The following is a 239108-nucleotide window of genomic DNA, read 5'->3' as shown; positions in this document are numbered from 1 at the left end:
TTTCTCCTGGTGGGAGCTGAATCGCTGACACCGGGGGGCAGCACGACTCAGCGGAGTGGCCGTGCCGCAGCACAGGGGCTCCTGGGAAACGCGGCGCGTTTGTAAGGAAAGCACTGCAGGCAGGGAGGAGTGAGGAGGGGCTGCACTGCTGTGACTCACGGGTCAATAATGGCTTGAGAATACCTGAGATACCCGATACTGATCTTAACCAAAATTCCCCATTTCTGTGGCGCTGCCACAAGTGCTTCCTAGGCTGCTGAGTTAAAGCTGCTCTTTAGAAAACTTAGTTTATCCAGAGTAACTTTTCTGGTGCAGCTCCACATTCTCCAAAGCTGTAGCATCTCCTTTCCTGTGCTTCCCATTCCAATGCCTTGGTCTGCATTTTGAACCTGGAGTTGCCTTCTTCCCACTCTGCTTCTGTTGCTGTGCTCCTCTTTGTGCTCAGTGCTCTGCCCCTGCCTGTGTTCACGTGCTGCTTTCTTCCATGTTTGGCTACTCATGCTGCTTGCAGTGCCAGGGCCATCGTTCATGGGGGCTGCATGAGCTCCTGCATGTCCCCTGCCTGAGGCACTTTGGCTCCTGGAAGTCTCTTGGAAAGGTTTGTGCCTTTAAGCTAAACCCCTGGCTGCTGCTGGCTCTCCAGAGTCACATAGCAGTGTGAGCCTTGATGGGAAGACGTTCAAGAAAACTGCTTACAATAAGGGTTGCTTCCTGCTGTAATTTTCCTTTCCCTTCCTTTTGTTTGTTCATCTTCCTTCAATTGAGATCAGCTTAGATGGCAACTCTGAAAAGCAAAAAAGCAAAATTCTGTGATGTTTGAGGAAAGCACAATACCCAGGCTACACCAAGGAACTCTGGCAGAAGGGCAGCTTTTCTTGGTGATAGTTTCTGTTTTTAGGCTGCCTGTGTTATTAATATACTGCTGTCCAGGGAGATGTACGTAAGCAGAAATTCAGACACCTGATACTTGCCAAACATAGTTTCCATAGCAAGTGGACAGATGTGCTGTGTCATGAGTTATGCCCCAGTCCCTGCACTGATTTTTGTTTCTCATTTCTCCAGTAATTTGTTTGTTCATCTTGGACAAACACAAAACTCCTGGCCACTGATTTTTGGGCAGGCTCCAAATTGTTTTTCCTGAGATGCTAGGAGAGTTGGGGCTGTGGTTTCAAGGCATGACTTGCAAGAGCTCTGTTTTGAATGACTTTGTGGAGCTGTTTTGCTGAACACTCATGTATGTATTACTGTTTTCAAGCTTGAGAAACTTAGGTGCTAGCCAAGCCTGCTAATTTACACTCATTTCTTACAATTTTTCTGTTTTGCAGGAGGGAGCAGGGTTTTAGAGTGTTCACCATTTCCTAGCACATGAAATACTGGAAGTAAAAGAAGAATGGGAGATAGGGAAGATGGGAGAGAAAAGCAGAATTGGCTGCAAGATAGAGGGGAGAAAGGAATGATGAAGCCAATGTTTACCAAGACTGGTGATACTGGTGAATGTGGCAGGGTTAGATTGCTCAAAATTAAAGATGCAGTTTTATGTTTTCCTACTTGTTTTGCCTGTTGGATGTGCTGTGGGATGCCCAGGCTGCACAGAGCATAAGGAGTGCACTGCCATCACAGCTCAAGTGCTGGTGCTTGCTCATGAGCCAAGTGGAGAAGGAGAGCAGGCTGGGCAAGTGACACTTGCTCTTGCCAGTACCAAGCCTGTTTGCTTGCATACCTGGCTTTGGAAATGGCTGCAGCCCCGGGGAGCAAGGCTAAAACCTGTCTGCAAATGCTTCATGGTGCAAAGGAGGACTTAGGCATGGCTCTGAGGGGTGACATGCTCTCCTCTCCAACTAACCAGTGAGGTAGAGGGGAGCTCCAGCAAATTCCCCTCTCCCAGCTTTCCCTTCAGAGTGCTGGGGAGTTTGGCTCTCACTTTGCAGTGTGGTGCAGCTGGCTGGGGTGGGCTGTGCTGTGTGAGGTGCTGTGCCCATCCCTGCCCTTGGCTGGGTGCTGCAGGTGAAAGCTGGGTGAGCAGGTAACAGGAGCATAGTGAATGTGATCTCCATTATGTGTTTTCCAGGAATATCCATAAATCCTCTTGGACCAGCCTCCTTCATTGTCCAAGATGCTGTTCAAACACATCCTTTTTTTCTGAGTTTTTAATCTAACCCCTAGATTCTTGAAATGCCTAACTCTAGGCAGCAATAATCTGCACTTAGCCAGAGGTATGCTGGGGTCCATCCCAGGGTGCTTCTGGAGTGGTGGGGAGACCATTCTGTGTGTCAGGCTGCTGCTGGCACTGCTAATGCAGGCACTGCTAATGCAGGCACATCCCTCCCTACCCAAGGACAGCAGCTGTCAGAGCAAGCTGAGGAAATGGTTAACTGTGTGAGTGAGAATTCCTAAAAGTGAAACACTTTCTTCCATGCAGGGTGCATCACTTCTGGCACCCAGCATTAATTAAACATGTGGCAGGAACAGAGATCTTGGCCATCCTGGGAGTCTTGGAGTAGTTACACACTTGCATGTCTGTGGCCAGTAACCAGTGTTTCTCCTGTGCTGGGGAAGGAAAAGGTACAGAGAAGGTCCTACACAAGTCTAGGTTCTGATCAGGGAAGAAAATGCTAGTTTATGATAGTCCTCAAAGGTGCTGTTGAAGAGAGGCAGAACTGTGAAGATGAACTCTGTGGGACTTTAAGACAGTGAGGTGGGGTCTGCAGTGAGCCACAGGCACTGGGGTCACTTCCTTTCCCTATCTGTCCATTTGATACATCACCTAGAGACTGGGGCTGGGCCTGGATTTGAAACTTGTTGTTTTAAAGAACAGGCAGGAAAGAAACTAATCTCATTTTTATGATAGTGGTTTTCGAAAGCCCTGTTCTTTTCTGTTTGTTTTTCCAGTGCTGACTGAGAGGAGCCTTGGTAAGCAGGTGCAGACATGGAAATCAGGCTCCTTGCTCTGCAGTGAGGCATTGCTGCCAGTTTCCCACAAGGGCTTGCACAAGCTCCCAGTTTGCTTGTGTATTGTTTTTTTTTTAAAACAAGCAGGGAAGTGGAGTTACTTCTGTCAGGGTGGCTTCATAAGGCTGAGAACATTGCAGCATTTTGAGGGTGAAGGCAGGACTTGCCTCTCTGCTGTGCTTGCTCACTGTTTCTCACACAAGGCAGCCGTGCAGTGGGGAGTGAGCAGGTCTGTGCCAGCTGTGCAGCAGCAGCAAAGCTGCTTTGTCACCTGCAGTATTTTTATTTCTGTTGATGTGAGAGCTGGAAGGGCTCTGATGTGATGTTCAGGTGCTGGGCTGCATTTGCAGGTCTGCCTGCTAGAAGAGAGCTGGTTTCATCTGTGCAGAAGTGATGGCAGAGGAAATGTAAGAGAAATCTATGAAGTTTTGTTTCAGCTATCCCACACAAAGATATGCTGTTTGTGATTTTTTAACAGGGCAATGCTTAAAGTGTGTTCTATTGAACTGCGTCCTTAAAAACAAATTCCCGGGTTGGAACGGCTGGAGCTTTGTGACTGGTCTGGCAGGAGCTATGCAAGTGCAAAGAACTAGTTTCAGATGCAGTGTGGATTCTCCTAAGGCAAATGTGTCTGTTGGTGTAATGTCAGTGCAGCCTCATCAGATGAATCACAGCCTAAGTTTTTATCCTGAAAACTGCTACCTCATTGTTTTTCCCCCATCAGCTCATAATTTTCCAAGATGAAATCCTGCCTGTTAATATATAATACAGAATCAACCAGTTGGTTGTTAAGACTCATTTGGAGTCGGTGATTTGGATACTCGGGTTTGGGTGGGCTGCTGTTTGCTGTGTTGCCATTCAGTGTTAGCCCTCCCATTGCATTCTGTAAGAGCTTCCATTAATTTCAGTAGAAATCTGTATTTGGGGTGAAGGGTGACCTAATCTTTAAAAAGGATCTTAATCCACTTAGCCTTTAGTGCAAAGCTCAGCATTTTTTCCTTGTCAGGAGCTGACTGCATTCCTAACCTTGATGTGTCACTTTCCAGTTGGCTTAATATTTGAGTGAGGATAAAAGGAAATGTTTTTCAAATATGAAAGAACCCACGCTGGTGAGGTATGTGCACGTGCAATGTGCAAGTATATTAAAAAAAAAAGAGATATGAGCATAATTGTGTTTGGATGGTGGAAAAAAGATAAAATAATATCAGCAGATGACTATAGAGAACAAGCACAGGAAGAGGTAAATAAATCCATTTGAAACAGCATAAATGGGACACAATGAGGGAAGCGGAAATGTGGATGAAATGTTGTTTAATGTAAATTTAAGTGCAATACAAAATAGGACTCTTGTAAGTTTGATCTGTAAATGTCTCTTCCCAGAGGGCTGATGGCAGCCAGGAAAAATACAGTCCCTGATGGAAATATAAGACCTGGTGCCCATGTCTTGCTAAGACCTGAGCTGATCTTCCAGGCTACTGCATTAAATCTAGTACAGCTCAGAAAGCATGGAAAACTGTTGCCAGTAGCCTGTGTTCAGTTTTGGGGGGGTTTCAGCTCAGACTCTGGCCACAAAACAAAGAACACCACAATTAACACTAATTGTGCCTTCCTTGATGTTTGGTCAGGGAGGATGAACCATTCCTGCCTCCCTGGAGCAGTCACTCCAGGTCAGGGGAAGAAGCCTGTGGGGATGTCGCATGGCTCCTTCCTGCCAACGGGAAATCTCGAATCCAGCCCAATTCACACTGCCTGAGGACTGACTACCTGCTTTGTACGGGATGTTTCTCCTTGGGTGGCCAAATGGCTGCAGGGAGCGAACACACGCGGGTGAGCCCGTGTGTACACGATGGGCCTTGAGGCCATTTGCTCATTTCCCTTTAATCAAAACCTTCTGCTCTTGTGTTTTCTTTTCTGTTTGGTGACTGAAGCGCAGCTTCATGTGCCTTCACGTGGGAGTTAAGTGGGTCAGTGGGATGCTTTGTTCGTGGCAGCTCTCACGTGGAAAAAGTCCGATGCAAAACGCTGAGGCTTGGCAGGAAAGTGCCAATTAAAGATAGCAGTGTGGGAGCACATTGTGTGAGCTGAGAGTGCTCAAATCTGGGGCTGTGACAACTGCCATGTGCAAAGGAAAGAACGAGGAATTTATCAATTTCACGCTGATCTGAAGTACTTGTGCTTTCCCTGTCTCAAGTGTTATTCTCATGCAGTATGGGCAAGGAGCTTATTCCCTGTTTTTCAGGTAAGTGAGGGGTAGAATAGATAAGTCACACAGGGGATCTGTGCCAGAGTGGGATCAGCAGCACTCAGAAGTTGGGTACTTGGACTTCATGTTGGCCCATGGTATTTGTGCCAGCAGCAGTCCAGTCTTCTCCTCAGCATGGCACAAGGCTTGATGTGTGCAGATGTAAGTGCCAGGAGATGGCAAAGGGAGAGACGTATTGCTATCTTGAGTCAAGTGAAGCTGTTCTCCCCCTTAGCCATGCAGGCAGTCAGGTTGGGACAGCAAATAAAGGAAATGTGGATAAGTCTGCATAGAGTGAGCTCAACTCTAAGAAAGCAACCCAGGGACAGCCAGGCTTTGGCACTGCTGTCCTCTGCTGTTATGAGCAGCTACATCATCATACTGTCATTCATAAATAAAAACATTTCTCCTTGAAGCACCAGACTGTCAGATTCCCTACCAGATGTTGTGCAAAAGGGCCCTGAAGGGAAAGGGAAGAGCAGGTCATTCAGGTAGAGTCAGTGTTTCTGCTGAAATACAGCCAGTCCATCCATCTGCTTCCCACTAGTTTTATTGATGTGTTTTTATTTGAAAGAGCAGTGTTGGTAATTGAAAGCTAGACTATCCTTACATTTCTTTATTTTAAAAAGCTTTCTGACTTTGCTTTGCCCTTAGTTGGAGCTTTCTGTGTCCTTGCTGCAGATGTCCATAAGTTCATCTTTTTTGTCACCTTGCAAATGAGCTGTGCTTTGTTTTGCAGTTGTATAAGCACACAGCTCCTTGTGTCCAACCAAACCTTTCTCAACAAGCAGGGAACAGTGTACTTTGCAGGTGGACTGATTAGAGAGATGTGTGTAGCTTCACTGGGAACAGTATCCTCTCAGGAGACTTTTCCACTGCATTGTTTTGTTTTGGAGACAGGTAAGTAAATCTGGAGATCTTTCAGAAATGAGAGCATACTAAAAAGTACCTTTTTAATGGTTTGTTATGGATAGGGGTACGGCCAAATGTCTGCTGCTGAGCCACTGGTAGTGAAGGCCTGGTCAAGCAGTCTCATGTGATGGTAGCAGCTCCTCCAGTGGTTACTTCAATTTCCTTCATTTAGAGAGTCCTTCCTGTACCCCAGGATGAATCCCCAAGGACTCCTTAGCAACAGCACAGTCGTTAGCTAACCATAACTTTGGAGAAGCTGAGTTATCCCTGCAGACTGGACTCCATGCAGAAGCTTAGATCAGGTTGCCCTGGGGGTGTCCTGCCGTGCTTCATGGTGGGTTTCCACTGGGAGCTGTCGCAGGCAATGGATGTGCAGGTCTGTCACAGGTGTGCCAGAACTAATGCACAGTGATGGCCCTGGGAAAGCTGAGAGGCTGTGCTGTGCAATCGAGGGCAGAATTAAGGAATACTGAGATTAATGCTAAGAAAACTAAAGGGCAAGAATCAGAACAATGATTTCACCTCCTACTTTTAAAAAGTTGGAAGAAAACCTGCAGGTTACAATTTATTTTGGACTTCTTTTTCTAAAGAAAACGAGTCTTTTATGACCAATCTGTCTGTTTCTATTCAACTGTCAGGCTAACCCCCTCCTTTTTCTTTCTCAGTGTTTAGGGGGGAGGAAACAATCTCAAGTTTCATGAGAAATGGAGGAGAGAAATAATCATTGCTGGCCTGAGGGGAAGGCCGGAGGGAGCTTGGGCGTGGTGTGATCCCTTGTGATGGAAGGCTGCCCTTCCATCTGCACGGGGATACAGCCCTGGACTAACCCCAGCGTGCTGCCCATGCCCCTGGAGGGGAGTGGCACAGGACACAAAGGAAGGTAGGGCTGCTGAGAGCAGGGCGGATTAGAGGGACAAAGAACAGAGACCTGTGAGCAACCAGGCGTCATTAGTGCTGCTGCTCATGGAACAATTTGGTTGTCTTGAATAGAGGCATAAACTGTTCTAAAAGTCTCTGCAGGGAGCAAGGAAACAGTGATCTAGTAACAGGAAAAAAATCCAAACATTAAAGCTGATTATGTGACAAATTTATTTTTGTGCCAACTTTACCTGCTTTAAAATGAAAATGTGAAGAAAACACATAAAGACCATGTCCAATGTCCACAATCTGTCAGTTGCACAATGAGGAAGCTTCTAAGTTTTGTGCAGTTGTTGTCTCTCGATGTCCTGGAGCAAAAGAGAGAACAAAAGCCATATTTTCTGTGCAAGTTTTACCTAGGAGGGGAGAAAAAAAATACTTTAACCTATGCCAGCTGCATTTCTCAGCTTTTCCTTATAAAGCTTTAGGCTGCCAAAAAGTGAACGTAGAATCACCAGAAGTAAGAATCTCTGAAAAAAGGGCAAACATACAATTATATCAGAAGGCAGTTTTGGGAAATCTCCAAAGTAAATGCCACTTTGTTGTAATACTGAAGAGAATAAATTCACAGCAAATGTGTGATACACAATAAACCATAAATGTGTGATACTAAGTTATTGATTTCTTACTAAAACTAAACAAAATATTGCTTATCATAACTCACCTAACTTAGTACTATTCAGTTTTTATCTCATTTTCTTGCTCAAAATGAGCAAGGTTTTTGTGAAGGTATTTTGGGAACAGAGTGGGAACTATCTAGATTCTCTGAGACAACTTTGCCTGTAGTTCTAGCAGATCCAGATGAAGTGGAATGATTGGTCCCTTATTAATGCACCCCTGATTTCTGTCCTCAGATGCTGGGAGACTGCAAAACAGGAGAAGGGCGAACTACTGGAGGAGTCCTGTTTGCAGAACTGCAAACACTCAGGCACATGGGCTGTGCCAAGCAGAGCTGTTGTGTCTCCACTGTGGGTAGAGCTTAGCCAGTTAGGGCTCTCAGGAGATTAGCTACTGCCTGGGGGTGAGAACCATGGTAATTTCTAAAGCTGGTTTGTAATCACCTGCTTTCAGTTTGCTCAGAGCTGGCATCCTTTTAAGCACTAATATCCCCAGCTTTCTCTTGACATCTGTGCAGGCTGTTCCAGACACTCAGCCTGTGCCGGTGGCTTCACCCAAAGCAGCAGTTAGCTATTGCTCTGCAACCTGACGGCACAGAAGAACAAACTGGAAAATCTAGGATTTTTTGGAGGGGGCTTGCCAAAAGTCATTGCTGTGCCAGAGCCGTGAGCCAAGGAGAAGGGTATGTTTATTTCACAAAATTATGAATGAAAATCAATAATTTGTTCCACATCCAGCTCCCTCATATTTTGGTGGCTCAGACTTAGTGCTTGTTGGGAGCTGCAGTGTTACAGAGGTCAGCTTCCTTCAGCAGCACAGAGGACAAGGACAGTGGTGGTCTGAGGGGACACAGAGGTTCATTCCCCACAACCAACGGGAGAAAAGCAGTCATGAGCCCAGGGAACAAGATGGTCAAATACATCTTGGTAAAGAGCTTAGGCACAGGGCACTTACTTACTATTCTCACCTCAGTTATAGAATTTTCCACAAAGGAGAAGGAATTAGTTGCTTTTAAATGCACCTTTTAAACTAAGGCTGCACAAAACAGACATGGAGTGGGTCTAGTGGAGGGCAGCATAGACGATTAATAAGAGACTAGAGCATCTGTGGTATGAGAAAAGTCTGAGAGAATTGGGGCTGTTCAGCCTTGAGAAGACAGAGGGGGACCTCATCCATTTCCATTAATATCGAACACGGGATACCAGGAGGATGGATCCAGGCTCTGCTCGGTGGTGCCCAGCAACAGAACAGGCAACGGGCAGAAACTGATGCAGGGGAATTTCCACCTGAACATGAGGAAGAACTTCTTTAGCGTGCAGTGACCGCGCACTGAACAGCTTGTCCGGAGTCACTGTGGAGTTTCCCTCGCTCCAGAGCTGTCATGGCACAGTGCTGCGCCCTGTGCTCTGGGATGGCGCTGCTGGAGCACGGAGTTGGAGCGGTGTCCCGCTGAGGCCGGTTCCAGCCTGAGGCACCCGGTGTTTCTGTGGCACACACCGCTCGTCCCCGGGGCCTCTCCAGAAGAGGGCAGCGCGGCCACAGCCGCACGGCAGCGCCGAGCCCTCACGGCAGCGCCGAGCCCTCACGCCCTCCGCGCGCAGCGGGCGGCATTCCCGGGAGCGCGCGTATCCGCGCTCCCCGGCGCGGCTCCCGGCGGGCGGGGTCGCCATGGCGACCGGGCGCGCCGTAACGGCCCCGCGCATGCGCACGGTGCGCGCTGACCTCACCGCGGTACCAGCGGCCGCAGGGCGGCGCCGCGCCGGCGCGCGGGGCGGGGCGGGGCCGGCGCGGGCGGCGCGTGCGCGCTGGGTGCCCCATTCTTCCCGTGGTCAGCGGGGCGCGCGCGCGGCCATGGAGCGGAGCGGGCGCCGCCGCCGCCGGCTCTGAGGGAGGGAGACGCGACAGGGACGAGGGAGCGCGTCCGCCCGGCCCCCGCCCCGCAGGTACCGCCCGCGCCCGCACCCCGGGGGGATGCGGGGAGCGGCGCGGCCGGGGGGGCTTTGTGTGCGGTGCCGCCGCCGCCGGGTGACCGCGGGGAGCGCGGTTCGGGGCGGGGCCGGCCCGTCCGCGGTGCCGGCCGGGCGGAGCGCGGTGCCGGCTCTCGCAGCGGCGCGGTTCGGGCAGGGCAGCGGAGGGCGGTCCGGCGGGACCGGGGTGCGGGGGCTGCCGGGGCCTGGCGTGGGGTCGCCCCCCGGCTCCCCGCCCTGGGGCCGCCAGGCGCCGGCCGTGCGGGCCGTGGCACACTGGGGGTCCCGGCGAGATCCCCGCTGCACGAACAGCTCGGCGAACGGAGGGAGGCGCGGCCGTGCGGCGCTCAGCCAGCGGCGCGGGGCTCTGCTAACGCTTGAGGCTGCTGTGCTCCCGAAAGCATCGTGTGGTTTGGGTGGGTTCGGCCCTTGTGCTTGGCCCCTTTGTGCACGTGCCGTGCTCTGCTTCGTTTATTTCTGGCAGCCTTTTTAATGGAAGTTGGGTCAGAACTGTGAGTTTGTGCGAAGAGGTGGGTTGGTCGTTAGACGAATCCTGCAGAAATGCTTCAGAGAGATACTGGGTCTCAGGAAATAATATGTAACTGTGCGTATTACAGGCCTGTGTGGGCTCTGCTTAAGGTATTTTTAATGTTATCTGTAAAGATACTGGTGAGGAAGGGAAAGGCTGCCTCCTTCCCCAGTACACTGCACAGCCGCTTGAGAAGGATGTGAGAAGCTGAGGTAGCATAGCAGGCTCAGGATCATCTGGGAAGCCTGTGGTGGAGCAGCACAGAGGCTCCCCAGGTGTGTGGGTTGCTCTGACCAATAGAGCTCTCTGCCCATGTGGACTGACTTCATAAATCAGTGTTCAGCAGAGGTGACTAGGGTTAAGTAAAGTAGCATGTGCCAAGCCAGTGTTAATAGAACGGGGATGTGCTCTCCAGCCCAGCACTTGTGCCAGCATCAGAGACAAATATGGCTCAGTCCAGTTTGCTGCTGAACAGTGTAGCCCATTTCTCTGCATCTTTTGAGCAGTTGCATCTCTGTTCTGTCTCCTCTTGATGCTCTCTGGGCACCGCTGAAGACGAATCAAAGTATTGTCACTTGACACCTGGAGACACAGATCTGTCATTTAGATCAGTAGTGCTTAGATGGTTCTTGGAAAGGTGTTGGAAGTTGAAGTGTTTGCTTTAGTGGGATTCTGAATTGGATTTAAGAGGTTTGCAGCTGGAGAAGGGATATGTTTGAGAAATTGCAATAGGAATAAGCTTTCTCTCAAGTAAAGGGCTACACCCAAGTGCAGAATGGAACTGCAGTACTGTCATATTCAGGATCTTCCTTGTCGTGGCAACACAGCTTGCTGTGTGGAGCAAGCCTTTGTGCTGCATTCCTGGGCTTGGCAAAGCCGAGCCTTTGCTTGTTTGTCTGTTGAACCCTGTCAGTGGGACTGAAGCCTGGAAGTTACGAGAGGGACAGAGAAATGACATGTCACCACGGGTGATTCTCTCTGTATTTCATAGTCTCACTTGCTTAATTTTTTTTTTAATTGTTGCCAGCATAAATAGATTTTTTTTTTTTCATTCTGATGCCTGAAACATTCCTGTGAAGTCCTTAGAACTTGTCAGGCAGCTTCAAAACTTTCCAGTTCACGAAGAAAAATGCCATGGCATTAGACACTTCAGCTTTGCTTCACTTAGCTGATAACAAGTGGTGTTAAAAGTGATAGAGCAGCAGATTTTGGAGGTAGAAATGTTTCCCTAGCTCACGTGATGTTCTCCAGAAGTACAGCTGGAGAGAGTGCCTATGACTGAATGAGTTGGTCCTCCAGGCATCTTGGAAGTTCTATAGGAATCTTCCATCTGTGCCAGAACTTAGGTAAGAAAACCATATATTTAAAAAGCAAAAGTCAAACTGAAATTAAATTTCCTTGTTTCTCCCATATTAATCAATCCTTCTCTATCCATCAGGCAGTGTGGTCAGGGCTATTGGATGTTAAGAGCATGAGAGTTGACAGCAAGTCTGGCCACTTCTGTAGTGATTTACAACATCACAGAGGAGGATGAGGGTAAGATGTCCTCTACAGAGGAGGAGCCCTCAACAACCTTTGTGTCAGGGGCAGGTCAGAAGATGTTCCAAGAGGTTGGACATGAAATATTCAGATGGGTGAAGTAGTGACCTTCCCTGCATGTACCTCACAATTTCAACAGACCCGTGGATTTCTGTGAGAGTAATGTGGCTTTGAAGCTTGTGGACTGCCATTACAGGTCCCTCCTGGCCTCAGATGACTTTGGATCAGGCTCATGTGTCACCCTGAATGTCTCATTATCTCAGACCTTGCCTAGACTAGGGCTGGAAATCTTGTTGGTGTTGCCTGGATGGGGCTTGCTGCTCTTCACACCTCCTTGGCTCTCAGTTGTAACTGAAGCTTCTCCTGGATTCTGCCAGCACCAGCACACCTTGGAGCAGTGATTGCCAGTGCAGTGGAGAAAATGCTGCAAGTTTAGAAAGGTCTGTCACCTGAGTGAATACAACAGACTGTTGATTAATTTCTTCAGACTGCGACTTGAGTAAATTCTAAGCAATCTGACTGAGAGGGAAGGGGTTTGCTTCCTTCCTTGATGAAGGTTGATGTGACTGTCATGTGCAGCTTTATCTTTACCTCGCTCTTTAATGGTGTCCATGTTGTGCTTGGCTCCATTCTGCTGTTGCTCCATTTCCATCACACTGTACAGTGTTGAAGCTTGCATTACATGTTTTTTAGAGCCTGTTCAGTGGTTTGGATCCTGTCCATTGGACCAACCTGTTACCAGTTCTCAAAGCTGTGTGAAATCATGATGTGAGCTGGTTATGAGCTTTTCACAGTTGGGATACTGAGGAGCTGAGCACGTGCATGTTCCTTGGCATTCTGCACTGCACTGGTGTCTGGCTCTGTCATACATGGGAAAGTTCTTTCTTCTCTCTTCAGCAGCCTTAGCACTCTTACACCTGGAAAAAAGCTGCACCACAAAACCCAAATGAATTGGATGCATTGAGTTCTAATTGTTCAAGTTGTAGAAGGGCATCAAATGGGTTTTGTCTGAGAGGTTGCAGGTGCTCCCCAAGAAATTTGATCTCAGTTCATGGTTAGTGTTTGAGTTCATCTGGCTTCCTGTTCTGCCCCTTAATCAAATCTCTGCATGTTTGGCTCTGTAAGGAAGGAGATGTCCATTCTGCATCCAGAAACAAGTATGCCAAGCAGGAGCCACAAAATTAATTATTAGAGAAGCATCGTCATCATTAGTTTCTGTAGTGAGTGGGAAGATTTAAAAATCTCTAATTTGTTTCCACACCCAGCAGGGTAACACAGACTAAACAGCTTAATCAGGCCAGTCCCTGATGCAGCATTTCAGTATTTTAGGCTTAGTCTGTGGTCCTTTCTTTACATTTTGGATGCAGATACTTTAGATTCCAAGATATTTCAGAAAGCTAAATTGAACCAACAGTAATTTGCTGAGGCAGAGATCAGATCAAAATAAAGTCAAATTTTGATAGATGTTTCAAAGTGCTGCTGAGCAGAAGGGAGGAATTGCAGGTGTGTGTCTGCCTGTTACGTGCAGGTGGTTTGTAGACCAGAAGTCCCCTCAGCTGTTACTAGGGTTCAGCCCAATTCATGGTAGTGTGAAATAAAACCTCCTTCTTGCCCTGTTTTTCCTCCACCCACTTTTTTATATACCTTAAAGTGTCACAGTGGCTTTCTGCACTCCCCTGCAGCCTGTGCTGAAAGATTTCTTTGGCCACCCCCTTATGTGCAGTTGCAAGTGCTAGGCTGAGTAGAATCTGTTTATGCCTGAATGCAGTGGGTAAGCCTCCTTCCCCTCCCTGGAGCTGAGCTGATCTGATTCTAGGTGCTGGCTTCCACCCCCACACCCCACCTTTGTCCATCAGCAGTTGAAATTCTGCTGCTGCTGAGTTCTCCTCTCCTTGGCCAAGAGTTTCCATGGCAGCCCTGGAGAACAGGGGTAGGCAAGGACCCCTGTTTTGCTGTGCAAAAAACTTGTGCTTAGAATCATGGAAGAAAGATGGGTATTAGCTGGGAAGCATGAAGAGAGAGCAAGAAAATAACCTTTTTCTAAAACTGTTGACTTGCATACTGTTGCTGTTGCATCCTACAGCCAGTGTCCCTTGAGGGCTTGCACCCAAGGTTTGATCTTCTGTATTATTTTCCTGTTCCAGCCTGTCATTTTACTATAAGCACTTGTCTCTCAAGTACTTCCTTCTGTAGTAGTTCTGCCTTGGACTTCTATGCAAAAACTGACATCTCTGTCACTAGCCAGTTATATATCAATAGGAATAGCAAGGTCCTGGAGGACTAGAGTAAGAAATTTATGTCAAACCTACTCTCTTTAAAATTCAGTTATTTGGATCTTATACCAGCATGCGATGGTATCGGTTTTTCTTTTCCCAAGGTATTTTCTCACCCTCGGTTACCACTGCCACCAGAGACTTGCTTTAGAGTGACTCTGAATTCCTACCCTATACCTGCCTGTAAAAATAGGAAGGTGGTATTATACTTCTTTTTTCTTCATGTGATGTACACAAAGGAGATGCTTTCCATCTTCAGGACTGCCTAAATTAGTAATCTTAGCCCAAGGGACTTCATCAATCACAATGAAAAGAGAGATTACCAGATTCAGATGTTCTGTGAAGCCACTTGTCCTGCCAGCAAACTGCAAGTGATGATGGGTCACTGCTCTAGTTCTCAGTACAGTTCTACTTCCAAACCTTGCTGAGCATTTTACCCACAAGGCTAAGGTGAAAGTCTGTTCTTCCCTTGGTTTTTCCAGATTATCCAGTATTGCTGTTGGATTGTGGAGGAGAGGGTTAGGATGTGACTGGACAATTTTGTACAGATCTCTAGAGTAAGGGATGGAGGATATTGTTGTACACAGAAACCCAAACTCAAGTACTGTTCAATTAAGTGTCATGATGATAGTCCCCCCCACCACTGGTACTGTAGGCCTCCAATAAGTTGCTTGTAGTACATTTCCTTGGAACCATGAACTGAGATGTCTCCAAGAGGGAGTCTACAGAGAGCAGCTCCTGCCATTGTAGGATTTTGAGCTATGTCTTGGCACTTGAACTGTTAAAAAGGAAGGAGACCTTGAAAGGTCATTCTAGACTTGTCCTTGGTCTCAGGCAAAGTTAAAACCAAAGTAATTTCAGAGAGGGATTGTATTAGGAAAACAAAAGATGTTAAAGCTCATCTCATTTTCTATCCTACTCGGGAAGGGTTACTCCCACTCTGCAAAGTGGTTTCATTAGTGTAGAGCATTGGAGTCACATTGAGGTGACCTGTGAGTTGTCTTGATTTGCTGCAGCTTCATTACTAAGGAAATTGGTAGCTCTGTGTGAGGTGTTCAGTTACCCAGGCAGCAATGTAAACCTTTAGTGGAAGCATAAGAATTTCTGTTATCTGAAGCTTATCTCTCCTCTTACCCAGGCTAGATAATGCAACTTTCACAGCCAGCAGCTGGCATAGAAGGTTTGTGTATGGGGGAGAAGGCCATAGTTAGCTTAAGCCCTGGAAATCTTTCAGCTGTCTTTATTCTAGAACTCTGTTTCAGTATTCCTGATGGCAGTGGAGAGTGCCCTGCTGTAGGTTGGTTACTGTCTGTACTTGTGATGATGAACCCCTTAAGAGACTCCAGGCAAGTTTGAAGACCAGCCAGTACTTAGCAGAATCCTAGCAAGCCTTCAACCAGACCTGGCTCTTCTGAGGATGAACTGCCTGCAGCAGTAGTTTCACACTGCTTTAGTGCAGCCAGGGCTGTGGGAAGACAAAGAAACCCTCCTTTGATGAAGAGCCTCTGGAGAAGAACTGCATCCATCTAGGCAGTGCTTTCCTTATCAGCAAGGCTGGACTGGGAAGTGGTGGCACTGGCACTGTCTGAGGACAGTTAAAAGTTACTGGATGGGGCGTGGAAGGAGTGCATGGAGTGCCAGAGACACTTGGTACAGAGAGATAAGCACGGGGCTGTCCCGCCAGCTAATTAGAAAAGCATGAGTTGTCAGTCTGGAAATCTAAGATACCATCTTTGGATTAGGGGGAGGCTCAAGTACAGGGCAACACTAATTACTGATTTAAAACAATCACAGTGATGGTGTAATATTCCCTGGCACTAAGGAAACATTATTGCCTGCTTACTGATGCAGGTGAACAATGGGGAGAGCCCATCAGTCGAGTTGCTTGTTGGATATTTCCTACAAACTTCTTTTGGCTTTTTTCTTCAACACTTGATGTTATACTTGCCACCTCCTTCTCCAGAGTTTGAACAAGTAGGAACATTTGGAACTGCTTTATTCACTGCTGCTTGCTCACCCGGAGGGAAGAGTTAGGTTTGTTTGGGTGCTTGGTGATTGTAATACTTTGTAGAGGCCTCACACCAGTCCCCTCTGGGGAGGGTATAGCTGTACTGGTGGAAGCAAAAATAGAGAAGTGGACAGAGGGCTGGGAGCTTCCACCCTGCAGAGCTGCAATTTGACACTGCCTTGCTGATTAGGTCTCTGCTTAGTCTTTGCAGCACATGGTTTCCAGGTGCTGTTCTAATAGCTCTGAATTTCTTGCCCAAGGGGGCTTGGCTGGCAAACCAAGTTAGTTAAGTGTTTACACTGCCCACCATGCAGAAGTGGTGAACTACTGCAGGTTGGATGCCTGGTTGCTTTTATATGAAAAAAATTGCTCCATTTGGCTTGGGTGGAGATGATCTGAAGGATCAGAGCTCTGTTATTGACAGAGGTCTGTCGAAAATACCTTGAACTAATTTTAAACTGAAATGACTGAGCAATAAAATCCTGAGACTTGTGAAGAAGAAGACTGGTTGGTACAATTGTGTTGCTGTGTTATTTCTACAGCTGTTGAGCTATAGCTAACCATGTACACACAAAAAAATGGCACCAGAGGAGTGTGGTCATGTTTACAAGTTGGTTACAAATTAATTTCAGTGGCTGGAGGTCAAGAGATACCTTCAGGAAGAAGGTATGGCTGGAAAGAGCTGGTTATTGAGTGGTGCTGGCTGGTGCCTCCAGTGATTGTGAGTGGCAGCAAGAGGCTTGTCTCTGCATGCTTGCATCTGGAGCAGTTGTGCTGGAGCAGTTGTCTGGGGAGGTTATGGACTGCGTTGACTTTCTGGCAAATGAAGATGACAGCGAAGCATGACAAAGATGATAACCTGATGTCTAGAGCAGAAGAGAGTGGAACATCATTTTTGAAGTCAAATAGTTATATTGGAAGAACTCCCAAGGATAGGCAGGACACCAAGAAAGTAATAGAGTGTTTTTATGTGCTTCAGGTTCCCTCCCTTGCAAGAGGAAGAAGATTCAGAATTTCCTGTGAAATTAGCCTAAGATAAAGTCTTACTTGAGAATTGCAAATCATGAACTTTCACTTAGTCTGAGGTCAATGGTGTTCTCCTAAGTGCTGCAAAAAATGAATTTACTTAGGTACCCAGTTTAATATTGCCAGAGAATCTTAGGTAACAAGTATTTTCTTTGTGTGGATTAATTTATTCTATGTGTTGAGCCAGTTGCTCTACTGTGAATTGTATCAGCTTTTGTGCTGTTATGATGGTAGTATCAGATTAACAAACTTGGGCTGTTTGGTCTTTATCATCTTTTCCTTTTACATTTATCATTTTGAGCTCCAAGGTGGCATTAAACATAAACCTTTGTATAGTGGCTTTCTGCTGGATAGCTGTTGATGGGAGATTTGGGTGTTAGGAAGCACACAGTTTTGATGGCTTATTAGTGAAACAAAGAGCTTATTTTCAGTGACAGAATTGGGGTAGCTTTTCCTCTTGGATTATTTTGTCTACATGTTGAGCCTAGCCTTTCTCTTTGAAGGCAGACTACAAGGTTTGGAGGAGGACTGGAGAAAACCTTGCTCTGGAGCTTATACTGGCAACCCTTCTCAAAACTTGGAGGAGCTCCAAACACAGGACCTGTGCCACTGAGTTATTAATTTTGAGTTCTGCATGACTGTTCTTCTGTAAGGAGAGGTTGTACTCAACATCCCTGTCCAAAGTTATTTATGTCTTGCAGTATTGGCTACCCAAAAAGTCCAGGAACAGAAGTAGACTACTAGGGTTGAGACTGTCACTTTGTGTTTTTCAACATTTTTCTGGGGGGCATCTGCCCAGGTGATTGCAGTGATGGACTGCAGCAGCCATATATTTCATTGTCTGGCAAGTTAGTTTTTTTGTTGAGCTTGAGTCTTGTTTTTCTCAGATGGTGTTTTTTCCACTTCCTTCTTTTGGGAAGAGGGGAGTTAACAGACTTCCTAACATGTGTAGGATAGCTTTTTTTTTTTTCCCTTTAGAAAAGTGCTACTTAAATACCTGTTAGCTGGTAGTTGCAAGTTACACTGAGTTTTTCCTCTTGGCTTCCTGTTACTGTTTTCCTCAGGATTCAAAGATGTTTCTGTCTCTTCTTCCCTGTATGCATTTGTTAGTGGTTCCATAATGTATAGTGTCTCTTCTTTAGACTACAGTCCTCAAGCTTGTGAACAGAATTGTTCTTCTGTAGTGCACCATGAATTTTATCCTATGCCTTCCAAAGCAAGGAAAGTGGAGAGAAATTTATTTAGGTTAGTTTGCTTTAAAGATTGTTTCTGTGCTTATAGGCAGAGACTTATAAACTCTTTATTGAAAGCCACATAGAAGACAGACCTGAAACTTTGAATGCTTGTTTCTCATGGCAGTATGGCCAGGTAATGGTTTCTGGACATGTTGAGACTTGCCTCTGTGTGATGTTAATAAAAAATGGCTATTCTGTGGTAACTAGCAGTCATTCACACACACCCTTCTGTAATCTGAATTTTCAAGTTTAAGCAAGTTCTACATTTCCATTTTAAAAGCATTTAAACTTTCTTCACTATCTATTCAGTTTAGCAGAAGAGTCCCCTTTTGAACATATGTGCAGCTTCTGGAGTCCAGAAACAAACTGCTCAGCTAACTTGAAGGGTTTCAGCTAGAATATGGTAGCAGTTTAAGACCAGTTCCCTGTCCCTTCTCCAGTAGTCTCCTGTTGGTGAGGTGTCCAGTGAAATGCTTCCCTGCTATGTGAAAGTCCTTCCACTGGATATTTAGACACTGCTGTGTGTAATCTGTCTCCCTTAAGTGGAGTGTCTGCAGCAAAAGAGCAAGACCAGCCTGTGCTAGAGGGCAGGGCAGGGGCCAGTATTCAAAGCTGCAGACAGGGAGACCTGGATGAAAGCATCTGCTGTGCTTGTACTATTGTGGAAGTGGCTCTGGTTTTGTGCCTGTGCTGCCAGGGGAGTGACTGCCGTGTCATGAACTGTTTTGGTTGAGGATGGGAAAGCTCGGAGTGTTTTTTTCAGATTTGGTGCTGCATTGACCAAGTGGGAAACTAGCATCAGTAGAAGCTGCAATAAAAAAGGCAATGCTTCCTTCTAGTTTGGAGCTTTCTTTCAGAAAGAAAAAGGGTGTTAAGGGTACTGATTGGAGGGAGTGTTAACAATTTCAGAATTTAAAATCAAATCCCACCTGAGGTAACTTGAAAAGAAATGGTGGGAGTTTGATGAGTCCTTGATATGGTTTAGATTGGGGTGGGGGTCACAAACAGTAATCTGTCACAGCACTAACTCGGAGCTTGAGGTGCTGTATGTGCAGTAGCAGCCAAGGCTTCCTTGCTGCTCTGGGGATGAGGTTTTGCTGACTAAGAGGGAGCTTAGTGTACAAACATGAGCAATCCCTTCTGGCTGAAAGTAGGATTTGCCTGGCAGTTGGTTGAGGTGAGTCCATTGGTTTACAGAACCAGTTTTGATGCCCATCAGCCAGCAGGGATTTGAACTGGCTGCCTGGAATGGAGGGACTTGCAATAGACTTCTGGTGACTCCTGCTCAACCAGCGTGGGAATCTGGGACAAGTGTGGCAATGCTTGTAGGGTTTGGGAAGCTTAAGCTCTGAGAGCTGAATCTGGATGCTGTGCTTGGTGGTGGTAAGATGTGGTCAAGGAAGATGGGGGTGAGGTAATGAACTGAATAGTCTGCTGTGCGAAGGGTGCTTTTGTTTCCAGGCTGGGGTTATTGTGTGCATCTCATGTGCTGTCAGGTCCCCTTTGCTTTATTAAGACCTTTGTGAAGGCCTTATTTACTCAAACAGAAGGTATTTAGATTTGCTGCCCCCAGTGCTTCCAGTTAGTGAACTCGAGCCTCCAGCTTCCTTCCAGTTGTTTATTGAACCAGGTGTCTGCTGCACAACCTCTTCCCTTACTCTGAGCTTGACCTGCTTTCCTCATGGTGGTGGAAAAAGTAGGGCAGATTTCTAGCTTTGGGTATTATTAGCCAGGAAACAAAAAGACACCCTGGGTTTTTATCACCCACTTCCAGAAAGAGCTAACCTGTGATGAGGGGGTGCTTCAGGAAGCACTATGGTGATGCCAGGAGCCCTGGTCTGTGGGAAGGTGGAGGACAGGCCCTTAGTCTATTCCCTGTATGCCTGCAGGGATTAATTTGGCTGTAGACACAGGGACAAAAAATCCCTAATGAAGGGGACAAGAGTCCTAGGGTTCAAGAACATAACCAGAGCCCAAACATACAGTAATTATTTTATTTATTTTTTTTTCCATAAGCCGAAAGCTTCTGAAGTGATGCTGTGCCTCTGAGTGGCAGCAAAGTCTGGCCTGACCTTCCTTGTGTGTGGCCTTTGTTGTCAGAACTGCATTTAGAGTGTGCCCTTGAGTGCTCTTTCATGGACATGTGTAGTTGGGATGTAACAGAATTCAGCCTGGAAACAGCTTGAGCACCTAGTTTTTGAAAACTGATCATTTTACATTCCTGGAGCCCTGTATTAGTGTATTATCTTGCTGACCAGCTGATGACATTGATTGCTGAAGGCCAGCAGTCAAAACAGGATCCAGACCTTTTCCTGCTTTCACTTAAAGTAGATAGGTTTTCCTGGTGACCTGCTTAAGGATTTTTCGCCCCACCTTTTTGGGTGGGTGGTGGAAGTTGCAGTAATACTGATTATTAATCAACTGTTGCTGTAAGCCACAAATTTACTGTCACTGAAATTTCCAGGGAATGGATGCATAACTACTATTGTAAAGAATAAGGTTTTTGACCTGACCTACCTTATTTGATTCCTTAAAATAGACCAATGCTGCTCATATCTGACTTGCACAGCTTCACAGCTGTATATGAATAACCTATTTTGTGACATGATTTCAATCTTTTTTTTTTTTTTCTTCCAGTCTTAATTTAACCTATAATACTGTTCTTTTTCATTTCTTTCAGAATGGACTGCTGAATTGGGATTTATTGCAGACTCAACTGTACAGCACTGCTCGTTGCTTCATCTATTACTAGTTATTTAAATTGGACTTTTAATATCCTGCCAGCTGCTGTCCACACACACATGGTGCATTGTTGCCATTCTCAGAATTGCATCTTTGAAACCCAGGCCCTCAGTAACCTTCATCGAAGAAAGAGGCGACCTCCTGCGTACATTTGTAGAGGGAGTTTTTGGCCCTGCTGCCCTCTGGCTTTCTGGCTGGTGCTGTGTTTCTGAGACACTATGGAGCCCAGTATGGAGTACTGCTTAGCACAGGTGCTGCAGAAGGATGTTGGAAAAAGACTTCAGGTTGGCCAGGAATTGATAGATTATTTCTCAGATAAACAGAAGTCAGCTGATCTTGAACATGATCAGACTATGCTGGATAAAATGGTTGATGGACTGGCCACTTCTTGGGTAAATTCCAGCAATTATAAGGTAAGAATTTGTCATGTGGAATGTGATTACTGTCAGAAGTTTCAATGTCAAGTGCTACTTGATCTAAATGAAAGTATAGTAGACATTCTATCATATCATACTGTTCTGTAAACTGGTAATTAGACTGAAGCAGTGATTGTTGTTCCATATCTTGCTAGTTGATAGCTGATATGATACTGAGGACTCAAGGCAGTAAGAATTCAGTGAATGGCATTTTAAGCACAAGTGGATTTACATTTGGTGTTCATAGTTTGTGATATCCTGGTTTCTTTGTGTACTTTGTTAGCTGGTGGCATGCTTTGATCACCCAGTAGTTTAGCAACGCTCATGATTTCCTGCCATACTAAAAGGTTTATTAAACTGAAAAAGAGCATATATCAACTGCATTGGTTTTCACTATCCTTAAATCATGCTAGACTTCCTTTGCTGTTTTCTGTGGGCAACATAGTAGATCAATTGTACTTAGCTCAAGAAAGAGAATGTGTGTGTCTTCTGTAGAATTTGGTAGTGTTGAGATGAGTTGGTAGGACATAGAATGCCACTGCATTGTTTTCCTTGTCATGTTGCTTCATTTCACTTCAGATTTAGTGAGGAAGTCCTACCACAGGCAGGTACTGTGGGGGAGACTGTAAGCTCCTACAAAGCTGGGCCCAAAGATGTTTAACTGTGGGTTGTACTGGAGTTCACACCTGTAGAAGTGAGGGAGGGACTGGCTGTATAGGTTGTAAGTGCTCTGGAGCTCAGTGTACTCAATTAAAATTATTTTTAAAAGATATTTTGATTAGGAAGTGGTTGTGACATTGCAGAGTGTTCTGCACAATTGCATTTCTTTCTTTTCATTTTTGTCAATGAGTTACTGTTGTAGAAGCTGTTTGGCATGTAGGGGGAAAAAAAAACCAAACCCAAACACTATCACCAAACCACCAAAGCTAATGTGGTCTCAATAGAAAATCTGTTCTGGTGGAACACATGAAGAAATTTTTAGCTTGCTATTGTGAACAAGCAGTTCTGAGGGTAGTATATATTCTTATTGTCCCTTTTCTTGCTAACTGGCTTTCTCTTACAAACTTCTATGATTCTCAGTGGAAGAGTTGCCCAAGCATAGTAAAATTGAAATTGTTACAAAATGTGCTATGTGCATGGATTTCATTACATGGTATGTGGATCACAGAGTGGTGCAGTCCTTTGCAATCCCAGTATCACACTTTGCAGAATTTCTGTTCAGATAACTTGCTTGTCTTCCCAGTCTTTTGTCTGTTGAATTGCACACTTAAAATGATCTCTGTGATACTAATTTTTGAGTAACTGATGGCACTTCTGTAGTGCAGTGACTCTGTTCCAGAACTCATGCTGCTGAGCTGGCTGTTCATTAATGTGTGTGTTCTATAGATAGCATTTGCTGTGATTAATAAGTTCTAGTAAGCATAACAGAGACATGTCTCAGATGTCTGGAGGGTGTTTTCTCAGTGAATGAGTATAATAGGAGATGTGAAGCCTTTGAGTGGGGCAAACTGGCTATGTGAAGGTCAGTGATGTGGTGAAGTCTGCTTCAGGATCCAGCCAAGGCTTAGTGCACCCTCTTATGCCCATCTCCTCCTTTCGTTTTAGTGCCTGCATCTGCGTTATTGTTGCCTTTTTCCTGACTGTGGGGTAGGGGTTCGGAAGCTCAGCTTTGTCTGCTGTGAGAGAGCGTGGGGGAGCTGGTGTCATCCGATCCAGTTAATGGATTAGTGTGTCAACTTTAGGAGTGGAAGGCCAGGCATCACTACCCTAGGACAGCCATCTGGAGAGCTAAACTGCAGTGGTCTGGTCACAGCAGCAGGAGCTGAAATATTTGTAGTCTGTTTCTCTTCTCACTTCAGTCTCTTAATTTGAAAAAGTATGAGCTTAAAATAAAGATGGAGATCATCTGTATGGTTTGAAATTTCCTAACACTTCAGCAATAAAGTGTGTGTTCTCAGAATAAGACTGGATGTGGATAACAAGACCCATTATACTGGGACAGCATCCAGTTGATTCATGGCTCCTGCCTGTCTAGGACTCCTCTAGCTAAACAGTTGTGCTTATATGTTATCACCGAGGAAACATCAGTGAACCAGAGAAGAGGCATCTCTAAGGCAAACCAGTTTAGTTTGGGTTAAAAGGAGCTTGAACTGATGATGAAATTGCACCTTTACAGGAAGGGCTCAAGCTATCTCCCTCACTGGCACACAGATCTGATCTGTGTATGTCATGGCCATCATTAACTGTTTTTCTGTACATTGTTTCTATTTTTTCATGACACTACTTTGTGAAGTCCTTGACCCCAGCACCATGACTGCAGACAATGGAGTTTTCTTTTTCAGAACGAAATTCAGAAAAAAAAAGTGATGGAGGGCAAAGATGCTTTTCTTTGGTTGGTCCTGTCTCAAGTCCATTAAAAACGGCATGTATGAACTTAGTGAGGCCTAAGATGCTTCTGATAGCACTCTGAAACTCTTCTAACAATGGTCTTGTGATCTGATCACTAGTTCCTGCTTTGTAACAGGCAGCTGCCTTAGGTGCAGAACGTACTTGGATAGTTCAGGATGCTTTTCAAGTCAAGGAAACATAGAAGTGATTGTATGATACAAGGCACTGAAATCCAGTGCAAAGCCACTTGCACGTTTGTGCTTAACAGGAGTGTGCTTCAATTGCATCCAACAGCCATTGCAGGCTCGAGTTTTCTCAGCAGTACTTACAGGTGTGTAGTAGACATGAGAATGGTGTAGAGTGAAGAAATGATTTCTCTTTGAATTCTCTTTGAGAGCTCTTACTCCTCTTTGAAGAATAGTTGCTCAGAGCAGCCAGCCTGTGTTGGTGTGGGCACCAGGAGTTGTGGATTACACCAGTGAGGCTGGGCTGGGGAAGGTATTGCAGGATGCTTTAGACCAAAGAGGAATTCTGCCTCTGGTCTGCTTCTTCATTTTGTGCTTTGTTTGCTTGGTCTGTGCTGTTTCAGGATGGTGGTTCTGCTTGACTCCCTTTCTTCCCCTGCTAAGCATAAAAGAGAGTTATTTTGCTGAGCTTTGAATCTCTGAACAATAACTAAGGCCTTTGCAGAGCTGATGGTCTTAAAACACGAAGCAAAACAGTGCAGCATTGTCAGAGGCTTCAGCATGTCCTCTCAGGTTCACAATGCTATGGCAAGGGGAGGGAGCTGAAATCGTCAGTAATCCCTTGGTGAGCCATCTCGCTTTGAGCTGCTTCTGCAGTATTTAGTAATGCTGATGTTAAGTGTGCAGGATCTCTTGGCTCATTTCTGGCTGATGAGCCTTTCTCAGTACCCAGACCATTATGTAAATTAAGGTATAATCTAAAGTAATATGTCCAGGATCTTAAAGTAGTTTTCAAGCAGCCTGCTGTTCCAAAAGGTGAACTGAGAGTGTTTGGCAGTGACCTTCTCTTGCCTGCTTCTCCTCAACAGTACTGGGAGATGAGGTCTCTTGCACCTTTCTTTTCCCTGGGATTTGTTGCCTGTGCTGGTGGAGTTGAGGTTTCCAGTGGAAATAGCCCTTGTTATTGCAGGGTTTTTTTAGACAAACATCCAAGAGGGAACTTGAATATTGGTGGTGACAGAGCATTCAAGCAGGTTAGGGTCCAACATGCTGAAGAGATTTTATACAGTGTTTTCACGTGTTGCAGAGTGGTAGGAGAGGCCAGTTGGAAGTGAAACTGGATGGAGGTTTGCAGTAAGGAATTGGATGAAGCTTAATATTTTTTTGGCAAGTAGTGATTTTTTGGCACTGCACTGCTGTCACTGGACAGGGTTTGCTTTCCGAGGAGAGTTTCTCACCTTGCATGGAATGGTCCCTTTGTCCCAGTGTAGCTGTGTGAGGCTCTGTCCCAGCAGCCTGCCTGGGTTTTGCCTCTGAGAGGTGAGTTAGGGACTGACATGGTTAACAGGCTCCTGGGTCTGAGGACACATCCACAGCCTCCTGCTGTGCTGGTAGACTCAGTCTGTCAGGGCAGGGCTGTGTCCTGAGCTTTCTTTGTGTTCATGTATGCAGCACTTTGGATTTGATTTGTTTAGTTCCCAGCTGATGTTGGTGCTGAGAGAGACATTGTGCTCTTTAAAGTAAAATGTAAGATGTTAAGATGTTAACGAGAATTTTTTTGATACGTTGAAATATTGCACAGATATTTTATTTCCCCTGACAAAATTCCTAATAGCATTACTGAAAGCAACCTTCCATTCTGATCTGTTTCTGAATATCAAGCATTACAAGAGCATGTTTCACTGAGCTGAAGAGAAATAAAACTTACATAAATTAGCTGGCTTTCTTAAACTGTGTATTGAATAATTTTTTTTGCTTGCTAATTGAGGGGTAGGACAGATGGTGCAGGCTTAGTTTAAAGTGACATCCATTAGAGTTACTTAAGCTGATGAATGGTTGTTCACTATAAGCATGCATTTGTTCTTTATACTGTGTTTATTTTGGTTGAAATTCGGTAGAAGAAATCCTGATTTAAGACATAATTATCATGCATGGTTATGGGTTGATATGATAATTTGGTGAGTGTGTTTTGTTGAGTATTTCATGCACGGAGGGAAAGGACTTCACCATCTGTGGAAGAAAAAGAGACTCTTAAAGGGTTTCTAAGCAGCTGCTGTTAGCTGCTGAGTTTTGAGCTGCTGGGGGTGCATGGAGATCAGTAATGTGTACATTCATCTGCAACTTTCATCCCTCTTTTCTATGAAGCTGAAATTGCTAATGGAAATGAATTAAATAGTTTTGATGCACAAAAGATATGGGAAGGGGACTGTGGAGGAAAAGTGATCTTGAGATCTGGACTTGAGAGTAGAGCCCATTCCTTGCATATGCCCATGTTGCAAAAGGCACCGTGGCAGAAATTGCTGGTGATGACTTCCCCTGTGGAGAGAAGAGTTACTTTAGGAAGGGCTAAAGACTCACTCGGTTTGAGCTGCATTTGTGGAGTGTCCCCAGTCCTTGTTGTCCTTGTTTTTAGGCTTCTGTGCTAGCATGCTCCTAAATAGGTAGGTTTTCCTGCCTTAAACTTATGGAAGAACAGAGTTTTGGCTCCAGGATATCCAGTTTCCTGTAGGCATTGATGTTAATTCCCAGTCCAGCTGGGAATTTTTTCTCTATCTCTAGTAGCTGGTCCTGCCTTCCCAACACTTAACTGCTCTGTGTGGTAATTTGATTGGGTTGTGGTGCAGCCCTCACCTCTGTGGTATCAGCAGTATGGGGAGTGCCACAAAGGGTGCTGTGCAGAGTAGAAGATTGTAGCAGCTGGAATAGATCAAATTCAGTGCTAGTTTCAGACCTTTGGATTCAGGGCAGGGGAAAATTACCTGCTCTAGTAAGTCAGCATTTAGAATTTCCATGTGGCTTTTATTCTTCATACTTAAAAGGTAATAATGACTGGTGTAGTAGGAGGAATTGTCCTTTTCTGGCTGCAGTAGGAAGAACTCTAGAAGAGCAATAATACTTTCTTGTTGTTTAATGCACAAAGTGATGTGCTACTGGTTGCATAAAACAAGTTTGTGAGCCTGAGTGTACCAAAGAACAGTATCTCTGTTGTTTACCAAGGTATTACCAAATCAAATACAAATAATGAGAACCTACAGGATCCCAAGGGAGTATGCAGAGTGGAGACTGAGTGTTGAAATAGGGCAGAAGTTAGTTTCCATAGTGGCACATTCAAGGTCTAACCTCTTTTGCACTTGCTTTAGAGCTCAATATCCAAAGCTCATTCATAAAATGGAGGGGAAAATAACCCCATCCCTGAGAAGAAAGGTGGCTTTTGCAAACCAGGGTTTATTTCCTTTGGGTCACCTGTTTCAGAAACAGTTGGAGCCTGGAGCAGAGTCCTCAGGTGTCCCAGAAGTGTCTCCACACAGCAACCTTACACACCATAAGGAGATGCTTTAAACCAAACAAGAGTTTGACATTTGGTAAAACCTCTCCAACTGTTATAACCTCTGATTTTCACCAAAGTAGCCTGAGTCTAATTGCAGTGCTTACATGGTGTTTTAATTAAGTGACAGCATGATATTCTGGCTCTTGGTGGCCCATAGTGGATGTTGAGAAATAAATGGAAATATGGGATACAAAGTAAAAGCCTCCCTTGAGTACTACTATGGCTTGAGATTTGATTCCCTGGTTTTGTTTGCTGACCAAATTAAGTTCCCATAGGATTTTAGTGCTGGGACTAGCAAAAGTTGTACAGAGCTATTTTTTTTCTTGTTTGTTTGCTGTGCTGATTTTGTTTTGCTTTTTGTATTTTTATGTGCATGTGGTTTTGGTTTTGTTGGGTTTTTTTGGTGTTTGTTTTTTGGGGGAGGTGGTTTTTTGTGTATGTTTGTGTGTTTGGATGTTTTTGTTACATTTTTGTTTTGTTAGTTATGTTTTCACTTGGGTGTTTGGTACAGTGACTGCCTCAGCATTGGCAAGGCCGAGAGACTCTCATTTGGGACTGTGAGTCTGGGGTCAACACACAACAGACTGAACCATTGTGGTTACTGAATTGAGAGGATAAAGCTATTCCTTTAATGCTGGTGTAGTGTTTCATTTGCAGCACTTCAGTGCTTGTCACCAGGGTTTATTAGAGGTCTAACAGAGTTAGCCAGCTCTCAGAAAACCTTGGTGTGTATTGCTTCACTGCAGGCTAAGGGTCACAGCTGATGACTTGGTGGAAAAGGCAGATTATTGGGGATTTATTTTCATGGGATAAGGGTGCACTAATGCTATTGTAGAGTGCCTTATTGGGTACAGTTCTAGTTGTCTGTCTGCAAGGAAGGAATTCAAGCTGGAACAGGTGCAGGGAAGGGCTAGTGGGGTGTTTAGGGTATTGGAGAGCCTGCCTAACCAGAGGAGACTAAGAGGTTTGGCTTGTTTAGTTTACAGTATGAAGGCTAGCAGGGAATATGATTGCTGTCTATAAATACATCAGAGGGGTGACCGTCAGGGAGGGGAAAGAACTCCTAGATTTAAAGGGCAAGGTTAGCACAAGAACGAATGGGTATAAACTGCCTGTGAGTAAATTTAGGCTGCATGTCAGATGAAAGTTGCCTACAGAAAGAACATTGGAAAAGTCATGGAGATGAATAGATAAGGACAAGACATTTGGTTTTAGGATAGATCTTATGATGATTCTGAATTGTTTATGTACAGTGTAGAGCAATAGGATTATGCACAGTGATAGGGCAATTTTGTTTCAGTCCTCTGTGTGGTAGAACAGATATGATACTGTGCCTTAAACTGCTTGAGCACTTTAAATAAAATGTTTTAAAAAGTGTACTGGTTTTTGTCCTCAGAAATCCCAAAGTGACTTACAGAGACTGTGCTTGTTACCTCTGGAGTAAAATTAGCAGTCATTTATATGTGTGTGGGACCCATCTCCCTTCATGTTTAGTAGATAGCACGGTGAGTAGGAGTGAATCCTCACTTTCCCTGGCATGACCTGAATGGAAGGTTAGTGTCACTGCTGGATTTACTGGTACCTTGATTTCTTTTGCTAGTCTTTAAATTGTTCAGTGGAGTTCTGTTGTCGTCTTGATGCTGAAAGAAGTACTCATCAACCCCCAGGTTCCTCCCACCAGCACCAGTGTGTTAGCTTCTCCATTGAAAGTATGCACATTCTTCCATGTCTTCTTTGTGGGATATTTCTTGAAGTTGTCTTAAAAGTCATCTTTGTCTCACCCTTTGAACTTCCACATGAAAAAATTGTCTACTGAAGGTCCCACAGTCAGTGGGCTCTAGTTGCTTCTGACTTGGTCTAGTTTTGATTAAGTCATTTTGTAAGCAGAAAAGTTGTATGAAGCCTCATTTCCTTTGCCTTTTTCTTCGTAGATTTGCTGATGTCTCATGCTTTGGTTTTCCTCATGCTAAGGTCTGTGTTTCAGTGGAATATCTTTTGGTTACTGTGTTTGTAAGTGCATATAATCTTTGGTATCCCTGTTTTCCCTACCCTATTAGGTTGAAATTTGCTAAAATTGGCTAAAGAATTCAGGAGTTGTGGAGAAAAATGAATAGATGAATGTTATATCAATAATTTAATGATCTCTTCCTTAAAAATAGGATTGAAAAATACCTGATAATGCTGTTTTTAAACATTCCAGTGTGCTCTTAGCATTAGTGCACCTATGGGGTTTTTTTGGAAAACCAGCCCATGGGCCTGAGTAGTCTGCTGCAGGGTTGTTTCAGATGCACATTTCTGGCTCTGGCAGCCCTCCTTTTTCAGCAGGTGAATTTTGGAAAAGGAAGGTAGCATTAGCTGTGTATGGCAGTTGGATCAGCCCTTAGGATCACAGGGTAATTCAGGTTGCAAGGGCTTTTGGACTCACCATCTAGTTTAATCCACTATATCACTGTGTACTGTCAAGGCTCTAAAACTTGTTTCTTACCTTTTTTTTAGCAGAATTTATTAGCTGGTAAGTGATGAGTGTCCCAGTGTCAGAGGCACTTACATGAATTAACTCCTGTGTGAATGTTTTTGGGATGCCAGTGATGCCAGCAGTTTTGTGGTGATTCTGAATCACCCAGGGTGCCAGCAACAGCTTAACTGAGGCTGAGCACAGTCAGCTTGCCTTGCTCAGAGCTGATGGCTGGAACTGTGCTTTGTGTGAGTCTGTATGAAGCTGCCTCATGTAATTGTATCCCGTGTGTCGTCTGGTCTGTGGCCATATCATTAAATGCAGGAGGGAACACAGTGGAGACATGTAGTCTCTGAATTTCTCCAAATGAATGTTGCCTCCCACAAATCATACATTACTTTCTTTATAGATGAGATCTCTATTTTTTTTAACTAGGTAAAACCTACTGAGTTCTTCATTTGTGCTAAACATGGAACTTTAAGCAAAGCAACATTTGAGTATTCAAGAATCGGAGCAAAGACTCGCAGTTATCAGACCCTGGAGAGCCTGTTGTTTTTTTTATAGTGTGGCTGGGATTTTGGCCAGAGGAAAGAATGTGTAGAATTGAATCTGCATTAAGTGTGAGAAAATTGTTGTGGCTACTAATGCTTTTTTATCTCCAAAAGTATCCTCCTGGAGAGAAGTTTGTGGAAGTGGTGAAAAGTTGCACAGTAGAGCAATTCTGACGTAGAACCACAGAATGGCTTGGGTTAGAAGGGACCTTGAACATCATCTGGTTCCAGCCCCCCTGCCACTGGACAGGGCACCTTCCACTAGATCAGGGTGCTCAAAGCCTTATCCAGCCTGGCCATGCCCTTCGTGTGGCACCTCTGCTCCTACAGGCAGCACGTGCACACAGGAGCACAGGCTGGCAAGACTTCTTTGGGGTGTGGAAGCATTGTGAGGTGAACTGTGGTGGTACCACCGTGCCAGTGCTAAGAGTGTGCCAGTCAGCCCATAGTTGAGAATATGGTAATAGCAAATGGGAAACCTAAAGTTGCTTAAATTCAGTGTGTTATGATATGATACTGTCTGAGTAATATCTGCATTTACTGTGAAATGTATATTAGGAACCAGCTCATTATGCTAATTCTCTTTGTGTCTGTTAGAACTATACTCCATTAAGAGACAGTGAGTTTGCCTTGTATTGCCATGACTCTCCATTTGACTAATATCAAGTGACATAGTTGTGTTGGGTCTAATTGGAAATCCTGCAGCAAATGGAGGCATCAGCACTTGTGCAGTGACATGGAACAAATGTCTGCTTTTAACAGTTTGGGAGGGCTTGGTGTCTGACTGTTGGGAGCTTAAATAAAGGGTCGCCGCTCGTTCAGTGTGGCACCAAGCTGGACATTACAGGCTTTTACTGATGTACACCCATCACCAGAGCTGTCTGGTGGAGCCAGACTGTTAATACTCCAATTTCTGTAGTGGCTCTGTAAATAGAGACAGCTTTAGCTTTCACATTGAAATAAAAAGTGCACCTGAGTTTTGGAGGGAATTCTGTTTGCTTGTAGCTCATGGAGTCTGTCCTGATGCACCAAATCGTTTAACCCAATAGTCCTCAATAAACTGTGTGTGCTCTCATCTGTTTGGACTGCTGTGGACAGAATGATCCTTGTGCAAATACTGCAGTACACTCCTACTTTTGTAAATCAACCCCTTGGAGAAGGCAGCTGTGTACCTTGATTAACTCTGAGATGCTCAGAGGGGCACTGCAGCATTGTATCCTGAGGCAGGAACGGTGCCATGGCTGTGCTGCTGTTTCGTGCATGGCTGAACTGCTTGACCTCCAAAAGGAATTTCACGCAGTGACTGGATGTGGTATGGAAAGCTGAAACTGCACACAGGTTTTAGGAGGTGCATCCTCTTACAGATTGGAATATTTTATCTGTCTGGCTAGAGCTTTTCTTCCAGGCCTGTATGGGTGGCTTTCCTGGTTTTCCTGTCTGCCTCTTCTACTTTCTTTCCCTTTAGGTCTTTGGGAAGTTGTAACCTCCACAATGTTGCTGGAATATGAATAAGTTATGTGAGTAGGTCTGCTTGTAAGACTACTAGCTTCAGTCTCCATCAAGATCTGAACTTTCTTGTTGCCTTCAAAGAGCTCTGCTTCTTTCTTCATGTTGGTCAGGTCCCATTCTCTCCTTCAGTTTCATCTGTTTCCTTCTGGAATTTCCTGTTCTATAAGCCTGCTAAAAGTTAATGAGAAGATTTCCTAAGCAGAGGGCATGTGTGGAGGAAAGTGCTGTGAAAAGTTGCACCTAGAGGTGCTGTGATGGGAACTGGTACTGCAGGTGCCTGGGGAGGCAGGAGCTGACATCTTGGACCAAATGACAGTGCTTTGAAGGTGGATATCTGAAACTTCAATTTGCAGAACAGCTAGAGAGAGATGGTGGTGTGAAAAGAAGGGTCATCCATGAAAAAAAGATGAAAAAATGATTATCTGTAAGGTAATTCCCTTATAGGAGCAGTGGTACAAATAGGGCATATATTTGGGAAAGGTAGAAGGCAGAGGCTATGTAATGACAGAAAAGTGAGTTTTTGAGAGCCATGTGAGAACTTCAAGCTGTGTAATACAGATGAGATGGGCTGGATTTTAGGTCTGCATGAAATACTGCAATAATAAACTCGAAAAATATCTTTCAGGTTTCTGTCAGGGAGAGATCTTAATTGAGTACTAGGTGCTAACATGGTCTTTTCTCAGGTGTTGATCCTTCATTGGGCTATCACTGAGGTATCTGGGGCTGATGCTGGTTGACGGCTTCTCTTATAGGCATTTCTGAGTTTTCTGGTGGCCATTTTCAGGAGGAAGTAGTGCACGAGAACTGTAGCAGTGTGTGCTGAAGCTGGACACACACTTAAGAGTGAGACTTGGGGACTTTTCTAGGTGATAGCACTGTTACAAAACTAAGTCATGTGCAAGCTGGTGTGAGGGTGGCTTGCTGGCTTTTTGCTCTGTGGAAAGCAGGTTTCTCATGACATAATAGTGAAGTTGTCTAGGTCACATGGGTCCCACGGACTCCCCAGTTCTTTGAGCTAATGTAAAGGAGGGAAATAAGGTGTAGTTGATTTAGACAGGAGAGCCAGGATGAATTGCTGAAATATGTACTTCTTTCTTTGGGTACTCCAGACTTCCATGTGGTTTTTTCTGTGTTTTATCTAGGATCCATATTTACCACAATTGTTTTGCAGGAGTGTGTTTTATGATGATTCCAAGATCACTGGTCAAACATCAATATAAGTCTGTTGGCACAAAGGGTGGCTTGGGTGGTCCTGCTGTTCCCAGCCCGATGGGCTCACTTGGTGCATCTACAGCCCTCGAACAGTGCTGAGCAAAGGCTGTGCTTTGCATGGGTGATACAGAGTGAAAAAGTGGCGAGCTGTGCAAGTGTCCCTGTCTCAAAGAACCAGTTGTGCAGACAGGTTAAAGCTGGCAGTTCAAAAGGCTTGGATAAAGCCCTGTGGGGAATCTGAAGGTGTGCATGAGCCAGGAGCTTGGAGGAGAAAGAAGCTGGTCTGGGGAAAGATGAGTGTGGGATGGACCCTGCTGTCCTTGTGGGAAGATATCCAGTGGTGACTCTCATGTGGCAGTCTGAGAGGAAGAGAGCACGAGGAGAGATTCTGGTGTGTCTTTTTAAACTGAGTAAGGGAAGCACAGGCAGAGAGAAGAGGCCAAGGACAGGACTTTTAGATGATGTTCATCAGGGTGGGAGTTGAGCCAGGAAAAATTTCTGGGACGTCAAGAAGATGCCCTGAGCCTGTTTATCTTCGTTCTGTTTACTTCATGGCTATCACCATTGAAGTCTGGCATCTTCAAACTGGGAGGATGGAAATGAAATGTGTTACTGGGGGGCTGTTTTCCAGGGATCAGAGGGGCACTTGTGATAAATGAGAGCAGCAGTCCTGGTAAGTGAATGTGTGCTAGAAAATGGCTCTACAGCAAAACTTGGCTGAGGAACAGTTAAAACAAAAATGCTCTAAAAACTGCCTTTTTTGGTCAGGAAAGGTGTGGTACGGTTGGGACAATGGGAAGTCTGGAACTTTTAATTAAGAGCCAGATCCTGCTGCCACTAAAGTTGAAGAAACTCAGATTGGCCCCAACTGCTGCCATGTGCAAGCTCTCTGAAGATGGGACTTAATTTCGGATGAACACCACGTCTACTGTAGGGAAGATCTGTCTGTTTATTTTTAAATTTAGCTCTTCAAATGCTGTTAATAACATGCCTGTGTTACTTGTGTGCATGTTAATAAGGATTAATTTATATTTTAATTTTGTTTCTTATGGAGATTTTTTTTCTGGAAGACATTCCTTTGAGGCTTACCTTTGATAATGGGTAATGGGGGGGATAACTAATCTTGTTTAGTCTTTTGTTACGGAAGTCAGAGTTTGTGATTGAAATTTGATTTTCCACTCCCACTATTTGAAGCTATTGAATCTATATTTCCATGTGATAGTTTTGGTGATTTTAAAGTAATAACACATTATTAGTTCTTTTTATAGTCAATTATATGTGAATTTATATCACAAATTTTGGCTTCTGTGCTAGTTACTTTGGTATTGTGTGAATGTGGCATCTTGTAAATGTGCTGTGTTGTAAAAAGCTTACACAATAGAAGATGGGGGGGGGGGGAAATCTTGGACTGTTGCAGTTTTTTTTTTTTTTAATACTGCCCTAGGAATGGATATGGGAACAACCCCCAGCCCTCTTTGCACTCTGGGAGGAGCATACAAGTTTCCAAGCTGAGCTCTCAACCACATGGAACTTGGTTTATTGTTTAGGGAGCTGTAAAAGACAACTTGAAGAGTGAGGCTGTTGTCTGTGGGCTTCCATTTGCTCTGTAGGGATCCACATCCTTATTAGAAAGTATGTAGATCACTGTATGTTTCAGAAGGCTGAAAACTATTGCTTGTGAATCGGTGGTGGGGAGTCCATTTTGGCAGATGACAAAAATGCTTATGTTTTTCTGCATTTACTGTGGTGTATGCAATGTCTGCATTTATAACAAAAATCAAGCTGTTGGTCAGAATGCTTAGGGCTTAGTTCTTCCTTTATTTGATTTGAAGATCTTAAATCAAAATCAGGTGAAACCCTAATGCTGTTTCAGAAGAAATACTTTATTCATAGAAAATAATTGGTTTCAGTGCAGAGGGAAGTGCTTGGGATTTCATGGACTGTATTATATGGGATATCAGATTAAATGATCTAATGAGACCCTTCTGCCTCTAAAAATCTGTTACTGGTGCAAATAATGTAGGATAAAGAGATCATGGTTTTTGCTGCCTGTATTCTTTAAAATAATGTAGCTTGATGCTAGACAGATATTGCTGTTTTCAGTAATTTTTTTTCTTTTGTTGTTCTTGCTGTTTCCTTTGCACTTCCTAGATCAGTGGTGTGAGGTTCCCTCTGCTTCCAGACAACGTTTGTTTTGACATCCTGAAATCTGCTCTCGGTTATTTTGGGGGAAATCTGCAATCTCGTTTGACTTGCATAGAGTCATTCTAGGTATAAGCCTCTGAGGAGAGCAGTGACTAACCAACATTACAAGCTGGATTGTGATTTGGAATTAAGGTTTCAGTTACGAGAGCTGTCCTTGTCCAGAACACCGGTTGCTTGGGTTCATGCTGGGTGATCAGTTGGGGGTTGTGTCATTGTGTTGAAAGGGTTACTGTTCTGGAGCAAATACAGGAGCTGAGAGTGAGGTATTTGGAAATGCTGGTCAGCAGATACTTGGTTGTCCCAGGACCTGTGGTAGCACCCACATTCTTGCAAGAACTTGAAGGTGCATCCTGCTCCTCTGAGGCTTGGCAGGGAGGGAGATAAGGACTGAATCCACAGAGCTGAAAGAGCTTCTTTTCCACAAGCATTCTCTTTCTCACTGTCAGGTTCAGTGTTTGTGGATGACATGCTTAACCTGCAGATGGATATTGTTTTCATCTTTGCGCCTGTTTTGAGTCGCTTGCTATTCAGTGCTCATTTTTGGAACAGTTGCATACCTGTGAGATGAATCTTGTTTTTTCCTTTTATCTAGCATCAAAAGATTAAAAGGAAACTTGAAAAGAAGCATACGTGCTTTTATTTGACTTGCACAGCTAATTTTCTCCTTAATGCTGTGAGCTTCAACTGCTGAAAGCAAGTTTGTGCACATGCACCAGGAGTCTGCAAGAGGAGAGTCACAGGGAGATACGTGTTCAGTTCCTGGGGAGCTGTAGCTTCCCTGTTTCCTTAGGCTTTTTTGTTAGTGGTGAGGAGTAGGTGATCTGTCTGCACTGTGGACAGCTGAGCCTCATGTCAGTCTTTGTCATTTCCTAGGCCTGCTGGGTCTCAGGCTGTGGTGGTGGCCCATGCTTTGTGTAGTGCCATCTTTCAGTGGGGGCTGTGTTTGTCCAGAGTATTTGGGTTGGAGCATGGACTCCTGCAATAGAGATAATGCTATTTGATGCCTGATGTCTAAAGCTTTCACTAGAACTAATCTGTATAAAAGTTCCTGAAAATCCTGTTTGTTACAAGGAACCTCCCTGCTTCTCCCCTGATCTTGCAAGATCTGATTTAGAAATACTTAGTGCATGGTTTTGCTACATATACTGTAAATAGTTGGTTTGGAGGTTCAGTGCTCTTCTGATTGGCATAGTTAATGGTATACATATCCTGAAAGTCTTTGATGCCGGATCAAAAGAAAATAAAATTATTTTGGAAGAATGAGATTAATATAAATTTTTAAATTCTGTAGTGCATTTCATCTGAATTACTTTTCAGACCAACAAAATGGCTAAATCCATCGTTGAAGCCTGCTGCTCCTACCTGCCTGAACAACAGACATGGTATTTCTGTCAAGGGAATTTGAGTGGTTTAAATATTGATGCTATGTTCTTAATCCCCAGGCATTAAGGCAGAGATTGTATTTGGTTCCTAGTTCACAGGTAAAATAGTGAGGCAGTACTACAGGGAGAATTTGGCAATGGGCTTGCAGTGTACCCTGCCTCCCTTCTGCCCACTGAATGTGAAGGAAACTGTTCTGAAGATTTCAGTGTATTTACTGCAATATTGGTAGAGGCATGTGGAGCTGTTCCCCCTCCTGATTGCTGTACCAGCAGGTGCCTTAGCTTGCAGGCTCTGGAGGCACATTGGTGCTCTGTCCACCACAGCTCTGGCAGACTGAGGCTTTTGCTTATCAGACTGTTCTGGATCTTCCCTGGCCTGCTCTGGTGTGACTGAGCACAGAACCTGGTGTGCAGTACTGTCACAGGGAGAGGTACAGAACCAGTGTTAGGAATGTGCTTGTACCAGGCATGGTGGGAGGGAGACCTCCTCTGACTGCATGACTGAAATAGGCTGGCAGGCAAGGTGACTCCATAGTGAAGAGGAAATTCCTGGATATTTTTCACACTCTTAATTTTCTGCCTTATGTTTTTATGAATCTGTAAGTCACTCCCCAAAGTATGGAGGCTGTTCCACAAATTCCTGTTGAGGATTCCTCACTGTGTGGAAGAGAGTCTAGATGAGTTGCTTGCAGCCTTGGCCCCTTCCATGTAAAAACGTGATTAGATTACTGCAGGTGGATTTTGTGTGTGTCAGAAGAGTACAATTACAAGTTAAAGACCATCTGCCTGGGTTTCTGAGTGGTGATCAGCTGAGTGAGAACTGGTTTTCTGCTGGTGTAAAAGTTTGCTGGGAAGGCAATTGCCCTTGCAGGGATTAGCTGCAGGGGAAAAGGTGTTTTCTCTCTTGCTGCTATATGCAGGTGTTCTAGCTAATGCCACATGCAGATGCTTCTCGTCCCAGATTAACAATGCTTTGTTCCCCCAAGTCTCAAGGAGAGAGAAGTGTATTAACAGGATTCAGTTGCTGACTCTGGTCTGTTTGCCCAGTTCCTCAAACAACCACAGTGAATTCACTTGGGAGCCATGGGAAGGGCTTCGTTGCTGCTGAGCTGGCAGCTCTAGCAGCCGGTAATTGCAATTGTGCCTCCAGTATTTTGGGCTCTTGGGAAATGACTGAAGGGCTGAACTGTGCCATTCTCCCCTTCCCAAGCATATTGTATAGTCCAGGTTTGACAGAAGATAACTTCTCTTTCAGATCCCAATCTCACCAGTGAATCTGTTTGGTGTCAGTCAGAGGGTGGCAGTGAAGAGTGGTTGGTTAATAATGGAGAGGCTGCTATTGACTCTGCTTGCAGCAAACCCTTCTCCCTCCAGTGGGTGCTGAGGCTGTAAAAGGTGGTGGTGATAAAAGTCAAGTTTGCAAACCACAGGTCTGCACCACAACCGAAGCTCTTCTGTGTAGGGAGCCAGAATAGCAGTCCAGCGTATTTGCAGGTGGCTCGTGAGATGATGCTTTAGATAGCTTGCAGACAGCAGCAGAGTTTTTGGGCTTGTTTCTGTCCTGTTTGCTAGTGTTTGCAGTCCAGCAAGGAGATGCATTCCCTGCCTGTAGAAGGTCATGCTCTGCTTAAAGGCTGCAAGAGAGGACACAGTTCCAGCAGCAGTGCAGAGTGCCCCACCTGGAAGCTGGTTGCCCATTTTGTTCATCTGTGTTCAGGTGAAAGCTCTGGAGAAAACTTGTGGAAGGGTTTCAGAGCTGAATATGAATTTTTAGGAAACCCTAGGATTTTCCAAGGATCCTGCAGAATGAAAGGATGGATATGGTTTGAGTTTCAGACATAGGAGAGGGAGCCTAAGGTTCAGCATAGCCTTTATATACTTCATGATTTTACATTAATCTTGATTAAAGCCAATATTGGAGAGTTTTATTAACCAGGGTGTCAGCCTTACCCTGGAGAGTAACTTTTATTAGCCAGTTACTAAATAATTAGCCATTATTTATTAGTGTAGTGTATTTTTACAGAGGAATGCTAATAAGAGTCTATCACTCGGCCTTTTATTGTTCATAAAGGATGCTTACTAACTAATAACTTATATTGTTGATAATGTGTTTCTAATGGCAAGGAGGAAATTTTGAGACTTTGCAGGTATTGTAATATCAGGGACTCCAGGAAATAGTCAAATCCAGTTTATTGTTCACAGAAGACAAATGAACGTACCCGGATGTCTTCTGTCAGATGTTTATCCAACCTATGCTTAAAATACATCCTTTGAAGATTTCAGTCTCCTGAATTAGTCTGCTCCAGTGCCCCTCTGCTCTGCTGGTTTAATTTTCTCTCTAGCTAATCTAAGAGGATTTCTCTTTATCCTTCTCCTGAAGGATATAGGAAAAGATGATCACCACCTTTGTTCAAGTCCATGCTAGCAAAATCTCTTCAATGTGGTTTTCACTACAATTGTTAATGTATGCCAAATGAGGCTGGTGGTTTGTGCCTTGTTCTGCAGTGTGTTAGCAGAGCTTTGTGCTGCTGGATCTGGTGGGATTCTGAGAGGAGGGCACACCACTCTTCATCCCAGAAAGGTGCTAAATAATTGAAGGTAGAGAAGAACAGAACTTCTCTGCCTTGTAGGTAGGTGTGAACAAAGGCCTTGCTTACACCTTATTTTCATTGAGGGGTCATGTGCCCTTGGAAGTGTAACATCTTCATTATTTAATGAAGATTTAAAGGAATCTTTAGCCATTTTATGGTAGGTGCTTTGGTTTCCAGCTCCAGTTCTGTAGCAGTGTCATTAACAAAGAGCTGGGGGGAGATGTGGGATGAAGCTTTAAAGGAATTGTCGTGGGCAGAGATAGTTTTTGTAATCTCTAGAAAGGCACAGCATGTGGCAGGGAAAAGAGCACGCTGGCAGATGGGGCGAGTGCAGCTACAGTCATACCAAGGAGACACTGTTGTGAGGCTTTCATGCTGTGGCAGACAAGTGGGTCACAGTGTTGATATGTCACTCTGACTGAGAACTTCAGCTGTGATCAAAAATGTGATGATATGAATTTAGGGCATTTCTGGGAAGGGGACTTGTAGAAGAAGTAATATTGATCTTTGTGCATGGAGAGTTTTGCCCTTGGAGACAGAGGGTTCAAGTCAGACTCCTGTGGATGAACTTGCATGTACAGCCTGAAAAGCAACAGCGGAGAAGAGAAATGGTCTTGGGGCTGCAGCAGAAATGTCCTGTACAAGTCGGCTGGGCTGTAGTTTCCCTTGATGGTCACCATGCTTACAGATATACATGATGTACATGGCAGAAGTGATGAGTGGTGTTAATGGTGCTTTGGTTTGTGGCTGTCTATTTAATGCTCATAGTCTTTGCTGTCCATTCCTTGGTGGAGCTCCTTTTTGGTATTCCTGGTTAGCTTTGCAGCCTGAGGAAGAGTGTGCCTTTCACGTGCACTGCAGTGTGCTGCTGTAGTGAGGGCTTGCAAGAAGCAAGCAATGGCTCTTAGGCTTGCCTCAGAAGAAGTTCCTGAGCTGCTGTTATGTGAGCAGAAAACGGGTTTGTCTTGTGCTGCTCTCCTCTAACTTGGTGAGGAGGGAGAGCTGTGTCTCAGCTCCCTGCTGAGCATGGCTGGTGTTGGGCTTGCTCTTTGCTCAGTGTGGCTGTGAGGCAGCTGTGGCCAGACCCACATCACCTGAGTGGGGGAAGAGGCCCTGACCGCAGGCTTGGGAGACCCATCCTACCTCTGCTACAACTTTTTGTGGTGCTCAGAGTCAACTGGGAGTGCACCAGCTCCTTTATGTAAAGTCAGAATTTCTTCAAGTTCTTGCAGAAGCAGTTTATGCTGGAACTGTGCTGTTTGCCTGCATGCTGCTTTCTACAGGTGAAAGGCACAATAAAACCGGTGCTGGTGTTGACTGGTGTTAAATGCCTTCTCAAACCCTCCTAAGGAGGGATTTGGGATTGCTTCCCATGGGTATTTTTCCTGGGACCTTGTATTTCTTGTTGGAGAGAAGTGATAAAAGGGAGGTGTTAATGGTGCCGTTATCTTGACTCCTAGTCCTAATTAGCCAGTGATCAAGAAGAGCTTTATGGAAAAATAATGTGACTACATTAACCTGTCTTGCAAAATAAAATTTTCACTATCTTGGATTATTTAATGAGTTGCTTAAAGAAACCATCAGAATCCATGTAAGGTCAGCACATAATTGGGCAACTCTTTAAAGAGCATGTGATTTCCCTAGTAGACTGAAGTGGTTTAGTAGCTAAAAAATCTGTTTCTTGAATTGTTTTTACCCTACCTAATAGAATTTAGGTGACTTTTTAATTTAGGGGACTCTATATTATGTCATCAAAAGGAGGGAAATTTTGCAGTAATGGCTGATTTCCCTGTCCTGTTTGTGGAGAGAATGTGAATGCAGACAACTGGCTCAAGGTTCTGGTTTTGTTCTAGTCTGATGGGTCAGAATCTGGCCTGTAGCCAATCCAAATTCCTTACTGTTGGTTGACCAAAATGTCAAGATACAGCAGAAATTACTGCAGGGCCTATGTACCTCTTGAAGTTCTTTTTGGTGGTTTTTTTTTTTTGTGTTTTTTTTTTTTTTTTTTTTTTTTTTTTTTTTTTTTTTTTAAAGAAAGAGTTAATAAAGAATCTGTGCTTTGTTTCTGTGTTGCTTTGTGGTTGTGGCATCTTCTTTGATGTATGAATTCGGAGACAAGGAACAGAATGTGTATGTGCACACTCAAATTCCCAGTCCTTTGAAAGATTGAAAAGAAATCTCTTTAAATGGTGATGTAAGTATACGAGTAGGTCTGCATGGATTTTTTTTCCTGCATCTATAGATCTTAGGCTGAACTACATTTGTTACTGGACTGCATGCTGGCACAGTCCCAACACTGCAGGCAGATGTATATGAAGAAGCCAAATACTTCTTTCCAGCATACAGTACTGCTAGACCTCAGTGTGACAAGTTTATGATAGTAATGCTCTGTAGTTCCAGATGAGGATATGAAAACTCATGAAAAACACTGCCTTGTATTTCCTGTCTTGCTGTGGTGCAGGAAAGTGCTATTAACCTACAGGAGGAAAAGAATGGAGAGCAAGAAGAGGCATAACTGTAGCTGCATCTGCTTCTGAATCAGTTTGTGGTGTTGATTTTGTGGAAGATTTAGCAACTTATCTGCTTGACTTCTCTTACAATGTCTGTTCTTAAGAAAAAGCAGCCACTTGATCTCTAACCTGTACTACAGGCAGTGTTATCTGGAAAGCATATTCTGTTTCTTTGTGTTATCCTTGGGCACTGTCATATTTTAAATCCTCTAAATTATGTTTTCTAGCCTGACATAGCTACTATCTGTGAAACTCAATCTTCTATTCAGCTAAAACAGCCTCTGTGCCATAGACTGCAAGAGACTTGCCAGCAGCAATCCCTCCTTCCTGAATCACATTGTCACTGACACACTGATAGAAATACAGTAATTGAAGCCTATTGCTTTGTGACTTTGAAGTTTTTACTTTTATCAGATGATGTCAAGTTAAAAACTCCTAGATAAATGAACCAAAGCCCAGTGCCATTTCTTTGCTGAAAAAAATGTATCAATTCCTGCTATGACTGGCAGTATTTTACCTTGATGTGTGTGTGTCTATCTTGCTCCCTGGTTCCTTTTGCAGATCCTTTATTAACTGAGTGAAGCACTGCTGAAGTCCGAGATTGTCATGAGTCAGATCATGTAGCTGGAGTCTTTGGGGGCTACAAATTGTCACCTGGCTTATACTACTGTACATAGAGAAGGATTAAAAAAATAAAGTACGTTTTTCTGTTTCACAGTCTGTCAGCAGGGTCCTACAGGTGGTGACATAGAAGCTCATTAAACCTGTTTTTGGATTGACAGGGCTGCTTCTAACTAGCATATAAAAAACTGCTGCAGGTTTTAATGAACAAATGAAGTCAGTTACAGCTGAAGACCTGTATGTTAAGAATCAAGCAAAACAAAACATTCTAGAAATGTGGCCTGTCAGATCTAATTTGAGCACTGGGGTGCAGATGGTGTTGAACTAATTGGCTTTGGAAACCACTTCTCACCTGAATTTATTGGTGAGGTCCATTCTACACTAAAAGTAAAGAGTCACTGTTTCATTTAACTCAGTTTGGAATGTGCAGTAAGGCTGACTGGGATGGGAGGAAGCAGTCTGGCATCCTTTTCATGTCAGGTTAACAATGGCACACTGTCACATCCAGCATTCTGTCTGTCTTGTTTCAGAATTCACAAGACATCAGGTTTTGGAGTTCTAAGAGTGACCATGCTTTCCCCTCTGTGTGAAAGTTGTTGCTTTATTTAAAACAAAAAATAAAAGTAATGGGACATTTCAGTTTGGAATAGGTGTCTCAAAGGAAATAAACCACTTTTGAAATTACAGGAGCAGGAAGGCTTATATAACTTTCAACCTGTAAGAATAAAAAGAGTTGAGATGGTGTAGAATGAAAAGTTTTCAAAGGTATGGAGGGCATATTTTTAGAGTTACAGTTCTGTCTGGGTGATGCATATTTCAGTTAGGGCTGGCATCTAATTTGTGGTTTAGAAATTTCCACCATACCTCCCTTAAAATCTGTTGGAGACAAAAATAAGTTAATCCACCTCTGAATGTATGTGTGATAAGCACAGGAGACAGCTGAGTCTTTTCCTTGTAGTATTTTTTTCCTTGGCAAATTGCAATTATTTATATGTTTCTTCCATAAAACCTCTTTTATGGAAACATCTAGAAAATTGTTGTTCCCTTTTTTCTCTAAGGTGAAGTGTGACTCAAAGTCTGCACATTGCATTTACTCTTCTTCAAAATTCCTTTGCAGTGTTGCTTCAAGGTTTTGCAGTGTTGGGGCACAAAATCTCCTTCCTCCCCCTGAAACATGACACAATACATTTTACTGAGTTATATTAAATTAAGTTTCTCCATTTTATAAAGTGCTATTAACTGCTTGCATGAATATACAGTATATTCTGTCCAGCAGAAGGCAAGAAGGCGGATCTTGTTAGCAAGTGTCCAGTGAGAATAAACCTCTGGGAAAGTAACAGAATTACAAAACAAGGCATTGGTCTTCTAAAATCATGAAGAAAATGGTTATTTAAACACTTGATTCAGCTTAGCCATTGTTGTGGGGCTAGGCTAGTTGTGAAGGAGAAAAATGCAGTGAAAGCATTGTGAAAGCTGAGCAGAGCCTGTCCAGGAGGCACCTGCTTGGTCTGACTGAGCTCCCCGCGGGTGTCAGCTCTTTGTGTACCTGTGCTGAACCCTGAGTGGCTTCTTATGCTACACTTAGAGCTTCTGTTCCTCTGATCTATTTCAGTTCTAAAGAATTCTGTTTAAGATAGTTAATCCAAGAGCTAATGATTTAGTTGAACACTTAATTAATACCTCCTTGTATTAATCCACAAGAATTTGTGGAAACCTCTTAACGTGACGGATGCTTGTTTGTGTAGCTGTGGCACTAGAGCATTGATAGGAGCTATTTGTCTGACTTGTTTAAATGTGTTTCTAGAGCTGGATATAGAAGCCAAGATGTATGTGGTTTGTCCCTATAATTTTCCAATTGGTTTTCCACTTGTGCTGTCAGCTGCTCAGATGGCTTGTTCTTTTCCCTGAGCAAAATGCTGGCTCTCTCAAGCAGTGTGGGATGCAGAATTCCCTTCTCTTCCCTTGTTTGTGGTTGATTTTTTTGGGGTTTGTTTTGGTTTGGCTGAGAGGTTTTTTTTCCGTTTTTGATTTGTTAGGGGGGGTGGGAGTTTGGTTGGTTTTTTGGTTTTTTTTTTTTTTTTTTTTTTTTTTTTTTTTTTTTTTTTTTTGTCTGTAAAATGCTTGCAATTGAACAAGTCTAGAGACTGGATTGCTTCAGCCACAGGAACAGACATGGAGCAGGCACTCCTTGAGCTGTCTTAGCAGTGTCAGCCCATCCATATGTCCCGAGCTGAGTCTTGAACCAGTGATTACCAGGCTGCTCTGCTGTGGCTGGGCTTCCCCAGATGCCATTTGCAGGAGTTTTTCATAGCTGTGAGTTTCCAACACAACTACATTAGCCAGTAAAATCTCTCCAGGCAGGTTTTGTTGAAGAGTTGTCCCATGGCGAGTACTGTCACCTTATTCAGATCTGGAATGTCAGGTTGAGTTGGTTCATGAAGAGTGTTTTTTGTATGGAATTGGATTTTCCAGAGAGTTTATTAGAAAAGCCACAAGAACACGGCTGAGCCGCAATGGGACTGCACAGCACTTGGTGCACGTGGTGTTTGCTCTAGAGCGGTTCTGCAGACATTGCCAAGGCAAGAAAACTACCCTTGATGTGCGCAGGCATCCCAGACTCTGCATACTCGTGGATAGGTATGGATAGCCTGAGATTGCAAAGCCTTTCTGGGTTCCTGACCACATGCCAGGCACCCATGTGGCCCAAGGGTGTGCCCTGATTTAGATGCATTGTGCTTCACTATGCTGTCATGTAATTGAGTATCTGCTGGACACAACTAAAAAGGCGTCTGTTTTCAGTCTGAGAGAGAGAAACAGATGTTTTATTCTCTCATGAGAGCTCACAGTGATGCATCAGCTGTTGCTCCAAATCTCAATGATGACGGCCAAAAAGGCGAAGGGAAATACACACAGGTCAAAAGGAACTGAGGAGATCAACATTAAATAATTTCTATTTCCTTTGTGTTACGTGACATGTGGGGTTTGGTTCTGAAGCATGTGGAAAGCATTATCCTCTAAGCTGGAACTAGCTTTTAAATGGGCAGGGACAGAATATTTTTTCATTGATTTCCTAGACCAGATAGATCAAAGTCTTGGAAGAAATCTAATTGCTAAAAGTTAGAAGATCTTGAACATTATGCCTGACTTGATCAAGAACTGTGCTGAGAGCTGGATGTGAGACAGTTGCAAGAGGCATGCACGGGCTAGAGTGGTTGAAGCTGCAGAGCCAAGGTCTGCAGAGGGCTAGGCTTGGGCCAGTGGTGTCACTTCAGGGTCACGCAGCAGGTCAAGTAGAGAGTGCCCAGCTTGCAGATGGTCACTGGTACATATCTGCTGATGTGAGGTTTGGTTCCACCTGCATAGGCACACTCAGGTGAGCAGGTCAGCACTGGGACCTTTCTGTGTTCTTGTGCAACTGTTTTTGTAGGGTCCTGGTTTTAGCTGGAATATAGCACTGAGGCTAAGCCTCTGAAAGTTTTCCATTTAAGTTGTTTGACATGAATTGAAAACCAGCAATTAAAAGTAGCTTGGAGAGGAAGTAAGAAGGAATGGCAAAAAAAGAATATGGTGTAGTCAACAGCTTAGGCAGTAGTTCTCAGTCTTCACTGACCTTACTGAACAGTAAGCTGTGGGAAGCATCGTGCTGGATGGGCTGTGCTAGATCTTGTGGCTGCTGTAGATGCTGGCTTAGATGTAGCTCAGCTGCACCCCTCACTGGTGTAGGAAAGACTGGGAAGTGTTTTAACCCAGGCCTTTAAGGGCCATCCTCTGGGCTTTTTCCCAGATGGGTCAGAAAGAGTATGAACAGGATTCTGGCTGAAGTGGTGCCTTCCTCCATGGAATTCCTTCTTCCCACCTCTTGCCCTTTTCTCTCCCTAGCACCCTAGCATCTCTTCACTCTCCCGGGCTGTTCTTTCTGTGGCTGACAAAGGTATCTTGAACCTTTCTTCTTTTCTGAATGGAGTTCTTCACTGTTGTACCATTAAGCTGTTGCTGATTGTGTCTGGAGACACTTTTCAAAGGCATAGGACACATGTACATGCTGAGCAGGCATTCTGTCTGTGCAGGGTGGGAGGCTCTAGGTCTTAGGGTGTTTCCAGGGTTTTACAAAGACTGGCTACTGAAAATGCTATTGCATTTTTAATTGTGTATGTTCCTTTTTTCCCAAACGAGGCAAGAACAAAGCTTCATTAACTACGATCTAGCAAGAGCTGTCATCATCTATGAAGTTTCCTGCACAATTTGGTTGCTGCTCACTCTTCACCAGCGTGGCTGCTCTGCCTCCCTGATTGAGCCCCAGCTTTCTTCACATTGCCAGCAGCTGGTGGGACTTTGCTGTGTCTGCACCTCTTTGGTGCCCTCCTCTTGAGGCTGTCCGTGCATCTTGTCATCATTGCATTGCAATATTGCTGTTCCTCATAAAAGCTGGTGTTGAATGGTGTAATCTGGAAGTGCAGATGTTCAGAAGCTTGGGAACTAGTGATCAAGGGGAGTATCTGGATATTTGAACATCCTCACTAGTTGCTACTAGACTTTGTCGGCCCTAAGGGAGCAGAAGATTGTCGGTGATTATCTGCTAGGTTGTCTGCTTGCCTTGTTTTTTCCAGATGCTGTCTAAACCCTCAGAAACACTTCTGTTCCAATTTTAAAATGTGCTGACCCTTTCAATTCGTGTAGTGTTAGAGATGGAGTTGGGGTCAGTGCTTCTGTGCTGTGAGCTTTTGAGGTGCTCCAGCTAATATGGTTCTGCCTGCAGGCAGATTCCCAGTGTGAGTTCCAGTTGCTCTGTGCACTGTAGCAGCCTTTAGCTGCTAATGGAGGGGAAGGTAATGTTACTAAGTAAAGCAGCCTAGTCTGTTAATAAGGCACATTGCTGTGCTGGAAATTGATTAGTTGCCATAATGAAGGCTTTCTGTTTTCCTACAAAAAACAAAACAGAGCGATGCAATTTTCTTTTTATTTTCCTTGCCATATTCATTTTGCTTTTCTGCAATAGCCCTCATCGTATGAGGCTTCATTATGCCTTGAGCTCTGAGATGCAACTAGTTACCAAAGCTACAAGGAAGTTGTGGTCCTGATCACAGCTGATCCCAGAGCAAGATCTCATCAGCGCTCACAGAGTTGTATTAATTTTTCCTTCCTGGCTGGGGACCTAGCTGTGAGTGTAAATGCTCAGCTGGGGGCAGTGGAAATGTACGGAATAGTGGCAGTGTTTGTGACTAAGATATTTAACTGCTTTGTGTGAGGAACTAAAGGCAATAGCAGCTGGTAGTCTTAGTAGTAGGTAGTAGGTGTTTAGTTTTGGTGTTGTTTCATGTGAAGACACTGAGCATTGGGTGCTGCCAGGCAGGTATCCATAGCTATAAAGTGCTGCATAAGCAGAACCACCTTTCTGAAACAATGGTGCTGCTGCTGTTTTTCATCAGTTTGGGGCAATTGAGATGTGAAAGGTGTGAAGTAAGTTGTAACTCTGCTTTCAACTGCAAAGTCTTCTGTTGTATTACCATGAGTGCTTCTTCCCTGGAGACTTAGCAGACTGTAGTTCCTGTCAGTGGTGATTTACCTCCTGTGCTGTCTGGAGTTCTGACCTTGCTCAGGGTAGAAAAGCTTCCTGTACTCTACAGCAGTGATTTTGCAACTTGTGCTTACCTCCATGTCCTTTGGAGAGAGCCCAGTGTCTGCTCCTCTTTTCATCATACACAACCACTCAAGGACCAGTTCGGAATCTTTTCAAAACATGGTGAATTACTTATTCTTTGGAACTTCCTCCTTCAGTTCCCCTGAGTAGAGGCAGGGTAGGGAGCAGTGTGACTGAGGGCTGACTTGGTCCAGCTTTTTCACCTGGGACATACCTGTCAGCTCTTCTGCAAGCAGATGTCTGCATTTCAGGGTGATCATGATCTTTTAAGTATCACTCTGCTTGTCTTTGTGGAATTTTTGATAAGTGATACCTTTTTGCTCTGTGGTGCATTTTCTTTAAATTGCTTTGAATTTCTCATGGGTTCTACCAAATCTCTAGCTTTTCAATCAAGAGATAACTGAGGGGATTTGTTGGCTTTTTTACTGGATCCAGAAGATCATTATTGGAATTTTTTGCTTTTGCACAGGAAAGGTGCCCTTGTGTCCTAACAGTAGTGGTAAAAATACATCTCTGTAGTGATCATTTCTAACAATTCTTTTTTCATATTGAGATTTAGAAGTCTTCCATTTCCAATCTCTTCTCCAAAAAAACCTCTCAGACTTCAAAGTGAAATAGCTAAGCTGTGTCACCATTGGTGGCAATCAGCATGAAGTAAGCTGGTGTCACAGCTGCTGTAGAATCTCTCTCTGGCATTCCCATTTTGGTTCCAGGCTGCCAGGTGTGGAAGGTTCAGGAGGAGGCCAGCAGAGTATAATGATTTTGTGGGGATGTACTGCTCAGCCCGCTGCTGTTTCCCTGCAGAGATGGGGGATGGAGGTTCATGCAGCCGTCACCACATCTGTGCTGTGGCATGGTGTGGTGAGTGGAGAGAAGGGCTTGTCTCCCTTCCCCTCTCCCCTCAGTTTGTCCAGGCCATCAGGGTAGCCTGAGGCTGATTCACTCTGGTCACTTCGTGCTCAATCAGATGTTGCTGGGTTGTGCAGCTTCTTACCCTTTTATGGGAGTGTGTTTAGGTGTGTCTTGTTTTAAACTGGACGTATTTATTTGTCTGCCATGCTTGGTCACCATGTACTGCTGTAGCAGATCTGTGGGCTGTCTGCTCTCTGATATGGGGAGCTGCCTGCAAGTCTTTCAGCACCACCCAGATATTAAAGGACAGATGCTTTGTTTTTGTTGACCTCTGGAAAAAAACAAAAGTATTGTCTGTATTGGGAAACCCTGTGTTGCATCCTGGGAATTAACAAGAGACGTCTTTACTGGGAGAGATGACCTGGCATTTGGAGAGAGGCAGGAGAAGGGTTTGCTGACAGCCCCTGGCGCCTACAGAAAGTACTCTGAGACAAGACAAAGCAGCAGCAAATGCCAAATGAGCTGAATACTGGGTGGCACAACTTGCTTTATTGACTCTCTTGGGGAACCTCAGGAGTCAAATGAGCAGAAGCAGACCCTCAGGCTGAGGGCTGTAACTCTGAGATCGCTCTTTTGGGGGCCTGTGTAAATAGGAGGCTAAAAGATCTGTGCTGATGTAAAGGCCTGTAATAGCTCTGTAACTATCAGCATTGCAGCATTATCTGGAATTTTGGATGGAGAGCTGCCCTTCCTGTGCCTGGTGTGGAGCTGTGCCTGCCAGCTGGCTTCCCTGGGGAGAAGCCTGGGTCAGGATCTCAGCAGTGGGGTGGCTGCTGCCAGGGCCCACTGCTGCTCCTGAGCTTCCTCCTTGGACCTTGGAGTTTGTTCATTCAGGCAGAGCTTCAGTGACTGTTCCAGCGCTGAACGGGTGGGCTCTTCAGTGCCATCAGTCTAGTGCAGCCAGGGCTGGAATTCAATTAATTCTTTGTTCATGTGCCAGCCATGCCCTCGGTTGTCTGTTATCGGTCTGTAGCGGATCTGTTGACTCTGTCAATCCATACATGATTTCTTTCTGCCTCTGACCTTCTGATGCAGGTGTCACACTGGGGTTGATAAACGGGTCCAGCATTGTAGGGAATAACATTTGCTCACCCCAGTTGCTGTTTCCTCAATAGCTGTCCAAGCACCACTGTAATCATTGTGCTAGTTTATAAGGACAACAGCAAAAAGTCATGCAAGGCTTAGCTCATCCTCTTGGCCTTATCCTGGGGGTGAACTGCAGGGTATGTTTGCACTGTGCATGTGTTTCTTTTCATGTTTGACTGATGAGTTCCCCTCACTCCTCCTGGCTTGCGGGCAGTTTGAAGAAGAGATGGATTCCTTCCTCTCCCGGGATCGAACTTATCCCTGGGGCACATCTCTGTAATTGCAGGCAGCACACTTATCTCGGTGAAGGATGCTGCGGTGATGGGACTCTGATCAGACAGCTGTGAATGGTGGCTGGCACTCAGAGTCCCATTGACTTTCCCTAAAAGCATTTCTCCACTGATGAGGATCTGGAGCCCAGCCTCTTGCTGGGGCTGTGCTGCCAGACCCCAGGCGGGAGCAGGCAGACACAGGCAGCGATCAGCCTTGGGGCGTTTGTCAGTGGTGGATTAAATCCAGTGTGCGAGATGAATGTGAAAATGAAACACAGCATAATAAAAGCACGAGGAAAATTCTCCTTTGGTGTATGAATAAATGATGTTGAATTAAAAATTGACACTGTTGAAGAGTCTGTTACTGTGAGGGGAGAAGACCGCAGGAGCTCTTTGGAGAAGGTGAAGTTGTATGTTGGGAGAAGTTAGGAGTCAGAGGTTTGTGTTTAGGAAGGTTTTTTCCACAGGAGACTTGGCATTGAGTAATAGGCTGTTTCCCCTGCCACACGACGCGTAGTTCCCCGTGTGTTATGGAGCCGCAGCATGGAGTGAATCCATGTGCCGAGCTGAGGGCTGTGGACTGGCAGCTGGCACGGAGCGGCACCGCGGGAGCCCCGCACGGGCTCTGTCTGATGGAGGAGGGGGAAGGGATAACGGGAGCGGTGCCAGGAGCTTGCAGCGCCGCACGGGTCCCGCACGGCGCCGGGGTGCCCGGTCGGGCTCGGGGCGAGCGTTGTTGAGGACGCGCCGCGCAGACGTCGCGGGGCGAGGTTCCAAAAATTGCGCCGCGCACGGAGCGGGCGCTGCTGTGTTGTTTAAGGCGTTAGCAGGGCTGCTCTCGCCATTCGCTCATTGAGCAGCCGCGCAACCCCCAGATAAGGACGGTTAGCGGCGGCTGGGGCGCGCCGGCCGTGGGGCAGCGCGAACCTCGCCCAGCTCCCGGCGAGGCGCGGCGCGCCCCCGGCCCGCCCACTGCCCGACGCCCGGCTCGGGGGCGCGCACCGCGCGGGGCCCGGCGCGCGCGGGCCGCTCCGGGCCGGGTTTGAGCCCTGTGGCGGCGGCGCTACCCAGAGTGCTCCGCGCCGGCCGGGCGCTGATTTGCATAGAGGGCGGGGCCTCCGCGCGGCGGCAGCGGGGACGGAGCGCGCCCTCTGCCGAGCGGCCGCGGCGCTGCGGGGCACGGCCCCAGTGAGCGCTCGGTGAGGCGCGGCTGCGGGATTTCCCTGCGCGCTCCTGGGCATGCGCAGCGCGGCGGTGTGTGCCGGGACAGCCAGAGACGGCGGCGTGTGTGTGCAGCGGGTACCTGTGTGCGTGCACACCTGCCTGTAGCACAGGGAGTGCAAACACGTGAATGTGTGACAGGACAATAGAACAGCGATACAGCCGTGTACCTGTGTGCGTGCACACCTGCCTGTAGCACAGGAGTGCAAACACGTGAATGTGTGACAGGACAATAGAACAGCGATACAGCCGTGTACCTGTGTGCGTGCACACCTGCCTGTAGCACAGGAGTGCAAACACGTGAATGTGTGACAGGACAATAGAACAGCGGTACAGCCGTGTACCTGTGTGCGTGCACACCTGCCTGTAGCACAGGAGTGCAAACACGTGAATGTGTGACAGGACAATAGAACAGCGATACAGCCGTGTACCTGTGTGCGTGCACACCTGCCTGTAGCACAGGAGTGCAAACACGTGAATGTGTGACAGGACAATAGAACAGCGATACAGCCGTGTACCTGTGTGCGTGCACACCTGCCTGTAGCACAGGAGTGCAAACACATGGATGTGTGACAGGACAATAGAACAGCGAGTACAGCCGTGTACCTGTGTGCGTGCACACCTGCCTGTAGCACAGGGAGTGCAAATACATGAATGTGTGACAGTACAATAGAATATCCTGAGCTGGAAGTGACTCACAGGGATCATCAGCTGCAATTCCTGGCTCTTGCACAGGACACCCCCAGCAATCCCATATGTGCCTGACAGCCTTGTCCAAACACTCCTTGAGCTCTGGCAGGCTTGGGGCCATGACGGCTGCCCTGGTTGTTTGTGTATATAAGTACACTTGTGTGTATGTACAAGGGATCATGGATATGCCTATATATGTGTATATTTGTACACTTGTATGTATGTACAGGGAGCTGGGATGTATTGGAACAGCTCCAGCAGCTTGGCAGTCCCTAACATTTGCAGCTGTGGTTGACCTTGGTGCTTATCCAAAAACCTGGGGAGAAATGTCTTGTACCAGCATTATCATAACCTATAGGGTTTTCAGAAGTGTCTCACATACAGGCTACACAGTATATTCAGTATGTGATACACCTTTTTATAGTAAGTAAGCATAGTTAATAGAGCAGGTTTTCTGGTCTGCAACCTGTCATGAAGCTTCTGTCAAACTAGGTGTCTTTCTTTGAATTCCAGTTATGTCATAAAGTGTTTGGTTTAATTTCTGCCAGTAAATAATTAAGTAACTCTCAGTGCATACAATTTTCTAATTATAATTGTAATAATTGCAATTAATTAGAAATGCTAGTTACAGCAAATACTGAAATGATTTATGCACGTGGTTCGTGCACCTTGCACATCTATACATATGGATTTAGCAGTGAGCAGCAATCACAGGTGCAGTGCACTCTTAATTCATTGCCTGTTCTGTGCTTGCAGGTGGTTCTCCTGGGGATTGACATCATCTCTGCACTTGTGTCCCGCTTGCAAGATCGCTTCAAGGCCCAGATTGGCACAGGTGAGGGGTCTCTGTGAGTGTCACCATCACCCTGCCAGCACCTGTACTGGCTGCTGGACTCAGAGCTGTCTTTCTTCCCAGGAGAGCACTTGTGAGGCTCTTGATGATTTTCAGGCTCTGCTGAAGGGCAGCAGGGCCAGTGCCTTCACTGGGCTTTGGGTGGAATAGCAGAGGGGCTCTGCCACTGTTACAGTTTTTTTTTTTTCCTGAGTGATTTGAATATTCTTGTTTTCTTTCCTTAGTGCTGCCAAGTTTACTTGATAGGCTGGGAGATTCTAAGGACTCAGTGAGGGAGCAGGATCAGACCTTGCTGCTGAAAATCATGGAACAAGCTGCTAACCCTCAGGTAAGTTCAACAGCCCTCCACAGTATGAGTGACTGGCTGTGTAAAAAAAAAAAAAAAAGAAACCCTTTTGCTGTCAGAAGGTTTTCTCTACCATTTTTCTGTCTGAAATGGCTTCGTCTCCCTACACCTTGTTATAAGATTTGCTTCACTTGGGAAGGCTGTTGCCTTGGGAGTGTGTCAGTGGATTTCCCAAGGATGGGATGGGTATATGTCAAGAGTCCTATCTTCTTTCCTGTCTTCTGCAGTACGTGTGGGACAGGATGCTAGGAGGATTCAAACACAAGAATTTTCGGACAAGAGAAGGGATTTGCCTCTGCCTTATTGCAACACTCAATGCGTAAGTCAGAACTTCTGCAAACCTGTGTTTTGTACATGAGCCTGCTCTGTGATTCATAATGCTGCTTTTTGTTCTTTATTCCCAGATCTGGAGCTCAGAGTTTAACACTGAGTAAGATAGTGCCACATATATGTAACTTACTTGGAGATCCAAACAGCCAGGTGAGCTTTTGCTGTGAGTCACATCTAAAGGTTGTGCTGGTTGCCTTGTTGTTAAATGAGCTAATTGTGCTGCTGGTGGTGAGCTCTGAACAATGCTGTGCACACAGAACCCTTGGCTGGTTTTGGAGAGGTGTGATTTGAAGTATGTCTAAACCAGCATATGAGTTACTCCTGAGTATGAGTTCAACATGAATCTGCAGGTGAGATGAACAGAAGAAGGAAACCTTTGTGGGAAGGGAGCTCCTGTGCCTTGGAGCTTGAATACAGGGGAGGCTGCAGAGATCCCTCTGGGCTCAGGGCAGCACTCCACACCCTCAGAGAGAAACCAGTCTGGGCAGGGAGGGCAAATGGGACCAGTCAGACAGCCTGGCCATGTGCACTGCCAGAAGTTGTACAGGCAGTTTCTGAATAGGGGGTGAAGGCAATCTATACCAGGACCTTTAATCAGTGAAAGTGAAAATACAAGTGAAATAAAACCTCCTAAGTGCTTTTTGTCTTGTTTGGAATTAGATGCAAGTATATGGGGTTAGTGAGAAGAGGGAGGTGGAGAAGTAGTGTTCAAACTCGTGTAATGTGTACTAACAGTTTTTGAATAATGCTGTTGGTTGTTCTACCAGCATGGGTGACACATCTGTGATCCAGGTCTGGACAGGGTGTTCAGCTGGAAGGAGGTATGGGGTGTCCAGCTGGAGAATGGGTTTATGTTTGCTGTGGGGAGTTACATTACTGTGGCTATGAGGGCCTGCCCTTGTTAAGAGGAGGACTGAGAGTGAAAGGACTGAGCCTTCCTTGCTCTTGTGCCAGTGCAGGATGGTAAGCCCATTACTCCAAGAAATTCAGTGTTTAGGGACCTCTGTAGTTCTGAGCTGGGACTAAACTCCAAGGAAATCCTGGGTTTGGGGCTTGGACTTGTTAAACACACAGGTACCTTGGTCCTGCCATAGGTGAGCTGTTGAATGAATTGGAAGGTTGAGGGCACTGAAATGTTTTCCCTCTGCGCTGCCTCTTCCTTGTGTCTGGCAGGCTCATTGTCCTGTAATCCAGCTGCAGGGGGAAACAGGGCTGGTCTCTTTCCCTTCCTCTTGGGTCTGGTTCCTCATCCCCAGAAAGCCTGTGCCTGAATTGGTCAGACAAAAATCGCTGTGGCCGTGGCTCTGGGTGAAGCAGTGGCTGCCCTGGGCCAGGGGCTGGTCTTGGGCTCCCCTGGAGCTGCTGCTGGTGCCTCCTGAGCGCTGGGAGACTTGCTGGGCTTGGTCACTGCTGCCCCCTCTTGGAGAAAGGATCAAGAAACAGTTGCAGGCTGAGTCCAGTCTTTTTTCATTTTGTTGTGATGTGGAAGCTGTTCTATTAGAGCCCTTTTCAGAAACAGTGCTTTCGTTGTTTTGAACTGATGCGATTGAGTAACCCAGTGTGCATCTGATGTGACAACAGTACTTAAACTCTGGTCATTTTCTCAGAAATAAAATTACTAGAGCTTTGTTACTGCTGTGGTGGACTAAACCAAGTATGATGGTGAGGGCTCTTTGCCTTGCTCCTTGGGATGTACAATCCTGCAGCTGTGCCTCTGCTTAACTGTACACACAGAGGCAATCCTTGCTCTGCACAGGCTGGGCTGGGGTCTGTGTCCCCAGAAACTGGGGCACCAAGGCAACCCCACAGGCTGCTGTGCCCAGCAGTGTTGGTAGCAGATGGAGCTGATGGGCAGGAGAGGCAGGAGCACTGAGTAAAGGCTGGTGTGAGTGGAGGAGAGGTTTGGAGGCTGGCAGCGACCTGCTGAGGCTGTTCAGGAGGATGGGGTGAGCCAGGTGTCAGGGTTTTCTTTGACCAGGAGGCAGGGTATGTGTGCCTGCCCTTTGACTCCCACCTATAGGCAATTCTAGCTTGTGACTTCAGGATATTCCATGTCTAGGGATGTGTGGGGTAGCTGCTGGGCCATCTTCTGAGAAGCAGAAGTGCACAGCTCTATGGGTGTTCCTGTAGACAGATCAGATAGTTTGTTTACCTTCTCTGCCTGCTGTGCCTAGTGGAGGAAGGGTTTAAGTACAGAAAGGTGACACTTTAATCAGATTTATGTCTCTTCTGCTGGCTGGAGGGAAGGATGTGCTCAGCAATTTCTTGCAAATCAGTTTGGAAAACATGTAAAATTTATGGTGACTCAGGTGATTGATTACTCCTCCCTGTTTTGCTATCAACATAGAAATGTAAGTTTTTAAAACAGCATTAAAAATCAGTTTATTTTATAATATGCCAGTAATATAAGGTCTGTTTGTGTCCCTGTCCTTTTTTTATCCAGTAAATTGTACACAATGAGAGGAGTTTGGCAAAGGCAGCCAAACCTTTCATCTTACACCTTCACTGGCTTTTCAATTCAATTACCCACTGATACTATTAACATGTCAAAGGGCAGGTTGGAAGCTCCTTCATGAACTCTGTGGCAATGTATATAGTGGCAACTGTTGGTGCTGAGAAATAAACAAATTTAGTTTTCTGAGGACTTACTAAGGATTTCTTAATTTAAATTGGAAAGATGATTGATTTCTCTCATCTCTCACGTCCAGGTTCGAGATGCAGCAATAAACAGCCTTGTGGAAATTTACAGACATGTTGGTGAACGTGTAAGGGCTGATCTCAGCAAAAAAGGATTACCCCAGTCTCGGTAAGCTGAGAATGTCCTTAGGTCCTCACTATTTTTGGGCTGCTTTTTATTCCCTTCCTTCCTTCAGAAGACTTCAGGAACCTCATGATCGAACCTTTTCCTGGGATCATTGCTTCATTTTTTCATTTTTAATCTGATAAACACTCAGATTTACTTAATCCTGTACCTTTGCCCAGGTATGCCACATCATCTTTGGAAAGCCACAAAAATTATAAATGTTCAGTTAACTGATTTAATATTAAGATAATTAATATTTTTCCTGTGTCTTCTGCTCGGCTGGACCTGTGACATAAAAGGGAAGATGTCAGGGCCAAAGACTAATATTGTGTCAAGTTGGTTTTTAGGGGGTGTGTTTTGTGGTATTTCTGCAAATAGTTAAGATAAAGTGGTGATGAACTGGAAGTGCATCTACAATTAGCTGTATCACATCTTTGGAAATGCAGTATTTTCAATTATGTCTCAGATTTTCTTTTCAACTGTTGTGTGTTGATGTTGGTTTTTTAAATTTTAAAATAACTTCCTTGCATTTACATTTTCTGCTGATATTTTTGACAGTGCTCCACATGACCTGAGTGCAGCCAAGTCTGTTCTATTGCATCATAAGATGTTAGAATTTGGCTGCCCAGGGAAGAGGTGGAATCACCATCCCTGGAAGTGTTCAAAAGCCATGCGGGTATGGCATTTGAGGACATGGTTTAGTAGCAAAAACAGTGGTGCTGGAATAAAGGTTGAACTCGATGGTCTTGGAGATCTTTTCCAACCTTAGCGATTTTATGATACTAATATTCCTAAAATTTAAATTAATTGTGTATTTCTTTAACTTTCTAACAGGTTGAATGTAATTTTTACAAAATTCGATGAGGTCCAAAAATCTGGAAACATGGTTCAGACTTCAGTTGGTGAGTAGTAGTACTTGTATCTCTTTTTGGTGCTTTTATCAATTTTCAATTGGTGAGCCATTCAAATGGATATACAGCAAGCATTCTGTTAGGAGAAGCAAATGTGGTGATTGTTCAGAAATATACACAATGCTTTTGCAACAAATAAAATGGACATTTAGTTTGTCTGATGTCTTTTTGTAGTATCAGAAGGAGGAAAAAGCCTAAGTTTTGAGAATAGAATGTTATAGCCGTTTTCTTTTTCCTCTTGAGTTACATTATGGAAATACATCTCCTGTTCTCCAGTCCATGCACATGTAAATTGTTCATAAAGCAAATTAAATAGTAATTTCAGAGAATAATTGCATTTTCAGTTTAATTCCCTAAGAGGCATGGAGAATGTACACAATAATGCAGCAGTGTTCTGTTTAAAGCTCATGTTTGTATTTTGCAGTTCCTAAGTGTCTTGGAGTTCCTCCTTAATCTGTCCCAAACCAGAACACTAAGTTTGTATATTTTGTGTGTTTAGGATACAAATAGCCAAAGACCCTTATCAGAGCCTTAATTCTGTCTGCCTTGTCTGAGATTAGTATTTATTTATTGTAATAAGAATTGTTTATTACTGTGTTTATAGATAAGCTTACGAGCTAGGAAGTAATTTTAATGGGTATTACACCTTGTTTAACAATAGATTTTTGTGAGAATTCTTGGTGAGGAAATGCATCTTTCTGCTGACAGATGAGGAACCTGAGTTCAGCACTGTGGGTTCTTATCAAGCTCACACCCTCTGGAAGTCCAGGAGCAGGGAAGATGATGTCCCAGTCATTCCCACCATGCTCTTAGAATCCAAGAGAGGAGAGAGGCATTTTCTCTTTTCAATAGGAAAAAAATGCCTTTTTCACTTCTGGGCACCATTCTTCTTGCCATAACCATTTTACAACACAGTAAACTTCATCCCTGCAGAAACAAAATTAACTGATTTGAAAATCCTGGAGTTATAATTTGGATTATTCAGAAACATTGTGTATTATCTTGTATGTTTTAGAATGATGAAGATCTAGCACAGGTTCCTCTGTGATGGAATGGGTTAAAATTACGCTTTTGCATATTATGAGAGTATTTTGTCTGTAAAGGTGGATGAAGCTTACAGGGCCAAAAAAGTGCAGCTGAGAAACAAATGTCCTTTTAACAAGTGGGAGGGGAGGTAAATATTTAATCCCTTAGCAAACTAGTTTAGGTTCCCAACTTCCAGGTGATTTCTCTGAAATCCTTACTCAAACTGAAACAGATCTACTGCTGATTCAACTTCCTTGCTTTCCACTTGGCTAGGCTAAGGTGGAATTTTTGTCTTGCTAGCAGTGGAATAGAATGGGCTTTTAAAAAAAGCAAAAGCAATTTGATGCATCATTGTACTATGTAGATTGCTGTTCTTTGGTGTTTCTAGGAGGCAGATTTGTGATCTGAGATGTCATTGGTGTGTATCAGATCTTCTACTTCTAGGCTTCATTAAAAATTATTTTTTCTTTTATACCCCTTTGTCACTGTTTCAGTGGAAGATTTATCATTTTAGTGTATCGAGATCCTGAGACTTTGTGATCCCCATCTTCTGTCCTTGACTCCATGGACAGGCTTTCAGTACTTCCCAACACTAGTAACTCCTGTATTCTTCACTCTGTTTAACCTGATTTTCTGATGTCTCACTGTTCTTGCTTGTGCTGTGGCAGGATGCAGTCCCTGGAGTCTGTGTGTGTGGTAGGATTTCTCCTCAGTAAATCTCCTGTATGCACAGTGAGACAAAAATGCAGCCTGGGGGGAAAGGGAGGATGAAGGAGTGTTAAGGGTTGAAGAGAGCAAAGCCTTGGATCTCCTATGCTGCAAGAACCTTTTCATCTTCCCTAGAAATGAAAATGTCTGTAGTTGCAGAATTAAAATAGTTCTCATTTGTGAAGTTAGTAATGATAACATTACTTATTAACATCTTTTGTGCGTGTTTGAGGGGAGGGTTCAGTTTCCCTTAGTGCCATAGGCTCATTTGTTGCTTCTTCCTTGCCCTCCAAGCACAAATACAGCATTACATGCTCATCCTATCTCGTGTGTCAACAGCTCTGTGCAACTTTCAGTTTATCTTTTTGAGGTTGTGTAAGCCAGCAAAAGGAGGCTTATCTTCACCCACAGTCACAAGCTTATTGTGCCCTGTGAAAGACAAGCTGAGTTTGTCAGGTTTCTTGTGTCCCTGACACTTTCTGAGCAAAGGTGACACTTTCAGCAGTTGTCAGAATCACCAGGGAGGATGGTGATAGATATTGCACATGCAAAAGATTTGCCTTTCTCAGGAAATAGTGGGAATAGCTCAGTCTTGTTAACCCTTTGAGTCTGGCAGAGTGGTTGGATGGGTGACTGTGTGAATGTGCTTCTCTTGTGGGGAACCAAGAGCAGGCTGTTGGTTGAAAGGTCACTCCTAGCTGAGAACCAGAGTTGTGCTAATCACAACAAGACTTCAAAGTGGTTGTCGAACCTCTTATTGCAGAACACAGTGGTACTGGGAAGTTGGAATAGCAGCTGTAGCTTCTAGAATGGTGGAGCACAGTAAGAACTGGTTTCTTGGCTCTGAGACTACTGTTTGGGATACCAGTTTCCTCTACCAGCTCACTGAGGATTCAAGTAAAAGGAAGGAATTACAGGAAGGTATATCAGGATTACTTTGGAGATTACTGAGTTGCTCTAACCTTGTTAAAGGTTTCACATCTAGTGGTTCCCAAGACACAAATGAACAGAAATCTTAGACTACTAGAAAAGTTGCTTAAAATAATAGGATGTTTTCTTAACCCAAAGAAGAAATCTAATGAATCATCTCTAATCAGACTGTGAATTTCAAGTCTTTGAAAATAATTCATGTTTTGTTTTTGCTTATCTTTTGATATTGTAGTCCATTAGTGCTTGTTTGAGTTTATCTTGAATTGTTTGGGGTTTTTTTTGGCTAGGCTTTGTTTTTATCATTTAGTAACACAAGAATTGAAAGCATAGTGGGGTGGGGGAAGTTTGCATAGTAATCTGAGGTGTTTCATTAAGTCGGAGGAGGTTTTGGCATGCCCTAGTATGCTGCTTGTTGCTAAGCTACCAGCAGCCCTTACAGCTAGAATATGAAGTTAAAATCCATGCTGGATTTCTCGATGATTCTCAGTGCATCTCTGTTTTGTTATTTGGCATATAATTAGTCAGCCTCTTGAAGCAAAAATTATAGTTTTTCTCCCTTTGGGCTTTCAGCAAGCTAATTATTTTCTGTGTAACTGCTTTTGCTAATTATGCAGATGCCTTATTCCCCTGGGACAAATACATTTTCAGCATGAAAGAGCCAGTAATTGCCAGCTAGTCAGCTGCTGTCTTTGAGTGGCATTGTGTGATGATCTTTAGTTGGATGTGATACAGAAAGAGGCTATTGGACAGAGAGTCCAAGAAATTCATGCTATGTGGGTTTCCTTGGTATTATCTGGAAGGACCTTAACTTAAACTGTACATATTTTCCATGGATTTGAGTTGACTTTGAATCACACTAGGACTCCAGAAGAGTTTATAATCAAGTTTCAGTACAGATTAAGAATAAAATAAATTGTCTACTGAAAAATACAGGCGTATAGGAATCAACGACCCAAACCAAAGCTATTTGCCACCAAAATGTTTGTGTGGTTTTTATGCTTTTGATCATTGTATTATATCTAGTATTATATTCTTTGATGTGAATCTTTTTTATGTAAGTCACACAGTTTCTGGGAGATGCATTTATATTTGTGCATGAAGGGCTATTGTGGTGGTGTTCCTGTGGACAAGGAGGGCATTAAACTTTCTTGTTGATGTTGAATTTTGACTCAGAAGGGCAAGATTTAGGGACTGTTGAGGTGGTAGTGCTCTTGGGCTAGAAGGAAATCAGAGCAGGAGATCTTAAAGCCAGAATTCTGGAGCTGAGATCTCTCCCTCCCCCATGGAGTAAGATGAGGGGAGGATGCAATTTTGGTATCTGACTGCATGAGTGAGTGTTCTAAGAGTAAGCAAGTTAATTAAAACAGTACTAAAATAAAAGATGCGATAATTTCAGGTACTGAAAACCTATGAAGGGGGAGCAATGCTACTTTCAGTTGAACTACTTCTATATTTATATATTATATTACTTATATATATATATATATATAAATATATATATAAATATATATAATATGTACATATATATGCTATTTACTAAATGAATTCCGTTTGTGAAGCTGAGAACTTGGAGTTAAATAGATGGAAACTGGATCTATTTTAGATTCCTGGGTTTTGCTGGTAATAAAGCTGAGTCATTGGAAGCTATTTTGATATTTATTATATGAAAGAAAATCACCCACATTTGCCAAGTGATGCCGTGCATCTGAGGGTGGAATATTGTTTGTTTGTCAACACACATCCAAGCAGCAGAATTGCAGACGGGAAGGAGGGACAACTCTCCGGGGTAACAGATGTTTTGAACCAGTAAATGCTGCACTGTGCTTTTTTACCTTCATACCTCCTGGTGTAATTAAATTCACATTATGGCTTGCTCTCTATTAATACAGTTCTCAAGTTGAAATATGAAGTGAAGTAGAAGATTGATTTCATTGACTCAGCATTTTTAGGGCATGAAAAAAGCAAATAAATACCTCTTCACCTGTGTGGGAGCTGAGAGAGCAGTAACATCTGAGTGATATTTGAATGAACACCATTAACTGGTAGTACATCTTGTGGAAGATATAAATGGACAAGAGGCACTCTACTCACTGTCAGCTTTGTAAATAAGCATATTGCTGAAATTCTGAAATGTAGAAGGGGAGGGGTGTGAGCAAGCAGGCACAGGGGGGCACATGGAGCTCAGCTGCATGCTGAACAGGCTTTTATTTTGGAGGAGAGGTGGCAATCGCCTGCTAGGTCACACAGCAAAGTGGTGTAGGAGGCTGGCGAGTTTGCTGGGGATTTGAGTTGCTGAGAGACATGCACTGAGAGGCGTGGGGCTGCTCCCAAGCACAGTGCCCTTCCCCAGCAGCAGCCCAGCACTGGAGAGAATCATGACTACAGGGAAAGGTAGGTGCTAATCAGTGTGCCACACGGGTGGATGTGTTTATTTTTTAATGTCTGAGTATTTGACTGCTGTTTCTTTTTAACATGTGAAGAGACTGAAGCAATCGTGCAGTAAAAGTGGAACTTAAAAAAATAGTCTGCAAGCATCTGTAGCCTGGTGTCATCAAGCTCAGTTTAAGATTCTATAAAATAATATAAATGGTCTGTTTTGTGGGGTGAAGAAAGAGGATGTGTGCATATATAAGGGACCAGAACAGGTTGAGAGAGGTGAAGGTCATGAATTTTCAGAAACCCTGCTGGTCTGTGTTGTTTTTGAGTGATCATTGAGACTTCCATTTCCTAACTGTTTCCTTTTGCAGCATCAGTTGGGAAGATTATTTAAATTTATTATGAGTACTTTTGAATTAGCATTGAATCACAATTCCAAGAATGTGCCAAATAGAGACATCACTCTTTTTTTAGCCTGTATTTTTGTGTTTTAACTGCATTTCTGTAACAGGATATCTGCGCTAGTCGGTGAGGCTGGATTGGGACTAGATGAAATGGAAAGGCAGAGGAGCTCAGTATCTATTCACCTGTGAAGAATTAATATACAGGAGGGAAGCATATATTGTATTTATTTTTGGTATGTAAGAAGCCTGTGCTTTTTGTCCGAGCTTTCAGAGGAGATGATTTCTGTTAGCCATCTTTGCAAAAAGCTGTGTTTTCTTTCTTCCCCCTTTCCTCTCAATTCAGTGTACCTGTTGTCTTTTTGAAATCCTTACTGTACTGTGGATGTAGTAGGCTAATTTTAGGAAGTCTTGAGTCGTTCAGTATCTGAATTTTATAGACCTTGGGTTTTTACTGATATTTACTGTTTAAAGGTGTGAGTTAATTGGCAGCTTTTTTTTGTAACAGAATGTGGAAGTCTCCTGGGCAAATTGAATGCTGTGGAATGAATACTGCATGCTACAGTATGTGCCATTTCTATGGACAGATCTTTATTTTATCCTTTTGGGTCATTGTTTTCCAATTACTGCATGTATTTTCAGAGGAAGTAGTGGATGCATGTGTGTAGCATTCCTTGTTTACCATCAATAAATGCCTTCTAATGCCAGGAAATGAATACAACCTGTCTGGGCTGGTTCTTCTCCTCCTCATGAACTGCATCATCTCTCAGTGGATAGTGTCACCATCTACAGCTGAGAGCCCTGTGCACTCTGGCTCCTCCTGTCCAGGTCAAAAGAGGAGTTGAGAATAATCCATGATTTTTCCAAAGTTGGAATTATGTTGAATAATTAATGTACTTCGTTGCTTATTACAGAAAACAAGCACATATTTGTTGTCAGTGAAGCGTGATGATTTCATCATGCTGGGAACTTCTCAGCTTTAAAAGATCAGCTGGTGGAATGAAGAGCCTGGGGCAGTGGTCCAGCTGATCCTGTCAGTTGGGAAATGTCTGACCTCCAGGTCACTGTTGGTTGTCTGGACTGTACTAGTAGCAAATGTCAGAAGAAAAGTAAGTGTGTACATTGTTAGTGTATTATGGATTCTGATTGAATCCAAAGTACCTTGATCCAGGATTTCCTTGAAAAGAAGACCAGAGTTACTCTGGTGGTTTCATCACTTCCTCTAAGCCTGATGGTTTTATATGAACACACAAATGCTAATGCTAACAGACATGCATAAAATACAGGCTGAAGGAGTGGGCAGTTAAAGAAGGAGATGCTGCTGTTTAGTTTGGGCTTCATCAGTAAAAGATTAATGTGCACCATTCCATTATTACTGATGGAAGTTAAGTGCATGAATGTCCTGCACATCTGGAGATTAATTTCTTCATGCAGGGCCTGTTCTCTTCTTCCCCATTGGTAAAGTACTGTGTGTATCTGAGCAACCTCGGTGGTTGCCTCAGAGAACATATGCAACTTAGAACACATGCAACTTAGAACACGTGGCAAGGATGAATTTGTAGTCCAGTGTTCATAAAGAATTCCTTCCTTCCCATGGAAACTGCCAGTAGCATCTAGTACAGCTTTCTGAGGTGATTGCAGTTCAGGAATGCTTGGAAGTTTGCTGTTTCCTCTGCTATTGTCATTTCTTTCAAATTCTTTCACATGTTTTGGTGTCAGGTTGGTTTCACCTCTAAAACAAAGCCTTACATTTGCAGTGGTCATTGTCTTTAAAATCTCTGCACCAGTTTCATAGTATCTTCTGTGCTGTTTCTTCCAGTTGGCTCTCCATTGTAGATGTTCTGTCAGAAAGAGCTTGTGGTCAAAGTTCAAGCAGTATTAACTCCAGTGACATTTCTGCATGAAAGGACTAACTAAATCTTACAGTTTTGATCACTTAACTTTGTCATTTATGGTACACAGAATCTTCCAGGGGCAAGTTTATCAGTAGGATGGCTCATACATATGCCTGTGCACACACATACTGATCACTGTGAACATAGCAGTGATTGTAAGTCAGCCTTTTAATTCTCAATAATTCTCTTGAGAGATGGGAGTACAAGCTATTTGGATATTGTAGAGGAAGACTGGCATACTAAAGGGCAATCTGGTAAGAGTAAGAAGTATCCCTTAGTTGTACACTGTGCAAATTTGTGAAGTTTATTTGGGTTGTGTTTGTGTTTCACACACACTGACTTCAAAACTTGTTAGGGGTACAAAGTAGAGTACTTCAGTAAGCACAGGTGAAGGTATCACAAACTTTCTGCTCCTGTGACAATAATTACAAAATTGTTCTTGGCTTAGAAGTCCTTGCCTGAGGCTCACAAATAGTTCTGTTTCCAAGAAAGTGGTGGAGGAGTAAGTGTCTTTCTTTCCCCTTTCTGTATGCTGGCTGGAGAGTAGTCTCCTAATAACTACTTTTAAATGAATGCTCTGGGCTGTTTTTATATAGAATCACTGCCCCAGTTAGAATTCAGTTGCTGTCCTTAATCAGCTGCCTCAGTGGTGGCCAAAGGCTGCTTGGGGAAGAGATGAAATTTCTTGCACCTCTTGTGGAGCACTTGGATAAAGTCTGTGCTGCTGCTCTCATTTAATTGATGAGATTTATTTTCAGGTTGAGCTTGTAACAAGTGGACCGAGTTTAGCTGCTGTAATTAGCAGCCTCTGAGGACAGCAGTCACTCTGTGGTAATTGGTAAAATACAGGATAGGCTTTTATGGGCACCAGAAGTACATGAAATATGTATTTCTCCTACCAGCAACAAGTAACATCCCTATCCTTTGTATATTGTAACTAACCACAGTAGCTGCAGCTTCCATAACTGTGAGGTTTTATTAAAGTGTCTAGACTGAAGAGCACCTGGTTGATTTCCAAAGAACCTGAGACCAAATGCTTGGAGGCTTGAAGGTCTTCCTGTACCTAGTTAGTTTTCATTTTCAGATCAGTGACCTTAAGCTGGATGAGATGAGAGTGCTGAGCCCATTTCTGAGGAAGACTTACTAATACAGATGGTATATCCAGTTTTAACATGCAGTGGTAGAACAAAACCTGCTGTTACAGCCATGTGAGTCAGGGGCATGAAGAGGAGCTTTTTTCTAAATGCAGGAGTGGACAAATGCTGGTTTGTTGCTCCAGAGGGAAGTACAGGGAAGGCATTGTCTGTTCTTGGCCCTGGTCTGGCATTACACTGCCTTCCTCCTCCGTTATGTCTGGTTGAAGTATTTTGTTTGTAGCTCAGATATAGTGATGTGAAATAGAACAAAACTGGGCTATAATAAGTAAATGCATCCTATTTTTGTAGTATTAAGACAGCAAATACTGCATAATGACTGGGTTTCTTCTGCCTGCTGAAGGAATTAATTCTGCCCTGCTGCTCTGTCAAAAGAATCCTTTTGTTGCATTGTGCAAAGCAGTTTGAGTCTCTTTTTTTGTTTATTCCCCTGAAGCCCCAAATCTGCAGACAGCCCTGAATAATCCTGGCTAGGTTTACACCCCATGTGTAGCCTGCAGGGATCTCACTGCAGACAAATCTTCATGAGGAAAGCTGCTAATAATGGCTGCTGCTTTGCAGTTGGCCTTCAGAGTCAAGCCAGGTGCATTTTATCACAAACATGCACTACTGAGGAAGAGAGAAATACCTTCATTCACTGCTAAGTGTCACCTGAAATGCTTTTTTACAAGAATGGCGAAATCTGCAGCAACCACATTTCCAGAGCTGTTCCCTTTCCTGTGACACGCCTAACCTGCCTTCCCTCAGAGCTTGTCAGCACACTAAATCCTTTAGATGCTTGACATGGATGTTTCTGGTGTGAGATGCAGATACTGATGTCTAAGGAATATGAGACATATCTGTCTCATTGGAGATGAATGCTTGACTGCAGACATAGAAGAGAGAAATTTACACTGCTTTTTTACTCCAGATCTGCTTCCTTTGATAGTAATGGACTCTTTTTAATTATTTCAACGGGAAATGAACAGGTCCTTTTGTAAATTGCTGGTAGACTATGTTGTAGAAAGCCTTGTCACAGATATTTTAGGCACGACTGCTCCTAGCCTTCCAAAGGGAAGGGGGAGATAGAAGCTTTAGGTATGAAACAGTGTTGGCAGTGCTTCTGCTAGTGTTTATGCAGTTGGCAGCATTGGTGCTGCCTTCACCCCCATGTAGTGAGACTGTTCCCTTTGGCTGTGGTGGGGGTAAGGGAAAGGTGTGTACATCTTTAAGAAATGCATGTCTTTCACATACATCTCTCCTGAGTAATGGGACTCCTGTCCAGTGGAGTGCTGGCTCATAATGAGACCTGACATTTCTAATTAGGGTTGCTTTATGAAGGATGGGTCTAACTCTGTTCTCCATCATTTGTGTTTCTTCCCCAGAACTCCCCCAGCTCCTGCTGGGATCAGGGGCAATCCTGGAGGCTGCCCTGGAGAGGCAGGGCTGGGCACACTTCCTGCTGCAGCTCTGCCAGTGCACTTCAGCTCTGATTTATGCTCCTGCTGTGTGAGCCCTGTGCAGGGCAGGAGCTGAATCTGCAGAGGGCTCTAATCACATGGAGATTCTGTGATGTGGAGGGACAATCACGCTCCTTTTCACCGGAGACTTAAATAAGATTCGATCCCAAGCTTCCACAGGCAAAATATTTATGCACCAGCACACTGAAACTTATTCTCTGTTCACCCGCCTTTCGAAGCTCCATACTTGTCTCTAGTGCTTTCCTTAGATGTCTTTTCTTTTTTTATTCCTTTCTTTGCTTTTTGATGTGTGCACTGGATTTTGTCTCACTGCAGTGGGGTTTCTCCAAAGATTCTGTATTGGGTCTTTGTATGCATGTTGTGCTCCGTGCTTGCTGCTTCCCTTGATGGCACTCTCTGAAGCTTATTTATCATGGGCTCTAAAGCAGTCTTGTCTCTATTTTTATCCTAACTATTTCTTGTTTGTAGCAGCACATTATAAGGAGCTCTGTTCACACTGTCTGAAAGTGTGGGAGATGTAGCAGAATACTGGAGCCCTGGGAGCTTTGTGACAGAGGCGGCCTGTGCCAGGTCCTGTGTTTTTTGTATGAACCAGGCCAGGTGTTCCATCAGCTGCAACAGAATGTTCCCTTCAGGGCCTCCAGTGTGAGCATGTTACATTTGGTCCTTTCCACAGCTTCTTCCCCAGAAAGCTGGATCACATCCATCTGAAACACCATGTTTTACATGCCCTAAAAATGGTTAATAGTTCCAGTGAGAGGTGAGAATGTACCTGAACTGTGTTTGATGGTGCTCTGCACCCTTGGCCAGCAATAGTCTGACCAGTATTTGAAAGCAGGTGGTCTCTGCCCCCTCATGGCATGGCAGGGATTTCTGTGAAACTACACAGAGGACAAATGCCAGTAAAAAACTGTGATGAGTAGCTTGTTTTATAAATTTTGGGCTGGGATCTTGACTTTCCTGTACCTGTAATGCATAGACCACTAATTCCAGAAAACCTCTGAATTAGAAGCAAGTTTTTTTTCATCAAGAGGTTTTTAGTTGGTTTTACTTGAAGTACTGAGAGGACAGCCCTATGCTTGGGGGTTTTTCCCATGAGTTGATATTTTTCTTCACTTTGAAGATAGTGAGTGAAACACTGGAAGAGTTTGCCCAGAGGATCTTCATCCATGGAGGTTTTTAAAATTAGTCTGGATGTGGCCTTCAGCAATGCAACTTTTGTCAGTCCTGCTTTTGGAAGGAGATTGGATCACTTGACCTTCAGAGGTCCTTTTTAACCTAAATTATGCCATTATTTTATTTTTACTCCTATAGGACACTAGTTATGGAAGATCTTCAAATTGATTCAGTGTCTTTTGTACTCAGTACTTTCTAGCTGTGTGTGTCAGTAAGCTGAAGGCAAGGTTTGCCAGTGTCATTTGAGATTGTTATTCAGCTCTTCAGTTTATCAAGAGTGGTAACAGGACTAAAGGCAAAAGAGAATGTGACCTCAGCTAACAACACAACCTGATGTCAGCAAGAAAAGGCTGCAAGCCACAACAGAGGCACTTCTATAAATGGCAGCCTGTATCATTTAATGCATATCCTCTGCTGATTTGGTGTTATGGTAGAATGGGTGATAATGCTTCACTTTAGTTTTATTGGTCTGTCATCAGTGTGACTGTCAAGTTGCACATGGGCATTTTAAGTGAAGCATTAAGATGCAGATTGCTCTTTGATTTTAATATTAGGAATTTAAAGCTTGATATTTAAATGTAGATATATTCTAATTGTTTATGTTTTCTAATTGCTGTGTTATGTAAGAAGAGGTTTCTGACAAATCAGGTGAGCTATATTTTGTTCAATTTAATCTTCTTGCCATTCTTCAAAATATTATTATTAGGAGTTTTCTGAAGCTTTACTTGTAATGGTAAGCTTTATTTTGCAGACAGAGCTCCGTGTTCTTCTTCCCTGTGTAGACAGCCTAAATATTTCTTGTAACTCAGGATTTTTTAATTCATTTTCTTCATCTCAGTAAGGTTTTTTTACCTTCTTTCCTTGTAATATTTGGAAAAGGAAGCTAAGTAAGCTGGTTTAAATGTAATCTAGATGACTAATCCAGATCACCTCAACAAACCCACCTGTATTCCAGGCAGGAGTTATCAGTGATTCTTTGTGTCAGCAGGAGAGGCTTTCCAGATGAATTAGAATGACCCTGTTTCAAATATTTAGAAACTAAACACAAAATGACAATAAAAAAAAGAGGAACTGGAAGTTCTCCAGCCCATCTTCGCCATTCTGCTTTTTAGTGAATACTTTATCAATTCAGTCTCCAAGTTGTAAAGAGGAGAGAATGTGTAGTGGGGACCCTTGGAGATTTGCACAGGTAAAGAGGCAAGACAAACAGTTTGAGTTTATGCTAATTGAAGCACTGACTTATGGACATCCTTATGTAAAGGTTTTATTGAAATTCTTCCCAGTTAAAAAAACCTGATTTTACTTGCTTTCAATCTCTAGGCAAAACTACAAGAGAATCTATAGATGTCTGTTATGTGCTGTGCTTCACATGTGCCAGTTCCTCTGTTTGCTGATTCTTCTTTAAGTGAAGGCAAGCACAGATGGTTGCTAAAGAGAACCAGATGATTCGCCAGCATGGTGGTGTGTTTGCAGGAGTGGGACTTGGACAGGCCTAAGGCTGATTTGTTGTCATTGCTTTTCATTTAGAAAGTTGAAATTCCTAAGTTTTGCCGCCATCTTTAGTGTGTGGTATGATTAATTTATGGATTTTTTAATTCTAGCAAGATGCTTGTTGATCTTTGAGTCATTTGTTGTTAAGAAGCCATGCTTGTTACCTGTTGAGCCTAAATGACGACATTCAGTATTTGACAGCATCTAGGGAGCTGATGGGATGTGCACTATAAATAGTGAACCAGGATGCTGCTGGTCACTGGTTGCTGCAGGCTACCAAAGAGCTGTTGTATACTGAGCCATTCAATTCCAATCTGGACAAAATAATAATTCTTGCTACTTGAAATTAAGGTAATTGTTCTGTAATGGAGGTGAGCAATTCAGGTGGCTCAAGCTGGTTAACAGTGGTAGCTTCAGATGAACCAGGCTGATCCTGCTATCATGTTTTGGGAGGCCTCAAATATTTTTTCTCTCTGAATAAGCTGATACCTCCTAAAGCAGTTAGCCACATAGGAAGAATAATCATGCCTAGACAGAAGTGTCTTACTTTTGTAGTACCTGCAAGTGTTCAGGACCTTCAGCACTCCTGCTTGTGAAAGGAATGAAGTGGTCATGCTGTGACTGGTACTTGACTTCTCCAGAAATGCTGACAGTTTAGGTACATTTGAGCATAGAATTTGGGTTTAGGGATTTGATAAGACATATTTTTTCCCTACACTTTATTCTTATTTCTTCTGAATTTTGTTTGTATCTGGAGGCAGGATGTGCAAACTGCTCACTTGCCCCTTGTGCTTGGTTTTCAGTAGCAGCTGCTGACAGATGGTAGTGCCCTATGAGCATTCCCTATTATTTGTGTTAAACAACAAAGCAGCAGCAGCCTATATTGTCTGCTAAAAATCACTGAATTGGGTGGAGAAAGATACAGCTTTTTCTTCTTGGTCTGCTTGACATTTTCTAACGTGCAACTGCTGATACACTTCTTTGTTTTCTTTGTGTTACAGTCAGCTGTTCATGCAAATTTTCTTCATGTTCATACTGTTTCTTCAGATAGTCTAAGCAATGGCTGGAAACACCTGCTAATAATAAAAACTTGCTAATTTGGTGCTCATATCTGTCTCTGCTTTCACACCTCCTCTGTGCTATAACCACTTCCATACCTGATAGTGTTTAAGTCATGGAGTTCGTGAGCATTTTTCAGTGTGTCAACAGATACTAATCCTGCCTGTCAAAGTGAGTACTAACACTTTGTTCCATGGAGCATAACACATGGTCACTCCTGCTTCTGCTTTGTGAAAATGTAAAGCAAATGCATGAGAGTCTGGAATCTGACTGTTGATCTTAAGCAGCATTGGAATTTTAAAAGAACTTACTTGTGCATCAAGATCCTTTTACTTGATGAATGAATAAATAGAAATAGTGAGTCTTAGCTCTCAAACAGTTTTTACAACTGGTTCAAATGTGCTTTGGGACAAATGTATTTGCATGCCTGTGAGTCACTGTGAAAGCCCCAAAGTTGAAGGCTCAGAAATGAAACTCTCAGATCAAGTCTGTGTCTAGTTGTTATCGTTTGAAGATTGGTTTCAGTGTCTCTTCCAGCTGGTAGAAGGAAGGTCTTGGTGTCACCTGGAATCCTGATGTTGCTACAAAATTAATAAATACAAACCACCAAATATATTTTACTTATATATAATGTAAGTATGTTTTGCTCTGCACATGTGATTGGGAAGCTATTGTGAAATGAATGATGTGGAAGAGCCATTGTTTTCCTTGTTAGATTTTACTCTGTAATGCACATTTCATTTTTAGCAACTTAGCCCCATTTTTAAAATTCTCTCAATTCCTGTGTCTGAAATGAAATGTGTTTAAAATAAAACATTTAAATTCTTTGACATGTATTATTTTCTTTTCTTCCTGCCCTGGAATGTAAATTCTAGGTGTGTCTGGACACCTGGCAGCCCGTGAGAGGCAAAGTACCTTTAATAACCTTGAACTTAGACTTTTTTTTGTCACACAGTACACAGATACATCATAGAGCATTGTAATTTGAGTGATGACTGGCAGGAGGGAGTTCACTGGATGGTTTCACTCTTACAAAGAAAAATCATCCATTTTGCCTCTTATGACAGAGAAATGGTGCTCTTCTGCATCTCCTCTGAGTCATGCCTTTTCCCCTGTACAAGAATGTGAAGTGAGTGGAAGATGACAACAAAGTGATCTAAAAATAAATACTTAATAAAATGGGGATATAAGAAATCGTGCAAATAAGAGGATACATCATACTCTGATTTCAAAGGTGCTTCAAAGAGCTTTCCTTCTCTCGCCACCTCTGTGACCTGATGGCTACAGATACTTACCCTTGGGATCAGTATCTTCAGAGCAAACTTAGAAAATTAATTTATTTTTCCCAGTCATCACTTATGGTAAATCTGGGTTCAGGGAAAGATTTCATCAGTGCTACTGCACTGTAAAAGGTCCAATAAGTACTTGAAGACCATTATCTCACCCGGGAACCTGTTGCAGAGTTTCCAAAATTGAAATGTCTCAGACTTCATCCCTATTTCATTTTGTTGAATAACCTTGAAAAGAAGCCTCTTTAGGATTAAAGGAATCTATTAGTTTCTGTTGTTACTCCTGATTAAGATTTATGCTCAAATGTTGTGCTATTTGGTTTTGCAGTTGGTTGCCCGTGTGTTCTCTTCCATTCCTAACTGGTAGGATATTACAGTGATACAGATCCATTTAATCTCGACTTCTCCATCCATTCTCACACACCCTCTGAATACAAAGGTTTCTGTCCTGTAAGTCCTAGAGAGCAGGCAGACCTAAAAGTCTTTGTGCATTACAGTACATGCCATAACATGCTTGAACAGGAGGAAGGTCTAAATTGGTCATCTTTGAATCATCCTAGATAGTTATGCCAGGCTTTGAACTTGTGTCTAGCAACTTACAAAATGCCACCCAAGAAGCAACTGTTAGTGGGAGTATTAGACATTTAAATTATCTCTTGGGTTGATACTGTCTTAGTAATATTTTATTTTGACATCAGACTGTGGGGAGTGACTTAATTGTAATGGGGAATAAGGAATCATGACTTCAGTCACTAGGAAGTATTTAATTGAATTGCTGGACTGAAAGGGATACCTGACTCTTGCTTTTTAAGCATGATATGAGTTGATCTGACAAGTAAGAAGATGCATATGCACCAGTTCCTGGGATGGCTCACAAACACACAGTATGTGAATTCCTGTTATATGTGTTTTACAATAATTTCTCTATTCCCTTCTCTACTCACTATCTGTCCTTCCCTGTGTGTTATAGAAATTTAATCTCTACCTCTCCTCTGTACTTTCCAGAGCCTATTTCCATTTCCCCAAGCTTTAACTCGGTCAGTGTACATCAAGTACGATACTAAGCTCTGGTTACCTAGATTTTGTTTCTGTTGGGTAATTAGTGATTCAGGCAAATAGTGAAAATCCTCCTAAATTTTAAGGTTATTGAGTTTAAGCTTTAGAGTGAATTGTATACCCTAGAACTGAAATAAGAGTAGGAGCTGTTCATCTCAACATGTATATTTATGCTCATCTTTACAATTTAACAAAGCAGAAACATGGTGTAGTAGAGTCTGGTTCTCCTTGTGAGTTCTATGTTTATATCATGAGCAGCCTGATGAAAAGGGGACAACTTGCTTCTAGGAGCTGAGCCTTTACAAGGACTACACTTTACAGCTTGCTGTTTAGGAGTAGTGTAAGTGTCACATATGAAGGGACATTGCTCTCTACAGCATAGACAAATCAGTGCAAGGGGGAAGAAGCTGCTGTCTAATTTGTCCTTTTGAATTATCACTGCAGTGATATTTCAGGGTCACAGATGTACAAAGTCGCTTTCCCAGCCAGACTTGCCTTAGGGGAAAGAGAGATCTCAAGCTGCTCAGAAAAAGGCTCCTTGTATTAGTAAAGTGTTCTTTTTAGTTTTGACTTGTTGACTTCTTTTGCATGGGGGCAGCAAGCATGCCTGTCTGAAACCAGAAATCTATATAGATGGAAATCAGTTGGGTTTCTGTATCCTGTGATGATAATAATTTCAGTAACTTTTCTGAGTGAGGAAGGACTTACACCAGCAGTGCTCATCACCTTGTCTCAATCTTGTTCCACATCAGCTTCTCTAAGCTGTCAAGAGTCACCTATGACAAGATGCTAGTGCTAAGGAAAGATGAGTGAATTTTGACTTCTTTTTTTCCCCAGTAGTGGTGAAAAGGACTGTGCCAGGCTTTTTCTGCAATCAGTGTTCCCATCTTTTGCATGTGAATCTCTTTGGTTTTTAATGTCAACAGTTCCATTTAGGTCAGCATTTGTTTTGTGAAATCTTTAATGAATAGATCCAGAGTAAGATGTTAGCTGGGTTGTGGTTAGTGTTTGTATTCTTTGTAGTAAATGTGAATGATTCTGCTTGGCTTAGTTTTCTTTCTTTAGGGCTAAGTTAAATTATATTACCTTATACTTGCCATAGTTTAATAGCATCTCCAAGGGCTGTTACTTTGGGTCAGCTGGTGTCTTATAACTTGTTAAGCAGCAGTAATTTGATTGCACATCTGAGTCCTGAGGCAAATTCATCCTTGGTTTTCACTTGACAGACTTTGCCCTTGAACAAGAGGAAATGTTCTGCTGGAACTGGAAATGTTTATTCAGAGCTACTCACCAAATTTTGAACTTAATTAAAATTAAGAGGTTAAGGTCAAAACTAGTCTGCCCTTAGTCCCTTTGTTTAGTTCTTTTTGTGGATAAGATGTCTCAGCATTAGAGTCAAGTGGTACAGGAGATAGAGCAGGGAAACTGGTAGAGTTCAGATCAGATGAATTGAGATTTTACTGGTCTGCCACAACACATTTTTTCAATTTGAATTTCCTATTTGATCCTGACATACTGTTATTTGATGCAGTAAGTGGCTTTATGTGGGAAAACTGATTTCTTTCATCATTCTTTCTTGGACAGATCAACTGTGGAAGTCTTCTGCTGTGCACACTATATGTGGGAATGAAACAGGATGGTTACTAAAGGAGTCAAATGATCAGCTGTGATCAGAATCAATTAATAAGTCAAACTTTCAGTTGTGGCAGATGGTTTTGGATAGCTGGACAACAGGCTTAAGTTTTACCTAGGTGCAGGGACTTGAGGATGGCTGAAAAAGTGTGCTGAGCCGTGGGGAGAGAGTGAATAGTAGCACTGACTGAGGCCAAATAAAAATGGGTTGGGCAGGATTATGTTAGAGTGATTAGGACACAAGTACTTGTGTTTCTTTAACTCCCTTTTTTCTTTTAAAAGAAAAGGATATTTGTGCTTATTTTTTATAAAGTCAGAATAATAGTAATTATTTGTGCTGTAACTGCATTATTTATATTGCAAGTACTTCAAGAGAGATTCTTTCTTCTTTGTAGCACATGAAAGTTCCTCTGCTGGCTCGGGGTTTCATGTTGCATCTGAAATACAAATATCTAATTTAGTAGGCTGAAGTAATTAATGACAAAAGGAAAGAAAATTTCAGCAATGTCTTGACTCTACCTTTTGTTCTGCTTTTCTCTCTCTGAGTATGACTGCATTATTTTCTGTACCTAATGATGGTTCATTATGGGGAAGAATGTGGATAAAGGAGTGTAGATCTGCTTTTTGTTTTAAAGGTGTTGGGGAATGAACAAAACAAGCTTCAGGAAAACAGAAGCCCTGCTGACAATATTTTATAAGTTGTGACACGTTTTTGGTTTTGGTGCTTTTCTCCCATGACTTTTTTCCTTGAGCCCATGGTTTTCTTAAATTGAGCCTTTGAAGGATGGATGAAAAAGGCCCAAGTAATGGATATATCTCAGGAATTGGAGTTTTCCACTTTTAAATCAGGCATTCAGACAGTGCTTATATTTATTTGAAGTTATATTAAATATCAGTCTGATTTTTTTAGGTTATCCAACCACATGGAAACCATATGCTGTACTGTATCTGTCAAATAGGATACTAATTGATGTACTAAAGCCTCTCCATACTCACTGGAAACCATACAGAAGAAAATCTGAGATAATAGCAACTTAAAAAACCAAAATCCTGCAAAGTTCTGCATGCTCTTGGATTCACCTCAATCCCAAATGTATAGAGCTGGAAGTAGAACATAGTCTAATGTGATGGTGATTAAATAAAGGAAATCCTATACTCTGATATATCTTCTGGCAGGTGCTCTAATTCTGGCTTTTCTGCACCACCTGCAGTCAGTTTCCTCATGTGTACTCAGCCTTTGTTTCCACAATGTCAAAGAAGTGGAACTAACTCTATCTGGATCATACACAAGTCTGTGCAGAGTAGTATTTTAAGTTATTGCCAGTGAACACCCATTCTAAAAGTTACTGAGCAAACATTTTTTTCACTAAAAGTAAAACCTGTCTCATATTATTTACTAGTTTCTGCTTTTGTATCTTAAAAAAACACCAAACATTTTCAGTGCTGCCTTTGAAGTCACTGGTCTTGAGTAATCATAATAAATACATTAAGATTTTTCTATAATGGTCCTGAGAAAAATGACATGCTAGCTTTTCATCTACTGTGTTCATTCTCATGCAGCTTCTCAAAGGCTCTGCTTGCTCTCAGGGCGCTGAATTGAAGTGATGGGGAGACAAGAGCGCTCCTAAGTCCTACTTTGATTAGCTAGGAGCAGGCAGAAACTTGTGCTTTTTAGTGCATCAGGAGAGTGCTGTGGCAGGCAGGCTGTGCTGCTCAGTACTCCAGAGAAGCATCAGCATCACTCTGGTTCCCCATCCCTTTCTTTTGCTAACAGCTGCAGTGGGTGCTCTGGCACCCACAGACCCAACTCTTTAACTTAGTAGCCATTGTGGAGGAGCTCAGAGGCATCTCTGACCTCTGTTTAGTAACCATGCCTGGCTACAGAGCATAGCCTGGATTATACACTTCAATTTAGAATTATTCTTAAATAAACAAAACTTGTCTGTACACTTTGCTTGTGTATGTGTGCTCACAGTCTGTAGTAATATGCATCTTCATAAAGATGAAGCATTTATTTATGGTAGAAATTCCTGGTCATCATGCTGGTCCTGCCTGTTTGACTAGTTGATAATCTTTCTCAAAAGGCATGTAAGCTGGGGAGTTGTTCTGTAGTTTTCCCTCTGTGTTTTTTTTTTTGTTTTGTTTTGTTTTTGTTTTTGTTTAGTTTTGGTTTTTTTTGTTTTGTTTTGTTTTCTCAACCGCCTTCAGTTTAAGACATTCTTATCTCATGATTATTGCCCACTGAGCATTTTACAGTATTATAAATGGTCATCTAGTTAAAGTATATTAATTATGCATCAGGCCAGGCATTCTGAATGGGAATCACTGATGTATGATGCGTGCAACACTGTACAGTTTTTGCCAATGTTCTTGCATTAGCCTTTAGCCAGACAGAAAATGCCTTGGGACAGAAGGCTCCTGTTTTCTGTGCTGTACAGGCTGTAGGCTGACTGCCTTGTTTTTTCCTTTATTGTTCTGGGGTAACTGCACCTATTTTGTTTCTTGGCTCAGAGGTGGCTGCTTAGAAAGTTTAGGATGCCCCACAGTATCACAGGAGGGGCATATATAAGGTGCTGGGCACTGTTAATGACTGTAAATAAACCTAAATGAAGGTACTGCAGCTTCTCCAGGCCCCTCCAGCACAGCTTACTGCCTTAACTTCACTGACCCAGCCATCCTCTGAGACTTAACCCAAAAGGAAACAAGGTGCAGCTTGGCATTTTTGCCTCCTTGTAGATATCTCTAGAAAACTTTCTGCTGCAGGACTTGCATGCATTAGCAGGCTTTGCAGGATGTTCTGTGGAGTCTGGAAGTGGGATCTGTAGCATTTCTGCCCCCCCTATGTGCTCTGTGTAATTGGAGGCAATAAGATGTGTTTGCCTTTTTTTGTAACAGCACTTTGTCCTGAAAATGTCAGGATGCTCTTTCCTTCCAAACACAACTCTGTGTGCTTGTTGTCACTGCTTTTACACCTCAGTGTGCAGTGTGTGTAGAGAATGAGCATCCCTTCAAGAAGTGATAAGTAATAACAGTAGAAACTGCAGTTTCCTTTGTGTGGACAATGATGGGTGTTGGGGCAGTCAGCATCCAGGTGAGCTGCACCGGTCATTGCCCGAGGAGGCAGAAGGATCTGTGCAGGGAGTGCCAACTGGGGAGTGCAGGCTGGAGAAGTGCCTCACCCTATGATGTCATGGCAGCAGATGGTGCAAATAGCTGGAAATCTGGACCTGGTTGTGGGGCTGGAGTCACCTGCCCTGTCTGCACATAGGGCTCCTGCCCTTTGCTGGTGAAAAATGCTGTCTGTGTCAAGGATTCAGATTGTTGGTATGCCTGCTAATGAAGTTACATAGGGCATAGGTAGTCCAGGTAAGACAAAATATCACCTATCAATTCCACAGGTGTCTCCTTATTCCTTCAGGTTTTGGTAAATAAGCCCCAGGCTGCTGCCAGCAGGTGTCTCCCTGGGAGCTTGGTTTAATCTTGGTTGCTGTTTTCCTATAGCACCAACCCTGGAAAATACAGAGAACTCAATTTCAGGTGTGGCGAAGTTTCAAGCAGTTGTCAAGAACAATTAAATTAAAATACTTTTTCCTAACATGTTGTGATTTGATTTCTGCTTTTCCCAAGCCATTTGCAAACGTCCTTTTTTGAGTATGCATAGAGCAGTTTTGAAGATAATATTGGAAAAATAATAAAACATTTGTGACACTACTTTCATCTTTAGTAGGAGGAAGAGAAAGGGATATTACAAAAAACTGTTCAGGAATGGAGCTTAATCTAGGCTCTGTCAATGCCCTGAAGTCTTCACACCCTTCAGAATGTCCCTCAGCTCTGTTTCAGTTTACTCACACACTAAAATAACAAGAGATATTTTTTGGTTTTGTTGAATGGTTCTGCCTTTTAGTCGCATTTATATAATTTTGAATGTGAATTCTGTGCAAAGCTGAGCACAGATCTGGCAGAGGAGGCTGTTGCCTGGGGTGCTGGGTGTAGTGTGGGTGACCAGCAGCTGGTGATGCTGATGCCCACTTTGTCTGCTGCTTGAATCCTGATGTTTGCTTGCTGTGACCACTGGGAGTCCAGGCTGTTGCCATAAGTTTTCCAGCAAATGCTGAGATGGAGGTGAAGGCAGGGAGGGGAAAGGTCCACTGATTGCTCTTTAACCTGACACATCCTGCTATGTGTGCATGTGGAAGTGCGCCTAAGGGAGTTCCTGTGCCTCTGCAGGATGGAATTTTTCTGTCTTGTGAATGAAGGCAGAAGAATTCACTTTCTTTTATATAATTATTTGCATAAATAATTAAACTTCAGTAAGGCTGAGGCAAAATCTTAACATTGCCACTGCAGTGCAGCACAGAGGATTATTATTAAAGTGGGAAATAGTGTGCTTTATCTGCATTTTGGGAATGACAGAATGGTGTGACAGGGCTAATTCCCATAATTCTGTCAAAGGGTGTTTTCTGACTCCAGAAGATCTGCTTGAGCCATCCTGCATCAACAGCCTTTCTCATTGATTGGTATCTCTAGGGCTCAGGGACCCACTTTGTGTCTTTTATCTCAGAAGATTATGCTAATGAGAGTGCAGTGAGGAGGGAGTAATAAGGCAGTGCAATGTATTTTCAAGGGTCCAGAACAAAACTGGGGCAGCTCCCCCAAGCACAGTCAGCAGGGAAAGCCACAGCAGCAAAACACAGAAGCATCACCCTGGTGTGGAGTGTGTTCCAGGCTCTGAAATGAGCTGGGGTGTATGTGAAGGCTGGGGAGATGTATGAACAGCCTGGCAGTGAATGGAGGGTGGGTGTCCCACAAGGCATGATGAGGAACCTCTGGGCAGCCACAGGGGTAAGTGCAGGGCAGGGAAAAGCTGCTTTTGCTCTTTAAATTGAAACTTTATGTAAATGTGTGGGTTCTGGGGTGGGTGTGTTTTTCCAAGGTATTCACTGTGGATTTCCTGGTGCTCTTGAGGTCTGGGGGAAGGCTGTGTAGCTGGCTGGAAAAAGCACTGTGGGAATATTGTATTACCAAGGATTACTTTCAGGAAAGTAAATCCTTATCTCTGTCTCTTCTCCACTTTGATTTTGCCTTCTGTACATGTCTGCGTCTGTCTCTCAATTATTTAATTTTTAAAAAATCAGTATGGGGTAAAGGCTGGGTCTGTGCAGCTCCTCACGCATGGGTGTTTGATTCTTATTTAGGTGTCTCTATGAACCATTGTTATTGATGCAAAGTAATTGATGAAACTTATAAATCCTAGCTCTTAATTATTTTATTTTAGTTTTCGATGGTTTTGTGAATTATTCTGGCTGTTTGAGCTGGTGGTCTTTCACTCAGTATCACAGTTATTATGTTGTCTCCTATTGATATTTAAATAAATAAAGCTTGTAGGAATGCAAGATTTGTACCACCTATTTTCTAAATCTACTTAAAGCTAATGGAAACTTTCATATGGCTGAAAATTGTCTAAGTGACAGTTTCACTAACTCTTAAAAAGTCCCATTTCCAGGTGTGTTAGTTTCATAAACAGACGTTCCTTAAAATTTTTGTTTGCTGTGTTCTTAGTTGTGCTAATGCTCATAGTTGCTATTAGAGGGGGCATGCTGTGACTTGTTGACTTGATGTCATTAATACTGTCAACATTATGGTTTAAAAAGTTGTTTTGAAGTAAACAGGCTCATTAAATCCTTTTTATCTGTCTCTTATTTTCAAGTCTTTAAAGCTCCTGTTCTCAATCATCCCCACAGCAGTTCGTCATGGTTACATCTTAAGTAGCAGTAATTTAATTCTAGGATTGAAAATTTTAATGTCCCTCAGAAAAGTAACTTAAATCATCATGAGTTGTGTGATTTCAAATCAATCTTCTGCAGGACGATTTTGTTTGACTTACCAGGCCAGTCCCTGAGAGGAGATTTTGAATGTTGCCTGGGCTATTTTCAGATTGAAGTTGAAATTTACTTTCCCTGTGCTTATTGTGTCTGCCTCGTCTGGCGTTGGATGTGTTCAGGTCAAAGTGTACAACCATTTCCTCACACCACTTTGGTAAAGTTAATTTTATCATATTTGTGTGGGTTTAATAAATATAGGTTTCCTCACTAGTAGAAATGTGCTTTTTTAATGATTTCTGCTGTTCTTCTGCTTACAGAGGGATGGCAGGCACGAATACTCTGAAATTGCTGTAGTTAGGTTCTTGGCTGTAAGCAGTATGTGCATTAGAACAACAGCCTTTGTAAATACAGTGACCTTGGAGCAGAAGATAATTCCAAGTGCTTCTTTGAGGATTCTTCTTTTCCTTTGTAATAGGAAAGTTGAAGACCTGTTAGATTCATTAGCTTGGGATTAGACAGAATGAGAGGGCAGCCAAAATGATGAGTGCCTTCTTTCCTTGCTAAGTAGGGGAAACTGAAGCACTTGGGATTAAAGAAAAGCACATGGTGTTACAAGAATTATTAAAGCAAAAAGAATTTTGCATCTACCTGGACTGACATTCTTGGCCTGGGTCTCTAAGAATCACCTTACCTGTGACTGATGGCAAGCGTGATGTTTATTGTATTTATTATGGCCACAAATACATTGACTAGATTTGCATTGTTGAAACCTTATTCAGAAATATTCCCAACCAGAGTGATGCAGATGCTAGTTTAAGCAGGGTGATATATGTGAGAGTAGAGAAAAAAAAAGCCAGGATACTGAAGGATAGATATGTCCCTGTCATTGTTCAGCCCTTGGAGCAGTTCATGCTGAAGTCAGGTTTTTGGGTTCTACATCAAAACCAGTTGTGAAGCATGATGAGGTGGTTCAGCACATAGAGCCAGACTGCAGCAGTGGGGGTGGGCTGGGACTGGAGCTGGGTTGATCTGGGATAACTAGATATGATGGGAGAGGGAGGGGCAGGTGGGGCTGACCAGGGTCACTGAGCACAAGTGGGTGGCATTTTAAAGGCTCAAAACTCTGCCTGGTGTGCAGGGTGGGAAGGAGGAGCTGTGTCTGGGGCCAGGGAGAGCAGCTGGGACACTGGGAGAAGGCCAAGCAGGAAACCTTAATGATGCGCTGTGCTCATGTAATTCTGCTTGTAGCTCTGACTCCTTTGTTTTTAAACACTTAATCCTGCTGAGAAGCACATACACGCTTTTTTATCTTTAATGGGTTTATAACCTCATTTTCCTGGGGGATACAATACCTGTGTTGGAGTTGGACAGGCAGCCAAGCCCTCCATGGATTTTGTGTGTGCTAATAAGAGGCATCTAACCTTGGTTGAAGCTGTCTCCCTTGGACACCCAACAGAGGGTGACAACAGAGGTCACAGCTGGAGATGGGGGTGCCAGATGCTGCCCTGGGGGGAGGGCATGAGCTGAGATGTCAAATGGGTGTGTGTCTCAAAAATATGGTCCAATGCTCATGAACTTGTGCCTGGCAGAAAGGAGTAAAGAGAAATATACTCTGTTTCCTTTGGCATCAGTAGTATTGCTGGTTTGTGTCCTTGGCTTGTAAAGGGTTCTCAGATCTTAAGGCAGCTGGGCTTGCCCATCTAGTAGGGGTTGAGCATGGAATTTGAAAATGCTGCAATGTCAGCTTTAGCAGCTACCTGTCTGTTCCTGGGGGAGCATGCCATAGGAATGGCGTGGAGGCAGGGTCTTCTGGTGTCATCCGCTTTCATCTGCAACTGAAAGGGGGATTCTTCTGAGAGTGATGCAGGTGATTCATGCAAGATGTACCCATCTTGCCTGTTTCAGCTGCCCTGATGCTTAGAAATGGAACAGATCATGAGTGGGCACAGTGGGCCCAGGACAGGTTTAGTCCTTTGCAGAGTCAAATCTGAAGACCATAGTGGGGCATCTTTGTTAGGAACAGGTATGATGGAAAGCTCTCTTCCCAGACTGTCATCACTAGAGAGTAGCTTGCAAGTAAATAACTAAAAGATTTGTATCTGACATCCTAAAGTTTTTAAAAGCTAGAAAGCGTATTTTTTCATTGAAAAGGACATTTGACATTTGAGACTCTGCTTTAAAAGGTCCCAGGCTGGTGGTGCAGGCAAGGGAAGTGCTGGCCCTTGTTTACCATGGTTCCTGAATAGTAGTGCAGCCTCTTTTCACCACTTTTCACCTTGCCCAGACCTGAAGGGGTTACGTTTTAAAATGAATAATGACTAAATTTATTCGTCATGGACAAATGATGACAGCTGTTGAGATGCTCCTGTTAGCGCTTCCCAGGGGATAAAGTCAGGCTGGTTCCTAGTGCAAGGCAGCCGAGCCAGGCAGACTCAGCTCATCTGCATCCCGGATCATTCGTCCTGGCTCCCCCTCGCTAGTAGGGAATTTCCTCCCTGGAAGTGAACCCAAGTTTCCCGGGCTGGAATGGGTGTTGATAAGAATCGTGGGATCTGCAGCCGTAGAGAGAGGACAGAGGCCGTGGCTGTTTAATTCCACGTGTGAAGACAGCATGCTTAATGAATCGGAGGGGCAGTGATTGATTATGTTCTGACTGAAAGCAGCAGCGCTCCGTGAAGCACTCTTACATCTGGGCACGCTATGGAAAATATGAAGGAATGTTGAGGAAGCTTATTTGCAGAAGGATATGTACTTGTAAGCAATTTTCTCTTCTTCTTAAATAATGTAAAGGAATTGAAAAACGTAAAGCAGATTGTCTTCTCTTTGAGACAGCAGAGTGGAGAGCAGACAAAGGCCTCTTTTATAAGGGCATCTCTTTGATAGAGAGTACTGTATGGTCCTTATAAATAAGCACTGGGGGTGTCCTGTGATGGGAGAACGTCAGTGGTTATTTAGTGTTAGAATGGGGCACTGATTTTGCTTCAGTGCACCTCAGCTGGTGTCCTGAGTTACACCCATGCTTAATTTGCCATTTCAGATACGCTGAAAAATATGATCCCAGTTCAAATGATTATTATGAGCAGGAATCAATGGGTGGCAAGAAAAAAAAGGGTTTTTTTAACAATAATGTATAGTACCTTGGTTTTCTGTTCTTTTCTGTACTCCTGTGTGCAGGTTCCTTTCTGTTCTTTGTTTCTCTTTCTGTTCAGCACACGTGCTGCTGGCAGACTGGATGTGCAGTTCTGGATGTAGTGCTGTCATTCTGCACTGCTCAGATGAGAAACTGCTGTTGGGTTATTGAAGGGATATTCTGGTTTGATAAATATGTAGTGCTTAGTTTGCTGACTTAATGAACAGGAAGATGCAATTGTAATTCAGTCATCCCCAGAGCTGTGGGTGGGCTGGTTTGATTTTTGGAGTGTTGTATTTTTGCTAATGCTCAGAAAAGCCTGTTTTATAAAGCAATGATAGTCTGTTTAGTTGCTAAAATGCTACAGGAGTGCAGTGCTTTTAATATCTAGATTTTTTAAAGTTTTGATTTATTATATGAAATAGCAAACCACACCCTCTTCTCCTTTCAGAGGGCTGAGGCTTTAAAAATGCATATAGAAGAGGAAGTGAGTTAACTAAGGCTGCATCTAGATAGCCTGAAATGCAGCTGATGGAGAATTTTATTACCTGATGAAAGAGTTTATGAACTAGTAAAATAATTTTTTGTTTCGATTATGACTGTTTCCTGGCTGTTACTACACATATGTCAATTAATAGTTTGCTTGATATTTATATAGGAGCTGTTCAAATAAGTGCAACTGGACAAGTTTTGCTTAGAAGTTTTTGGATTAAATGGCTGTGCTATTCTTTCTGGATCACTTAAACCTTGTCCTAGAGGCTTCAGAGATTACACCTTTTAAAGCTTATTTTGTTCTGCCCTGACCTTGGTACAAGTCACACCAAATAGTGCTTTTGAAATAATTCCTGTTTGAACTAGACTGTGTCTTTTGGGGAAAAAAAAGTTGCTTTTTTAAGAACCTACTGGTGGTAGAATTTGCTGGGTGATGTACCTCCTAACCTTGCAGAGGGTCAGCCCTGTGATTATTGCAAAATGAGAAGGGGGAGCAGAGGGGAAGAGAGGGGAAAAAAAGGCAACCCAGAATTTAATTTGTTTTTAACCTCCATCCAGTTGCTTTTTTGTATATTTTTCTGTTAGGTGAGAAACAATATCAATAAATCACGTTGGAAAACTGTGTTAATTAATCTTCAGTAGCTGTGTTAACACAGAATATAATCAAGTAACTTATTAGGAATCTGGCTAGACTAAACAATCTCTTGCAGAGAATTTTCATTTAATTGAATTAAAAACATATTTTCTAATCCTTTAATCATTCCCATGATTGTTCCCTGAGCTCTTTTCAAATAATTTTTGAATTACATATGTCAGAGCAAGACTGGTGTCAATAGAGAGATAGCATGGTCTCCATGGCTGCCCTCAGGCACCATGTGAAAGAGACAGCCCACATCCTAATTGTGGTTTATATTCTCTTTAGCTGTGTGACCTGAAATTTATCCAAGCTAAAGTTCTTGTATTCATTTTCACCTTGTTCACTTTTCCCTTAACAGCAGTACAAGTACGAGCCTTGTGCTTGTTACCCCTTTCCTTTAGCGTTGCTTATATTATTTTACCCCTTCCCTTTAGAGTGGCTTTTTTTTTCCCTGGCCCTTTCCCATATTCCAAGACATCTTGAACATCAGAATTAAGAGGAGAGATGTCCTTGTCCACCTTTTTTAACTTTCTGGATGCTTTGTGTACCTGCTGTGTCAGTATTGAGTTGTGATTGGAGTATGGCTTCACGTGCACTGCTGCGTATCAAAAATGGGGTGTGTAGATTTTAGATGATCTGTGATAGTTCTCCAGTGTCCAGCTGTTGATAAGCCAGTGCCACTTAGGGCAGAGAAAACTGAAGGTGGTTGAGCTGACAACAAAACAGGCTTTTCTTCCTGTTCTTTTGATTCCCCTAGAATATACCTGTGCTATTATAAAGTTATTTTTTTACTTTCAGAAAGCTCAGTCTGTATTGAATTTCACTCGTTAGTGTCTAGCTAGGAGCCTGTATTTGTTACTAGATGATCCCAGATGCTTTCCTGTGCAGGGATGGATTAAAGCACCTGCTTGACTTTTTGCCAAGAGTAAATTGTGAAGGAAATGTCCCTAATGTGGTAGAGAGTGGGTGTGTACCTTGGGCTGTTGGAGAGGGACAGACATGAAGCAGGTCTCAATCTTGAATGAAGTGTTCATGGAGAAGCTGAGTGATGGGGGCTGAGCTGGCTTTCTGGCCTCAATAATTATGTGTTCCATCTATATCAGCTGCCCAGCTGCTTTGTCACCTTTCAACCTAAGGCTGTTTTTTCAAGTGAATTAGCTAATCTGTGTAAAACTGCAATATAAGCAGTTTTTTCAATTCCTTTGGAATTGAAGTAACCTTGACTGAGAATCAAAGCAGCTGTAATTCATTTTTAGTTAACTTATGTTCACGTTTGGTGGTAGAGGCTAAAATTGGATGTACACAGAAGGTTCTGTAATGCTTAATGCCCCTTATATTTATGTTTTTATGAATATGAGGAAAATTTTTGTATTTCCTTGTAAAGAATCTCTGGTGTTAATTTAAAGAGTTGAAGGGGATTTGTAGCTCCAGGTGGGTCTGTGATTAATGGTCTGTAGTTCATCAACAACTTGGGTGTTGCCATGTGAACCTTCCTGGTGATGCTGTTTATCCTTGTTCTGGTGCAGGCAGTTGGCAGGACAGGGCAGCCTCTGCTGCTGGTGCTCTCCACACTTGGATCTTGGATTTGCATGTGGTCTTAGTTTCACTACAGTGTGTGTCAAAAGAGCTCTTGGAGGCATAAATGTGAGAGATGCAGGCTGTCAACATCCCAAGATGGGGCTTGCATCTTTCTGCTGTAGATTTGAAGTACAGTCTTTTCATCTGAATGCATTCATTGAAAGGGTTTATAACATAGTGGGTGCAATAGCAAAGGATTGGCTTCAGTGAGCTGGTGGTATTGTATGACTAACTGGATTTCTAGCACGAGGACACTGCTGAGATGAGGGCTGGCAGAGCAGGCTGGAAAATGTAGCATGTTTGCCATTTGTGTTCCTTGGGACATCCCTTTGCTTCATTGAACTTACAGCTGAGTGTGGTTTTTTGGCAGATAAAATTTTTGATGATGAAGACTCCGTGGATGGGAACAGACCTTCCTCAGCCAGCTCCTCTACATCTTCAAAGGCGCCTGCAAACTCCCGCAGAGTTGGGATGGGCACCACCCGCAGACTTGGCTCTGCAGCCCTGGGCTCCAAGTCTTCAAGTAAGCCAACAGCCTGTATGAGTTGATGTGTCTGTGAAGTATTTACAGTGTTCATACTGAGCTTCTTGCACACCCTTCCAGACCGGCCCCAGAATCCAGGAACAAATTTTTCCCTATGCAGTCATTATGTCTGTGTTCTCTGCATGCCACAAACAAAGTCTGGTAGGATGAATCTCCAAACAATCCCCACATCCCCATAATTTGTTTTGCATTTTGTGAGAGGTTGCACCTGTGTGGTTGTGCACTGAGGGCTATGAGTAAATCATGTTGGTGCTCCAGTGTGTAGATTTTTGCTTTTGTAGTTCCAGCTCTATCTGAACTGAGGCTGCTTATACCTGCATGCCAAACTTCAGCCATTGCAGTCTAAACCTGACACACTGGCTTTCTTCTAAAACCTTTGGGCATTGCTGGTAAATGGAGCTGCAGAAAGAAAACTGAGCAGTCATTCTGAATGTCAGCAATAATTCTACATGCAACTCTAATTCTATGTGTGTCCTAGGGAAAGGGAGAAAGTTCTCTATATCAGGCAGTCTCTAATCTGATTAGTATTCCAGAGACTATTTATCTTCCTTATCGTTCGTCTGTTTGTGCACCTGTCAGATCTCCACCTTCATCTATTATAGATGGGATTAAATCATTTAAAATAAAGTCTCCCCTATAATTAAAGTAAGTATTCCCTTTCATCTTTCAGACTGTGTCCCCTAACTGTTGAGAGACTCCTGTAATGACTTCCTTAATGTGCCCTCTGTGCCTATGAGTTAAGGATGCCATGAATGCCTCTCCAGTGCCTGGCATTGAATTTCCCTGCCTCTGCTTTCATTACATCTGCAGCACTCCCAGGCTGCATGGGTAGTGAACTTTCTCCTGATTAAGTGCCTTGATAGCTGGTGGTTTCTTAATTGATTCTCTTGCTGATAACAAAATTGAAAAGGCTTTTTCATTTGTGTGTCAGCAGCCAAAGAGGGAGCAGGTGCTGTGGATGAAGAAGACTTCATTAAGGCATTTGAAGATGTCCCAACTGTTCAGGTGAGTAGTGTTAGCTGTTAAAGCACACTGTACTAAAAAGCAGAAGGTGGATATAGGATCTACTGCTAATCACTGGCAAGTTGTGCTTCATTGTGATGTGGGCAAATTTTTAAGGGGAAGCAGGTTAGAAGTTGAAGTTTTAAATGGTGAGGTGTGCCAGTAGTTCATGTGACACCCTCTGGGAACTGAAAGCAGTAAAGGTGACTTGTGTCTCAGGGATCACTGCTGTTGTGAGTGTGATGACTGGACCATTCACATTTGCTGATTTAGCTGGATAGCTGAGATGCATCATTCCCTCTCCTTCACTGGAGCTTTATATGTGGTGAACAGCACGTGTGTACACTCATGTTTGACTAATATAGCTACTAGTAGCTGCAGGAGTGCTGCTTAAAATTGTGAAACTATAGTAAAATAATGAAATATGATCCTTTGATCATCTTGTGATAATTTTTAAATTTTTGGTTTCAAGCAGTTGGTATAAATTCTCTGTGTTACATAGAACCAATTGTGTCCAAGGCTAGCACATGATGTTTAAACATTGAGGAGCAAAGGCCATAAGAATGTAGTTAAGAAGTGATGAGAAGTAAATCCTTCTTTACAGTGCTACTCTGTACTTTAATTTGTAGATCTATTCCAGCCGGGATCTTGAGGAATCCATAAACAAGATCAGAGAGATACTATCAGATGATAAACATGACTGGGAACAGAGAGTTTCTGCGGTAAGTCGTGAATTTAGATAGAATCTCTATTAATGCAAGCTTTTTCTACACTATTCTTAATCCCACTGAGGACACTGGGAGAACCTCAGGTTCTAAGACTGGAGTGTAGTTTTAGTAGTGAGCACCTGTTATGTTCCCCCAAACTTGAGGGAAATGTTTTCTTGTGAGACTGAATTTCAACCATATTTGTAACAAACAAATTTGATATACAAGAGTCTGTTGAGACAACATCAGGTTGAACTGAAAGTTATGCAGAAAATCCAGGTGCAAAGCTAGAAATTTGCTAGCAGGTGCTAAAATCAAAATGACAAGTCTTATTCAGAATATCTTAAAACTCACCTGATAAGACAGGAAACTACTTTGCTTACTGAGGACTTATTTATACTTCTGCAAAAGGGATGTTTAAAATAATTCAGCAAGAAATTACACACTTAAGTTTTGAATAAATAAATATGACTATGGGAAGTGTAGAAGTGGAAAATAGGGTGTTAGATGCATGTCAAGACTGAGTATTATTTACTGAGGTGAGCTGTGTTTTTTCATTATTCAAATAGATGGTGTTGTCCACACAGTAGGGTTGCATCACTGGTGTAGCAGCTTTGCCATTTTGTTAAATCCCGTATTACAGATGAGTGGCAGACTGGGCTGGTTCAGCTTACTTCTGTTTAGTTTTATTTCTGTACTGAGTAACAGGGAGCTGAACTTGAGGCCGCTTGCAGATGCTTTGGTGCATGGCAGGGTCTGTGAAGGTGTCAGAGGATTGTCTCTAGGATGAGATGGTGGTCCCTGTAATATTAATAAGAAATTTCCCCTTTTGATGGGGTCAGGGTTCCACTTCTGCTAGAGCCAGATAACTGTTTTAATGAAGTCAATGGACACATTCTGGATATAAGCCAGTATTACCCAGGCCTGAGTGTGAGCCATGCCCTTCAAGTCTAGATATCGTTTTAACACAAGGGTCAGCTGTGAGATTACCTAAACATTACAAGCTGCTGTAAATAGGGGAACAAAGGGGAATGTTTAAGATACATTTTGGTTTAAACAATATTGTTTGGGTGGTTAACTATACAATTTTGGTAGCTATATGCAGCTCTTCTGTATTTCTATAAGTTAGCAGTGATGATTGTACTTAGTATGTTAACTAACCATGGGTTGAATATAAAATAGGAAATAAGAAAATTATTTGGACATCAAGAATCAACTTCCTGAATGCATGTTGATGAATAATTGCACAAGAAGCCTGGAGCCAGGTATTGGTCCTGAACATAATTGTTCTTATATTTGCTGCTCATTAACAGTCACTGATTTCTTTTATACTCCTAACAGTTGAAAAAGATCCGGTCCTTACTTTTGGCTGGAGCTGCAGAATATGATAACTTCTTCCAGCACTTAAGACTTTTGGATGGAGCATTTAAATTATCTGCTAAAGACCTGCGGTCTCAAGTCGTACGAGAGGCTTGTATCACGTTGGGGTAAGTTTGTTTTCTATGTGTGTTTGAAAGGTGAAGTAGAAGAAAAGGCACTGGTTAAAATGCAATTAGGATGCAGCTAGTGCTATAAAGGTAGAATATGATTTTTCTGCATCTGTTTCAAACCCTGTCATGTAGGCCACTAATTGTAATTCTGCCAAGCCATGTTCCCACAATGCTGATGTGGGTACACAGAGTGAATGAGCAAGCCATGCCTTCATGCACAAGTAGGGAAGCACTGAACAATAAATCTGGAAATTTTTATGTTTTGTTCTGGTTTGAATTGAGCTAGTTTTTATTTCTGATGGTCTATCCTTTGTGAAATACTTCAAGAAAAAGGGTGCTGCAGTGTTTCTGACATGTTTTTGTTTAAATATATGTGTGTGTGTATATATATATATATGTATGTTAAGTCAAAATAGGGATCTTCAGAGAAGTAATATAAACTTGCAAAAAAATATTCTATCACCTTGATCCCATTTGTTTGATAATAAATTTTTAGCTGTGCTAGTTACTTTATTTTATGCTGACCTTACTGTTTCTCAGGAATATAGGACAAGTTTGAAATGAAAGGAAAGGAACTGTTTTTTGAAACATGTTGTTATCTGTCCTTTGGAGTTGCAGAGGAGGTGACAGTTGCAAAGATTGAGATGTCAGATGTGCTTATGTCAGATGTTCTGTACAAGTCTGACTTGCTTTATCTTCAGCTCACTTACCAGCATGACTTCATTCTGTTTTTCAGACATTTGTCATCAGTTCTGGGAAACAAGTTTGACCATGGGGCAGAAGCCATCATGCCAACAATTTTTAATTTAATTCCAAATAGTGCCAAAGTCATGGCCACTTCTGGTGTTGTAGCAGTTAGGTTAATCATTCGAGTAAGTATATATCAAGAGGGAATAGCGTTATAATTTCTGAACACTGCAGTGTTTCTGATGAAATATGAATGCTGCTGCAATGAAAATAAGATTAAGTGCCTAATCTACTTTTCTGATAGTATTGGGCTTGGCTGTCTCAGATGCCATGCAGCCTTGTGCAGATGATGCTTGTTAAGCTCTGCCAAAATAGTAGGGAAATGTTTCTTTTTTGCAGGGCAAGATAATTCCATCCCTCCAAGAGCTGAGCAGACATTTTTCTTTTTAGACCAGCCTTACAGCACAGACTCATCCTCTTAATTATGCTCTAAAATACCTCACAGACTGTCCATATTTCTCAAAACTATTAGTTCACGGTGGTGACTTCTGCCTAGTGATTCATTGGCTAAGCTGTAGGTAGCCTCATGTCCCTCAAGTTATCACCACTTGCAGTTTAGATCCTCCCGCAGTGACTTCAGCTCCTTGACTCACTAGAGTGTCTTTACAGAATAAAATCAAGTATCTCTTAAAGGTGTTTTAGCTGATAAATTGTAAAATATTTTTAATATTAAAAATTTGTCCATATCTGGTAGTGTTCCTTTATATAGTGGTTCTGTTTTTAGGAATTGAGCAGCAGTAAGGATCAGAATACAGAGCTCAGGTGGCTGAAGGAGATGGTCTTTCATTTTGTGGAATTGTTGTGTAAAGATCTCTTCCTGTTCTTGTTTGTTTTCTTCCAGCACACGCACATCCCTCGGTTAATACCCATCATAACCAGTAATTGTACCTCCAAGTCTGTTGCAGTTAGAAGGTGAGAATTTAGTTTGCATTTACTGGTTTTTACTAGTAAATAGGCGCTTTCTGAAAATGTATTTGTTGTTATTTGTGCAAAAGGTTGAAAACACACTTATTTATTATAATCTAATACTTCTCTGTGATTTGAGTTCAAGTTCAAAGTCAGCTACCCTGCAAAAACTGCATCACTGCAGAGAGGAAAAGGCATTTTTCCACAAACAGAAATGGGTTTTAAAATAATTGTTGTGCTTACAGGTTGTTATAACAACTTATTATTTTGACATTTTTACAGGCACCTTCCTATTCCCCTCTGCTGGCAGTTACAGTGACTTGTTTTCTTTGAGCCAGTAAATCAGTTTTACATGGAAGTATCATCTGGAAGAGAAGTTGGACTGAATGGTCTAATGGTCCTGTCTGCACCTAAAATCTAAGTGCTTCACTTCACTGGGAGACTCTTGCCTCCTGCATATACATTAACTGGTTCTCTTCAAGTTAGACAAAAGGAAGGGCTTTGTAGTTGCTGTATTTGGTGACAAACCTTGGACATGTTTCAGCACACTTGGGCCTTAAGATTCTTGAAGTGAGGAAGGGAGATTAAAGTTGGAAAGGTCTGTCCCCACTTGAGGCTAACTGTGAGGTTTGTGTGTGAAGACTGGACTAACAGACAATCAGTGTCAATATTCTGGGCCTGTATCCTTTTAATGAAAAAGGAAGGTTCCAGAATTGTTTTATGGCAATCCCTCTCTTCAGGATTCTCTGTAGCAAGCTGCCTCCAATTATTACTTCACACTGTTTATTAATGTTTTTTTTTAAGAGCTGTTGATATTTTTATTGGGGTCAACACTGAATTTTGATGTCCCAAAAAGCTTCCTAAGCAAAGATGGCTTTTGTTCAGAGTCAGGTATGGCAAAGTCAGTGTGTCCCACTTATCTTAAACTCAGCATTTCTTCTCTCTCCTCTTAGGCGCTGCTTTGAATTTTTAGACTTGCTGTTGCAGGAGTGGCAAACACACTCCTTAGAAAGGTAAGTTCTGAATACAGGTGTGTTTGTTCTTTCCTACTTATCTGGGGTGAAGGAGATAATTTTCTGTGTCGTTCTGGAGAAAGGATCATTTAGGACAGATGGTTATATTATGTAGCTGTAGTAGAGATGTTTTTAGCACCCAAAGGAAGCATGTATGCACACACACCATTTATTCTGTAGTTGTGTCAGATTTTGGTGAGTGTGTCTATGTGCCTGACTGAGCAAATCCCTGAACTCAGTAACTTCTGTGTAACAAATTTTTTTCCTTTTGCACCCTGAAGTGAGGTGATGAGGTAAAGCCTGCTGCATGTCTTATCAGGAGCTTCTGAGACTTCAGACTAGTGACCAGTTGAAGTAATTGTGCGAGGAGAGACTGGGACACAATTTCCTTAGCCGTAGACTGCACAGGACTATTATGGGCTTAGGAGACTGTTCTTGAATGCAGGTAGTTTGGATAGCTAAGTAAAGGTTTATGAAGAATGCTGCTTGCTGTTTCCTAGACAGCAGTGTGGATGAAATAAAATTGTCTTGTAAGAATAAATAAATAAAGGTCACAAAAGATCCTTGATGGAAATGAAAGAATGTGGTAAACTGTTTGTTCTTAGAAACCAGGGCAAAATCAAAGTAGTCATCTGTTTATAAGTGTGGCACATCTTTCTGAACTTCTGGATAATATTTTCTTTCTTATTTCAGACACATATCAGTGTTAGCTGAAACAATAAAGAAGGGAATTCATGATGCAGACTCTGAAGCCAGGATAGAGGCTAGAAAGTAAGTGGAAGCTGCTGTTGGTGTCTTTTCTTCCTCCCTTTCTTTGCCCCTGTTTTGTGAGTCAGTGGTATTGCATGATTGAGACAAAAATCCAGACAAGACACATTCTCCTGACTTGGTGGAAAAAAGAGAGGCTGAGGGGTGACCATTCTGTACAGTTCTCTGAAGAGGGGAAACAGGAGGGAGGTGCTGATCTTTTCTTCCTGCAATCTGGTGATAGAGACGTATTTTATGACATTGAAAAAAATATATTTATAAGAAATTTTAATATTTACAATTAATTTTATTCTTTTGAGGATCTTAGGCATTTCTATTTATATGATCATACTTGTGGTAGTATACTGGTGTACCAGGATGATGCTTTTCTGAACAGAATACTACAGGAACATTTTTCTGCAGAAGGAGGATGGTGTAAAACATGAAAACAATGAGCGATAAATTTTATTAATCTAAATGCTGTGTTTTAAGCAGTGGTGTTTCACAGTAGGACTGCTTAAATGCTTTTGAAAGGCAGCATGTCCATCACTGAAAATTACAGTAGTCACTGAGACTTCACAGCAGGTGACTAGTTAAGCTGAATAGACAGTGAGGAGAATGGCATGGGACTTCAGAAAGCATGCTTAATTCTCTCTTCCCATGTTTATTAAATAGCAGTGTGGCTGATTGTGAGACAAAAATTTGTTTTCTTCTTGTGATGTGAGAATGCGTGTGGCTTCTCTGAGGACTGGCTGTCACACACAATTCTTAATTCATTTGAGCTAATGATCTGACTCTTAAACTGCCCATTAGTTGCCCCCTGAAAAGTACTGAGCGTCTTCATCTCCTTTGTGCCCCAAGAGTGAATGGTCTTTAGCCATCAGCCAGGAGGCTTGGACCATAGAGAAATTCTTCCCTCTTAAAATGTTTTTATTTTCATCATGACCCTGATTTGAAGTCCATGTGAGCACCTCTTTTCTTTTCCTTGTTTTTATTTTTTCCAAAAAGACAGGCAGCAGCCTCAGCTTGGTACAGAGACGTGTCTCTGCAGCATTCTTGGAGAGCTGTTGGTTAAACTTAAGGAAGAAAGCAGCAGCTGGTGCTTTCCTGAATCAGGCCCATTCATGTGTATTCTGCCTTTGGCATGTTTTTGAAGTAGCTACTGCACACCCAGTCCCAAACTAGTGTCACTCTCGTGGGCCTGCAGTCTCCCATGTACAGCAGACAGCTGGAGGGATGAGGGTTTCTTCCCTAATACAGCTTTGTTGACTATTCCTGTTTTTACAACAAATGCTCCAAATGGTTCTTTGATTTGGTTTGTCTTTTGTGCAGCTGTTTGAGCAATACAATGGTTGAAAAAGCGGTTTGTCATAGATGGGTCAGGGCAGTGGGTGCCTGCAATGACTGGGCTAAAGACCTCACTGATGGGAATAGTGAGAAGGGCTCTGGCTGTGCCTTTGCACCACAGCCTGCTAAAACATGACAAGGGTGTGTTCACAGTGCTGTGTGTCATTTCCAGGTGCTACTGGGGTTTCCACAGTCACTTCAGCCGAGAGGCAGAGCATTTGTACCACACCTTGGAGTCTTCCTATCAGAAGGCCCTGCAGTCACATTTGAAGAACTCTGACAGCATCGTGTCCTTGCCACAGTCGGATCGCTCCTCCTCCAGCTCCCAGGAGAGTCTCAAGTAAGGCTTTCTGTCTCACTGCCTCTCCAGTTAAACACTTGCTGACAGACAGCTCCATTGAATTGCTTTGTCTCATCTGGTCATTATTTGGGCTCTGTACTTGGTTACTCCAAAACAGAGTAAACAAAATAGTTAGTTTATTTATTTGTTTGTTTGTTTGTTTGTTTGTTTGTTTGTTTGTTTGTTTATACCTACCTACCTACCTACCTACCTACCACTGTATGAACAACAAACCCCTGTACTGGCTTTAAAATATAATCATTATCTTGACTCCATAAGTAATTTTCTAGGAAGCTATTTGTGCTCAGCAGATACTGTTAGTTATTCCTTTCTGGTGCTTAAAACAGTGCTTAGATTGAAGTTCTGCCTTTAGCATTAATCCTAGAGGTGTAAGTCTGTCTTTCTAGACAAAAGAAAAAAAAATGACAAAATTAAACTTGAGTTGTAAGTGCAGAGTCAATATGTAACTCCTATGTTGAATATATGTGTATATTCATTCCTTTTTGAGTATGTGTATATGTGTGTATATCTCTGATGCATAGTCAACTTAAATCACAGATTTGGAGCCTAAGCGTAAGACCTATATGAACAATATCCATAACTTACTGATGTAACTTTTTAAATCTACAAAAAGTGTTCTTAAAAATCTCTTTTTGCACAAATAATGTGGGTACTAATTTATTTCTTAATGCTTTTATAAATAATTTAATGGAGGTGCTGTATTTATTCTTAACCAACAATCTTTGGTAGCTTATTCCTGCATATAAATAATTTCCTGTTAACTTAATTGTGTACTGAGGGAACAGAATTGTACTGCCCTTCATTATTGAAGTATAAGTTTTGTTTTAATAAGTGTTTGTGTTAACTTCCAGCCGTCCACTGTCTGCCAAAAGAAGTCCTACTGGAAGTACAACATCAAGAGGTGAGAGCAGGAGCTGAAAAATGTGCTTGGGTGTTGCTGAGGAAGAGTGACATTGTGATATGCAAAAACCAACTTTGATCACTGTTTACTGCTCCCTAAAATGGCAGCTCAGGTTGTAGAAATTTTAATTACTTTTGGATTTTACACCATATTCTGTGCTGATATCAGCTACTGATAAAATAATGCTTTTAAAAGAAATTAGTAAATCAGTAATTTCTTACACTTGAAGGGAAGCCTAAAAAGCCTTGAAAATTGTAGCCAAGGTATGTTTAGCTCTGTAATAGTTTGAAAAAATTGCTGCTGATGCTAAGACATGCAGCTACATGGTCTAATAATGCCTTCAGTTTTACAGTGTTTATTATTTATTCTCTGGTTTCAGCACTTACTGGAGGTGTCTGCACACAAGTCCTACAGTGTTAAATTCCATCTCATTGCTAATCTGTATTTCTTGTCAGATGGAATATTTAGGTACAGCTTTTCTGTCCTAAGTAAATGCACACAATGATCTAAATAATACATTTTAATATAGAATATAAGAGACAAAACTTTGTTGGTAAAAGATAAGCTGCCTTTTACACCTGACCAAGGTTGGGTTCTGGCTGGTTTGTCTGTAACTACACCCTACTGAGACCTTTGATTCAAAGAGATGTTGTTGTGTAACCTACTTGACTGTGCACACAAATGCATGTTTGCTTGCAGCTGAGTAGTCAAGCTTCATGCTTAAGAGGGTGAGCATCAACAAGTGATGGGAACAACGATCCTCATGAGAAGATGAGGAGTTGGGAAGGAAGTTATTAGAACCTGGACTGAAGGACCTGCAGGTCTGTTTTGGCCAGCAACTCTCACAAGCCAGTGATGGGTACTTTGGTTGAACTTTCCCATCTAGATTCTGCTAGAAATTTCTTTTTACTGGCCTGAGAGCCGTTTTGATCTTATAATTTAGGCTTTTAGAACTTGATAAAGTTCTTAGAGGTAGTATCAGGGCAGAAATATCTTTGCAGGCAGTGTGGGGAAGCCCACATTGCCCTGATAAAGCATTCTTAGTTGAAGTATTTCAGTGCCAGCAGGGATTGTTAAAAATAGTACTTTAAACTGCTTGTCAGGCTCTTTGAAGCACGCAGCTCAAAAAATTAATCTTCTTTATTCTGGATCTCCCACTCCCATCTGCAGCATCTACAGTAAGTACAAAATCTGTGTCAACACCAGGATCTCTGCAGCGATCCCGCAGTGACGTCGATGTGAATGCAGCAGCTAGTGCCAAGTCCAAAGTGACGTCTGGAGCATCCGCCCCCTTCAGTTCTGCTGCAGCCTTGCCCCCAGGGTCATACGCCTCACTAGGTAAATCTGCCTGTTCTCCTCCTGCAGCTAGCGCTCCTTGGGGCGCAGAGTGCCTCGCACTTTTATTGGAATGATAAACTCTGCCTAGAAGAATGTACCTCTGAGATAGTTACCAGCTCTCCAGGATCAGTGTGTGATCTCTTGCCCTTTGGGATCAAGGAAAGAAAAAATACAACAGAGCTGACTTGAAGCAACAGTTTTGAATTGTGTAATAATCTGCGTCTCTCTTCTTTCTGGGGAAAAGCAGAACGTACTATAGTTCTGGGATGTTGCTGAGGACAATGCTGCTCAATTCCTTCTGACATGTTCCCCTGTCTCTTTTCCTTCTTTTCCTTCCCTCCTTTCCTGAAACTGGTTTTCTGTTAATTGTTTTATGCTTAGAATAGTACATCTTAGTTGAGTTTGCTCCCTTTGTTTCACAAAGGAGAAAGAGAGAAGCAAAGAGGAGGTCGGCCTTGCCATGGCATCAGACAGGATATAAGTATCTGTTCCTTATGCTGACTCTTTGGATTATAGCCACATGTCACATTATTCCTTCAGAGTACTGTATATTGCCTTCAGGTGTCTCAGGCTTTCTTAAAGCAAGCTTTGCTTTGGATCTTTCTCTCCTGGAGTTTCCGTCGAAGGAGTCACGGAGGAGGAAATGCAAGGCAGTGATTGACACAGTATTTGCTGAGCTTCATCTTGGTTGTGAGCAGAGCTGATCATCGGAGCTCATTTCTCATTCTGCTGGTTTCACACTAATCCCAGACTTGTCATCGATTTACCTTTACTACAGGGAAGAAACTCAGGGGTCTGTGCTCTTGATTTAAGCTCCGTACATTGTCTTCACTGAGTTGGTTGAGGAGCTTCTTCTTTTTGATGTAGGGCATTTGCTCTTTAGCCTGTCAAAAAGTAAGTGGTGAATTATATAGGGATGATTTTTATGGATTCCTTTTTCAGACAGGTTTCTTTCATATCTGAAGTGTTCACTTGGGTGTGTTGGTTGTATTCAGTTCAGAAGTTGAGTTCTTACTCTGATTTAAATTGTTCATACTTGGTTCAAGATGCAGATACATTGCAGTGGGAGTGTAATTACAGAATGTGAAGTTGATCACATGATGGTGGGCTTACAGATGCAGCCACATTTGAGTTGTGCTGCACTCTGACTTCAGTGGCTAAACTGGCTTCAAACAGTCTTATGTCATGAGGAAGAATGAAGAGGGAGGAACTATCTACTTAAAGCTGATTTGGTCCTTGAAGCTTAGAGACTGAATCCACTGTCAGTCTTGGTCTTTAACCAGGCTCTAGGAGAAAAGTAGCAAATTCACTCTTAAATGATGCAAATATGGCTGCTCCTGAAGGATCCTGCTTCCTTTTTAGCTAATAGGGACATTTATCACCTGCACATTCCTATGAGAGAAATGGTGAGGCAAACAAGAAAAATGGAGTTGAGCAAAGGTTGGTTGTTGCAGGAGGGAAAACCTGCAAATGTTCTCTTCTGAGACATCAAGGTTTGATTTGTTGCTTGGTCCAACTTTTTTCATTTCTTTAACTTTAATATATTAATTTTTTTTTTGCATATTTATGTAGCTATTATATAGTGCCCACTTCTGTTGATGTTACTGATTTTTCCCTATTAACCCTGTCCTTACTTTTCTTTAATTTGCCTAAAGATGGTACTACCAGTAAAACTGAGGGTAAGCAGTCTCTCTGTGTAACTGAGGTGTGTCCACAGTCGTACTACCCTCCCTGGTCTCTGTTCTGAAAGTGTTACCTGGTTCTCATCCATGTTCACTGGTGACCTGCATGAAATGTTGCATGGTTGTCCTGCTCATTTTGATGCCATGGGGTATTCCTCACTTTCTCTTTGAGCTGCTCCCTGCTAATAACCATTAGTCTGCTTCTTTGACTCTAGTCACTAAGTTGTTATCTGAGTTTCTCTATTTAAAGCATTGCTTTTGGTTGAAGGTGACCTGTGTATAGACTAAAAAAACCCTGACAAAAACAAAAAATCTCCCAAACAAGACAAGGCTTGTGATTTCTTTTCTCCTTGATGTGTAAAGGTTTGCTGTGTTTTTCCATCCAAAGCTCAGGTCACAACTGCCAAATGCTTTCGGGAAGAGACTGGGCAGTGAGAGAATTGAATGAGATGATCACATGGCAGAAAAATGAGGACAGTAAACAATGATCTCTAGGGAAGGCATATTTAGTCAACCTCTTTAAACTTGACCTCTCTCTTTTTGTTGTTAACTGTCTGAGTGAGATGGCTTGCAGCAAAGACAGTTGGAGGAAAGGCTTTTTTTACTAGAACACTGAGCCTGCTCGTTTGGGAAGGATCCCAGTCTGTTTTTCTGGCTCATTGTCAAAACTTGTTCTTTATTTCTTCAGCAAAATAAATCACTGGGAAATCACTTTTTCTGAGGTAGACAGGAGTAGAAAACGAGAATGTTTTCTGCACAAAATGAAGATACCACACTCTCCAGCAAAGCCTTTTTTTTCCCCAGTGCAAGTCTCTTTTCAAGGGATCTATTACTGTCTTGTGGGACTGTGCTTGTATCTTTGATGGCTGCTTGTATTTGGATGTGGTGGTCTGAGAAGTGCCACTGTGCTGTTGTGTGACATCTGTGTTATTTTCCTTACTATTAGTGATGCACTGATTTATTATTTGGAGGAAAAGGTCTGTACCAGTTTTGGAAATGGTACTTAGTGTTGAGAGATGAACTGACCTCTGCATCTTGAACAGGAAGTATTTGTATTTTGTGATCTGTGAGTGATAGGGAATGTGAAGTTATCCTGAGACCTGTATTTCTAAATCAATCATGAGATGGATGAAAATCCCAAGTTGTTGTAACTGCTGATCTTTTTTCTTCTCCTTTTTTTAAAAAAAAAATTGTTGACCCTTTTAACTTCTTTATCTCTTCTCTTCTCTTCTCTTCTCTTCTCTTCTCTTCTCTTCTCTTCTCTTCTCTTCTCTTCTCTTCTCTTCTCTTCTCTTCTCTTCTCTTCTCTTCTCTTCTCTTCTCTTCTCTTCTCTTCTCTTCTCTTCTCTTCTCTTCTCTTCTCTTCTCTTCTCTTCTCTTCTCTCTTTCATTCTTTCTTTATTTTCTTTTTTCTCAAACCTATCTATTTTTGGCCTGCATTTGAAATCTTGAAGGTTTAATGTTTTATATGAAATACCATATGCAGCTTTCAGTCCTCTCCTTGGCTATAATAATGTTTGCAGAGGCTTGTTAAAAAAGCTGTCCTGTGGAATACCTCTATTTTTAGTTTATTAAATACTTTGTCATATGCAAAAGCTTGGGGATTTTATTTGGTTACTGTTTTCAATTCAGTTACATTAGGAGCAGATTGGATTTGGTAAAAATCTGTAATAGAAACCAGCAAGTTGCTTGGGGCAGGGAAGATTGAGATAGACTTTTAGAAATTGAGTTTGCTATCCCCTAAATTTTAAATACCAAGTCTTTTACCTTCTTTTTGCCATAGGATTCTCTTTTTTTTCAGAAGGAGGATCAGGGAGGATTAAAACTACACAGTACACTATAGGCAAAGTACCTCAAGAATGAGTTTAATCACTGTTTGAAACTCTTCATCTTTTTCCTTTAAGATAGTTCAGGGAAAAAAACCTTTTTTTCAGGATTGCGTGTGTCCTTCACTGAATAATGAAGCTGAGTAAGGTCTTCTGCCAACTCTGTGATCTTGTAGATTGTGTCAGGAGCTACAGAGAAGATAAACTTTGTATTCTTGACATAAATGTAAAAATTAAGTGGGTGGGGGTAGAGAAAAACATTCTCCTACTCTGGAAACAGAACGTAAAGCAGAAATGTGATCTACAGTTGTGCTCCTGTGGTTTGTTTTGGATTTTTTGCAGGTCACCAGAAAGTAATTTAAGAGAAAATTCCTATGTCTTTTTGTGTGGTTCAGCTTGACATTAAATCTGCAGTCTGGTTCCCATCATGGCTTTCTGTAGCTACATTGTAAAATTCTGCTCATTCTTCTCAGCTAGGAGCCAGCATTGTGTGGACTTGGCAGTTCCCATCTGGTTTGCCCTTGGTTCTCCTCATGGTTTGGTTTGGAGTCAGGCAGCTCAAACAAAGGAGAAAGATAAAGTAGGTGCTGCCAGTGGCAAGAATGCCAACAAAGAGCTGAGTGTCAGTCCTTTGGTTTTAAGTTGTGACATCCCAACAATTGGCAAATGCTGTAGAAGTGCACTTCCTTATGGGAAGGTAGATGAGTCTGTATACCAATGCAATGCACAGATGTGCCTTGCTTGCCCAGACCCTTCATGCATGGGGATCTTGTGAACTCTCCTTTAAGGGCTTTATGCACAGAAAGCTCAAAAGAGATAAACCTTTACAATCTTGATCTTCACAGCTAGTGCTAGGGAGGTGGCACTTGTGCCATGTTTGTTATACCTGATTAAAAGGAAACCTTAGAAAAGGTTCTGCTTATTTTGTCATGAAACAGCTTTTCAAGGAGTATTTTACAGGGGTACATAATGCTTTCATTAATTAGAATGGTTCAGAGCATTTGTGTTACCTTTTTTTCAAGGCAAGCATAACTTGAAGCCCTTCAGACAAAGCCTTGCTCCAAAAGGGAAAGCATAAATGCTGGTTTGACCGGCAACTGGCAAGTTCAAAATGAAATCAGCAGTTTGCAGTCAGTGGCACAATTTTTAATAGTTTTTATTATTCATCAGAAAGGCAATAAAATGGGGTTTGTTACAGTTTTCACATAACTTAGGCTCAAGTGGACACCTTGAGTGCATTATCAAAGGCTTTGGGAGTAGCACAAGTTTAAAGAAATCATCATTCTTGTTTTCTTCTCTGCCTTGAAGCTCTCCCTTGTCCTTAAGGACGAGGCTTAATTCAGAGTTGTGTCTTACAGTGGTACCTTACACAGAACTGCTCAGGAAGGAGGTTTCTTACTTTTCTTGCTCCATCCCTTTTCAAGTGCTGAGTTGATTTGGCTGTGTTTGTTTGTGTAGGGCAAAGTGGATTCTTCACTGAGCCTTGTGCTTTGGAGGGAGATCCTATGTAAAACCCAGCACAGCCTGGTGGTTTCCAGTAAGGATCAAGTGCCTCTCAGGGAAAGTTATGATCCAGAGTTAGGTCTTTAAAACATTGAAGAAGTGCTAAATATGGTGATTGTAAAAAGTTTTTTAATATTATCTACAAAACATTTTTAGTTAATGTCTGTGTGTCTTCCCCTGTCCATGTTTTATTTAGCAGTAATACAGCTAGGGCTAGAGGCTCTTTCAGGAATGTTTTTCTCCAAATGGGGCAAAAACCCCAGTGCTGGTTAACCTAAATGCATTAACCTGATCCTTGGAGAGACCATCATCATCCCAGTGCATCCATGTGTAACTTGTGTGGTTGTAGGTGTCCCTGTTCACAGCATGGAACTGATTAAAGGGAGTTGTGGAGCTGTTACATGCCATTTCTAGACTATTTGAAAACCATTTTCTTCAGACTGAGTGTCATATAAAACCTGTGACTGTTCTGAGCACTGGGGATGGGGATGCTGCAGTATTTACCCAGGGGGCTCAACCTGCCAGGTGAAGCCTCTTGTAAAGCACAAATGTTATTTTATCATAGAATCCTCCTTAATTTGTTCCTTTTCTGAAAAAAAAAACCAAAACAAAAAACAAACCAAAAAGCCAAAACACCCTTTTTGTGTTTAGGCGTTTGTTAGACATTTCATGATTGATTCTGAACCATTGTTGTAAAAATGACAGTAACTGTAAAAAATAAAACCAAAACCTCCTAGAAATCCAGAAATGGTTTCTTAACACAATGCATTTATATGGAGTCTTTCAAAACCTTTTCTGTATCAACAACACTTTGTCACATGTCAAATTTAGATCAAAGGCTTTTTAATGGAAATACTTTTATGGTTTTTGGAACTAGTTGGGGCAGTCTTTATCTGTTCCTTTGCTATGCTGTTGTTGTTAGGATGCAGCAATGCTTTTGAAAGCAGCAGAAAAATAATAGTTATGAAATATGGATTGCTACATCTGTAGTTTGAGCTAGATATGGAGACAAACCCACTTGAAAGCAAAGAAATTTTGGGAGGGGAGGTGTTTGCTTGAATTAAAGAGCAGCAAAAAAGTCTAAATAACTTATTTGATATTTTTTTTCCAGTCCTGTTTGAAATTAGTTTTTCTATCTGGGTTAGAATGATAGAGATAAAGCCACACACATAGTCCTATGTACAAATAACCCTTGGATGTGAGTGCAGATTCTTGCTTGCAAATGAAATTCCTGAGGGAATGTAGAAGACATATATGTGTTGTATGGATTAACTGCTATATATTCATGCTGGACTTGGTATAATAAATATTAAAAATCCATTTGCATAATGCTAGTCCAGTGCAGTGTTCAAATGCTTGTCAGCATTTTTTAAAGGATGAGAAAATCTGTATCAGTGTTGGGACTCTTTTCCTCCTGTGGAAGAACTTCTCTGACATTGTTCCCTCTGACACCCAGCAGGCCTAAATCAGTGTGCAAATGAACCAGTCCAAAAGAAAGCAGAGTTTTGTTCCTGGCCATGCATTCATTCATTCATTCAGTCATAAACTGCTTAAGTTGGTAGGAATCTGTCCACCAGCCCTCAGGGGTTTCATATAGGGCTGAGTTCTCTTTTTCCAATCCTGCTGATAATCACATGTTAATTAAGTTTGTGTTAGTTCTGTTTTATTATTTTTTAAAACCTCTAGGATTGGTTTCAGAAGGTAACCTCAGTTTCACTTTATGTATTATTTTAGGCTTTGTATTTCTTAAGTTGGAAAAGTGACATATCTTATCCCAGTTTTCCCCTTCTTAGTTACCTGCTGATGAAGATTCAAGAAAGAAAAAAAAAAAAAAAAAGCTTTTGTAGATTCAGAAAAATCCAGGAAATTTTGAGGATCTTAAGTGGCCTTTGTAAGGGAAGAAGACATCAGTCCCTTCTCACACATTCTTGGCCCATGCACTAAATGTGTGTTCCAGTACTGCCTGTTACTGTGTGTAGCCTTGAATTCCAGCTTGATTTCCCCCTAGGACTTCCTGCAATGCCAAGGCCTCCCATTGCCCTTCTGGAAGGATGTAAATGAATTCCATCACTGGTTCCTGGTCAGGTTTAAATTCTTGTATTTCTGTGATGCCTTCCTGGTAGAAACTAAGGGAAGCCTTGAGTGTTCTGAGAGGTGTGCAGTGTCTGCCTGCCTTGGAGCCTGTGTGGGGCTGAGTAACAAGTGACAGAGTGGCTCTGCTCAACTCTATGTATGCATGGGGTGGGGTCTGGCTGGCAGAGAGCTCCAGAGCTGCCTCTGGTGGTACATCAGGCTTTGCAAGGGGTAAGAGTGCCCTAGAGCAGAGGAATCTGCAGCCTTGCTGGTGGTAAAGACATCAGCAGCTAGTTTTATGGCTGTTGGACCCACATGGGTGTGCTCAGAGCTTGTTCAGTTAAGCCAGTGGTTAGAAAGTTTTGTTTGTGTTTCCCCAGTTTTATGCTGATGATTCCTGCTGTGTAAATAATTGTTTGAATGTACATACCTGTACTTCGCCTACTGAGCTGTTTTAAAACTAGGCACTGATGGAGAGGATTGAAGTAGAGTGGTCTTGTAGGCTTTTTCCCTTGCAAACAAATTTGCCCTTTCTTCTCAGAGTTAGGCATCTCCTTGTCACTTTGTGTCTAGCAGAAGCTTTCAGACCGTGTTATGAATAATTTTGAGAGCTCAGAGAAAGAACATAGCTCCCAATTGCTCTATCTGGGCTGCTTGCCATTGTCTTGTCCTGCATGTGTGCCTTATGTGAAGTGGGTTTTTGGGTGGGAAGTGTGTGTCACCCTGTTTGTATTTCCCTGTATGCTTATGGTGGAGACAGAGGGCAGGAGATGAGTATCTGTAACCACTGGGTGCAGTTGTCTAGACTTCTCTTACCTGCTGTGGGTTTTTTCCTTTCATTATTGTGCCTGAAACTTGAAGTCATCCTCTGAATGCAGGATAGCATTGGCATGAGTCCTGAGAAAAAAGCTTCAGATTTGGCTAAGAACTGATGTGTTAAAAAGTATTGATGGAGGCTTTCTTTGTGTTACTCTTAATTATCATTTCTTTCCCATTAACTAGAGACAGATAATTGAAGCTTAGCACTGGAAGGAACATTCTGTAGGAAACTACCCTGCCCCAGGAAGGGGATGAACCGATGACCCAGTAAGCTTCCCTAGCTCAAATTTCTGTGGTTTTTCCATGAGGAAAGGACAGAACAAGGACTGAGAACGCTTTGAGACTTTATATCCATTCTCTGCTTAAATAAAGAGAAGGCACACTGTTTTTCTCAACACTGATTATGTTAAATAGGGCTCTCCATTACAAATAGAGTTGCACTGATCTCTGGATAAATATAAGGGACCTGTAAACAGCAAGGAGAATTCAATGAGCCTGAAATAAAAGTGTGATCAGGCTGTGTTGACAGACTGTCACAGGAGTGCCTGCCAGCCTGCACAGGTGGAGCAGGCTATAAAGACACCTAGTTGGAAATCCCAGCCATGGAATTTGGGAGGGCATCTGTCGCACCTGTCTCTGAAAGGGTGATCACCTTGTCAGAAAGTAATAATTTGATAAAGGAAGCTGCATTTAGGAGACTTGAAATTTTTTTTGTTGAACCTTTGTAAAGAAGCTACTGTAGAACAGGAGCAAGGGCTGTAGAGAGGTAATATTTTTTAATTAAACTGGCTGATAGCATTGCAGAAAGCAAAGAAATTTTTGGACTGTGGCTGTTTCCACTCCCTCCCCTGCATCTCAGCCAGCCTAATAAAAGGTGTTGCCTCTCCCAGTCAACTTCTTTTGTACCCTGGGTAGTTGTGTGTATGGTTTGTTAGACGCTGCTCCCTTGGTAAGAAGCTTGTTAACATGTGGCTGTGTTTGCATTCCTGCAGGTCGGATTCGCACCAGGAGGCAGAGCTCTGGCAGCGCCACCAGCGTCACCTCGACGCCTGCTGACACCCGAGGCCGCAGCCGCGCTAAAGTAGTCTCACAGTCCCAGCGTAAGAATTGCTTTATTCCTGGGGAGCAGAGCAAAGAATTACTGATGTGTTTCTCTTGAGTTGAAGTAGCACCGTCAGAGAATTGGGCTCACTTTGGACATGTGATAAAACAGATCCCCACCTAGCCAGTGTGTGCTCCTGCTGACAAACAGGGCCCCAAACCTGAGTGCTTAGCTGCAGCCTTTTTTTACCAGTTGTGCAGCAGGATTTCATGTTGCTGTGATGTGTAGCTGTAAATAACTGGCACTGTGTCTTGCTGAGACACTCCCTGTGCCTGTAGCTGACTGCTTGCCCTGCCAAACCTCTCCTCTGCTTATGTGACTCTATTTCTGTATGTGTGAACACGTGAGCTGTCTAAAATTAATGGGGTTTGGCATCAGTTGAAAATAGGACATTACCTATTTTGTGTAGATATGGGAAGAAAGGTTCTGCTTTGATTCACATGACACATCTGCTCTCTCTTCCTGGCAAGGCATGGTTTTCTCCTAGGAGCCACACATATGGTGCTGCTGCGTATTTGTCTTGTGTATCTGAGGAGAATTTTGTCACTCAGAGTTGCAAAAGGAACTGGAGAGAGGGAGAAATTCCTTGTTATGAGGACCTTCAGCCTTGTGAATAGGAGATTGGGTTTGTGGAAGGACCTGTCTGTTCTGAGGACTTGTCTTGCTTTGTACACCTATTTGAAAGCCCTTCTCTGTTCATTCTTTCATTGCTTTGCTCTGTCGTGCTGGGGGGATGAAAAAGCAGTTTATAGCCTTGTGTTAGGCTGAGAGAGCTGCAGAAAGACAGTATATTGAGCATGGGATCAAACTGGAATCTTTACATTGAGGTTGTAAGGATATATTTGGGATTTGGGATGCTAATGTAAATCGATTTCTTCAGTGTTGGACCTTGAACTGATCCAAAGCCAGAATTGTCCTTTTTTCCCTAAAATTAGTGGTGAAAAATGGTCAGACCAGATGAGACAAGTCTCAGAAGTATTTCAAAATAGTTATTTAAAGGTTTCAAAGATTATAAACATAATGTTTCTCTAGAATGACTTAAGAAGATTTAGGAGGGTCATGTCTGGACCTGCTGCCTTGGTCTAGTTTGCTGATTTTCTAGCCTAGCCCAGCCAGATGTGATCGTTATCCTTAAACCAAATGTTGCATGGAATAATTTACAAATTCAAATGTAAGGAGTCAGTCCCAGGACCAAATTCTCCATGCCCACACAGTGGATAACCATGTTGCAATTTTGCAGACTGGGTTGGGATGCAGGTTAGAGCAGAACTTGGTGTCTTGATTGGCATTTTGCTGAGACCTTGGTCAGCTTTGGGAAGTTTAGCTACATCTGCACATTACCTCCCTGCATTCTGCAGAGGCTTTAGGAGTGACATGTTTGCAAAGAGATCTGTCTGTATTGTGTATTGCACAAACCGCATGCTGAACGCTGTATTGTCTTGCTGTCTTTTAATCCACTTTTTGCCTGTCCCTTGGTCTGCCCTCATAATCAAGGATCCAGATCAGCTAATCCTGCTGGTGGTAAGAAACATTTTCCCTTTCTTGCTTTTTCACATTATTTCCTTCACATTTTTTAACTGCTAAGCTTTTAGCTTTCCTCATTCTCTCCTAACTGTAAGACTTAAAAAGAATTTTGTTGGAGTCATAAATCACAATGTGTGTGGCAGGTGATTTTGCTTTCTCCCACTAATCAAACATGGTAAGTGTATGTTCTGATGTCAAAGGTGGCTCAACCCCAGGGGCTGAGTTTTTCTCTCAGTTACTTCAGTACATCCCCGCTGACACCAGTGAGATGACTTTTAGGTCCTGGTGCTGTGTGGAAGACTGGCACCTGTCACTTTGGGGTGGGGAGAATGGAGCCAGCACCCTGTACAGTGTTGGAGTATATTTGATTGGTTTGGAATGGCTCTGGCCAAGAAATTGGAGGGGCAAGTAAGTTTATACATGTGCTATGGTACTGTTTGTGACACTAACAGAGTTGCATATTTGCTTAAATTAAGACAGAAGAACAGTCTTCAACTCTTACTATTTGTAACAATATTTGGAAATTAAATTTTTGTGAGATGTTTAGATGCATTTCAGCAAGAAGTCAGTAAGAATACTGGTTCAAAATGTGAGCTTGCCTGAGTATGATCTTGCAACCCTTTCAAATGTACTTTTCCTGGCTGTTTCAGCAAATAAATTTAATGTCTGATATAGTAACGGCAACAGCAGATTTTTCAGGGACTCACATACTCATTTCTTAGAAGAAATGTTGAGTTGCCATGGACTATTCAAAAAGACAAGGAAAAACAAAGCAGGCCAACTATTCAACTTGCTAAAGATTTTCTTCATCTGAAAAATAAGTAACTTGGGTTTAACCAGCCAGACCTAAGTAAGCCAGCATCTCTACAAGTGTGAGGCTCATTGCATTTACCCATTATTGCGCTTATCTGTTCAGATGTGGTGGGTTTTTCATTTTCCTTCACTGAATTACTGCAGAAAAGCAATACCACCACTGCAGTGTAGCACGAAGCTGCCTGAGCTGCTTTACAGCAGGTGACCTGTGCCAGAAGCCAGGGCACTGCAGCACAGCTCTGCACACAGCTTGGTTGGTGTTGCTTTAGGAGGAGGTGAGGCAGCCTGGAAATCCCTTGCTGCTGCAGCAAGGCTGCCCCAGCACCTCCACAAGCTCTTCTAAAGCCAACTTGGGTGTTCATACACTACAGTGTCTGCACTGGGCTTGATCTCCATGGGCTTTCCTCAGTCTTCTTGAAAGCTTATAGGGAACACTCCCATTAGTTTTCTGAGAGATTTGGATTAAATTCTCACATAGAGCTGATTGTGTTCCAGTTTTGCTGTCAGTGTGTCTAAAATCTGGGGGTTTTAATTGTTTTTTTAATTTCTGGTTCTGTTCTAGCTGGTAGCCGCTCCAGTTCTCCGGGTAAGCTCTTAGGAAGCTCCTATGGTGGCCTGAGCAGTGGAACATCCAGAGTCCAGCCAGTGCCATCATCCTCAGAGAAGCGCAGCAAGATTCCTCGGAGCCAGGGCTGCAGCCGGGAGACGAGTCCCAACAGAATAGGCCTAGGTAAGGACACTCAGTGCTCTGCTGCGCTGCCTGGCGTGCCTGGAGGAGGGGCTTTCCTGCTGCCTGGGAAACTGCTCGTGCTACTGATACTCTGAGCTTTTCAGCTGACAAGTTAGTGTGATTGTGGTTTATAGGAGAGTCATTTCAATTTTCCAGGTTGAGCTTATGGTTTCAAAATAAGCCTAGAGATGCCATGATGTGTTTTCTGTTTGAAATTCAACATGAGCAATATTATTAGTTCAGGAAGCAAGAGCAATTGTGAATAACCATCCCAGCAAAAAGACCTCATTTAAGCTTAGTTGTAAAATGAGTTGAGCAATCATTACAGTCATATGGAATAAAAGGCAAAAAACCACCTTCTTGGATTATTTTAGAAATTTTGCATCTTAAATGGTTTGCTTCTCTCTTCCTTATTATCCTAGAGTCAGATTCTTAGAACACATTTTAGACTTAATGTAATAATTGTTCTGGTTTTGAAACTCTCATCTCAGTGACTATTATGTAAATATTCTTTAATAGTTTCTATTTTCTAATTTATCAGCAGACTTTTTTAAGTCAGGTGAGTAAATATAAATTAAACTTTGAGATGAAGTGAAAAGGTAGTCAATGTGCTGTCTGAACACTTTCAATTTTAATAGAAAATATTTTATAGGTTTGAAGTTAATGTAAAAAAAAGAACAATTTAAATGATATTGATACTAAATTATTTTTTATCTCCAAAGACTTTACTAGTAGATTGAAATTGATTGAAATTGGAGCCTTACTGTTGACAATTAAATTTATAACTATTGCCTTAGCAATAGTTTTATATTTTACATTTGAGCTGCATTTCTATTTAGAGGAGGCTGTTAATAAAGAAGTATTTTATTCACTTTCCAGTATACTGAAATGAGTGTGTATCTCGTTATGATTCATAAAAAATACTGCATATTCGTTGTGACTGCTTTTCCAAATTTAGTGTTCTTCTCAGGTCTGATCTATTTTGTGGACTCTGTATGAATACATTGTACTTTTCTGTTCGTTGCTTTTAAAATGTAAAGTGCTTCCCAAGTACTAGAGGTAATTGTTCTGCTATCACTGTGTAGGAGAGCATTGTTTTTTAGGAGGAAGCAAAGAATGGTGGATGGTACCATTACACATGCTTAAGGTGATCATCATATCACGTGGTCTGATTTTAAACATTCTCGAGCACCTGAAGGGAAATTACTGGTGTAAGATCCTCACTCTTGGGTTGCCTGCTTTCAGGTATATTACAGGAGCCTTGAATTCTTTTGGAAGAGTAATTTGTATCTCATTTCTCTGATGTGCTCCCTGAGAACACAAATCAGTGCTTGTTCTTTGAGACTGGGAGAGAGTTCTGACATCTATCAGATGTGTGGCTTTCAGCTCTTCCCCCCAGGTTGGTGGACACAGCCTGTGTTGAGCTGTTATGGAAACAGCAGTGTCTGACACTGTACTGTTCAGTTGCAGAAATTCTGTCTTATTTACTGGATTTTGAAAATTGTGATACTGACCCAGATGGAGATAGCTTTTGAGCTGTCAGCTATATACCATTATTCCATTGTTCTTATTACTTTGTAACATAGTAGCTAACAGTATTTTTTGCTTCCTTATTGTGTTGCTTTAGTCTCTGTATTTCCTTGTTATTTTATTTTGTTTGCTCATTTCATTAAATAGACTCCCACTCACCTTGATTTCAAATACAGAAACCATCCCCTGGAGTTCTTCAGGGCCTCCTGGGGCAGTAGCAATAATAGAGCCCTCTGCATGTGGATGCCTGTTAGCATCAGTACCTTGATGCTAGCTTTGATTTCCATGATGACTACAGGTATCCTTGAAATAGATTCCTTCTGTGTGCTGGGAACCTTAAAGAAGGTTTTGTTTCCCCAGAGGCAGGACAACAAGGCACATTCAGTGTGCTGAGGTCCTGTCTGGTCACCTATGTGGCTCTACTTCTGTGGCACTTCAGTTTAAAGCTTGCCTCTGCTGTCTGCTCAGTGGGTTTTACTGGTGGTGATATCCTCTTGGGGATGGAGGAGTGCAGTCCACTTAATTTTGAGTGTTTTTTTGGGCCCCTTGAAGGAGATCATCTGATGTCCATTTCCCATGGATTGAAAATTACCAGCCTGAACTTAATTCTGTTGGATGCTCTGCAGATTGTGTGGTACAGCTGGATCTGAAAGAAGTGAGAGATTCAAGACAGCCATTCTCCAAAAAGTGGAGCAAGCACAGCTGCCTATCAGCTTTGTGCAGCATCACTCTTTCTGTTGGGGTTATGCTGTGTACATTTATTGGAAATCTACAGGCAGTTCTTGACTTGCCTAGACTGGATGTTCCCCACTGCAGAGCTTTCCTGTGGCTGTTTGGCAGAATTTCAGACTTTAAAATGCTGGTATTGATGTAAGAAAGCATCTGAATGATTTTTAGTCTCCACTTAAGAATCATAAGAATTCACACCCTAATGAAATACCTGTTTCTTCCAAGTGGTAAACAGGGGCACTTTCCTTTTCTACTGATGATATTTGCATCTCTTGGGTTCCACTGGCATAAGACTGCTTAATAGTGTGTTTTAATAATGGCGTGAGCCACGTTTAAGTGCTCTGACTTTCCAGATGAAATTGATAAAACTTAGATGTAGAATACACTTTAGAAAGTTGGAATATTATTGAAAATAACCCATCCTTGTCCTGTCCTAGATTTTCTCACAGCAGAGTTGGCAGTGGACATACTGTCTGCTTTTATGCTGCCTATTCCTCTTAATCCATTTTGCTACTCATTCACTTGATTTCTGTCCAGCTTTTGGGGTTGAGAATTCTCAAATTGAGACTTGGTCTGTCTTACTTTTGCTCCCTGCACTGCAGAGACAGGCTGTCACAGTATGAGAGACTTAGCTAAATGACAACACTGCAGGCTTTTACTGCTGGCAGTATCTAAAGGAAATAGTCTGAGTAGCTGATACAAAATCTCTGCACAACATGGTGGTGAAAATGAGAGGCAGGTGCCTGGGAGTCCACAGCAGACTCATCCCTCAGTTCTTTTCAATCCATTTTTTTTTCTTGTATTTCTTATGTATCCAGTAGCATGCAACCCTTTTATTTGACCATTAATCCTGGAGTACCCAGTGTTTGGGTGTTCTGTTTGTGAAGTCACTATTATGCTTCATTGTAGCATTGTTCTACTAGTGTAGGACAATGCAGTTAAAGTGCATTTTCTTCATACTTCATGCTGCTGCTGTTAGCTGGTATGGAAAGAGAAGCGTGCATCCACTAATTTTTTTAATCATTCACATCTCTCCCTCTCTAAAGAGCCTTTACTGTTTTTAGTAGGGTTGTATTATGGAAAAGATGGGCAGATCTTCTGTGTTTCAGAGAAATGACTGCTTGTGCAAACCTGATGTGAAGACTGCCATTATTTACATCTAAGCATGAGACCCAAGAATGAGAAGTTTGCTTCTAGAGAGGCTGCAATTTCAAACCAAGTATTTGTGTGGAGAACTTTAATGTTACTTTTACCTGTAGTTCACCTGTCAGCTTTTCCCCTTGTACTTCTGAGATGGGATATTGTACTCATGGACCCTAATTTCATCCAGTTCTTATAATTTAGTCTGTCTTATCTATTGTAAGACCATCTAACTCAGCACCATTAGACATTATGTTGATCTAATCAGCTTGGTTGATAGCTCATCTTGCATTGTCTGCCATCCAAGGTCAACCATCAGAACCATTAATTCATCGGAGAGATATGAATTGCTTTTGCAAAACTGGGAGGGATTTGACAAAGCAAGAATCTGGCAGAAGTCTCTGTTTGAATTTGAAAGCCTAAATATGAAGGTTTCTATTTTGTTCTGTACTGTTTTATTTGAAGGATGCTAATATATCCACTGTATGTGAGAGCACTGTAGCGCTGTCGAGGGACTTCAGCTTGAGTCTAGGCATTTAAGTTCTGTATACAAACCCAGCAGAGATTTATAAGAATATATATATATTCTGAAGCATGCAAATGACATTATTTTTATAAAAATGAGGATACAGTCCATGTATTAGCATGCTCATGTTAATGCATATATACCTCTGCTGTGTTGTCATCAAAGCTGGTAGATTAGGTTTTCTCTGTTCCTGAGAAAATTCCTTAGTGGTGATTCCTGAACACTTGAAATATGCTACTGCCTTTTCAAAACAGGAAGGGAAATCCCTCTTGTCATTAAATTCTCCTGACAATTAACTGCTTGTTTTTGCCAAGAAAATGTTGTATTCTTCATCAGGCATAAAGCTTACTAAATAACTTTCTGCAAACGTTTTTAAAACATGCAGGGTCTCAAACACCTGCAGGCATGTAGGGTTTTGTCCAAGTGAAGAATATAGTTTACAGATCCCCTGAGGTGTGCATATGTCTCAAACTGTGTGCATATAAAACCATTAAGATAAGCTTCTAGAAACGTCTGAGGAGCAGAAGTCAAATATCTGAAGCTACTGCTCTCTTTAAATACAAATCACTTTTTAACCTGTCTTTCAGGTATTGAGGTTCTAAATTTTTTCCCCAATATCTTTCATTGGAGAAAGATCTCTCTGCAAGTCTGTGCAGTAGACCTTTTTTCCCCTTAGGATATTTGTTCAAAAAACTCTCCTTGTGAAAGGCAAATCTATGTAAAAATTTCATATTGGTATTAGGACTACTTAAAGAAATTTTTGTCTGCTGTTTGCTCCAGAAGGGTGTTTATTTTAAAATGAAGGAAGAAATATTCCGGAAGGATTTCTTTCAGCCTCATCTGTTTTGCAACAGTAGAGCTTCCCTAAATGATTAAAAATTCCTGCTCTACTTGAATAACAAAACTTGGATTGCTTAAGAAAAAAGCAGACTGTCAGCCAGACATTAATGCTGCTGAAATTTCACGTCACAAACATAGCTCCGCATGTAAGGTAGTTGGTTTGTTAAGAGCCTGAGCAGGCTGCTGCAAATTGTAATTACTAATGTAATAATTACCATAACTAACAGAACTGTGACTTGACTTTGAGCTTTCTGTCCTCATTAAACTTGTTCACCTTCTCTGAAACTCTCCATGCTGCATGCTAGCACGGAGCAGTCGTATCCCCCGACCCAGCATGAGTCAGGGGTGCAGTCGTGATACCAGCCGTGAGAGCAGTCGAGATACAAGCCCTGCTCGGGGCTTCCCTCCACTTGGTGAGTACATGTAGGCATTGGAGCTTTAAGGGTCAATATTTTTTTTCCTTTTTCCCTTGTTGTGATTGCCCTTTCAAGACACTGCTAGGTGGAATGAGCTCTTTTCTGTCCTCTGGATTCCTGACACTCCCCATTTCCAACCCTGTTTTTTTCCCCCTTTTCTTCTGCATGCTTCAATTCTGGTTCTCAGCACTTCACTGTTAGCAGGGAAATAGCTTAGTTTGAACTTTTGCAATTTTTAGTTTCATTGAATCAGCTTGAATTGGACTGCTGTGCTTCGCTTAATAACACTGATGGAAATCTATGGGACGGCAAGCCTGGATTTTCTAGGTCACAGTGAAGTAGTTTTGTAGCATGGTAGCCTGTTTTTGAGTGACTCAATTATTCATGATTCGATTTTCTTACGGCTAGGTACAGTTACAGTATATAATTTTTATCCTGAATCCTCCAATGGAGATAGCAGAGCTCTTTTTGTAGAGATTTTATAGGACAGTCAATAGTCAATTAAGTTACAATGCTATTTTGTAGGAAATCTTGTCAGGAAGTGTAAAACTAAGGAAAGATGTAGATTTTAAAGGAGCATCATTGAACTGCAGTTAAAGTGTACAGTACAAATAGAAAATCTCATTACACTTACCATATGCAGTTTTTCTGCACAATGCTGAATACAGCAAGATAGTTAATGTTTCTGATCAAATACCATATCATATATTCAACCAAATACATTACTTCTTGTATCAAAACTTGTCATCTCAGACATGAAATACAGTTGATCTCCAGGCCCTCTTCATTTATGTAGTAATTTAATGAAGAATGGTGTTACAGTATCTAATTTGCACATAGTGACAAAATACAGTTATGTAGTGTGTAAACATAGCACAAGTTTTAATATTGAAGAAGCTTTTGGGTTCAATGACTTCATTATATTGAGCTATAAAATAATCTGTTTACATTAATATCTCTACTTCTGGTGAAAAGTGGAAGGAGTTCAACTTTGATTCATGACTTGTTTCATGGCTCTTTGAGATAAATAGATGAACTTTTTATTGATAAAATGAAGTTGATTTCATACCAGATCTAGAAAAAGACAGTAAATCCATAACTGTAGCTTATTTTTACAGTTAACCTGCCTAGCTTCAATTTTGGATGAAGCTTTTTTTTTTCCAGCCAAAATGTATAAGTAGGCTGGATTTCAGTGTTAACTTGTCAGTGTTCTGTGTCACTGTGCTGTATTTTATTTCATTGAAAATACAGCAGTTGAAGTATTGTCTTGAACCCTTGCTTGAAAAGCAAATGCAGTGTATCAGAGCCATGGTTGGTGTGAGCTTTGTACACTTCCACCAGTGCTGAATCTCTTACACTGGTTATAAAATCGCAATTACAGATGTGTGTTACACTGTTTTATTGTGAGGAAAAAGTAATCTCATTACCTGAAGAGTAATGCATTTCTAGAAATACACTGTTATTAGATCATAAAGGTTACATGGGGAGGAAATATCGATGTTACTATAGTTGCCCAATGTAGTTGTTACCTTATCACCTTTTTCTTGTGTTTTCATTGAAATGCTTTAAGATCAAATATGTTCATGAACTTATTAATTATGTGGTGTGTAATTAATCTGAGGAATTGATAAAGGAATTTATATTTGTCAGTTTAAGCCAAAACAATGTGGTTCTCTTACAGTATTTTTAGAACCCAGTTAATCTTGCAATAATGCAAAGGTAATATAATCCTGCTGTGCATGGTCTGGTTTTGCTTACAAAGATTAACTTGTATATTTGTGAATTATACTCAGAGTAACTAAATGTAAATGGCAATATTCTTACATTTGCTGGTATTATGGTCAGTGTCAGCACTGACATCCTGTTTGGCAGCTCGTTTTGGGGCTGCTGTGCAGGTATGCATCTCTGTATATCATGAGTCCTGCTTCCTAAGTTAGTAAAACTAGTCAAGAGTGAATCTATACTCAGCCTCCTTGCAGAGATGCGGATTTTAAAAATTTTTTGTTATTCTTGTTTCTCCCTGGGCCTTCATCTTGCAGTGGTGTCCACAGGAGCACAGTGGATGGCTTGGGAGAAGGCAATTGTGACCTACAAATTATGAGGTTCAGTCCATAATCCTGCCTGATCATGCAGATCTTTCATGAGGTTACTTGCAAAGTCAGTGGGTTAGGTATCTTGAATAAATGCATGTGTTCTCCATGGCCAAAGGCCAAATTGCATATAGCTTTTAGTGAAGCTCTCAAAGTTGAAAAAAACCCAAAATTTAATTTTTTTTCATGTTGCTGATTCTTATTTTTTTATATTAGGTTTTCTGTGTTTATGAATGCTTTACCTTAAACAGAAGACTTAGAATTTTTCTGCTGCACACTTTGTGCATAATTGACAAAGGCTATTTGTATTGTAAGGTGATTCTGCTTTATTTTTTCAGTTTCTTGACAGTACTAGTTATGATGTTAAAGCAACAAGGCCTTCAGTGCGTCTGTGGTGATGAATTGCTTAAATGAACAATCGGTTTCTTGGGTCAGTTGCTTTGAGCTGATGAGCATGTCATTGCTAGACATAGGGAAATCTTCTTTAGAAAGACAAAATTTCTGTAATTTGGGAATGACTGGGCCCATTTTTAATTTGCTTTCATAAAGAACTCACTTTTATGCTGAATCCAAGAAGTGAAAACCTCTCCAAAGGCATTTTGTGATTGATGTGCTGCTAACAACTGGGAATTGAAGTGGGAGCTATATTTGGCTTAGGCTCCTCTGCTACTGTGTGCGCTCCATTGCTTTTAACAATTTGTATACATGTGTCATTCTAGATGGGTGTGTGATGTGCCTAGTCTTGTTAGCTCTGCATGTACGTACTGAGGTTCAAGAAACATGTATGCAAAATTTGTTAAAAGCAAGAGACCTTTGGAAGTAGCAACACCTGAATATGTGTGTACGTGTGTTTACCTAGAAAAGAAACCAACCCAAGGACCTCTATGTGCCGTGGTTGGTGACCTCCCTGTATGACTCTTTCTACTGATGTGGTTACACATTCTTTGTTAACGTTGGTTTTATTATGCATAGGCTAGAATGTTGTGGAAAAATACCTGCAAGCACAATTCGTAACCATTCCTCATGGCTTCACGTTGTGGTTTAGATCAGGCACATCTAAACCCTTCTCTGTAGTTACGTTCTCCACGTGCTCGTGACGGCCGCTGCCGGACCTGCGGGTCTGGAACGTGACTGGTGTGCATCAGGGTGTTTTTGCTGAGCTGCACCCGGGCTGGGACTGTTCCCAAAGAGTTGTGTCATGCATCGTGTAATGGTCACGAGGGGAAGGGGGGAGCTGCAGGCGGAGGCGCCGCTGCGGGGCTTGCACTGTACCTGTTCCGCATCCACACGCAGCGCCATTCCCGTCACTGTGGAGCACCTCTGCCGGGAGCGCTCACACGCATCCCCTCTGGATTGTGGCATTTTCTGTCTCGGGTTCAATGTGTGTTAATCCTGTGGGTGTTGCCATTCCTTCTACTTGCAGCTTCTCGACGTCATTCCAGGTCCACTAGTGCTCTCTCCACTGCTGATTCTGTTGGGCAGTCAGGTGAACAAGCGCTAACTGCATGAATCCACTTCTTATACGTAGTCGTGTTTTACACCATCTTAACATTTGCCATCGTGTGCATCAGCCAGCACTTGGCATGTGCTTCTCACCACTGCGGGGCTTTCTGTTCTGCTTTTGTTCAACGTGGCTTTTTGTTTTGAGTTTCATTTATTGGATGTTTTTAATTTTGTGTATTTTAGGAACGTTGTGAACGGTGTTTAAGCAAAGGGTGATCCAGGGCTTTCTCAATTCTCCTGTAAATTGGATCAGTTGTGCAGCATGGTCTAAATCCTGACTGATGCAGAGTACTCGCAAATTATTTTTCCTCTTTAGCAGTGTAGCACTTTCCAGTGCCTAGGATAGGATCCCAATGGGTTTCATCCCATTTATTACTAAATATTCTGGATTCCTATCTCTGTTAATGAAAGTTCTTTGTGGGGCTCCCTCCAAAATACACCAGAGCAGCAAAAATTAAGCACCTAATGAGCTTTCAGAACAAACTTTGGAGCACAACACATGCTGATCCATCCTTATGTAATTCTGAAGGCCTTGTCCAAAGTTATTGAAATGGAGAAACATGGAAGTTTTTGAAAGGAAAAAAAAAAATTCCTTCATTTCACTGGGTTTTGCATAATGTGACTGATGGTTACATGTAATGAGAAAAATCTGCAGATTCCAGTTACTTCTGTCCCATTCCTATACTGGATTTGCAGTTATGGAGAACCTGTAATTCCTTTTGAAATAAGGATATTTTACTGGGAATCATAAAAATAATTGAATGAGTGCTGTTAGCTTTGGGACAACAGAGACTTAATTGTGAGGGCAAAGATAATGTAGAAGATGAGAGCTTCAGAGTTTTCTTGGAGGCTAAAATTGTATAAGGAATTTGTTACACTGAGAGTTATTTAATTAACACCCTTCAAATAGGGAGTGAAAAACACTGTTTCTCATGAGTCTAGTTAGATGGCTATCACTTAACTAAATTTCCCTTATCATGCTACTTGACAGAAACAATGCAAGCTGATTTGACTGGCATTTTTCAGATACGAATTTAAATTTGTATTTAACCAAAAATAATTAAAAATAGCGCAGCTCTAATACAGATTTAAGCTTTGTTTGCTTTTGGCTTCCTGTGATAGTCACTTCATGTTTGGCTTACATGGTTTGGTACAAAGCATAATCAAATTTTGTATTACTTATGTACTCCAGAAAGCCAAAATGTTCTGAAAAATGGCAGAATAGGATTAATAATGGTGGTTGCAAATATTCACCAAGTTTGTAACAAGTATAATGAATGAATCTAGCCAGGGAGACAAGGGAATCTGGCCAGAGCATCATCTGCAGATTTCTTGCCCAGTAACATTGGGCTTGACTGTACTGTTATTCCTAGAGCCAGATGTGTTCCCAAGCCTTACATCAGAGATATGTTGAGGTCTCTCCTATGTTGGCACTTGAATATGGCAACAGTGTCTTGGGGAGAAGCCCAGAGTAACTTCAGTGTTGCAAATTTAAAAATCACTGAACAAAGTAGAAAATTCATGATAGAATCCAGCATGCCGCACTGTACTTAATGTCTTAAAAAAGCTCAATTTTGTTTCTTTATGCTGGGTATTTAAACTGATCTACAATTGAATTACTTTGTCATTTTGTTCTTCATTTAAAAAAACCCCAAAACAACTATCTCCCCTTTTCTAATGTAATACTAAATTTATTTCAAAGCAACTGACAGTGGTGTTTTTCATGCTATGTAGTTTCAAAAGTTAAAGCCAAATTCTGATCTCAGTAACACTTGAGTAATGTAACTGAGTTGGATTTAAATATAAAACCAAGTCCAGAGCTTAGCTCAACATTTACAGCCCTTGTACTGTGCTAGATCTCATTTACACTTAGGATAGTCCTTGTCCTCTGTGCAACATGATGGTATATATATCTCTGTAGTGGTGACTTAAGTTTCAGTCAAACCTACTGCATTATCATTTCTGTGCTTCTGTTACGAGTGCACAGATTTTTCCATTTTAGGAATAAAACACTATTCCATATTTCTTCATATTTGAAATAATTCTTCAACACAAGTGCATTAAAAAAGGGGATAGTAATAACACATACAACTTTTATTTCTTTGTGAAATGTCATGATTTGGTTACTTTTTGGCAGTAGTTCTAAGAATTTTTTTTTAAATTTTATTTCCCTTGTAATGTGTTTTGTAGAAAATGTTCTTTTGTTATAAATCAGAAATGTCTTGTCTGGGTATATAACTCAAAGAAACAGTGAATTTCGGTAGATATCACTTCTATTTGAAATAAATATTAGTCTGCAGGGTTTTTTTTCTTTTCAAAATACTTTGGATTTTAAAAATCTTCCCTATTTGCCCGCAGTAGCTTCATCTTGAATAAAGCTTTGTAATCAGGACAGTAGAACTGGCCAGCTTCAATCTCTGATTTAAATTATACATGTCAGTGTGAGCTAATCCCTAAAAGATATTTCAGTGCAGTAGGTTCATAAAGAAGAGAGCAGTGCAGTTTTGTGATACGCAGTATTTTCCCCAAAAACACGTTAAGCTGCTGAACATGTTTTCACCAAATCCATTATATGGTTCAGCAATTTGATAAGCAGCATTTTTCCATTGTTAAATTAAATATAAATGAACTATTAAAAGACCTCTGTGACTTGACCCCTCTCTCCTGCTGCTTCATGTGGATCAGCTGAAGGTCTCTTAAATGGGTTCATGCAGCTTGATCCATGCACCACTGAATTTGCTGGCAAAACTTCTGTTGGCATTTGTGGGTACTGGGGTGGAGGTGTAGCATATGTTCCAGGAGGCATAGTCTAAGTCCTTCATGAGCAAACACAAGCCCACACAGAAAGAAAAGCTTGGAATGTCATAACCAGTCTTGCTCCGTATGGACCAGAGCCAGGATGCCAGTATCTGCTATCTAATCTGCCCCCCTCTAGAAGAACTGCCAGAACCTGGCCTGTGATACTTAAGTTACTGGTTCTGTCACACCTCTGCTAGTGGGCCTTTCTGAATTTGGCTTTGCTAAAGAAACTAATTTCAGTAATATTTTAGTGGACTGGGAAAAATGATAAAATAAAATAATTAATTTTAGGAGTGTAAATGACATTTTATACTCAATGCCATTGCTTTGGATGCCATTGAAAGCTTTGCCATCAAATTCAAAGGGAAAAAAGATTATATTGTCTGCTTAAAACCAGTTTTGATATAGAGCTCTGGAATTTAAACTTCTCAAGAGAACCAGAAATTGGAGTCACTTCACAAGTGAGTTATTAACTTAATTTTTATACTGTGAAGGCATAGAGGTGTATTCTACTGGTTAATTAAGCTTTGAGACATAAAACAGACTAATCTGGTGCTGCTTGTCTCACATCCTTCCCTGAGAGGAAAGGCTGCAGAATAGATGAGTGCTCAGGTGTTTACATGTTCTGACACTGGGCATGATTCTGTCTCTCTGAAGTTAATGAGAAACTCTTGATTTCTGAGAGTATCAGATTGGGATGGGCATGTCTGCCTCTGACATTAAAATAAAACTTTGAGACAACTGAGTAAAAAGAAACAGAAAATAGATACCCTGCTTTCCAGCTTAAAATAAATAAATGAGAAGTTGCCCTGAGGATCCAAAATTGCCTCCAACGCCCAACAAACAATAGTTTATTTCTTATCCTAATGGCAGACTCTCTGGAGCTCTGGGTAAAAGGGTGTTTAATGGAAAAGCACTGTGAGTTCCCAGAGTCCGTGGGGAGAATGACTCGGGCACCTGATTAGGATTCCAAGTGAATGTGAATTCATTTAACAATCCCTTTCACTGTTGTCTTTTGTGCAGACCGGTTTGGACTCGGACAGCCAGGCAGGATGCCTGCTTCTGTGAATGCCATGCGAGTCCTGAGCACCAGCACAGATCTGGAGGCTGCTGTGGCCGATGCACTGGTAAGAGGAAAAATACAAAATGCTTCCAGCACCGGAAAGTGCCTTAAAGTTACCTGTACGTATGTTCTCCTCTTTCTAAATAGCTTTACTCTGGTCATGCCAGTGTCTGATGCTGTAGTTACCTTTTGCTGTTTTGACTTTGGGTGTACTGGCAGCAGTATGTTTTTCCTTATTCTATGTCCATTCTCTGCAGTTTTCATAGTGCTGTGACTTGGTGCTAGAGCTGCAGGATGGGTTGAATCAGCCAGCTGTGTGCCTTTCACTTGGCTGTCAGAGGATGTGCCCAGCACTGTGACCGTGCTCAGCACTCGTGGGGTCTGAGATTTCCATCAGTCCTATTACCTGCATGAAGATTTTGTCAGAAAAACAATGTTCTCTGTTAGTGTCAATTCCTGATCAGGTTTCATGAAGAACGATTTTCTGCCCTGTGCCATTTGCACCTGGGTAGATACTCAGAGAGCTCATAACTTGGCTTGCATGGAATCTGTACCATCTCATGCAGTTATGTTGTAAGTTGAATTATATTTGTCTAATTTGCTGCCAAAACTTTCAAACAATCACTGCTTTTCCTAGGAAATTTTATGTAATTTTAAAAAATGTATAATCTTATTGTACCATGGTATCTCTTGGATAGAACCCAGAAAGTGTCTTCTGCTTTTCAGAAGGCACATGCTAAGACTTTGTATGTACCTCAAATATTTGGGGGAGGGAGGATGTGTAGAGGTAGGAGAAGTGGTTGTACAGTACTAGCTGGGTACCCATGAGTCTTCTCCAGCTCTGGACCTGGATGAGGGAAGAATTTCCTGATGTATCTTGAGACAGATCTCTCAGAACCTGTCTCAGATACACTTAAAGGAAGATGAACCATGTTGCCAGTGTTTGTGGTATATGGCCTTTCTCCATTTCCTAGTTCACTTTCCCCAAGAATGGCTAACATTTTTCATTTTTATGTCTGATTATCACCCAGCTCATGGCACCTATTAGAGTACTTTAGAAAAATGTCCCTTTTTACAAAATTTACCTTTCAAAACAAAGAAAATATTTGTGAACAAAGAAAGGTAGAGCAGTGTATAATGAATGGCACTTTTGAATTTAGTGAGCTGAATCACTAGTGAGCATTTTTGTTACCAAGTGTAACAGTTTGTGAGCCAGTTTCTGCTCTCAGCACCTCAAATTTGCTACCAGAGCAGTTCAGGACATAATTACAGAAAATGGTTTTCCTGTGTAAATGAAATCAGGCTTTATCCCTGCATGTGAGCAGCTGCTGAATACAGGTTTCTTAAGGAAGGAGAGTGTCAGTGTTTGTTTCAGTTGACTGCTGAGCCTTGAGATTTCTTTGGGTGTGACTTAATCTTCAGCTAGATTTACAGAGTGCTCTTTTAAATATTCCAGCTTTGAAGTTAAGTAACATTAAACTGAAATGTTAAAATTTTGAAGGGTTGCACACTTAAAAGGGCAATACTTAAGTCTAGCTGGAAACTAGCTGGTGCTGCTGACTTAGTTCATTAATCTGAATTGTTACGGCTTCAGGCAATGCAACACAATCTTGTTGATCCCTTCTTTCCCACCACCCCAGTTTTCTCTTCTGACAGCAGGCAATTTACAAAGCTGTGCAGTCTCCCTTTGAGAGAGTGTTGAGGTGCCAGCTTTTACCCAGTAACTGTGTTTTCAGAGAGTTGTCTTTTCCATGTAGTAAGAAATGAAAAGACCTTCTTCAAAGATGGTTTCAGCCAAATCCTCAATTGAAACAAAACATGGTGGGTCATTCTGTGACCTCTACTCCCTCTGTGCAATTCCAGTTTGATCCACTGCTTCTGTTTGAGCTGGACTTGGCCTAAACCCACAGTGTCTATACTGGGAATCAGTGCTCGGGTCTGTCAGAAGAGCTCAAAGGGTGATGGAAACTTTGCTGTTAAGTAAGGCCTTTAAGCCAGTGGTGCCAACCAGGGGGTCTTAAAAGAAGCTAATCTTCAAAGCAGTGTGGTGTAAGAACTGTGGGTTGAAAGAGATCTTGGCAAGTGAAGTTGATTAAATGTGCTGTAGTATAGATAGTGGCTTCCTCACATCAGAATTTCTTTGCAAGACTGTAAAATGAAATACTGCTAGTAATACGTGGGGAAAGATAAATCACTACCAAAATCTCTGATATCTTTCATTGCAGGTTTCTGTAAAGTAAGCAAAGAGGTGCTGAATATAGATCTGTTCCTAAAAAAGTTTTTACCAGATATTCTCACTTCCAGGCTCCCTAAGGGAAATTGTAGCCAGTATGAGTAGTGCAATAGTTAGGAGATAAAGTCAGGCATTATTATACCCACTTTTATTTTGCAAAAACTGTATTTTTTTTTTATTTGCTAAGACACATTTGCTATACGTTTTTGTTGCAAAAACAAGCCCTACATAAGCTTCTGACATAATTCTCTATGCTTTTTCCCACCCTTCAATATTTTCCTGCCTACAGCTGTTAGGAGACTCCAGGAGCAAGGTACTAGTGCTTTCTTGACTTTTTATTTCTACTTTCCAACTCTCCCCACCCTGTTGCTAACGCCCATGATACTGCACGTGAGTTAATTTCTATGCTTCAATCCTCCAGTCCTAGTGGAAGCAAAACTCTGCTGGCTTCACAAGTCCAGGACCTGTAGGACTGGACACTGGAAGGAATTCTGTAGAAAACACTTTAGAATATAGATGAACTTTTTGATACATTATTTTTGGCAACCCTGTTCTTTTAAGGTTTATTTAGGAGGTTTTTTTGCTGCCATAGTTATGTACTATTCTTTCTGTAAGAATCAAAGCTGTCAAAGATGTACCTAAGGGAATTAGGTCCTCCAATACCATGCTATGGAAATGAGTGGGATTTGAGTACTCAACTCCCTTAGCAGCATCTGGAAAGAATCCTAGCCCAAACTGAGAAATTGCCATCTACTATGTACAGTGCATTTCTAGAGTCACTTCAATGTTGATATCGAAGTGACTGGGCATGCCAGCACAGATTCTTTCAGCTATTTCTTCCTTACTTTTATTTTATTTAAAGTAGAGGTCGTATCATCATGTTACCTGTAACAGTGGAACTGACCATTATTGCCAATAGAACATTTATTATATTTAATTCCATTACCAGTAACTTAATTCTGCTAGGCATAAATATATTGTTTTCATGCTGGGGAAGGCAGGCCCTCTTCCCTTGAGTCACTCAGTCTCTTTGAAATCAGTGGGGTCTGTCTTGCTCTTCTGTGAGAGGTAAGCAGGCAGTGCATGGTGACATCTTTAAAACACTTCAGTCACTATAACAGTAGCACTAATCTTCCTTTCAGTGATTGCAAATAGAATGCTTTTGTTTTGGCATCAGTGTAACCATATATAACCTGGTAAGTGTGAGTCTCCCCTTTTCCAGAAAAAGCCAGTGAGAAGAAGATACGAGCCCTATGGGATGTACTCCGATGACGACGCCAACAGCGACGCGTCCAGCGCGTGCTCGGAGCGCTCCTACGGCTCCAGGAACGGCGGCATCCCGCACTACCTGCGGCAGACCGAGGACGTGGCCGAGGTCCTGAACCACTGCGCCAGCTCCAACTGGTCTGAAAGGAAGGAAGGGCTCATAGGTCTCCAGAATTTACTGAAGAGCCAGCGGACACTGAGGTGACTTCGTCGTTTTCTAGTGTCAATAATTCATTAGGGATGGCCTCAGCCGGAAGGCAGCATTGGAGACAGGTAGTGTCTTCCCATGGCTGTGAAGGCTTTGTCTCCACAAAGTGGGATTGCGGTTAGCTTTTGGAAAGGTTTCTCCTGTGTCATCAGTATAATTTGTGGCACTAATGTAGAAAGGGCTCAGGTAAGCATGCTGTCTTCTCTTAGCCTTCATCTGTCTCATGAAGACATCCAGTGGTAGGTGTTGTTGCAGCACAGTGAGATTTCCCACAGTGATGCTGTTGTAAACATACTCAAGGGGTGGTGCCATTTTGACATTAGTCTGTTTGAACCTTCAATATTTTTTCCCATGGCAATTTAGTTGGTGAAGCAACTCTAAAATGGCTTGGGGTGTGTGTTTCAAAGCTGAGATCAGACAGCGCTAGAGTTGGCTGTACTTTGACTCTTTATGAAGGCTGTGTTAGGTGTAATTATAGATCCTGTTTGTAACTCTTGAAAAATTTTATATCAGAAACTTGTGTCCTATAAATGGTGTAATGTAGAGGGAAGTTTCTTAGGGCAGTGAAGTATGTACACCAACTCTGAAACTGCATATGGTAGGAGAGGGAGAACTTACTAATTTGCTGAGATCCACAAAACCCCTTCAAACACCTTTGGCACATCACACCTTAAAAGAGGTTTTAGAATTATCCCAGAGGTCTCAGAATTATCCAGTAGTCATGTGAAAACTCCCTGTGGCCACAGGTCATGTTAACTGGACAACGGGCTCTCAGGCCATAGACATTTCACCCTTAGTTTTTAGAGAAAGTGTTTGAAACAAGCTGTTTATCTCTTGGTTCCTGTGAAGGTAACATTCACAAATGGCAGTGACATTTTTATTTTTTTATTATGAATCTCATGTACTTAAATTATAGCCAAGTTTATAAGTGGTTGTTAAGAGCCTCCCTACTTGGGTTTGTGCAATTGTTTCCATTTTAAAAGGGCTTCACACTGGCTGAAAATAATTTGGTGGTTCATGTTAAGAGTCTGAATGAAAGTGTCCTGAAAGGAAGCCTGAAAAAGTTGGTTTCTCACCATCATAAAAATATTCTAGCACTTCACATTATGTGATACAGGTGTTAAATGGGAAGTGCTACAGGTTTTTAAAATGGGTAGCTAGAGTCTCTAGATCAGAGATGCTTTTTGATGTGGTCTATTTCTGAGTTCTTAAAAGATACTTCCACCACATATGCTGTCTTTTTTCTTTCTGTTTAACAAACTGTCTGAAAAACTGTGGCACCTCATTACTTGTATGAAAAAGTTGGGTGAGATTTTGATTTTGCCACAGAAGTGCATGAGGATTATAAGCAAGGTTTGGAATGCTGCTGGGGATAGTTGCAAGGGAGAAAGTGCTGAGAGGTTTTGGTGATGGGCTTTTTATCCAGGTCAGTAGGTCTTAGCAGAAATACTGGTGGAATTAAACTCTATTTCAGCCCTGCTGGTTGTAGTGTTTGAACTGTGCTGTCACCAGTCCCTCAAGCTAGCAAGTTGTCTTAGCTTTGATCCTGAATAATTTTTAATTCTGTCCCAGAAACTACACCTCTGTGCGTTGTTTTTTTAATTTGATAGTGTTCAGTTCTCTGTATTTCATTTTGGTTTTCTTTTGATCTGCTTCCTCCTCGGTTCAGAGTTATCTGGTGCCTGTTCTAATGATTAGATTTTATCATCCTGCTTGTTCCCACGGCATCTTGAGAACATCATCAAGGTCATTAGTCCAAGGGGCAAGTCTGTCTTCTAATTAAACCTGATACCTTCTTTTGTGGTGTAACATGTTAATAAGAGGCAGTGATGTGGCTGGATTTTCTTTAGTATTCTGAACTGAAAGATGGATGATCCTGTGTTAGCTGGGATTTGCATATCCAGAGATGTTGCATGCAAAGTGGAATGGCACTTACCCATCCTCTTTGCTTCATGTGGCCTACTTTTTTAAAGGCTCCCCATAAGGTCTTCTAAATAAAACAAAGCAAACGAGTCCCTTAAGGGAATGTTCTTCCATTGCCTGTTGCAGTTTAGTACTTGCATTGTTACCTTGGGTCTGTGAGCTTTTAGAAACAAGCATGCATATACTTGCTGACTTTATGTAACCTTTGTCCAGAAAGAAAATTCCTTGGAGTAATAAATAGGGGTTCATTCAGAGAGCTGCAATCTGCATGATGTCAGGAGTGTTGTAGTCATTTTGAGCCTGTGCAGCCTCACCCTGAATTAAGCTGACGGCTTACTGTGATGTTGTTACAAAGACTTTTTCCTCCCTACCAGACTCTTAAACCAATTGGTTTTGTGCACTTTTAAAATTTAATCAGCCTTTCATGCATAGATTTATTGAGGGGAAAAAAAAAAAGTCCTGTGTTATGTAGAAACAATCTAACATAAAATATCTGTAGACTACTGCCTTATTCTGTCCTGTTTGAAGATGATTTTTAGAAAGAGAAACGTTGGTGGATTGTAGAATTCATGTTGGTCTACAAAGATATTCTCTATAGTCAAAATCTCCAATAACTCTTCTCTGAGCAGTCAGTGTTCATTTCACTAGTTGCTCTGGTTTCATTGTGATTGTGAAAAACATCTATTTGCATCTGTAGTAAGCAGGAAATGTAACTTAACTGCCTTGCTCTGTTTTTGTTTGCACCATAAACAAGAAGAGTATTTTTTGTCAGTTTGCCGTATAGGAAAGCTAAGACTTTTCAATACATTGCAGATAAGAGCTTGGCACCAAAGAATTCTGCATTTGACTCCAAATCAGTCTCATGCATCATTCTTTTTTCCCCTGCCATAAAAAGAGCCCTACCAAGCACCTAATAATCTCTTACTAATAGGAACTTAGATTGTTCCTTGATGAATTATCTTTGATTTAATAGGTTGCCATTTGTTAATGTCTCTTCCATTTCTATATGTTTGGCCCCTAATGTGCCTGCCTGCTGTCAGACTTTGCAGTCAGGTCTGATCTGTTAATAATCTGTGATTCTAGACTGATACTACTGAAACAACTGGGAATTCAAACCAAAAGATTTGATTAGTATATAACCAGAAAGTTCTGATTTTACTTGAAAATTTGAAATCCTTGACACAAAAGAGACTTGAAAAGCCTATTCTTAAGGTGAAAAAAATGCATGATTCAATGATTCAGTGACCTTGACCCAGACAGAAACTAGGTGCCTCTCAAATGTGCACATTTCAAGTTGTCTTCCTGAATCCAGAATACAGAAGAAAATAAAAGTACCAGAAAATACAATTGTCTGGTTTAAGACTTTTTTAAAATAAATGTTAATTAGATTCTTAATGCAAAACTGGCAATCCCAGCAGTTAAACTGGAGTGCCAGTAAAGGCTTTGCCAAGATACACAAAGTTTTCAGAAGTGTGACTGAAGTAACATTTAAATAAAGAAGATTAGATCTTTCAGCTGTTAATATTTATTAGCTGCTTTTTTTTCCTTTCTGCAACTAAAACTTGGCATTAATGTTGTGTTTCATTTCTGTGTTTTAGCCGAGTGGAGTTAAAAAGGCTGTGTGAAATATTTACTCGCATGTTTGCTGACCCTCACAGCAAGGTAAGATCACAAAGCCTTGGCTTGCTCTCCTGCATTACTCTGTGCCCATTTGACACTGTTCCAAGATGAGTGGTTTGTATTTCTACCCCTGCCATCTGCTGGGGAAAACTGGCATTTAAAAATCTCTCTGGTTTTCATTTGTTTTACAAGGAGGGGACGTGTCTCAGTTGCTGGGAGCTGGTTACTCCATGCTTCCCTAAGGAGCAGCCTAATGCCTTTCAGGGGTCACCTCCTGGAGCCAGACATTCAGTTTGATTTGCACTTCTCTAGGGTGTATTTTTGGTGATACACAGGGGGGAGTGCTCCATGAGGGGTCATGAGCATCACAGCCACTGGGGTTTATGTGCTGTGTGCACCTGGGAACAGGTGTCTCATCAAGATATTATTCTGAATCTCATAATCAAGATCTTTAATATAGCTACTTTGCCTTCCTTAAAACACTGATCTTTGAAGTTCAAGGCTGTGGCGTGAATTTACAGACATCTCTTAAGAAGAAGTGGGCCACAGAATGGGGAGGCATGTTCAGAACTAGTGGATTTCTATGGACAGCTAAGGGGGAGCAGGGAGAAAGCAATAGGGAATTTCATGCCCTTTTCTGAGTTTTGCTAGTTGAGGAAAATCAGTAACAGCTGTGTAAAAGCATCAGCAGTTGGGTTAAATGCAGTTTGAGAAAGAATAAGTTAATGTATAAATCTTTGTACTTCAAGACCTCTTGGTAAACCAGTTTTAATAAATGATTGTTGGGTGGAAATTCCATGGGCAGGCAGAGTAGCCTGTCACAGGTCTTGCTCAAAATGTGCATTTTTTGCCTTAATTGTACTGTGGTGCAGCTGTCCCATAGGTCTCACCAAGCTTGTAGTACCTACCTGTAAGTTCTTAATGCTTTGGTTCCCCAAGGTATGTGTAGTAGAAGGGGTGGAGGTGTAATGATTTGTTCACGAAGTATTTCCAATTTCTGAGTAAGGTGGGAGTTTATTGTACACTAGGCTCAAGCATTTACTTTGTGGCAGCAGTGATCTGTCATCTTCACTGCTTTTTTAGAATTACTGATACAAACTCATTAATTGTGGTGTTAAACACACGTAGCATTGTTCATATAACAGTATATAAACATACATTACTTTCTTGACTGAAGAGACTGAATCTGATCCAAAGCATATAATGTTTTAAGAACATGCAAACTTTCAATGAATGTCTTTTATCTGTTGAGAATCTGCATCCTTGATCACTGTGTGTGCTAACGAGTGGTTTGTTTTGTTGCATGGCCTGCTTTGCCGTGGATTTCACAACAGAGAGTAAGTGTTTCCTACCCCTTTCCTTCTTTCGTTACATGTGGTATTTAATACAACACATTTTAGGCATGTCTTGCCTGATTCTTTTTCCAGAGCAATGTAGTCACTAAAATCATTCATTCATTAAACTTTTATAACAAAATCATCCTGAAACTCAGACTGTAAACCCCCTTCCCCTTTGAATATTTTTATTTTTAGAACTGTATTTCTTTTTCTGACACTTGTGGTTTTTTATAGGTCTTCAGCATGTTTCTGGAAACTCTGGTTGATTTCATCATCATTCATAAGGATGATTTGCAGGATTGGCTTTTTGTTCTCCTGACCCAGTTGCTAAAGAAAATGGGAGCAGATTTGTTGGGGTCTGTGCAGGCAAAAGTTCAAAAAGCTCTGGATGTCACCAGGTAGAGTGCTCAGATGGAAAATGTTGTGGAGGTTTTTTGGGATTACAAGAAGGTGTGATTTTAGAAATCCAGCAGTGCTGTGTATTTTGAGGGCTCAATCTTGATGAATATTAGAATAAAAAAGAACAAAGATATGTCACATATTTCAAGTATTGAATTAAAAAGGCCTGTCTCTCTTCTAAATAAATAACTTTAAAGCATAAATTTAAAAATATATAACTTATTAGTTTTACGGGTTTGTGGGATGTGTGCTCAGATATCAGGTTTTTTGGTTGTACCCAAAAAATTGCAGTATTCAGAATATAAAAGGTGCTTTACCCCAAAGCTCAGTGCCTCTTTCATGTTATTCAAACACAAATCACATGTCAGAGTAACACCTTGAATGCTACTGCAATACTCAAGACTAATTCTGTGCTCTATGTCTTTTTCAAAGGATGTCCAGCACAGGACAGTATCACAATAAAGTTCAACTCATGCTGGAAATAGGATAATTTGAAAAAGAAAAAAAATAGTAATAATCTAGGAGAAAATAATTGGGGAAAAAAGAGGAGAGAGATCAAAACCAGATATGAGCCCTAAGGACGAGATAAACTGAGCTGCTTCTAGAGATAAGGGAACAAAGCAGAGTCTGAAATGAAATGGACAGGCATGCCAAAAGTGTACAGACAGTGGAGTAAAAGTGTGAAAAGATACTGATTTAGCAGTTTTCTCCAGTATTGTGTCAATAACTAGCTAATCCTTAAAATTTAAAGTTTCTCTTAGTGATGGCAAAGTTACCAAGAAAAAAAGTGTGTTGAAATCTGTTATGTAAGCTTTGAGGTATTGAGTTAATTTAGTTTATGTTGCATTACATTTTTGCTTTTGTTTCCTTTGGACAGGGATTCTTTTCCATTTGATCAGCAATTTAACATTTTGATGAGGTTTATTGTAGACCAGACCCAGACACCAAACCTGAAGGTCAGTATCAAAAGCTATTTCACTAAAGCATCAACATGCTTGTCTTAGTTTGTCATGTCTAGGCATACCATAAAGCATAGAGCTCATGAGGGGGTAATTATTGTATTATGTGCATGATGTAGAAATTATATTGGCAACTTGGAGACACGTCCAGGGCTACTTCCTCCCCCCCAACGCAATGCAAGTTTTGTCAATCTGTAATGGGATCTGTTCTGTGGAAAAAATGCATCTTTGCATTTGCAACTCCTGAGCTTCACAAATCCCTTCTCATTTCTCAGGTGAAAGTTGCTATCCTGAAGTATATTGAGTCCTTGGCAAGACAGATGGATCCAACAGACTTTGTGAACTCCAGTGAGACAAGACTTGCTGTATCTAGAATTATAACTTGGACTACAGAACCAAAGAGCTCAGATGTGAGAAAGGTAAGCCAGGACAATGAAGTATTTGCAGTAATTACTGCTCTTTAAGAAGGAGAAAAAAACAAACAAATCTGTCATAAAGGTAATGAAAGGTTCAGTGATTATACTTTAAAAAGCCCTGATTTTACATATCTCACTGTCCAAACAAAACTGTCAATTCAGTCCACACACAATTCTGAACTGTGTCTTCATATATTTTTTCCTTAGTAGGTACTTGTATGACTTTAACTACTATTACCATACAAAAAGAGATCATGGTATGAAAATGTGCTTTTTCTTGAGCATTCTGGAAATACCTCCAGGTTTGTATTTTGTTTAGGTGAAGGCTTTGTGCTTTGTAGACTGAAAACTAGCACAACTTCAGTGTTATAATGCTGCTAAAAGACAGTAAACAAATCAGTAAGCTGCCAGGGGCTCTCAGCCCTTCTCTTTTAAGCACTGTGTGTTTATCTCTACCTGGAAAAAACTGACACAATTAGGTCAGGCCTGGGTAATAGTTACCTTGTTCTTTATCTTGCTCTCCATGCAAGTGTTAGGCAAGCTAAAATGGGACAGGTAGTGATACTCGTCTCTCCCAAGGGAAAAGTAGGACTTAGTTTTATGTAGCTGGCATCTGTAACACAATTTAAAATTACCTTCTATTTCCAGTAGGAGTTAAAGGCTTTGAGATGTACTTGGATTTAAAAGAAACCCAATCAAATTTTATTAATTCCAGAATGTAGAAATTCATACATATACATGAATGAGAACTTCATACTATATACACATAAAATGTTGACTTAATGCTTGAATAACATGCAATTTTATAACTTTGGAAGTAATAAAATTACTTTTATTTGATTCTGATTAAGAGATTGCTGGGTATCAAGTGTGCTGCCACACACATATGTGCAGCATTATCCAGCAGCTGAAGGAAGGCTTCAAAGAAGCTGTTTGGGAGTGTGCTGTTTGCTTGCTCACATACAGATGATTGGTTCTGGGGGAAAAAGAAGCATCCTCTGTTCTGAAGACTTCCTGCAGGGATTTTTCACAGCACTGTAACTGAAACTTGCTTCTGTAAGATAGTCTTCCTCAAGAAAAAAGGATTACTCTAAATTCTGGACTTAGGTCTGGAATATGGATTTGCATTTTAATGTTTCCATGTCCAAAGTCAGAAAGAATTGCTCAGGCAAAGCAGCTGCTTCTGTGTTACAGTTCAGGTGTACCTCAAGCAGTTTACTTTGCTGCTGGGCTGTGAGGGGAAGTTGTAATTATTTTAAATAGCAATATGCATTGAAAAGAAAAATCTCTTCATATTACTCAGCAGAAGAAACATTCCACCATTAGGGGTCATCACTGCTGCATGCAAAAGGAAGCAGAGATTGTCTGCTGCAGCTGAAAAATTGGGTGTTTGCTGTTCTGTGGGCTGTGGTGCTCACTGTGTGGTGTCCATCCTTCTGTCTGTTCCAATGGCTTGCACAGCTCTGGCAAAACTTCCAGCAAACTCTACCTGAGTAGTACTTGGGCAAGTGCCTTGGGGTTGACAAGAGATTACTGACCCAAAATTTTTTTTATTAAATCTGCATGTGACTTGGATTTGCCCTTGGTGCCAGTAGTTTTCAAATAAATTATTATACGTTTAAGTTAATTTAGGCTACTAAAAACAAATGCACAGGTGATCTTTATTTCATCATACTATTCCTGTACTATGATTTTATTAAGAACATAGTACAAAACAGAGGCTTTAGAGGAAACAGTGCAGGAAAGGATTTATAAGCAACCATTGGCCATTATCTCTGTCAGGACTGTAGTTAACAGACTTATAAATTGATTATGCAATAGTAAATTGGATTATCAAGAGCCCATCTAGGCAGGTGAAATGTTCTGAAGAACACAATTAAATATTAACTGTTTTTTGCAATATAACTTTGGGGGGGGAAAAAAAGTAGTAGCTTTTTAGTAACAACATGATTCATTTAAACATCAGAAGATTCTGCCCTTGTGGAAGGTATTATGGTGGCCTTCAGGATCTTTGGTTTTTTAAATGCAAATCAGACCATGTCCTGTAAATGCTATGACAACCTGAAAATGGAGACAGTGGAGATTACTGGGGAGCAGGAGAGGAATCAGTTTTGTTTTCAAGCAAAGTGTGTGATTGAACTACCACAACAGGACTGTAAAGAGTGTAAAAATGGGTAGTTTTGTATTAGAATCTGGTCTTAAGACAACCAGTGCAATAAACTCAGCTCCTGCAAGTGACAAGAGTGCACATCATTTGTGGTACCAAGGGCTCCTAGGTGATGTAGTTCAGTTTACAGGCATGACTGTGGCTGACTTGGTGGAGCAGTGATGCTGCTGCTCAGCTGCTTGTGGAGGCAGGGACTCTTTCCCCCAGGAAATGGAATCCCACAGCCAATATCCTCTTCATCTGAGTTACTGAATTCTACCATAATGCAAGTAACACCTGTGGGTGGTGGCCATGCTGTTCTGTCTGGGCTTTACCTTTGAGCAGAGGTAGATAAAGCAAACTTCCTCACACTGGTGATGTCTGGCATGAGGAAGGCACGTGGCTGCTTTGCACACGTGGCAATTAGTCATGCAAATCTGATTCTGTAATAGCAATCAAGGCATCTGTTCAAGAAATTGATTATATTTTGAGTCTATGCTTTAGATTATCCTTTTGTTAGTGATAGAATGTCCATTACTACTGCTTACTGTGTGTGGTGGTCATGGAGGTCCCAGCCACATAGTGTTAAGGGACTGGGGAAAAATAGAAAAAAAGTGTCATTTAGGCCAAAAACCTTTTCAAACTGAAAGCTACAGCTTTATTAATAACTCTGTGTATTCTTGTGAGAACACTTAAACACACTTAATGAGCACATTTAACCGATCTGACAAGACTCGTGTTTTGTAGTGAGATCAGAAAAAGTCAAAAGAAATACTGTTTTGCATAAAACAGTTTATGCTCCTGTGTGGAATGACATCTGTAGTTAAACATAAGCTCTGTTATCACAAGGAAAACATGATGTACTATGAGGAACATGCAGTTGATACTAAAGTGTGCATTGACAAATGTTGTGATTCCCTCTCAGGGCAGAAACCATTTAAACTGCTGATAGTAGCCATGAACTATGTACAGTTAAAATTATTGTCAAGCTTTAAGTTTAAAATAAGGTGATCTGCAGAAACCATTTAAACTGCTGATAGTAGCCATGAACTATGTACAGTTAAAATTACTGTCAAGCTTTAGGTTTAAAATAAGGTGATCTGTAGTGTGTTACGGGTAAATATTTGCCTTGTTTTAAAGATGATTTGTATTTGTGGGTGTTTACCCTGCATTCAACTTAAGGTTTACTTCCTGCAAAGCAGTGCTGAAAGGAAGGTGAAGACATTTTCCCTCTATGCTGCACAAAAGCCACAGTGTAGGAGCAGGTCCTGCAGTGCTGTGTGGAGACTCAGGATGTGGTTCCAGTGTGAGGAGAGCACCTGTTGGTGAATCCTGCACCTGCAGCCAACTCCTGGCTTTTTCCCCAGGCAGAGCTTATCAGTGACCAGGGCACAGATCAGGATTTCAGATAACTGAGCTGTAATTTTGACTACAGTAGCATCTAACCTTGTGTGAGGTACTTGATTTTCCTCTGCACTGATTTATTTCCTGCTGTGGCAGGGTGTTAATTCTGATTTTCCTCTGTGAATTGTTTACGATTTGATGAAATAATTTTATAAAAGCCAGTTAATTGCCACACAGAAAAGTAATACAATGGCAGTGACAATACTGTGCTGATTGGTCTGTGGGGACATTGTAAGTCAGTAACTTGACCATTTTATTAGTAATATTGCCAGTAGTTGTTTTGCAATCCTTACGTAGGTAAAGTGCTGATTGAATTTGGATGACAGGCATGGGCACTGTGTGGGAAAATACTTTGATCCTGGAAAAGAGCCATCAGTTTGAGACTGGAAATTAGAATAAGACTTCTCATTTGACTTTGGCCAAAGTCTACAGAAACCCCGTGTCCAAGGTTTGTCTGAATGGAAACTTTTATTTAACATGAGTGCCCAGAAATTGTGGGTGTGGAATCAGCTGTGAGGGCACACAGGATCTTAGTGTTTAGGAGGACCCTGTACAGGCTGAAGGGGAATGAGGCCTCCTGAGGTGAAGGGCCAGTGACAATTCTTACCATCTTGTTAATCAGCCCAGCCCTGGTCTTAATGATAAATAACAAGATCTGTATTGCCTGATTGGTATTTGGAGTACTAATCTCAGAGCAGAAGAATTTTTTTTCCTGTGTTCCAAATATCCTGACTGGCTTCTCTGTTGATGAAACATTCCTGTGGTGGTTTTATTTTACAAGCCTGAAGGCATTTTTACATGTTATGGGCAGCCTTGTGTCACGTGTACATCACGTTCTGCCTTGCATAACTGGGAAAACTTTTTCTTTCAACTGCCCCCCTTGTCACTGCAAGCTACCCTTGAATACAGACAGCTGGATGGGTTTTGGTAAGAAACTAGAACCATTGCACTGAATCAAAAAGCCCAGGAGGGTGCTTGTGTTGCTCTAATTTTCATGAAGATGAAGCCTTCCTAGGGAAGGCCCTCCTTGGATTGCTACCACTGGTTTGCAGGTGAAGTCAAGGGATATCCAAAGAAAATGAGTTTGGGGTCAGATTTTTTTTCACTAAAACTTATTAAGAAACAGTTTCTGAATTATGAAGAAGATGAGGAAGATTTCAGAGAAAAACTGCAGGCCAACAGACACTACATAAGCTAAAGCAGTCAATGAAGATGTATTTACTTCTTTGACTAGTAATCCTCAAGGTAATTTCTTGAGAAATATTGATATTGTCACTTTGATAAGCAAAACCTATCTATCAGTAAAGCCTAGATGGAGCAACTTTGGATAAAATATTACTGTGATACATGTAGGAGGACCAGTGACAGGAAAGCAAACACTTTTAAGGAAAGGAAATTAGGTTCCTTTGCATGGTGATGCCATGAGACCTCTAAAAACTCTTGGAAGTTTTAATTATCCATTTAGCATCAGTCTGATTTCAGCTACTCTGAGACAGATGTGTCACTGTAAGAGCACCTCAGACCCTCTTAGTGAGCTGAAATGGCATTGCTTATTTGCACTGGTGTTGAGCAATAAACACTGTTGGTCATGGCCTGTTGCAGTAGCAGTGGCAAAGAGGACATTTTCAGAAATGCTTTTGAATGGCAAATTGTTTTAGTACTCTCCAGCCACAGGCCCTTGCCTTTCTGGGTCAGAGGTTTCTCTAGCACTCTTGCAGTATTCCTACACCAGATTTGTGCATCTCATGGACTCCATGATGAGCCAAGTTACTAAAGCACTGGGCATTAGGATTTCATTTCAGCTCTATGAAATCTTAAAGAGGACTATGTCCATATTGCTGAGGTCAGTCTTTTAGCCAAAGAATATTCAAAAAAAAAAGTCTAACTCAGTGTAAATGCCCAGATGAACTTCTAGTAGGCATTTAAATCATAGTTAGTCAGTCAGTCAGTCAGGAAAAATAGTGTAGTATATGAAAAATGGCACCTGGTGGACTGTAGTGTTTACTTGATTTAAAGCTATTAGAACAAAAAGGATCTCTGTGTCCTAGCTGTGTTTCCAAAATAGTATTCCTCATTTTCTGTTTGTTTTGAATTTGATGCTGCAGAGCTATGAGAGCCCAAATGTTTTTAGTGTACGCACTGTAAGGAAAATGGTTTTCACCCAGTGTTAGTGGCCAGAAAATCGTGATGTGCTTGTTGGAAGCATGGTGCTGGGGTGAATTTCCTTAAACTGAGTCCCTCCACTTTATACAGCCTTCTAGGATGTTTTGAGCTGAAAGCAGTTTGAATATAAGCACATACTCTGTTTGCTGGAAGAGCTAGTGCATGGTAATACGAGAGAAGAAATGGCTTCACAGAATGTGTATGCTCACACTAATGTGTTTGTGTGTATGTGCCTTTCATAGAAATACACACACACCTACACACGTATAGGTGATGTTTCTATTTTGAAAATCAAGTCTAGGGGTGATGCTTACATGATGCATTACAGAGCTGTTTGCAGTGTGACTTAATTCTGCTGTCTTCCTCTAGCATTTCAAAAATTCATGCAGATTAAAGTGCATGTTTTCATTACAAACCATGTAACTTTTGTAACTCTTCTTCTTTCATAGTTTATATGTAGGAACTTTTGCCTGAGTATTCAGACTTATATCATGCCAGGTTTATAAGTAAAGTTTCTCAGTTGTTAATGAAAGGTAACCTATGTTTCTAGTTCTGAAACCTGTTTTTGCAACACCTGTCATTTTATAATGAGCAAAGTTACTCAGGGCAGCCTTCATCAAACTTGATTTCTGGGGTAATGTCTGGTTCTCAAGAAATAATGCACATTTTTGACATGGTCTTTTCTATGCCTAGGTCACAAAACAGCAGCACACAAGTCATAATCTGCTATAGAACAGTAATCCAAACATGTAGTGGTTTGGTGCTGCATCTTTTTTGCTGTCACTTTTCTGAGATTCCTTTGACACTTGTAATGCAACCATCTCTGACTTGTAAAAGCCTTTTGTGATGTATAAAGTGTGTACTGTGTAAAACACAATAGCAACATGGATTTAGTCTGTTTCTTTATTTAAATCTGCTAAACAAATTCTTCCTTTTCAGGATGTGGATATGAACAGCATATGCTAATACAAGTGTTTTGGGAAAAGTGTGTGTTTAAAAACTTGTACTCGAGCTAACGTGCTTGGATTATGTATAAACTACTTAAGCCATTGTGCTTCATTTTGCCATGTCTGTAATGTGGAAGTCCTTGCTCATCTGATTCTAGGCCTGAAAAAAGAACAAGCAAGTGGTTTGGTTTGGTAGATAGTTTGTTAGTTCAGTGTCAGCAAATACTTAATTTTCTACTGGAAAGTACACTGAAATAACACTTGTTTAGAGCTTGCAAGATCTCAGCAGACTTGAATAACTCACTTAACACCAGCTACTCATTGGAGAATTGAAGTCATGTGCCAGTGTATGCTAATACAAGCTGCCTAATGTGCAAGTGCTACCCCTTGATCTCAGTGGATCTCTATTTGATCTGCAGTTCAGTATAATTCAAAGTGACATGAGAGAGAGAGCTTCTCTGCTCCATTGTGCCTTAAGTTATTGAAAACCACATTTTTCTTAGACTTGATGGTGAAGTGTGTGATGCATTCAGAATATGATTGTGTTTGTCAAAAGTGAGTAGATGTTAGTGAGGCTCTTCCCTGGACTAATCACATGATAAAAGGCATTTATTTATAGGCAGTGTTGGTCCATCAGACTGATGTCCAGACTGGAGACAGAAGTTTGCAAGTTTTTGACTGTAACTTCTTCTGAACTTAGAGCTATCTGTGAGGGCAGGTGCAGGGAGATGCACCTATTCCCCCTATCCAGGCTGGGCAGGTGACTGTTCCATCTCAGTTCAGCACTGCCTAGGCTCTGCACCTCAGCAGAGGTTTTCAAATGGGTGTGGAGGCCACCAGGAGGTTGCCTGAGCAATGCCTTGTAGAAGAACTGAGGGATGATCTATAAGCCTGAGAGCTGAGGTTGGTTTTAATTTTGAGTTTAATTTCAGCTGCCCTCTGCCAAAAGGAGTGCTCTTCTGATGACATCAAATAATGCTTTTTAAATTAGTTTCTGTTACTTGAAATGAAGCAAGAAATCGATCAAAATTCTTCTGCAAAAAGACAGCATGTGTATTGTTTAGGTGATTGAGTTGAAATCTGTATTTTCTTTGAATAATGCCAACTTTCCTGTTTGTCAAACCCAGACGATGCATAGTTGGGTGGGTGAGGATTTGCCAGCTAGGACAACTACAGCCTCCTCAGGGCCTGGTGAAGGAAACTTGGAAGAGAAATGTAAACAGGTAGACTGAAAGCCTTGTTCACTAATCACACTAATTGTGTTTGCAGTCTCAACTCAACTGTCTAGCTGTGTAAAGAGACCTGGACTGGGAGCCTGAAAAAAGTGTGTCTGTCTGAAGTAATTTTTGGCTTTGATGTGTTTTCCTGTTAACTCTCTTGCTGTAAAGGATCAGGGTACATAGTCCCCTTTTTTTGGGGGGCTGACAGTGTTGGGAGCCCATCACCAATAGATGTTTGGGTAACTTGTAAACTGCCTTCATGTAGGTCAGGCAACTATCTGCTTTTTCTGCTTGGTCCACTGGAGCAGCAGCAATCATAAGGCACTTTTATTAACCTTAGGTCACTGACCACATTTCCTTTCTAAAATCAATGGATTTTTCCACTTAGCCTTGTTCTGTTTGTCCAGACTTCAAAGGCACTTTATTATAATTCAGCCAAGTTGAAAAAGTTACAGATTTTGATAAATCTGACTGTCATCCACCATGTAGATAAAAAACAGACATTGCTGAAGTATTTGTGTCCCTTTAGCAGTTAACACTGTTGATAGCAGGAATTGCAATGACCTCAGTGTAAAACTTTGGGAGCTGCTACTGGCTTGTGGAACCTGATCTCTCACTGCATTGTGATAAAGAAAATAATAAAGTTACATAAGCAATCCTTTTCAAATTATTCAAGAGCCTGACACTGAGCCAGGTCCCCTCTCTAGCACAGTCAGGCTCTGAAGTGACTGGAGTTTCTCCAGCTGAAGCCAGCAGAGAATAGCTTCATTAAGATTAGATAATCTGTAGGGTCTACGTTACATGTCACAGAAGGAGATGGATTAGTGTTCTGTACTAATGGTACAGGGACACAAAGGCAAGGGAAAATTCAGATACAACTTTCTTCAGACTATATATCATCAAGCATGAGTGTTGCATGGAGAATGTTTGTACACTGTGTACAGAGATATGTTATTTTATTGCTTGTTGTATTTATTTACTCTGACAGTACCTAATGAAGCAAGATTTTCAGAAGACGTCCAGAAATTCAGAGATTATGAAAATGTCTCTGGTTTGTCACAAGCTGAAAATCCACAGATTTAAAATTCTTAGAAATATTATCTGTAAAAGATGTCCTTTGATTAGGTAAAAATATGGTAGATAAGTGAAACCTAGAGGATTATCAGGTGTGTCCAGATCTAACTATTATGACAGATGTGGAAATGCTGCTCCTGATGCTCTTAATTACTGAAATGAAATTACTTATTAGAAGCATTAGAAGTATTAGAAGCATTGCAGGAGTGAAACTTGGAGCATGTTACAAATGTGATTTCAAGCTAGCATGGACTTTCCAGCTTTTGAGGCTAGTAAGTAACAATGTTGATCTTACATTGGTAGGGACCAAGACCTTTGTGTATTAAATATTAAGTAGGAAGTTATGGATGCACTTTCAAATAATGACTTTTGCCTGAAATAAATGTGGAGGTGCTGTTGGATCTTTCAGGTCAATTTAGAAAGAACACAGGGTTTTCACCCATGTAACTCCAGTATTGCCTTTGAGACCTTTACCTGGAGCAAGCACTACTCTCAGGGTATAGTAGTCCTTGGCTTTATTTCAAAAAGCTTAAACTCTAGGTCTGTTTTCTTTGAGGCCACAGAAGATTGTGAGCATTGGGAGCTACTGTTAAGCACTTCATTCAAACCCCAATGACTATTTACAAGTGACAGGAAAGCTGCTGAAGAGCACTGGGTATGCAGAATTCTGACAGGCACTCATAAAGACAAGCTTTTTTTTTTGTATTTTGTACAAAGAGGAAGGGCAGACATAGTTCTGGTTTTATTAAAGCCAAAAGGCAAAAGTGGAACAAAACTGTAGTGACCCCTGAGACCTGAAACTTCTCTCAACTACTCTTGTGGGCCAGTGTCTGTGCTATTAGTATTTGTGGTGGAGCTTTGCTGAAGGTTTCATCCAGATCTCTGAGATGCATCTCACACATCTCTGTTGGGCAGCTCCTGACTTACCAGTTGATAATTCCAAATATTCTGATCTCTAAGCAATCTCTCAGTCTGTGAACCTTGTTGATCAATTTTTGTGGAGTTTGGTTTGGTTTTTTTTTTGTTTTGTTGTTTTTTTTGGGTTGTTGGGGTTTTTTAATCTCAATGAATGTGAGATCTGCTCGTTCTGACACACAGGATCTGCATGTCCACTCCTAACTGTCAAGGATACGCATGCCATTCACCACTGGGAATGTACTTTGGCATGACTTGTCACTTTGCATTCAGTTCAACTTGCTGTTCCTTGTTCTGAGATCTCTTGTGTGCAGTAATATTTTTATTACAGAAAATACTGTGCTGGTGAAAACTTAAAAGTTCGTGGATCAAAATGAACAGAAATACACTTCCTTGTTGGATACCAGGCAGGCTTCATTGCAGAGTTGTCCAAAACTTCTGGTCAGAGGAGGGTAGACGAGGGAGTTGAGAAAGCCATGGGGGAAATCTCCCCACCTCTTTCATCCTTAGATCTTTAGAATGGAGTGGATAATGACATACTGTGTTTCTGCTCAAATCAGTGAGAGTTTTGGCAGGAGAGGCAGCATGATCCATCTGGAATGAAGTCTGAAGACTGTTTGCTGCAGTCCTTGGAAGCACATTGAGTGTTGTGGGCCTCGGTTCCTTTGTTGGCCATATGAAAAGGATGATACTTACCAAACTTCCTTGGATGGAAAATGTTTTTATATACAAAGCTGTGCTAGTTGCTGCTGATGGCAGTAATACTATAGCTTGAAATGCAGTTTGCACCCTGAAGCAATGAGGTACTGTGATTCCCCTCCACTATGAAGGGTGCTTGTGAACCCAAGTTCATCATCTGTGAAGAATTCCACTCCATTGGGAATTGCAGATACAATTAATTCTGGCAACTTTGTGAACACATTAGTTACTAAAAAATCCTTCTTTAACGTGATGAGAATGTACATTTATCCCAACAGTAGTGAATTACATTTGTACCCTTTCCAAAATTAATTTTAGGAGATTTTAGAAAGTTTATGAAAGGGTAAAACCCAAGTGTCTGCTTTTCCTAAGCATGGGTTTTTCCAAAAGAAGTGTGTATGTAGTTTTCCTGCTTAAATTTGTAAGCCTAAGCCACTGTTTTGTGTCCAGATATGTATTCTGGAAGCTGATGTGTCAATGGCTTCACCCCCCTTGGAGAAGGTGCTGCTGCAGAGTCCTTCATCATTGCTTCATTTTTACTGTGTTTTTTTATCAATGTTTGTATGTTTGTATACTTTCAAAGTAAAGTCAGGGAAAGAGCCCACAGAATTGGTGCATCCACACAGGTTGGATGCTGCTGGGAAAGTCTAGTTAGGAACATGTGATATTAATTACTTTTTCAGGTCTGCACACTGTGATTTATTTTGCTTTCATTCCCATTTGATTCCATTGTCTTAGTTCAGGATCTGCAGAGCTGTGTATTTGCTAGTGGATTAGGGAAATCCTGTTCTGACAGGAATTCTCTGAGGCACATAAAGCAAACCCTGACCAGTAAAATTAATGGAATCAATTGTTCCAGTGGTACCTTGATTTCACTTACTAAATTTAGGAAATCTGGTGGGGTTTAGCCTGTCCGTGGTCAAAAGAATAGAATGGTGGTTGTCACCATCCTCATAAATGTTTCACTTCAGATGGAGTCTTTTATTGCTGAAACAGCCTGAGTGGTCAAGTCTTAAAAGGAGAGGTGGATTATCTGTTTGATGAAACAAACTTGGGATCCCTAGGAAGAGAAGAGGTTGGGTGGAAAGAGAACTCATCCCATTCACACATAAAATAAAAAGCACAGGAATGACAAATTGATGTCCTAGAGTCTTTGTACTTCTTTGAACTTCTAGTTTTATTTGTTTTCAGTAAATCTTTGCAGTAACTTGTTCAATTGAAATATGTGCTGGACTGGACAATGGTAGGATCACTAGCTGTGAATAGCTGTACTCTTCACATCTGGGAAAATGATGATATAAATACAGAAATATATTTAAGCTTTAAGAACTTAAACTAACTGTTGCTGTTAGTGATTCATTATGATGTATCACAAAGAGCATTTCAAAGATTTGTCTGGTAGAAGAGACTTCTTTTTGAATGAAAAACACATCATTTACTGTAAGGATCACTACCAAGAGAATGCATGTTCTTTTCAAAGAACAAAAACTGATGGTCTCTTTTTTCTTCTTTTCAGGCAGCACAAATAGTCCTGATTTCTCTCTTTGAATTGAACACTCCTGAGTTTACCATGTTACTTGGTGCCTTGCCAAAAACATTCCAGGATGGTGCTACCAAGCTCCTGCACAACCACCTCAAGAACTCCAGTAACACCAGTGTGGTGAGAGGCCCATGTCCTTGCAAACAGCAGAGCCCCAAAGACACCTCATTGATAAGCTGTTGCAGATGTTCAGTTTGAATTATCTGTAACTGTTGTCTTGAAGCAATATGGCAACAGAGGCTTTTGTTTGATGTTGCTTTTAATAGGGACCATTAAAATAAAAAGTTTAATATAGTCCTAACCAGAAGAGATTAAAAAATGACTGAGAAGTGCATTAAAATTGGTGGGGTTTGTGCTTTCAAGTAGGTGCTTTTGAAAGTCCTGCCAGTAATGACTTTTTGGCTAAAATAGATCCTGATAACCACAGATTTTCTGGGCTTATGGCTATTATTGAGATCAATTTAATAACAGTTACACTGTCTGTTAAGAGGCTTGCAGGATCTTTAATGTGACCTACAAGGTCACCTCAGTCTATGCCTATTACCTTATGTTTGCTCTTATATGAAGCTCTTACATATTTTTATTTCACTGAAGGAATATGTTAGTAGATTTAAATAGGAAATTTCTTTCCCTTCACAGAGAAGCAAGAATTAGAGAATTTTTTGTCTTTTTAATGTGGAAATCTTGTGAACTTACTGGAATTTGAACCCTCCTATCTTTGCACTTCCACAGGGCTAAGTAGAATTTAGTGTAAGCTAAAACTGCAGCGTTAGGCTTCCAGGCAAATGGTCTGGATTCTCTAATACTTTTGACTCTATGTGAGGAGTGTCAGAATTGAGGGCAATTTCTACTCATTTTGCTGTGGTATAAAAGATTGTGCAGGCCAGTGGAAAAATGGTAAGTTAGACTGCTTATTTATGCTCCTAACAAGCATAATCAGAATGCTTTAGACAATGTGGAAAATAGCTGTGCAATTAGAATACTAAATTGCCAGGGTAATAGTAAGCCTTTGGAGCCTTGCAAATCTTGTTTAAGAAGCTGGATTGATGAGCCATTTCTCTGGCAATATTTGCAGGCCATACATATTGTGTATTTAAATACAATAAAAAATTGCAGGTACTGTAGGTTGTAGAGAAGTGCACATGCACTTTCTTTATCCTTAGTCATATCTCCAGGAGCATATAAATGACTACATGAACCATGGCTGCAGATTTTTGGGTCAAGAGGCATAATCAGAACTGCTCTAAGCTTGTCTAGAGCAAAGAGAGGCTCTGTTTGGACCTGTTGTTGTACTCCTGCCTATGCATTGCAGCATGTTGCTAATTCCTGTCTTCCTGTTTCTGTCTCAGGGCTCCCCCAGCAATACCCTTGGTCGGACTCCTTCCCGGCACTCCAGCAGCAGAACCAGCCCCTTAACTTCACCTACCAACTGTTCCCATGGTGGACTGTCTCCAAGGTAATGTGGCAGGCTAATTAAACCCCTTGCAAAATACTAAAGGATTTCAACACCCAGTGTGCGTTTACAGAATATGACTCACTTTGAAAGCAAAAACAAGACAATAAGTTTGCAGTAGATTTCTGCAAAGAGGCAGTGTTTGAACATGATAATATGTGGCTGGTGACTGAATTCAGTGTTCCAGTCCTCATGATGTCTGTGTAACCTCAATGTCTTTTCTTACCATATTAGTTTTCTTTTGTGGCCTTCTTCAGAATTATATTTGTGGGTAGTAAAGGTAACATTAATTGGCAGCATTAGAAATAAGGTCTTGTTCAGATTGCATATGTCTCAAAGTCTGTGATGACTCTCAGAACAGGAGTTTCAGATTGTGCCTATTTTTTAGGTGTGGACTTCAAGTTCTTTTGGCTATAGTACAGGGTGCTGCTGAGAGAAGTGCTATATCTGCTGTTCCCCTCTTATTCTTTGTGAGGATGCAGGACAAGCAGAAGTGGTGACTGTGTTTCAGTGCTGAATACCTCCCAAATTGCTCACCTGGCTCCTCACCAGCAGAGCAGTGGCCTGGTCTTTTGGGTAGTAGGTCTATTGCAGCCAGGTGTTTTGCTGAAACTGCAGGCGTTACCCTAGAAGATACTGGTCCATTCCAAATTCTTGTATTCAGCCAATGTGGACTCATGGCTGCTGGGAATGGATGGGAGTGGATGTTTTGCAGCATTAAAACTCAGAGCAGGGGATATGACATTGTAAACAGTATGTTCTGGAGCCACAGAAATACTGGAGGAAGATAGCAAGCTGTCACCTGGACAAGCTCTGGTTCATGCTGGAAAAGCTTAAATTCTGCTGCCATTGTCTGCCTGTGCTCTTCATGACAGGTTGTGGAAGAAATATAAGGAACCATATTGGGTGAGGACTGCAGTTCATAGTGCAGTATAGTAGTTTACATTGAAATCTGTAGTAGTTTACATTGAAATATCTTGATCTACCCTTGTTACTTGGAAAACAGTCACTGAAGGGATGCTGAGACATGTGAGTTCCAGAGTCAGGAGAAGTACAGGCCTTTAGCATTTAATGAATTAATGAATAAGTATACTAATTCCAGCAACATAGCAATCATTGGGGTTTCCTGAGAAAATTTTGGATATCTAAATACATCTTTGTGACTTCTAAATCTGCTGTAATTCAAAACTAAACCAAGAGTTTGCAAGCCAAAGCCGAGTTGCCTATTATGAGTTTTTCCCACAAAGGTTTCATTAAGAAATTAAGTGGTAGAGTTTCAGGGGAGCAGTTCCAACTATGTTGCTTCCTTTTTGACTAGCTTGACCATTGTTGCCCTGCTGATTTCTGTCATGGGAAATTATTAACTGTGTCTCCCTGTGGTTACGTTGTGGTTTTGTTGGCCATGTTTGCATGTGGCACTTATTTTATAATTCCACAACCTTTTACCATTCTTTTTGGGTTTTGCCATTGGGACATGATTGTTTATTGCCACTTCACTCACGGTTTTCTATTTGTCTTTGCTTTTTTCTCACCTCTTGATGTCAGGAGGCAAATATCAAAGTATTGATTAAAGCATCCAGTGTACATTGTTGCTGTTGCTTTCTAGCATTTTGAGTTTAGAAACTGAAGGGTTTCTTTCCGTATGTGATTTGTTCTCAAGGACTAGTTTGAGAGGGCATATAATTCCAGAGCATTCTGCCATGGATGCAGTTGGCCAGGAATTTCCTTTAGAAAACAATAATTTCTTCCATTTTCTTTAGATTTCTTGGAGGTGTTTAGTCAAAAATTTAGATGTCTTTTGAAGAAGTGTGTCCTGCTTCCTTGCTGGATTTAGTTATTCAAGAGTGATGTTTAAAAGTTACTCTTCAGTGATGAGTAAAGGTGAAAGCTGCTTATTAAAGCCCTATAAAATACTTGGAAGGGAGAAGCTGTGGTGAGTGCCTTCTGAGCTGTAACAGTATCTGCAGATTTTTGCCATTTGTAGGAAAGGCAGTAGCAAGTACTGAAATCAGGGGCAGTAGCTTCTGATGCTCTGCTGGGCTGCATCCTTCTTGAAAATGTCTTGTGTAGCACAGTTTGGGCATGGTCCTGACCTAAAGGGAGAATTTAGCTCTGGTTGTCCTTTGAGAGAAGAGGCTTTGGAAGATGTGCTGACAGATTGTGGTAAGTAGGGTATGCTGCAGTATTGCATTATTTGGTATAGGTGTTTCAGTGTCATGTTTCCATTTCGAATGCTTGTCATTTACTATTCAGCATTGCTGTGAAATGTCACTTTTCTCTCTACAAACTTGGAACATAAGCATGCCCAGGTCATTCTCATAGCAGTGTAAAAGGGTAAAGATTCCCAGTTTCTCTGTGTAGCTCTCCTCCATAATTGGGTTTGGCTTTACATTTTCATGGGGCCTTCTGCCAAAGGTTTGTAGTCAGGTTGTGTATTCCCATTGCCTCCTGGGGTGCTCTGTGTGCAGCCTCTGCTTACTTTGTCCCTGCCCATGTCTTGTACAGGCAGCCTGAGTGTAATCAGTGGAAGGATTATCTCCAGTTCTTAATGCCAGCTTTGGTTTTGAAGATTATGCTTTCCTTGTATTTTTTGTCTTGGTTCACAGATCAGAGTCAAATCCAGAAGCATACTGTCTTTGGAGATGGGATATGTGTAGAAAGGATGTTTGGGCCCTGTAGGAATATCAAAATGCTTCTAAGCATAGCTGCTCTCCCATATTACCAATGGTTTGTGGGCAATATCCTCAACATTAGTCAGCAAGGTTTCATGGATAGAGATTTACTGTATTATGTATGTACTCCAGATGACTGATTTTTTGGGAGTTGTGCATGTGTGTATTTATGTGTACACATGCTTGGGCTCTCTGGATAGATTTTGTATGTTTTGGTTGAAGTGGACTCTGCAAACAGCTGATTTGCATATCCAGATGATAACATCTGTGTAAGTGTCCCATAAAGTCTTCAGGAAGGTAACATGCTTTCAGTGTCCTTTCTCCTGCCTTCATTTACTCCCTCCAGTTCTGCTTCATGGTCACTATAACATATCCACTCCATCTGTGAGTTACTTCTGCATTTGTATCTGCTTGGTTTTTTTTCCTTAACAGTTTTAGTTTTTGGTGAGAGGAGTTATGGAAGAAAGATGTACTTTCTGAAAAATAAAATAGGGAAGGGCACTTGGGAAGACTGAAAATAATAGGAAAAAACCCCCCAAACTTCAGACTGAAAGAGAAGAATGTTTCCTAGGCAAAGCATAGAGAAAAGGCTCGAGTTTGTGTTGGACAGAGAAAATCTTCTGAGATTTAATAAATTATGTTGTAGTATAAAAAGGAAAACGCTAAGTTGTGAAGTCCTTTGGTGTTAGAATACTGTTTTGAATGGTAAAATGACTTCTGCAAACTTAAATGTTACATTCAGGTTGGAGATTTTCACCTAGAATTTTGTAGGAGTAATTGAATGAGTATCAAATGAATACATTTGGAATGAGTTTCTGCCATTATTAGTAGCCCAGAAGTGTGTGCTTAGTACTGATTATTAAAGTACACAGAACTAACCCAAAATTTAAACAATGATTTAGTCCTTCAAAGATCTTTAGAGGAAATGCATCAGAATAAAAGGCTACAATTTTATCTGGCTATGTAAGTTTACATGCTTGCTATTTCACTGATAATAAAAAATACCATTAAATCAAAATCTGACCCTTTCAGTATTAAGTTGAGCGAGCAAAGGCATGGAAACAATTAGAATAAGCCACCACTTTATACAATAAGGACAAGCCTGCAGTGCTTGGTGGCCTGTGTTCAGGTGAGGTGAGACCTGAGCTGTGAGACTTCTGATCAGCAGTCTGGGAGTCTGGGGTATTTCCTTGATAATACTGACATGTAGTAGCTGTGGGATTAGATTGCTGGTTAGTGAGTGAAATTCTTGACACTTCTCTTCAGAGGAGTTTTTTTAAATGGCTTTGCTGCTGTTTGCACTGGAGTAATTCTTGACTTGTATGTTGCTTCTGATCTGAAAGTATCTTTCACTTGCATATATACAACTACAACTATCCAAGACAATGTGCTGAAATGTAATAGAAACAAAGTGGTGTTGTGAATACTCCACCAGCTCAAACATCTGTTCTCATTTAGAAGGTAATTTTGAAAATCCATGTACCATAATGGGAAAAGGACAAAAACAGAGGCTAGACAAATTGACACAGGAATGGATGTCTTGACCCAAAGGCACAGAGTCATACAATAATGTAAAGGGGTCTGTGAAAGTTTAAGAAGTGATTTGAATCAACTTTGAGGCTGGTATCACCCAATCTTTCCAGCTTTGTCTGCTGAGACCTGGGCCAAGTCCCCATGATACCTTTATATTCTAGACTGACTTTCACTTGTTGCATATTTGGGTTCAGTTTGGATCTGGTGAAACAGGATCAGATCTTAAGCCTACAAAAGTTTTCTGATTATGTAGGGCCTAATTACAGGTTTTTATAGAGGCACCAGGAGATGAACTTTACAAGGTACCTTCAGGTGTCTAATAAAAAAATAAATTCCAAATTTCTTTTCTTCCAGGGAAATCCTGTTGCTTAGAAATAGAATACACATGTGGCCAGGGATTGTTTGCATAGAACATTATAAATGGAATTGTTTATAGAAGCTATATCCATTTGTAAAATCTGCTGGTTAGTACAAGCAAGGACTGGATTTTTTGTGAATCATAATATGTTAGGAATAAAAATGGAAATGAATAATAAAGGCCAAAACAAAGACTTGTGAGGCGCAATGGAGTATTCTTGTTTAATTTTGTTTCTATTAATTTTTTTCTCTCTCCAAGGCGGCATGACAGCACTAAGCCACTCAGATTATAGTTTCTTTTTTTTTCCCTCCCTCTCCTTTCTCTGTTTTTTCTCTCTTTTGTTTCTCCTCTGGTCACGGCAGTCGGCTCTGGGGTTGGAGTGCAGATGGGCTGTCGAAGCACCCCCCTCCCCTTTCTCAGCCTAACTCCATCCCCACTGCTCCTTCCCACAAGACTTTCAGACGCTCTTACTCTCCCAGGTAACAAGCTACCTGTTAAACCAACTTGTCTGAGGTGTCACAGTATTATTTACCTTTCACACCACGGGGTTTGTTCAAATGTGGGACTTGGAGAGGCTTTGGTTGGAAAAGGAAAAGAGATGATGATAGCTTTGAGAGCAGGGGTGATGAGCAGCCGCCTGCTCGCTGCTTGGGGAAGATGCAGCATGCAAGTGGGGATAGAAAAATGTGGATTTTTCCAAACTCTTGCAACCACTCAAGAAGATGGCAGGGCAGATGCTTCACAGTCAGTTTCCAATGCAGAACACAGTTGCTGAGCACTTTTGGCAGGCACTGGTTGCGTTATACCAGGGGCAGGATCCTTCAGTTTGGCTGCACTGTATGTGTGGCACTTAAGTACCTCCAGATGGACACTTAAAGCTCAGGAGTGACTTCACATACAACTTTGCTTGTATAATGTAATTGTGGAACATCTTGAAAATCTCTAGTATTGAAATTAAAATTGTCCTTACCTTATCACAAGATTTTGAGTTTATCAGTAGCAATTTTGGCATCTATTCCTCCTCCTATGCCCTCACATTTTGTTCCAGTCTGCATACAGCTCTTGCATCAATATACTGGACTAAAGCTGTATGCTGGTTTTAAGGCAAAAAACCCAACCTGAATACAAATCAGATCACTGTTAAATTCCTTGGATTTTTTAGAGTTTAAGCCCTGACAACATCTGTAAATGTGGTTTCTCCTGACGTAGATATATCTGTTACCTGAGGAAGGACTATATATAGTCTTTCCTTAAAGAAAAATGTCCTGATGAAAAACTATTGAAAGAAAAGCAAAGAAGATTTTCTTTGAGGGCTCAAAATTTGAGAACCTGTGACATCTGAGAGAGAAAGTAGAATTCAGTAGCTAGGTACCTCTGTAAATACCTGCAGATTTAAAACCTGTAATTTAATGTTCTCACTCTGCTAGAACACTGTGGAGGTATCTGTGGAGGAGATCCATGTTGATTTTTGAAATAAAAATAGTTGAGAGTGTTTTTTCTGTCTTCTTTTATCTGACAACAGATAAGGTTTGGAATAATGTTAAATATATTCCAGACCAGAGCCTGAAAGTGCAAGGATGTGAGTTACTGTGTACTGCTTGAAGACACTAAACTGTGGATTACTTACACATAGTTGGGACTGGAAACTGAATAACAATTTATGGAAAAAAAATATATTTCATGCCAGACTGGAAAACTGCCAAATTGTATCTTGATAAACTTATAGACAGCTGCATTGGTTTTATGCAGCAGATGGAAAATAATGTTGTGACATCCCTAAACACTGCTCATCTCTACTCACTTCTTATTCATCCTGTGCCTTTTCTCTAGTTTTCTGCATGAGTCATATTTTTTTCCCTTTTGTGCCTTTTTTTTTCCCTGAAAGGTGAGTGTAGTTTCATTTTACTTTTATTCCCCCCATTGTGTTGTCTGTGAAGTATTCCAGTGCACATACTGTCAGTAGAGACGTGTGTTCACATTGTAGAATTTTCATTCATGTAGAGCACAGCCATAATGTGACCTCCTACACAGGCTTACTCCTGACATGAAATCACTGGATTCTTTAGATTTTTATTAAAATGTGGGTTTGTGCTTTGACAAATGCATCAGATTGGTGGCTCTGAGGAATTGCCTTAGTCCTTTAGTACTGAAGAGTCTGTATTCTGATTGATCTTTGGTAAAAGTGTAGGGCACAATTCATCCCTGAGGAAAGAAGTGATGATTTCAGCAGATTTATTGTCAGTATTATATTTGTGATTATTTCTTGGGTTTTCTGCCATGGATTTAATTGTGTGACCTTTGGTAAGTCATGTCATCTCTTGGTGTGAGTACACAGGTACAGTCACATGAATACCTTTTCAAATGATAGTTTCATTGCCCACTTCAAAGTTGTATGAAAAACCTTTTAAGATCTATGAATTAAATGTGCTTGAGCTCAAAACATTTATTTTTGAGATCTTATGAAACAAAGATCTCCTATTCTTGACTGGTACTTCTAAAGAACCTAAGAACTGCCTTGCCTTCTATCTGGAAACCCTTCATGGTGCATTACTGTTCTTCAGCTGTCCAAAAAGCCTTAAATACTTCAGCTTCTGTAGGTTTATGAACAGCTTTTGTTTCCTGATTTTGGTCTGTTAAGTGATTTCTCGTTCTCCCTAGCCTGCCAGACCCTGTCTGGGGAGTTGTTCTTTGGTTTCTTTGCCAAAATACATGGTGCTGATGCTTGTGTGAGTGTAGTGCGAACACGTTGCTTGGGAGCCAGGGATTATGGCTATTTTCAGTGTGTTAATCCCAAAGGAATTGAGCAGCCAATCTTAGCCTCTGTCTGAAGTTCCCAAAAAAAAAAAAAAAAGCTGTGGTTCTAGATATTTAATAGATATTTAATATCCTACTTTTGGTTCCATTGAAAATAACAGCTGTGTACCCAGAATTCAGAAGAGATTTTCTTGTTTGTTTGTTTGGGTTTTTCCCCCACCCACCTCATAGGGAATCTTTCTTTTGTGGAAAAGGAACACAACTCAGTTCAGCCATCTGCCTCCAAGCCCATCCTGTCATTCTTCCCAAAATGTTATGAAATAGTAATTCACCACTGTAGGGAGCCACTTCTTGCCATTTATTGACAAACAACTTGATGTAAATGTCTGATTCAGTCTATTTGCTTCTGGCTCTACTGAGATCTGAGACTCCGCCAGAAATTGTTCTTCTCTCTTGCTGGATCTATTAATTTAGTGATTGTCATGCAAACTCAACTTCTCCTAGATAGAGCAAAGCTCTGCCAATAATGCCTTTTTATTTTCTCGATGCTTGTAGGAACTTCTTTTTAGCCAGAACTTTTAATATCATCTCCCCTTGCATGCAAGGCATTTTATTATGGGACCTAATCTTGGATAACTCCTGAAGGAATCCCAAAACTTTTGAGGATTTAAGTTGCTGAGAAATTTCTGAGGAACAGATAGGCTGCAAGAAAGTGTCATTTGAGTGAGAGGCCAAATTTGAGGCCAAATACTGAAATGCTTTTTTATCAAGGCACTGTGCAAAGTTGAGTAAGGTTTTACTACTTTATAAATTAAAATGGGCCATGTTAAGCTAAGGTTTATGTCAAGTTACATTTTCCTTTCCATTTAAATCTGTCATAGTTTCATATATTATTAAACTTAAATTTCACTGATTTCATTTCTACCAGCTGTCACATTCTGTTGAGTTCTCATAGTGATTGATATTATTTTCCTTTTTAAATTACACCACTGCCACACTGGGGATAGGGTTTTTTGGTTTGCAGAAGGCAGCACACTTAGTGAATGTAAGAAACAGTGGACCTTCTTTTCCCTTCACTTACAGCAATGTGTTCTCCTTGTGTTCTCATTTGAGGGGAAACTCAGACCTGAACTCTGCTTTGATTCCATCCCTGTTGTGTTAGACATCACTGTTAGAAAGGGTACTCCAAACCATCTGTCTCCAGCTTGTTTTTGTTAACAGTCAGAAGCGGATTCCAGTTTCATTTGTAACATTTCATATACGTTTGGTCTTTAGTATGCTGGATTATGACACGGAGAACCTAAACTCTGATGAAATCTACAGCTCTCTTCGTGGAGTCACAGAAGCAATTGAGAAATTTAGTTTCCGTAGTCAAGAGGACCTGAATGAGCCAATCAAACGTGATGGAAAGAAAGACTGTGACATTGTAAGTATTCTGTTGATTAATATCCTCAGGTGAAATTTTAAAACCTTGTGATCAAACCTGTATGCAAAATATTAGTATACAAAATCCAGTTATTCCTGCTGTATTCTTACAGGTGTCTTCTGCTTATTGGTTGTTAACTTCTTATACTTTAATTATGGGGTTTCACTGACTGTTTCCCTTGGTTCCCTTTGAACTCTGCCTCCTGTGGAATGTGCTCACTGGGCTTCTGTGTGAATCCCATGAAGGATGGAAACAGTGCTAGTGTTCCTCAGGCTCAGTGATGGCTTTTGCATGGTGTGTGTAGTCAGGTCTGTAATAGGAAATGTCAGTTCTTAAGGTGCATATGGATGGTTTCCCTCGCAGGCTTAGGACCTGTGATCACTCCAAGTGCACAGCTTGTACAGTATCTTATGCTGCAAGAGTGGTTACAGAAACTGTGGTCATGAGATATTTTTGAGCAGATGTAGTGCTGTGAAAGAAAGAGGTAGTAATCAAAGCTTTACTTAAGTATGTGTATAAATAATACATGTAAATAATTTGGTGCCTTTTCCTATTGATGGCTTAACTCCAAAAATGCTTCAGTTCCCATAGGATTTTGAACCTACCATGTTTTCCTCTGTGTGATTCCCCCAGGTGTCTCGAGATGGTGGCCTTGCTCTCCCTAGTGGTGATGTCCGTGGGAGCAGTGACATTGTGGAAGGGGGAAGGATGGCTCTGGATAACAAAACCTCTCTCCTGAACACGCAGCCTCCCCGCGCCTTCTCGGGGCCCCGCGCTCGGGAGTACAACCCCTACCCTTACGCTGACACCATTAACACTTACGACAAGACTGCTCTGAAGGAGGCAGTGTTTGATGATGACATGGATCAGCTTCGGGATGGTTTGTACCAGCTCACCTCTAGCACTGCAGCAGCTTGCTGCCTCCTGGCGTGTTTGTGTGTGGGTAGTGTCCTCAGATACGTGCCTGCCTCTGCATGTGTCGGGTATTACATTGCATCTGAGTCCAGGCTTGGTATGAAATATCCTTTGTTCTCATGTCCCAGCAGAACCTCATCTGTGGCTGTTGAGAAAAAATATTATACTGTGGTTTTGATTCTTGTTTGCCCGGGGTTTCCTGCAAACTTCTCCCTTAAGCATCCACATGTGTCTGCAGGGACACTGCTTTGGGACCTTCCCCTCTTCATGGCTGAAACGCCTCACTCAACAGCTTGTTGTTATTGAGTGTTTGACTTCATTTAAGTGCAGCTACACATCAGCTTTATTCTTTTGCAGTACACTGATGAGTCACTGTACTTTAATCTAAAGGTCATACATGTGACCACTGGTTTTGGGTGTGTACGTCTGGGAAAAGCCACGGCAGTTCTCATCTTGTAGAAGTAATTGTTGGACCTGGAAGAAATCCAATTGTCATCACTTCCTGGTTCGTTAGAAGCCATGTGCAGATGCATGAGCTGTGCTATGAATTCAAGTTGAATTATGGGCTAGTCAAATTCTGTTGCCTGCTTGATTGAGGCCACCTGGAAATTGATGCATTTTTGGGGGGCCCCTTGTTACATGAACTTTTTTCTGTAGAGTGTGAGCAATTTTGGCACCTTTGATCTTTTCCCCATTTCTCCAAATGATTTGCTGCCATTTGTCCTAGAAGTACCCATTGACCATTCGGATTTGGTGGCTGATCTTCTGAAAGAGCTCTCCAACCACAACGAGCGGGTGGAGGAGCGGAAAGGAGCTCTCCTGGAATTGCTAAAGATCACAAGGGAAGATAATCTTGGAGTTTGGGAGGAGCATTTCAAAACCATTCTGCTCTTGCTGCTGGAAACACTTGGAGACAAAGATGTGAGATGTAGATTTTGTCTTAACTCTCCTGTACTTTGCTTCATCTTGGGTAATAATTCCTACACACCAGTTTAAATGAAACCTGCCACTCATCAGTGATACTGCACTGCTCATTTTTTCTTTTGAAGGTTGACAACTAGTTTTCACCCTGTTCAGTGACAACTTTAAGTTACTTCAAAATGTCCTAGTTTTTCTCCTTCCTTCCACAGTGTTGCTAATAAATAGCTAGGAAATCGAACTAGAATCAGAAAAGAAGTTCTAGTCCAGTGAAAAACTGTCAAGGCTTCAGTTATTCTCTTCTGAATTAGGATGAAGTTACAAACTCTTAGCTATATTAAACCCATTCCCAGCAAGGAGAATAAAGGCATTCTAGAAGAAATTTATATTTTTCTCCTGTGTGGTTTAAAGACCCAGGGTATTAGATCTCATGGGATGAGCTTCTTGTCTCTTGTAAAAATGTCTTCAAGAACAAGCTGCTTTTATAGGGGATCTTGTTTTGAAATGTTAAAAAGCCCTGTGTTATTATCACAGCTTTATGTTTGGTAGTTGATCAAAGTGGTAATTTACAGGCTAGGCTTTTTTTTATTTGGGGATATTTGTTCAGCTTGCAGCATAATATTAGTAAAGGCTCAACACCCCACGGCACCTTCACATCAGAGCCATGCTCTATCTGAACGTTACAATATTGAGGCTTTAAAGCACTCACAGTTCATTTTTTTTGTTTCATCTGATTCAAAAATCAGAGTATTTCTTATACTCCTTGTAAAATATGTCATGTTCTCAGAAATGTAAATTCTGAAAGCAGGGTAGGTGACTGACATTTTCTCAGTCACTGTTCTTAGTTTAAGCATGAACTGCTCTAGTTCTGCATGTTTAATGATAGCACCATGACACAAATATCAGAAGGTCTGGTGGCTTTGTCTTAAATACATGTGAATTGTGCTACTGTATGAATTTTGCAGATTAATAGCAAAGCACGTATTTTAAAGGCAGAGGATGAAGTAAAGAATGTATTCCTCTGCTGAAATAATGAACTCTATTTTGAGTGGCCACTGGTCAAAAATTTAATATAAGGTATGAAATTGAAACAGGTGTTATAAATCCCTTCTGCTCATGATCTTTTGATATGAAGGATGAAGACATAGGTCAGTGTTGATTACAGTAAGTCCTTGGAAGTAATTTCTGTAGGAGTTACAGGAAGAGTCAGTTCTACTCCTTTAGTACATGAGAAACAGCTTTGTGGCATGGATGGAGCTCAGTTTGATACCTGCCAAGCTGAGCAAAAAAGGAAAGGCAAAACATACATGGTCTGACCTTCTCTGTAGATTCATGTAATGCAGATGTCCTCCTGGGAGTATAAATTTGTACTTCATTGCCAAAAGAATATGGAATTTAGGAAAATAGTCATTCTGATTGTATATGTGAGAACAGCCATTTTATGTGGCTTTTTGTGCAAGAGCAAGCAAGGAGCCCAATTCTGAATTTTATTACATTGATTCCACCGCTCACTCCGCTGGAGCTGCTGGCATAGGGAGCCATGAGAATCCACTCCAAGCTATGATTTTGAGCAGCAGCTCTTTAAAGACTTTTTCTAATGCCTGTTTTTCACCCAGCACTCGATCAGAGCGCTGGCGCTGCGCGTGCTGAGGGAGATCCTGCGGAACCAGCCGGCGCGGTTTAAGAACTACGCGGAGCTGACTATCATGAAAACACTGGAAGCACATAAGGATTCCCACAAGGAGGTGAGTGAGCCTTCCAGCTGCTGGGAAAGCAAATGTAGGAGCTGTGAGACTTAACAGGCAAAAATGTTGAGCCATCTTGACAGTGGAACAAATGAGTATTGAGTCTCCCAAGTATGAAGAGACAGGATTTTCACATGCTGGAACAGTGAGGAAAAAAGTGGAGACTGTCAGAGCTATATATGGGGACTTGGAGCTGTCTGGAGTGGTATGCCACTGTTTGTGAATATCCCAGCATTTCCCTGCTCATTCTGGGAGAGGCTGAGACACTGCATGGTTAATTACTTTTTAGAGCATGCTGGGGACACCGTGCTGCCTCTGTGTGTACAGGTAAGAATACAAACTGTGCTGGAGAGCACAAAGCTGTGTTCAAGAAGAATTGTGTGAAAATGGAATGGTGAAATTGAGCCATGATGGAAAATTGGGAACTGGTGAGTACCAGGAGAAAATGGACAAAGAGGTCATGCTGCAGTGGCAGAGGAAGAAGCAAAGGGAAAGGTAAATTGCATTTTCCTTTTTGTGAGAGAGCTGGTATACAAAACTGAAAGTACTCTGAAGTGAAGTAAAGCAAGAATAAAGGAACATGATAACATTTAAAGTAGATCAATTCAAAATACATTTAATCTTTGTAGACTGATTTCCAAGGTGGATCTTTTAATCTACCTTGTGCATGTTGAAAGTTTTAACTAAACCTTCTGGAAAGTGCTACCAGAATTTCCCTATCAGTCTGTGATGGTTTTGTTACCAAACTGCTTGATTTGAAATCTTAGGCATTTATTCTTCTCTACAACAGGATAATTCTAAATTAGCAGTTTTAGGCATCTCTGAAGATATTTGGCCATGAAAAAGTGATAAAAATAGACCAGACTGCTTCAGAGCTTTGGGTGACTGACACAAGGTTATTTTAACCATGGGTAGCAGAAACTATGCTGTTTGAAAATCAAAACAGCAAAACGAAAAACACTCTCAGGGAAAGAAAATAACAGTCTGGATTTCTCTAAAATGCAAAAGTAGAAAATGTTTAATGCTTTAGTGAATGAGGGCTGCCCTACTCTGCCTACCTTCCTCTTCTTGATTTAGAGCCTTTGCACCCCTGTCATTTTCAGTTCAGAGTAGTAAGAAGCTGTTGTAAATTGATTTTCTGATAAAGCAGTCAGACAAAGCATTATGTTCTGAAGGAGTGCCTTTTATTGGCAAGTTTTCCTTGCATGCTTCTCAGCTCACCTTGACTTAGTACCCTTTGTATTTTTTGGCTGAGAATCCTCCAGAACTAATGTTTCTAGCATGAATCTTTCCAGATTGTCCCTGGCATTGTTTTTAATGCCCCTCAGAATTCACTGTTGTTGTGGGACTGGTGGGTTTTCTAGAAATCAAGACAGATGTTGGGAACACCATGCTTTATGCCTCTATATTCTTCTGGTGTGGAAAGGTTCTTCAGGATTTGCATGAGGTGCCTCCCAGGGAAAAGCAGAGAAAAACCCAAACCAGGAATGAGAGGTGTGCACAGCTCTACTAAGTGGGGTCAGTGGTTCTGGATTTTTCATTCTGTGTATGATTATTTTCTGATCTTTGTGTAAATGAGAGTCTCAGAACAATGGTGCAGCCCAGGAAAGGCATCATCTCTCTGTCAGTAGGTTGACGATTCAGCATTCCTGAAGTTAAGGTACCTGCACTTGAGTATCCACATGAGCTAAGCTAAATATATACCTGGGAATATGCTCTAAGTAGCTTTTCCTGTAGCTGGGACTTGCTGATTCAGTTAAGTCTGTGAAAAATTAACTGGGACATCATTTGGGCATGGCTCAGTTGGTCAAACTCATAGCCTAGAGCCAGAAGGTCACAAATTCTCTTCTTCTGGTGGCCCTCCAGCTCACTCCCACTGCTGACTTTGCAGCCCTGCTCTCTCCAGGAGGGGAGGAGGAGCTGCCCTTTGACTGGATCCCACTGAGCAGGAGATTAAAGGAGGATTCACCAATTTGTGAGTGAAGGGCACTTTCAAAGGATAGCTGAAGAGGGAAAGGAAGTTCTGAGCAGTCTGTTCTACAGCTTTCTTTCTCACTATATCACAGTATTATTAAAGGGAGTGGTGCATTAGCCTTAAACAACATAAAATCAAATGTTCCTCTAGAGTGTAAGAACTATTTCAAGAAAAGCTGGTATATGATTTAGTTGGAAAAGGGTTAATCTTTGTGTCAGTGATGTCCTGATAAGGTGTCATTCCAATTTGTTATGTTTCTGGACTGCTGCTGCTTTGTAGCTGAAGACAGAAGTGATCCTTGTTTATGATTTGATAATTTGGTGTCCAACAGGCTGTATAAATTAGGAGAAAATGTCTGTTTTGAGCAAGCTTGAATCTGTTTCGGTCTTTCTTACCTGAATTTCCCCTTCAGCACAGGGACTGCTAATTGCTCCCAGCTACTGCTCACATTTTCAATTATATGTGACACACAGAGACTCAATCTAAAGTGACTTAGCAGAGAGAATTTGTAGAGGAGCAGAACTGTTAAGGCTGGGTACCATCTCCAAGAAGTCATAGTAGGAGGCAGTTCTTTGGAAGCCAAGAAGGTTTGTTTGTCTGTGCAAATTTTGCTGTTGTTCAGCGTGGCCAGGACACATCAAATGACAAAAACAACATATTCACCAGCCAGGAAATACCACCCCCTCTCCCAGCTGAGTGCTACTATCTAGTTAAAGTTTCTTTTTTTTTAACAAGAAAAGGTCTATGATTTTATTCCAGATTACATAGCTGGAAGTATCAAAGCACTGGTAATGTAGTTTGATATTTTGAGATGCCTGGATAATTGGCTGTTTTGCCAAGTCTAAACAGAGGTCTTTAGACAGTTGGGTCTTTGCCATGGCTAAAAATCGTCTGCCTTCTGTTGCTGAAGGCAAAGTCTGGGATCAGCAGCACAGCTGAGAGCACCACGTTTCCCCCAGAGATATGGGAGAGGAAAAGTTGGTACATGGAGCTGGAGCTGAGTCACACCTTGTTGTGAGTGCAAATGCAGAAGATTGGCAGAGCACAGACCTCAGCAGCAGGTCAAAATTAATGTAACCCTAGGCTACAGACTAGATGGCTCTGGGTTGGGATTCATGATTCATTTGCATTTTTTAACTTTGTCCTGTTTTTATACTGTTTGTAGTACAACAGTCTGTTCAGTGCTGTTGATTTAATGGGGTGATGTGAAGAGTCAAGCCTGCTTCAGTCACAACTGGAAACATTTAGGGGGGTTGACATGTAAATGCCTTTCACTTACTTTTGGAACATTAGAATGTAATTGAAGTTGTGGATGATATTAAATCTTGTTGATTTTTATCAGTCTTTGTTTGGAGTTATTTAGAAGAGAACCATCTTTCTGTTGCCAATTAGTTAATATTAACTCATTTGTTCCAGTGTAGTTACTCACCCATAACTAAGGAGAGATGCTGCTTGCTGACCCAATGCCACTGATATGACATTGCTTCAGATTCATGCCAGGATAATGAGGATAATTTCTTCTTATTGAGTATTTTAAAACAGAAGTAGTTTGTTACCTTGGAAATCAGCAGCAGAGTGAAAAATTATAGGATAGCTAATTCCTTGCTTCTGTCTCTGGCCCAAAGCCTGTAGGCTTAACTGTTGTATGTTTTCTGTGTGTAAGGAAAGGATCCTGTGCCATATCTTAGGTATCTAATTTCTGTGTTTTATAGAAGGTCCATTAGCATAATTGGGATGCTTACTGTCCATTATTGTACATTTTTTGTTGTAACCATCTAAAAGAAGGAGAAGAGTAAATCAGTTACCCACTACCTGTAGATAATTTTTATTATTTTGTTGAGGTGCTTTTAGATTTTCCTCTGACATTTATATATTTTAACTGTACTCTGATGATGGTATGATCTGTCTAGGTTTCTGCAAAAAGAAAAGCACTAAATGATCATATTCTTGAAGATTAATTGTTACCTAGTCCATGCTGGAAGCTACCAAGTGCTGCAACTGGGCAGTCATTGATGTTTCATAATATATTTATGTGCTGTTTCTGTTTCCCAACACATTTCAAATGTTTAGTACCCAGGAGAAGCAGTCTAATCTACTTCATCTCTGAATCCACATAAAAATCACAGTTCTTTTCATGTTCTTAGCACTCCTCATTGCTGAATCCACTTCCTGCTTTGAAACCAAGTCCCTAATTGCTTGTTCCTGTCTGGATCAGACTGTAAAGCCTTCAGGGATGGGAGTTTGCCTGACTAGGTACTGGTAAACCTCCATCCCCTCCAGCTTAGATTATACAGGCTTTGAGTAACCACCTGTAGATGGCAAAAATTGGCTCAAAAAGCACAGCCATATGCCTCGAAGCCGAAAGCAAAACCTTGTTCCTCTACCTAATAAACTTCTCTGGCACTCTGGATGTTTCACAATGGTCTACAAAGCCTCTAAATTTTCAGTGGGCTTTGCCTGCACTGCCTCATCCTCTGCAGCCTTCTGCAGAGACACTGTAACTAGCAGTCATGGCAAAGTACTCCAGCTAAAGCTCCTGTGGGAAGCTCTCACCCAGGTGCCACAGGTGCTGCTTTGCTGAGATCCCTGCATGTTACACTGGTGCCCTGTGTAGCCTGTGAACCTGGCATGTTCTGCCTTAGGGGAGTCAAGACATTTTTCTTTGCTTATTTGCCAGTACTTTGTGTCTCTTTAAAGCAGAAATGAAACTATCAAAACTGGTAAGCTGGTTGCTGCAGCTGTCAGGCAGCAAGCAACATGTTAGTGCATGGAGTGTAGTACTTGAGCAGAAGAAATTGAGTGGAAGAGATGGAGTCTGAGTTCTGGCTGTCTTAAGTGAACAGGATCCTGTGGCTGCAGTGCACTGTGAGCCAGGTAAAATAGTGGGAATTGTCATCCAAAGTTTATCCAGCAAGTTTTGTAGAACTTTGATTAATCATTGCACATTGATTAATGTGCTTTTCTATTGGAAGGCAAGGATCAGTGACAGGTCAGTGTCTTGATCACACTAATACTGCACATCAGCATATCCTCTCCCACTGAAATTAGGAAGCAATTCCCATGCATATTCCTGGGACTGCCTGATCTGTTACTTTGAAGTTGGCTCCTTGGTAACATTAAGGAAGACATTGCTAGAGAGGTGAACAGCTTTCTGTGTGCTACACCTCACTGGCTTTGTGCATGTGAATGTGGCTCCTTCTCTAAAGCAATCTGCATGGAGGTAAAAACTTCTCTTTTGTGAGACTCACTAGAAAGGTCATCACAGATGCCTTTCAAGGAACCTACCAGCACACAGAGCTTATGTTATGCCAGCAAAAGTCAGGCTGAATCTAGTTGCCAGTGTGTAGAGCATAAGGTAAGCCTTTGGGAAGGAGAAAAACTTGCTGCTTTAAGGCCAAGAGCTATCTCTTAGATCTGCATTCCAGGGCTTCCTGCCCTGTGTTGAGTGATGTCAAACTATCCAGTTCAAGCCATGGTTTGCTCTAAGCTTTTACTGGGAGGTAAAATCATGTTTGTGACATACCTTACACACAGCTTAGTATCTGTGCTATTAAGGAACTGGAGGCTCTCTGTAGTCTTGCACATCTTGCTTCATAGCCACCTTTTTGAACCTGCTGCCATCATCATTTGATGGCTTTTCTGCTTTTCTTTTGTATCTCTGAGATTCCTAAGAATAATTATATTAGGTCAGACAAAAATCTTGCTTCACTTGATACTCTACCTGACTGAACTAGCAAGAAGCAAGCATACAGTGATGCTTCCCTGTGGATATTCTTCCCCCTTCCAGCTGTCTTAAAGCCTTTCTATGTGAATGGTTCTGCTTGCCTTCCTTTTATTTGATTAACTTGTCTAACTTCTAATCCTCTTGTGACAGCCAGCTCCCCAGTGTGAGCATGTAGCAAACAGCACCCTTTCATTTTCTTGAGCTTAAAGGATAGATTACATAGACACAACTCATTGAGGTGTCACTGCCAGTATGAGCCTTTCCTGACACCTCCCAATGTGTATCTGTTGATCTTGCCTTCAAAGCTGGGACAAAGACCTGTTCCTTGATATTCTTCATTCATTTCTCCCACTCCTTTTAAGGTTGTTTCACTCTGCTGGTCAGGTTAAAGCCCTGATTAAAAAAGATACTTGATTTTCTGATATTGTAATGCATGTACAATTTGCAAGGCACAAGCATTGTGCCTCATGGCAAAATGTCTTTGCTAAACTCTATTACAATTGCATATTCTTGTTGCCAACTGACCTGGCAGGTTGCATCTTTTGATAAGGCACTTCCCTCTGTTGGGAAATGCTGCTGATTTCTCTGGCAGTGCCAGGTGAGCAGAACTGAGCTGGTTGGGTAAATACTGAGAGCCCCTCGTGGGATGCAGAGTCTGTCTGGGTGGCTGAATGTTTTGTTTTGCCAAAGGAGGAAGGACAGGGCTGGTACTTGCATTGCAAAATGGTGGCATTTGGCTTCCTTTGCCAGCAGGGATGAATTTTTCTCTCTGGCTCACCATCAGCTGGTATTGCCTTACCCCTTCCTACACCCTGTCACCTGGCAGTGCTTCCCAGGGAGCCAGGAGCTGGTTACCTGCAGAGGCTCTGATCCAAACAAGCATGTAAGCACATGCTGGAATCCTGCTGATGTCAGTGAGACTTGAGCATGTTGTTAAAGTTAATCTCAGACACAGGGGCTTTGCTGAAGTGTGGCTGAGAGGCAGGCATTGTCTGCCAGATGTGCTCGTGGGAGGCTTGGAAGTGTCCCCAGTGTTGTCACATTTACAAGCTCCTGCCAGGCTGGACATGAGTAATGCATCCTCCTGTGTTTGGGGAAAGGCACTGCAGGGACAAAGGACGTGAAATAGCCAGCCACTGCCTAAATGTAGCCACATCTGTGCTAGAGCTGGGCAGCAGTGCTGAAAGCAGGACTGTCAGGGACATAAATAATTTCTGTACCTTCACAACTTTCCTTGATCTGTCACCTTCTGATGGGCAAAATGTATGTGACCTTTGTTGCTGTTGATCCCTCACTTATTTTGTGAAAAATTATTACTGTATTTTAATGCTCCTTGTGCTTGGAATTGGTTAATAGGCCTTTTGTCTCATGCACTTGCTTCATACCTTCAGCTTAATATGCATAGTAAGCTGTTGCAAACAGGATATGATACTGAAACCTAGATAGAATATTCATTAAATTTTTCACCTATTGCTTTTTTTTTTTTAAATGGTAATGTGTTTGAGATCAGAGTGTATAAGTTTAAGTTTATACTAAAATATCGGGGTTTTTTATCAAATAGGAAGGATACCAAGAGGATGGAAGATTTAATTTTTTTTTTACAATTTTCTTTTAGTGTGTTGTGATATATGTGCAAGCTTTCCTTTCTGAGAGCTTCTGAAAGCATTTCCCAACAGTGTTTGGCATTGCTGCAGAACAAAATTCGTGTTCAAATAGTAATATTTGGAATTTTTTAGCTAGTGGCTTGCCAGTGAATAGTTAAATTGATGGTAAAATATCAGGGCTCTCTGTAAGTTCATGCTTTCCATCATTTTTGGAAAGCAGACATCAGAAGCTGCAGTGCCAGGAAGTGGATTCCTTTAGAGACCTTCTGGGAGCTCCTGACTTAATCCACTCCAGCAATTCCACTCTGTGCTATCAAAACCTGGCATTAGATTTCCCTTAAGTACTTGGGTGTTTCTTTTCTTTCCCAACAAAATCAGCAGTGCTGGCTTCTGAGCTAGTACTAACCTTACACGGAAAAATATTAACTTTCATGCTTTTCATGTGTGAAATTGAAGAGAAATTAGCAAAGAAATAGCTGGAAGAGGGAAGACTTGCTGTAAGTGGGAAAGCAAGCATTCTGTTCTGCATGGCTGCTCATTCACAGATCTTCCAGGAAGAATTTTTTTTTTAACTGACCACATTGCAGATTGCCATTCATTTTGGAATATGTTTTAATGTTGTCATTAAATGCTGAGAAAGGCCTGAAGTAAATGGAGCACTTGGACAGCTAAATAGGGCACTGGTACAGAAGCAGTCCAAAATCTCAGATTGATTCACCATCCTGTCCATATCTTGCCTGCATGTAATATTTGTGCTATGTGAAGTGTCTGAGATCACATTCACTGTTGGATCTGCCTTAGAGAATGCCAAAAGCCAAGTGGAGGGTTGCTGCTTCCTGGGGATACAAGTGTCTTGTGCCATTCCTGTTTCAGGGAGGTAGCTGTCAGCATGAGTGGAAGATAAATGTTGGCAGCATGGCTATGATGTGATGACTGTGGTGAAGCTGACCCTGTAGGTGGAGATGATCCCTTCTGGTCACTATTAATTGCTGTTATCCTTACAAGTCAATTAAACCTTGTGTTTTGTAGTCCATGGACTAAGATAAGCTTCCAGCTACTCATTTTTCATGCATTATCCACAGCAGTTGCTTAAAAATAATGAAAGCTCACCTTCTTTTGAGGCTTTGATAGAGCTACATCTATCCATAGGTTGCCTTACTCAAATAGAAATCCCTGAGTTTGAGGCCATCACAATGTGTGGGAGAGGAGAACAAGGGAATTCAGCAGCCATGGCTTCAGTCTAAACCTGTGGTTTGATTTATTTGCTGTGTTGCAGATTGCCTAGGACAGATTTCCTACTGCTGGTTTCAAAGTGTTAACTTCAGACAACTCCAGGTAGTTCAGTTTAGGAGGAGGTAGAGGAGTGGTGCTGGGCAGCTGAGCCTCCCACACAACCAGGAAAGAGGAGTAATTTAATGTTCCTGGGCTCAGTTAGGGACTGCCTGGGACTAGAAGATCCCAAACATGAGGATTTGTGAATGCTTCTTTCTTCTTAAAGTTGAAGTTGGATTTAAGTCTGCCCATGAGGGCATCTCTGTCTACTCAGGATTTACCCTCCCTTTAAAGCAAGCCCTGAGAAGAGGGGAGTGAGAGAGGATGGGGAAAAGCATCCTCCATCTTTTGTGTTGTAACAAGAACATGAGGAGTAAAGAGTGTGTTATTTGTGGCCAGGAAGAGTATAGCCAAGAGGAAGCTTCATTTTGTTGCCTGGCAATTAGCACAGACACTTGAAAAAAAGAAAACCTGCCTTCCCATCCTGTTCTCTTTTATCCAATTACTGCAGAATGTAAAATTAATAAATTCTCTTGGGAGGAGAGACCAGATTTGGGTCTTTCTTCTTTGAACTAGCTGTCCTACCTGCTGGGGAAGAATGAAAGTTGTGAATCTGCTTTCTCCTAGGGTAGAGTTGAATTTAGCATCCTCCTTGCTTTGTGTGACTGCTTTACAGTGTGGGCTTGTTGCAAAGGGTGGGTGCTGCTGCTGTTTCCACTTGTTCTTTCTCCCATTTTGTATGGTGATCCCAGTGCTGCTTTAATGGGTTAGGTGTGCTGAGAGCAGAGCTGCCTGGCTGGGGACACCCTAAAGCCCATTTGTGTCTGTGTCCTGGATTTGGCTGCAGCATAGTTCAGCTGGGAAGGGGCAGGACACAGCTGCCATGGGTGTCTCAGCATGGGCACAGGGCACCCAGCACTGGGTGCACACTGAAATCTGCACCAGGGCCATTGGTGTCATGGTTAAGGAGATACATTTTGTGTAAATCTTAGCTGGTGGGTTTGGGTTCTTTGGCAGTGGCCGGAGAGATGTCATCCTCTTGCTCTGAAGTCTCACAGTCAGTTAGTTGCCCCTCAAGAGAGTCTCCTGTGGATCTGTTAATGAACATCCCCAAGCATTTCCTGGCAGTCACTCCAAGCACACACCAGTGGTGTTGGCTGTCAAGTGTGACCTCATTAACATAAGGGCTTGCTCTACTTTCATTTCAGGTCGTCAGAGCTGCTGAAGAAGCTGCTTCCACCCTGGCGAGTTCCATCCACCCTGAGCAGTGCATCAAGGTGCTTTGCCCCATTATTCAGACTGCAGATTATCCAATTAACTTAGCTGCCATCAAAATGCAAACGAAAGTCATCGAGAGGATTTCCAAGGAATCGTTGCATCAGCTCCTACCTGATATCATTCCTGGGTTGTTACAGGTACAGAATCCCATGTCACTGCTCCTGAGCACAAGCCACCATTAGTTTGTGAGATCTGTGCCCTAAGGGAGGGAGAATGATGGATCCTCTGGGGCCAGATTTTGGCAAATCAAGCCATTTAATTTTTGGTAAAATAAAATTTTTATGTGTGAGTTTTTGATCCTTTCAGTGTTAAGGAAATGAAAACTCGGGTTCTTACATGGATGTTCCACAATTGGATGCCTTTTTCTGACTCCCAAATAAGCCAGTAGCAGCCGTGCAATAAATTTGAGGGTAGGAGTTAGCCACGTTTCACACTGTCTCTATATATCTTGTAGTCCTCTTTAATTCCCCTTTAATTCTGCTGAGCTGTTCTGTCCTTTGATGGTACTTTGCACTTGAATTTGAATTCCAGCAGGCAGATTGCTCCTTTTCTCTTTTCTCTCTGAAATTAGGGCCAAACTACTTGCTGACTTCATTCAGCCTCTTTCATGACCCTCTTGGGCTGGGTGGGGAGCTGTGTTTTTGCCTGTGCTAAGGCTTGGTTGTACACTGTGGATTTAGCTTTGAGCACTGGCTGTAGCAGTGTTGTCTTTTGGTCCCCGGCACAAGCAGCTGGCAGTGCTGGGGTGGGGCTGGAAACAAGAAGGAAATGCATGAAGTAGCAGTGAGGGAGGAGAGAAAATGTGTGTGTTTACTGGGGAGAGACTATGACAGAAACAGAGCAGTCAGAGTGAAAGGGGGAGATGTGTTAGGGTGGGTAAGACTTCCATGGAGAACTGGGATAAAGAGGCCTCCTCATTGTGAGCATGAAATGTTGGAAGGACAAGAGCAAAGTCAGAAATTCCCCTTATGCATTCTGGCATTCATCCCAACTTTGTAGTGTCGGCTCTTGCAATTCTTAAATCTCAGCTTCTGGGAATTGGACAATTCTGTATTCATCTAAACTTTTGTTGTAAAATGGTTTTAGCCATCATTGTTGGAGACAACAATCTGAACAGAGAAACTTTGATACACTGGAATCTGAGAGCAGCTTGCCTTTCAAAAGGCAGTTTTTTCTTCTTTAATTACTTTAAATCGTTCTTGTTTCAGAGCCTAGTTTGCCTGAGATATTTCCTTACCTTAGAAACTCAGTGATCTAAGGAATTTACTCCTCACATTTGGGAAGTATTTTGGGATCCTGGCTGAAGGACTGTGTGTGGGGAGAACCACCTTTGTGCTTGTTCACCAGGCTGAGGGTCCTGGCAGAGTGGTGAGGAGGTGAGGAGTGCCAGCAGCAGTGTGAGCACAAGTGTGCAGCTCAACAGCCTGGAGCAGGCTCTCCATGAGCAGATGGGGACTCCATGGAAGAGCAGGGCTTGGCAGGGCAGAGTTGTGGTGCTTGCCCTGGTCCTGATGAGGAGGCTCAGAGGTCTCCTGCTTTCCCAGCTCAGTGTTCTGTGGGATTGCAGAGTGCCATTTTGGCCCTGCAGTTGGAGCAGCCCCAGCTGTGCTGCATCCCTCCTCTGGCTTTCCCGGCAGAGGTCACCCTGCATCCAGAGGAGCCAGCACCCTGCAGGCTGCAGTGATGTCTGCCTTTCTCATGGGCTGGGATGGGATGGGATGGCTGCTGGGTGATGCATCTCTGCATCAGTTTGGACTGGTGTCCATAGCTGCTGAGTGACCTGCTGGCTGGCCTGAGCTCTGCCCAAGCTGCCAGAGATGAGCACATGTACAAGGGTCCTTCAGCATGTTCTTTCCTGTGGTATTTCCTGCTTGATAAGGTAAGCTGCCCTCCAAGGAGTCCTGACTGTTCAGGATAGTTCATGGTCATCTGAACTGGACACAGAAGTGTATCTGATAGAGTCCCAAGCTCGTGTTAGGAAACTCTGTGTTGTTATCTAATACTATAAATAACTACATATTAATAGCTTACAATATGACAGTAATAAGTAATAACAGAAGGAACAGATAGGGAGATTGCATTCTCTTGCTGTTGAGTATTCAGGTTGCAAACTGTTATGTTAAGCAGAGGTTTTTTATTGATCTCTTAGGTCAGCCACGTTTGGGAAATGTACATCAGCTCTGTAGTGTATTGCCCAGGAAGGGTGTTGGGGAGTGCTGTTTGTCTTCTGACCTTCTCCTCTCATTCCCAGGGTTATGATAACACAGAGAGCAGTGTCCGAAAAGCCAGTGTGTTTTGCCTGGTGGCTATTTATTCAGTAATTGGAGAAGAACTGAAACCTCATCTCGCACAACTCACAGGAAGCAAGGTACAAGAGTGATGTGTCTCTGGTGTTTTGGTAGTGCAAGCCATTCTGCTGGCTATTACTAGCCAGCAAGACCAGTGGCTTCAGTGTAGCTCTGGGTCAAGTTCCCAGAACTGGATTAAATCCTGTCTCACCCTGACAAATGCCAGTGAAGCAGCACTGCACTTGCTCAGCAGTGTGAGCATTTGAAATCCCACTTAGAATATTTTAATTGTGTTAGAAGATTGGTTTCATGATACATTTGATCTTGAGTAACTGCAGGCTGCCTCTGAGCAGGTCCTTCCCCAGCCACGTTTGCCTTGCTACTTTGGCATTATATCCGGAGGTGATTGTGCAGTGAGCTGGCTCAGCTGGCTGCTCTGGCTGAAAACCAGATCTGTAGTACAAATTAAATAGCTTTTAGTCTCCTCTGTGGCCACACAGGCATCCTTGTGCAGAGTGGTAGGAATGCATGGGGATGGTGGGAGAGCAGGTCCTCTCAGCAGCAAGTTGTGATTTGAGCTGGTAGAAATGCAGGTAAAGCTTCACTCTTAATAGCAGGGCACATGTCTTCCTTTCCTTCTGGGACAACAGCAAGCTCAAATGACCCTTCAAAGAACTTTGTACCCTGGGGTCAGACTAGTTGCAAAACTCAAATTCTGACCTGATGCTTCAAGTGAAACCAAGCCCTTGATTCAACTCTGTTCTTCAGACAAGAATTTTATGTTAGTGTTTGATTGCTTTTGAGAGCTGCACAACAAGCCACCACAATTTTTTTTTCTGTTGTTTTAAGTCTTCATACCGAAGATTTCTGTGCAAGAAATTTTAAGATCAATTCTGCAGGTTTTGTTTCTGAAACTGATCTGTGCATGTGAATAGCTACTTAGTTCAGAGGGCTTCATTCTGTCATTTTGTAGTCATAATTTCTTTCATGGGTAAGGAAGTATGGTATAGGCCAAAACAAAGACTAAAGACACTTGTCTTGCCACTAAACAAATTACAATTGTGCCTCCCAAGTGCTCTGCAAAGAGACAGCTATGTGTGCTGAGGTTTACCCTTTATATTTGGGATATAAAATGTTGTAGAGGCTTTATTATTCCAGTGTCCTCAGTGCCACAAGCATAGTTCACCACATCACTTACTATAAACATGTAAGTAATTCTTTTGGGTTTATGCAGACTGCCTGCCTGTTTAAATGTAAACATGAGTAATTACAGGATCTGGAGTTAAAGTGGCAAGGAGGAAAAAGAAGGCAAATACATGCAAGGGAAGTATATAGTCATAACAATTGCAGTTGCACTAGATGTACCATGTTAGTGAAAATATGATGTCATTGAAAAACACTTAAAAAACAGGGAAAGTTCAGGGGGTTTCCTGGGAGGGGGACCCATGGCTTTTGGATCACCAGTGTGCCTGCAGACCTCTGTGGGAATCCTGCTTGACCTGACCTGGCTGCAAGGATTGAGGTCTATGAACTGATGGCTGCTGAAGTGAAATGCAAGAGGCTTTTCTAAATCCCATTAGGTCTGTCTGTAACTTCAGTGGCACTGGGCATAGTCTCTAGTCTCTCTTCTGAAATATGGTCAGTTTTCTTGCTTTTCCTCCAGAGTGCCCAGTGTCAGCTCACCTCAAAATGAGCTCACCACAGAATGTGGGTCTTTACATTGGCAGGTAGCTTTTCCCCACCTTTGTTTTTCTGGGATCTTTTCCTGATGTTTCTTTCTTTCTTTCAGATGAAGCTACTAAACTTGTATATAAAGAGGGCACAGACCACCAACAGCAACAGCAGCTCCTCTTCAGACGTTTCAACGCACAGTTAATGGAGATCTGTGGACATATGTGTAGACTTAGAAGCAATCAACGGTGCCTCTCAGAGACCTTTCTGCTCCTCTTCACTGGCACGCTCCATCAGCTTCAGGAGGCCATGCAGATATTTATTGCAATCAGTATTTTAGTCCCTTAAAAGCTTTTATGTAGAATCTTACTGGTATTGAATGTAAAGGAAGCAAGGTCTGTGTCGCAGTCTTCATTAAAGGTGAACATCAGAAAGCCATACTTAAACATATTTGTATAGCCTGCTGAAATCTCAGAAATATGTTTAGGTAGCATTCTAACACCGAGTCCAAGAATCTGGACACAGGTAAAAGTCAAACAAATCTTGTTGGTTTAGTTCATACCCAGTTTTGGTTTCTGTGTGCTAGTTACCTGCCCTCTCCCCTCACCCATTCTGGCTGAGTCCTTCTCTTCTTTCAAGTCTTGTGTTCCTGTTTTGTACTCCCTGTCACAGCTCGTCTAACTTGCAGGGCTCTCCATGGGGAGATCTTTGCAGGTGTGGCTGTGATTCCAGCCTCAGATGCTTTAATACCGAGAGATACAAAGTGAGTAATGAAAATGTAGGTTCTTTTTAAACATCTGAGTTTTGTACATAGTTCTGACAGACCCCAGATGGGCTGATCTCTCTGTAACTGCTCTCCAGCCAGCTGTGCTGTCCATAAAAGCTGGGCTCTTCCTCTTTTCATTGACTTTGTAAATACTTCTCCCCTCTCAACCCATTTGGCTCTTTCATGTGTTCAAAAGACTCTCCAGGTTACCTATTACTCCCCAAAGGGAACCTGAGACCCAGTTCTGGGACAGATGTCTGCGAATAGGATGGTGGGGCGGGTTAGGCTCTGAGTGTGTCAGTGGGTGGGTAGTGGGAGCTGGCAGAGCTGTACTTCAGTGCCAGCTGTTTTCCTTGAAATCTGTAGCATCAAAGGGCTGATCTGCTGCTCTGACTGACCCACTGATGCTGCATGGCTTTGTCCTCACAACTCCTTTGCACTTTGGGCATAATGTTCATCCCAGAGGACAGAAAGGGTGTCTGAATCTGAACAGAAATACCACTTGGAAGCACCTCTGAGCCAACTGGGACAGTGCTAGTTGCCTGCCACAGCCCCTCCTGTTCCTGAAGACCCTGCAGTGCTGTTAACTGCCTTTAGAAGCCTCCTTTGTGCCATCTCCATGCACAGGCCTGCTGAGTGCTCTGTGTTTCAGAAAAGTGGGGGTCCCTCACTGGGCACTGCTGACAGCTGGGTGCTCTGGGTGAGGGTGCAGCAGGGAAAGTCCTTTTGCAGCCTAATGACACAGACCAGGTCAGAGGCAAACCAGCAGCAATCAAATACCCCATGGCACCACCCCTCCCTGAACAGAGATCCTTCTTTTTGCAAAGGGGGAGCTCCCCCTGGCTCTGCCTGTAACCAGGGAAGGCAAGAGGTTGCTAATTAACATGCTGTGTTTGGCCCTGGGCTGGATCCTGGCTGATGGGCATGCCCACCCCAAGCCTGCCATGGATCTCAGCTGGGTTTTGCTCCCAGTGCCAGTGATGCAAGAGGATGTTGGACTGCAGCTTATGGCTGCAGCTGTGGTGATGGATGTGTGTTCCCTGGCTGCTCTCAGTGCCCTGGAGTCTCTCCAGCTTCCTCCATCTCCCTTTTAGAGAGCTGAAGGGACACCTTGGGAACATACTGAGAACATGAGACTCCATTACTGCAGCAGGGGAGGGTAAAGCCCCTTCCATCAATTATCCCTGTGAGTTTAGCCCCATCTCTGAGGAGCTAAACTGGGACCTGGCACTTGGTGCCAGCTTTATTCCCAACCCTCATCTTAAGAGGAATCTGGGCTGGTGAGGGACTATGTGGTACTGGGCTGCAAAGCTTGTTGGTCCCTTTCCCTGCTCACCTGAGAGCAGGGGAGGTGACCTGCTCCTGGTCCTGTGTGCAGGCTTTTGCTGGCTGCAGGGCTAGTTCCCTCATCTTTCCCAACCAGTAATGCTATGGCAGGAGAAACCCTGTGCTTTCCTGGGGTGTGGGATACCCCCAGAGTCTTTCCACAGGCTCAGAAAAGCCATCCTCACTAAAGGGGGGGGATTGGCTGCTCCATGGTTCGTGTCTGCCTTTCCATGGACCATTTCTTTTCCACATCTTTCTGTATGCTTATTAGAATGCTCTTTTTAAATTTTTTTGAATGCTTCAAATTTGATTTTAACACAAATATATTTTTCCTTTTGAGGAAATACTCAGTTGACTTGTTGGCAGCAGTTAAGCTGTCCTGTTTGAATTTTTAGTAGCAGGCTAGAATTTTTGGGGGTGTTGGTTTTTTGTTTTGTTGTTTTTTGTTTTATTTTTTTTTTAATTGTGCTCTGAACTGCTTAGTATTTATGCCTCTCTTTCTCCCCATCTCAGCTCAGCATCTTCTGTTCCAGTTCTGGGGTTCAGAAGGTCAGCATAGCTGACCGGGTGGTGTTGTCGCTCCCAGCTGTGATGGAGCTTGGTCTATCATCATTTGCTGTTTGTTGGTTTTGATTTTTTTTTTCATTTCCATTGAATGGCACACTGTAGCAAATCTCCAGGAATTGAATTCCTTCTCCAGTGGTTTTATATGTGTTATAAATGCTGTTGGTATGCACTGAGAGTGAACGCACTGTACGGTCCCTGGCACCTCGGCCGGGGCCGAAGCTCGTCCTTGAAAAGGCGCCTGTGCAAAGGGCAGACCTGGCCTTACTTCCTGAATCAGATCCACTTCTGTTTGTCAACAGATGCTCATCAATGTGCTACTTAATTTCACTGTGTGAGTGGAGGACTGTCCATCCTTTGAGTACTCCAGGATATGTTCTACCTGTGCACAGTAGGAGCATTCTGCTTAGGTATTTATAAATCATCGCGGATAATGTACATAGTAGGGTTGTTTAGGATGTTGAACATGACCCAGTTTTTATTTTGTGTTTCCTTTGAAGTACTCAAAGGGCTAGCTCTGAATGTCACCTCTCTGATCTCCAGTTTTGACTTCAACAAGCTGTACAATCATCTTGTTTTCTCTTCAGCAAGCATAAAGGTCTCTCTGGCTACAAATCACAGTGTCCACGCAGGCTTGCAGAGGAAGGTCTGCATGCTGCAGTGCCTCACTGCTCCAGTGAAGCTTGTGTTCACCTTCTCCTGGCAGTAGCCACCTACTGCAGCTGCCTTTTTTTTTCTTGCTGCCCATTATGCAGGGCTTCAATTTTTCGTACCTTGAAAAAAAAAAAAAAAAAAGAAAAGAAAAAAAGAAAAAAAAAAAGAAAAAAGTGTATTTTCTTTTCCCACCATGCTTTAAAAATCTGAATGGGAGTTAACTCTCAGCAGACAGCAGCTCTTGGCTGCAAGGTTGCCGAAATCTCAGATGTGGATGTTTTTTCTGCCATTGGCTGCACCAGTGCTCCGTGGGCACGGGCAAATCCCGGCTCCATCTGCCCCACAGGTCTACGTACTGTAGTTCTCATGTAGTTCAGAAATACCGAGGCATGTGGCTTTCTTAAGGTACACTATGTGTGCTTGCCTGGATTACAATACAATACAAGACTGTCTTTTTAATTGCTTATTACTAGCTTACCAATAACCTGTATAAGTAATGTAACTTGCATCTTTGTCATCAGAACCTTTTCTCCCCACCCCTTTATTTATCAAGCATAATATTACATATTAAGGGACAGAAAAATAGACCTTTGTAGTACACAGCAGGACGTTGCTAACAATGTTTTAAATGGGAAGTAAAAAAACGCTCTGAAAAATGCCAGCCATGAGAAATGACTTTGTTGGCACCATGTTCATGCGCATGTATTTTTTTTTCTATTTTTTCCGCTTTTGTCATGTTACATCCATATCTGTATTTATATCTTATTTGTTTCACTTTTGAGTGTATCATGGCAATTGTACAGATGTTTTTTGTTAACATTTACGTGATAGAATTTGCTAAAAAAAAAAATTAAAATAAAACCTTTTGAGTTTGCCCTAGAATAAGTGAAAATTTGGTTTCTTCTTGGGGGAGAAACATTAGACTAATTCACTGTCCAACACAGCTCCTTACTCCAATCTGTGCTTGTAAATGATTTGGTCTTACATGACACTATTGTGTTTGAAAGCTGATGGTTCCAGTTCTGTTTAATGTCTTTATCGGTGATCTGGATGAAGGGATCAAATGCACCCTTAGTTTACAGACAATGCCAAGTTGAGCAGGAGTGTTGCTGCTGGATGGCAGGAAGGCTCTGCACATGGATCTGGACAGGCTGGATAGATGGTCTGAGGACAGTTGTAGGAGGTTCAGTGAGGTGAAGTGTCAAATCCTGCCCTTGGATCACAAAACCCCAGGCAGTGCCACAGGCTGGGGCAGAGTGGCTGGAAAGGTGCCCAGCAGAAAAGAACTGGTGCTGGTGACTGTGACTGAATGAGAGCCAGCTGTGGCCAAGGAGGCCAGTCAGCAATATCAGCAATAGTGTGGCCAGCAGGACAGGGCAGGGATTGCCCCTCTGGGCTGGGCACTGTGAGGCTACACCTCAAATGCTGTGGTTTGGGCCCCTCCCTGCAGGAAGGACATTGAGGTGCTGGAGCGTGTCCAGGGAAGGGAAATAGAGCTGTGGAAGGGTGTGGAGCATAAATACTACAAGGAGTGGCTGAGGAAGCTGGGGTGCTTACTTTGGAGAAAAAGGCTCAAGAGACACCTTATAGCTCTCTCCAACCAGCTGAAAGAGGCTGTAGGGAGGTGTTCTCTCCTCCCAAGGAACAAATTATAGGAAAAGGGCCTCAGGTTTCACCAGGGGAGATTTAGATTAGATACTAGGAAAAAAAATAATGGAAAGGGTTGTCAGGCATTGGAACTGGCAGTCCAGGGAAGTGGCTGAGGTATTTATACCTGTGGAGGTATTTAGAAGATGTAGATGTGTCACTTATGGACATGGTTTCATTGTGGACTCATCAGTGCTGGGTTAACAGCTGGGCTTGGTGACATTAGAGATCTTTCCCAAACTAAATGATTCTATGGATTTTCATGTGTTCTTTGGGATGAGACAGCAGTGCATAGACAGAAGAGAGTTTGTTTATTGAACCACCTGAAAGTATCTGTCCCTTGTATCCCCTTTGTGGTTAAGTCCCTTGTCATTTAGTCCCTTGTCCTCAGCCGCTTCTTCACAGATGGAGAATGGGGAAAGGATGTAATCCTTAGTTTAGAGGGTGTTGCTAAGCTCATCCCTATGGAGAGGACTGGAGTTGCTGCCAGCCATTAAAGGTAGGTAGCAGGTTCCTGGCAAGTGTGAAGACTTGCTAGAAGCACTTACAGCCCATTCTCAATTCATTTCTCTGTCCTAAAGAGTCTAAGCTGCTGCTTCTTCCCTCAAGTGATTTTGTGACCCCCTCCCTCCCAGTAAGGGAAGTGCCAAGGAGTGACTCAGGACATGTCATCAGAGTTGCACTCCTGGACCAAGTAAGTGTCTTATCTCAATTGTCTCCACTTAAAGAATAAGATGTTTGGGTTTAAACTGCCTGAGAAAGTGCAGCTCCGTTGATCAGTGATGACTTCAATAACTCCACTGCTTCTGACTGTGCAACCCAACCTCTTACTTGTGCAACCCTCAGTTACCCTCTCCGAGCAAACATTGCACACCCCTCTCTCACCAACCCAACACATTGTTCCTGCCTTGCCTTTCATACAGTTCCATGAAGTGTGGAAAGGGCCCACTCCAGCCCTGGCAAGGCTGGAAGAGGCTCAGGGATGTAATACTGATCTCAGAGAGGAGAGGGCAGACCATAAACCACCATCCCCTGCTCTAGCGGGGAGGGAAAAAGCCCTGCAAAGCTTTGGAGAAGCTGCTGGGGCAGCAGGGGCATGGAAATCAACCCAAGCACGAGATGGGATGGAAGGGATCTCAGAGATGAGATGTGTGCTTCTATAGGTGCAGAGAAAGGCCACCTCTCATTGGGATCCCCAGCCGTGGATGGATTTGTGGGCACCACGGGGTACAGCCAGTGTGTGCATGTGGAATGGGCTGGAGAAGGTTGGGTCAGTAGTGGGATCAGCACTTGAGTGCCTGACTGAGCACAGCTTTCTGCTGGGAGCATGGGAGGCAGTGGCACCACTGCAGCCACTGTGCCCCCTGGACCACTGCAGCACAGGAGATGCCCACAGGTTACAGATTCCCCCTGGGGATCTGACTGCAGCCAAAGGCTTGGGAAATGCTGGCCTGTTAATCCCAAGGCCCTTACACAACATTATTCTCCATGCTGCTTTGTCATTACTGGGCATGTACTGAAACAGGCCCAGCAAAGCCATCACTTTCCAAAACCCAGCTATTTACCTCCAGACTCGAGTGCCAGCCCATTAACCAGGAGCCAGGGGCTCCTCTGCACAGCTCAGGGACACAGAGAGCGGGTGCTCGCCCCTCGGGGCAGGCAGGATGCACAGGATGACACTGGTGGGGTATGACCATGGAGGGGCTGGGGGGCACAGGGCTGGGCAGAGACAGTGCTGGGCACAGGGAAAGGCAGGAGCTCATTTGGGAGGAGAGGAGAGCAGGAACAGCTGCATGGGCACCGAGGGATGGGAAGGCAGTGTAAACCAGACCAAGCTAACGCGGGGCTGGCGGGATTACAGGTGCCAGGGAAGCTGCTCACAAACACAGCGGGGACAAAGCAGCCTCCAGAGCTGAGGGGTAATGAGTAATTAATGAAGAGAGGGATGAAATTCATAATGACTCAAAAATGTCCCAGATAATGAAGTCCTTTTCTTTAAATCCACCTTTAACAAGAAAGCTAAGGGAAAGGATTTAGATCAATTAAGAAGTAAAGAAAGGCAATCCTGTAAAAATAGCTGTTGACACAAGCAAGTGGGGGAACAGCTGGAAAGTCTTGCCATGGCAGTGTATAAAACAACTGTGTATGGCATAAAGACACCCATAAGTGACAGCAGATAGGGTAACAGCCAAGAGGGAGCTTCAGAATACATTTAACAAATCCTGCAGATGTGGCAGGGGGCTGGTGCAGTGTCTGAGCTCTGGGGAGAGCATGGTGAGGAGCAGCAGGGAGCAGGAGGCACAATGCACTCCTGTGGGATGCAGCAGCCCCATATGAGCATCAGCAACCACTCCTGGGCAAGGGATATGCAGGGGCCCTCAAAGGGATTGCCCCCATTACCTTCAAACTTACCAGAGCCCAGGAGAGACAAGAGAGGCTGGAAACACTGAAGCTGCCCCTAAAACATGTTCATTACTTTCCTCTTAGGTGAAATATTTTTGTCTCTCTTTGTCTGCCATGAAGCAGGATGCTTAGGATATTCTTTTCCTTGTCCTGGTGACCCAACTTCTTAACAACCATAACCCCACCTCTCTCCTCACTGCCTTGCTGAGGGATAACCCCTGTAAGTTCCATTGTGCCTGGACCTGTCTCTGCCCCCTCTAGGGGTGCCCTGATGCAGGGTCCTGCTTCCCCTGTGCCAAAATGCTCCCTCGTGGCACAGGCTCAGCACCTCTGGGTGGGTTGGTGCTTGGGACCAGAAGGGTTAAACAGATGGCCTGTCGCAGGGGCAGTTTCTTGACTGCTGGTCTATAAATAGGAGCTGGGTTTCTAATCTGCTTGCCACTTGTTTCCACTCCCTGCCAGTTTTTTCCTGCTTTTTCCTGCAAGGAGGTAACTGCAACTTCTACAGTCTGCAGCCCTACAGACACTGGTGGGAGAGGAAGAGGAGCAGCTCAGTCCTGCCCAAAGAGACTCATGTGTCAGTCCTACCCCAACCCATCCTCAGTCTCATACACACACACACACACACACACAAAAAAAAAAAAAAAAAAAATAATAATAATAATAATAATAATAAAGAGAGAAAGAGAGAAACCAAGTCCTGCCCTGAGAGGGGCTCCAGGATCCTGGTCTGTCTTGAGATTCCCCAGTCCAGTTTGACTCCTGCCTTGCCCCTCCAGAGGTGCCTCAGAGCCATTCAGGGACAGGTGAAGCCCTGATGCAAGCCCTGCAAGCTCACGTGGTCGACCTGGTCCAGCTCCCGGGGTGAAAAATCCCTCTTGGTGGAGAGGGATAAGGGAGTGGGGGCTGGCAGTGGTTTTGGTCTCTTTGCAAGTCTCCAATCTGCTGGCTACCCCCAAGCCTGCATGCCCTGCCCTATATCCTCCATCTCTCCAAAAACGAGAACAACTCCATCCTGCTGAGCAGCAGGCTGTAAATCCTTGTGAGGACTTGCTGGAAGAAGGGACTGGGGGTTTGCAGAGAAGGTCTGTGAAGAAAAGCTGGCTTCCCACTGGGGTGGGGAAGACATGGGCAGGTTGGAGGCAGGCCAGAGATTACCAGGATGTGATGACTCCCAGCAAGCTTGACCTGGGTTGGATAACAGGCAACAGAAGGGGCTCAGGAAGATGTGAGAGCAGCCCTCAAATATGCAAGAGGCAAATGCACAGGGGGGGTTAATCTCTTCTCTGGATAGAGCAAGGCATTTTGGGCTTAACAATAAAAATTTAGACAAGGAAAACATAACAGAGTAATAAAGTTAACTCGTCTCCAGGCATAATTTTGCAAAGGTATGATGTGATCAAGCATGTGAAGGAACAGAATCCTTCTGCTGTTCTGACCTGTTACATGTCAGTCCACTTAAACCTGGAAGCTCAGCTTGGACCAGGTTCACTGTTGATGGACAAGGAACAGACTGGAGGAGAATTGCCCAAAAAGTGGGGCAGGTCATTGCATCTCCTCCCGAGCCATGTCCACACTGGGTCAGGTGCATGTCCCAGAAGCCCACCTAGGGCTTCATTGCTGCCAACAGTCAGACACTTTCCAAGGCTGCTGACTCTCTGAAATGGAAATGTCCTCCAAAAAAATGCTGAGTTTGATAAAATTGCTAAGGGATCCTGCTGTCTTCCCTGACAGCTTGGCTCTGTGCCCTGCATTTGGAGTAGCTGCTGGGAGGGAGGTTAGTCTTGGCAGCCAAAGAAATGTGATGCCCAGGGCTCCCAGGGTGATGGCTCTGCTGAGGCTCTGGACAGGCTGTCCCAAGCTGGGGCACCCTGGTGGCATCTTCAGCCTCATGTTCCCCACCACTCTGCCTTGCAGCTGCCCCTGAAGCTTCTTGGGCCATGGAGTGTCCTCCATGGAAAACATCTTGTTTCAGACACCGAACTACCCTTCTGTTCCTCACATATTTTGCACCCTACCTGCACCCCAGCACCTCTTGCCCTGGGAGGATGGAGAACACCCACTCAGAGTGACAGTGGTAGTAATTTAGTCCCTGTCTTGCAAAAGACCAGCTCTTCTTCAATAAGAAATAAATGGAGATGGGTATTTGCCTCGTAGAGCCAACCCAGGTAAGCAGAAAGCTCCAGTAGCTTTTGCATTCCATTGATGATGGAGAAGCACCTCCAGTCTGACCCAGTTTGGCTCCTGGCAGCATCAGCCTGAGCTGTGCTCATCTGAGCCCCCACAGAGGTGGGGTTGAAGGTTTGGCCACCCTCTTCCTCGCTCAGCTGTGCCCTCTTAGCACTGTCATGGGTGTTCCCCATGAAGCCCATAAGGGGCTCCTTTTGCTGTTCACCATCCCCACCACTTCTTGTTACAGCTCCCTGGTTTATACCTGGCTGCAGATGGTCCTTGCTAAAGGACCACAGTGGGATCTGTCTCTGAAAGTTTAATGAAGCTTTTAAGAAGTCCCTGGAGGTTTTCCTTTCCAATGAGCTTCTTCATCACGCTGGTAAGCCAAAACTGCTCCTGTCAGCTGGGGGCTGAGAGCCAGGAGATGGTACCCTTACCCTCTGCTGCTGAGAGGAGCCTGTGCCTTACCCTCAGCTACTCCTGGCTGGTCAGCAAGAGGTGACAGATCCAGGGCTTCTCTGGGACAAACCCTTCCTAGTGGGAGGTGGAGGCAGGACAGCTCTTTTCGTTCTGAGCTAGAACCTGAAATCCATCCTGCTCCAAAATAATGCTTGGAGCTACTGGGAGTGCTGCAAAGGGAACCTTGAAAGGGATCTCAGCTTAATCTGTGATACATCTGCAACCAGGGCAGAGGGCCTTGGCTCTCCAGGAAGTGTCCAGGAATCAGGGTCACTGTGGGGAAGGGATGCAAGCTTCACTGCAACAGGCTTCAAAAAACCAAATCTCTGGAGCTGCCCAGCTCCTGCCATGCAGCATGGGAGCCAGAGCCACTCCCATCCCTCTGGGACACATCTGCAGCTTGGAGCACTCCCTGCAGGGCAGTGCTCCCAGGATGTGGCAATATCCTCCCAGTAACATTGTTCTTGCAGTCATTACCAGCACGTGTATTCTCACTCTGTTTTGGCTTTTTTTTTTGGGCAAGTACTAAACATTAACTTAGATTTGTACTTAATAACTTGGGGGTGTGTTTGGAACTCAGTGCAGAGGGGACACCCTCAACCCCCTTCTCCTGGCCTTGCCAAAGGTTTAGGGATGCCAAAGCAAGATAGTCACTGAGTGCACAGCATCATTCACTGAGCACACACCTATGCTTGGCTGACAGCATAGGCAGGTATCCACCAAAAATCTTTGATTTCCACGATTATCATAACTAGGAGGACCTCACTGATTTGAAGGCAGAGTGAATAACCTTCTCAGCAGAAATCAAAGCCCCGGAGGGGACCGGTATGTACAGGAATGGCATTAACAACTAATCCCCTCTAATCCAAGATGACATCCTTATCACATGAGGGCATAAAATGTAATTAGACTTATATAGTGCTATCTCCAGAGCACTAAGCAAATATTAACTAATCCATCTTCCCAGTGCTCCTGTGGCGACAGCCCAGTTGCCCTGGATGGGCAGGTGGGGAAGCAGAAGCATGGGATGGTGCACTAACAGGGTCCCTTTCAGGAGAGGGTGTTGAAAACTGTGCATCCAGAAAAAAAATTAGCAAAGCAATTTACAGTCACTGGGAGACCTTTTGGGGACATGGGGCACATCTTCCTTCAAGGCTCCTGCTTTTCTGCTATGTCTCAGCACTTCCAAGATCCCTCCACAGCTATTACATATCTGTAGGGAGTTAAAACACCTGTATAGTCATGGGCTTCCTTTGTTGTTGAAACATTTAAATTTTATCCAACCATGCCTTCAGCTCTGTCTGTGTTAGGGTTTGTTTTCTAGCCTTATGTCCCAGGTTCCTCCCATCACATGGATGCTGCAGAAGGCACCTTCCCCAGGGAGCCTCCCCTCCCTTGGCTCTCTGAGATGGGAAATGCAGCTGATGGTCCCTGCCTGTGTGGGGTGATGCCGCTTCCCTTGGGACTAAAGCCAGCATGCAGGCTTTGCAACCTGAACTGAGCACTGCCAAGGCACCTGGCAGTGGGCAGGGAGCTCTGCCTCAGCCCTGCCTGCACAAGGCCTTTCAATGGGCTGGTTTTCCTTCAGAGCCTGATTCCCTTGGAGCAGCAGGACCATTTGCAGCAGCGGGGGATGTGATCCTCTTATCATTGTTAGTTAGCCTTGGGTGCCCCTGACAAAGAGCTGCTTGTGATGGAGGAAGACACTTAAAAACAGCCACCACGTTTCTCAAGGCCTTGGGATAAGATTGTATTTCTTGAGCTGACAACGCTCTCTGCTTTAAATGCAGTTGGATGCAATTGAGTGTGAACTACAAATTCCTCAACCAGTCTCCAAAATCAAAGACACCCACAAAAAGGCCACTGGCATTTGAAAGTCAGAAAATTGAATAGGCCCCTCTTTGGTGATGACGTTCCCATGACTTGAGGACATCACCCTTGAAGCCCTGTCCCCAAACACACTTACCAGAGGCCTGGGAAGAGCTGAGTCAGGCAGGGTGAGGAGAGACAGTCTGTGCCCTTCAGGTGCTCCCCAGCTCTGGGTCACCTCTCCCTTCTGAGAGCTGCTCCCACACCCTTCAGGAACCAGTCAGTGAATGTTATGTTTTACTCTTCTTTGGATTGTTGGGACTGAATGAAACAAAACAGTGAAGGTTAGGACTCATGGGTCTGTTTGCTTTATTAATAAGGTTCCAGATTTTCTGGAATGGAAACAAAGATGCTGTATGCAGAAAATGTCAACAAACTGTCAGGAGGGAAGGTATGCCATCAAGGCACGAAGATGTTGCAGTGGTTCATGAAAAGGTGTTCAGACACTGGTCTCTTTGGAGTTGAGACTGTGCTATACCCTCAGTGGTATTCATACCTCACTAGGCTGAGAGCAGACTCCATCCCCAGTGTCCCTTGGCTTCTCCCCTCCCTGCTCCCTACACTGTGCTGGCACAGTCCACAGTCCAACTGGGACTCAGATCCAGGGACTGATCCATCTGAGAAGCAAACTGAAGACCATAAAAAGGCATTTTTTCCTCTCTTGAAGAAAGAACAATTCCCAGAGGGAGCTGCTTGCCTCCTGGCACTGCTGGTGCAGGTGAGAGGAGAGGTACAGTGTGTCTAGCAAGTGTGTGGAAGTGCATGGGGAGGCAGTGCAGCTCTCAGGGCAGGGCTATGTCACCCCAGACCCACTAGGGACACCTCACTTGCTGAGAAGTGGGTACCACAGCAGGTTTCTGCCTGCTGAGGAGCTGCTGCTAACTCGGTTTAGAGTGGCCAAAAATCCTTATGCTAAGAGGTTGCCTTCCATCCACGATGCAGTTAAAACCCACAGATGTCCAAATGTTAGCATTCTCCAGAGTGGGAGCAATCTTTGCAATTTTAGAAAGCTCACCTGACACTTTTCTAGCCTTTTAGTGCTGCCAGTAAAACTGCTGGAACATGCATGCCTTGGCCAATGTGTCCTCTAAAAGCCATTGAATATGTTCCCTTTCCTTGCCTGAGGGCCCTGGCTCCAGAGTGGAAGGGTTTCCTCCCTCTGCTTCTGGAGCTCAGGCTGCCCAGATTAAATCATGTATTGAAAAATTCCATAGCAGCTTCCGACCTCAATGAATAGCATATTCAAGGCCACTGGAAGGCTCCTGCATTTGAGTAGTTCAAGGGTTTTCAACCATTATTTTTATTTCCAGTAGAGATGGGAATCCCCCAAAAGTCACATCTAAAGCCAGCTGGCCAGTCAAGTACCATCACTTCCCACTGGAGAGGAAATGCCACCAGGAGCAACCCTGGCCCTTGCAGGGTCTCTGGGTCACTGGCTGAAGCCTGCTGCAGCATCACCCCCTCACCCAGGAGGAGCCATGGGATTGCACCTGCAGTTGCTGGCATCTAAATCCCCACGGGTGAGGGGCTGCAGAGGAAAACTCCTCTGGTCATATTTATCCATGCCCAGCTGTGTTGGGCTGGACCTGGCAGAGATACACTGTCCTTGTTTGGTGGATCCAGTAAACAAGGGGTGACCCACAGCAAAGGACAGCCCATGGGCTGAAACAAAGCCACAGCCCATCACAGGGGGACAGCAGGAGAGGAAGTTACCTTTATTAAAAGCACATTTTTTTTCACTGAAAGGTCATAGTTTGATTGTTCCCAACTCCCTGCTGCTGAGCTGGGATAACACCTGGTGTGCCACCCACAGCCTCCACCAAGAGACATCTCCCCATGTCATCGTGTTACTCACTGTTTGATTCCTAGATCTGGGCAGAAATCTGCTGAAACAGGCCACCCCTCCCCTTCTATAAATATTATCACAATGTGGCTTTCTTTTCTCGAATTCCCCATGGATTCCAAGTCATGCTGTACACTGGCACCAATGGTTTGGACCATTCTTCAATGCAGTTTATACTTTGATTGCAGGATTAAAACTTTGTAACTCACTGCTAAGTTTAGAACTGTCCAAATAAGAAACATGCAGGAAGAAGAATTCCTGAATAATTTATTTTATGCTTTTGAAGGAAAAAAAGCACAGGAGGCTGGCATAATGATAAGATCAAAATGCCAGCCACTTCAAATAAATGGAAACTATTGAAAAGCAGCTGTGATGATTAGGTATAAATCTGACTGCTTGACACTACTAAGTAGATGGGTTTATTCTATTTATTTATCATAAAAACAGCAGTGCTGTCTCACCATTAATAATCTCCATGACTGCTACTGCTCACACAAGGTATTATGAGCTGGACACTGCTGGATGCACAGCTTCCCCTTCAGTATTACCACCTCACTTCTGTTTGTGTCAAGAAAAGAGCCTTCCCAAGAGGTGTTTATAAATTATGACCAAGTTTTTTAACCTTGTTTTGATAAATGAAAGCAGATATTTGGCAGGATTTATCTGATTCATCCTCAGTGTTTACAGCAATGGGATCTCACTGGCACAATCCAGCAAATTCAGGATGCTGTGCACTTTATACTAAACAAATATTTATAAACAAATATTTATATTAAGTCAAATATGGAAGATAGAGCTACAGGTTGGGTAGTAACTTTGTCTCATCCTAGTTCTAGAGGGGGGAACGAAGATGGTTTGTGTGTTAGACTTTTAATCTCAGTTAATTGATTGCCAATTCATCTGAGGCAGTTAATGATTTGGAGAAACTGATGGGATATCTGTCTCAGGACATAATTATTTCTGTCATTCCTTTCTCAAGCTGAAACTAAATGCTGGTTAATTGGCACTGATTGATTAAGGTAGAACAATAGAAAAAACCTCCTCTGAAAGTCTGTGCTTGTCTTTGCTGTGAGATACAGGAGTGCTTCTAGCCTGAGACATTCTGTGATTCTTCTTCCACTTGCACATTTTTGACATTCCTGTAACTCCACTACTTTTTGTCAAACAATTCTTAAGTTTATCCCAGAAATCACAGACTGCAGTACTTCATGTCCCACCTAGGAAGAGATGGCTTCTCCCTGGTCCTACTGTATGGCTGCTAAGGAGAGCTAGACTGGGACTCATCACCCTGGGATTTATTCACACATCCATCACTGTCTTGGTGATGTCAGTTTGCCCTTAAGTTTCCTGCAATGTGAGATGACTTGCTCGTCACCTAATGGTGATGGGATATTTGCACGTGTCAGGTGCATCCACACTCTGTGCCATCATAGGAAATTAATACAAATGTATTAACTCATTAATACAAATATGTTAACTTGCCCCACAGGACTTGCAGAGACAAGAGATGACATCTTGTATAAGCAGAAAATCTGGGATACCCTGGGGGAGAAAGGAATATTGAGGAAAATACATTTGTAACTAGCAGTAAAGGTCACTTTCCACTCACCTCACCTTACCTTACTTTGCAGGGAATTTGGGAAGCTTCATTATTTGTCTAGGGAATTGCTGTGCAAACACAATAAAAAAGAGCCTAAGAAATTGTTTATAAAAATTAAGGGAATAACATGTTATTAGAATAATTGTAAAAATTACTGTCATTGCAAAATTGCTTTTATGTACGAATATTCCAGTTGGGAATAATTACAGTCAGACTACATGTAGCTAATAAAAGAAAACCACACTCCCTTTTCCAGTCTATCTTCTTTTTAGTTATGAATTTGTTGTGTGAATCATCTAACTAGAGCATTTCTATAAGAAAAACCTCATTGGATGGAAGCTTTACTTTGAAGCAAAGAACATATACTATTATAATGATAATAATGGTCAATGTTTTCTTGTATTTTGAGTTTTTAAACAGTATTTGTGAAGGACTATGATCTTGTAACTGTAAGTTGTGATTCTGCTGAGGTACTAAGCGTTCTCTGAGGGACTATTGAAAGGTGTTTTGAGTACATGAAGGATCTTGAATTGTTTTCCCCTCAAGGAATTTAAAATGTCTCTGAAGTGTTTCAGGGGAAATGGAAGACTGTAATGCATTTCATGCTTTGTGCTGTCCTACAACAGATAAATGCCCTGGGGTGGAGCACTTGAGTTCTTTCTACATGCTCAACTGTGTCTAATAATTATCCTGGAATTATTTCATGTCTGAAGAGTTTACATTGGAGAGGATGTGACTACTTGACACTGTTACTTTGCCAGCTCCAGATTATAATAAAGCCTTTCCTCTAGAGTTAAAAATAACCACTTTGCAGCTGGCTTTTGCATAGAAGTCTCAGTGGGGCACGACAGCACATGCAGTAGAGCAGCATGCAGACCTTTTACCATGAGTTTCTTCAAGCAGAGGGAAGCTGTGGGCATCCCACATGTGCTAGGGCATTACATGAGTGGTAAAGACCTGGGCATTGCCCTGAGCATGAGGGGATTGTGGAGCATATACACTAAAATCTGGGTCAGGACCATCATACCCCTTGCAGGATTTCACAGACTTGTTGAAATGTTGGTAGGAAGTGATCTCTGAATGTCTCTAATCTAAACTCCACCTCAAAACAGGGATGGAGCCTACAATGGATTGCATCAACCATGGCTCTGCTGCTGCTGTCTTGAACACCTCCAAGGATGGAGATGCCACAGATGCCTGTTTGGTAGCCTGTTCCAGTCCTTTGGTGAAGAAGTTTTTGTTAATACTCAGTCTAATCTCCAAGTGATAGCTTGTGGACATTGCCTTGATCACTGCTGCTAATGAGAAGTGTTTGACTTCATCACCTTTCTTAATGTCTTTGCATAGTGGGCTACTATTAGGACCTGACTTGACCTCATTATCCTCAGACCCAGCCAGCCTAACGCCTTCAGGCTCTCCTCACAGGAAAAGTGCTCTGTGCCCTGAGTGTTTCAGCAGTTCACATGCTGGATCCTGTCCAAATTCTCCACCTTGAACAGGAAGCTCAAACAGGTGCAGTTCCACCAGCATCAAGGAGAAGGGGCAATAGCTTTCCTTGAACTCATGCATGACAAGGAATGGTTTCCTCATTTGTGGCAGGGGGAACTGTTGTTTTGTACTTAATCTTTCAAGATAACACTCGAATCCTCCTCAGTAGGGCTGTTCTGCTGTCAGTTGGTTCCCAGCCTGAACTGATGCATGGGGTTATTCCAGCCTGGTGCAGTGCTTTGCATGGCTCTGCAAAACTCAGTGAGGCTTCTCGTGGCCTCAAGTTTCCCAAAGTCCCTCTGATCAAAGCACTGGTGCTCAGTATGCCAACCACCCCACCCAGTTTGGTGGTGCCTGCAAAACTCCAGAGGGAGTCTTCTGCCTCTTGTTCAGGCTTTCAGGATTCACTTTCCATGAGCAGAAAGGACACAGCCTTGGTCTGTGGGATCTATGGACTAGACATCTTCTGGCACCTCTTCTGCTTTCCCACACCCACCCTTGGCAAAGCTGGCTGAAGCAGTCAGTTCCTGCTGCAGCCTGGCTCCTGGCCTCTCCTCTCCCTGCAAGTGCTGACACCAGTGTTTGGGGCAGGGTGGCAGACCAGGCTGGTGGGCGGATGTGGGATGTGCTCAGCCATCACAGATATTCTTGGCCCAGCTACAATTTTTCAGCTATGAAGCAAAGCTTCCAGCAGCAGAGCTGTGAGCAGAGCTGGGCTGCTGTCAGCTCTCAGTGACGATGCTTCACCTCCTTCCATGCTCCCCACAAAGCACCAGGCAGTGATGGTCCCCTGCCCTGCCACCCTGGTGTGTGAGGGTGTGATGTATTCATGCCACTCCAGGACAGGACACAGCACAGACAGTGACCTTGGGCAGAGAGACTGTAACTAACCCCCAGTCATGTTCTGGGCACAGCTGTTTGCAGAGTCAGTGTCTGCTGCTGGCCAAAAAGTACATGATTTTTTTTTTTTCTGCTGTTGTTATTTCTTTTCTTTTCCTTTTATTTTCTTTCTTTTTTTTAATTTTTTTTTTTTTTTTTTTTTTAAGTCATGTGCTGCTTTCCTACTCATGCTGTTGGCTCCAGAGGTTTCTCTTGCAGCAATGTAAACACGGCTACTGTGTGCCCTGACGATTGCAGCCTGAAGTTCACAATGAGACAGCCAATGCCAATAGATGTATAATGAGCATTTAAAAAGCACTTATTTTGTCATCCAATCATCCATCTTCCTCATTGTGTAAATATTTTTTTTTCTTTCCACAACAAAATGACTTTAAAAGAAATGTTCACCAGGAAGAAAGAAAATTTTGATTCTGGTGATAAAATCAGGACAGTCAAAATGATTAATATGACATTGGGGAGAGCTCGCAAATGAGGCTTAATTTCTGTGGCAAAAAGACCTCGTGGATACATCAGTACTATGTTGTGCCTGGAAATTTAGTGGCAGCTGGAAATTTGATGGTGACCTCTGATAAGTAAGAAAATGGTGAAGGTTTTAATGAATGACTTGAATAAGAAAATAAGCCAGTCTGTGTGGTATTCTTCCTGATATTTGTTTTGCTATTAAGTTGAGTTAATGTGGTTCTCATTGTGTCAGGATGACTGTGTTGACAGCACATCACGACATGTGAGCATCGGGGCAGTTTGACTGTCAGGGAGGGGACAGATTGCTGCACACTCACGAGGCAGAGCAGGGAGGTGACTTCAGTAAGACGGCATTTGGAAGCCTTTGGCAGGAGACGTCAGAGCAGAGATTGTAAAGATAGAAAGAGTCCTGGTGAGCTTCTTTGCTCTCCTCTGTCAGACTACCACAGCACCTAAATGAATTCCTTTCTGTTCAACTTTTTTTGGTGAAAAAAAATTAGTCTGTAATTATATCTAGAAAATGGGGATGGCTGGAGGTGGCTTTAACCACAAAGTTTGGGAAAGTTACATTCATGGTTGATTACATTCCCTGCAGTCTGTTCTCAGCCTTGCTTTATTAACTTGCCGTGTTTATTCTGTGGCTCTTGTATCTTTGTTGTGAGGTTCAGGAACATTTTTTATGAAATGTTGATTTTCCATGTGAGTATTTATAGTCTCTGTTTGAGTCACCTGTTAATCTTCCTCTTGTAAAACCAAAATAAGCTCTGTGTTTCTGTCAGTATAATGCACACTTTCAAGACCTTGTCCATTCTCAGTTTTTCCAGTTCAGTGTCCTCCTTCTTGGCTGTAACACCACGACTATATTCATACTCCTGCTGGTAGCCACTGCCCAGAACTTCTGTTCAGTGGAGGGCAATGGGAACCCATCTAGGCTGGTTTCTATCCAGTGGACCAGCATGGAATACATGAGGAGACCTTGAGAGTCAGTGGGCTACCTGTGAAAGCCTCTACTTGCCACTGGAAGCAGCCCCAAAGCCTGTCAAAGGCAAAGCTTTTTTTTTTTTTTTTTTTTAATTTAGAGCAATAAGGGCTGTGTAAAAGCTGTTCCTTTCTTCATTCATAATATTGCAGTTGATTAAAACCTCAGGCTTCCCATCCTTTCTAGTTTCTGATGCCTTCAGTGTTTTCCAGGGAAATTTGAACAAATTTAGCCAGTCACAGCCCGGCCACATTCTTGATTATCTTGCCAAGCCTCCTTCAGTATAACTCCCCCAAGTATGCCCAAGCCAAAGGCTGGAAACCTGTGAGCTAAAATACACAAAAAAGCAATGCAAAAGGCACATGCTGACTACTTTTCCTAACAGCATATTCAGTGCTTGGGTGATCATCTCAGTAAGTCTCTGCAGCCCATTGCAGATCCCTGCAGTTCATCCAGATTCTATGGTCTGTGCATCAGGAGGGAGGTGAAGTAATCCCTGAATAACCCTAGCTGATGCCACAATGATCTAATGGCAGCTTTTGGAAGCTCTTCGATACAGTATAATGTTCACCCTTGACTCTTTAAGTTAATCTGGGGCTTTGTGAATGTTGCTAAACTGATATAGAACATCCTGTTAGACTTCCCAGAAGCAACTGAGATGTTTGTGATGGATGTCATAAAGGTATAGAGATATTCTGTTTCTTTTCAGTTTCATGCAGGTGAAGTGTATAGCTTCTTTTACAGATCTGTAGGCATTCCTACAGTGTTATAATGCTCACATCCCTTTAGCCCCTTGGCTAATGGGAACACTGTTCTTCCAGAGCAGAGAGGGAACTGACTATGTGACTGTATCTCAGTCACTTCACTGCAAATTCTACTAGTTTGGTTCCAGGTGCTGAAAAACACCTGATCAAAACTTCTCGACTCCCCAGTGAAGCAGATGAAAAATGTTTCCCACTCAGTGCTTAGCTAAAGGGATTGCAATGAACACTGAAGCAGCAGAATGAACTTTTGGACTAACTCTCTGGCACACTACTTGGGTTTCCAGGAACAAACATCCACAAGGAAAGACACTTGTTTTTTAAATACCTTTTTTCAACACAAAAAGTATACCAAGGTCCCTTCATTGCATTATCTCAAGTAGAAAAATCCATCAAACTAAATATTCAATCAATCCCTTTTAATAATATGATCAAAGTATTTTACCATGGCAAATTGAACAAGCATCTAAAATGAGAGATGAAAAGCAATCAGCAAAGAAAAATCAGCAAAGAAATTAATCTAGGACGAAGTAGGAGAGTAAAGTGAGGTTTGGGTGAGAAAGCTGTGGTGGAGAAAACTTCTTCACTGAGGGGTTGTGTTAAGATAAGAGGAAGAGCAGATGCTGGGAGCCCCAGAGGGGAGCAGAGGATGATCTGACCCATGAGATGTGCTGGGTTCTGAAGGCCTGGATAAAGTATTTGATGCTGTGGTACAAACTTCTGCACTGGGGGAAGAGCAGCACTTAGACCAGAAAATGGCTGAGATTTCTTTCAGGAGAGGTAGACAAGGAATAAAGAACTCTTTTTCTTCATCAGATTTGGCTTAGAAAGGAATGGGAAGGACAGGAATGTTGAGAAGACAGAGCTGCTGCCAGAGTCTCTGTAAAATCATTTAGTAGATTTCACTTTATTTTCTATGTTCATCAACAGGCTAGAGAGGAAATCAATGGGATTATTTGAAAGTAATTTTCATTCCAACATATGTATTTTCTAGAAGGATAGTAAAGAAAATATATCACACCAGGATCCTTTGTTTCACACAGTGTGGCAATTTACTTTTACATTGGACTTCATATTCCCCCGTAGGTGCAGCAAACTAAACTGTGGAAGGATATTTACTATTTAGAGAAGTCCTTGGACAGCTCAGCAAACTTTGCCTTGTTTCTCTGTCCAAGAGCTATATATAGTCTTTGCTTAATCAAGGTCTCAGATGTTGTGTGAGCAGAGCTAAATGATTTCAAGAGTATAAAAAAGAAAACTCCAGCCATTTTGCTTTGCTAGAACCAGTTTGTCTGTGTAGTAACTGAGGATACCATAAAGGTGCATTCATTTGTGCTATTTCTTACCTCAAATTAACATCCTAAAAACTTTCAGACTCATCTCTGTAAAGCTGCTTACCTTTCAGCCTACTTTGCTCTTTACCTCAAGATACAAAAAACCAATACCTATAGCTATATTGCATCTGACTCTATTGGGCTTGACCCAACTATGATCTGTAAATGCTATGACAATGGCAATATTCTATAATCACGGCAGGAGAATAGAAAATTCATCTGTCTGAAAAATCTGTCAGTGAAATCTGACAGCGAATGCTGCCAAATACCCTGAGTAAAGTGCCTTTTTCTCAGGCGAAATTTGACCAGGAGCCTCATGCAGAGGAAGCCCTGTCCTGAAAAACGGACTGAAAGGTGTTTAATGACTCAGAGTAGTTTAGGGTCTGTTTCCATTTCTGCTGGTGGACAGACAATATGAAATGACCAAACAGGGAGCCCCTCTACCCTTCTGTTCCCCCCTCCAAACTATCAGAGCAGACAGGGACTGGTGGGACATGAAGGTGCCCTGAGAGCAGGAAAATTACAGCTATGGGCAGCTCTGTGGGTGAGGATCAGGATCAGCAATTTAAAATGGAAAAGAAGCAGATTTCTCCGTGTTGTGTGTGGGAGTTGAGATAGGAAAGACAGGAGGGTTTCAACTGGGCTAGGGCTGAGTTTAGTCTGACACTGCTCTTTTCTTCATCCACCTCCTCTGGCAAACTTTGCCTCTTGCTCTCTCACTTGGAAAATACCTCCTGACATAAAGGTCGCATTAACATGAGGCACAGGGCAGTGTAAGAGACAGCACCGAGCTAAAGCCATCAGCTGTCGCTCGTTTAAAGACAACAGGACCTCAGCGGAACCTGTGCAGGGCTTGCACACTGGTGTCGAATGGAGCGGCTCGGTTTAAAGCACAGCTCAGAGGACAGTCGGCAGCTCCAGCTCGCCCTGGGTTACCGTGCCCCCACCCCGGCCCCAGGCCCCTCACATTCACCCTCACCCCAGGTCCCTCAGGCCGCGCCCCGCCAGGCCCGTCCCTGGGGCCGGCGCTCCGCCCCGGGGCTGCGCGGCCCGTGCCCGCCGGGGGCCGGGGCTGGCGCTGGGGCGGGCCGGGGGAGGGCTCGCCCGGCTGCGGAGCCCCGGCCCGGCCAACCCGCGCCCGGCGGGGCTGAGCCATAAAAGCGCCGGGAGCCGGCGGGGCCGCGGTTCCAGCTGGCGGCAGCCGTGCCGGGCACCGTGGGGTGGGCAGCGCGGCCGCCGCTCCGCAGCGCAGGGACCGCCGCCCGCCGCCCCCAAGATGCTGTTTTGGCACACGCAGCCGGAGCACTACAACCAGCACTCGACCGGCAGCTACCTGCGGTGAGTCGCGGGCCGGCAGCCCTGGCGCGGGCGGGTGTTGGGTCGGGTGCCCCCGTCCCGCCCGTCGGGTTTCCCGGCGGCGCTGCCGGTGCCCCGCCGCGCCGCTCCCTCTGCCTGACAGACCATTCTCCTTTTTTTTGCTTTCTCTTTTCCCTTCTTTACATGTATATTTTTACCGCCTGGTTAGGAAAGCTCTGTGCGGCGTTGCTGTATTCTTGTGCCCGGTTCCCTCTCCTCGGGCTGGGGTAGCTCCAGGGGAGGAGGCACGGAGCGCTGTCAGAGGTCTGCGGAAAGCGCCTGCTGGCACTTCCAGAAGGCACCCAGTTTTCTGGGGATGGGATTTCTTTCTCTGCTTTTTGGGACGATGTGTGAAAAGCGCAGAATTTCACTTTCTGAACTTGCCTAAACCAGCTTTTTCCTGCCTCCGCACAGTTGCGTTTAATTAAATGTGCCTAATTTAAGTACAAGGGCTGCTAAACAATAGTCTGTGACATGTGTAGCACAAACCCGTGTTTCCTCCCTCAAAACGATGTCAAAGCAGGCAACTTTGGGAGTTCCCTTTTTGCTGGGTGCTTGTGAATTATTTGCTTTCTGAAGACGTAAAGCTCAGCCGTCTGCTGGTGTCGATTACTGGAGTGGGATTTTGCTGAACTGTGGCAGTGGAGACCCTGGCTGTGGCCCAAGAACCCTGACTTTCGAATGTACCCCCAAATAACCACTCTTGAGAGAACATTGAGTTTGTCTGGGGAAGCACTTCGAACGCAGATAATGCTTCCTTTTCAAGGAGACACGCTATCTTGACTATTCCTGCTGCATATCAGTGTACTTGCAAAGGAATTTTATTTTGGACTAAATAATAATCTCCTATTATCAAATGATACAATATTGGGAGATTCTTGCCTTCTGGCAGCTTTTCTGTTTCTTTGTACAAGATTCTTCGTCTCCTCCCTCTATGTCAATAACTCAGTTTCACAACATGCATGTGGCAAAAGTCTTGTTCTCTCTTGCTTTACACTTGCAGATCTGATTAATTAGAGCAGTGGAAATGGTACTAGCAGAGGAGCATCAGCATTGGTGCTTGTGTTTATTAGAGAGTGTTTACAGTGGTCAGGCTGCTTGATTAACTCCATGGATTTGTAGCAGGGGTTCTACAAGATCATCAGGTCTGGGTCAGGCTTCACTCCACAATTTAAATTCCGTTTAATGAGCCAGAAAACACATTAGCTTATTTTTGCTGGCTTGAAGCTAGCTGGGGGATGAAGGATACCTGTTCTGTCAGGAGGGCTGCTGGTATGGAGGTGACCTGTTGGTGTTTCAGGAACAAACTTCAGCTTTAGTGAACATGGTGGGTTTGATCTGGGATTAAAATCCCTACAATCACTTTTATGGCAACAATGCCCTTAGGTGTTTCAGGCAAGGTAGGTTGAACAAAACCGTTGGATTTTACGCAGGGATGGCCAATTTACTTTCCATGAGAATGTGTCAAGACATGCATTTCTTACAGGGGCATTTTTTTTGCTGAGCAGTGCCATTCTGAAGGCTTTCCTTACCCCCTTGTGTGACTGCACAAGAAGCTGAAATGGTACAATATTTGAAGTTGCAGTAAGAAAAGTTTGTATAAGTTATATTTTACAGAGATCAAGAGCTTTCTGTGTATTTGAGACATCCGTGTATGTTCTGCTGTACCTCAGTGGTATTTGTAGCTGAAGCAAGATGATATTAGAGAAAAGTTCTTGTAAATATTCATTCTTTTTTTGTGAAAACCCAGTATGTGTTTTACTCTCTGTTCTGTCAGCTGACTGAACTCTCAAATAACTTTGTCTTCTCCCAGGTATGCAAGCTAACAGTTATTTAAGGCCAGAACTGTAAATCTGTAGCATAAGGGCAAAAACTGGGAGAATTTTAAGAAGTTCAAATTTTTTTTTTAATTTTTTTTTTCTATATTTAAGGATAGGAATGACTGTAAAAGCCTGATTCTCCCATACTTGATTTACAACTCAAGTGAAGAGTTGAATAAGTGTTGTGATGGCTTATATACTTAAAAATTCTTTTGACCTCATTCAAAGTTCCAAACACTTATAATAAGGTTGAATATTTAAGAGGGTCTTGACCCGAAGCAGTTATACCACAGCCCATTAGTTCAAATGCTCTAGAAATAAAAATGTGACTAACTTGTGTGGCTCTATTGGAGCTTTGATATGGTGAAGCTTTTCAGAAACCAAGTCATGAACTCCTGCATGCTTTCAGAATTCAGCCATCAGACAGCTGTGCTGAGAGGTGCAGGGGTGCGAAGAACCTGATGTGAAATATGTATTTAAATTTAGACTTCCCCTTGCCTAAATTTCTCAACTGTTTCAGGTCAGGATATGTACAAATCCCTCACCCCTAACTGTTAAACCCAGGACAGATTTTGTGCACTGTTTCTGAAGAACTGTAGGAGTTTTTGGGCGCTGGAGTTTTTGACCTGTTCTCATCTGTAAAGCCACAGGCATTCAGAGAGCATTGTGCAGATGAGGGGGTTAGGAGCAAATGTTGGCATCCTTAGGAGCAAATGTTGGCATCCAGGCTGAGTGAGATGACTCTGGAGCCGTATCAGATCCTGCATGTGTGTGGAGCAATGCTATCTATTTCAGAAATCTACTGCAGGCATTTCTGTCACTTCATTACTGTAGTAAATCATCACTAAGGAAAAAAAAAAAACCCTCTCTGTGGCAGCAGTTAGGCAAGAGCTGTGATTATGTCAGTAATGCCAGGAAGCAAATGGGGCTGGATGCCTTCGAGTGGCTGATAGTATTGAGGGCGTGGGGTTGGAAGAGAGAATGGAAACAGAGATGGGTTTCTTTTCTCTGCATCTGAAATGGCACAATTTGCTCTCTGGCATTGTTTTCCCATAAACAGGAGTACCTGTGTTTGAACCAGGCACTTGAGCAGTTTACTCTAAACTGCTGCTGTTTCACTGATGACCTGGGTAGCCTTCAAGGTTGTGAGTGCTATGAGTGGATCATTAACTGAACAGGCAAGGAAAAAATTCTTAATGTCCTTCCAGGGTGCATGCCTGGACATGCTGGTTGGTTTTTCTTAGAGCATTTTGTGTATGGGATTGTCAAAAGGAGCAGGACTGCATCCTGTGTAAAGAGAATCTCAACTCTTCGCACATTTGGAAGAAGTAGAGGAGAAAAAGAATCACTCATTCCGAATTGTCACAGTGTTCAGTATAATCCTCCTAATTTGGAAGGGTATTAGTGTTTTAAGTAGATGGACACGATGATCAGCTGTGTTAGTGACATAGGAAAGGCTAATGTGGTTCTTCAGTATCAGACAGGCTGAGATAAGGATGCTTATTCCTGACACCTCATTTTGTACTAATCAACTGATCATTTGTTGAGCTCTCAGCCTTGTTAATACCAGTTCTGCTTGGGGATTAGTGTGGGTTGGGATCAGCCTGGGAATAAATCAGTAAGCAGGTCACTATCAACATTTTGTAGAGAAGTGAGAACCGGGGCTGTGTGCAGGTCCCAGTGAAGCTGCTCGCAGGCACCCGTGTGTGCATTCACGAAGGTAGCCCACTGCTGACTTAGGAGCTGTGTGGTTTCTTGGGACCAGGTTTATTAGAATGCAGGGAGATAAATCAATTAATCCAGCTGTTCATGCCATCATTTACCTGAATATCTCCTTTGTACAACTGGCTGCTACTTGAAGACATTTTACTAATCTGACATTCAGCTTTCAAAGTGCCCTTTCTTGCCTTTTTTTTTTCTGAAAGGTTTTCATCTGAGAACTCTTAATCAAATATGTCCACAAGGATGAAGGATCTATTTTCTATATTTTTTTCCTCATCAAGAAGACTGCTTAACTTAAAAGTAAATCTGATTTATTTCTTATAAACTAATTCTCAGGCATACTCTGTTTTACCAGTGCTATGTTCTATTGTGTGCAGTGCTGCTATCCTCGATGCAGAAGTTGCCTGGTTACATTAAACAGGCCAAATTCTTCCTCTTTTAGCCACTCTAACCCGGTGTTTCTCCAGAGACCACCCCTGTTATTCTCATGAGAACCAAATGCAGATTGAGGGCAGGATAGTCCATAAACCCTTTGCAGCTGACTGTGTAACTTGTGCATTGCAGAGATGTCCTTGCGCTGCCGATCTTCAAGCAGGAAGAGCCGCAGCTGTCCCCTGAGAATGATGCCAAACTGCCCCCCTTCCAGTACGTCCTCTGCACAGCCACCTCCCCTGCCGTGAAGCTGCACGAGGAGACTCTGACCTACCTCAACCAAGGTAGGGTCTGCAGTGCACTGCAGGAAGGAGAGGATATTTCCTGGGAACAGTTCATGCCATTTAATCTCATACTTTGCCTTACCGGGAGGGCAGTGGGATGGGAAAGGAGGGATAGGAGGGGGGTGGAGGAAAGGAGGAATATTTAATTTTCTGCATTTAGATACCAGATTATCAACTATTTTAAAATAATGAAGTACCACTGATTTAACTGTTAGTTAAGGCAGTGTTATAGCATGCCCAGTTCCCTGTGGCAAAGTACTGGCTTGATCTCAGACAGCTTAAGGTACAGCCTCCTGCCTTCATCTCACAAGGCCAGACTGATGAAGCAGATGGGCCAGCTTGGACTGGGGAGGGCTCTTACCACTGCAAGTCCCCTGGCACTGCTGGAGGGCATAGCCAGGGAATGGTTTAGCAGGTATCCAAGGGCTGCTGTGAGGTCTGGGCAGAGTGACATCTCTCCCACAGGCTGGCTGGTGTGGCTCTGCTCAGTGCCTAACTTGACAAGTTGCCAGGGTTCAGTGCAGCAAGGTCCTGTATAGCTGACCTCACAGACTAGTTCATACTCCTGGATAAACACACACTTTGTTTCTGTGTTCTTTTCTTTCCCCCTCTTTGGCAGCATTTGTGCAGATACATTTGTGGTTGGTGTTTGGCTGTCACTTTGCAGCATGTCCTGTGTGTAGGTCTTGAGAGAATCAGACCTCTCCATGTACAGGTTATGTTAAAATATTTATGCTCAGTTTCTGCCAGGCTGTAAAAAAGGACCTAACAACAAGCTGAAGGCTGTCTGCCCTCTTACTAAAAATATTCTCATGCCTCAGGATACTGCCTCAGCTCCTTAAGCTTCATGCACTGAGTAGGGTGGTCACTTGAGTGCCTCCCTGGGTAGGTTTCTCTTCATGCTGGTAGAAATCGGAGCCCCGACCTCCCTTGGACTCCGACCTCAGGTGCAGCTGGCTGCTGGATCTGTCTTGGTAGCTGCTAGACCCACAGAACCTCCACAGAAAAATCAGTGAAGTACTGCAGGCTCTACCCAAGGAACCAGGTATTTCCTGTCACATAAGCTGGCACTGCTTTGTCTCTCAGGATCAAAAGATGCTTGAGATATGTGACTGTGTCATCTCAGTTTATTCATCTAAACACAGCAGATGCCAGGAGGTTATAATGGGGTGTATCAATTGTGAGATTGAGATAAATCTTCTTATGAAATAGAATTCTTTCCTGTATTGGAAGAAAAGATTTTATTTTTTTTTTAAATGAAAATCTGTTGACAGCCAAATATTTTAGCATACATGAAGCAATGCCTACTTTGTTACCTTGGCTGGGAAAAAGTTAGACAACTCTTAATGCAATACCATGAGTTTAAAAGAAAACAACTGTGTGACTGGAGTGGTCCATGCTTTCCTTTGCAAAGTAAGCCTGTTACTGCCTTTTAGATAGGCTTTGTCCTGCTTACTGTTGCAAGGAGTTGTCTACTGCTAAGTCTTGACACTGCTTCCTGCCTCATTGGCATTTCTTGGATATAATCTGTCCTTCATCCCTCAGGGTGGGATGTGTGTTTGCAGAATACACCCTGAAGAGCGTGAAGCTGGGCAGGCCTGGAGGAACAAAGCAGGGATGAGGCTGGCAGGAGCTGGGCAGAGTTGGGAAGCTGGAGTGTCTAGTTTCTTTTAATGGGCTGTTGGAGAGCATTGCTATGGGTTAAAAAAGGGATGAGGATTTAAAGGCTCTATCAGAAAATTATTCCCCTTTAGTAGAGTTATGTTCTCTGAGCTTGAGAAGATGCATGAAGGGGACCTCGAGGCAGCTGAGGTTTCTGGAACCAATGCTTTGTGGCATGGGAGAAGAACTGGCTGACTCCAAAGCACTGTGACCCAGCTACAATGCCACAGCCATCTTGTGAAGCAATTTAAAACCATTCCCCTACACCTTATCAGCTTGTGCTGGCTGTAAGGAAAGGGACTCGTCTTGCACCTTAACCTCTCTCTGTGTTTATCATGGATTGGCCAAGTGCTATTACATAAGACTTCCCTTGAGTGTTGTGATGGATTACTGTAGCAAATGGGTAACTTCATTAATGAATATCCCCTCTGCCCTGCCTGTGTCAGTTGGCTTTGTAGTAAGGTAGATACAAAGACATAGTGACTGCCCAAGCACCAGGAAAGCAGTTCACATCCAGTGTGGTTACTTTCCCAAACTGTGAGTAAAGGGTTTAGGGTTTTCTGCTTCCTGGGTGATTCTTGCTGCTTGCTGTTCAAATGTTCCTTCTCAATTTTTCACCACTCAGTTACTGACTTTTTGTCATTCTGAAACAGCTCTGCTTCCTGCCCTGAAACGCATTCTCCACCTGTTACTGGCTTAGTGGTGGTGAGTGGACCAGATCAGGAATGCCCATATGCAGAACTGCATGGAAGAAAGCTCTGTCAGACCTGACCTGTGGGCTGTGGAAAGCTGGAAGTGCTGGGTTGCAAACTGAAGGCCAGTTGCATAGCAGAGATAGAAGAGGAATCAGTGGAGAGTTTCATGTGAGATCTGAGAAGACTTCATGTGGGCTAGGAAGGAGGACTGTCCAGTGGCTGTTTGTGTACAGGTGGGAGAGGGCTCCAGGCTTGTGGAGCATAATGGCTTCTCTTAAGCCTTGTTACTTGCAGGATTGACCACAGGGGTGGTCATTGTGTTGAGGAGGAAGAGGTCTTTGGCCTGGACTCTTCCCAGAGATGAGGCTGAGAGGACTCTGGAGCTGGAAACCAGAAACCAGTGTTTTCACCAAGGGCAGGGGGAGCATTTGAGAGGGAGCATAACGGAGTGAGCTTAGCTGTTAAGTTGACTTGGGGACATTCAGCAGTGGCAGAGTCCCAAGTTTATCTGTTCCAGTTTGAAACCATGAGTGCTCTCTGGCCACAACTCTAGAACCACCAGCCTGTAAATGAGGTAACTAGAGTCAAATCTGTAGTTTGGTTTCCAAAGACTGACTCATTACACTTGTCTTTCCTGATCTCTTTCCCCCCTGCCTTCCCACATGCCTTGGGAAACTGGAGCCAAATTGAATGCAGGATTAATTTGCTGGTCCTTAGGGCAGTTAAGAGATCTTTACTCTGGATCTCAGGAGGATTGCTCATCCTCCTGATGGGACAAAGTACAGGCTTATTAGTATGGTGTCTCAATACCACTCCACCTTCAATCCATGAGACTGGTAAAGGTGCTGTCCTTGCACTGGAAGCTGCTGCTGGCATTACTCCTTTGGTCAGGGATCACATCTGTCAACAGAACTACACTGTCCAGAAGTCTTGCAGCACAAACATCCTAACGTTTCTGGAACTAGCCTGCCTTTTAGCACTTTTTCAATGTCTCTTGTGGATAGGGATTTTAAGACAAAGAATCAACCAGCAACCATATTACAAACCACTGCTTCGGCAAGATGGCTTGATGCAGTGCATATTCCATGGTCTGCAGTCATATGGGGTGTGGTTTGACCATGGCTGGTTGAAACCAGTTTCAAACTTGGACAGAAATGGAAGCAATGAAAGGTGGTTCCAGAAATTGCGGCAGGAGGAATGTGGAAGAAACAAACGCTGTGTACAGTAGATCTGAATGCTAATAAATGTGAGGAAATAAAGTAATTCTTTTTAAAAAACAAAATGTCAAAAATCACAAAAACCTGAAAGTCATTGCCCAAGGGAATCAGCATGTAGTGCCAAAACCACATGTGGACTGTGAGCTGTTCAAGTCATGATTTTATTTCATGACCGGCATTGGGCTGGCTCAGAACCTCAGATGTTAGCTCAAATAGAGGGAGGCTGAGTTTGGTGGCAGAGGGTCACTGAGAGCAGGCTGTGTGAGAAATCCAGCCCAGTGTCCCAGTGGTACTTCAGAGTAATTTGCCGTCATCTGCCTGTGAAGTTTTCTTGGGCTCCGTTCAGCTCTCCCGATCTGCACTATGTGACTTGTGGTTCTTGGCTGTGCAAAGATTTTAGTGTACAGCTGGTTAGGGTTTGGAAGGCTGGACACCTCTGCTTTATGGTGTCTTCTTGGAGTCACCCTTAGTGTCAGTCCTCGATGGTTCAGAAAACAAACAAGCCAAAAACCCAAGCCATGAGGGAAAAACCACTAATATCTGAGAGAACCTGTGATACTGGAATGTTGCTGTAGAGGTGCATTAGCAAATGATGCCTCATAAACCTAATGATGGACTTAGTTTGAGTCTGGGTCACATCTAAACAAGGGCCCCAAATTTCAACCCCAGGGTGCCAAGGCATGTGTCCAGGTTCAAGATCTGTGGGCATAGACTGGTAGATTTTAAATGATGCTTTTAAAATCTGTTGGGTGTTGTCCTGCCTCAGCTCAACTGCAGATGTGATGGGGCTGCTTCTCCATAGAAAGTTGCAGGAAGCACTGGGCAAGGAACAGCTGAAGAGGATGCTTTGGAGTACATTCCTAATTGTTTGGGTAGGAGATGAAATTGCTTACAGCAGGAGGCAAGAGAGAACCTTTGCCTCCCTTAAAAAGTCTAAAGTTCAAATTTGGCTGTCTAATCTTCTACAGCCAGAGAACTCAGTTTTAAACACTGAGATTTACAGTAAATGAAAAAAGCTGTTTTATATTGACGTTAACTCATACGTAATTGAGTTTTTATGGGGTCACAACTGCCTGTATGTTTGTACTTTTCCTGGAACAGTTCTTTATTTGCCTAAATTAAGTGTAGAGAAGGCTGAGTGACCAGCTCTGGCTGGGTGTGCTTGTGGTTTAATTATAGCTCTGTTTATGGTGATATGTTTTCTTTGTCCTGTGATAGGAACTACCTCTTTTCCTAACAGTCACTGACCAGGCCCTGGGCATGTGTGAGTACTCTCTTGCTGGTACCTTCTCCCATGTGGACAAATGTTCCACCCTTGCCTGAGATCACAGACACAACAGTGGCTTTGTGTCATTGAGACTGTGAGTACCAGGTGCTCCCTGGTTCCTGCTCACCCACCCATGCATCTTTTTTCCCTAATTCTTATGAGGTGCCATACTGCTACTTGACCCCTTTCCACTCTGTTCTTGGGTTTGGATGGCTTAAAAAATGAAATGGCTAACAAAGCTAATTTGTGTTTCCCATTTCTGAAAGTGGCTTTTGGTGTTTTTGGTTCTTCATCTTTGGAGAAGGAATTTGTCTCCTGCCTGACTTTGAAGACAGCTCTGAGTAGGTTCTGGTGTCTCAGCTGAAGCCATTAATTGTGCTAGAAGCAATTTCCCCATATGTTTGGCAGCTCTGTCTTCACTTGGCAGCCCAGGATAAACAACCCTGTCTCCAAACCACACCATCCCAAAGCTCACTATGAATCTTGCTTCAGATGACAGGGCACCTCTGCGTAAGTAGAGCATCTGACTTCTGTTGTCCCTAGGAAGCTAGAATCTCAGTTGTCTTTTAACCAAGAGGCTGTTTTCTATTCTTCTTGTAATCCTTTCTTCTGTTGCTAGCATCTGGATGAAATTCAAATGAGATTGTGAACTTGCTGGATTGTAGCCTGTGCACAGCTCCTACTGGAAGCCCCTAGACTGCGTTTTGTTCCCCCATAAGTCTTCAATATCTGTGAAAAAAGGGAGTGCTCAGAAGTTCCTCAGAGTGTACTGTAAAGTATGAAAATATTGGGAAGATTTTTGCTTCTATTCCACTTTTTTTTTTTTACTTTACCCCATTATCTGTATGTGAGATTCCTTTAATTATGACAGAGAATTTTTTGCCTGTGATTTTACAGGATTTGATGTTTGTGTGAATGTTACTGTCAATGTGTGACGATGTAGAAATTTTCCAATTAGCTTCCTCTAATTTGTGTCCTAAAAGATCACATTTTAAGTAGCAAGTAAGAAGCTTGAGAAATACTGTATGTTTGACCTGATTAGATGTTTTTGTAGGAGTAATATACATTTTTATAAGAGAATAAATTTTTTCTCCCTGAAGAGGTAGAGAGAAAAAAACCACCTTATTTTTCCCATTTGCTTCCTACCAAGCATTTAATATGTGTTCCTGAAACTAGACAGCAAGCAGTGAGATTCCTCACTAGTGCCACATTTGTGGCTGGTGTGGAAGGTACAGTTAGCTTTGATCCCATCTCCTTCCCTGCCCTGTGGTAGCAGCCACGGTGGGAGTGGGGCTTGACTCTCCCAGTTTCCTATTGCAGAAATGTGGTGAAGGATGGGACTTAACCCGAGGGCATCTAAGGGAGGTGCTAAGTGGGGTCAGGATTCATACTCAGCTCTTCAGCATCCCTCGTCAGCACCTTCACCCAGGACCATTCTTTTTGGTTATCTGAAACTCAAGTAAATATTACACAAAGCTACTCCTTCAGAGCTATAAAACCTGTTGTTCAAATTGACTTAAAACAGGTTGAAACCAGAAAAAACCTGTATTTTTTACTTACACAGAGAGGGCTGAGGTTTTCTGAGCTGGACAGATGTGACCAAGATAATCCTGAGTGTTTCAAGTACATGCTAGAGAAGTGGAAAGAAATTATTTTCACAGGGTAGGTATTTTTTCAGCTTTCTATTGGAGGTCCATAGTTTCTTCACTGATTAATTTGTATCAAAAATCAAAGTTTATAACATGATTTAGATTAGGTGAGATCAAGTGAATCAAGTGTATGCAAAAGAAACCCAAGTGCCCACAGTGAAGTTAGCAACTTGACATGTTTTTGTGTCTGCTGGCTTGTTTTGTGTCCTTGATTCAAAGTGAGTCTGTATTCATTGGGGATTTAAATGCACCTCCCTCTCTTGAGTGGAAACCATTGTAAATGAGGAGTATTTCTGTTAGTGCCTGTTAGCTATGAAGTGTCACCACTGTAGAATAGACTGTCTTCAAAAATCTGTGGAGAGTAGGACTCAGAAAAACGTCCATATAGTAAATAAGCAGTGAAATTTTCCTGTAGCAAACTTGGCTCCAAGGCAGCTCTTTGGCTTTCCCATAAGAAAGAAGTAGGGAAATAGAAAAAGGGGCATGAAAAACCCCCTTGAGTTGGGGGCACATTGTAAAAGGAGGAAAAACATAAAAGCGCCATGATGACAGTGAAGCTCTGTGGTGTGGTGGTAAAATTAGGAGATGAATTGATGTGCTGTGTTTGTTCCTGTAGCATTGCTGCCCTGTTGGTAGGGGCAAGCAGAGCAGGAATCCTCAGTATTGAACTCTTGGGTACCAAAACACGGTGGAGCTAAGGGGCCTTTGTGCAAGGGAGGAGGCAGATGAAGGCCCACAGTCAGTGCTAAAGGCACGTGTAAGTTGTGGTTCTGATTGCCACAGTACAGGCAGATTCAGAAGGAGACCACACCAAAGAGTTAATGAGCATTGGTCATGAGTGGGCAGCCCTAATGTAGATGCAATCTGGACACTGAATGCCAGAAACAGAAGATATGGCAAGGAGTCAGAGGCTGGCTGTATTGACCCTGCTCCATGTCTGGCTGCTGTGTTGAAGATGGGATGTGGGGCAAGATGGGCCTGCAGTGTCAGAATGACTCTAGTGTTCCTTTTGCATTTCCTGGCCCACAGCTTGTCCTCCTTTGCAGGATTTCCATGTTCCTAGCATAGTGGGAACTTCCAGGGTGGCCTATTGTGTAGCTGGTGAATTCATAATATCCACTGGATAAACATCTACAGCATCTTGTCAAATGAGGCTGCAGTAAGCAACTGCAGAATATCCACTGTCATTTGTGGTTCATGGATTGAGGGTTCTGCTTTTGCTTCTTGTCCTGTGGAGTGTCCACACATGGATCACTTGAGCAAGTCTTATGCTAATTTTTATTTTTGCTTGTGACTGGCTTAAAAAGGTGTGTGTCATCAAGCATGCAAGTTCACATGCCAGCTCTGCTGCTCTTGTCTGTTTATCCTGAGGGTTCATGAATCTTTCTTGTCAGAAAAATCTTTGTGTGTGCCTGATGCCCTGAATAGTTGTGTTTGGCTGTTTCAAAGGTGGTCCTCCTGCCTGCTGGTTGTGCTTTGGTTTGGTATGATAAATGCTTGCTTTTTTTCTCTCCCCCTCTTTCTGCATCGTGCATTTGACTGTCAGCATTCCTTTACCTTTATCTGTGCACTCTTTAGGATGTCCATATAAAGTTGCTAAATGGAATTTTTATTGGCTTGGCTTAATAATCAAACAGTTTCCAGGCTGGTTCTGTCTGGTGCTGTGTGGATCCATTCTGAGGAAGAGGAGTCTCTGTTGGGTTGTTTTTTTGTTTTTTTTTTTTTTTCCCTTTTTCACAGACTTTTGTTGGGGATATTGCTTATTCAAAGGTTAGGGTTTAATTAATTTTTGGAAAGGCTACTTTGTTAGATTAAGTAAGGCCCGAGTCATATCAGCCTGAAACATCAGCATCCTAATTGGAAATTAGTTTATTGTATTGGTGTATTGTGCAGAAAACCACAAAATGCATAGTGCAAGTGGCCCTTGAAATGTAACACCAAAACAAAGAAAGGCAAATAGGATATTGTGGTGGTATAGTAAATAACATTTGGACAAAGTGTAACTTGGAGCATAAAATGGTGATAATCTTTTATATTCAGAAATTACCTAAAATTTCTGATGGCTGTCTAAATTCCATGGAACTCAGTATGCTGTTAACTTCAAACAGGTGAACTCATTCTTGTGGTGAACTAAATTATTTTTTATCTGTAAAGTGCTTGACTTTTCTGCATGGTCATGCCCACATTTAATGCGTATTAATTATCAAAGACAATGCAAGTTTGAAAAGGTAAGCAATCTATAAATCCTCCTACAGATAGGTGGAATTGCTTCATGAATTGTGATGCAGGAACTCTCTGGACTTGGGTGGGTACTACATTGTTTGTAAGGTGAGTTGCTCAAACTCTAGGCTAGGAGGAGATTACCTAAATTTGCTGTTGCCCAGAGAATGTCTGTTTAAAATAGAAATTACAGTATATCATCACCTGCCTGAGTTTTTGTTCGTGCCCCTGAAGCTTTCAATGAAGTTGGGACACAAACTGCATCTCAGGAATGTGCTATGATTTTCTGAATATTTATTACTGTCCTCTTCTCTGCCTGAGGTAGGGAAGAAGGATTGTGGTGAGTGAGCACTGGGTCACACAGATGTGCAGGAGGCTGCTGCAGCATCAGCTGTGCTGGGGATTGTTGCAAAGTGTCCATTTCAGGTGGTAGCAGAAGTGCTTTAGGTGCCCCTGTGCTTGTGTCCACTATTAGACCTGGCCTGGGCTATTCAATCAAATCACTGTAGTCTCAGCACTGGTATCCTCTGCTCCTGTCTCCATTTTAACAATGCATATTGACTTGGAAAGTTGTAGTCTGACTTGTACTAATCTGAGACAGGTGGGAAGACTCAGTAAGGGGGAACTCTGTATTTCAGCTTTGTTTTGAGCTTAGCTAGTTGTAGTCTGACTTGGGAACTGGAAATGCAGATTGTTTAGTCACACTTCCAGACATGTTCCTTTACAGATTTGGTTACCTGACCAAGAATGATCTGTTACTGATGTAGTTTTAGCAGAAAGCAGTCAGTGTGTGCCTGCTCGTGCTGGTGAGTCAGCGATGCAGGATTCATAAATGATCTGTGAATCTTGTGTGACTTCTTTGCCCTCCTTGACACCAGGGGGAGTTCAGCTTTCTTCAGGTTAGATTGCTATTCTTTGCTTTATTTTACAAAGGGAATTTGTTTTCCAACATCCAGGCGGTCATTCTTCAGAGCCCTTTTTCTCTACAGTAATAATTGTAGGGATGAGATTGTAATTCACCATTTCAGGAGTTTTGCTGTTAGCAGTGGTGGAAAATATAGGGTGAACAATGTTTGGAAGGTATTTTTCAAGGAAAAAGTATAATCCAAGCAGTTTGGTTCTATAAAAGTGCCAGTATCTGAATGCTGTCCATGCTAATAAATTCTGGGTACCATAAGCCACAAAGCAACGAATTTGCTGGAAAGCTTTAAGGGGAATAAATTAAAAACCACTACCAGAAGATGGATATGTAAGGGAACTTTGAGGAAGGAATTGGGACCAAATTCTCACTGACAGTTTTGCAGAATGGGGAAAAACCTTCATGTTTTCTGAAGCTTGGCTGGGAGCAGTCTTGTTTGATAATCATGTAGCAAGTCAAGTTAAACATTCAGAGTTCAAGGGGAAAGCAGTTAGCATAAAATACCATTTTGATTGAAGCTTTGCATGGCATAAACTGCATTCCAGAGCTTCCATCAGATGACCCATATATCTTTCATCAAAGCATGTTATTTCCTCTTTGGCTTTCTGTTTAATATTAACTCTGTCTACACTGCAGTTTCTTTTTCACTGGTCTGCAGGGTCTGTTTCTGAGTCCTTCCAAGGTGAATCACTCCTGTCAGGTGGAGATGTGTGGTGCCCACTGCCTGCCAGGCTGCAGTTCTGTCCCTGTCCCATGCAAGGGATCAGAGATGGCACACTACAGAGTTTTTGAGTGCTTGGTGCTAGTTTGAAAGGAACATGGATGATTTTTTTTTATACCCATGATTTTCTTTTGTCTCACTGTAAATGATGATAATCAGATCAGGCTGGCTAAAGAGCGAGAGTGTAGCAGTGCACAAGGGTGTCCCAAAAACCTGCTCACTTTTGAAATATTTGCTGAATGGCTGACAATGCTTCTGGTTTGACCATTGCCTTCCTCCATAGCACAGCTCATACCACTACATTTTGCTGTCCTTGTTACCCCTGAGTACAGTCACAAATGTATTTTACTGTCTCTTGCTTTCAAAACCAAAATTAATCTTCTATAATGATTAATTAGCCTCATATTTGCATGGGAATGACCTGTAAGTACAAGAGATGTTTGGCTGTGTAGGTGTGTTTGAGATGATGAACTATATCACTCTGTAGCTGGTGAAGTGTATCTCCAGACTGAACCACTGAGCAGCCTATTCATACAACATGGATAAACATGTACAGCACATACAGGTACATAGTGCAGCAGATGTGTTACTGTGTTTTAGTGCTGGACCTGGCATTCCTAGGTTAATGTTGGACTTGATGGTCTAAAGGGTCTTTTTTCTATGATTCTGAGAGAAAACCCATTTTTTAAACCTTTTTTTTTTTAACGTTAATATAACAGTGTTGATTGTGTACATATCTCTGAAATTTGCCAGGTGAACAACATTAACAAGTATCAGTGGGAACATTAGAAAGTCTTGTGACTTTAAGTGTGGAAAACCTCAATTTCAGGGCTCTGGTTTACAAAATCCACTTTTGTTGTCCAGCAGCCTTCAAAAGCAGGTCACTGTTGTAATTTTGTTTTACTTATGTGCCAAGAGATGTGTTAAGATTACTGCATGTTTCCATGGTTATTTTGGTACATCATATGGTTTATTCTCTGCTCCCCCCATGCCGTAAGTCACTTGCTGGATTCAAGGGTCATTTCCTGTTTGCAGAACTCCTACTAACATCAGTAGGGCTATTGTGCAAATATTTGGGGCTTCAGTATGGCCTCTCCTGTCCTTCCTTTTTTTTCCTTTTCCTATCTGCCAGCCAGCTGAATAAGCACAATTATCTCTCTGCTCTGTGAATATGGTCTATACTCATGTGGGTGAGATTCTCAAAGTCTGTCTGCCTCTCTGACATATCTGCTGTCATAAGTCTTGCAATTCTCTATCCAGATCCAAAAATTTAGCATTTTTGTCTCTGCTGGTAGAAGCTGCTTAGAGGGAGATAGATCTGCTTTGCAGTTTTCTGCAGGGCAAGTTCCGCAGGGACACTGGTTTAGCCAGAAAAACCAAACTGATCTCCCCATTGGTGCCTGCCTTGTCATACCTGTGCATTTTTCAGGAAAAGGGAGGATAGCAAGATGAACAAGAAAAGCTAGTTATAAGGTACACATATGCTCCATTAATCCTAATGATCCTATCCTGCCTTGGTACTGGTTGCAGGTTTATTGTAAAGACTCAGTGTAGTACAATGAGCTTTTGTACTTGTCTTAGTCATTTCTGTGTGTAAGATATTGAGACATCAGTCTCCTTTGTCAGCCTTGAAAAGATGTTTTTTCATAAACCAGTTAGCTGAATTCTGTTGAGCTGCCTAAATTCCTTGTGTGAGGGTGGTGGTTGGGTGATGGAGTGTGAATTCCCTTCCTGGAACTGGTCCTTGCACATGCTGTTATACCTATTGCTGCCTCCACACACATCTGAAGGAGTATTTATGCCCTTGGCAGAGACTCTCCAGGCCTTAGGAAACAAATTTTGCTTTTGTGGTTCACCAGAACACCTTACAGGCCTGACTGCTCCCTGAAGAAGGCAAGATTTTCCCCAGCTGCCATCCCTACAGAATCGTTCTCTGACCTGTTGTGCCAGCATCTCTTCACACAACATTGCTTTGGCAGAATTGCTTTAGCAGAAGGGACAGACAAAGGCAGCGCTGTTACAGCCATGTGGCTTGGGGGGACAACTGCCTCAAACACCCTGGTGACTTTGGAGGGTGACCAGAAAACCGTAGCAGCCCTGGGAGACAACTGTAATTGATGCCCTAATGGAGAGCTTTTAGCTACCCAAAGGCAAACCTTCCCCTCAGATTTCTGCTGTGCTTTAGTGCCTATCGATTACTGGGGCAAATGCATTATGTTAGCAAAACTAAGCTTTCCCTGATCAAACGTATGCTTTATCAGCCACATAAATGCCAGCATGACTCTCTCATTGCTACAACATATTAAACACCTTGGAAATGTTTCCTTAAACTCTAGGTCAGTCTTATGAAATCCGTCTACTTGAGAATAGGAAATTGGGAGAGTTTCAAGATTTAAACACAAAATATGTAAAGGTAAGGAGAAATATAGATTTCTTTTCTTCCTGCTACTACATACAGCCTTTAATGAAGGGCCTGACCTTGCTCCCACTGAGACAATGGAAAACACTTTGCCATTGTTTTTAGTGGGAGCAGGGGTGATGGAGTTGTTGAGTGCTAGTTTCATGGGACTATGCAGCTTGGCTTTGCAGGGTTTCAGGGGAACCTTTGTTCTGTTTTTTGTGATCATGACCCCAGAGTTTCACTATGAAAATTGGGTTCAGGGGAATCCCAAAGTTCAGTGGTGAACATGGTCAAAGCTGTGGAGAGGCAGACTTGTCTCCCTGCTGAATTGCAGCAACACGCCTGGGTTGTTACATGACAAATGGAGGGCCCAGGTGTTTACATAGTTCTGCCAGGCAGATTCTTATAGCTCCAGTTTACTTTGGTAATGGGCATAATGATGAACATAGAGAGCTTGATCATTTGGTTTGGGGGACTTTTTCCTGTTGTTTCCCCCATTGCCAAAACAGTTCAAATCCAAAAACATTGGTCTGGACCCTGGTTCTGGATCCAACCTTCAATTCTTGGCTGTTCTGCCTCAGGATTTCCTTTGAGAAGTGGGAACTAACTGTAAAATTTGTATTCCAATTTGGTTTTCAAATGTTGTTCAAGTTTAGGCCATTCCCTATTTGTCTTTTGACCCATTTCAGGTAGTATGCAGATTGGGATTCCAATTTTGCAGGTGTTCCTACTGTGGCTTGTTTGCATCTTGAAGCTAAGGTTTGATTTGGGCATTTCTCAGGTTAACTGACAAAAATTGCTCACTTACTTGATATGGAAGTTCCCAGCAAGAGTGTGGGCTTGAGAAACTGGCATGTTAGGGGTCATTAACTCACGTAAGTGTAGCAATCTTAATATACAAAAGAACATAGGAGTACTTGGGACTTGTCTGCCCTGGGGAATTGCCCTTATTCCAGCCTTTTTTCTCCAGTTATTGGCGTGGCTGCACCATTGCAGACCAGTCTTCTGTTACAGAGGCTTTCCTACTCTACCTACCTTTGTTTAACTACTCTGGGGCAAATCCAATGACTGGCTCTTAATGGCTGGAATCAAGTTCAATTCCCACTGACAAGATGTTTGGACATGTCAGCTCCGTTGGTGCAGGGACAGGTGAGCTGGCTTCCACATTTGCAAATCAGAATGGGATATACTGGGGTTGGGACATGGTACAGACATATTAAATATGGCCCCCATATGAGCCTTTTTGGGTGTTGAGGCAGTATAGTGATGTTTACATGCCATGACACCTAAGATTAGGTGGACATTGCTATAGTGCTTCCAGAGTGAATCCCAGAAAGCTGCACAGGGCTGTGTTACTCCTGTAAGATGTGCCCTATGAAGGGATAAGTGTTTCTCTCTCAGGGGTCCCTTAGGAATTTCATACACACAGTTATAATGGGTCTCTTAGGTGGACCCTTCTACTCTCCTCGTGAACGGGGGTGAGAAGCATAACAGATCAGCTTTTGCTTCTACTCTGGAAAACCAAAGTCATCTTGAGATAGGGTTCTGGATGACATTGTTGACATTGCTGTCTTTTTTTGACAGAGTATAATCCGTGTCGTTTTCCACGACCGCCGCCTGCAGTACACAGAGCATCAGCAGCTGGAGGGCTGGAGGTGGAGCCGGCCTGGGGACCGCATCCTTGATATAGGTGAGACTATTTCCTTGTGGCACCTCTGCAGTGCTGGGGACATGAGTGGTGTGTGGAGAGTTTGCATGTGTCTTCAGGCTTTTAAAGAATCCTCCATGTCTTTGGGAGGGAAGGAGATCTAGCACTGTAGGTCCCAAGTAGATATGTCTTTGGTGGCTTCGCTTTCACATGCATGTTCTGATTGTGTGGAAATGCTTTCTCTTCTTCAATTTAATATTTTTAAAATTTTAGGGGTTTTCTTCTACAGATATCCCGCTGTCAGTTGGTATCTTGGATCCCAGGGCTAGCCCGACCCAGTTGAACACTGTTGAATTTCTCTGGGATCCGTCAAAGAGAGCTTCAGCATTCATTCAGGTAAGAGATAAATCTTATTTCTATGGTGAACATAGTGGTTAGATATCTTTTAAAGAACTGGCGAGACAAAATAGCCAGTACATGAACAAGAGAGAAGGATGGTAATGATAGTCACTAACTCATGTGGCAATCATTTGTAATGAATTTGTAGGATACTCACTAAATCAATTTGCTGGCTACTTGTTAGATTACTACCTACTACTGCCAGGATTTCCTTTAAAAAATATTCAGACACTGGTGTTGCTTTCTAAGCATATCTTTTGTCTTGAGGAACTGTTCATAACCTTTGAGTTTTCCTTACTTTCCTCTTTCATGACTATTTCTCATTCTGAGCTTCAGCAGTTTTCAATCTGAATTAAGGATTTACTTTAATCAAAGGATGCTTTTCCTACTGCCCTGTTTCTTTCTGCTTGTTCTCCTGGTTACTATGTCTAAAGGAACAGAAATGAAAACGTATGAACTCTTCTGCCTCTCTTAGTTTTTTGTGAGGAGCCAAAACCTCATGTTCAGGCAGCTGAAATTCAGATGAGCACGGGTTCCACCTGTCTCCAGAGATGAGCACAGCTTCTGTTTTGCCAGGTACATTGCATCAGCACAGAATTTACCCCACGGAAACATGGAGGAGAGAAAGGGGTGCCCTTCCGGGTGCAAATCGACACCTTTAAGCAGAATGAAAATGGTGAATACACAGAACACTTGCATTCTGCAAGCTGCCAGATCAAAGTGTTCAAGGTATGAGGGAGTTTTGGCTTTGTCATCAACTAGATTAAGGCACAAGAACATGTAAAGGTTTCAGATTGTCTAGGAGCGAGGCAAATATTGGAGTAAAAAACCAGACTTTCAACAGGGTGTACTTAAGTGTTGCACCAAGACTTGTGCCAGTCTGTTGTGCCTCAAACACTCCAAAAATACTGAGCTATTTAGGGTATCCAATGTGTTTTGATGCTCCTAGGCAATCAAGACATTGAGATGTCTTCAGTTTCTTTGAATCCTCCATGAACAATAAAATTGTATTGCGGAGATCTTAAATACCTTCTTGTTGTTGTTGTTGGAGCAGAGTTTGTCTCTGTGATACCTGGAAGAGAAAAAGATTCAGAGAAAAAGCATCTTTGAAACTCCTAATGTGGGCATGGCAGGCCTATATCTACTTAACGACAAACTCTCCATAGCCTGTTTTCTCAAGGGATCTGCTGCTCCAGTTTTGTTCCTGTGAGCAGTGTCTTTCCTGTTTCTGGAAAAATGGTTCAAATGCCAGTTGAGGTGCATAACTTATGGACTGAAATTGTTGGAATCACATATCAGGACTGTGGTCAGCCTATTTTAGAATTGCAATAGGCATTAGTGGTGAATGTACAGAAACAGTGGGGATGCTTGATTAATTCTTTTGTCTAGAAAATGCAGATCTGATCTTATTTCATATGTAGAATTCCTGTAAATCTTAAGGAGGCTTTTGTTAACATATTAGATAAATCTGTTGGCCTCTGTCTCCAAACTTGTAATACTTGGCATAAGGGAGAGCCTGTGCTTGTACTTATAGCCTAAAGGAGCAGACAGAAAACAGAAGACTGACAGAGAAAAAATGGAAAAGAAGACCACCCAAGAGAAGGAGAAGTATCAGCCTTCCTATGAGACAACGATTCTCACAGAGGTAAAGTGTTTTAGGCACATCATACTACATCATGTTGAGAGATAAATCAAAAGAAAACAGCATCTGAGCCCTGGAGATTGTCTTGTGGAAACATGTATGCTCTGATCTGAGTGAAACAGAGTGGAGTGAAATTATGAAATGACTCACTGGTGAAATTTATGAAAGATGCCAAAGTTTCTTATGTTTCGGGGTAAAACCCAACCCTTAGTAGCCTGGCTTTAAAAAAACAAAACAAAAAAAACCCCAACTTCCTCAGTTTTCACTGTGCTCCTGGGCACTTGTCATGGCCCTCAGGTGCCAGCTGTATGAAAATACAGTTGTCTGTGTATTTTTTTCAGAACTGCTTGGCAAAAGCTCATGTTGGAGATGGGGCACTTGAGCAGATGAATAGGCTGTCTGGTTAAATTATTAATCTGTTTTTCTGTGAATGTGCCTATGAAGCTGTTGTTACATGCGAAATCGGAGAGGATTCCAGGTTGTACTCTAGGAATATCTTGTGTCTTGTATTCTGATGCATCTGGTGTAGAGTTGTATGTGTTTTTGCTCCTCCCTGTCACTACTAAGATGTTTGTATAAACTTACCATAGGCTGTAGAATTAGTCAGCAACAGGACTCAAGAAAGGGATTTAAGTGTTGTTCAGTCTCCCTGTGGGAATGACTTGTTGTTTTAGTCCTTATTTTTTTGGAGCAGCTTGCTGGATATCCAAAAATGATGTTAATTATTCTTAATTTAAATCAACTTCCTGTTGGTGAGATCCAGTCTCTCCCACTCCACTTTCCTCATGTTGCCAGGAGCAACCAGCATGTTTTCTGATTGACAGACCTAATTCTACTGAGTTGGCAGATCCCAGACTCTCCCTGTGAGCTCTGATGCACTTTGACATATTGCGTGGGGAAATGTGGGTTGCCAAAGAGTTAAATATTTGCCAGTGCTTGTGGAGATGATAAAATATTTGCTAGTGTTTGTGGAGATGATAAAGCTCCAAAGCTACACTTGCTGTCTTTTTATCATTGCAAACAAGGCCACTACAGAGCATTTTCTTGAGCTCTTGGTGGGGGGTGTTCAACAGAGCTAGATTTTTTTCTGCTGATTACTGTGGCTTAAATTCAGAACAGTCACCAATTCTAGCTGGGTCACTCTGGTTTTACACTACAGTCATGAAATGTGGAGTCTGACCTATATTTGTGAAGGCTTTTAGTAGCTTTGTGTCTATCTCAGATTTTCTCCATTTAATACCCATTTATGACTGGAGCTGTTTGACTAATGGCTAGAGGTTTCAGAAGGCTGGTTCAGATTCTGCTCTTTTGCTGGTATAAACCTGAAGCAATGCCACTGGAACATTTTTGTCACTCTTGCCTGGATTTAATTAGGGATTTATAATTGAGACCAGGGGTATTTCTGTATCATTGCTGCTTTCAGTCTGAGTTGACTTACTGGCGTTGCTCTGACTTACAGCTGTGCACACTTTGGCCCAGTGTTATTTGGGGACAGGCTTTGTGAAATGGGAGAAAGAAATGTGGAATGCACAACTGGAATCAATCTGGCCCCCTGACAGCCCGCTTGGAGAGCAGTGTAGAAAATCCATGGCCCATCTCCTCCTCCCAGCAGGAGTGATGAGCTGAAGTTAGTGGCATGGCAACAGCATGAATGTGGTATTAGAGGAGAATCGAATCCTTTATTTCCATCCTTATGAAAGTTTCCCTGCTGCCTTTCTTCCAACAGTGCTCTCCCTGGCCAGATGTGCCTTATCAAATGAACAATGCTCCATCTCCAAGCTACAACAGTTCTCCCAACAGCTTCAACCTCGGAGATGGGTATGTAGCCAATACATGCTTTATCCTTCCTGTTGATATGGCAGCTTTTGTGTGTCCATGCATTTCATACCATGGAAGATGTTAAGGACCCCACCCTTTCTAGCAAGGAGAAAGTATTTTCCAAAAGCCTTTAAGACCTTCCATCCAGGAATTCCCTGTAATGTAGAATACTGTTTGTATGTGCACTGTTTGTGGTGGCTGGAAGGCGAGCATCAGAGGGCCTCCAGGGCAACTCCTGGTGAGAACACACCGTGCCTGTACCAGCAATCCCCAGAGGCTTTCAGCACCTCTTCAGAGTTGGCATTTCTTTCTTGCTTTCTGTCTTGAGGTAGTTTGGGGTGCTGAATTCCCAGGTAATTCCCACGTAAAGAAATCCTGTTTGGGGCAAAACAGCCTGGGCTTTGAGATGCCATTTCAGAGCAAAAGACTAATGAAGGCATGTTTAATTCATTGAATAATGAGAGAGTTGTTCAGCCCTAGTGATTGTGGAATGCTGAAGATAATTGGTGTCAGAAAGGTACAGCATTATGAGTCCTCCCTGCTGCATACTTCCCCTTAGGAATTTTAGGCCTTTTTCTCCTGGTAGGACTCTGCCATCTTATTGCCTTCCCACACAACCTAATTACCATGTTGTATTGATCCATGTTCTATCACTAATTTTTAATGAATCCCCTCAACCTGTGAAAAAGAACAAATACTGAAATTATAAAATTGTGTGTTAGTGGAGAGATCTGCTGAGTATATTTTTCCTTTGGTAAAATCCCTGATATGTTTAGGAGTCCTGTCTGTGTTTAGAAGAATTTAGGAGAAATGTGGTTTTGCATAATTTATGGCACTTGACTATGTCTAAGATAACACCAGGGTTGAATTATAAGGTCCTTTATTCAATTTTTGTAAAGAATTATTAGACAGTGGATTTAGTTAGGATATTTCTGGCTCATAGAAATTGAGTTCAGCCATCCTGTAGGTTAATATTTTATTGCTTAGATGATGTCACATTAGTGAGTCAACCATATGGAAAAGCTTGGTTGAGGTCAATAAACCTGAGGTTTTTCTCTCAGTCTGAAGGAGGACCTCAACTCACCAATGAAAGACTCAGGTAGAGAGGATTTTTTTGATTCTTATTCTAAATTATGAACACCTTTTTCAAAATCTGATAAAGAAAAAAAAGCCAAGTTGGATGTAACTTGTGAAAGTTGAGTCAAATTGAGGAGGGGGAAGAGGATGGACACTGCAATGTAAAATTTAAAATAATATGTTTTTTTTCTCTTCCAATTTTATATAATTTCTTTTAGCAACAGTTCACCAACCCACCAAATGGAGCTCCTGCCTCCCAGCAATGATGTAAGTACTTGAGATCATGTTAATGTGGTGCTTTTCTCTTTTAGGACACTGGTGAACAGTTCATTTCAAGACCTTCTTATTCTTTTTGCAATGTAGCATCTCCTTCCTTCTGCTTCTATTCAAGATGCCCAGCAGTGGCTTCATCGTAATAGGTTCTCTCCATTCTGTAGACTCTTCTCAAGTTTTTCGGGTGAGTTTAAACAGTCCAATTATTCTGGTTTTTTTCTCTTCTCTAAGTGCAGCTCATGAGCATCTGCTGCTGGCCACTTTTGATGGGATCCTTGGTCTGATTCAGTGTGGTTGTTCTTTCATTCTTAGATTAGTTACCATTTGTCAAAACAGTTTGTAGATCTATAGAGTAAGTAAAAATGAGAGAAAATAAATTAAGATGGAAGGGACTTCCTAAGTTCATTAAGTCCAGGGCCTTTGAACATCTCCCAAGGTTAGAAATTCCACAGTCTGTCTAAACAACCTCTTCAAATACATAACTATTCTGGCAGTGAAAATGTTTTTTTTTTATATCTAATCAGCACTTCTGTCTGCTGGCTCTCATCCTGTTCCTGTGCACATTTAAGAAGCATCTGGCACCTTCACTGTACCCTCCCATTAAGTACTTGTACAGAGCAGTAAGGTGGTGGAAGGGGCAGTTGTTAGAGGTGCTGAAACCATGAGGAGATTCTCTGACTCAGAGAACGTGACAGTTACAGAAGACCAGGTCATTTAATGGCCAGTGTGAAATATCTAGCTTGTTTATGAGTTGGCTGGAGTATTTTCCAGTGCAGCACTGTTCTTTTGGCAGCTTCCAGCTTTCTGTTTCACAGTGATTGGTTTGAAGTGCACACCTCTTGGAATTTGCAACTTTTCTTTTAAATCTATCTGGTTTAGCTTTGTGGATTCTCCACCCCTTCTACCCCTGCCCTTTCCTGCTGCCCATACATACTATTTGGAAGCTAAGATTTGCTTAACTTCTGAAGAAAAATCAATTTGAAATATGTAGGTGCCGACTTACTGAAGATGTCCAAAGAAGATTTTGTTCAAATCTGTGGGCCTGCTGATGGAATTCGGCTCTTTAATGCAATTAAAGGAAGGTTTGTATTATTCCCTTCCTATTTTTTATGATCCCTTCATAATTTCAATGTTAACTAGAAGTTAATCCTGGAGCTGTAGCATTTAGACTTTCTTTTAATACTTGAGAGGTTCTCTCAGGGACTGGAAATCAGAGTGATACTCAAATCCAAGCACAGCTCAGAAATGTTGCCAAAATGAAGCAGCATAATGCGGATCTCTAGTGGTTTATTTGCTACCAGCTGATAGCTTTAATCCATTCCATGAGCTACACAGCTGACAATACCCTATGCTGCATCTCCATCAGAGGTAGCAAGCAATAAAAAAAAACAAAGCCCTGGAGCCTCAAATGACTCTTAAACTTTCATTGCAATAACCTCATAAATTCTACAGCTGAGCAGGATTTAAATCAGTAGAGGCAGGTATGATGAACTGCTTAGCAAGTGCTGTAAACTTTTTATTCTTACCTGGTCTTGAAAAGATTAAAGTGCTCTGCATCACCTCCCAGGGGTCTCTTGCTAGACATCCTAAGCCATCTAGTTACCAGCATCAAGACCATCCCTTAGTTTGTTATTTATGCACAGCCTGAATGATTCTTTCTCTTACTGTTTGAAAGCTGACTTGAAACTATTTCAGATCTACTAAATTAACTTACTACTGTTTTTGATTAATCCATAGAAATGTAAGGCCCAAGATGACAATTTATGTCTGTCAAGAACCAGAGCAAAACAGATCCCATCTCCACCAAAAACGAGAAAATGGAGATGGCAGTCTTTGTGGTAAGTTCTTGTGTATGGATTTTGTTAAACACCTGGTGGGAATGCTGCTTTCTGCCTGAGCTCCTGTGTGGACAGCTTGGTGCCCTTAGTGTTTGAAGGGATACTGTTTATCCCAGTTTTGCCATTTCTGGTTATGGTTTTATGGCTACAGATTCCAAATAGCACTGTCTGCCTGGGGAACAGACCCAACTTACAAATTATCTGCAGAATGCCACAGCAAAATCTCTATTCAGTTCTTAGGAGGGGCAATAGCATTAAAAACCACTCTTCCATCCACAGTTTTCTTTAGATTGTCTTGTTTGAAAAAATTCAGGGAAATTGAAGGTTGGTAGGTCTGGAAGTGAAGTTTCAAGAATTATAAGTTCAAAACTGTGGGGAATTTGTCGTCTCTCGTGACACAATATACAATCAAATGAAAACAAAGATTATCCTTAAGTCTTGCATTTAGTAATAAACAGGCACAGCTTTCCTACCTGGTAGCTATAATTTGAATTAGATTTCTGAAATAATGCTGTCATCCTGCATTTTGTTTTAGTTTGTGCCTATGGGATCAGTGGGTGGTATCTAATAAAATACAGCTTTTTGTGTGACATAGCACGTTTTACTATTTGATTGAATTCTTTAAGTCAGTAAAAGAAAATTATCCAAAAATATAAGCAGCTTTTATGAGAAGGCTGTTTTAGTGCCCCATGATGAAGTTATTAGTCCCCATGTTTTCCTCTGGGTAAAAGTTGCATGTGCTTTAATTGCCTGCTGCATACAAATAGTGGGTATTTTCCTGCAATCAAGCCAGGTATTTGGGGGATGCTTTAAAATACTAAGCTTTTTTTATTTCATTTGAACCTTCATATTAAACCCACTTAGTTGTTGATGCTGAGTGTCTTGGTGCCATCTGTATTTGCTGTTCTGTAACTGCTTTCCACTTGCTGCAGTGTATCATGCAATCTTCTTAGAAGAGTTGACCACGCTGGAGCTGATGGAGAAGATTGCAAACTTGTACAGCATTTCTCCCCAGCAGATAAATCGGATCTACCGGCAGGGGCCCACAGGGATCCATGTATTAGTGAGCAATGAGGTAAGGGGGCTCCAGGGGGCTACATGGTCAGAGATGTTACAGCTGTGTGACTTCATGAAGTTAGAGTGAACTTCCCCTTGAAGATGCATTCTGTAATTTGACAATTGTAAAGCCATTAATCCCAACAAGCTAAAGTAAATACTTGGAGTGAATCAGCCATACACAGCACTGATTTTAGTGTGGTTTTGCTTTGTAAAAGATGTTGGGGTTCTCATTTGGTTTTTTTAAGCAAAACAAAATTGGTCATTTATTGCTCTCTACAACTGCCTGAAAAGAGGTTGTGGCAATGTGGGGCTCTATCTCTTCTCCCAAGTAACAAGTGTCAGGATGAGAGGAAATGGCCTAAATGGCCTCAAGTTGTACCAGGGAATGTTTAAACTGGGGATTAGGAAAAATTTGTTTATTGAAAGTTTTATCAAGCATTGGAAGAGGCTGCTCAGGGAAGTTGAGTCACCATCCCTGGGGGTGTTTAGAAGTCATGTAGCTGTGCACTTGGGGGCATGGTTTAGTGTTGGGCTTCCTGGTGCCAGGACAATGTCTGTGCATGATGACCTTAGAGGATTTTTCCAACCTAAATGATTCTATGAATTTCTTTTCATTTTGGCTACTTACACACATTTTGAAGTGAGGATCTAAAGTAAGAACTTTTAAAATTAAATAGGTAAGTTGCCCAAAGAAGGTAAGTTTTAAAGTTTGTAGGCAGCAATTAGTTTTACATCTTGGCCCATGATTCTAGGCACTGGGTCTGTCACTATATACATTATATGCACACTATAATTTATGGACCTCTGCTACTGTTAGGGTCCCATTATATGATGCGTTAATTTAATCCATTCCATTAACTTACAGGTTAATAGTGAGTTGCCCTTCTTCCTCTTTTCCCCCTACTAAATTACTTACTCATTCATGCACCAGAATCACTTAAGAAGCTCCATTTATAAGAAGGATTGTTAAAACAAATGAAGCAGAGCATAGGTCTCAACTGGAGCCTAAAGTGAACGCTGTAATGCTTATACCTGAAGTCTCCTTGCTATTCCAGCCTGATTAAATCTGAAACTTTGATGCTTTATGGATGCAAAGTGCTTGGAGGCAGCCCTTGATAGGGGAATTGCATGAACCAGCCTGGGTATAAGGCTTTAAATATTTGTTTAAGTCAATCATTAACAAGGTCTATTGCTTTTCTAATATTTTTTTCTTGTTCTAGTACTATAGTGGCAAGTGTGTGGCACTCTGTGAATGTACTTCATGCATCATTAGGCAAAGACACAAACTGGCCAGAGAGGTTTGATTTGAAGGAGTAGAGGCTGGATGTTAAATCCAAAAGAGTGTAGAGAGATCAGTCTAAGTTGAAAAGGGTATTTTGATGAGAGAACTTAGAGCTGAAAAATGCACTACTCAAATGATACTCAGTGTTCAGGAGAAGGTTTTTTCACAAAGCTGGATCTCATGAACTGATCAGAGGTTCTGGTCACCCCTCCCTTCTCTGAAGTTGTGTCCAGCTTTTGCTTCAGCTGTTTGAGACACCTCCTGAAGGTAATTCACCTCCTTTTAATTGATCAGGCATGTATGTTAATAATCTCATGGACAGAGTTACTCAGGACTGTGCAGGCCTAGACACCAAATGCTGTTTGATACCTCTCCTCTAAGTCTATACTGGCCCTGAAAGAAATGTGAGTTCAATTGCTAAAAATATGTTGTGTTGGCTTTTTTCCTTCTGCCCTTCAGATGGTGCAAAACTTCCAAGATGAATCTTGTTTTGTTATCAGCACATTAAAAGGTGTGTATTGCTGCTGCTGTTACCTGTTACTCTAAAGATAATTCCTCCTTTCAATTGCACTAAATGTTATCACAAACTCAATGCTGTTATCCTGGAAAGATAAGTAATCTAATCTAGTGTAAGTCAAGGTGGTTGACTACACTATGGTTGATTATTTTTGATGGATCAATGCTTTACTCTGTTACACTGTTACAAACATTTCATGAATGCATTGACACCACTGACATAAATAAGCAGAAAACATTCAAGTAAAATGATAAAATATGACAATATGTAGGGTTTTAATGTAAATTATTTGGTATATTGTTCCTGATTGGTTTCCATGAGTGGGTTGTGAAACAACTGTACAAACTACTGCAAAGTACCTAGAAAGAAAATTTAAAGTTCTATATGTCTGGTGTTTCCTAAAAGCAATGACAATATGTTTTGCATTTCTTTGTTACAGCTGAAAGCAATGATGGCTACCACATCATTTTAAAATGACCGTGCTGCACAGAGAGACTTTAACGGCCTAAAATTTAGTGCCTCACTGAGATTGCTACAACCTAGACTGGAAACATGAAGAACCTTCTGGATAAATGTTCCTGTGAACTAAGAATTACCAAACAGCTTAAGAAAAAACTTGCTTTTACAGATAGAAATTTTTGGTGGTGTGTGATTTTGGTGGGTTTGGTTTTGGGTTTTGTGGGGTTTTTTTGTGTTGTTTTTTTTTTTTTTTTGTTTGTTTTTTTTTTTGTTTTGGGTTTTGTTTTGGTTTTTGTTTAGTTCGTTTGATTTTTGTTTTGGTTCTTTTGGTTTTTTTTAAGCTGAAGCTGAGAACATCCTCAAAACTTGTACATGTTTTTTCTTCCCTCCTTTTCTCTTCAGTCTCTTAAAAATTGTAGAGGTTTCTGCTTATTACTTAGAAACATCTGCCTTGTACTAAAGGGAAATGAAAGATAAATCCCAATTCTCTTGACCCCTCATGTTTGGGTGAATTGATTTACTTACAGTTCTGAGTGCTCTCTTGCTTTCAACACACACCCTGATGCTGATGGATGTAGACTCCCCAGGGCTCCTCTTGTACTCTTTGAGGTGGAAGGCTTGGGACTGCCTCCCAAAACAGATGGGCAATGCTGAGGATGAGTTTGGTGCTCAGCCTTTACCCAAAGTGTCAACTCTGGAAGCCCACACTCATCTGTTCTCCACCTTCAGATGTGCTCCAAATCCAGAGACCTTGGTCCCTCCTGACAGACCTTCTGTAGTACTAATCCAGCAGAAAAGTTCTGGGAGGGTTCAAGGGAGGACAGACAGCTTGAGGTGAGCAGTTCAGTACCATGTTACTATCTTTAGCTTTAGAGAAGTCTCCTTGAATGGAGCATGTGGAATTTTTCTGAGGAACTGCTTTGAACATTGACAGCTACAGTGCTCATGACAAATTCATACTATGGATTTATTCTACTCTACAGATTAGTAATTAACTGCTATCTTTACTGTAACTGGGAATTAGATATTACAATCTTAATGGATTTTCATCCTGTTACTGAAGTAAAACTGTTTTGATCAAGACCAGGTAAACAGATCATCTTAGTTGCTGCTTCTTACATTCTTGCTCTTTCATTTTGGACTCCTGTTTCCCATATCTGTTACCTGTGATCAGCTCCACACTCCTTGGTCTTTTGGGACTCCATTCCAGGCACCGTAAAGTTAAAAAGTGGCAAACTGGATCACACCTTTCTTGCATTTCACTTTTGACAGCTAAATAATATATCTGTTTCCCCAAACTGAGTGTCTATATACCATCAAAATCTGGTTCTTGAACATTTCATTTCATCCTGAACTGACATGGAAAGCTGAAATACCAAACATTTTCCTGGAATGGAAATTTTTCAAAAAATGAGAAATTGTCAGCTGAAAAACACTGAATAAAATGTTCCAGCCTTTTGAAATGGAAACATTTAATTAAATCCATTTGGCCCTTAAAGCAGCATCAGTTTGAGCTACTGTTGCAGCCCTCAGAATTGTCATTCGAGTGCCTTGCGCGCCGTGTCTCCCCTGGGCTGAGCTCCTTGGCTGGATTGCAGATCCCATGATGCTCCTAGCCTGGGTTAGTCAAGCAGGGAATGCGTCATGAGGGCTGGAGAGGAGCCCAGGGACAGAGGGGCCGTGGAGCCCGTGAGTTACAGCTCCCAGCTGACACCAGAGGAATTGCACAGACACAGACCGATATTTCTCTGACAAAAGTGATGTGTTTCATGTTTTCCCAACAGAAATAAACAGCAAAATATTGAGAAAAGCAACCTTTTTTTCATTAAGGCATCAAGTTTTGTGCAAAAAACCCCACCCTTCCCCACTGATTTTTTTTTTTTTTTTTTTTTTTTTTTACACCGAAAATAATACTAGAATAGAAAACTTGTGTTACAATGGGAAAGCCTTCAGCCAACTCAGCTAATTGAGCAGCAATGCCTGCTTAGGCATGATCTCCATCAACTGACTGTTCTGGATGCTCCATGAATTGTAGGCATGCAGAAAGGATGCTTAGGCTTTGGGACATGGTGGTTCCCCCTGATGAAATTAATAACTTGAGGCTTCTTGGCTGAGAACCAGGTTGTGTAGGTGAGGAGGAGCTCCTGGCCATGGGATTCAGGTTGTGGCCACACACAGCTGCCTTCCAAAACAGTGAATGGATTCTAGATGCTTTTGTGAGCAGGTGGGACCAGTGTGCCCATGCATACCAGGTGCTGCTTGATTTATTTTCTAGAAGGTGCTTTGGAAGATGGATGTTGGCTGTTCTGTAATACTGGCCCAGTGCATGGTGTGGCTGTCTTTGGCATGCAGCTCATGTGAATCTCATGGGAAAGGTTCTAAACAGATCTTGAAGTTGCCAGGAGAGTAGCCTGTATCATGTCAGATCCACTTGGATGTGATATCCCTGTAAGTGAGGGGACACAGCAATCCTGATACACAGTAGAGTGAAGAAGGGATAGAGGTGGATTTGCTGCCAGAGTTAGGGACTGAGAACTGTTCACTTGTTTTAAAAAGCCTAAGTTCTTCATTCTTTACAAAACAACTCTTGCCCATAAGGAATTTTATGCCTAAGTCCTGATAGTGTTTCAATAGCACTTGCTTGATTAATTTTGAACAGAAAGAAGTCTGTTAGGGCCTTGCTGTATTTAGATTTTTTTTTTTAAACAAAATAATTCTATTCTCATCTGAGGATGAATTTGACATGTATCTTTCTTTCATGCTCTTACCTGAGTAAACAAGCCCATAGACTATAAATATTTTCCTATGAGTTGGCTCTGTGTGAGCCTTTTGTAAAGCTGTGCACAAGTGAAGAACCTTTCTCCAGTGTCTAGTCTGAACTTGCCCTGACTCAGCTTCATTCCATTCCCTCCCTTCCTGCTGCTGGTCACCAGAGAGAGGAGATCAGCACCTCTCCTCCACTGCTGCCCTTGAGGAAGGTGCAGAGAGAGAAAGGGTAGGTATTACACACAGACACCCCCCTAAACTGCAGAGAAAAAGACTTGTCTCATCTGTGTGTCAAGTAATCCTTGACTCCCCTTGGATCTGCCATCCCTGAAGGGACTTGTTTGACCTGTTTGTGGAAATGGCAGCCTCCAGAAGGATGCTTTTGTTTCCTCAAGACTGGAGGAAGCACAAATGTTTAGTCTGGGATAGATATCTAAACTCTAGATAGATTAAAGGCAGGGGAGGTGAGTAGCTCCCACTCATCTAAATAGCATTTACTTTTTTCTTAAGTGCCTGTTACACTTTTTCTTTATTGCTCCTATTTCTTTCTTGAAAAGTAAGAAAATGTACTCAAAGTGATTTAACTGGAACTTTTTTCAGCTCTATGTGAAATTTGTGCAGCAGAAGTTTATAAGGACTAGGGCTTAGAATAACAGTGAGTAACATGGTTCCCCAGGCTGTCCAGCTCTTCAGTTGTATGTATGGTGACAGCCACTATGAGTAAAAGTGGGCTTGCTGGGGGTGAAAAGGCAGAATCATTATGTGGTTAATACCAATATGACTCCAGCCAGTACTGCAAAGTATAAACTTGCATTCTTGTTGGATCTGTACTGTCTGTTTGAAGTCTCATAAATTGTGGCATTTTCTCTATCAACTGAGTAAATTGATGGAGATCAATTAATACAACTCTGGTAATGTTCTGAAAACTCACAGTAATGCCCATGATACACAACTGCAGGGCAGGGAGAGGGCAAATGATGTGGTGATAAAAATTTGGCCATCTGACTGAGGTGGCAGGACTGGTGCTATTAAAATGAAAGTTCCTGTTCTTTCTGCTGGCCCTGCATGTTTATTGGCTAAAATAGAAGTAATCATTCAATATGGAAAATACTGGAATTCTTAGTGTGTCTTAGTGGGAAATTTAATGGGCTGAAGTTTCAAGACTTGGAGGTGGTGAAAGGATTCTTGCATTTGAGAAGCCCTGGATGGCACTCTCCTTATAATGTAACATATACATATATATGCATATATATCCATATATATCCACATACTTACTGTACTGTATCAACACATATTTGTGCTGAGTACATGTGTTCCTTGGCTTTAACTGTACTCTGCTTTGTTTAGTTGCAGTTCAGTGTAAAAGACTCTGGTTGATCAAGCTTCAAAACCCAGCCATTCCTTGGGTAGAAATGTAAAAGTCCATAGTAGCACCTAGGTGATTTGGACATGGTACACTTGGAGTGATGTAAGTTCAGTGAATTTCTGCTATATAAGTCCCAGGCCTTGGTGAAGATGAGCATATTCTTTCACTAACACTGCAGTTCTACATTGCAGCTTCTGATAATTACTTAGAGTAACAGAGAGATAGATTGCCCAATGCTTTGTGAACTAGTAAAGCTACTCCATAAGCAGAACAACCATATGATGACTTTTCCTAGCTCAGTGTTGTATTGCTTAAGCATTGGCCGTAATTCTAACAATCATCTGGTGGATGACTGAAACAGGTGTTTTTGTCTATCTGTTGGGATCTTTTTGATTTTTCAAGGAAATGCTTATATTCAGACTAGCTTCTCTTTCTCCTCCAGTTATGAAATGGTTTAACTTTATGCTAGTAATAGAAATATTTTCATAAGATTATAATCTGACAGCACAGGGTACTCAGAGTGGGGAGTGTTTGGCTTTGATCATCACTACTGTGGGTGAATATGAGAAGGCAGACTGGAGGTGTATTTAACATCCTTGGCTCTCTCTAACAAATGGGTTAAGCTAGTGCCTAATTTTTGTGCATTTTTGATTTGTATATATATATTTTTTTTTTTTTTTTTTTTTTTGCCATTCCCTTAAAATTCTGCTCCCTGGTGGGGGGTGCATTGGTGACCAGATGGTGTGCCCAACTTTTTAAAGTAGCCTGCTGTCCTGGCTTGCTTGGGGTGGGTGTTTATCTGTCAAAGGGGAGTTACCTCTCTTTGCTGACAATGCAGCTGTTAGAGGCAGGCAGTGGCCACGAAGTTGGCATGATGGGCAAGGGCAAGTGGAGGAGAGTGGGTGGGAGGCTGAGGCATACCAGTTGTGAGTAAATACTGCCACACTCTTTGTTTTTTCATTTGTTGGGTTTTGGGGTTTTTTTGTACATGAATAAATAATAAAAAAAAGCATATTTTGCACTGGCTCTTGTACTGTTGTGCAGAAGAAATCTGTGTGTAGAATCTGTGCTCCAGTCAAAATGCAAATAAATCTGTTTGTAAGAAGCACGGGTCTGGTCTCTGGTTTATTTGGCAGGTTGGGCACAGGAGAGCCCTGGGCATCACTGCTGCTCAGTGTGCAGCTGCCAGGGGTGAGGGAAGCAGGGTTTGCAAAGTGCTGCCCAGACAATGCCAGCTGCAGCCAAAAGTCCTCAGCGTTTTCTTTGGGTTGGGACTGACTCCATTTCCCCAGAGCACAAGGCATGAGCAGTTTGTGTTTAATCTGGGTCAGGGCACGAGGAGAAGCGCCTGGTTCCTGCAGGAGCTGTGACAATGGACATGTGCTTCACTGAAGGCACCAGCTGTGTCAGAGGGCAGCTGGCTTTGGTCTTGCAGTGCTCAGAAGCCATTTCAGATTCTGGTCCTCACTGACATCAGAGATGAGCAGAGTCCCTCCTCACAGCAATGCTCTGCCCTATTGAGCAGCTGTGAGACACGTGCTGGCAGTGAGGGTTGGGCTGTGGAGCATTCACAGTGGTTTGGCTGGAAGAACTCCAGTATCCTCTAAGGTTTAAACCATAGATCTAGTAACTAAGTCAGGCAATTAGCAGATGTTCAGTGTCATTTTCCAGTTGGAGAAGGTGGAGCCCAGTTTGGAGATAGTATCTTCCAGCAGACAAACTTCATGTCAAGGCAAAGTAGTGAGAATGGATGTGCAACCAATGTAAGGGTGCTCCTTAATCTGAATTGACCTTGAGCAATTTCAGCTCCTTTCCTTTGCTAAAGAAGTATTTGAATCTTTTTAGTATATTGCAGCAGAGACTAGTTCTCCTGATCAAATTGGAGTTTCAGACAAGTGTTGGCTTTCCTGCTCCCCAGAGATGTGTGGCCCAGGGAGGCAAGGCTGTCTCATCCTACCCCATCCTAAATCTTCTATTTTTGGCTGTTGCAAACAGTGCCACGATCTATTTTGCTGTCTAGAAAAGCCTCAGTTCTGATTTATCTGATATTAAGTAATAAGCAAGAATGATGCAGCTGGAAAAAAGTTTGATTAGCAAGAATCTAAAATTAGCTGAGTACACTGAGAAATAATTTTTCCAATGGTGAAAATTTAAATGCTGAAGACTATGCTTTAGAGAGGTGACATGCTAGAATTCTTCCTTGAAAATATTTTCAAAGCCAGCATCTCCCAGAGGAAAGAGTTCCTGGATGGGTTGGCACCACTTTGGGAATTAAGCTCTCCATTATCTTAATAGTTTAACCTGTGGTAAGAAAATAAGGGAGAAGTTAAGTAAAAAGATGAACAGATGACTCAGTGCAGGTAGGAAATCCTGGCTGAGGGTGCATGGCCAGAGCATCCCTGGAAGGAAACCCAGCACTGAGGCTTGGAGGTGCTGAGCCAAGTGCTGCTGCACAGCTGTCCTGACAAAAACATTGTCCCAGGCAAAATATTCCAGAGCGGCCCACAGTTTCCCTTTTCCACCAGGTTCACCTCATTTCACAGCAGTGCCTATGAGGCCATAACTCTTGTTTCTCCAGCTGCCATCCTTATTTACTGTCACATGCATGTCTTGAAAGAAACTAAGAAATGTATCCCCAAATAAAAACGTAGGGATAAATGTGGTGATTGTTGAAGTGATTACTGGGGAAAAAAAGGAGAGACATTCTTCTTTTTTTTTTTCCTAAAGTTTTGGCTCCCTTTTGGTCCTTCCAGTCCCTGCCAATGGCTTTGCACTTTCCAATTCTCAAACAGTTGAATTTCTGATCTAATTATGTGATGATTGTGGTCACCTGCTGGCCAGCTACACAAGCAAAGTAATTGAGAAAATGAACCTTTGGATTCTTGGAGACTCCCACTTTAAAACAATGAAAGCATTTTTTCTCTCTCATTAACATCATCAGGTGGTGTTAATCTGTCACCTTTCAGGCTCCCATGCCCACAGGTGATGACCCTCTGTCTCCCTCTGTGAAAATGCCCTTTATTATACTTAGTGCAAAGCACCTGAGCCCCAGTGGTGCAAAGAGCAGTACCAGGAGCCTGAACCCAGACCCTGGGCCAGAGAGATGGATCAGTTTTTCAGGGCTTGGGGCTGTCTAGCCTCACACTTGCTTATAAAATTAAATTCTCGTGACATTACAGCACTGTGAGACTCAGAAACCCCCAAACCACCAGACTCTTGTACATTCCTGACTGGTGGCCACCAGTCTTGGTTGAACAAGTATGGGAATATGTGGGGAAGTGATTTCAGGTTTTATAAGGGAATAAATATAAGACATGTACATTTAAAAAAGAAATTACATATTATACACTAAGCACAGGAAGAATTGTAAGAATTTAAATACTGTGGCAGCACTCTGCCAGATGTCTGTTGTCTGCAGTGTCTGATTTTTAAACTCAATTTTTCCTGTGCAGATTTATAGCTGAAGCGTGGATAAGACATTAAGTAAAATATGAACAGGCCATTTTGATAGTCAGGAGTACAAGACACTAAGTTCTATCCCAAAAGAGTGTCAAAGCCACACTACCAGGGTCCTCTTGTCACCTAAGCAGGGTGCCAGGTGGGGGGAAATCAAGGAAGCCAACAAGTAAGTGTTGTGGAAGAAATTGATGGCCATTCATTAAGAATGACAATTTTTTACCTATACATTTGAGTTTTTGGGAGGTCTTATAAGGAAGCCAGGGCTGGAAATGCCCTTTCTGCTCAAGCTGGGAGGATATCCTGGGAGGTGGAAATGAGCCAGCAGGTGTTTCTGGGTGTTTTGGTTTCCCAGATGGGCTCACAGTGGGGTCAGCCTTACTAGCTCAGAGACAAGGAACCCTCCTGGCACCTGCCTTTATAAACCAAGTGATTCCTTCCCTTGGTGGTGGGGCTGGGGCAGGGCACTCATCTCAGGTGGCTGGAGAGGCTGAGTGTGTGTTGTTAACTGCTGGTGTGCACTGTGCTTCTTGCTGGCTGTATTACTGAACCATAGAATTGTTTGATTGGAAGGGACCTTTCAATGTTAACAGCCCAGCCCCTCTGCAATGAGCAGGAGCATCTTCACATGGATAAGGTGCTCAGAGGTGTGTCTGCTCTGGCCATGGGTGTTTCCAGGAATGGGCTTCCATCACCTCCCTGGGTGACCTGTTCAAGTGTCTTACCACCCTCCTTGTAAAAAGCTTGTTCCTTATATCCAATATAAATTGACCCTCTTTTACTTTAAACCATTACTCCTTTGATGAGCCTTGCTAAAATGTTTTTACTGTAAGTCCTGAAAGCTGCAATAAAGATCCCTTAGGGTCTGTACCAGGTCTCACAGCATTAAAATCCCTATTGCTCTCCCCACCCTTACAATTATTTCCCCATTTCTGTTTGTCTCTCTCATTTCATCAGGGGCTGGCAGTACATGGCTCATGTCAGCTGTGATAGGTTTTGCTGTTAAAATGCTGGGGATGAAGCTATGGCATGGCTTGGAGAAGTTTTGTGCTGGGAATATCTAGTGGTGGTCCTTTTTTAGTGAGTGGTGCTCCATGTGCTCCTTCTGCTGTGTTCTTTAAGGATCTGTGTGACTTGAGGTTTTGCCTATCTGGTTGTGTAAATGAGACAAATCCTGAGCAACTCAGAGCAAAAGTCATCTCATCTAAGCTGTCCAGGGCATAAAAATGGTGACACAGGCAAGAAATTTTCTGTCCCCAAGTTGAAGGGCCAAACTCTTGGTGCAGCCAGCATCTGCTGCAGCTGTAAACTGCTGATCCCTCCTGGCAGGGCTCACCTGGGGATGCTCAAGGAATTGCCAGCCCAGGGCTGGCTGTGCAGTGCTTGGCATCAGTGGGGGCTGTGGAAGGCTGCAATTAAATCAATTACAGGCTAGTGATTCTGCATTCAATGAAATAATTACTCTTGAAAACTGGCAGTATGGGTGAAACTTGCTCCCAGCATTTATACAAGGTTTCACTGTCTTGCCAAAAAGTGTGGTTGACATCAACCTGTTATTGTGACAAAGGCTATAAACTCATAGGGTCATAAAATGAGTGGGGTTAGGCCAAAGGCTGCTTGGTCTTGTGCAGGGTCAGAAAGGCCAGTGCTAGCCAGGAAATCCAACCAGAGATTATGATATCCCATTCTTGCCTCAGGTAATTTATGAATCACCAAGAAAAGATTTTTTGTCTTTCCGGTGTTGGGTGGGAGAAAAGTAAAACAATATAGGCATGCCAAACCATAATTATCATTCAGTTTATCCCTTTAGAATGTCTATTTAAAAATTAAATTTGGATATATTTATTAATTAATGATTTTCCCCAGCAAATAGAAAAAATATAACTTGGCAACCATTTTTTTACCAAGTTGGGCAGTTCTTGTGATGGTGTGTTTGCCAGCTAACATGGAGCTGGGCACTAAAAATTTAAGGTTTTTCTTGCTCACAGTATTGCTTCACAGTGATGGGTAGGATTGGCAGTGTGAGGGGTCTGGGGGCTTTAAATTGGGGTGAAACTTCAATGGATGAGCTTTTCCATACTGTGTGGATGCCATCATGCTCCACATGTGCCTGGCAGAGCAGTCTATGTTTTAAGAACCTTGTGCTGTGAATGCACTAAATCTCCAGACTGAGTTCTTGTGCCATTGGTTGTGTGTGCTGCAAATTCTCAGCTCTGTCTGCTGGTTCTGATTTCTCTAGATATGAGGGGTGGCATTAACTTGGCTTTCTTTTTGTGCATGATGAAAGAACACACAATGAAGAGGAGAAATGGCTCTAATGATGCTTATCCTTAAGTTACAGTCTTGAAGTAAATAAAGATGTTAACTATTTCCAGTGCTTTTTAATTTGGATGGAGAGGCCGCAACTGGCAGAGCTTTCTACCCTGAAACCAAGACAAGCCTTACAAGCTGAGCCTGGATCATAAGCACAAGGAGCATTACATGCTGCCTTCGTGTGTCTTCTTTGAGGAAAATCATCATTTGTTCCTTCAAAAAGGAAATTCTGGAGGGCACTTGACGGGAAAACTCCTAAATCACCCAAGCTGTGACCATGGGCTTCACACTGAAGAGTCTGGTTCTGAGTGCAGCACTCTCAGATGAATGTGAGACATGCTAGAAAGGTTTGATCTTGGAAAGGTTTAAAATGTGGAAAATGGCATAATCTGATGATGATTAAAAAATCAGTGATGTATTTCAGGTTTTCTCCATTTAAGATCTTATTTGACACGTTTTCTACTCTGACTAGTCCCTGCAAACATGACAGAGCATCTGTAGATACTGTGGTTTGTTCAGTACTAAATGCATCGTGGAATTTCATTTTAAACTTCCTACAAACAGTCCACCTGTGACTGATAAAGCTTTTGAGAAAGAGAAGACCTTTTCTGTTTCATAGCTGGTAGTATTTTTTCTTTTGAGTAATTGATATTTAGGGTGAAAATACTACTTCAAAACTGCAATTCAACAAATGGTAAATTTAGCTTTTGCCATTCATAATTACTCCTGCATCATTTTCAAAATGGGATATTCTGAGACAGACTTTTTTCCCCTTGGCAGAGTATTATTTAATTCATTGTTCACCTCAGTAAATTAAAGGCAGCAGAGCAGGTAGAACACCAGTTGCTTAAGGTACATTTTTATTCATTGAGTTGTTTAGCCTGTACACTTTGTTCTCACTGCTTTGAGAACACAAACTGTTTTCTGAACAGGCATTGATGTGATGGCTTGGCCACAAGAGCCATGGAATTATGGTTGGTAGATCTGGATGCCTCCTGAGTATGGTTGCAGCATCCCTGGGACCAGCTCAGCTGAGGGTTAATAGGAACTTTCTTAGAATTAGGTTTAAGGCCATCCTGTACTAACTGATATATAACATTTTATTTCTTCACATATTTTTAATGGAGTGCCTTTGAAAGACCTTAGAAAGACATGGTGTTTGTCTGGGGGAGTTTAATGTTGTTAAGGTTGAGTTTTCTCAGCATATAAGAGGCAGCCATGCTTGGTGAGCATGTCCTAGTTCTTGCAAAAGTAGCTGAAAAAAGGGCAGGATTTTTTCTTTTATGCTTTTGGTACATTTGAATGGACTTTTGGGGGGTTGATTATCTTTCTTTCCCACATAATCTTTATGGAAAGGGAAATTCTGTAGTGTAAAAATAGTTTTGTTTTGTCAGAGTCCTGTGGCAGTAATTGAACTAGAGAAGTGTGGCTAAAGCCTCTTTACCAGAGGGGGAAGGTGGGATGGCTGTGGCTGCCCTGTGCCTGGGGTTTGCACACTGCAACCAAGGGCATCACTTCAGTGGTGGCCAGTGTAAAAATAAAATAAAATGAATAAATGAAATAACTCTGTGTCACAGAGCTGGCCAGGCAGTGCCTCCCCCCACACTGACCAACACTGCATTGTGTATCCTCGAGTAGGAGCTTTTCTGTGGCACTTGATACCCAGTGACATTTCTCACCAAAGGGCTTGCCTGAGTATTCTGATATTCCTGAGCAGATCCAAAGAATTCATTGGTTGATAAAATATTTTCCACATCAGACTGTGGCTGAGCTGTAGGATTGGTTTTGCTGAATAGCTGCAAAAATGGATGAGGTATATGTTGTACTGCAGCTGAAACACTTGGATCTTTGTATCAGCTTCCTTGAGAGTCACTGGAACTACACTTAGAGATGCTGCTGAAGAGAAAGTCCTGCTGAAGCAAATAGTGGGTGAAATTATTCAGGAGTACTCATGCTTGTAGCAATTCTGTCTTTAGATCTATTCATCTTTCTTTGTGTGTGCTGCTTTTCCACCTAATTTGGCACAGCTCTGTTGCCAGTTGGTTACTGATATTACAATGTAGGGGTTGATAAGCACTTGCCAGCATTCAGAAACTTTCCATTCCCACACTTTACAAGCTCTGGCCATTTTTCAAACCTGTCATTTGAAGCTGTTTGAATCATGGAAGAACAATGACAAGCGAGGGAGAATGTGTTACTACTGATATTTATCTGGGAGCCTCCTTTGGTGCAATTACCAGCTGGGAAGATAAAGTGTGGTGCAAAGAGTGTGTTTGGATGATGGTCAAAAAACAGAGGTTAGTGCAGTCTAAGAGAAGCTGGAGAGTGCTGGATCAGCACCAAGCAGTCACAGCGTGTCACACTGTAAGGCTGGGTCCTCCACACGGGAAAGTGAAGCCAGGACACTGCTGGGACAAGGAGCAGGGAGCCCTGGCTTCACCTGTTCCCACTGACACTGGACATTTAGAGCTCAGAGGGGGAGCACTATATTGGATCTTGCTGCACAGGTAAGGCAGGAGCCATGGGCATCACCAGCAGAGGCTCTGACATTTCCTGTCTGTGCCCCACATGTCCTCAGAGTCTTTGTGATCTTGTGAACTTGCAAGGGGTAAAATCCTCATGCAGACATGGTGGACCATCAAAGTAAACCTTTCCTCCTCCCTGGCCTTGTCCATTGTCTGGGTTCAGGTGTTGTGTGGCCAGACAGTCCCAGGAATGGATGGTGTGTTAATGACCACTCACTACACATTGTAGGTAAGATCAAAAACATTTGCCATGTGCTTCCTCTTCCACAGTATTTCTTTCCCATGCTCCACCCCCCAATCCCTTCCTTTATTCTTCTTTCAGCTGTTCCACGTGTAGTTTTCACCCTGCTCTTGCTGCTGGTCCTGCACTGTCTTTGGATGAGCTGTGCTTGGGGATGGAGTCCCACACCAGGAGCTGTCTGCCTGCTGCACTGACCTCAAGGATTCCTGCCCTGCATTCCATTTCTGCCTGGGCTGTGGTGTCAGCCCTGTGCCAGTGTCTGTGCAGAGACTACTCCAGGTTAGAAATAAATGACTGTGACTTGGGAGAATTTCTTAATCTGATTCATCTCTCAGCTACAGCAATGAGTATATTGGTCCAAGATGGGGTGTTTGAGATGGCTGGGGAAAGAAAATGCACATTCAAGTATGACAGTAGCAGCCTCAAATGAAGAGTGTGTGTCTTGTCCTCCTTCAGACAACACCAGGGAGGTTAGCAATAAAGCTGTGCTCCACCCTGGGGCAGTCACTGGTTTTCAGTGGAGTGTGAATGGGGGGCCACATCTTCAGGCTGTGTGAGTAACCCCTGTGATGGTTTCACTCACCATCTCCCTGCACACAAAGCTGTGGCTGTCCTCCCAGTCCCTTCATCCCTCCTCATCTCCCAGGATGTCTCTGGCACAGGGGGTGGCAAACCTGGATTGTGAGAGGGGTGAACACTTAAAACATTTTTCTTTAAGCAAGTCAGTTGCCTGATCTGCTCCTTGACCCCTCCATCCCAGGGTGCTGAAGCCCACCAGCAGGAAGAGCTGGGCTCTATGGCTTGGCTGTGCCCTAACCCTAACTCTTTGCTGCTGCATAGGAATGAGCAGGAACTCATCAAGTGGTTTATGTGTCTGATTGAGGTCCTGAGCCAGGGATGAGGCAATTAACCAGTAAAAAACCACAATCCCAACCACAGGCAGCACTGTGCATCCAGAGCTGGGTGCAGCTTTCTGTGATAAGGATGGGGCAGCCCCAGCTCCTTACACTGGAATTTACTTTAAAAAAAGCAATGTCAGTGCCATTGTTGCTTGATATGGGCTACTATTTAATTATCCAGTGCAGCCTTCAGTTTTCATGCTCCCACTAAGTCCAGCTCCTTAAAGGACTAATAAATTCATGGTCTTTTTTTATTTTCCCTTGAGACACAGCTGTGGAGCAGCCAAAGCCCTCAGTGTCTCTGTGATTTTGTTAGTGCTCTCAAAACCTCACACTATGTAAAGCTTTGGGATTGCTCAAACCAGGAAACCTGACACAGAACTCTCTTTTTTATCTGCAAAAAAAGACATTGTGTCATGGATTTTTAGGAACAAAGCTGAAAAACAGCTTGATGTGGGTTTTTATTTAACCAAAACAATGTGTTGAAGCATTCAAGATATCAGTTTAGTAAAGTTCATGGAGTGTGTAGAAGTCTTAAGATCTTCTACCTGCAATGACACATAAAAGCCAGCACCACTAATTTTGCCTAAATGCTTATGTGCTTTTTCCATCAGGTTTGAATCAGAACTGCTCTTTTGGGATGAGTTATGGATGCATGAATTTCCAGCAGGACAGCATGACCACAGTGGAGACAGTGCATGTGCTGGTTGATCATCACAGGTAGCCCTGCTGTGGCAAAGCTGCTTTCACATGGGATTTAGCAGTGCACAAAACAAACTGGGACATGTGGTGGCTTGGCAAAACTGAGGTAGATGATGCACAGGCCAAATCCTTACCCTGCAGTATTTTTTTAGATATTAACTGGGAAAAACCCCAAATGCAGAGTACTTGTCATTCTGCAGGGCAGCATGGAATAAATGAACTAGTTTACTCTAGGCTGCTCACAGACCTTTTCAAATCCAAACTCTGATTGCAGAGGCAGAAATTCTTCCTTTTAAATTCTGAAAATGGGCAGTGGTAGAGAAATTGTAGTATTTCAGAAGTGAAGAAGCAATTTGCTAGTAGCACTGGACTGGGAAAATTTCAGAACTGAAAAATTTACTTTTTTCTTTTTTTAATTTTTTTTTTAATATGAATATTGCTTGCTGAATGCAATTGGTATTTTTCTGTAGGGCTAATGAATAAGAATTGATTAGGAAATATTTTCTTTCTAGAAGAATGTACTGTATCACCAAAATTTCTGGTAAAGAGTGGTTTGAGTTATCCTATGCTGACAAAATTGAGAACAAGACAAATCAATTCAATGATTTCTTGCTATGAAAGGGATGTTATGATTTGTGATGTTCTTCACCATCACATATCTGAAGGTGTTTCTATATGCTGTGCT

The 239108-nt window shown here is 42.4% G+C and overlaps 2 protein-coding genes and 1 non-coding gene across 3 annotated transcripts; 2 read left to right on the top strand and 1 right to left on the bottom strand.

Annotated features, from left to right (window-relative positions):
* The first annotated feature begins 9446 nt into the window (after window positions 1–9446).
* CLASP1 (cytoplasmic linker associated protein 1) lies at window positions 9447–176753 on the top strand. The gene is made up of 38 exons (XM_056496335.1): window positions 9447–9582; window positions 20897–21371; window positions 52887–52965; window positions 53208–53311; window positions 53557–53648; window positions 53734–53809; window positions 56368–56465; window positions 57297–57364; window positions 87056–87208; window positions 88161–88234; window positions 88861–88953; window positions 90280–90425; window positions 91165–91300; window positions 92017–92087; window positions 93035–93094; window positions 93788–93865; window positions 95361–95528; window positions 96401–96450; window positions 97621–97788; window positions 106684–106791; window positions 109693–109860; window positions 114931–115038; window positions 122457–122560; window positions 125019–125042; window positions 125952–126196; window positions 129725–129788; window positions 131318–131481; window positions 132360–132438; window positions 132717–132860; window positions 144942–145085; window positions 146315–146421; window positions 155011–155161; window positions 155795–156041; window positions 156804–156997; window positions 158611–158739; window positions 168523–168729; window positions 170844–170960; window positions 172670–176753. Exons 2-38 carry the CDS (start codon window positions 21177–21179, stop codon window positions 172754–172756), a joined length of 4500 nt encoding a protein of 1499 aa, XP_056352310.1. The 5' UTR covers window positions 9447–9582; window positions 20897–21176; the 3' UTR covers window positions 172757–176753.
* On the bottom strand, window positions 50989–51105 carry LOC130255874 (U4atac minor spliceosomal RNA). Its single transcript, XR_008841034.1, has one exon. It is a non-coding gene; the product is annotated as a U4atac minor spliceosomal RNA (small nuclear RNA).
* Window positions 176754–194872: 18119 nt separating the features above from the next.
* TFCP2L1 (transcription factor CP2 like 1) lies at window positions 194873–226853 on the top strand. The gene is made up of 15 exons (XM_056496628.1): window positions 194873–195116; window positions 199241–199392; window positions 212079–212155; window positions 213728–213833; window positions 214081–214187; window positions 214767–214919; window positions 215725–215835; window positions 217559–217650; window positions 218946–218994; window positions 219091–219184; window positions 219992–220082; window positions 220738–220838; window positions 221771–221913; window positions 223639–223690; window positions 224136–226853. Exons 1-15 carry the CDS (start codon window positions 195055–195057, stop codon window positions 224171–224173), a joined length of 1428 nt encoding a protein of 475 aa, XP_056352603.1. The 5' UTR covers window positions 194873–195054; the 3' UTR covers window positions 224174–226853.
* Window positions 226854–239108: the final 12255 nt, after the last annotated feature.

This window comes from Oenanthe melanoleuca, chromosome 7 (genome assembly GCF_029582105.1).
Source record: "Oenanthe melanoleuca isolate GR-GAL-2019-014 chromosome 7, OMel1.0, whole genome shotgun sequence".
NCBI lineage: Eukaryota > Metazoa > Chordata > Aves > Passeriformes > Muscicapidae > Oenanthe > Oenanthe melanoleuca.
The sequence above is the reverse complement of the archived record's forward strand: the minus strand, read 5'-3'. Positions and strand labels throughout refer to the sequence as shown.

Excerpts from the sequence above, each read along its gene's own strand:
- TFCP2L1 (XM_056496628.1), top strand. The coding sequence starts at position 195,055 with ATGCTGTTTTGGCACACGCAGCCGGAGCACTACAACCAGCACTCGACC. Across the intron at positions 195,117-199,240 it reads TCGACCGGCAGCTACCTGCG|AGATGTCCTTGCGCTGCCGA; the intron begins GTGAGTCGCGGG and ends TGTGCATTGCAG. Across the intron at positions 219,185-219,991 it reads ACTCTTCTCAAGTTTTTCGG|GTGCCGACTTACTGAAGATG; the intron begins GTGAGTTTAAAC and ends TGAAATATGTAG.
- CLASP1 (XM_056496335.1), top strand. The coding sequence starts at position 21,177 with ATGGAGCCCAGTATGGAGTACTGCTTAGCACAGGTGCTGCAGAAGGAT. Across the intron at positions 90,426-91,164 it reads GAGGCTTGTATCACGTTGGG|ACATTTGTCATCAGTTCTGG; the intron begins GTAAGTTTGTTT and ends TCTGTTTTTCAG. Across the intron at positions 93,095-93,787 it reads CAAACACACTCCTTAGAAAG|ACACATATCAGTGTTAGCTG; the intron begins GTAAGTTCTGAA and ends TTCTTATTTCAG.